At 39.7% G+C, this 288358-nt stretch overlaps 4 protein-coding genes and 1 pseudogene across 13 annotated transcripts; 3 read left to right on the top strand and 2 right to left on the bottom strand.

Moving 5' to 3' along the window:
* The first annotated feature begins 22149 nt into the window (after positions 1-22149).
* On the top strand, positions 22150-39017 carry SMCO2 (single-pass membrane protein with coiled-coil domains 2). Its single transcript, XM_064285281.1, has 4 exons — positions 22150-22286; positions 23141-23290; positions 29416-29510; positions 38624-39017. Exons 1-4 carry the CDS (start codon positions 22153-22155, stop codon positions 38710-38712), a joined length of 468 nt encoding a protein of 155 aa, XP_064141351.1. The 5' UTR covers positions 22150-22152; the 3' UTR covers positions 38713-39017.
* Positions 39018-41849: 2832 nt separating this feature from the next.
* LOC100668976 (large ribosomal subunit protein uL30-like) lies at positions 41850-42649 on the bottom strand (annotated as a pseudogene).
* Positions 42650-67802: 25153 nt separating this feature from the next.
* On the top strand, positions 67803-279406 carry PPFIBP1 (PPFIA binding protein 1). Of its 10 annotated transcripts, none has more exons than XM_010595540.3 (31): positions 67805-68027; positions 69776-69901; positions 155617-155648; positions 211674-211772; positions 214341-214546; positions 227992-228078; positions 229238-229351; positions 230575-230706; positions 236080-236172; positions 237999-238113; positions 240599-240631; positions 242307-242368; positions 248440-248515; positions 252325-252479; positions 255561-255676; positions 257142-257198; positions 258683-258743; positions 259103-259132; positions 261022-261193; positions 261683-261715; positions 265490-265640; positions 265953-266081; positions 267565-267715; positions 268406-268517; positions 268630-268718; positions 272161-272283; positions 272841-272966; positions 273914-274102; positions 276086-276265; positions 277185-277250; positions 277395-279406. In XM_010595540.3, the coding sequence occupies exons 2-31, from the start codon at positions 69876-69878 to the stop codon at positions 277479-277481; spliced, it is 3102 nt and encodes a 1033-aa protein (XP_010593842.1). In that variant the 5' UTR covers positions 67805-68027; positions 69776-69875; the 3' UTR covers positions 277482-279406. The 10 variants fall into 10 exon arrangements, with proteins under 10 accessions (XP_023410793.1, XP_010593842.1, XP_010593839.1 ...); XM_010595537.3 differs by having other exon boundaries at positions 69773-69901; XM_023555025.2 differs by lacking the exon at positions 276086-276265 and having other exon boundaries at positions 67803-68027; positions 69773-69901.
* C4H12orf71 (chromosome 4 C12orf71 homolog) lies at positions 174486-176290 on the bottom strand. Its single transcript, XM_064283216.1, has 2 exons — positions 175575-176290; positions 174486-174584 (listed from the first exon to the last, which is right to left on the bottom strand). The coding sequence occupies exons 1-2, from the start codon at positions 176223-176225 to the stop codon at positions 174486-174488; spliced, it is 750 nt and encodes a 249-aa protein (XP_064139286.1). The 5' UTR covers positions 176226-176290.
* A 103-nt stretch (positions 279407-279509) lies between the features above and the next one.
* REP15 (RAB15 effector protein) lies at positions 279510-282784 on the top strand. Its single transcript, XM_010595581.3, is given in 2 exon segments — positions 279510-280682; positions 280685-282784. Coding segments are annotated over 2 exon segments (705 nt in total). The 5' UTR covers positions 279510-280375; the 3' UTR covers positions 281083-282784.
* The last annotated feature ends 5574 nt before the right edge of the window (positions 282785-288358 follow it).

Below are 288358 nucleotides of genomic sequence, written 5' to 3'. Positions count from 1 at the left end.
TCTAATCTTTAGCTAAAAGGTGGACTTCGGGAGTGGCTTCAGTTTTGAGTTAGCAGGGTGTGGGGGGGTCATAGTCTCGGGGGTTCCTCCAGACTCTGTTAGACCGGTAAGTCTTTTGTGTGTGTGTGTGTGTGTGTGAATTTGAATTTTGTTTTACATTTTTCTCCTGCTCTGTCTCAAACCCTCTATTGTGATCCTTGTCAGAGAGGTTGGTGTTGGTAGCCAGGCACCATCTAGTTCTTCTGGGCTCAGGCTGGTAGAGGCTGTGTTTCATGTGGCCCTTTAATCCTCTGACATAATATTTTCCTTGTGTCTTTGGTTTTCTTCATTCTCCTTTGCTCCGGATGGAATGGGACCAATAGATGTATCTTAGATGGCCACTTGCAAGCTTTTAAGACTCCAGATGCTACTCACCAAAATAGGATGTAGAACATTTTCTTTATGAACTGTGTTATGCCAATTGATCTAGAAGTTCCCCGAGATCATTAATTTTTCTTAATGAAACATGTGGTCACCTGGGACAATCAAAGGTAGGAGCATAGTCATGAAATACAGTGGAGACTCAAGGACAGAAGACTGGTTCAGAGGTCCTTGGGGGAGGTCAGAAGGCGACAGAGTCTGGGTGCCTAACTAGGTTGTTGTTAGCTGCCATTAAGCCGGCTCAGACCCATGGCAACCTTATATATAACAGAACAAAAGTTTGCTCGGTCCTGTGCCATCCTTGGTGTGTTTGAGTATACTGTTGCGGCTACTGTGTAGTACCTCCCAACATACAGGGCTTATCTCCCAGCACTGTACGAGACAATATTCAGTTGTGATCCATCCAGTTTCATTGACTAATTTCTGGAAGTAGATCACCAGATCTTTCCTCGTAGTCTGTCTTAGTCTTGAAGTTCTGCTGAAACCTGTCCACCATGGATGACCTTACTGGTATTTGAGATACCTGTGGCATAGCTTCTAGCATTATAGCAACACTCAAGCCACCACAGTATGACAAACAGAGAGGTGTTGGCCTAACTAGGTACGGGTGTAATAAAGCCCAAAGAAAAAATTTGAGACATCTGAACTTGAGCTCTGAGTTAAGAAAGTGCTCAGGGTGATGACAAGACCTAAAATGTTGCCATAAAAATCATGACGACCATATATGCATTTATTCATTCTATTCTTTCGAAAAGCATTTTCTGAGTACTTACTAGACGCCAGCCACTGTTCTAGTGTTGGGGACATTGCTCCTCGTGGAGTACAAATTCCGGTTGGAGCACTAGCAATGTCTTCAGTTTTACCATAAACCCTTTCCTCATGTTACTGCCTGAATCTTATCAACAAACCAATTAGGTTAGTATTACCAAACCCATTTTCAGACAAAGAAATTAAATGTTGCCCCTAAACAAACAGCTAGTAAATGACAAAACCAGGTTTTATCAAATACTGATCTGATTCTAAAAGTTCATACTTTAAAAAAATTTATATATTTCATCATCATGCTGCTGAATGTTTTTGGAAACACAGAGAGGAAAGCCTTAAGAGTTGAAGGGCTTAAGACTTGCTGGGTCAGAATATTAGGCCGTTCTCCTGAGCACTGAGTTCCCCAAGAGCAGCGGAGAAGAGGAAGTACAGAGGGATAATGTGGCCCTGGCACTGAGGTCCTAGAGGGAGGTGAAACTGTTGTGGAGGGTGGGAAGAGGCAGTGTGGACTTCAAAGGAGAAAAGGCGACATAGCCTTACGGTAGGAGTGGCACTGGTTTGCAAGAAGATAAACTGCTGCCTGGTTTGCTCTGAGTGGGGATGGACTAGGGGTTCGGGAAGTCATGGCCTCCATTGTAGAAGGTCTTTGGGCTTCTGTGCCTCTGTGAGGCTATCTAGAGAAAGTCAGATGCTTTGGTTCAGTTTAGGTGATGAACGGAGCAGGGATGGCCGAAGAAGCTGAGTTTGGAAGAGCAACCCAAGACATCTACCATGGAAGAGCACCTACCATTTCAGAGACTAGTAGATGGATGGGCAGAGGACTGGAGGAGACTGATTTGGTTTCCAAAAAGAAGTTGGCAAGCGAAGCACGAAAGCTTGCAGGCAGACTAGAGGTGCACATTAGAAGAAAGGCAGGAAAGTGCCACATGCCTGGAATCTTGTGAGAGGGGGTTGAAGGACCGCCTGTGCCGTGTTCCAAGTGGAATGCCAGGGAGGCAAAGTCCAACTGCAAACTTTCTGCCTAGGTATATGCTACACATGAATGGACTCCTCTCTGGGTTGAGTGCTGAGGAAAGGGAGCTCTGGCATCACTAGAACTTTCCAGGGAAACTTGCGCATTGTGAGTGTACTCCCATTGACTCAGAGGTATTTACGATTATCAAATTGAGAAGAGCAAGGATACAATCAGGTATATACTACTTTCACCCTACAATTTCATTATGACATTGTCAGGAGCCTATAGTGTCATCAAATCCCTGATAACTGGAGTCATACCTTATTTCTGAGAATCCAAATTGTCCAGCTAAAACCAAAACTAAACCCATTGCTGTTGAGTCAATTTCGACTCAAAGCCACCTCCTCCAAGACAAGAGTGCAACTACCCCATACGGTTTCCAAGGAGTGGCTGGTGGAGTTGAACTATTAACCTGTTAGCAGCCATAGCTCTTAATCACTGCACCACCAGGGCTCCAGCTATTCCGCTGGCAGGTACTAAAGAGGGTAATCTGGATAGTCTGGCCTAAGAAAATTCCTGCAAAATACAAGTTAGAGACTTCATCAGCTGTCTCTTTAAATAATTGCTATTTTTCCTTTGACTAAAACTTTATGCTTCTTTCAAATTGTAATTTTAAAGGTTTTTATAGAGGGGGAGAGGAGGAGGAATTCTTTTCAGTTGTACCAAACAGTCCAAAAGGCCAATGGCATAAACATATAAAGAGATGTGGTATAGAGAGGTTGGAGAAAGAGTGCCTCCATTTTTGAAGGTCTAGAATACCAGTACTTGCAAACTTTACATGTACACAAATTACTTGGATCTTTATAAAATGCAGACTCTGATTCAGTGAGCCTTGGGAAGTGTGGGAGAGACGGGGGTGAGATTCTTCGTGTCCTGCAAGCCCCCAGGTGATGCTGCTGGTCTGCAGACCACACTTTGAGTAGTGAGAACCTAGACTACCATAACTGGTCAAAAATTAGCTTCAAAAGATGGCTTGTTTTTGAGGTAAGAGGCTAGTCAATCCATCCGTTAAAACATATTGGGCATCGATTCTGTGTATAATAGTAGGATGATTACAAAATTACAGCCAGAGTTTGAAGGTTTAAATTCTGACTCTACCACTCCCCAGCACTAAAACTTTTGGGCAAATCATGGGTCATATCTGAGTCTCAGTTTCTCCCTCTTTTTTTTTAATTTTATTGAGCTTTAGGTGAAAGTTTTTAGTGAAAATTAGTTTCACATTCAATAATTTATACGCGAATCGTATAAATTATTGAATGTGAATCTAATTTTCACATTTTGCAATCCCCTCAATGTGTCAGCACTCTCCCCCTTTCCACCCTCGTTTCCCTGTGTCCATTCATCGAGTTTTCTTGTCCCTTTCTGTCTTCTCCTCTTGCTTTTGGCAGGTGTTGCCCATTTGGTTTCATGTAGAGTCTCAGTTTCTTCATCCCAAAACATAGAGGTAATAAATAATAAGAACTGCTTTTGTTGACTAACCAAGGGCGGTTGTGAGAATCAAATAAAATAACTTAGTGAAAGTGCTTTATAAACAGAAAGTGCTGTATACGTACAAACCTTTATCATTACTACTACTCCTGTGTTATTTAAAGCTAAAGAAACTTTACTAGTTGCTTCCATTTCCGTTGCTTTTATTTACTAGATAGAAAGATAAGATTATCAAGTGTTTACTATGTGCCTAAGCACAAATAAACATTATTTTCTTTATTCCTCATAACTCTAATAATATTAGTAGTACTCCCCACTCTAGAGATGCTAAAACTAACACGGAGGCCCAGGGCAGTAAGATTCTGCGCAGCTCCTAAGGGTTGATGCTAGGATATGAACTCATGAACTCAGCCAGCCCTTATTCATTATAATCAATTGATTCCTTGTAGCATACACCCACTGTCAGAGAAGAAGGAGATAGTCTAGGACAGGGGTCAGCAAACATTTGCTATAAAGGTCAAGATAGTAAATATTTTAGGCTTTGCCAACCAAATGGTCTCTGTCACAATCATTCAACTCGAAGTGTTGTAGTGTGAAAGCAGTCAGACAATACATAAAGGGATGGGCGTGGTTGTATTCCAATAAAAGTTTATTTACAGAAACAGGTGGCAGGCTAGGTTAGGCCTGCAGGTCATAGTTGGCTGGCCCCTAGTCTAGAAAATTGTGAGTTGTCCAATATGGTAGCCATTAACCACCATATTTAAATTAAATTTTAAAAAATGAATTTTTCAGTTGTACCAGCCACATTTCAAGGCTCAGTAGCCACACGTAGCTAGTGGCAACTGTATTTGACATTGCAGATAACATTTGCATCATCTTAGAACGTTCCATTGGAGATCCCTGGTCCAGATTACCTTTGGTAGGTGTGGTGGGAAGGTGTTGCTTATGAACAGCTGTGAGGATATGGGTGGTCTGAGTTCTAGTTCTGTTAGTTAACCAGACATATAACTCTAACAAGTAAATCACAACATCTCCCAGAGCCTCGGTAAAATGGGAATAATGCCTTTGTCACAGTGTTATTGTGGGACTGAATGAGAAAATACGTGAAAAGCGCTTTATAATCTGTTAGATGCTGTACAAATGTGAGCCAACATTAGGATTCTAATTATTATTTGAAAATGTGAGAAAATGTATGGAGCCAGAATTGAGAGAACCAGGTTTTCTTTTAAATCAGTCTTGGAGAAGCCATTACGATGTCAGGGAGTGATCAAAATAGGAAATTATAATATTTGTACAGTATTCTCTACAGGAAAGAGACACTAAACCTGGCAGATCTCAGTGGCCATTCATCTTTCAGAGCTTAGAATCACCTTGGTAAGGCTTAACACCTTCAGGAAACAGATGAAACTGCCTGGACAGGAGCTGTGATGAAACTGGGCAGGGCACAGTGTCCTTCCTGAGAGAGATCAAAGGTTTATTCTTCTTTGCCATATTAAAGTTAAAGAGGATGGAGCTCTCTCACATCAAAGGTTTTGGCCTTTTGCTGTTGCTTTTCCTTCACAGGGGCCCCTGTGCACCACTTCCTCTGTGGATCTCCACACAGGTCAAGGACAAAGCTTATTTGCCCACAGAATGAGAGACCAGGCCCTTGTTTGCCCAAATGGTTCCAATATCACTGTGGATCCCAGTACCTCCCTCTTCCCCAGTCCTTCCTCCCCTGTTCCTAGTGCTCGCCATAAATCACCCTTCCAGAAAAATTCCTGCTATCACTTCTGTTCCCGTTATTCCACAATCTCCTCCACTGGAGCCTGTGCCTCAGGGTCCTGGAGGCATGGCCACCCTACCATTCTAAGCCAATCTACTACTATCACCCCTTTGAGTACATGGAGAAGGTCTCCTCTTTTTGGCCATGGGTACAACCCTTCTGACTTCAGCCAATAGCTAGGACTTGTGAGGAGTCCTGGTGGTTAAGCTCTTGACTGGTAATCAAAAAATCAGCAGTTTGAACCCACTAGTCACTCCACTGGAATCGACTCGATGGCAGTGGGTTAGTGGGTTAGTCACTCCACGGGAGAAAGATGTGGCAGTCTGCTTCTATGAAGATTACAACCTTGGAAACCCTATAGGGGCAGTTCTACCCTGTCCTGTAGGGTCACTATGAGTTGGAATTGACTCGACAGCAGCTGGTTTGGTTTGTATTTAACATCTATTCTTTCCTTATAATCTTCCTAGAGCCTGTCTCAACCCTCCCTACCTTCTTTCCTATTTCCTTTTGCCTTTATTTTTCTTCACAAATTCAGTGCTCTGCTCTTGAGCTAAGACTTAACCTACCAGGTTGGGGGCGGGTTCCTGTCTCACACACAGCTTGGTGGCAGTACATATCCATTGAACCTTCAGAAAAGTAATTTGGGAATTATCTTTCCAAATCTTTAAAAATGTTTATACATCTTGGGCCAGTAATTCCACTTCTCAGGCGGTTTCCTAAGTAAATAATTAGGGATGTACTAAAAATTAATAAACAAAGGTATCTATTACTGTATTGTTTATAACTGTGAAATACTAGAAATAACCTAATAGTCAACAATGGGTAAATATTTAAAATAAATACAAAATTTAGAAATTAAAAGGAATATAGCAAAATATTAAAAGTGATGACGTGTGGATATCCCTGGGGTTATCTCTGATTATCACTAGAGTGTCAGTGGTTTTTATGCTTTCTCCTTTTCTATTGTTTATAATTTGTACATTATTATGTAATCAGAAAGAAGTTATTACAATCTCGCTATTATATATCCCTTTGTAACATTCTGGAGTCCCTGGGTTAATGGTTAAAGTGTTTGGCAGCTAACTGAAAGGTGGGAAGTTCGAGTCTACCCAGAGGTGCCTCAGAAGAAAGGTCTGGCAATCTACTTCTGAAAAAGCAGCCATCATAAACCCTACAGAGTACAGTTCTACTCTGACACACATGGAGTCACCATGAGTTGAATCAACTTGACCAGAACTGGTTGATGTAGTTTTTAATTTTTTTTTTTTAATGATATTCCCATTTAAGGGTTTGAAGCACACATTTACGTGCTCAGACAACCCTCGCATTAACCAGAGAAGTCCTCAGGGACAGCCACGTGAGACTCTCTAATATATATCTGAATAAAGAAACCTAAGAACTTGCTTTGGGGTCCCTTACAATTGACCACCAGTTTTGGAAGGGATAAGGTTTGGAGAGGGGTTATTTCTCTGACAGAGAAAAAAAGCTGATATGAGGATAGGGAATGTAGTTGCCAATTCTACTGGGAAACTGCTCGTGTCATCATTGCCTCTGTAGTGCTGAAGGCGTTGCTCTCACACCAACAAATCTAAATGACAAGATGTCTCTGCAGATGAAGACAGCTGGGGATGAACACCAACAACTGACCGAGAACGACAGCTTTCTCCAAAGCATCAATGCAGCTGAAGGTGCAAGGCTGAAGTAAGTCAGAGCCGAGCTCACAGGAGCAGTCTCTCGGGTACTGTCTGGAGACATTCCTCAGGGCAGTGGGATGCAAATAATGAGATTTCCGTGTTCAGGGTCTGAGCTGACATTCTCTCTACAATTCATCTAATTTTGATCTCATGAATATTTATTGTTGCCCAACTCTGTGTCAGGCCCTGTGAGACACCAAAGGGGTCTATGATTTCTATTCAGCTGATGTCTAAGCAGATGTCTAAGCAGACATCAGTCGAATAGAAATTGTCAGGATCCTAATGTCGATTTGGGAAAATACTTTATTTCATGGTTTCATTATCTTTACCAGCTAAGGCTATAAACCATTTAAAATACTTTCTGGAGTGGAGAGAATACAAATATTTATATAAATACATATAAATCCAAACCAAACCCATTGTTGTCGAGTTGATTCCCACTTATAGCGACCCTACAGGACAGAGAGAACTGACCCATAGGGTTTCCAAGGAATGTCTGGTGGCTTCGAACTCCCCATTTTTTTTTGGTTAGCAGCCGAGCTCTTAATCACTGTGCTACCAGGGCTCCATAAATACATTTGTTAATACACAGTAGAAGTATGTATTAGCATTTTAAAAAGGACAACCTTTATAAAATATATATATATATAAAAAACCAAAGCAAACCCACTGCCATCGAGTCGATTCTGACTCATAGCGATCCTAAAGGACAGGGTAGAATTGCCCCCGTAGAGTTTCCAAGGAGCACCTGGTGGATTTGAACTGCCGACCTTTTGGCTAGCAGCTGTAGCACTTAACCACTACACCACCAGGGTTTCCATATATATATATATATATATATATATATATATATATATATATATATAGTGGTGCAAATGGTTAAGTGCTCCACTATGAGCTAAAAGTTTGGTGGTTAGAACCTACCTAGAGATGACTTGAAATAGAGGCCTGGCAATCTGTTTCTGAAAGGTCACAGCCTTGAAAACCCTATGGAGTAGTTCTACTCTGCATACAGGGATCATCATTTTTCAGAATTGAGTCAACAGCAACTAACAACAATAACATACTAATTTATACATAGATTCTCTCTGGAAGACTGAAGAAACTAGTAAGCATTATCAAGGATGGGGGGAGAGTTGGGGACTAGAGATCAAGAAGGTATTATATATTATAGACTTACTGCTCTCAGCACAGTCTTTTGAACCATATGTTTTTTTTTAACTCTGCCTTTTAAAATAGAGTATGTATTTATTCATTTATTTACTTATCTATTTTGCACACACATTTACACATACATATATACACAGCTGTAATGACTTTCTCTGTCCTGTAGGGTCACTATGAGTTGGAATCGACTCGATGGCAGTGGGTTTGGTTTGGGTTTGGTAATGACTTTGGAATTCCACTATTAAATCACTGATTCAGTCAACGAATATTTACCTAGTCCCTGTATTCCTATTTGTACAATCCATATAGGAGCCTAGGCATTATTCACACAGAATGAACTCAGTTCAAGGATTTCAGCAGGTGCTCTTTGGGGCCAGGGAAGATCCTAGTGTTCTCGCTTTAGAAAGGTTTAAAGCAGGCCTAAACTCTGGGCCTAAGGCATAATAACAGATTCTGTTTGGATTGTGTGGCTTGCAGCTTGCAAAGCAAAATTACCAAAATGGACCACGTCTTGGACCGATCAGATGATGAGGACATTTTCTCTGAAAACCCTCAAAATGACTTCCTTCACCAGGTGGAGACCAAAAAATGGGTAAGGGAAAGACTTAAATGTCACAGTGAGTGAAGACAAGAACTTCACATCTCATATCTCAATGCAGTAAGAATATATCTGAGGGTGTCCTTGTAGTAGGTGCTAGAAATTCAGGGCTGGAAACCAGGAGGGAGGCAGGGGATGGTGTTTCTGGATTGTGGGCCGCTGTTACCACATGAGGCACTTATTTGCCTTCTCATACAAAAAAAAAAAAAGTGCATTACATATTATTTTTATCCCTGGGACTTATGAAATAACTGACATTTTACATTTTAGAGCAAATCACTATATGCAAAATCGCCCCCTGCTCACAGACTATCTTCCAATAAAACGTATCAGAGAGATCTGTTTACTCCTAATTGTGTGACTCTCAGTCTTTGAACTTCAGTCACCTGGCTGACACGGAATTGTCCTGGATACACTTGGGGTTGTCCTGGAAAGATGTTATGCTTTCACCACCATTTTCAAAACATACTGCCTGCTGCCGTCGAGTCAATTCCGAGTCATAGTGATCCTATAGGGCAGAGTAGAACTGCCCCACAGAGTTTCCAAGGAGCGCCTGGTGGATTCAAACTGCTGACTTTTTGGTTAGCAGCTGTAGCACTTAACCACTACGCCACCAGGGTTTCCTTCAAAACATAGGCATAGCAAAAACCCCTTTTTTTTAGATACACAAATCCTTCCATAGTTTTTACAGACTATTGGCTAAAGAGGCAGATGGTTTACACCAGTCAGAAACACATAAGGGAAGCATGAAGAGCTGAGCTTCCCATTTGCAGGCTTAGCAGTCCCTCCCCACCCCGCAAAGAAGCTCATTGTCTCTTTGTCCATTTCTCTTTTGAATACATTTTGGATTTGGGGATGGCTAACTCTGCAAACCCAGGGAAGGAAAAAGCCCCAAAAGAAGAGAGAGAGCGCCCAAACACATGCGAGAGCACTTTTATGGGGGAAAAAAAAGAATAACAGAAACCGAATAAGGAAGGGAGTCTGAGGATAGAGTTTTTAAAAAGCTTGAAGTTGGGGAAAGAAAATAGGGAAATTGAGGTGAGAAGGTTATGATTTTAGGGAACACGGAATTGAAAGTACTACTTCATAAATAATATCACCTGATTCTCTAAAGGGGGCACCTGCCCCTGGACCCCAGAAAAGGGCTGCTTCCATTAGACTAGCTTTGGTGCAACACGTTCCCTGCAGTCATGGTTCAACGTGCCCAGCTGAATCCTGTTAGGCTGTGTACTGTGATACCATGTCTCACTGACCCAAGACAGATAAGTCTAATTAGATAATGAAATGACTCACTCTGTAAGAGTTTATCAATCAATCCATACTCTCAAGGTATAAGGCATTATAGACTATTTTTTATAAATTCCACATCAGGGCATATGATTTAATTAAAGGTTTTTGAAAATTTATAATTGTATTACCTTATATTAATTTTTCCACATATTATATAATTCTATTTATATGAAATATCCACAATAGGTAAATCCAGACAGACAGAAAGCAGATGGGTGGTTGCCCAAGGCAGAGGGGAGGAAAGAGAGGGCAGGAGCTGCATAATGAATATGGGGATTCCTTATACAGTAATGAAAGGCTTAAGTACTAGATAGAGGTGGGGTTTGGACAACACTGTGAATGTACTAAATGCCAATGAATTGTTTTCACTTTAAAACTGTTAATTTATGCTATGTGAATTTCACCTTAATAATAAAGAAAGAGAGAGAGGAAGGAAGAAATGAAAGCAGGCAGGCAGGTGAGTGGGAGGGAGGGAAAGAGGGGAGGAAGGAAGGAAATAATATGTGGAATAGCCTGGTGCCAAAATTCTAGCAAATTATTTCCACTGCTTAGTTTTCTAATTATGGAGTATTTCTTTTGCTGCTGTTGTTTTTAGGTGCCATCGAGTTGGTTCCAACTCACAGCAACCCTATGCACAACAGAATGAAACACTGCCAGATCCTGTGCCATCCTCACAATCTTTGCTATGCTTGAGCCCATTGTTGCAGCCACTGTGTCAATCCACCTCATTGAGGGTCTTTCTCTTTTTCGCTGACCCTCTACCAAGTATGATGTCCTTCTCTAGGGACCGTCCGGGGACTTCTCCTGATAACATGTCCAAAGTATGTGAGACTAGTCTCGCCATCCTTGCTTCTAAGGAACATTCTGGTTGTACTTCCTCCAAGGCAGATTTGTTTGTTCTTCTGTATATTCACTTTGCTTTCCCCTCCATTAGAAAGTTCTATACCAGTACCATTTATTCCCTCTTTTATTGTTCTGACGTTGCTGTCATTTACAGATTAACCTCTCTGGTTCCCTGTTGAAACTGTTTTGGTTTTGGTTAGTCCTTGAGAGTTCATTTCCTACATTGGTATCTGGCTGGTACAATCTTGCATCCTAGATTCAGGCTGTGCTCTGATGTTTGTTCTCAGACTGAAGGACTCCCTTTAATAATTCTTGCAAGTTTGGTTTGGTTTTTACATATTCCCTTCATTTCTGTTTATCTGGAAACGTCCTAATTTCACCATCATATTTGAATGAAAGTTTTGCAGAATATATTATTCTCGCTTGGCAATTTTTTTCTTTCAAGGTTTTATATGTGTCAACCCATTGCCTTATTGCCAGCATGGTTTCTGCCAAATAATCAGAATTTAATCTTATTGTTTCTTCTCTGTATGTGACTTTTTGTTTTTTCTAGAGCTGCTTGCAGGATTTTTTATGTTTCTTTGGTTTTAGAGAGTGTGATTATGATATGCTTGGTATTTTTCTTTTGGGGTCTATCCTATATGGGGTTTGTTAAGCTCCTTGGATAGTCAGCTTTTCATCACTCATATTAGGGAAGTTTTCTGTCAGCAATTCTTCAGCAATCCTCTCTGTGTTTTTCATTTTTTCTCCCTGTTCTGGAACTCTGGGCACTCGCAAATTTTTGCTTTTGATTTTATCCCACACAATTCTCAGGGTTTCTTCATTTTTCTTCATTCTGTTTTCTGATTTTTCCTCAAACAGATTTGTATCCAAGTGTTTGTCCTCAATTTTGCTGATTCTGTCTTCCATCATTTTGAATCTGCTCCTCAGCCCTTCTATGACACTGTACATTTCTGAAATCTTATTGTTTATCTTTTGGATTTCTAATTGTTCTTTTCGTATGATTTCTAGTTGTGAATTTATTTTGCATTTTGTTCCTGTATTACTTTCCTAAATTGTTCCATTTTTCTGTGAATTTGTCTGCCTTTTCCATAAATTTGTCTATTTTTTCCTCATTTTTGTTGTCTGCTTTTTGCTTTAACTCTTGGATTGCTCTGAATATTAGAAATTTGAATTCCCTGTCAGGTAGTTCTAGTGCTTTTTCTTCTATTGGAAAGTCATCTGGTGTTTTATTTTGGACACCTACTAGAACAATCCTGTCCCATTTTTAATACGTTTTTAAAAGATATTGTCTGATACCTTTGGGACACTCAGTAGTTATTTTCTTCATTTCTCGGTCGTAGATTTGTTTGTTTCATCCTGCTTTTTTGATTTATTTGGTTACATCTGAGCAGGTTGGCTACGTGTGCTTTGCTGTTTGCTCGTCTGTAGTCACGATGCTTTTCACCTTCTTGTCCAATGGGAAGAGCCAGTCATTCAGCTATGGTGCAGCAGGGCAGGTCTAGCTGAAGAGGAGGGGCTGGGATGGGTTGTTTGTGGCACATACTAGGGCCAACAGGGTGGGCCAGGAATCAGTGCTGGACAGGTTCCAGTAGGCCGTGCCTGTGCTGTTCAGAGGTGTGATGTTCACTGCAAAGCACAGGTAGACAGGGAAGAGGGCGGAGGTTGTGATGTGTGGAGCTAATAGGGTATGGGAAAGAGGAGAGAGAAACAAACAAGCCAAAAACAAACAAGCAAAGAACAAAAAAAAAAAAAAGAAAGAAAAAAAAGGGAAAAATAATCAGATAAAAATTTGGAAAAGAAAAGCCCCCAGGAGTACTGGATTCCCACCAGTGGGGCTGCTAAGACCAGGGCAGTGGTTCCAAGACTGTGCAGTACAGCCTGGCTAGAGGGGGTATAGATGTCACACAGCACCATGTATTCAGGAGACAGGAAAAGAAGATAAGTGTAGAGAGATAAGAACTGAGAAATGAAGAAAGGAAGGAAAAAAGAGAGAAAAGAAAGAAAGAAGAAAACAAAAAAGAAATACCTCTAGGGATCCCACTTACGTGGCTGTGATGATTTGGGGAGTGGCTCCTTAGCCATGCAGTGCAGGCCGGCTAAAAGGGGCTCCCAAGCTGTGAAAAGAAAAAGAAAACAAACAAAACAGAACAAAGCAAAACAAGGGGATAAAAAGCCCCAGGGATCCCACCAGCGTGGTGTGGCAGGCTGGGGGACTGGCTCCCAGATTTTCAAGAAAAAGCAAAGCTGGCTCACGGAGCCAGGTGTTCCAGAGAAAGGTGGGGGAGATAGTAGGAGGCACAGAAGAAACCAAAAGAAAAGAGACAGAAAGAACCAACACCAGCTCAGGGTTCCAGCCAGTGTGGGCAGGGCGAATCCAAGCAGCCTGAGGTCAAAACAGTTGCCTCCCATCCAAGAGACTGCGGCTGGTGGGAAGCAGAGGAGGTGGGGGGGGGGTGGCGGAGGGGGAGAAGGGGGGCATTAAGAAAGCATATATCACTGGTTACCAGGTGCTCTGTTTCCTGCTGGGAACTTCATGAAGCACTTTCCTGTACTCCCTGTCCATGTGTGGGGTGAATCCAAGCGGCAGGGAGGCTGCACTTTCCGGCTGTCGGAGCCACCGCAGCCAGCCAGGAAGCACAGAGGTAGACCAGCGGGGAGAGAATTGGGGGGTGGGAAAGCATGTATTGCTGGTTACCAGGTGCTCTGTCTCCTGCTGGGAGCTCTTAAGCTGCTTTCCCATGCTCCCTGTCTGCTGATCCCTAACTGGAGTCCAAGATGGCGGGTCCATGTTGTACTAGCCAATGGGGCCCTCCGCGCATATCTCTCCTCACTGTCTGTCCTCTGTCAGTTTTATTCCATTAGGTGCTTGGCTGAGTTCTTTATCTCTTTATTTGACACTTCAGGTTCCAGGAATGATATTTGTCTCTGTTTTACTGTTTTTCTGGTCTTTGCTATGGCGCCATGTTGGCTGGAAGCCCTCATATTGATTTTTTTTATATTACCTTGGGGCCCTGGTGGAGCAGTGGTTAAGAGCTCAACGGTTAACCAGAAGGTCAGCAGTTTGAATCCATCAGTCCTCCCTGGAAACCCTATGGGACAGTCCTACTCTGACCTATAGGGTTGCTAGGGGTAGGAATTGACTCGATGGCAACAGCTTTGGTTTTCTGGTTATATTAATTTATATATGTGAAAAATTCTACAGTAATATAAAAATATATCATGGGCAGTTACATAATTAGCAAATAATTATTAATTTGATTCTCTCTTTAAAAAAAAAGACAAATAACTTCCCTACTTATATAACTTCCTTATACAAGGCAGAAACTTTTTTAATTCCCTGAAAGCAAACCAGGAGGCCTCTACTTTGCATAATTTTATATTTGTCATTTTTATAAGAGAAGATCATGAGATTTAAAGAGGATCAGGGTCAGAAAAAACTAATTTTTTTTCCCTGTTTCTTTAACTCTTTTTAAATTTTATTGTGCTTTAGGTGAAAGTTTTCAGCTTAAGATAATTTCTCATTCAAAAATTTATACACATATTGCTTTGTGACTTTGATTGCAATTCCTGCAATGTGATAGCACTTTCCCCCTTTCCATCCCAGGTCCCTGTGTCCATTTGTCCAGTTCCTGTCCCTTCCTGCCTTCTTGCTTTTGGGCAGGAGTTGCCCATTTGGTCTTGTATATTTGATTGAATTAAGAAGCACGTTCCTCACATGTGTTATTGTTTGTTTTATAGGCCTGTCTGATCTTTTTTTTTTTTATTGTGCTTTAAGTGAACGTTTACAAATCAAGTCAGTCTCTCATACCAAAATTTATATACATCTTGCTATATACTCCTAGTTGCTCTCCCCCTAATGAGACAGCACACCCCTTCTCTCCACTCTCTGTTTTCTTGTCCATTCAGCCAGCCTCTGACCCCCCTGCCCTCTCATCTCCCTTCCAGACAGGAGCTGCACACATAGTCTCATGTGTCCACTTGATCCAAGAAGCTCACTCCTCACCAGTATCATTTTCTATCCCATAGGCCAGTGGAATTCCTGTCTGAAGAGTTGGCTTTGGGAGTGGTTCCTGTCCTAGGCTAACAGAAGGTCTGGGGACCATGACCTCTGGGGTCCTTCTAGTCTCAGTCAGACCATTAAGTCTGGTCTTTTTATGAGAATTTGAGGTCTGCGTCCCACTGCTCTCCTGCTCCCTTAGGGGTTCTCTGTTGTGTTCCCTGTCAGGGCAGTCATCGGTTGTAGCTGGGTACCATTTAGTTCTTCTGGTCTCAGGCTGATGTAGTCTGTGGTTTACGTGGCCCTTTCTGTCTCTTGGGCCCATAATTACCTTGTATCTTTGGTGTTCTTCATTCTCCTTTGCTCCAGGTGGGTTGAGACCAATTGATGCACCTTAGATGGCAGCTTGCTAGCAAGAAAAAACAAAATTAAAAAAAAAAAAAATCAACTCTTGGTTTAATTAACAAAATAGACTTTAACCGGGCTGCTAAAGCTGCCATCAAAGCCCCTCCCAAATATTGATAAATGAATATCTTGCTCTGTTTTCATATTTTCTGATCCCTGGTACTGCTGTATGCAGTGCCAGTTTTGGATGTTGGGTGAGTGAATAGACTTTCCTATGTCCTGCTTTGTTTGCATCTGTAAAATTAGAATATATTTCCCCACTTCTGAAGTCTATTTATCCTAAAACCATTTATTGAGCATCCACTGTGTGCTAGGCACTTTATCATGCTGGGAATGCAGAGGTTAAAAATATTCTTTCCCCTCAGTGAGCTCATAGGCTAGGAGTGACTCAGACAAGAAAACTGAAAAGTCTGAGAAAATGCATGATAAAAGTAGTTGAGGTGCTAGGGAAGTACATGGGAGGGGCTGGTAGAGGGGAATGATTGAGATGATGATACCTGAGTTTTGAAGGATAAATTGGATGGAAGAAAAGCATTTCAGAAAGAAGGACCATGCAAAGACATAGGAGGCCAAAGAGATTTTTTTTTTTTTTCTGGAAAGAGGAAGGATGAAGGAAAAGGCGTGGCAGGCTGTCAGGATTGGCCCACGGTCCATGGGAGGCACACACAGTTAAGTGATTGACTACTAGCTGAAAGGCTGGCAGTTCAAACCCACCCAGAGGCACCTTAGAAGACAGGCCTGAAGATCTGCATCCAAAAGGTCACAACCGTGAAAACCCTATGACAGTTCTACTCTGCAGCACTTGGGGTTGTCAAGAGTTGGATAAACTCAACAGCGACTAACAACAGCAACCATGCTAATGAGGTGGCAGACCAGTTGGGATCAGACTACAATCCAGGACTTTAATGGAAGTCAAGAATTGATAAGAACCCAAAGTAAAGCACTGACTGGCAGCAGAGATGCCATGGGGATGGGGAAAAAGGACAAGAATTTAAAAGGTAGACATTATTGGGCTAGATTCACTGGGTGGTGCAAAAGTTAATACACTTTAAATGCTAACAAGCGGCCATCTAACATGCATCAATTGGACTCAACCCACCTGGATCAAAGGAGAATGAAGAACACCAAGGTCACAAGATAATTATGAGCCCAAGAAACAGAAAGGGCCACAAGAACTAGAGACTTACATCATCCTGAAACCAGAAGAACTAGATGGTGCCTGGCCACAACCGATGACTGCCCTGACAGGGAGCACAACAGAGAACCCCTGAGGAAGCAGGAGATCAGTGGGATGCAGACCCCAAATTCTCACAAAAGACCAGACTTAATGGTCTGGCTGAGACTAGAAGCATCCTGGCGGTCATGGTCCCCAAACCTTCTATTGGCCCAGGATAGAAACCATTCCTGAAGGCAACTCATCAGACATGGAATGGACTGGACAATGGATTGGAGAGAGATGCTGATGAGGAGTGATCTACTTGTATCAGGTGGACACTTGAGACTGTGTTGGCATCTCCTGTCTGGAAGGGAGATGGGAGGGTAGAGAGGGTTAGAAACTGGCAAAACAGTCACCAAAGGAGAGACTGGAAGGAGGGAGCGGGCTGACTCATTAGGGGGAGAGTAAATGGGAGTATGTAGGAAGGTGTATATAAGTTTATATGTGAGAGACTGACTTGATTTGTAAACTTTCACTTAAAGCACAATAAAAATTATTAAAAAAAAAAGTTAATACACTTGGCTAACCGAAATAGTGGTAGTTCAAGTCCACCTAGAGGTGCCTCGGAGGAAAGGCCTGATGATCTACTTCTGAAAAATCAGCCATTGAAAATCCTATGATGCACAATTCTATTCTGACACTCACGGTGTCACCATGAGTTGGAATTGACTCAATGGTCACTGTTTTTTTTTGTTTGTTTGTTTTTAATTGGGTTTGGATACTAAGTGAATAAGATATGGTAAAAATAGGGGGAAAATGTCTTCCGTGAAAATACAAGGACCTCTTCCAGGTTTCTCACTGAGGCATCCGGATAGCTAGAGAGACCATATGCAGGGGTAGGGAACCTAGACAAGTAACAAGCTGGAGTTGGTGGTAGAGGGGAAATGTGATGAATTTAATTTTTCAGCTGTTGAGTTTAAGACACCTATAGAACATCCAAATGGAAAATATGAGCTCTTCACAGAGCTGCATATAAATGGAAAGTAAAGCCTGTAGGCTGTGTATTTCATGCAAGTACATTTTTAGTTTGCTATTAAAAAATAAAACTATAACTCTTATTTTATGTGCTCAATACTGCAGAATTTAAAAAATCTTTGTACTTTCTGCCTTTCCATTCTTTTCTGGCAATTACCGATTGCAGTGAATTGATTCATGAAACAGGAAGTGTTACCATAAATTATTAGAGACAGAAGGAACCCTACAGTTTACCTGTTCCAATTTTCTCATTACAGAGCAGGAAACTGAGCTATACGGTGGTTAGGTGACTTGTTTAACATCCATAGCAGTAGAAGAAGGCTTAGAACTCAGGTCTTGTGATTCCCAGTGCAAGGCTTTTTTTCTGTATCACAGTGTTTCCGCTGCTTTTGAATCTCCTAGCTAAAGATTTGGTGTACACACAGAAAGGAATGTTCTTTGGTGGTTACTAGGGATGGGAGTCGGAGGGAAAGGGAGTCGCTTTCTAGATAGTAGACACTTGTTATTTTTGGTGATGGGAAAGGCAATACCAAACGCGGGTGAAATCTGCACAACTTGACCAAGGCAAATGATGACACCAAGAAGTATACAAAAATAAGGGATGTTTTTGGTAAATGTTATAACATATAAAATTTTACAACAACAGCAATAATAACCCAGAAATATGTGTGTGGTTGCATAGGTAGATACGTCTGCATACATCTGTATATGAAGGTATATGTGAGGTGTATCCATAAGCATATGTATATAATTCATATATATAATAAAACACATAGAGGTCACAGTTATGGATACTTCCTAGAGATAACCAAACACCTTGCAGGATTAGTTTACTGGGTCTGAAGGCTTAGTCTTGTGGGATAACTCAGTCAATTGGCATAACATAGCTTATAAAGTTTATGTTCTACATCCTAGTTTGATGGGTAGTGTCTGGGGTCTTAAAAGCTTGCAAGTGGCCATCTAAGGTATAATTATTGGTCTCTGCTCATCTGGAGCAAAAGAGAAGGACTCCAAAGACTCAAAGAAGAAACTACAGGGAAAAAAGCCCGCATGAACCACATCCTCATGTACCCTGAGACAGGAAGAACTGGATGGTGCCCGGTTACCACTACTGACTGTTCTGACTGGGGACACAGTAGATGGTCCCAGATAGAATGGGAGTAAAATGTAGAACAAAACTCAAATTCTTAAAAAAGGCCAGGTTTACTGGACCAGTAGAGGCTGTTGCCCTGAGACACACTTTAAACTTGGAACTGAAACCACTCTCAGAGGTCACCTTTCAGCTAAATAGCACATTGGCTCATAAAATAAACAATATCACCAGTGAGAGCTCAGCTCTATTAATAAAAAAAAACCCTCTATATGAGACAAAAAGGTCAACATTTACCCTAAGGCAAAGATGGGAAGTTAAGGGGTGGGGCAGGGGTGTGGGATAACCAGGGAAGCTAGATTAATGGAATGGAACAACCAGAATACAAATATTGAGAATGCTGACACGTTGTAAAAAATCTAACCAGTCTCACTAAACATGTATAGATATTGTTACATGGGAACTGAATTTGCTGTGTAAACTTCCACCCAAAACACAATAAAATAATATAAAAAAAAAAGTGTTTGGTGGGAAGAAATTAAAATTGTGGATTTTTTTATTTATGAAGAAGTAGCTAAGATATGGTCCCTGGGTGGCACAAAAGGTTAAGCGCTGGGCTACTAACTGAAAGGTTGGTGGCTCAAACCTACCCAGAGGTGCCTCATATAAAAGGCCTGGGGTCTGCTTCTGAAAGGTCACAACCATGAAAACTCTTTGGAGCAGTTCTACACTGCAACACATAGGGTCTCCATGAATTAGAATCTACTCAGCAGCAACTGGCTTGGCTTTTTTTTTTTTTTTTTTAACTAAGATACAGTGAAATCATATAATACCTGGATAACCTGAGCCTTGGTTTCCTCATCTGTAAATGTGATAATAATTCTCACATCACTGGTGAGGTGCCACCGGGCTGTGAAGGTGCCAGTGTCAGCAGCTTTACATTTCTTTATCTGAACCCAAGTCCTCAGTAATATGAAAAGCGCTGTCTTAGCCTGGGTTTTCTAGAGGAGCAAAACCAGTGAAGCATGTATATACATAAATATATATACAGAGATTTATCTCAAGGAAATGGTTCATGTAGTTGTGAAGACTGGCAAGTCCCAAATCTGTAGGTCAGCTGTCAGGCTGGAGGCTTCTTCTGACTCACATGGTTGCATGGGCCAACAAACTCAAAATCGGCAGGTCAGATGGAAGGCCGCTGGCTCACGTACCAAGAATCAGAAGTCAGAAGATGACGATTGCAGACCGGACTTACTGGTCTGACAGAGACTGGAGATACCCAAGAGTATGGCCCCTGGATACCCTTTTAACTCAGTACTGAAGTCACTCCTGAGGTTCACCCTTCAGCTAAAGATTAAACAGGCCCATAAAACAAAACACACCAGCCCAGTGGCAAGGATGAGAAGGCAGGAGGAGACAGGAAAGCTGCTAATGAGGAACCCAAGGTTGAGAAGAAGAGTGTGTTGACATGTTGTGGGGTTGGCAACCAATGTCCCACAACATTATGTGTATCAACTGTTTAATGAGAAACTAGTTTGCTCTGTAAACCCTCATCTAAAGCACAATAAAAAAAATTAATTAAAAAAAAAAAAAGATGGCAATGCAGAGGATACAGGATCCAGAGAGAGGTTTGCCAGAACATCCATATATATTGCAAGCAGGCCACACCCCCAACGAAACTGATTGGTTTCAACTAATTTGCTGCTCACATCAGATCACAAAATGGGGAATGATTACATAATATCTGACAAACCACTGAGAATCATGGCCTAGCCAAGTTGCTACATAACCTTAACCATCACAAGAGCCATGGTCTTTGAATCAGTAAACCTAGCTCAAGTTCAGATTCATGCACTTACTAGCCATATATATGAGTTTGGGAAAGCCACTAAATATGAATAGCCAAGAGGATCTCAATATCTGCTTTTATCCGCTTAAATCCGTCATGATAATTAAGAGAAATAATGCACGTGAAAGCAACTTGTAAAGATTTTATGTGAATGCTAGTTATTCCTACTGATTTGGCCGGGAGTTTACACAGATACTTCAATAAAAGGCCCAACTCTTCCACCTACTGCAGCCTTTTCTCCTTCCAGTTTAAAAGTTGTTTTGCTGAAACAAGAATTTCAGGCCAAACTTCTTCAAAGGATAGAAGAAATATTTCACAATGTATTTCACTGGAGGAGAGAGGTGTTCGTAGTTTAATTACAGTCAATTGTGTGCATGCATAGAACTGAAATACCAGAAAATGCCTGGTATGTCTTTCTGGGACATGGCAGACTTTTTATTACGAAAGAGTTTAAATGAACAGAAAACTCAAGAGAACTGTACAATGATCGATTGCCCAATTGATATGTCCCCATACCTAACTTTAAAAATTGTTAACATTTTGTCACATTTGCCTTATCTCTGTGTGAATAAGTACATGGATTTTTCTGAACCATTTGGAAGTAGGTCAAAGATAGCACAATACTTAATCCCTGTTTCCTTCAGCAAGTATTTCTAAAAATAAGGATTTTTTTCTACCTAGCCACAATATTGTTACCACACCTAGAGAAATTAACAGGAATTCCATAATATAATCTAGTATCCTCAATTCTTTCGGTATTCCAGTTTCCTCAGTTGTCCCCAAAATGCCTTTTATAGTTGTATTTTTTTAAACCAAGATCCAAATAAGATCCATGCAATGCAATTGGTTGTTATATCTCTTTTAAAAAAATAGACTCTCTTAATATAGAGTAGGACCACTACCTTTTTCTTTGCCATGACAATGATTTCTTTTAAAGGACCACACTGGCCATCTTATTCAAGTGGTGTTTTAGAGTCTACGTTGTCGTTAGATGCTCTCAGTCGGCTCTGACTCATGGCAACCTTGGGTGTAGCTGAATGAAACGTTGCCTGGTCCTGCTGCATCTTCATGATTGTTATGTTTGAGTCCATTATTGCAGCTATTGTGTAGTGCCTTCCAACCTAGCAGGCTCATCTTTCAGCACTATATTAGGCAGTGTTCTGTTGTGATCCATAAGGTTTTCAGTGCCTAACTTCAGTAGCGGTTGCCAGGCCTTTCTTCCTAGAGTGTCTTAGTGTGGAAGCGTTGCTGAAATTTGTCCACCATGGGCAAACCTGTGGTATTTAAAATACCAGTGGTATAGCTTCCAACGTCATAGCAACACGCAAGCCAACCACAGATGGGTGAAGGTTGCAGTTCATAGTCAGCTGGAATTCTATTCCTTATCAACACTGCAGAGAGCTCGGCATGCTGATCTTTCACATGTCCTGCCTCAGCTTCTGTCTGTAAACTGAGAAGGAGGGCATGTCTGCTTATTCAACAAATTCATTATAAGGCTTCAGCTTCAGGGAGGGCTCTGTACTTATCCCCAGAGAAGAGGGGGGCACACACATGGGCAGGGCTAGAGGGACCACCACCTCTTATGATAACCTTTCTGTTCTGCTTTGCTTCCTTCATAATCTTCCTCAGGATATGTTGCAGCTGGAGCCTGAGCAGGACCAGAATCTGCAGCGTGAGCAGGATGAGCAAGAAACGGCTCGCATTCGACATGAGGATCCTCAAATGCCCACATCTCTGCAGTTTTCAGAGGAGAACATCTCCGTACTGTAAGCCTTGACACATGCAAGAGGGAACACTTAACAATGATCTGTGAAGGGCAGGGGAAAATCAAATTCAGCTGAGAACTTGGGGAAAGCCTGAAAGATTTAATATCCATACATGTTTTGAACATAAAGCCCTTGTGGGACAGGTAACTAAGTGTTCCAGCAAAAATGCAAAATAAGGACATTTCCAGGGACCCAGGCAGAGCTGTAGGGTTATCTTTATAATCTTTTCTTTGGAGCCTGGAATTAAGACACATCTCATCACTCTTATAACTTTCTAGATATAAAAATCACTATAATGATCATTAAAAGTCTACTGTTAAGCCCTTGTGGATCCTGTTGCATCCCCTTCCTTCTGTACCAAGACATGGTCGCTATTCTGAAATCAATATGTAACATTCATTCCACGCAGAGAAATTAAACATGTATCTATATTTTTTATTAAATGGAAAATATGCTTTTTTCTTTTTCCAACCTTTTAAAGACCTGTTAGAAATGAATTATCAAATAAAAGCCCAAACTTTTTTTTCTTGTAGGCCTAAATACCTACTTGGACACCCTGGTGGTGAAGTGGTTAAAAGCTATGGCTGCTAACCAAAAGGTCGCCAGTTCAAATCCACCAGGCACCCCTTGGAAACTCTATGGGACAGTTCTACTCTATCCTGTAGGGTTGCTATGAGTCGGAATCTACTTGACAGCATTGGATTTGGTTTGTTTTTAAGTGACTACTTGTGCTCATTTTGGTGATAGGAAATGAATAAACCAATTAACTTATTGCTGAAAGGAACAGAGTTTTGGGTTACGTGGAATGTTTCCCATTTTCTGCCTTAAAACTGATCATAATAATTTTCCTGCAGGAGTCAAGAGAACATGGTCTTCAAGTTAAATCACTGGAATGCAAAGATGGGTCTACAAGTGAAAGAACGTGGAATTGATCACATAGACTGGATGGAGAAAATTAACAATATCATACGAAAAATAAGTGTAACAGAAAACACAATGAAGAGGTAACTGTAGGGTGGTAAAAAAAAAACCAAAGAAAGTTTTACAGCTTCAAAAACTTGAGAAACTCTGTGTTTGAGGTAATAAAGTCATTAGGATAAGAAGTATAGAGTGTTCTGAGTAGACATCAAAGTCACAAAATCAGGAAGCCTAAATCAAAATTATCTGCATCTTTGTTTTCTCTTTACTCAAGGGAAGGACTTCTCTCACAGGCTCTTTGAAGCTATGTCAGGAATTATCAAAGGGAGAGCTTTGAGTCCACAGCGACCCTTGAAGTTTCTTCAGAATTGTCCAAAGAGATCCAATCAGCATGTGCAGAAAAAAAAATTTCGAAGTGTATTTGCCAATGCGGATCTGAATGAATTCAAATGGAAAGCTTTTTAAAATGTATCATAAAAGACAAAATTAACTAGTGATTATTTATCCAGTCCTCGGTATAAAGACCTGGGTTTGAATTCAGATGCTGACATTTCTTGGTTTGGCATCTTGGATAAGTTAATCAGCCTTTTTTAAGCTTTGACTTTCTTCTTCTATAAAAAGTGTTAAGTTACAACAACTTGCTTGGTTTCTTGTGGAGATTAAATAAAATTCCACATATAAAGCACTTAACATTGTGCCTGGTACCCATTAAAAAACCCATTGCCATCAAGTAGATTCTGACTCATAACAACCCTGTAGGACAGAGTACAACTGCCCAATAGAGTTTCCAAGGAGTGGCTGGTGGATTAAAAATATCGACCTTTTGTTTAGCAGCCAAACACTGAATCACTGTGCCACCAGGGCCCTGTGCCTGGTACATAATCCATAATTAAGAAATGTAAGCTATTCCTATAGATAGATTCCTCTGGCCTTCTGAACTTCCCTGCCACATTTCAAACTCTCCTACTGCGGGATTCCTCTTCTCCTAGCTGTCTCCTTCCCCTTTACCTTTCAGTTAAACATCTCTTCAAAAAGGCCTTCTCCTGACCGTTCTATCCAAATCAAAAATCAAAAGCCATTGATGATGAGTCGATTCAGACTCTTGGAGCCCTACAGGACAGAGGAGAACTGCCCCATAGGGTTTCCAAGGCTGTAAATTTTTACGGAAGCAGATTGCTACATCTTTCTCCTGCGGGGTGGCTGGTGGGTTGGAACCACCGATCTTTTGATTAGCAGACAAGTGCTTTAACCACTGCGCCACCAGGGCTCCTAGTCTATCCAAAGTGGGCCTTTTTTCCTTCCCTCCCTCCCCCATCTCGTAGCCATCGAAGAATATTCTCTTCTCTGTTTAAACTATTTCTTGAGTTCTAATAGTGGTCTTGGACAATTTTTGTCCTTTTGCAGTTGACTAATTTCACTCAGCATAATGCCTTCCAGGTTCCTCCATGTTATGAAATGTTTCATGGATTCATCATTGTTCTTTATTGATGTGTAACATTTCATTGTGTGAATGTACCATAATTTATTTATCCATTCATCCGTTGATGGCCACCTCGGCTGCTTCCAACTTTTTGCTATTGTAAACAGTGCTGCAGTGAACATGGGTGTGCATATATCTGTTCATGTAAAGGCTCTTATTTCTCTAGGATATATTCCAAGGAGTGGGATTTCAGGATCATCTGGCAGTTCTATTTCTAGTTTTTTAAGGAAGCGCCGAATCGATTTCCAAAGTGGTTGTTTCATTTTACATTCCCACCAGCAGTGTAGACGTGTTCCAGTCTCTCCACAACCTCTCCAACATTTATTATTTTGTGTATTCTGGATTAATGCCAGCCTTGCTGGAGTGAGATGGAATCTCATTGTAGTTTTGATCTGCATTTCTCTAATGGCTAATGATCGTGAGCATTTCCTCATGCATCTGTTAGCTACCTGAATGTCTTCTTCGGTGAAGTGTCTGTTCAGATCCTTTGCCCATTTTGTAACTGGGTTATTTCTCTTTTCATAGTTGAGTTTTTGCAGTATCATGTAGATTTTAGAGATCAGACGCTGATCAGAAATGTCATAGCTAAAAACTTTCTCCCAGTCTGTAGGTAATCTTTTTACTTTTTTGGTGAAGTCTTTGGATGAGCATAGGTGTTGATTTTTAGGAGCTTCCAGTTATCTGGTTTCTCTTCTGCATTGTTAGTAATGTTTTATATACTGTTTATGCTACGTATTAGGGCTTCTAGTGTTGTCCCTATTTTTTCTTCCATGATCTTTATCATTTTAGATTTTATATTTAGGTCTTTGATCCGTTTTGAGTTAGTTTTTGTGCATGAGGTGAGGTATGGGTCTTGTTTCATTTTTTTGCAGATGGATATCCAGCTATGCCAGCGCCATTTGTTAAAAAGACTGTCTTTCCCCCAATTAACTGACACTGGGCCTTTGTCAAATATCAGCTGCTCATATGTGGATGGGTTTATGTCTGGATTCTCAATTCTGTTCCATTGGTCCATGTATCTGTCGTTGTACCAGTACCAGGCTGTTTTGACTCTGTGGCGGTAAAATAGGTTCTAAATTCAGGTACAGAGAGGCCTCCCACTTTCTTCTTCTTTTTCAGTAATGCTTTACTTATCTGGCGCTTCTTTCCCTTCCATATGAAGTTGGTGATTTGTTTCTCCATCACATTAATAAATGTCATTGGAATTTGGATCGGAAGTGCGTTGTATGTATAGAGGGCTTTTGGTAGAATAGACATTTTGCAATGTTAAGTCTTCCTATCCATGAGCAAGGTATGTTTTTCCACTTATGTAGGTCTCTTTTGGTTTCTTGCAGTAGTGTCTTGTAGTTTTCTATGTATAGGTCTTTTAGATCTCTGGTAAGATTTATTCCCAAGTATTTTCTTGGGGGCTGCTGTAAATGGTATTGATTTGATGATTTCCTCTTTGATGTTCTTTTTGTTGGTGTAGAGGAGTTCAACTGATTTTTGTCCCTTATCATATTTTTAATGTCTTTAAGATCTGTATTGATTCCCTCCCTCTCATTCCTAATATTGATAGTTTGATTTTCCTGTTTTTTCAGGTCAGTCTAGGTAGATGTTATAAACTATTGATCTTCTAAAAAAAAAAAAAACCAAACTTTTGATTTCATTGCTTTTCTCTATTGTTTTTCTGTTTTCCCTCACTTTTATATGTTCTTATTTTTATTATTGTCATTCTTCTACTTACTTTGGCTTTAATTTCCTCTTTCTTTTCTAATTTAAGGTAGTTTGGGTCACTGATTTGAGCTCTTTGGTCTTTTTCCCGTAGTGGTCTTTAGTGCTCTAAATTTCCCTTTAAACACTGCTTTTTGATAAGATGCCAGACATTTTGAATTTTACCTTGTTTAGTAACTACATATATATATGTATATACACTTTTTTTTTTTTTAATAATCTTGAGCTTTGTTCTGGAACAAGTTATTTAGAAATAGTTTGATCCTTTTGAGGCTTGCTTTTAATTTTTATTAGGCGGGACTAAAGCAGCACTTAGTCTAGGACTAACTCGTTCCACAACCAAAGTAATACCTTTTGACTACTCTGTCTGATGGCTTGTGTACTGCAAGATATCCCCAGTCTGGCTGGTAGGAACATTAATTGTTCTTGGCTTTATATGAGCTTTGGAGATTGTTCTGCCCACTCCAGTCTGGTGGTTTTTTTCCCACCTCAAGTAGTTTCAACATACGTACATGCTGATCAGAGCTCAGCTGAAGACTCAAATGGTGCCCTCTGCAGATCTCTGGAGCTCTTTCTCTGTGCTGCTCTTTCCTCTCTGGTACTGTATCATGCAAATCTAACCTTGGCCTCCCCAAATACCACAGTCTATCTTCTCAACTCTGGGAGACCTGCAGGCTGCTCCTGAATTCCCTCTCCACATTTTGAAACCTGGAAACTCTTCAGGTAGCAAACCAAAGTAATTCTAGAGCTCATTTCCTTAGTTTCCCATATCTGAGGGATTATTGCCCTGCCTTATCTGTTGTTCAATATCTGAAAAATACTTTTTCAATTTTTTATTGTTTAAGATGGGAAGGCAAATCCAATCCCTGTTACTCCATCTTGGTTGGAAGCAGGAGCACCGGAAACATTTATAACATTCTAATTATGTGCTTGTCTGCCTCCCGCATTAGAATGTCAGCTCCAATAGGGCCAGGTTCTGCGTTACTTTCTGTGGTGATGAACAGCACTGAGCATGATAGCTGACACACAGCAAAAACTGAACAAATATTTTTGAATTAATTTTGTGAAGTACTTGGGCCAGAGGTCTTCACATTCGGCAGAGTTCTGGAGAGCAAAAACTTAGAGGATGAATGTAAAACTAACCACTTTTACCTTCTTTATTAATTTTATTTTTTCCCCTTTTTCCTCCCACAATCCCCCTTTTCTTAACCTGTAGTTTTATTTTTAACTTTTTATTTTGAAATAATTACAGATTCACTAGAGATTGCAAAGAAGTACGCAGACAAGTCCCTCGCACCTTTCCCTCTGCCTCCCTCAATGTACATTCATGTACAGATGCCTGTATTAAAAATAATTCTTCATTTCTCTGGGATAATTGCCCAAGAGTAAAATTTCTGGCCATACAATAAGCCCATTTTTGGTTTTGATAGGAACTTCCAAACTATTTTCCAGAGTGGCTGAGCCATTTTACATTCCTACCACCAATGTATGAGTGATCCAGTTTTCTCCACATCCTCATTAGCATTCGATAACATTAGTTTTCATTTTCATTTTCATTCTGATAGTGTATAATGATAGCTCACTGTAGTTTTAATTTAAATTTCTCTGAGGGATAATGACAGAGCCCTGGTTGTGAAATGAAGAACAGCTCAGGCTGTTAACCAAAATATTAGCAGTTAAGAGTCTACTAGCCTTTCCTTGGAAATCCTATGAGGCAGTTCTACTCTGTCCTATAGGGTCACTATGAGTTGGAATTAACTTGACAGCACACAACAACAACAAGGGCTAATGACATTAAACATCTTTTCATGAATTTATTTGCCATCTATATATCCTCTTTGGTGAAATGTCTATGCATATAGTTTGTCCATTTTTGAACTGGAGAGATTTTTACATATTCTAGATACAAGGCTTTTGCCAGATATGTGATATACAAATATTTTCTCCCACTCTATAATTTGTCTTTGCATACTTTTAACAGGGTTTTTACTGATCAAAAATTTTAAATTTTGATGAGACACAACTGATCAGACAAATTTGATAGTTTTTTATCTTGATGCCATCTTAAGAGAATGATGAGTACCTTAAAGGAGAACCTCTGCCTTCTTAATCTTTGTATCCCGGTGTGTAACAGCACAGAGAACACATCATGCTATTAAAAAAAAAAAAATTAGTGTCTAGTTTTTTTTTTTTTTTAGTCCTAGGTCTCAAAAATTTTTTTGTATGCTTTTTTTTTAAAAGACATTTTATCTAAGCTTCCATTTAATAATTTCAATTTTCTGCTCCTCTATCCAGTTAGGCCTTACATCTCTTTAATATAATCTAGATTACTGTCTTAGTTATCTAGTGCTGCTACAACAGAAACACGACAAGTGGATGGCTTTAACAAACAGATTTATTCTCTCACAGTCTAGGGGGCTAGAAGTCCAAATTCAGGACACCAGCTCCAGGGAATGGCCTTCTCTCTGTCAGCTCTAGAGGAAGGTCTTTGTCATCAATCTTCCCCTGGTCTAAAAGCTCCTCAGGTATAGGGACCCCGGGTCCAAAGGATGCGCTCTGCACCTGACACTGCTTTCTTGGTGGTATGAGGTCCCCCTGTCTCTCTGCTAGCTTCTCTCTTTTGCATTTGAAAAGAGATTAATTTTGTAGATTGAGTCCTACCTCATTAACATAACTGCCACTAATCCCATCTCATCAGCGTGATAAAGACAGGATTTACAACACATAGGAAAATCACATTAGATGACAAAATGGTGGACAATCACACAATGCTGGGAATCATTGCCTAACCAAATTGATACACATATTTTGGGGAGACCCAATTCAATCCATGACAATTACTTAGAGTGCTTTTTACTTTCTTAAATTGCACTTATGGTCTCTTGTTCCACGACAAGTACTACCAGAGTCCTTTTATATAGGAATAGTATTTCATTTTTGAAAGATCAGAAATATCTCCTCCATTGGATGATTTTTCTTAAGCCACAGGACTTAGTCCATCTCTTGGTTTGTTCACAGCTTGTTAAGAGAGGTGTTGTCTCTCGAGAACCAAATTGAAAAGCTGGAGTCCCACCAGGACCTCGACCCTGATCAGGAAGCAAACACTGAGGTAAGCTGGAGGCTTGGAAAAGGCAATCTGGGAGGCTGGGGACTTTGGCCACCCTCTCTGCTCCTTCTATTGCTTAATAGGTAATAACAAGAATTAAGACCTGTTTTCTGTCGCAAAGAGGAGTACTCTCAGTGGTCAATTCTGAGCCCCTTTTTCCTGGTACAACCACTTCCATTCTCTGATAATACAAAAAGGCTAGACTTTTCTATTTTACGTAGAAACTTGGTCAGACAAGTTTGAAAGGTTTTTATCTTGATACCATCTTAAGAGAATGATAAGTACCTTAAAGGAGAACCTCTGTCTTCCTAATCTTTTTATCTCAGTGCTTAACAGGACAAAGAAGACAGCCAGGAAATAAATGTCTGTTAAGAACTGCACTCTTAGAATGTAAGAGGTTTATTTCTGTTCGTCTTTGATGCCTTCATGAAGAATTCTCATGTTAGTTTTCACAGTCTCCAAAGTTTTCCTGTTGTTCTGTCTCCTTCCATTTCCTAGACACTCTTGGGGGAGAAAAGTTTCATTTCTTCCTTTTTTTAAGAGTCATAGAATGTTAGACCTGAAAGGTAGTTGACCACCTTTGAGTGAGAGTTGAACTTCAGAGTCCTGGTTGATAGTTTTTCTGCTTTATTGTAACTTCAGGTCTATGAAATAAAGTCCCTAAAAAGGGAAAACATCCATGTCTAGCTACCTGTTTTTATTGAAATTCCCAGTCACTGCTTTGACTCAAACCACAGAATTTAAATTAAGTGAATACTGGAAGAAGTAAAGGAGAGAGATGTCTCTTTTACTGTAAGATGCTAATGTTTATTTAGGCCCCTTATACATTAAAAGCCATCCACAGGTCAGCACAGATTTATCACCAGGGAAAAAATATCTTTAATAGTCCAACATTTTAAAATCACAATCACATTTTGTGCTAGCTAAAAAGAAAAGTCAAGAGCTTTTCCACTATTCTTGGTCTTTGTAAATTGCAAACTATAGAAAATGGGAAGAAGACAGTGGCCAAGAATTATTCCCTCCAAAAGTTATCTGTATAACAGGAATGTGGATTTCAGTGGGAAGTGAGGGTATAGAGAGATGAATGTCAAAAGAATGGGGAGAAAGATAGAAGAGTACAAAGATGAATAAAAGTGAGGTGAAAAAAATAAGGTGTTGGGATGATATGAAAGGGGCAGGCATCACAAATCTGTATGGAAATTATACTAGATATTCACTGCTTTGTATGCACATTAAAAGATAAGCACAAGCTTAAAAACTAGAAATGGCCTGATAATCCACCAATTAATGAATAAAGACCCCTGGTGATATAATGGTTAAGTACTCAGCTGCTAACTGAAAGTTTGGCACAAAGACCTGGTGATCAGCTTCCCTAAAGATTATAGCCTAGGAAACCCTATGGGACAGTTCTACTCTGTCATATGGGTTCAATGTGAGTTGAAATCAAGTCAATGGCACCTAACAACAACAGTGAGTAGATAAACTGTGCTATATTTATAGGATTGAATACTGCCCAGAACTAAAAAGGAATGAACTATGGATGAATCTCAAATGCACTATGTTGAGTGAAAACAGCCAGATGTAAAAGACTATATAATGTCTGATCCCATTTATGTAATATTTTGGAAAAGGTAAAACTATAACAACAGAAAATAGATTAATTCTTGCCAGGGAATATGGAGAAAAGGAGGAAGGGAATGACAAAGGGCACAAGGAACTTTTTGGGGCAACGGAAATATTCAAGATCTTGGTTGTGGTGGTGATTACATGACACTATGCATTTGTCAAAAATCATAGAGCTGGGTGCTTTAAATGACCACATCTTACTGCATGCAAATGATACCTCAATAAACCTGACTTTTAAAGAAAAGGCGCAACTTTGTCCTCAATGAATATATAGGCTGACCAGAAAGGCTGCATAAACACACGTGCAATAATATAAATTAACGTTGTTGTCGTTAGGTGCTGTAAAGTTGGTTCTGACTTGTAGTGACCCTATGTACAACAGAACAGTCCTGCACCGTCCTCACAATCGCTGTTATGCTTGAGCCCATTGTTGCAGCCACTGTGTCAATCCATCTCGTTGAGGGTCTTCCTCTTTTTCGCTGACTCTCTGCTTTACCAAGCATAATGTCCTTCTCCAGGGACTAATCCCTCCTGATAATATGTCCAAAGTATGTGAGGCATAGACTTGCCATCCTTGCTTCTAAGGAGCCTTCTGGTTGTACTTCTTCCAAGACAGATTTATTTGTTCTTTTGCAGTCCATAATATATTCAATATTCTTTGCCAATACCACAATACAGAGGCATCAGTTCTTTGTCAGTGTTCTTTATTCATTATCCATCATTCGCATACATATAAGGAGACTGAAAATACCAGAGCTTGGGTCAGGCACACCTTAGTCTTCAAAGTGACATCTTTGCTTTCAACATTTTAAGAGATCTTTTCCAGCAGATTTGCTCAATGCAATATGTCGTTTAATTTCTTGACTGCTGCTTCCATGGGTGTTGATTGTGGATCCAAGTAAAAGGAAATCCTTGACAACGCCAATCTTTTCTCCATTTATCATGATGTTGTATATTGGTCCAGTCGTGAGGATTTTAGTTTTCTTTATGTTGAGGTATAATTCTTCACAAATGCTGTGGTCTTTGATCTTCATCAGTAAGTGCTTCAAGTCCTCTTCATTTTCAGCAAGCAAGGTTGTGTCATCTGCATAACGCAGGTTTGTTAATGTGTCTTCCTCCAATCCTGATGCCCTATTCTTCTTCATGTAACCCAGCTTCTCAGATTATATGCTCAGCATACAGCTTGAATTGGTATGGTGAAAGGACACAGCCCTGACACACACCTTTCCTGACCTTAAACCAATCAGTATCCCCTTGTTCTGTTCGAACAACTGACTCGTGATCTATGTACAGGTTCCTCATAAGCACAATTAAGTGTTCTGTAATTCCCATTCTTCACAATGCTATCCATAACTTATGATCCATACAGTTGAATGTCTTTGCATAGTCAATAAAACACAGGTAAACATCCTTCTGGTATTCTCAGCTTTCAGCCAGGATCCATCTGACATCAGCAATGATATCCCTGGTTCCACATCCCCTTGTGAATCTGGCTTCAATTTCTGGCAGTTTCCTATCAATGTACTGCTACAGCTGTTTTTGAATGATCTTTAGCAAAATTTTACTTGCGTTTAATATTAACGATATTGTTTGATGATATCTACATTCAGTTGGATCACCTTTCTTTGGAATAGACGTAAATATGGATCTTTTCCAGTTGGTTAGCCAGGTAGCTGTCTTCCAAATTTCTGGGCATAGATGAGTGAAGACTTTCAACACTGCATCCATTTGTTGAAACATCTCAGTTGACATTCTGTGAATTCCTGGAGCCTTGTTTTTTGCCAATGCCTTCAGTGCAGCTTGGACTTCTTCCTGCAGTGCCATTCGCCCGTTCCTGATCGTATGCTACCTCCCAAAATGTTTGAACGTTGACCTATTCTTTTTGGTATAGTGATTCTGTGTATACCTTCTATCTTCTTTTGATGCTTCTTTCCTCCTTTATTCTTTTCTTCATAGAATCCTTCAATATTTCAACTTGAAGCTTGAATTTTCTTCAGTTCTTTCAGGTTGAGAAATGCCAAGCATGTTCTTCCCTTTTGGTTTTCCATCTCCAGGTCTTGACACATGTCATTATAATACTTACTTTGTCTTCTCAAGCCACCCTTTGAAATTTTCTGTTCAACTCTTTTCTTCATTTCTTCCTTTTGCTTTAGCTACTCAACGTTCAAGAGAAGTTTCATAGTCTCTTCTGATATCCATTTCGGTCTTTTCTTTCTTTCTTGTCTTTTTAATGACCTCTTGTTTTCTTCATGTTTAATGCCCTTGATGTCATTCCACAGCTTGTCTCATCTTCAGTCATTAGTGTTCAATGTGTCAAATCTGTCCTTCAGATGGTCTCTAAATTCAGGTGGGCTATGCTCAAGGTTGTACTTTGGCTCTGGTCGACTTGATTAATTTTCTTCAGTTTCAGCTTGAACTTGCATATGAACCATTGGTGGTCTGTTCTGCCCTTGGCCCTGTTCTGACTGATGATATTGAGCTTTTCCATCATCTCTTCCCACATATGTAGTCGACTTGATTCCTGTGTATTCCATTTGGTGAGGTTCATATGTATAGTCACCCTTTATGTTGGTGAAAAAAACGTATTTGCAATGAAGAAGTCAGTCTTGCAAAATCCTGTCAAGTGATCTCTGGCATCGTTTCTGTTACCAAGGCCATATTTTCCCACTACCGATCCTTCCTTGTTTCCAACTTTCACATTCCAATCACCAGTAATTATCAGTGCATCCTGATTGCATTTTTGATCAACTTCAGACTGCAGAACCAAAAAAAGCAAGCTCCGTGCTGTCAAGTCAATTCCGACTCATAGCAACCCTACAGGACAGAGTAGAACTGCCCCATAGAGTTTCCAAGGAGCGCCTGGTGGATTCGAACTGCTGACCCTTTGGTTAGCAGCCGTAGCAGTTAACCACTACACCACCAGGGTTTCCACTCAGACTGTGGAAGTTGGTAAAAATCTTAAATTTTTACATCTTTGGCCTTAGTGGTTGGTGCATAAATTTGAATAATAGTCATATTAACTGGTCTTCCTTGTAGGCATATGGATATTATCCTATCACTGACAGCATTACACTTCAGGATAAACCTTGAAACATTCTTTTTGATGATGAATGCAATGCCATTCCTCTTCAAGTTGTCATTCCCGGCATAGTAGACATATGATTGTCTGATTCCAAACAGCCAATACCAGACAATTTCAGCTTACCAGTGCTTAGATGTGTGAGTCATCTAGTGCTGCTGTAACAGAAATACCACAAGTGGATGGCTTTAATAAGGAGAAATTTATTTTCTCACAGTCTAGTGGGTTACAAGTCCAAATTCAGGGCATCGGGTCCAGGGGACAGCATTCTCTCTCTGTCAGCTCTGGAGGAAGGTCCTTGACCTCAATCTTCCAGTGGTTGAGGAGCTTCTCAGGCACAGGGACCCTGTGTCCAAAGGATGCACTCTGCTCCTGGTGCTGCTTTCTTGGTGGTATGAGGTCCCAACTCTCTGCTTGCTTCCCTTTCCTTTTATCTCTTAAGAGATAAAAAGTGGTGCAGGCCACACCCCAGGGAAACTCCCTTTACACTGGATCAGGTAGGTAATCTGAGTAAGGGTGGTGTTACAATCCCAGCCTAATCCTTTTAGTATAAAATTATGATCACAAAATGGAGGACAACCATACAATACTGGAAATCATGGCTGGCCAAACCAAGGTGACACATATTTTGAGGGGACACAATTTGATGCATGACACTAGGATATGGATGTTTACGTGTTCCATATCATTTTTGACCATTTCCAATTTTCCTGGATGCACACTTTATGCATTCCAGGTTCCGATTATCAATGGACGTTTGCTGCTGTTCCTTCTCATTTTGAGTCATGCTACATCAGCAAATGAAGGTCCATGTCATTAAGGTCGACTCTACTTTGAGGAGGAAGCTCTTCCCCAGTCATCCTTCAAGTGCCTCCTAATTTGAGGGGCTCATTTTTCTTCCAGCACTATGTCAGGCAATGTTCTGCTGCCATTCTTAGGGTTTTCACTGGCTAATTCTTTTCAGAAGTAGACTGCTGGATCCTTCTCCCTAGTCTGTGTTAGCCTGGAAGCTCAGCTGAAACCTGTCTGCCATGAGTGACCCTGCTGGTATTTGAATACCAGTGGCATAGCTTCCAGCATCGCAGCAACATGCAAGCCTCCATAGTTTGACAAACTGACAGACACGTGGAAACCTTTAAATACAATTGTTACAGAAATAAAGTTAGTAGGAAGGATTTTAGATTTACTCTGGTAAAGAGGAAGGTGAAGACTGTTAAAAAGAGATATAAAAACAGCAAATAAAGTGGGAAAACTCAAGGAGAAATAAGTGCTAATAAAGTTAAAACAATATCACATGAATCGGCTCACTTATTCCTCATGAAGAAATTAAGTGACTCAGGCAAGAAAGGGGAAGGAGGGAAAATTATAGTAGTTCTTCAAATTATACTATTTAAAAAAAAAAAAAAAGAAATGTATTTAAATGACCTGTAACTAGACTGACTTGATTTGTAAACTTTTACTTAGAGCACAATAAAAATTAAAAAAAAAAAAAGACCTGTAACTTGAGGAAAGAGCTTTGAGGTGGCCTTTGGGCATCATCTAATAGTGAGCCCCTACCCCAGACGGCTTTCTGAAATCTCCACATGACCATCTAGACTTTCTGAGACTGACTATCTGATTTATCTTTAATACAGTTATCTGTGATATGTACTATGTAAACATGTTTACTATTTAAATAGAGTAGGGCACCAGGTAAAATGTGATTGTTGTATCACAGCTCCTTTTTACATAATTAAACCACATAGTTCAGGGATCGGTGATGAATGATCTATAAAAGAAGAACGTACACTGCACAGTGTCCAGTTCAACTACAAGCTACTTGAGGGTAGAATCTTATTACTTGTATCCAATTAGCACAAAGGCAACCTTTATAGTATGTGGCTAATCATGTCTTGTTGATTTCCTTTAATATTGATTTTGGATATCAGAACATAGAACAATATAAAAAAAAAAACAGCTTCTATTAAATCTGAAAGTCCTTTGATCACGAATGAGCTTGCTCCTAAGAATTCGTCTTATTTTTTTTTAATTCAATTCCATACATCATTCATTATAACTTAAACCCATCCTTTTGTTTTATAGGAGAAGATCATGAAAGTTAAAAAGCAATTAGGAGAAATGGACAGCAGATTACTCCAGGTAATAACAAAATAGCTTCACAACAAAGGAGGAAAAGCAGTTCTTTAATGAAATCTCAGATTTAGAAATTTTTAGTGACTGGAAACTAAAATTAGATGAGAAGTAGACTCAGAATTTTAAATGTGGAAGGGAGCTTTTTGTCCTTTAGTCTATATCCTCACTTTCAGAAAAGTGTGACTCAAAAAGATGAATAAAGTGAGTTGCCCACATTTCCAAATGATTAGAATCAGTCCGCTATTTTGCTCTCCCACACGTCTCTATGTATATTTTTATCTAACAAATGTTAATACATGCTTATTGCAACAATTAAAACATTATAGAACTATGTCATATAAAAAATGAAGAATAGTCCCTCTCCCTCAAACACCATAAACACTTTAATATATTCTTCCTGAGTTTTTATGTACATACCTTTATATGTTGTTATTGTTTTAAAGGGATCATATGACTATACGTACTGTTTTGCAACTTCCTTTTTTCGCTTAGCATTTTTTCTTCAGCAACTTCCTGTGGTAGTAGGTGTAATTTTACCTTTTTATTTTCACTGTTATATGATGCAGGATTTGATTTTTGGATATATTAAATTTATTTCGTTGGACATTTGGGGCTGTCAAATCAATTAAAACCATACAAACTATGCCTCGAAAATTCGTATCTGTGCTTACTTTTGCAAGTACTTCTTTCAGGAATCAGTTTCTAAAAATGATGTCACTAGAACCCAAAAAGATGTCACTTTGAAGACTAAGGTGCGCCTGACCCAAGCCACGGTATTTTTAATTCCATCGTACACATGTGAAAGCTGGACAATGAAAAAGAAAGACCGAAGAAGAATTGACGCCTTTGAATTGTGGTGTTGGCAAAGAATATTGAATATACTGAACAAATCTGTCTTGGAGGAAGTACAACCAGAATGCTCCTTAGAAGAAAGGATGGCGAGACTGTGTCTTGCATGCTTTGGACATGTTGTCAAGAGGGATCAAGCCCTGGAGAAGGACATCATGCTTGGTAAAGTACAGGGTCAGCGGAAAAGAGGAAGACCCTCCAAGAGATGGATTGACACAGTGACTCTAACAATGGGCTCAAGCATAACAATGATTGTAACGATGGTGCAGGACTGGGCAGTGTTTCGTTCTGTGGTTCATAGGGTCGCTACGAGTTGGAACCGACTCGACAGCACCTAACAACACAACAACAGAACCCACCCCCCAAAAAAACCAATGTTGTTGAGTGGATTCTGATTCATAGCAACCCCATAGGTTTTCTAAGGCTGTAAATGTCTACAAAAACAGACAGCCATATCTTTCTTCTGTGGAGCTGCTGGTGGTTTCGGACCGCTGACCTTTCTGTTAGCAGTCAATTGCTTTAACCACTGCGCCACCAGGGCTGGGAAAACCTTGTCCAGGAGTTGATTCTGATTCATAGTGACCCCACAGAACAGAGTAGAACTGCCCCCATAGGGCTTCCATGGCTGAAATCTGTGTGGAAGCAGACTACCACAACTTTCTCCCATGGAGCAGCTGGTGGGTTCCAACCACCGACCTTTTGGTTAGCAGCCAGGTGCTTAAACCCATCTTTTATGAATCCCAGTACACTGTTCTTCCCACTATAGCTGTGGTTTTCAAGGTACCTTCCAAGTCTATTATGGGATAATTCATTTGGAACCTTTAAAAGTATTGTTTACTCTTGACATGTGTGCACTTGGCACTCGGTCTTAGAATGGGTGCTTTGCTTTCAGCCAGTGTCTTGTTCTTACTCAAAGAAACCAGCTGAAACCACATTGTCTCCACCTGACACCCTATAGGAGACACAGGAAGAAAAAGAGAAACCAGGTCCCTTTTGCAGATAACTTTTGCTAAGTCACAGGGGCTGAATACTCAAATTGAAATAGTGAGGGATTATACTTATAAATTAAATATTTAAAAGAAATACCATTTTCTTATGTTCTCTGAAACATATTATGGGCCTACGACTTCAACTAGTGTGGAAGGTTTTTAAAGAGCAAGGAAGGAGCAATGACTAGAGAGAAAGATGATTCGTAGTTACCTGCTATTATGTAAATGTCTGCTTTTAAAGCATTGAAAAGAATCTTATCAATCTGTTCATGATTCTCCCTACAACTTACCATGATTATGCTATGAACTTATCTAAGGGATGGATTTTGCTGAGTAGAAATAAATTTCAAAATAAGTGGTGTTAAAATGAGGGAGAGTTTACTGTATAATCCAGAAAAATGTAATTTCCATTTTACCCAAAATTGTGTGTGTTTTTTCAGGCAGATGCTTGTAATGAAGCTCAAGAATTAAAGGAGAAACTCATTGAGAGAGTGGAGGTAAGATTTTTAATTATATACATGTTCAAGCAATAATAAAATGATTTATATCTAAATACAGGGACAATTCTTTCCCTAGACATTGAGGGTACTTGACATACTGGTCTCTTTCCAGCCTTATCACCCTCTTCTCCCCTTCCTGGCCCTCTGCTTTGGGCCAACAGAACATCTCACAATTCTGGTATACGCCTGAACTCTCATACCCTTGTGCTGCTTCCACTTTCATTCCTTCATCTGGTGCTTATTTTCTATGTCTACATAGTACCCATTCTTCAAGGCTCAACTCCAATGTCATCTCCTCCTCCAGACCTCCTCTAATCTCCCCCAGATTGGGAAATGACTCTATCTCTGAACTCCTCCCACACTGAGATAAATGTAAATGGGTGAATGAAACAATGAATGAACAAATGAATGCATCAACTTAACTGTCACCTGCTCAGAGGCGCCCAATTATCCCAGTGATCTAGAGTAGACATCCCCAGCACCAATGTAATATCTAATGTACATATGTGTGGTCATTTATACCTTGTCCCGCATGCCCTGCAAATGCACACATAATAGGATGCAGATTCCTCTTCTGTTTTGTTAACCACTGTATCCTAGAACATTGCCTGGTAGGCAGTAGTCACTCAATAAATATATTTTGCATAAATAAACAAATCGAACAGATGAATTCAGTATGAGTATAATCATCTTCCTACATGAATAATTCAGTAGTTAAAGATTAGCATGTGGGTTACACTTAATTTCTACCATGGCTCTACTTTACTCTGCGAATGTGTAAGTCTTTCTCACAAGCAAGTATGCACCTGCCAATGGCTTCCTCACACGACTTACACAGTAGGGATTTGTACTATGGGCCCCTGAGGTGTCACAGAGGGAAAGCACTCTGCGTTGTCTACAATAAGACTGGCAAACATCTAGAATCATTGACGTTTTAAAATAGTTGATTGCTCTTTTCTTCAAAACTTTTTCAAGAACATAACGCTGATGAATAGAAACCGGGGGAAGTACCAAATGCAAGAATGGAAAACAGACTCTCACAGACCTGGAGAAATGGAGCCACTGCTTCCTCAGGTTCCTCCACCATCTTTAGTGGAAAACTCTCCTTCTCGCTTTACAGTGTGGTAAGTCAAGAAAGGAGCCATTGTGGGCTGGACAAAGACCCCAAAATGTACTGACTACTGTAAGATTGAACTTCTTCAAGTGTTGACTAAAAACCTGTTTTATTTTCCTTTGTAAATTATCTATTCACATTCTTTAAAGTTCTCTTTTTCTATTGGACTTATAGTACTTTTTATTGTTCCACATATAAGTTTATAGCTATATAGAATAGGGTAAAGGTTACAGCCTAGAAAACCTTATGGGGCAGCTGTACTCTGTCACATGGGGTCACTATGAGTCAAAATTGACTTGATGGCACCTAACAACAATAATATATATTATTTTAGATGTATGATATAGATATATGTTACTTTTATATATATACATGTATGTGTGTGTGTGTATGTATATATATACACACACATATAAAACCAAACCGTTGCCTTTGAGTCAGTTTTGACTCATAGCAACCCTATAAGACAGAGTAGAGCCACTCCATAGAGTTTCCAAGGAGCTCCTGGTGGATTTGAACTGCCGACCTTTTGGTTAGCAGCTGTAGCACTTAACCACTACACCACCAGGGTTTCCATATATATATATATATTTCCTAAAGGATTGCATTTGCAAGCTACAGCTACCTCCATTAAAGGAACATTTGAAAATCTGTTTGCTGGACAGGGCGCCTCTCCCTGGTATAGTATTGGAGGCACACATACTGACAAATTTTTAATCTTTGAATCCCTTTCTGGAGCTGGCACACCGTCATATATACCCTGAGTATTGTCTTTGAGCTGGGTCACGAAACAGATCCATAGCTAGCTTCAACTGTGCACTGGATTTTCTTTTGAAATGTATTATGGATGGTAATTATCTCCAGGTAATTGGATTATCTGTGACATGTCTTTTCTTCCTTGTGCTTTCCTGGATTTTCCAGATTTTCTACACTAATCATGTATAAAACTAAAATAGCATGTATAATTAGAAAAAAGTAATTCAAGAATTTTAAAACAAATAAATAAAATATACCATGGGTACAGCCCAGAAGAAGGAGTCCTCCTCAAAGACTTGAAAAAGCTTCAAATACTTTATAAGGGAAAGTCTGGTTCCAGGACAAAACTGGTAACAGGGAGGGCTGAATTCCATTTATCACATTACGTTTTCTATCCTGAGGCAAATCTAAGTCCCCGTGCCTTTATTTTCCCCCAAATAGGCATCATATACCTTATAAATAGGGTAAAGATGGCAATAATCTGGTGGTACTGTGAGATAGAGCATTTCAACGGCAACAGCCCCATAATATCCAGGGCTTCATTGTTTCAGGGCCACAGACCCTTAGGATTCCAGCGGCAGTCCCAGCACGGACTTAAGTGCTCTTTTGCTCTAGTACCAGTACCAGTTGCCACTAAGTCGATTCTGACTAGAGATGATCCCATGTGTGTCAGAGTAGAACTGTCCTCCACAGGAGTCTCAGTGGCTGATTTTTTGGAAGTAGATAGCTAGGTCTTTCTGCTGAGGCACCTCTGGGTAAACTTGAGCCTCCACCCTTTCCGTCAGCAGCCCAGCCCATTACCAATTTGTACCACCCAGGGATGTCTCATCTATGTCCAGCTCCTCCTATTACAGATGTAAACGGAGGTCAAGAAAAGTTCAGTTACTTAAAGTTATAGAGCTACCTGGGGGGAGGAGCCAGGAGTCACGTCAGTGTGGTTTTCTCAATAGACACTTTCTTTCCTTGTAGGAAACGTGCACTGAGGATTTTCACGTGGTTTTGTGTCCTCATCTTCACTGCACTTTCATGTTATGTACTATTTTTTGATCCCACATTTATCTTTGAAAGGATACTCCCTAGAATGCTTGGTCGCCGAAGGATGTGGGAACTACGGGAGGTTATCTCTCCTTTCTTGGATTTGGAAGTGGAAGACTTGTTACCCTCCTAAAGACACAGGAGTTACCATTACCCTGCTGACTTTGTCCCCAATAAAATTCTGGCTGTTATTGAATTATGGTTGTTAACTTATTTTTCAGAAAATGCTGTATGATGTGTTTTGTTTTGTTTCAATTTGAAAGCAGTCACGGTTTTATTGACTGACCAGATTACAAAAATAATCATGGTAGACACCTAAGTTCATCCTTCTAATAAGCTGTTGATCTGGTCTTCCCCGTTGCCAGCATCTCCACCTTCTACAAAACGGGGGGCCTCTTTCTTCATTCCACCTTGCGGAGAAGCTAATTTGAAGGGCTACAGGAAGTTGTTTGCTTCTTTGAAGTGTTTCCCAACAGTATAGATCTCATGAATCAGATCCTCCATGCAGATGATGCCATATTTACCAAGAGATGGTGCAATCAAAGTGTTACCTGTCAGGGCAATTTGCTTCTTATTGATTTTGCCATAACCACACTTACAGATCAGTTCATTCACTGATTTCAGGTTTGGGTACCCCCATGCAACATATGGTTCCACAGATTCTTAGCATGTTAATCGAAGCCTTATTGAGCTTAACAAAGGTGCCGTTGAAGATCTGGCAAAGGCGAAGAAGCTGAAACACCTTTTGAACCTTTGGGCTCACACCATTGATACCTCTGATCCTGATAACAAATGCCAATCTGGGTTCTGCAGGTACGTAGAAGTTGCCAGCTTTTCTTGCCATCCTAGCCATTCAAATCTCAGTCCTACTGTACATTTGCCTGTATTCCTTGTGATAGTGCTTAACTTTCTCATAGATAAGCTTCCTCCTTGCCTTTTGAAGCATCCTTTGGGCAAACTTCTTTCTTAGGTGCTTGATCTTTAGTTCTGCAAAATTCCTTCGTTTTTCTTAAGGGTTTCTGGCACAGCAGGAAACTTCTTTTTCTTCTCTTTGACACCCTCCATGGTTCCCACTGTGTAGCGTTTTGCAGATAACATTGTAATTAGGTAGAAATTGGTTGATAACATAAAAAAAATTTATCTTCACCTTTAGGATTCACAGTGACTTCTTGAATTATCTCAAACATTGCTTAAAACATTTACTTCACACCAGTAACTTGCCCTCCTCCCCCAACGCTGAGTATATTGAGACTTGGTCATTCTTCATTTTGACCTCTGATGTCTCAGAAGAGAAAGACAGAAATCCTCTCCATTGTATCCAGTTTTGTTTTAATTGGATTGGGATCATATTTTGGTTGTAGTGGACATTTCTTGGTTTTTGCTCCCTAACATTCATTTCTTCTTTTGGTAACAGCACCCTGATTTTGCTTTGGGGGAACTACCTTTTGATGATAGCTGGTCTGTCAGTCAAAGAGCCCTGTCTTTCTATTCACATCAGTTGAGAATATGTTCAATCAAACATTTTTGAAAATTTTGAGAATCATGCAAAGAATGGAAATGACTGAAACTTCAATTTTACAAACTAGCTCATATCTTTTTTTTAAGTTAGCCAGAGCTGGTTCTGCTACTTAATAATCAAGCAAAGTCTAACTGATACAAAGAGGATTCTGAATGCCAGACTGAAGCATTTTTCCCTAATTTGGTAGGTAATAAGGAAATAGTTTAAAAAATTAAATATGAGAGATAGTTATAATTTAACTGTGCAAGATTAACAGAACTATAATGAATAAGGAGTAGGAGGACAGATGGAGTGTGAAAGATTGGTTAAAAGACCATTCAGTTGTTCACGTGAGCTTAAGGGGTGAAAATGGGAATGCAAAGGTGATGATGGGCAAAGCAGATATTGTGAAGGTAGATTTTATGGTATTTGGTTGTATCATGGATGTGGAGTTGGGAGGGTAGTTTCAGAGGTGTGGAATGTGGTCCCAATTCTCACATTCCCCAGCTGAGTCTTGATATAAATCCGAATTTGGGAACCAGACCTTGGTACATTTAGGACAATGCTGTATGCATAGTAAAACAAACGAACAAAAAAACCCAAACCCGTTGCTGTTGAGTCGATTCCAATTCATAGCAACCCTACAGGACACAGTAGAGCTGCCCCATAGAGTTTCCAAGGGGCACCCGGCGGATTCGAACTGCTGACCTTTTGGTTAGCTGTCATAGCTCTAAACCACTATGCTGCCAGGGCTCAATAAATATTTGTTGAAGTAAATTAAATTATGTGTTCTTATTTTTGTGGCCTCCTTATTTTACCCAGTGACTTGTTCAATAATTTCTCAATGCCCCATCTTCTCATACACTTGAAGTAATTTTCAACTCTATTACTATCTTTTTGTTTTAGTATTTCAGCCATCACCAGGTTCTTTAATTCTTCTACAGCAATTTTTCTTGGAGGAGCTCTCATTCTTTGCAGTTATATTGCTACCATTTTAGTAGACCTTATCACAGAAGTGGACTACTGCTGGGAAAATCCAGTCTGTTGTTTCTACTTCCATAGACTGTCATTATGCACACAATTTTAGAAAGGAATTGACTACAAACAGCACTTTTATCTTGGCATTCTACCGCCAGAAAACTATATCAGTTGCCAGAAATGTACAATTTGCTTGCCAGCGGTTCTCAAGCTGTGATATTTAATGGAATTCCCCAAAGAGGCTATACATTTCTATGAGCATCACCTCCAAAAATTCTGATTCTTTAGCTCTGGGATGAGACTCTGACATTTTCTCTTTTAATAGCTTCCGGTAATAATTCTTATGACCCAAAGCTTAAAAATTACCACACTATGCTATGGGTAAAAGCTACCTGGGATTATAAATTCACTGAGATCCCATACAAGGTTAATCAAGAGATGACTAATTTTTTTGCATGCATGTGGATCAGGGAATTTCCAGGACACACAGAAAGGAAAAAAAACCAAAAGCTCCTGGAACAATGAGTAACATATTCAAAAGGTCTTGTGATAGAGAATATGCTGACGGAGAGATATAAGAAGTCACAGTTGGACTTTGTTATGGATTGAATCCTGCCTCCCAAAAATGTGAATCAGCTTGGCTAGGACATGATTCCAGTATTGAGTGGTTGTCCACCATTTTGCGAGTTGATGTGATTATCTTATATGTTGCAAATCCTAACCTCTATGATGTTAATGAGGCAGAATTAGAGGCAGTTATGTTAATGAGGCAGGGTTCAATCTACAGAATTAGGGTGTATTTTGAGTCAATCTCTTTTGAGATATAAAAGAGAGAAGCAAGCAGAGAGGAGAGGGACCTCATACTACTAAGAAAGAAGTGCCGGGAGTGGAACACATCATTTGGACCCAGGGTCCCTGCACTGACAAGCCCCTAGACTAAGGGAAGACTGATGAATGGACCTTCACCCAGAGCCAACAAAGACAGAAAGCCTTCCCCTGGAGCTGGCACCCTGAATTTGGACTTCTAGCCTCCTAAACTGTGAGAGAAGAAATTTCTCTTTGTTAAAGCCATCCACTTGTGGTATTTCTGTTACAGCAGCACTAGATAACTAAGAGACAGAAATTGTTTACAGGTAAAGAGACTTTTTTTTTTTAAAGAGACTATTCAGAAGAACCTATAGACAGAACTTGGTATATGTTTTGATAATCTTCAGGCAAGTTCCCATTGCTGACTACAGTGTCAGCTGATATACTTAAAAAACAAGTGTTGAGTTTAGGTAACTCAAATAAAGCTAAAAGTCTCGTACTAATCATATAACACTAGTGAAGAAGTAAGGTAGGAAACTAGATTTCTTTAAAAAATACATCAATATTTTACTAATTTCCTAGATTATTTAATTAGGATTTTGACTAACATGGAATAATTTTCCCTGAGGGATGAATATCCTGGAAGTGAAAATAATACTATGATTTTCACATCAATTTATATACAATTTGCTGTCAACTCCAGCTGGATATCACAATGTTCTACTATATTGATGGGGGAAACATTGATTAAAGTACTATAATATTAAGGTGTTATGAATGTCCACATATGGTAATCCAGTTAACTGCTTTTGGTTGTGAGTTTTATTTCAAATCTTTTAAATGCCATGTTCAGTTGAGTCAACTGCTATGTCCAAACATTTCTGAATCGCTGTACAAATATGGTTTTGAATTAGGAGGAATTCTGGAAAAAAAAAAAAAAAATAAGCAGGTCACTAATAAATCTTTATTTGTCATTTTTTTGTCAGTGGTGACAACTCTGTTATAGTGAAAAGAGCTTTGAACTTAGATTCAAAGTTGGGTTAAGGTCCTGATCTGCCACCAACTGTGTGAGTTTGGTGGGATCGCTCAATCCCTCCCTTAGAGGGGATCCAAGCATTCAGTCCCCCAGCCATCTGGAGTGTTGGCTGCTGAGAGTTCATAACTGAGCCCCTGCCTAGGACTTGCCCGTGGTCAAAGAGAGCTGCCTCACCTAAGGTTGCTCTCCTTCCCCAAGTGCAGCCTGCATCCAATGACTGGTTCAGGCCAGGGTACATTTCTGAAGGACCATCCCAGCCTCAGAGATTCTCATGTGTTACGGATTGAACTGTGCCCCCCCCCCCCAAAATGTGTATCAACTTGGCTGGGTCATGAGTCCCAGTATTGTGTGATTGTCTACCATTTTGTGATCTGATATGATTATCCTGTATTTTGTAAATCCTATCCTCTATGATGTTAATGAGGCAGGACTCAATCTACAGGATTAGGTCATATCTTGGATCAATCTCTTTTGAGACATAAAAGAGAGAAGTGAGTAGAAAGGAGAGGAACCTCATACCACCAAGAAAGAAGCCCTGGGACTGGAGCATGTCCTTTGGACCCAGGGTCCCCATGCTGAGAAGCTCCTAGACCAGGGGAAGATTGATGACAAGGAACTTCCCCCAGAGCCGACACAGACAGAAAGCCTTCCCCTGGAGCTGGTGACCTGAATTCAGTGTTCTAGCCTCCTAAACTGTGAGAGACTAAATTTCTGTTTGTTAAAGCCATCAACTTGTGGTATTTCTGTTATAGCAGCACTAGATAACTGAGACACCATGGGCTCGGCTGAGGTCTCTAGTACAACTATGTTGCAGTTTAACTTACCCCTCTGCCCAATTCTGTTTTCGTCATCCCCTTGCAGGTGTTGATCCTGAGAGTATTCCCCAATAAACCTACCCACAAATCTTTGTCTCAGTGTTCATTTCACAGGGAACCTGATCTAAGACACCCCTGTTTGCACATGTATAAAATGAGGAAAATAATACCTACCTTATGAGAGAGTTGGACTGAAGGACCTGATGTTTAATAAGTTGTAGGTTATTATTATCACCTAACAACAACAATTATTACCATGGATGATATTTTAAAATATTTGAGATTATCTTAATTAAGAACTTTGGGTTGAGGCTAACAGTGAAGAAATTAATTTTCATATGTACTTCCTGACATATCTTTAAGTAAAAATGAGTGAACCACAAACTTTGAAGTCATTGTTGATTCTTTCTTCAATTCAGCACATAGTCTGTCAAGAAATCCTGTTGGTTCTACCTTAAAACATATGCAGAATTTAATCATTTCTCACCACCTTCCTAATACCAACCACCCTGCATGCCACTGTTATTGCAAGAGTCTACCAATTCTTTCTCTGATTCTCCCTGATTCCACCCTTGCCCACATATAATTCAGCACACACACACACACACACACACGCTGCAATGGAGTCGGCTTCAACTCAGAGTGACCCTACAGGACAGAGTAGAACTGCCCCACAGGGCTTCCCATCTTTCTCCTGTGGAGCAGCTGATGGGTTTGAACCAGCGACCTTTCAGTTAGCAGCCAAGCACTTAACCGCTGTGCCACCAGGGCTCCTTTACAACTTAGCAACCAGAGTGAGATTGCTATGAGTCAAATCATGCCAATCCTTTGCTTCGAAACCCTCCAACAGCTTCCTATTTCTCTGAGAGTAAAAGCCAAAGTTGTTACGATGATGTGCCAGGACCTATATGATTTGACCACTGCCCTCCATTAGCTCTCTAACCTCATCTAACCTACTCGCCTTAGTGATCACACCACTCCAGTTTCATTGTCCATCTTGCTGTTCCTAGAACAACACATCAGGTACACTCTCACCTCAGAACCTTTGGTCTGGCTGTCCCCTCTGCCTCGAAGTCTCTCCCTGGATATCCACATGCCTCACTCCTGCAGTACATTCAAATCTTGGCTCAAATGTCATCTTCTTGGCTATAATCAAAAAGACAGATAATTACAAGTGTTGGTGAGGATGTGGGGTAATTGGAACCTTCATATACTGCTGGTGGGAATGTAAAATGGTGCAGCCATTTTGGGAAACAGTTTGGCAGCTCCTCAAAAGTTTAAACGTAGAGTTACCATATGACCCAGCAATTCCATTTGTAGGTACATAACCAGGAGAATTGAGAATATATGTTTACACAAAAACCTATACACAAATGTTCATAGCAGCATTATTAATAATAGCCAAAAAACAGAAACAACCCAAATGTCCATCAACTGATGGACGGATAAACAAAATGTGGTTTATTCATACAATAGAATTTTATTTGGCCATAAAAAAGAGCGAAATACTGATTCATGGATGATCCTTGAAAACATTATGTTAAGTGAAATAATCCAGGCACAAAATGGCATATATTGTATGATTCCATTTATATGAAGTGTTCAGAATAGGCAAATCCGTAGAGACAGAGTAGACTAATGATCATCAGGGGCTGAGGGGATGGGATGGGAATAGGAAATGACTGATTATTTTGCAGTGACCACTGAAAGGCTAAAATGTGTATATAAGAGTAGAGGAAGAGGAATAAGCTGTATCCAATGTGAGGGAGTCAAGGTTTGAAGAGGGTAGGTAATCATGAAGAAGGAAAAGTTCTGGATCTGAGAGAGGTTTATAGCTAAACAAAGGAATAAAGGAAGAAGAGGGGAACATGTATGTTTCATTTGTGGCAAGTGGATTTCCCAGGTTATGAAGGCCAAATCCATTCATATAGACTGATAACCATGCTGGATTAGAGAGAAGAAAGCAGATTGGCGGGGACAAAGTTATTAAGGTGTTCAGGATTTATTGGTGCCCAAGGAAGCAAAATTAAATTCACTGGCTGGTGGGATTGAGCCTAATGCATATTTCATGCTTTGGATTGGGACTGGTTAAGACAGAATTTTCAGATTAAGGGTCCCTAGTTCTGCAGCCAAGGAGTCTTGGTAGCACAGTGGTTAAGCGTTTGGGTGCACTAAAATGTTGGCAGTTCAAACCCACTAGATGCTCTGCAGGAGAAAGATGTGGCAGTCAGCTTCCATGAAGATTTACAGCCTTCAAAACCCTTTGGGGCAGTTCTACTCTGTCCTATAGGTCACTATGACTTGGAATCGGCTTGATGGCAACAGGTTTCTCAGGTTAGGCCTGCAGCCAAGGAGAACTGAAACAAGGTAGAAACTGCTCACAGGCCACCTGGTTTGCAGTGAGGGGTCGAGGACAGGAAATATACTGGTGTCCTGAAGATAGAGCTGATACATACCAGAGAAAGACTGAGCCACTGAAATAACCCAATCTGTAGTACTACTGTACGTGCCTTCCTTAGCGTTTAAGGCTCTTAGACCCAGAACTGAGGAAGGGAGTTGAGAGGTTGCGGGCAGGTGGGTGAGATAATTACTTTCCAAAGTACAGTTTGAATTTTTTAACCATGTATTATTTATTCATATATATATATATGTATGTGTGTGTGTGCATATACAAACTTTTAAAAACTAAGTTGAATGACTTTTATTTTCTTTAGTAAGTGGATCCAGAGAAATACGGGTAGGTGCCATCTTGAAATTAAATGACAGCAAATAAAAGTTTCGATGTGCTTATCATCAAGTACATAGTTAAATGTACTTGAGTGAAAGTTGGGCCACAGGTAGACAATGAAATGGTGCACATTTAGACTAAATTATTTCTTTTCAGTGATTGAACTATTGCTTTATCAAATGCCTGTGTCCTGTGGTTATTTTTGCTTTCCTAAATAATAACAAGCAGTAGTGTCTATTGTGACCATTTTGAGTTCCCTGAATGAAGAGCACTTGTCTAATAAGCAATCTTATATGTGACTAAATGTCCTACTGATTGTACTTGATGAGGTCCAGGCCTTTTCAGAACAATACCAAACGTTACATTCTGTCCCCACTGCACAGCTAATGTTTCTGTGTGGAGACAGAAATAATCAGTTTCTCATTATCGTATTCTCTGCCTTGAGATGTAGTCAGGGAGGCACTATGGGGGAAAAAAAAATCTTATACAGCAGATCAGATGATCGAAAATCTCCCCTGGGTTTTTTTTTTTTTTGAGTTTTAATGGTACAAACCACTTCCAAAAGTGAATGCATTTGGAAAGGTATACTCCCTCCCACCTCTCAGATTCCACTCTCCGGGTGAAACTGTGGGTGGCTTCTGGGGAGAATTGTCCTGGGGCTCCTGCAACTTTCACAGTCTCTGACACTCAAGCTTTCTTGTGCTTATGTGAAATGCTTCAGGAAAGGTGCTGAGGAAAAGGGCGTAATGAGGCTTTTGACACCTAGACACCTAGACTAGGAACGCATTTAACTTGACTCAACCTCAAAAACCAGAGGCTTTGCCGATAGACCTACACTCAGATTCAGGGCAGATTATCTTTAGGAAAAGTCCATTGTCTTTAGCACAACAAACCTGCAAATGTAAAAAAAAAATCAATATTAACCCTAAAAACAATAATTATTGTTATTAATTGTTGTTGTTCTTAGGTGCTGTCGAGTCAGTTCTGATTCACAGCAACACTATGTATAACAAAACACTGCCTGGTCCTGGCTGTTCTCACAATCGCTGTTACACTTGAGCCCATTGTGGCAGCCACTGTGTCAATTCATCTCCTTGAGGGGCTTCCTCTACGCTGACCCTCTGCATTACCAAGCATGATGTCCTTCTCCAGGGACCGATCTCTCCTGACAACGTGTCCAAAATATGTGAGACTTGGTCTTGCCATCTTTCCTTCTAAGGAGAGTTCTGGTTGTACTTCTTCCAAGACAGATTTGTTCATTTGTTACTAATTAATAATATAAAAAACAACACATATAACAATAACAAGGATGCGTTACATTATTGTTGAACAATTACTATGATCCATGTACTATGTTAAGCACTTTATGTAGATTTTTACTCCTCACAGTTACTTAATGAGCCAGGTATTGCTATTCTCCCCATTTTTATACATGAGGTAATTGAGGCACAGGGACGTTACGTGGTCTGTTCACGGTCCACTGTAAATGGTAGAGAAAGAATTGAATCTAGATCTCTCTGGCTATAAAACCTGTCTCCTTTTCATATGCCACACAACCTCCCAAAATTGGGTTGTAAGCTCTATGAGAACGTGAATAATGCCATGTTAAGCTGTATGCCCTCGATACAGGCACATTACTTAGAAGATAGTGGGTGCTCAATAAGTATTGAATGAATTAATGAACTAGTATTTATTGAGTGTCAAGTGCAGCTTCCACTAAGTGTTATAGTTTTCAGGTACCACCTGCCACATTGGCCCTCTCGGACCTTATCTCTGCCATTGATCCCCACTCCCAGGAGCCATATTGTTGCAAAGATCTTTTATATAGGCTAGGATTGGCCAGTGGCTCAACATTCTTCATGCAGCCTGTATGTGAAGCACAAGTATTGAGCCACTCCAGGGGCTACAACCTTTTTTGCTTCCTCTACTTTCTCTACCGCCAAACCGAATCCCCTTCTGGAAGCTAAGGCAAGTTCGGTACTTTTTCTGAAACTCAGGGCTTCTCTACACAAAGTGAAGTTGGCCCACCCTTTCCCACTTTCTGGGCATGAAGCCTACACTGCCCGTTCCAATCTGGAAACTTGTGTTCCCTTTAGCTTTTGCCTGGTGAAACCACCACACGCTCAAAAATATAATTCAGCCCCATGACTTTTTTTTTCCTTTGGAAGGGCTTTTGCTACATGTGATTGATAAATGAGTGTCTTAGTTATCTAGTGTTGCTATAACAGAAATACCACAAGTGGACGGCTTTAACAAGGAGAAATTTGTTTTCTCACGGTCTAGTAGGCTAGAAGTCCAAATTCAGGGTGTCAGTTCCAGGGGAAGGTTTTCTCTATCAGCTCTGGAGGAGGGGCCTTGTCATCAATCTTCCCCTGGACTAGGAGCTTCTCTGCGCAGGAACCCCAGGTCCAAAGGACGTGCTATGCTCCCAGCACTGCTTTCCTGGTAGTATGAGGTCCCCACTCTCTGCTTGCTTCCCTTTCCTTTTATCTCTTGTAAGATAAAACGTGGTGCAGCCCACACTCCAGTGAAACTCCGTTTATATTGAATCAGGGATATAACCTTAGTAGCGGTGTTACAATCCCACCCTAATCCTCTTTAACATACAATTACAATCACAAAACGGAGGACAACCACACAATACTGGGAATCATGGCCCAACCAAGTTGACACATATTTTTGGGGAATACAATTCAACCCATGACAATGATCAAAGTAACAGGTTGAATTATCTTGTTAAAAGGAAGTAGGGGTTTAACAGTTTTGGGGTGCTTTTGTCTGTAGCAGAACACGTAAATAATATTGACTTAGAGAATAAGGACATATATTATCTCATATGGCAAAATATCTACAACTAGGATGGTTCTGGTTGGTTAATTAAGCAGCTCAATGATATCAGTGCTCCGAATTGCCTTCTCGTCATTCTCTTGGCTTTCCCCTCATAGTCCCAAGATGGCTACCACTGCTCCAAACAGTGACACATGACACAACATCCAACAAAAGAAAAGGATGGGAGGAAATCTTTCCAAGAAGCTCCAGCAGACTTCTTTGTGGGGACCATTATACACCCCCAACAATCCAGTTACTGGCCCTAATCTGCCACCCTTTCCACTCCCTTGTACTTGTGAGCCAAAGCACAACAGATGCTTTTAAAATTACCCTGCCCAGCTGTCACCAAACAACTCTGTTTTTCAAGAAACTAAATTGGGCACACACAAAATATTACCAGTTAGCTATCTCTGGGGGTTGAGATTACAAGTGATTTTTCCTTTTCTTCTTAAGGAAGTTTTATGCAATGAACATGTGTTACTTTTTAAATTTTTTATTTTTAAAATAATTTCAAATTTAAAGAAAATTTGCAAGAACAGAATGAGAAACTACCATATACATAATTCAGGTTCACCAATTTTTAACATTTTATCACATTTGCCTTATTATTCTCTTTCTATAAATATATACATAATATATATATCTCCTGAACCATTTGAAAATCTGCATATGTCATTCCTTTTACTCCATAATATTTGAATGTGTATTTCCTAACAAGAATATTCTCTATATCAACAGTATGCTTATAAAATTGGGAAACTTAACATCAATATTTTAATATACTGTCCATATTCTAATTCCTTTAATTGCCCCCATAATATCTTTTTAGAGATGTTTTCTGTACAGGTCTAGTACAGGATCACGTATTACATGTCTTACCATGTCTTTTTTCATCTTTTTGTGTCTGGACAATGTCCTCAGACTTTCCTTGTCTTTCATGCCATTGACATTTTTTTAAGCAAGCCAATTTTTTTAAAGAATGTTCCTCAGTTTGAGTTTGTTTGATGTTTCCTCATATTGTTTTTAATTGCCTTTGAGTCGATTCTGACTCATGGCGGTGACCCCATGTGTGCAGAGTAGAACTGTTCTATAGGGTTTTCAAGGCTGTGACCTTTTGGAAGCCGATCGCCAGGGCTATCTTCCAAGGCCCCTCTGGGTGAGTTTGAACTGCTAACCTTTCAGTTAGTACTCGAGCACATAACTGCTTGTGTCTAGATTCAGATTATGTATTTTTGGCCTGTATATTACCTAAGTGATGCTGTGTCCTTCTCTTGACCTCATACATGGAGGTACACAGTCTCCATCTGCCCCTCTATTGTGATGTTAATTTTGATCACCCGGTAAAGGTGTTGTCCAGTTTCTCCACTGATGTATGATTTTCAATCATAAAGGAAAAAAATTAGTAATAAATTATATAGGATCACATTACAATAGCTGGGAAGTGAATTTAACTGAAAAATTGTATGTCATGCTCTCTTGTTTATGCAAAGAACACTTAACGGCTTCGTTAAAAAACCAAAAACCCGTTGCTGTTGAGTCAATTCCAACTCATAGGGTACTGGGTTAGTGACCCTATAGGACAGAGTAGAACTGCCCCATAGAGTTTCCAAGGAGCGCCTGGTGAATTTAAACTGCCAACCTCTTGGTTAGCTGCCATAGCACTTAACCACTATACCACCAGGGTTTCCAACAGGTTCATTAACGATTTTAAAATTGAGAGATAGGAGGGACTTTAAGCATCATATTGCAGATGGGAAGCTAAGGTCTAGAGAGGTAAAGTAACTTGCTCACGGTTAGTTTCAGAGCCAGGACTAGGACCAGAGTACTCTGCCCCTGATCTATCTGTTCCTTTCCTACTCTCCTGTACTTGAAAGCCAAAGCACAACAAATGCTTTCCTTGTCCAGCTATCATCAAAGAACTCTTTTCCTCGAAAAAAATCCAGTGCCTCCCCTCCATGCTGTTATGGTATTCCCAGGTCCTCAGTACAGACTCCAAATTTGTTCCCATTAAAACATCATCCATGTCCAAACCGGAAATGGGTCTCCTGTTTTATCATTCAAATGAGCTACCTTACTTCCTGGTTATCTCCCAAACTCACTTCTCACTGCTCACAGCTTGGAGCCAGCAAAAGGAGATAAAGAGGTTAGGCCACAGTATGGTGTATTCATTCCACAGAGGTGTCTTTGTATGACTGGTGAGTGGAAGAGTAATGCTTTTTTAATTTTTTTCCTGGCTAGAAACAAAGTCAACTGTGCTATTTTGAAATCGAGCAAAAGGCAGACAGCCCAAGAACCTATAATTGTAGAGAAGGACCGTGTTTTCTGGCACCAGCATCTGTGTGTGTAGGCTGTAAAATGCAGTACCGGCCCAAGCAGTGGATTCAGCGCCAGTGAGCTGATGATGCTCAGACCCGGTTCTATTCTTAAGATAATATATATTCCCACCCTGCCATTTTGTTTCATGACGGCAAGTACTCTACCTCTCTGTACTTCTCTTTCTCCTACTGGTGCGAAGCAGAGCCTCTCTTACATACTTCACAGGTATGTTGTGAAGACAATTAGAGCATAGTGAATGGAATGAATCTTAGTTGCTCTTCCACTTACTGGCTATGGGACTTTGGGAATGTCACTTAACCCTTCTGGGCAGGATAAGCTCCATAATTGGTGCAGCTGGGTGCAAAATGAAAATGTGGAGCCCCTTGTTCAAAAACTATGAATAAAGATGGCGACAGCAGAATATTAAACCAAGCACTGCTGTGTGCCATGGAGTCGATTTCGACTAAGAGTGACCGTATGTGACAGAGTAGAACTGTCCTATAGGGTTTTTTTAGGCTGTAATCTTTATGGGAGCAGATCACAAGGTCTGTCTCCCAAGGAGCCACTGACGGTTTCCAAGGCACACCTTTCAGTTTGCAGCCAAGTGCTTAACCATTGCATCAACAAACCAAAAAACCAAACCTGTTACCATCTAGTCTATTCCGACTATAGGACAGCGTAGAGCTGCCCCATACAGTTCCCAAGGAGCGGCTGGTAGATTCTAACTGCCAACCTTTTGGTTAGCAGCCAAGCTCTTAACCTCTGTGCCACCAGGGCTCCACTGTGCCACCAGGGCTCCTTAAACCAAGTGCAGTGCCGTTCTAACCACGGGCCCTAAGTGACTGCTCATGTCATACACCCATGACACCAGCTCTGCTTCAAGCCTCAGTTTCCATATCTGGAAAGTGGTGGTAATAATTGCACTTATCTTTATGGTTTTTTTTTTTTATGGTTATTGGGAGTCCCTGGGTGGTGCTAATAGTTAACACGATTGTCTACTAACCCAGAGGTGGTTGGGAAGAAAGGCCTGGAAATCTAATTCCAAAAAATCTGCCACTGACAACTCAACAGAATACAGTTCTACTCTGACACACACGGGATTGCCATGAGTCGGAATATACTCTCTTGCAACTGGTTTTCTTAGGGTTATCGGGAAGACGAAATCAGAAGAAAACATGAAAAGGTGACTAAGAGAGTTGTTCAAAGTTTAACATTAATTGTCTTGCTGGGTTGAGTATAAGGATCACAGGAAAAAAAAAATTTTTTTCCCTTCTATTTATAGTCCATGGAAGGAGCCCTGATAGTGTCATGGTTAAGCACTCCACTGCTAACTCACCCAGCAGCTCTGAGGGAGAAAGACCTGCAGATCTGCTCCCATAAAGATTACAGCCTAGGCAACCCTACAGGACAAGGCTACTTTGTCACATTGGGTAGCTATGAGTCGAAAATCGACTGGACGACACCTAATAACAAACAACAATACGGTCAGTGAGTCATTTGTAGTGGGGAAGGCTGTGGGAGATGGGGGGCATTTCAGAGCTGAGGGACTCTGCTGAAGCAGACGATGTAGATTGTTTGATTTTGCTTATTTATAGTCTAAGGGTCTCTGCTGCAGGGCAAGCAATTTCTTTTCCCTCCTCCCTCGCCCCTGCCTGCTGCCTAGGAAGTGTGCGCCACTGAGCAGCGCTTGGACCCTGGTGCTTCCATATTGTTGCCTGACTTTCTGACAAAAGTGTTATTATTTCCACACATATGACTCTTTTATTCTATAAATAAATAAAGCTTTAGAAGGCAACTGAACACAACCCTGACAGTCTAAAATAGCACAGGACATATGAAGCTGATGTCTTTAAAATTAATCCTTATCAGGAGGTAAAGAAAGTGAGAGGATTTTGAGCGGCATTTTGGAAGGGGTGATCATTTTCTTTGACGTATCTATTGACTTCTAAAAGAATTAAAAGCCAGTAGGTTGAATGGATTAGAATAAAATTCCCAACCCTAACCATTTTTCAAACAATAATACCATATGGAAACAATTTTTAAGCTCATGTTCTAAGTCTTCTGCTGGTTTCAGCAGATTTTAATTTCATTGTAATTAAACCTCTCCTGAGGCAGGGCTGAATCTGGGGTCTGACTCTTTTCCTTCTTAATATGATGATGGAATCGCTGATTCACAATATCCACTGATTGCGCTTTTGATATGATAACTCAGAACCTGACAAAAGAGTCCTACAAAAAAGCAGCACTTTTCTCTGTACCGGTGGCCACTTTCTCAAAGGTATTCAATATAAGCAAAATGGGGTTGATTGAGGAAAGTTTTTTAGTGAAAAAAAAAAAAAAAAAAAGGATGGTAGTAATATAGGTCATGACTTTGTTCTTATTATGATTCAAATAAATCCAAACTCCTTCAAGACCCTAAGTGATCTGACCTCTGCCTAACTCTCCATCTTTGTACCACCCTCTCCCTCATTCACCATGTCCCAGGCCACTGCCTCCTTCGGGTGTTTGATTACACCCTTATTTCTGCCCAGATCTTTGTATAGTTGCCGCTTTATCATCATTCAGAAGTAAAACATGTTATTACCTTTCCCCACTCTATCTAAAGTATCCTAGGGTCGCTATGAGTCGGAATCAACTCGATGGCAATGGGTTTGGCTTGGTTTTTTTAATCTTTGTATTTTTATCATAGCATACACTCTCTGGTATTCTTTTTCTTTTTTTGTTAACTAATTTTTGTCATCCTCACCCTCAACTAGAATGTGGGTTGTTGTTAGATGACATCAAGTCAATTTCAACTCATAGCAACCCCATGAAACAGTAGAACTGCCCCATAAGGTTTTCTAGGCTGTAATCTTTAAAAGGAGCAGATCTCCAGGTCTTTTCTCCTGCAGAGCGGCTGGGGGGTTCGAACTGCTGACCTTTCGATTAACAGCCAAGCTCTTAACAGTTGCAGCACCAAGGCTCCTTAGAATATGGGAGGACCCCCTGAAAGCAGGGATCTTGTATACCACATTCTGTGCTCTATCTCTAAGCCTAGGACAGAGTCTGGAACATGGTATCATGTAATCAATGTAGTGTAATCATGGTATCAATAAATATTTGATTTGTACAAGAAATCAGCTGAATTACCTTCACAAAATTGAAGAAACAAATACCCATCATACCCAGCTCCTGGGCAACCCAATCTGCTCCTTACCCTAGAAGAATATAAAAAGTGCAGAATTTCTCTTAAACCACTGGACAAATAGCAGGGTATTTGTAAGGAAGATAATTACAAGAGGTAGCATTTATTGAGTGCTTAACTGTGTCTCTTCTCTCAAGCCATCAAGGTAGGCAGCATTATTATCCTTATACTACAGATGAGGAAATTGAGGCTAGAGTTCAGTTTTGTGAAGTCAACTGTTCACTCTCTTTCTGTTTCAATAACTTCAATGAACAAAGGCTCTTGGATGGGGTAGGCACTCTACTACTTTGGCTCAAGAGTACAAAGGCCTTTGGTGTGCAGCTAGGAGCCCTCTTTCACTTTTATTTTTTTCCGGGCAGAGATGCTTGGCAGTTGTTGAAAAATGAATAATATCCTCTCAGTCAGTCTCTAAACCCCCCAAATAATACATTACAATTAGGATAGTTTTCTTACCATTTTGCATTAGGGTGGGTTCATGGTATTGTCTTCACGATCCCATTATCCTCATATGAAAAAGAAGTCTGTTGCCCCTACTGAGGCTACTGTTGCTGCTCCTCCTTCAACTACCTCACAAGCAGCCCTTTTCACACAATATAAGCCTGGGCCAGCAGGGTGGTGTTGTGAAAGATAAAACAATATTCAGTCTCCTTTTCATTTGGCCTTTGTTCTTTTTTTCTTGTAATCATAGCCTCTTCATTCTGATTACTTCGGGAAGGAATGAGGTAGAACAGGGCCATGTAATTAATATAATCATTTTTAATTAATACACAATAATAATTACATGTTCAAAACTAATACATCCTAAAATTCCCACAGTGTATCGCAGAATATACCACCACGACAGACTGAGGCTGATCCAAAGTCATGTCACAAAGAAACATGATTTAGAAACAGACTCAGTCTTGGTCACCAGACCACAACCTCAGCAATTTCACCTCATTTCAGAATAAAAATATTTCACTTTGTCCAGTCTATTTCTTTCAGAGAAGGTAAAATGCTCTCACATTTATTATCTCATTTAAATTCAAAGTATTACTTAAGCTCTTTCAAGTGGCAAAGCATTAAGGCTTGTTCAAATTACCTCAGGCGATGAAAGTTAGTGTAAGAATTCTTGGGGAATGAAGGAAATGCAGGAAACCACTAAGCCCTCTAGCCTCATAAGAACTAGAACAAGGTTCAGGATTCAATAGTAACTTACTAGTCTATCACTCTTGTAACTCGGCTTCTCTCTCAGCACAAACTCTAGTGCCAGACTGCCTGGGCTGAATCATGTTGCTTCCTAGCTATGTGAACTTTGGTAAGTTACTTAAACTCTCTATAGTTCAGTTTCCTCATCTGTGAAGTGGAAATAGACCTCACAGCGTTGAAGTTAACATACTGAAAGCATACAAAATAGCACCTGGCACACAGGAATTGGTATGTGTTTGCTATTATAATTACCATTTTTATTATTGTTGTTGTATTTTCAATTAATTCTGCAGCTACTGTCCGCTATCCCATGATGTCTGCTGCCTCATGGCTTCTGATTACTACTTTTTCTATGTGTGATTCTCAGCTTCTACCCCTTTCTGCTTATGGTTTACTTCAGTTACTACTTTCTTCTGATCTTGTTTTCTATACTTCATGGCCAGTACACTCTTTAGTATTTTTTTTTAAATTGCACTTTAAGTGGAAGTTTACAACTCAAGTCAGTTTCTCATACAAAAACTTACACACACATTGTTATGTGACCCTAGTTGCTCTCCACTCTTTCGTATTTTTATAGAGAAGAGACTGAACTAAAAAATGTCAGGTGATACTGGTCTCATAACTCAGAGTACATGCAGTGCTTTATTTAATTTTACCAAAGAAGAGGTGCTGTTTCTTACACTTCTTTTTATTCAGGAATGAGTGATGATCTTTTTCTTCAATGGTATTTTCCAATGTAAAAGATAGTTCAATGTTCATTACACATTATTTCAAATCCAGAACTCAGGAAATATAGGGTCAAATGGAAACTCTCCAAAGGTGAAATAAAAGAGGTTTAAAGCATTAAAAGGCAGACATAACTAAAACGATAGTTGTGACACTTTCTCTTTTGCTTCCTTAATACCCTGGCTAGTTTAATAAGCCACAGTACTAGTTACCTGGCAATTTGGATGCTGAACAGTCAGTATCCTTTAGTGGAAAGGTTCTTCTGAAGATAGAATCTGAAAGAGCAAGGGAAAGTAGCAGAGAACTTAATATTTATAAGACTTGGGCGATAAGACACTCTAGCCTGCACAATTGCTTATCAGTGACTTGTTTCAACTCGCCAGAAGAGTTCTTTTAATAAAAGTGTTTATCTAAGCCAGTTGTCCCATCCTCATCTTACACCTGTTTTTAGCTAAAACTCATTTTTCATAGTCCTCTTAGATAGAAGTTTCTAGATTGAAGTCTAACATGCCATTTTAAAATGTAAACTCGAGTGAAGTAGATGAATCCTAGTTAAGGATTAGAAGAGACTGAATAAAGCAACAGCAAATTAATGATTGTCCAGGTGAAAAGGTAAGTGAAGCAGAAATCAATGGGTCAGTTTGAGGTCTGAGAATCATAGGTGACACGAGTCCAGAGAATGGGATGCACCATAGTGTCAAACTGGGTAAATTTTGACTAGTAGTGAGCCATTATATATTATTTGAAAAATGAGCCTTACTTAATATTGTGATAGGTGAAAATCAAGGTGGGAGTTACAGGTTATGGGTAACACCCTGTTATCAATTGAGCACGTTCCGGAGACCTCTAGAGAGGTGTGCGCACAGTGCATGGTAGTAGGAAGGAATGCCAGTGACCTGTCACCCCTAAAAAGCCTGACAGTTGGGAAAAGGCCTACTTGGGAAGAACACTATGCCAATAATCAGCATGGAATGAAAAATAGGAGTTGAATGAAAAATAGGAACCAGATATACTTAGCTTCAAATTTTAGGAAATTCAGTTATGTAAGTTTGCAAATGGGGTTAATTATTTAAGGGAATTTAATTCGTTTAATTTAGCCATCAATTAAACATTAATCACAGGCATGAGAAGCAATAGTGCCTAGTTTAATTTAAAAAATTTAATTTATAATAGAATAATAAGATGGTAATTTAAATGTAAAGGCTTAAGAAAATCTATGCTTTTAAATTTTTCTGGGAGTATCCGGAGAATAAGCAGCAAAATCTGGGTTGTAAGGAACAAGTTATTAAAACAAGACTCTCCTCTTGGAACAAAGTATTGTGCCTACTTCTGACCTTTCTCCTCCGGCAGAAAGAAAATGGGGAGGGGGAGAGATCCATCAAGGATGTCAGTGGTAATATAGTTCAGTAGTGGTTTAGTCTCCAGCTAAAGGATATTAAAACAGTGTTTGGCTTATCACCAATACCATGCTCAGAATCAAACAAAATGAGCAGCAATTTCCTTTAGAAGGAATTTGAAAGCCAAGCTGATTTCATTTGGATTTGGGTTTACAATTTATATCTGTGCCCAATCCACTCTGTATTGGTCGATGTGACTGGGATGAGAATAATCTGAGGCACCCAAATCTTTTATCATCATCCTGATCCAATTATTTCCAAACTTCTAAAGATCCAGTCCATAGCAGGTTAGGAGTTTTAAGCAAAGGATGGCATCCGTTCATTCACTCGCTGCACTGGGGTTGTTTTTATAAGACAAGGGGAGCCCTGGTGGAGTAGTGGTTAAGTGCTACGGCTGCTAACTAAAAAATTGGCAGTTTAAATCCACAACTGCTCCTTGGAAACCCTTTGGGGCAGTTCTACTCTGTCCTATAGGGTCACTATGAGTAGGAATCAACTCAATGGCAATAGGTTTGATTTTTTGGTTTGTATAGGGTAAAGCATGGCTCAGGGTTCCATAAAGAATATAAAGATGAAACAATTTGGTACCCTGCCCACAAGGACTGAAAGGAACTTATAATCACTGAGTGACATAGTCATATGATTTCTTCTTTGATCCAATATAAAAATAGTATTACAATTGATTTATGTCATTAAAAAAGGGAAAATATGTTTACTGATGGCCTATGGGACAGTTCCACTGTGTCCTATAGTGTTGCTATGAGCTGGAATAGACTTGATGGCAGTGGGTTTGGTTTTAGTTTTGGTTTTGTATTATGTATCAGGCAACATGCTCTGTCATCTTGCATATGACATCTTTTCAGATCCCTGCAACAACTCTGTGAGGTGATTTTAGTATCCATCATTGCATTCAACTTGAGGAACAAGACACAGAAAGTGGACTCAGATCCTGAGACCTATACTTGGGATTCAAACGCAGGCCTGACCTTCTTTAAAGCCCATATTCCCCACTCCTCAAAGCTGCCTTGAACTGCACTGATAAATTATTTACATGTTTTAGGAGGTGGAGGGATTACTTCCAGTCAAGGGCTCAGGGAAGGCTTTGTAGGGGTGTCTTTGAACTAGGCCACAAAGGGGCGAAAGCCTTTTTAGTTTTCTTGTGGTGTCTTTGTCTGGTTTGGGTATCAGGGTTATGTTTGCTTCATAGAACAAATTACGGAGTATTCCTTCCTCCTCTATCTTTTGGAAGAGTTTAAATAGTACTGGTGTCAATTCTTCTCTAAGCGTTTGGTAGAATTCCCCAGTGAAGCCATCTGCCCCAGACCTTCTTTTTGTTGGGAGGTTTTTGATCACTGATTCGATCTCTTCACTTATTATGGGTCTGTTTAGACTTGCTATTTCCTCTTGAGTCTGTTTGTTTAGATTGTGTGCTTCTAAGAATTTGTCCATCTCGTCTAGGTTATTCAGTTTGTTGCTATACAGTTGTCAGTTGTAATGTTCTCTCTTTAATTTTTTATTTTGGTTCTTTTGTCAGTCTAGCTAAAGGTTTGTCAATTTCATTGATCTTCTCAAAGAAATAACTTCTGGTTTTATTGATTCTACTGTTTTTATGTTTTCCATTTTACTTATTTAACCTCTGATCTTTGTTATTTCCTTTCTTCTGACAAGTTTAGGCTTGATTTGCTCTTCTTTTTCTTGTTCCTAGAGTTATTATCGAGTTAGCCTATTGAGATCTTTCTTCATGTAGGTATTTATTGCTATAAGTTTCCCTCTGTGTAGTGCCTTCACTGCATCCCATAAGTTTTGGTAAGTTGTACTTTCATTTTCATTTGACTCTAAAAAATTTGTGATTTCTTCCTTGAACCATTGGTAATTTAATAGTGTGTTATTTAATTTCCATGTGCTTGTGTATTTTTCCAGTTTTTTTCTGTTATTGAATTCCAACTTCACTCCATTGTGGTCAGAGAAAATACTTTGTATGATTTCAATCTTTTTAAATTTGTCAGGACTTGCTTTGTGGCCTAAAATGTGGTCTGTCCTGGAGTAGAATGTTTGGATATTTCGCTGCTTTTGGGTGGAGTGCTTTATATGCTTGTTAAGTCTAGTTGGTTTATAGTGTCATTCAGGTCCTCTGTTTCCTTTCTGGTCTCTTTTCTAGGTGTTTTGTCCAGTATTAAAAGTGGTGTATTGAGGTTTCCAACTAATTTGGTAGTAGTATCTATTTCTCCCTTCAATTCTGTCAGAGTTTGCTTTATATATTTAGGTGCCCTGATGTTGGGTGCAAATATATTTATAAATTAATTGTTAAATCTTCTTGATTAACCTTGACTGACCCTTTTATCTTTATATAATGTCCATCCTTTATCTCTTCTGACAGATTTTGTCTTAACATCTACTTTGTCTGATACTAAGATTGCCACCCCAGCTCTCTTTTCGTTATTCGCATGGGATTTTTTTTTTCCCATCCTCTCACTTTCAACCTATGTGTGTCCTTGAGTTTAACGTCTCTTGTAAATAGCATTCTGTCACTCTCTGCCTTACCAAAGTCATTTTAATGGAGGAAACATTAGGGAATACGAATGCATAGTAATTCAGTTTGCACAGTGTGGCAATTCGGAAGAAGGTACATTCAGAAAGGTAAGTTGGGAACCAGGTTGTAAAGGCCCCTGGATACTAGTCGAGAGAGTTTGGGCTTTGGGGAAGGTAAGCTGTTGAAGTATTTCAAAGGAGTCAAGAGTAATCAAAGCTGCTCCTGGAAGTTTGTAAAGACAGACAGGCAAATAGCATGAACTTGATGACTCAGGTGAGGCTACAAAATAAGTAGGGAGTGTGTCCTCATGCCTGCACAGGTTTGGGGATGAAATCACAAAAGGAGTTAACTTGTTCTGTTACTCCAAAGGACAGATCTGGGGGCTTGGGAGGGAAAAGTCAGAAAAGGAGGATTCAGCTCGACAGGAGAAAGATCTTTAGTGGCGGGCTGCTTTCTTAGCTTGTATGCCTCATTGCCAGATAAATTCAAACAGGGGCTAGAAAGTCACCTGTCAGGAATGCCTCGGAAGGGGCTCTTGCATCTAGTAGGTGGTTGTATCAGGTGACCTTTAGGGTCCATTTCACACTCCATTTTTGTTATTCTTTGCGGGTTTCCTCCTGTTTCACAGTGTTTAATTTTCTATCCACAGTGTTAGTATGTGGCAAAACTCATAGGGGTCTGTTCATAGGAATAACTAGGCAGAAAATAGACATCTAGACCTACAGAGCTAATTAGAATCAAAACCACAGAAGTTGTAAGCGGACATTTCCATTTAGCCAGCTAGGATCCAGATAGCAGGTGAACTCTGGGTAACAGCTCAGCTGTCCATCAGGCATCCGATGCTGATTCTGCTGCAGTGTCCTGATCCATCAGGGCTTCCTCAAGATAACTAGAGGCCAGTAGTTTCAATACATATTTTTTTAAGCATTAGAACCTCTTTTAAAAATGAAACATTATGGGGAAACTTAAATTAAAACAGGTAAGGGTAGAGCTGCTTATAACTCCTTTTAGAGGGGGAAGAGGGGAAGGGAGCCTGGAATCTCACCCATTGGTCTGTGTAACCCCTGGCTTGAGCACTACTGCTCCAGCTGGCCTGTTTTCAGTCTTCCTCTGGAGTCTTTTGTTTTCTGGACTCTGATGGCAGCTGTTATCATTCCAGCTGCAGAGGGGATGGGAGGCAACTTCCTGTTATTCTATCCTGCCATCACGATGGGGGTGGGACATTCCCTCACCCAGCTCCTGCTGCTGGTTGTAGCTTGGGGAGAATATGAGCCTAGATGTAGCCATCCTGGACTGGGGCTAGAGGAATGACTGGTAACCACCCAGCTACTATTTGAAGGTATTTGGGGAGTGCCGCACTAGTTTTTTTTTTTTTTTTAGTTATCCAGTGCTGCTATAACAGAAATACCACAAGTGGATGGCTTTAGCAAAGAGAAATTTATTCTCTCACAGTCTAGGAGGCTAGAAGTCCTAATTCAGGGTGCCAGCTCCAGAGGAAGACTTTCTGTCTGCGTTGGCTCTGGGGGGAAGGTCTCTATTCTCCTGGCTCTTGTTTCTTGGTGGTATGAGGTCCCCATGGCTCTCTGCTCACTTCTCTCTCTTACATCTCAAAAGAGATTAAAACACAACTTAATCTTGTAGATTGAGTATTGTCTCATTAACATAACTGCCTCTAATCCTGCCTCATTAACATCACAGAGGTTAGGATTTACAACACATAGGAAAATCACATCAGATGACACAATGGGGGACAACCACATGATACTGGGAATCATCTTTGGAGGACACAGTTCAATCCATGACAGGGAGCAAGGCAGGCAACAGGCACAGACAAACAAGTGTGTCCCTGATGCTGAGGCAGAGGGGAGATAAGTGGCTGAGAGAGAGGTTAAGTGGTTGGTATGCAAGATATCTGAAAGAGTTACAGAAGTGTTGAATGAATGGTGGTTGAGTGGGGGAAGGGAAGGACTTTGGCCAAAGCATAAAAAGAGAGGAAGAGAAAAAATGGGACATAGTTGAGGTTTCCGACTGAGGTTATTTAAGAGTAGGGAGAATTTAAGGAATCCAGGGCAATTAGAAGTGATATGCTGATACATTATCTGTTGCCTTATGTTTTTATGGAACATTTGCCTTTACTGGGTATAAAGGATACAAAGAAGTACTATGCATGGAGCTTGCTTTGCAGGGTTTGGGGAGACAGGAAATGTGTATAACCAGACAGATAACAACCACATATTTATACCATCTGTATGGTCTCAATAATCCTTACAATAACCTTTGATGTATCAGCCCCAATTTGAGGAGGTAACAGAGGTTCCAGATGGTGTAGGGACTTGGCCAAGTTCACACAGCAAGTAAGTGGCAGAGCTAGGAGATAGGCCCAAAGCCTTTTATCCACTCTAGCACACAGCAGAGAACAAGGACTTCAACCAGGCTTTGAGAGAAGGGTAGGACTCAACACACAGAAGAGTGGGGACTCCAGTTGGCCCAAAAGGTGAGAAGCAAGCAGGCAACTGTGAGTAGACCTGTTTGACTATAGAAGAGGGTTTCCCAGGAGTAAAGTGAGAGAGAAGATGGGAAAGGTAAACAGAGGCTAGATAAGGGAGAACTTTAAATGGCTAGTCAAGAATTGCAGGGAAAGGGGGACGGACCTGATTTAGAGCGAAGATGTATGATGAAAAAACCAAACAGTGTTGTAGAAAGCTCATCTGGTAGTGGTGCATAGAAAGAATTGGAGGTGGGGAAAAATGAAGTCTAATACTGCTTAGGTGCTTGACATAGTGTAGGTCTGCAAAAAGCTGAATGGTAATAATATACAGTAAGTTCTGTGAAAGCAGTAGCCTCAGTCCGGGGATTTTTTTTTTTTTTTTAGCATTATAGTGTAGACTGTGGACAATCAATCAATACTTCTGGTATAGAAAATAAAATGGCTTTGAGGTCAAATAGACCATGGTTTCCATTCCAGTTCTAGATCCGGAACAATTTACTTACGTAACCTTGCTAAGCCTTTGATTTGTTAAAATGGGGCTATTAGCAGTCACCTTACAAGATGGTTGTGAGGAATAAATGAGACACGAATACCCGACTGTGCCTTCTTCTACAATTTTTTGCAGAATGGTGAAATGTATGGCATGTTGCCATCAATCAAAAAAACGAACAATAAAAACAGAAAGGCAATAATTAATTCACTGTACTTCCATATGACAACGGATAATATGCTACCTCTATCATATAAATAACATCACTTTTCACCATTCAGTTCTGCCTTGAATCAGATGTTGGGTAAATTGAACGATCTCCTGGGAATTTTTTTGTGCTGTTAACCAAGGGGATTATACAGCATGATGTCCGTCAAGGGTAAATGTTAGTTAATTCTTAATTGATAGTTCAGCCACTGCAACCGGTTCCACTGAACAGTAATTATTCTCATGAGTGGTTTGTTAAACTCTATTGTGAGATTTTCCCCTCATTCAATTGTGCATTAAAACAGCTGCTTTACAGTCTCCAAAAAAGGTATGAATAGTGATTTTTCTTACCCTAGAGTTCAATTTTATTTAACTGGAAGATTGCGAAGTGTGATTTTCAGTGCTGAAGGCAAAAGCACCCACATGGTTGATAACGCCACCCCTTAACAATTTGGAGCTGGATCGTCGTTTCTAGGATTCTCTTCCAAATCTTCCCGAAGTGCTCTTGAAGTTCTAAATGCCCGGTCCAGGGAAACACCCAGTAGCCCCCAAATAAAAGGGGAAAAGGGCGAGCTGACGTTTTCCTTTATTTGCAGGACTTAAAGCTAGCCATTTTCTGCACCACGCGCCGCGGGACTCGTACTTGCCCATGACAGAGGCGATTGTTTTTCCTGAAAAAGGGGGTTTGGATAGGTTAGTTTCGTTTCTGATCTGGGGAATAGTAAATATGTCAAGTAAAGTTTAAAATTCGATCCCCAAGGTTTTTCCCCATACCATCATCTCCTTTCCTTAGAGATAGCAGGAAAGGCAGCATTCTTTTTCCATCAACACCCTCTTCAGCCGAAGTCTAGCTCAGCGAGGAATGTATAAAATTAGTTGACTCCTCTGAGTGACTTTCGCTGGGTCCAATCAGTGGGAGCCCACGCGCTGCCAACACCACCCCCCTTGCTAACGCTCTTTGGCTAATTCCTGCAGGGGGGGAGGAGAGAAGGCGGCAGTGGGAGGGGGAGGTACCTGGAACTGGGAGTGATGTCAGCTCCGAGCTCGGTGTCTGCCCGGATTCCTGACTTGGTGTAAGGGAGAGAGGGTGGGGAACGGCAGGAGCCGGACGGGGAAGGATTTGTGTTTTGCAAGCCCGCGGCGGGGACAGAGTGCTGGGACTTTGAACGCCAAAGGAAGGTGAACCAGAACTTTTGGAACTAGTGCCGGCGGCTCTCCACCCCCAGGTAAGGCTGTTCTCTTCCGCTCGGAGAAGGGAGGGAGGTGGCACCGTTGTGTGGTTGCAGCTGGGTGTTGCAGATGCTCCTCCTCCTCTTTCCTGGGTCGATTTCTTTTTCCAACTCTCTTGTCTCCCAACGGGAAAAGGCACTTTTCGGGGAGGAGGGAGGAGGACTTAGCTCAAGAGACTCCGGACTAGAATGCATGTGAAAAATACCTCCAGGATTAGATATGTAAGATCTCTCCTGTGTCCCTAGACCCCCTCCACCATAGCCTCCCAGTAACACTTGAGAACCCCAATAAGAGAAGTGTGTGTGTGTGTGGGGGGGGGGGCCGGGGGGACGCGCGATGGTTATTTAAAAAAAAAAATGCCACAGAAATTTATGAATCAGCGACTTAAAAATTATTGTCTTTGAGAAGAAAAAAAAGTTTTGTATTCTTTTAGTTTCCCTGTGGCCTATCACATAGTTAAATGAAAGAATATCAGCCTTTAAAAATCCTTTTATATAGTCCAGGCAGAATATGAGAAATTCACTGGGAGTGTATTAATTATGAACTGTGGGAAAACCGGCCTATTGGGGGGCACACTTCTAAAACTCCAAGTCTTCAGATCTTATTGATTCTTAATTTTAGCCCAGAATCCCTCTCAGTTGCGAATTTTGTAATCCAAGCGGGTTAGGAACATCTCCAGATCGGTTTCCTGCTGCTACTTGAGAAAAGGATGAGGACCGTAGTTGTGTTTTCAGGGATCATTTTTAGAGAAGGAATCTTAACAGGGAAATATGGTGGAAGGCGTGGCATACAAACGCTTAATTATAGGAACGTGAATTTTTCAAGATGTGGGACCAAAACAAATCCTTCCTTTCAACAGTAATGGAAAAAGAACTTGATTTAAAAGTCCAAGTTTGGTATTTAAGGACAGCAGTCGCCTGTCAGAGGAAAAAAGATATTTTGAGAAGGGGAAGAATATAAGTCTTGTTTGTTTGATTTTAGGTTTTTTTTTTTTTATTCCCTATTTCAAACCCTTTCTTCCTTTTTCCTATTTGGAGATTTTGTGGGCTCAGGTCACTAAATGGTTGTGATTGAATTTCTGGAAAAACAGCAACAAAAAACCAATTAACCCTATAGGCTGATTCAGAGCGCTTACTAGTCAGTATTAAGGCTCTTTTATTTTGGAGAAGGAAAAAAATATATATGTATGGGCTGAGACTCCTGAGTCAACTTTCCCCTCTTTTTGCTCAGCAGTGGTGATTCTACTGCTGCCAGGTCAGTAGGAAACGGGTGGGGACTTCATTGTGCGTTAAAAGCTGCACATCAGGCCCCTGGAGGAAGGGGCATTTCCAGGAGATGGGAGGAGAGAAGAACCACAACATATTATTAGACAATATGTCCACATCAAGAAACATGAAGATAGAGGACTCTGTAGATGGGGTTCTTCATCTTCCTAGCCAGATGACAATGAGATTTTGGAGATAGAAGGAAGTTTTTTTGTTTCGCTGTTGTTTATAAAATGCCTGGGTTGGTATTGTTCTTAGTTCCTGAAAAAATTAAATAGCTCAGGATAAAGAGTAGGCTTTTTGAAAAGAGAAGGTGTGCTTTACTGGAAAGAGCAGAGCATTTTAATTCTGGTTTGTGCTTTGGGCTAAGAAACAGAAATTGCTAATGTCTCTGAAATAATGCCAAACAGTCTTTTCAATCTATGTTCTATAGGAAGTATGTAAAACAAGCTGTATTTTCCATTGTATTTTTTCAGTAGGAAAGAGAATGAGGTGATGTGGAATTCCTGTGGGCTAATGCGAGCTCACTGGAACCTTGGTTGACGTAAGTGTTTAAACTATGGCCTGTAACATTGAAAGATGGAGCAGCAAAGACCAACCAAACAGTTAAGTAAGGAATATTTTCGGGGGTTATCCTGATATATGCTGAATTCAGGCTTACACTTTCTTTTCAAGTAATTAGTCCTAGTTCAGGGACTTGAACATACCAAAGCTTTAAATTTCATTCACACTGTGAGTGTAACAGTAATTTTACATATTTAATTTTAACCAGTATTTCTCCTTTTGTGTTCATGAGGCAGATATAATCTAGCAAGATACCGTATTTTTTTTAAAGAATACAACTCGAAAGATGTTTGAGTTTTTGAGAAAGGTGGGATCAGATTTTGGTTAAGTTCCCGTTGACCAGCAACTATCGTGGTCCAAATAAACCAAAAACCAAACCCACTGCTGTCGAGTCGATTCCGACTCATAGCGACCGTATAGGACAGAGTAGAACTGCCCCGTAGAGTTTCCAAGGAGTGCCTGGCAGATTTGAACTGCCGACCTTTTGGTTACAGCCATAGCACTTAACCACTATGCAACCAGGGTTTCCATTGTGGTCCAAATAGCTACTTTAAAAATTAGGATAATCTGGCCTTTATGACAAATGTTGGTTTAAATCCAGGACACAGTGTAGTTCTGAACCAATAGTGCATAAATTTCAAGGGCATCGTAGACATTTTATGAAATCAAGTTCATGGAGAGTTAGTTCACTGTGTGGTTTCTTTGTCACTCACTGTACTAGCATGAGATAAATCGAAGTAAGGTCATTTTCTCCCCCTCAGTTACTGGCAAACTAACTTCTCTTAAAACATGTCTTTGAATATTCATGAAATATTTATATTTTTCTAGTTAATATAACTTTGAGTTTTTCATCTTCCATTTTTAAAAGTATCAATGTCCCAAACAAAGCTTTATTCTCAAACTGTTAACTGAAAGAAGACCTCGTTTAGCATTGTCTTTTCAAAGATGTTATTACATGTCTCTGGCCTGGTTTGCATTTCAAAACCATGAATGAATGAGTGAATGAGTTTTCATGTTTGGGTCTGGGCCTTGACTCTTTTTTAATGAGTCATATGTGCTACGGCTGCTCACCAAAGGGTCGGCAGTTCGAATCCTCCAGGCGCCCCTTGGAAACTATGGGGCAGTTCTACTCTGTCCTATAGGGTCGCTATGAGTTGGAATCGACTTGAGGGCACTGGGTTTTTTTTGGTTATCTTCAAAGTGAAAACATTGCAGGAGGTATTGCATAATGATGAGTTTATTTCCAGAGATGTCACTAGTTCTGAAACTAAGGGGAAAAAGAAAAAAAAAATCAAGGTTGAGCAGTGAGTTGTGAATACAATCAGGGAGCCATGACTTTTTAGCCATGATAGAACAGGTAGGCCTTTAGGTATGAGGTTCATAGCTGTTAAGGATACCAACATGGGGTGTTGTTTGGAGATAAAGGGAATAGTGTCTGTCCTTCAGCCAGCGTTTCTGTTCAACTAAAGGTGGAACTTCGAGTTGGAATCGACTCGGCACCAGGTTTGGTTTTTTGGTTTTTTTAAAGGTTGACAATGAGGCATTGATGGTTCAGTGATAAAATTCTCATCTTCCATGCAAGAGATCTGGTTTTGGCCAGCACATCTCATGCACAGCCATCATCTGTTGGTCAGTGGAGGTCAGTAGAAGCTTGCGTGTTGCTACGCTGCTGAATAGGTTTCAGCAGAGCTTCCAGACTAAGAAAGACTAGGAAGAAAGGCCTGGTGATTTACTTCTGAAAATCAGCCGTTCAGAACCCAGTGGGTCACAGCGGTTCAGTCCACAGCTGATCATGGGGATGACACAGAACCGGGCAGCACTTCTTCCATTGTGGATGTGGTCACCGTGAGTCAGGGGCCAATTCAACCACAACCAACAACAACAAGAAAAATAGAGGTTGATAATTTCACAGTTAAATTAGCCATCACACTGTCCAAAAGCTGCTCCGGGCTTGTGTAGTTCCCTGCATCTGTAACGTATTATGTCATTTGTTTCTCAGGTTCATTGCAGTGCAGGTCAGAAACTTTTTCCTGGTAAAAAAAAACCCCGCAGCTTTTGTTACATCAATCACCACTGCAAGGATCGATGCTTTATTAAATGGAGCTAATGGCTTAAAAAACTAAACCAAACTAACCCAACTTACAAAATGCAAATACTCTTCTGTTTCTTTTATACATTTTATTTTAAATATAGTAATTATTCATGCTCATGTGGCATTAGTTGATAATGTTTCAAAAGCCAAGTGGTAAAGTGCAGTGCAGTGAATTGCTTTTATATGGCCTTTCTAGACATAGTCTTCTAACTCCCACAACACTGTTTGGCTGAAACTATGCAAGTTGAGTGGCTTTTGGTCTGCCAAGGAGATTGGTCAGTTCATGGCCCTGCTGGGAGGACCATACCTTGAAATGGACAAGGAGTAGGCTTATATAAAGGCCAACCCCACAGAGATTAAGAGAGACTGCACTCCTGTCAAGAAGAATCTGGAGCAGAGCATGTCCTTTGGACCCAGGGTCCCAGTGTTGAGAACCTCCTAGGCCTGGAAGAGAGAGTTGTGACAGCAAAGACTATGCAAGATGGTGATAGACAGTAGCGTGGCCCATGGAATGGTGCAGCTGTGCTGGGCTTGCCAGCCCATGGAGTGAGACCTGAGTACCTTCAGGCAGGAGGCTTGCCAGTGGAGCTAAAAGAGCTGCAGCACTTGCCCCTGTAGGGCAGAGGCCTGAGTGTGCCCCAAGCAGGGTTTGCCTCACAGGATCTTGTGCAGGGGTCTTCTTACAGCTCGGCAGAGCCAGATGCTTCTGGGCAAGAAACTTGCCAACAGAGCTAAAAGAGCTGTAATACCTGCTTGGGCAGGGCAAGAGAGGCCTGAGTGTGCCCAGTGCAGGAGTTGTATGCCTCCCCCTGGACAACATGGTGACAAGAGAGCCCTGTGAGCCAGGGAGTGTGGCAGGATCTGGGCTAGCGGCAGAGCAAAGCCTTGGGAGCCATCCTAGGCCTCCAAGCAGTATGGTGGTGGCTGGAGGCTGCAGTGAGAGAATACACCTGACTTGAACCACGGCACGCCTGCCCAGAGACACAAGAATGGACATGGGTAATGTGGGAAAGGGTAAGTGTTTCCCCTTTGGGAATCTGTTGTTATTGTTTGCTGTTTGCTTTCTATAAATAATAATAATGGCTTTCACTTTGTCAACACTGTGTAAATGTCTCTTATGTCCAGTTTGAGCACAGATAAACGTTGCACCCATAGAATGGTTGATGCCAGTGGGACTGTGTGTCTTATTCCTTGCAGTCTTATGGCTGCCTGGAAGTGTGAACACAGCCTGTCTGCATGTGCAGTGCGGGTAGACAGACAGAGCATACACGTAAAGCCTTCTTTTACTTCAATTTTTTTTACTTTGAAGAAACACCTAAGCAACTGGATTTTAGATGAAAAGATGGGCCCTTATGGTGGTTTAAGTTTGCACAGTTGTTAGGTAGCTCTTACTGATGTGTTTTGAGGGAAGGGAAGGGTCTGAGTTAATTGTGTACCAGCCTGTACCTGTCAGAGAGCTTCTGTTTCTGAAATGTGGATTCAAACTCTGAGTGGTCTATGTTGTCACAGTCTTTGCCTGAACTTTGGTTATGTGTCTCCTTGAAACGTTTGTGACTCACACATTTTGACAGGCCCACACTTACATCCTTGTTTTTGTTGGCAAGTGCAATAAGTTCAGAATAGAAAGATCATTTGGTGGTTTTCGTACAGGGGCACACCTAAAAATGTTCATGACTGAAGGAATCACACAAACTTGAAATTGCGAGTATCAGCCATTTTGGCAAAGGCACATGTCTCAGATATGGACCAGGTAGGAAGAAGATCAAGCATTATCGACTCGTAATGCCTCTAACAATTCCTGGTGTGTGCCTTTCTTAATAAGGGCAAACTTGATTTCACCCTGGTGAAAGAGAAACTAAAGATGCTGTTGGCTAGTGGCAAGTCCATTCATACACAAGGCAAGCTAGGTAGTTCTGGGTGTGTTAGGCCCAGTGGAATTGTATTAGCTCTTTCATGCAATGAATGTAAGGCTGTAGCAGAGATCTGAGCCACAACGAGGTAATTTATCTGTAAATGTGCCTGCGTTATCTGTGCCTAGGATTTAGTTTACAGTGGTACTTTTGCTGGCTCTTTGTCAACCTCCCCTTTATCTATAGTACTTTGAACAAATGTCTCGCCCCCAGAGTTTTATGAGTTTTTTGTGAGGAAAGTTTATTGAATTTACTTTACGTGGAAGCCCTAGTGGTGCAGTGGTTAAGAGCTTGGCTGCCAACCAAAAGGTCAGCAGTTCAGATCTACCAGCCACTCCTTGGAAGCCCTATAGGGCAAGTCTACTCTGTCCTGTTAGGGTCACTGTAAGTTGGAATCAACTCGATGGCAATGGGTTATGTGGAAGAAAATGAAAACAAGGTTAAAATTTTGTGCTCTACTTTATTAATAGAAGAACTTTATAGTGTAGCCATAAAAATGGCTCTGTAGCCATTCTCTTGTTCTAAAGATGCTGCTTCTTATAACACCACATAGCAGAGAATGTTTTCGTTTGCATCAGAATTTGAATATGGTGTACTTTTTCTTATGAATGAATGATAGGAGAGTCAAGTGGGCCTGTAGGTTCTCATCTAAATTAACTCTGGAAAGTGAGTGAGTGGGAGGAAGGGAAACAGTGGAGATCAGAGGGAAACACTCTTGTCGAACCTGTGAGTCTGCCAGGATGATTTGTGTGAAGTCACCTGGGTCTCAGTGTTTTTCCTCTGGATCAGCTGCTTGGATGCTTCTGTAAAGCTTTCACATTCTTCCGCTCTTTGCACAACCGAGAAAGCATCTAAATACAGAATTAAGGTTCTTTCATTGCTTTTCTCTGCTCAGGGTACTTGCTTCCCTAGGATGACTCTCACTCCATACCACCCTGTGGGGTTCAGACAGTATCCATCCTTCTTACTTCCCCTGCAGCAGAACTCTGATTTTTATTTAATTCATAATCTTGGCCAAAAAAAAAAAGCCCGATTTCCCAGAATCACTTGCAGCTTGGGGGTGTCCACATGACACAGTCCTGGCTAATGAGACATAAGTAGCTGGATGGGTTTCCCCCCACAAAGTTCTTATAAGGGGACAGCTTATATGAGCTTGCACATTAGGCTTTTTGCCACTTATACTTCCTTTTCTCCTTGGAATATGGATGCTATTTTGGAAATGGAGAAGCCATTTTGTGACCACAGACAACAAGCATGAGGATTAAGGAGGCTGGGTGGAAAGTTCGAAGGAGGCTGGGAAGCTGATGGCCCTCTGGAACTGCTGCCTCAGACCTTGTATGCCCATCTCCTGCTTTCTGTTAGAAAAACAAAATTTCTTATTTGGTTAAACCACAGGAGTTGGGTCTGTTACTTGTAGCTAAATGTGATCTTAACTGAGTCTAAATTAAAAAAAAAAAGAAATCATAGCTCATCTTTAAGAATTGAAAGGCATTATTCTCTATGAAAAAATGATTAGAAATAACTAGAAGTCATTAATAGAAATAATAATGGTACATCCAGCATGTAGTAGATATTCATCAAATGGTGGCAACTATAACTGAAAGGAGAGTTCAATGGAGTGGCTGAAGAGGGGAAGGCAGTAATTCAACTCTCCTGGTACATGCTCAGTACACATACAGTGAACAGCTGAATGGTAGATTAGCTCTACAGCTGAAATCACCTGGCTCCATCTACTTGCCATTCATTTCTACTTCCTTCTCTTATCCTCTGTTGTGGATTCAATTGTGTCCCCCAAATATACGTGTATCAATTTGCCTAGGCCATGATTCCGAGTATCCTGTGATTTTCCACCATTTTGTCATCTGATGTGATTTTCCTGTGTGTTGTAAATCCTGCCTCTATGATGTTAATGATGTGGGCGAGGCGGCAGTTATGTTAATGGCAGTACTCAAGCTACAAGACTGGATCCTGTCTTGAGCTGGTCTCTTCTGAGATATAACAGAGAGACTTAGGCAGAGAGACAGGGGGACCTCATACCACCAAGAAAGCAGCGGTGGGAGCAGAGCATGTCCTTTGGATCTGGGGTTCCTGCTCTGAGAAGCTAGTAGTCCAGGGGAAGATTGATGACAAGGACTTTCTTCTAGAGCCAACAGAGAAAGCCTTCCCCTAGAGCTGATGCCCTGAATATGGACTTCTAGTCTACCAGACTGTGAGAGAATAAACTTCTGTTTGTTAAAGCCATGGTGGTATTTCTGTTATAGCAGCCCTAGGTAACTAAGACATCCTCATTCCCACTCACCTAAACAACAGTACTTGGAAGCCTTCTGTTTTCCAATTTTGGATGAGAAAGCAAAGGATGTCCTTATGAAAATTTTTACTAGGCACAGCATAGGGATGAAGGGTACAGGCTCTGGAGTCAGACAAATATCTGAATCCCTGGTCTGCCCCTTATTAGCCATGTGATTTTGGTTAAGTCATCTGTGAAGTGAGAATGATTGTAGTACCTCCCTCGTAGGGGTGTTGTGAAAATTCAATGTAATAATGTGTGTGAAGCACTAACAGCTGATTTCCTGGCACCAATAAGCACCAGGTTGATGACAGATATTATTATTATTACCTCACTGAACATTTGTTAAGCAATGCCCAACCTTGGTACTAGGTCCTTTTGGAGACGTAAGGAGGAATAAAACATGATCTTTGCCCTTAAGAATATTCGTATGTAGAAATGGGGCAGAGAGGGGATGGCACTTCTTAAACATGTTGTGATTAGTTGCCGAATCAATTTCGACTGATGGTGACCCCAAGTGTGCAGAATAGAACTGCTCCACAGAATTTTCAAGGCTGTGACCTTTTGGAAGGAGTTTGCCAGTCTCTTTTCTGACGCATCTCTGGGTGGGTTTGAACCGGCAACCTGTCAGCCAGCAGTTGAGTGCTTAACCATTTACATCGTTCCGGGACTCCCCTTAAACATAACCACAATAAAGAACAGCAGATTTAGAATACTGTTCAGGTGTTAAAAGAATGTAAAAACATATACTGACTCGAACAGATGTCCGTTATATGTATTTTTAAGAAAAAAAAAAGTCAAAAATTATTTATTAAGAGAAAAAATTGTTACATTACCAACCACACACAGAATCAGCACATATGTATGAGTTACATTCGTCAATGTACTGAAAAACTGCTAAATGGGGTGATTTATGGAGTGGGACTAGTATTGCAGGGAAGACAAAGGAGCTTTAATTTTACAACATTTTGTCTTATTTTACAGCAACCATGCATTATCCCTAAAATACAAAAAAAGAAATAATTAAAAATACACCTATTTGTTGGGCCCTGCAGCAGATAAGTGAGGGGAAGGTCATGCTATGGGCTAGACTAGTCATTAGAGCAAAGGAAGAGATTGAGTTTGGTTTGTGGGATCCCACCAGAGGAGGGAGGATTTGAATGGGACCTTGGAGGATGGGCAGGAGATTTTGAGGAGGCTGTGGGAGCGGGGGGTGGAGATTAGCACAGTGGGTCCCAGGAACAGGGTAGGGTACTCATTAAAGTACAGCGTGAATTCAGAGGGTGAGTTTTTCTGTGGGTTTGGAGCAAAACGTAGAGTATAGAGAGATTAGATACAGAGAGAGATGAGGCACAGAGATCAGTATTAAGAGGGCTAAGATAGGTGCCAGATCTTAGGGCGGTTTAAGGAAAGTGACAAGATTGTGGATTTAAAATGGATTTAATTAAAAAAATTTTTTTTTTTTTAGGTGAGGAAAGGAGTGAAAACTACTATTTCATAAAGATGATTCTAGAAATAGTATGTTGGATACTACTAGGGTTATATGTGGGGGCCGGGATGGGGGAATAAGAACCTGCTTAATCAAGAAGGGGGCACAAAGGCTAAGTATTAATGTGAAATATGATAGTTAAAATTTGAACACCTGGAGCTTGAGATTCCATCATGACCCACAATAACCCCGCCATAGTTTTCTCATTGTGTAAATGGGTAAAATAATAGTATCTGTCTCATCTAGTTGTTGGGAAGACTAACGATAACAACAACAGCAGCAATAATAATAGCTAATGCTTACATAGTGCTTGGTATGTACCAAGTACTGTTCTAAGCACTTTAAATATTTTTAAAATAATTTATTTTTGTTATTGTTGAGAATATATATAGCAGAACATACACCAATTCAACAACTTCTTCATGTACAATTCAGTATGACATTGGTTATATTCTTCAAGTTGTGCAGCCATTTTTACCCTCCTTATGAGTTGGAATTGACTCAAAGGCAGTAGGTTTTTTGGTTTTCCAGATTGTTCTTCCCATTAACATAATTTCACTGCCTCTTAAGCTTCCTATCTGCAGGGTAGTGAATTACTTGATATGGCTCATCTAAGCATAGTCTTTGTGATCCCCAAATAATGATTGGGCGGACTATGCAGATAAGGTGTTTATGGCCCACCAAAGTGATTGGACAGTCTGCTAATAGTGCCAGTAAGGTGCACGGGAACCTTCTGTGGTGGGACCATGCAAATAAGCTGTAGGGAACCCTAATGAGGGGATTAGTCAGTTTTGACATCCTGCTAGACTTAAAATGAGCAAATCCCAGAGAGGGGCCTCATAATCATCAACAAGAAGAGTCAGGAGTAGAGCATGTCCTTTGGGTATAGGGTCCCTGAACTGAGAACCTTGTAGACCCAGGAGACTGAGAGAGAGCTGTAACGCCAGAGACGATGAGAGGCAGCAGTAGAACCAGGAGATTGGTGTAGATGGCGCAGTGGGCTTCCCTGTGAGGCAGCTACAGTGGGCATGCTGACCCACAGAGTGAGAGCTGAGCAGTTTCAGGCTGAGATTTACTGGTGGAGTAGAGTGCCTCTGGACAGGTATTAGTGGAGCTAAAGAGCTTTGTAACACTTGCATGAGCAGCACACAGGTCAGGCCAAGGGGCCGAGAGAGAGGCCTGCCTGTGGGCCCAGCCGAGAAGCTATCCTGACCAAAGAACTGTATCCTGAGTTGTTCCTGATGCTGAATTGTTACCTGTTACTTCACCTAACAACAACAACTTCCCTAATAAACCCCATAACTGTGAGTATAGTCTGTGAGTTCTGTGTGGCCATTGTAACGAATTACCGAACCCAGCAGAGAAGTACAGAGTGCTGTGGGAGGGACGACTCGTGTCAGATTGGTAAAAAAGGTTGGAGAGAAGAGGTATGTCTGACCTCCACCTCACAGGAATCAGCCCTGGTCTGATGCTGATCTTGGTTCTCTCTCCTCCCCCTTGTGAAGTTAGAAGAGGTCCGACACCACATTTTCACACTAACCTTTCAAGTTGCTGTTGTCGGTTTGATCCCGTATGGATAGTTGTTAAAGAGAGCACAATGCTTAAGACAGACATTCTTTACTAATTTAAATTATTGTTTAGCTTAAAGAAGACTTCAGGGGATATTTTTGGTTTAAGGTTTAAAGATTATCTCGGGGCAGTAGTTTAGGGATTCATCCAGCCTCAATGGCTCCAAAGTTTACATATTTTAATTTAAGATTTAATCCCTATGTCAGCTCTAAGAAAAGGGTAGTATCGTTCTTCCGATATTACAGATAAGGAATCTAAGGCACAGAAAGTTTAAGTAATTTGCCCAAAGTCACAGGATAGCATGTGTGGGACTGAGGATTCAAACTCAAGCAGTGAGTCTCCATTGTTGGCACCCTTAGCCCTTTCATTGTTACTGTCTCTGGCTTAGTTCTGTACTTGGCGTGTTAAAGCGCTTTAAGAGCTGTTAGTTGATATAATACACATGATGTAAAGCAAGAATTTAGAGATTTAGGATTGGAGTTTAGGCAAAATCCCAGACTGATGGATCATCTCATGATCCCTTTAGGGCTGTTTCATAGAGCGACAGTAGATAAGCTCACCAAAGAAGAATATGTAAAATAAAAATGAAAAATCATTATTAAAGAAAATAGAGCAAGAACTGCCAGAGAAGTAGAGGAAGAAGGTGGCAGAGGGAAGAAGCCACATGAGTGGACTGCCTGTGTCATCCAGTGCAGAAGACTAGTTACGAGAGTGGATCTGAGAAACTGCCACTGGTCCAGCAACCAGGTCATTGGTGAACTTGGACAGAACAGCTTCAGTAGCACAGTAGAGATGGAATCCAGAGGTACAAAATTGAGGAATACATGGGAGGTGATGAACTATAGGTGGCCCATTGTAACCTGTCCGTTCAAGGAATTTAGCAAGGAAACCTTGGGTTTGAGGAAGATCCAGGTACTCGGTCGCCATCGAGTTGACTCCGGCTCATGGCAACCCTGTGTGTCTCAGAGTAGAACTGTGCACCATAGGGTTTTCATGGCTGTGAACTTTTTTGGAAGCATATCACCAGGCCTTTCTTATGAGGCATCTGTGGTGGACTCCAGCTTCAACTTTTTGGTTAGCAGCCAAGCACTTTAACCGTTTGTACCACCCAGGCAATCCATAAGGTCCAGGTTAAAAAACCAAAACCAAACCAGTTGCTGTGGAGTTGATTCAGACTCTTAGTGACCCCTTTTGGAAGCAGATCTCTAGGCCTCTCTTCCAGGATGTTCCTGGGTGGGTTTGAACTACCAACCTTTTGGCTAGCAGCCAAGTACATTAGCCATTTCCACCACCCAGGGACTCTGTAAGGTTCAGGTAGAGAGAGTGATACTAAAGAAGTGAAAGAGAGGAAAGGGACGAGTGCAAGGTCTGGGGAGAAGGCGGTGATGGGAGGGTGGTGTTGTAGTAACCCTTCTTCAAGTGGAATGGAAGAAAGGATGACGGAATAGAAACAAATGTGGCTGAAGGGGATAAGGGTTGAGTAAGTTCACCTCCGGAGGTCTGCATTTTTTCAGTCAACTGGGATGCAGTGAAAAGAAATTCATGGACAAGTAACTCTGGCTTCTGAGAGGCTGACGCTAGGGATTGTTGGTTTGGGAGGAAAATTTGAAAGAATGACGTAAGTCTCTCATCTAAAACAATACAACCTGACACATTTGCCAGGATGTGTCTCCAGGCAGGAAATTAATTCATTGAAGTGAAAAGTAGTGGTACAAAAAAGAGGAGGAGAATGGAATTAGACAAAGGGAAACTTGACTGTAGTTGAAAGACGATTTAGATAACGGATTTAATGGTTCCCAGAACAACTTCCCAGGGGGAAACCTGAGTGGTGAGAAACAGCCTGGATTTGGTTAAAACTGAACCACCAGGGTACCAGGAAACCTTCTGTAGAAAGGAGTTGTCCAGCAGAGTAGCAGAGAGACCTCTGGATTAACTGCTGCTCCTTTTAAGGTCTTCTTTAGTCTTCAGTTTAACTAATTATTTCTAGAAAGATTTTTATTTGGAAAGACCTTGTGGTGTATTTCAGCAGACTTATTGTAATTACAAGAGGTGGAGTTGGAGAGAAGGACGAAAGCAATCTAGTACAAAAATCGATCAACACTACCCCCATGAATCCATAGGTGGGTCTTTAAAAGGATGTTAGTAAAGTCTGTGTAGCATATTTAAGTAGGCATAATATGCTTGTGTTCAGTTGTTCCCCACAGGGTTGGCTACATAGTTTGTGGGGCACACTGCAAAATGAAAATACGTGACCCTTTGTTCAAAAAAGCAGGAATGCTGTTAAAGGCAATAAGTGTAAAGCTTTTTCTTCTCTTCCACAGTCTGTCTGTCTGTCTTGACTTGTCATGGGGTTTTTCTGTTTGCTATTTAATGTCATTCTAAGTGAAGAAAAACTAAAAATTTAAATTATTAGCATGAATTTTACAGTTCATCTTTATATTGTACAATACCAGCTTTAAATACAAATATATGAGCATTTAACTCATGCAGAATTATAAAATCACAATTCGTATTTTGTAGCTGGTACACGCATGTACATGTTGTTCTTACCAGAACAGTGGAAACACTGTGTGAAACTAACTCAGCTACTTTTATTTCATTTCTTGATATGCGTGCATTCTATGAACACTTTCTCCCTTTAGATGACAGATGCCTAAGAAAGAACTGAGAGAAGAGAAACTATGTATTGCCCTATCTTTCCCTTCCCTTCTATTTCATTATTTTCAGTATAAATGGTTGGCTAGTACAGGGAGGTAACAAGGCTAAGAGAGGCTATGATGGGGTTCCTTGGTTGCTTAGTTCTCAGAATACTACTGCCTTCTTTCTGTGTGTGAAGCACGTTCTGGTTCTAACAGGAAGCGTGGCCTCTTAGAGCTGTTTGTACCCACCCTCCTGCTTACACAGTTGTATTTGAAACACCCATAACTTGAAATCGCTTTGAGTCTCATTGAACTCCGCCACATCGTGAGTCCACCAGAATTCTATGCTCATGGGGCATCCCAAATGCTATATTGAATGGTGTGGCAAGGAATGGTGGACACTTACTATGCAGATCTCCTCTGTTCAATGAGCATGCTCCGTTGTCCCATCAGACTTACAAAACACAAGTTCAGAGGTAGAACTATTAAGAATTTCAAGATGGTGACAGCAGAGCATTAAACCAGGTATAAGGCCTTTCTCAGCTTGGGGGCCTGTGTGACTTCACAGGTCATATGTCCATGAAGATGGCCCTGGTTCTCAGAAGTCAGAGAGTTTTTAGGCTTGATTTTCCCTGTGGTCCAAAAGACTCAGTTTCATTACTGAAGTTAGCAATGAGTCAGGTTTGTCTGTGGTTCCCTGGGACCCTCTCCTGACCACCCAGCAGTGTCATTTTTGTCTTTCAAAAAATTAAAAAAAATTTTTTGGTGAAAATAAACACAGCAGATCATATACCCATTCAACAATTTCTACCTGTACAGTTCAGTGACATTCGTTATGTTTGTCATGTTGTGTCACCATTCTTGCCATTTCTCCCCATATTATTTCACCACCATTGACTTAGACTTACTTTAGAGTTACTGTTGTCAATTCCATCTGATATAGATAATTCTTTAAAAGAGCATAATGCTCAAGGAGTACATTCTTTACTAATTTAGCTAAACTGTTGTCTGGTTTGAAGATGACTTCAGGGGATAGTTTCAGTTTAAGATTCAAAAATTTTCTCAGGACAAGAAATTTGAGGGTTGCTCCAGCTCCAAAGGGTCCAGTAAGTCCAGATTCTAGAGAAGTAATTTGGAATTCTGTTCCACATTTACCCCACTTTGATCATGACTCATCTTTTGAGTTCTTGATCAAAATGCTCAGTAATGGTATCTGGGCACCATTTAGATTTTCTGGTCTTGTGGCAAAGGAGACAGTAGTTTATGTAGGCAACTAGACATGCAGTCCAGTTCATTTTCTGGTTCCTAGGTCTCCTTCTTCATCTGCTGCTCCCAGTGAATAGAGAACAATTGTTGTATATTGGTCAAATATTTTTTAATCATTCCATTTCTGCTAACATTTCATGTAACTTTTGCCTTTCAAATACTTTCTGAATCACTCTTCATTTCCCCTACCATTGCCTTCATTCATATCACCATCATCATCTATTGTACAGATCCTGTACTTGTCTCTTACCTAGACCCCTGCAGATAGTCCCTTCCCTGTATTCTGCATCTCACCACCAGAGAAATCTTCCAAATAAACCTTTGGTACAAGGCCACCCTGCCTGTTCCAAAGCATTCTTTGACCTCCTGTGGGCTGTGGCTAACAGCAGAGTTCTCGTCCTGATGACTCTGGGATGAAGACTGCATAGAGATAGACTTGGTTTGGTTTACGCACTGCTATGGTTTTTTTATGGGTGCACTGATGTTTCAGCGGTAGAATTCTTGCCTTTCGTGTGGGAGACTCGGGTTTGATTACTGACCAGTGTACCTCCTGTACAGCCACTGCCTGTCTCAGTGGTGGTTTGTGTGTTGCTATGATCCTGAACAGGTTTCAGTCGGTGCTTCCACACTAAAACAGACTGGGAGCAAAGCTTGGTGGTCTACTTCCAAAAGTCATCCAACCCTGTGGATCACAATAGGGTTTGATCTGAAACTGATTTTGGAGATGGCACAGGACCTGGCAGCATTTCGTTCAGTTGTGTCTGGGGTTGCTGTAAGTTGGGAGCCAACTTGAAGGCCGCTGACAACAACAACATGGTGTTTTAGGAAATTTGAGCCAATTCTAAACATCTGGGACGTTTTACCCATTGAAATACAGTTTTGAAAAAGTAGAGATCTGGCTACTCTGGGCTTTGGCTTTTGTTTTCTCATGCTGTAGTGGTGCTCTATAGAATAAGACAAGCTGGATGTAGAGAGGAGAGTGTTTGGGTTTACTTTTTGGGCTGAGTGGTTCTTCTGGCAAAATCTTCACTTTCAGTTCTGTAAATTTAAACAGGTATTTGCCTTTTGTTCTCTGGGAACAATGAGAAGCAATCCGAATGCTGATATTTTAGTCTGAGATCTTTGCTGTTCTTAATATAAATTGGGGATATGCTTTGTAGTAGTGTTTGGTTGCTTTTTTTTTTTTTTTTTCCTTATAGGAGAACTATTTCTGACCAGTGTCACCACTGTGTCACCTTGTGACCACAGACGTTCAAAATTTTCCATCATCTAATCCTGACCTCTGCCAACTGGGAGTGCTTTAAGTTTCCTAAACCTTGCTATTTTTCCTATCGCTCATCTCTTTCCTCAAGGCCCACTTAAAGCGGTTCACCAGGAAACCTCTGCTGAGAGTCTCAGTAAGATCAGCCCAGGAGCTCTGCAGGAATCAAATAATTCTCTCTATTTTAATTTTAAATGCTCAAGTACCAAGTGGGTAGTGCCTAGGTTGTTCTTGAGGGTTCCTTCCAGCCTAGTGATTTTGAGATGCTCTGACTCTTGAAATGCCTGTACCATTTAAAAAAGTTAATTAATTAACTTGCCACACATTGGGGATCTGGTTGTTGTATTGTACTTTGTGATGGGGACTTTACTTATACTTTCTTGGTTCATTCTCTAGCATCCTCTCCATTTTGCAGATGAGGAAACTCAGAGCTTTTTCCAAAACTGGCACTCTAAATGGCTTATCTCTGGATATGTCTTAATTCTTTAAAGAGATTATATACTTGTTGAAGACAATAACTGTGGTTTTGTTGCTAGGATGTACTATGCAGTAGGCCGTCAGTAAATATTTATGTGATGAGAGTTACAGTTTATTCAACCAATGTGCATTGAGGCCTATACCAGACTCCATGGAAATACAAAGATGACTCAAATATAAAAGATGTATATAGGACTGTTCCCTGTGCACAAACACAGTATAGAGTTTTGGATTTTGGGCTCTGAAGTTAGAGGGGCCCATAGTTGTGTCTCAGTTTCTTCATTTGTAAAGTGAGGACAATAATAGTACATACTTTGTAGCAGCTTTCAACTGAGGGTGATTTTGTCCCTAAGGAGTCATTTGGCAATGTCTGGAGACATTTTTAGTTGTCACAATTTGGGGGAAGGTGTTACTGGCATATAGTTGGTAGAGGCCAGAGGTGCTGCTCAGCCTCCAACAATGCACAGGACAACCCCCCCATAATAGAAAATTATCTGGCCTAAAGCGTCAGTAGTGCTGAAGTTGAGAAACGCTGCTTTATAGGGTTGTGAAGATGAAACAAGATAATACGTTGAGATTGCTATAGTTAACTATTGTGTTAAGAAAACCGTCTCAAAGACTGCAGAATAAGCCTTTGAGAAGGTGAACCCCAAAAGACTTAATTTCAACAACAGCTGTGATACTTGCCTTATGCTAGGGATTCATGCTGTCCTGGTCAGAATTGGTAGGTAGCACACTCGCTGGAGACTGTTTGTGTTACATTGTGTACTAACATGAGCTGGCGTGAATTTGTCAGAGCTGTAAAAACATTTATTAATTTTTAAGGTGTTCTTGATAAACTTCCTGTTGGCTTAAGTCGTTTGTTCTGCAGAGATAATTTTGGCATGTGGGTTTTTAATCCTCTGATGGAAAATGTTTCGGTTTGTGGATTTCCAAAATATGTTCTAATAAGTGGTATACGAAAAGTTTTTATTTTCGCATCAAGAGGCTTCATGTTTTTGTAGCTCCGGATTTCAAACAAAGCTGCCTTTTCCCTGGTTGACTGCCTTTTTACCTCCCTATTGCATAATATTTTGGAATCTGTAGCAGTTTAGTGGAGAGATTTTGGGTGCCGTTGGAATTTCTATCTATTGTTTGTTGTGGATTTGCACTTGGGATTTATTTATTTTTGGTAACTATATGGTACAGTGGCTAAGAGCTCGGCAGTTCGAATCCACCAAGCCACTCCTTGGAAACCCTGAGTTCTACTCTGTCCTGTTGGGTCACTATGGGTTGAATTGACTCGATGGCAACGAGTTTGGTTTTTAATGATAAAAGTAGTATATGCAACTTATAGAAGATTTGAAAAGTATAGGAAAAGTATAGGGAAAAAAAAAGTCATCAACAATCCTACCACACAGAGGTACAGCTACCGTAGGCGTGTTTCCTGTTTTTTCCATGCATGTATTTATTTCATTACATGGCAATGACTAAGGCCAAAGGTGAAGAAACTGAAGATTTTTTTACCAACTTCTGCAGTCTGAAATTGACCGAATATGCAATCAGGATGCATTGATAATTACTAGAGATTGGAATGTGAAAGTTGGAAACGAAGAAGGATCAGTAGTTGGAAAATATGGCCTTGGTGATAGAAATGATGCCGGAGATCGCATGATAGAATTTTGCAAGACCAATGACTTCTTCATTGCAAATACCTTTTTTCACTAACATAAATGGCGACTATACCGGTGGACCTCACCAGATGGAATATGCAGGAATCAAATCAGCTGTATCTGTGGAAAGAGATGATGGGAAAGCCCGATATCATCAGTCAGAACAAAGCCAGGGGCCGACTGCAGAACAGACCGTCAATTACTCATATGCAAGTTCAAGCTGAAACTAAAGAAAATCAGAACAAGTGGATGAGAGCGAAAGTACGACCTTGAGTATATCCCACCTGAATTTAGAGACCATCTCAAGAATAGATTTGACATGTTGAACACTAATGACTGAAGACAAGATGAGCTGTGGAATGACATCAAGGGCATCAAACATGAAGAAAGCAAGAGGTCATTAAAAAGACAAGAAAGAAAGAAAAGACCAAAATGGATGTGAGAAGAGACTCTGAAACTTCTCTTGAACGTCAAGTAGCTAAAGCAAAAGGAAGAAATGATGAAGTAAAAGAGTTAAACAGAAGATTTCAAAGGGTGGCTAGAGAACACAAAGTATTATAATGACATGTGCAAATAGCTGGAGATAGAAAACCAAAAGGGAAGAACATGTTCTACATTTTTCAAGCTGGAAGAACGGAAGGAAAAATTCAAGCCTTGAGTTGCAATATTGAAAGATTCTGTATGGAAAATACTAAACGATTCAGGAAGCATCAAAAGAAGATGGAAGGAATACACAGAATCACTATACCAAAAAGAATTGATCGATATTCAACCATTTCAGGAGGTACCATATGAGCAGGAACCAGTGGTACTAAAGGAAGAAGTCCAAGCTGAACCAAAGGCATTGGCAAAAAACAAGGCTTCACAAATTGTCAGAATACCAATTGAGATGTTTCAGCAAACGCATGCAGCACTGGAAGTGCTCACTCGTCTATGCCAAGAAAATTGGAAGACAGCTACCTGGCCAACCGACTGGAAAAGATCCATATTTATGCCTATTCCTAAGAAAGGTGATCCCACTGAATGCAGAAATTATCGAACAATATCATTAATATCACACACAAGTAAAATTTTCCTGAAGATCATTCAAAAGCAGCTGCAGCAGTGTATCGACAGGGCACTGCCAGAAATTCAAGCCGGATTCAGAAGAGAATGTGGAACCAGGGATATCATTGCTGATGTCAGATGGATCCTGGCTGAAAGCAGAGAATACCAGAAAGATGCTTCCCTGTGTTCTATTTACTATGCAAAGGCATTTGACTGTATGGATCATAACAAATTATGGATAACATTGCGAAGAATGGGAATTCCAGAACACTTAATTGTGCTTATGAGGAACCTATGTATAGATTGAGTCAGTCATTCAGACAGAACAAGGGGATACTGCATGGTTTAAAATAAGGAAAGGTGTGTGTCAGGGTTGTATTGTTTCACCATACCTATTCAGTCTGTATGCTGAGACAATAATCCAAGAAGCTGGACTGTATGAAGAAGAATGGGGCATCAGGATTGGAGGAAGACTCATTAACAACCTGTGATATGTAGATGACACAACCTTGCTTGCTGAAAGTGAAGAGGGCTTGAAGCACTTACTAATGATGATCAAAGACCACAGCCTGCAGTATGGATTACACCTCAGCATAAAGAAAACAAAAATCCTCACAAGTGGACCAATAAAGGGCATTATGATAAATGGAGAAAAAATTGATGTTGTTAAGGATTTCATTTTACTTGGATCAATCAACACCCATGGAAGCAAAAGTCAAATCAAAAGACGCATTGCATTGGGCAAGCCTGCTGCAAAAGTCCTCTTTAAAGTGTTGAAAAATAAAGATGTCACCTTGAAGACTTAAGGTGTGTCTGACCCAAGCCATGGTGTTTTCATTGGCCTCCTATGCATGTGAAAGTTGGACGGTGAATAAGGAAGACCAAAGAAGAATGGATGCCTTTAAATTGCAGTGTTGTTGAAGAATATTGAATATTCCATGCACTGCCAAAAGAACGAACAAATCTGTGTTGGAAGAAGTACAACCAGAATGCTCCTTAGAAGCAAGGATGGCAAGACTACCTCTCACATACTTTGGACGTGTTGTCAGGAGGGATCAGTCCCTGGAGAAGGACATCATTCTTGGTAAAAGTAGAGGGTCATCAAAAAAGAGGAAGACCCTCAATGAGATGGATTGACACAGTGGCTCCAACAGTGGGCTTAAGCGTTACAACATTTGTGAGGATGGTGCAGGACCAGGCAGTATTTTGTTCTGTTGCGCATAGGGTTGTAATGAGTTGGAACTGACTTGATGGCACCTAACAACACTTATTCCATAGTTGAAATATTCTGAGCATATAATTTTGTGTTCCACTTTTTTTTTTCTTTGCTTAGCATTATTTAATTTGCATTTCCTCATACTATTAAAATATCTGTAAACTCTGTATTTCTGAGGACTTGTAAAATTCCACCTGTGGGCATTTCATAATTTATTTAGTCCCACTGTAGAGCATATAGCCTGTTTTTGATGAACCTATGTATGCTATCAGCAGTTTCTGTATTTTAGATCTTTCACATCTTTGTAATAGATGATTAGAAGTCATAGGGTGATATTCTTTTTTTTTTTTTTTTAATTAATTTTTATTGTGCTTTAAGTGAAAGTTTACAAATCAGGTCAGCCTCTCATACAAAAATTCACATACACCTTGCTATACACTCCTAATTGCTCTCCCTCTAATGAGATAACACCGTTCTTCCCTCCACTCTTTCTCCTCGTGTCCATTCGGATAGCTTCTGGCCCCCTCTGCCCCCTCATCTGCCCTCCAGACAGGAGATGCCAACATAGTCTCATGTGTCTACTTGAGTCAAGAAGCTCATTCTTCACCAGTATCATTTTCCATCCTGTATTCCAGTCCAATCCCTGTCTGAAGAGTTGGCTTTGGGAATGGTTCCTGTCTTGGGCTAATAGAAGGTCTGGGGACCATGGGCTCTGGGGTCCTTCTAGTCCCAGTCTGACCATTAAGTTTGGTCTTTTTATGAGAGTTTGGGGTCTGCATCCTACTGCTCTCCTGCTCCCTCAGGGGTTCTCTGTTGTGTCACCTGTCAGGGCAGTCATCGGTTGTAGCCGGGCACCATCTAGTTCTTCTGGTGTCAGGCTGATGTAGTCTCTGGTTTATGTGGTACTTTCTGTCACTTAGGCTCATAATTACCCAGTGTCTTTGGTGTTCTTCATTCTACGTTGCTCCAGGTGGATTGAGACCAATTGATGCATCTTAGATGGCTGCTTGTTAGAGTTAAGACATAGGGTGATATTCTTGTTTTAATAATGTTTGGTGATTTTCTCCCAGAAAGGCATTTGGCCTTTCTTTTTATTTATTTGATATTAATGAGGTCAAACATGTTTATATGATTAGTGCTGTATTTCTTATTTAACAAACTGTTCATATCCTTTGCCCATTTTATGTCTTGGGAATTAGTATTTTCCTCATTGTTATAAACTCTAGTTCATGTATTTCACTTATTAACCCTTTGTCATAGTTATTGTAGATGTTTTCCCCAAGGTGTTTTTTTTTCCTAATTTTCGTTTAGCTTGTCTTTTAATTTTTTTAGTGATATAAACCCATTGCCATTAAATCTATTCCAACTCAAAGACCTTATAGGTCAGAGTTGAACTGCCCCATAGGGTTTCCAAGGAGTGGCTTGTGGTTTGGTTAACAGCCATAACACTTAACCACTGCGCCACCAAGGCTCCTTTAGTGATAGAGACATTTAAAATTTTTATATAGCCAAATCTATTGTTATTCTTCTTTTTCACCTAGGTCTTCAACCGTTCTCTGTCCGTACTGAAATTAACCTTTTTGCTTTGGAAGTCACTATATTGAGTAACGGGTGTTTAAAATTATATCCCAAAGTAGGCCACTGCAGTTTCCTAATAAGGATAAATGGGTCTCAAGTGCTTAGTTTCATGTGGGTGCCCAGTATGTACCGTGGAAAGACACCTTCATACCTTTTTATTTGTGTGTGTCTGTGCATGTATGTGTGCTGTGTTAGAGAGAAAGGAAAAATGAATAGAGAAAGTTGGTGAGAAAGGACAAGGCTCTTGTTTGCCTCCTCAAGATGTCTGAGGAACCAGGACCAGCAGCTTGCTCAGCAAACTGTGGCTGTGCCATAAATATGTATTTGTTCAGTGCATAAGAAGGTAGACTGAGCAGAGATGTGACCCAGTTCCACCCACTCCTCATTCTCTATGGAGCTCTTAAGTTTTGTCCTTTTAGGCTCCAGGCTTTCTGTTGCTCAGCCTCATCGAAGTTCCTCCCTCCTTGCCCTGTGAGTGGACTGATGTAGCCTGTTGCAGTTCACTACCCCAAGCCTAAAGAGGGAGGTAGCAATAACAAATAGCACTTGGATGTTTTACTAGGTCCTATCCTATCACAGGGTTTTTTTTTTTTTTTTGCTGCTCACCTCAACCTTATGAGGTTAAGTACTATTTTCATCTCCATTAAATTAGAAGAAACCACCACTCAATAGAAGCGTAATTAAAATCCAGAGCTTCTCATTCCAGGGCTGAGCTACTTATGAAACAATTCTGTCATTGTAATTTCTTGGCAGTGCTCTTGGGCAGAGGATAGCAGCAACTGTCTTAGATTTTGAAGTCAGACATACCTTGGATGGAATCCCAACTTAGTCATGTCTTAGCATTGTGACTTTGTTATGTATCCAGCTGGAGCCCAGGTTTTCCCATCTATAAAATGTAAATAACAATGCTACCTTGTAGGGATATTAAACCAAAAAACCAAACCCATTGCTGTCGAGTCAGTTCCAACTCATAGTGACCCTGTAGGACAGAGCAGAACTGCTCCATAGAGTTTCCAAGGAGCAGTCGGTGGATTTGACCTGCTGACCTTTTGGTTAGCAGCCAAATGCTTAACCACTGAATCCCCAGGGCTCCTGTAGGGATATTAGAAAGATTAAATTGAAATAATATATCTGAGATGCCTAGCATGGTACCTGGCAAGTTGTGTTGTTGTTGTTGCTGTTATTGTTAGCTGCTGTCAAGTCTACTCTGATTCATGGCAACCTTATATGCAACAAAATGAAACTTTGCCTGGTCCTGCATCATCCTCACAATCACCACCATGTTTGAATCCACTGTTGCAGCTATTGTGAGAATCCATCTTACCGAAGGTCTCCCACTGCTTTGTTGGCCCTCTACTTCACCAAATGTGATGCCCTTCTTCCTCTAGCAGTTGATCCTTCCTGATGATGTGTTCAAAGCAAGTGAGTTGGACAGTGTTCTGTCGTGATCCGTAGGGCTTCATTGGCTAATTTTTGGAAGGCCTTTCTTCTTTGCCTGTCTTAGTCTGGAAGCTCCACTGAAACCTGCCCACCATGGGTGACCCTGCTGGTATTTGAAATACTTCCAGCATCACAACAGCATGCAAACCACCACAGTATAACAAACTGACAGACAGGTGGTGGGAGCACAGTAACCATGGTTTCTAGTATCAGAATCTAAAATGCTGATGTTCTTTTTTGTTTAAAAGTCTTAGAATGACTGATATACCTATTTGGACTTGAGAAATTTTAGTAAATATTATTTATGTTTAAATGCCAGAAGCATTTCTTTATCTGACTTACCTATTTTCCTGTTCATTGGATTTCTTTGTTGTGGATAAGTCCCCTTCTTCCCTGAAGCCTGCTTAGAGAATTTTGTGACGAACCCTCAGCTTAGGACCATACTCACAGCCAAAACAAAACATGTTTTGTCTAAGTGTTCATATAAAAAGCACCGACAGCTCTCTGGAAGAGCAAGAACCCAGGCATTCCTTTACACATAGTTGAAATTTTTGGCATCATTTATGGAGTTATTACTTGTCCATGCTTCAAATATATTCAGGTAACAAAGCAGTGTTTAAAAAAATAAAAAGATTGTAGAAAATCATGACAAAAGACAGATTTGCTGAGTAACCTAGGGGAAAAAAGTTGCCAAGTTAATCTTCACTTTTCATGCCATGGAAAAGTTGGGTTAGATTTGATTAGCCTTTATGATAGACCTTATTAACCACATAAAAAGAACAACACTAATGTTACTTGGAGCTGATTAAATCATTTCTTCCTTAACAATTCCAACATGAGAGTTTTCTTGACATTTAACTTCTACAAATATGACTAGCCAAGCTTTTCCTTTTAAATAAATTGAGCCAATTAATGGTAAATGTTTTTAGCATAGAATCATTTTATAATCTAGTGCAGTCTTGTTTCTATGGAGTTAAAGATTAAACCCTTTGAGAATTATCTTTAAAATAGGTCTGGGGTCTTCTTGGTTTTTTGACCCTAAAGCCATGATTATATTTTCAACAATATATTAACTAAGTATTGGCTATGGGAAAGGTTAAGTTAATGTGAATGGGGCTTTGCTGAGCTAATAACTAACATTTTTGCTCTCTTATTCTCGGAATTTTAGGTCAGTTACCGGGTATTTTTCCATTTTTTCCTGTCTTTTGGTAGGAATAGAAAGACAAGTAGGGAAAAACTTTTGTATATAATTCATATATATTCATACATTGGAGTTGGGTTTTTATGTATATAATTCATGCCGTATGTATATATACTTTATATAAACTGTGGGTAATATAAGTGAAATTTACATGATTTGTAAGTTCCCTTTTATATCCAGAGTTCAAGGATCAAAGTGAGTGAACTGTTGGCTAAATCTTTTTTTTTTTTAAGATAACAAAAATATTATCGAATAAGTATTAAACCAGAATGTGACTCATCACAGGCAATTCGATGAAGAGGCTGTAAAGACAGAAAGGAATCTTTATTTTTAGCCAAGTAGGTGCAAATCAGTTCATACATGTTTTAAGATAAATAATAATTAGTCCTCAAGTAAGAAGCCCCATTTCTTACATATAATGCACCCTAAATTTATCTAGTAATTGGGCTAGCCACCTGTGTTCATTAATTGTCTTTATCCAAAAGGAAGGAAACCCTGGTGGCGTAGAGGTTAAGAGCTACGGCTGCTAATCAAAGGGTTGGCAGTTCGAATCTGCCAGGCGCTCTTTGGAAACTCTATGGGGCAGTTCTACTCTGTCCTATAGGGTTGCTATGAGTCGGACTTGACTCGATGGTACTGGTTTTTTTTTTTTTTTTTTTGGTATCCAAAAGGAAAAATAAATATATTTAAGATGGAATAGTTTTATAATGTGGAGCAAGGCATCTTTAGAAGTTAGGCGCCTAACTTCCCACAGAAACTGGGAGGCAGAGGTGCTAGCTTTCTTTTTTTAATTTTTTTGGTGAAAATATGCATAACAAAATATATACCCATTTAATTTTTTCTACATTTTATGTTCTCTACATTGTACAGTTTAGTGACACTGGTTATATTCTTCCCATAGTGTCACCATTCTCGCTGTCTCTACCCATATAGTCTCACTACCATAACCTTAGACTCTCTGTCCCCTAAACTTCTCCTCTGTGTTTTAGAGTTACTGTTACCAGTTTGATATCATATACGTAGATAATTTTTTAAATGAGTGCACTGCTTCTAATGAAAAATCTTTACTATTTGTGTTAAACTGTTGTTTAGTTTAAAGATGATTTCATGGGATAGTTTTGATTCAAGATTTAAAGATTATCTCAGGACAATAGATTTGGAAATCCCCCCAGTCTCAATGGGTCCAGTAAGTGTGGTTTCTATAAGAATTTGAAATTCTGTTCCACGTTTTTTCTTTTTTGATTAGGATCCATCTATTGGGCCCTTGATTAAAACATTCAGCAGGGGTAGCCAGGCACCATCCTGGTCTTCTGTTCTCATGGCAGTGGAGGTGGTAGTTCATGGAGGCAATTAGACCTGCAGTCCATTTCCTTCTCCAATTCCTGGCTCTCCTTCTTCTTCTACAGTTCCAGGTGAATAGAGACCAATTGTATCTTGGATAGCCACTGGCAAGCTTTTAAGACCTCAGGCACTACTCAACGAACTAGGAAGTAGAACCCAAAACCCAAACCAGACCCATTGCTGTGGAGTCAATCCCAAATCTAATTCCTAACTGCCCCTAGGCTGTAATCTTTACAGGAGCAGATCACCAGCTCTTTTTTCCCATAAAGCAGCTGGTGGGTTTGAACTGCCCACCTTAGAGTTAGCAGCTGAGCACTTAGCCGCTGTGCCACCAGGGCTTCTCTGGAGTAGAACAGAGACTCTAAAAACAATATTCGTTGGCCAGATCTTATGACTCTGGCAAACTTGAGTGCAGGATATTAGAAAACGCCACACCTGATTTTAATGATCAGTAGAAAATTATATTCCTAAAATTCCAGGTCTGTTGTTTGATTTCTTAATTTGCAGCCAAAGTGGACATGGAGGCCATGATAGTGGTGAAGAGAGTAGGTTAAGTATAAGCCCATTGCTGCTGAGTCAGTTCCGACTGATAGCAACCCTATAGGACAGAGTAGAGTTGCCCTATAGGGTAAGTATAGAAGAATAAAATTCTTATTGACTTGACTGTTGACTTACAGGATACAGAGAACTAAAGAATCTGCTCTGTGTTCCTGAGATAATGATCCAGTTGAGTAACTCTGTGTTGATTTTTTCAGCCAAATCATTTTGGCACCAGCCCTTTAAAATAAAGCCTGTATAGTACATATGAGAACCCAGCAAGTTTTACCAGGCATTTCTGTTGCTGGCTGGTTGGCTTATGGAGTAAGTAGGGTAATTAGCTCTCATTAGCACTCCCACAAACTAATGAGTGCGTCTATCTGAGGCTGAGAGGAAATGCCTGCCTGTCTGGCTGGAAACATGGAAGTTCCCATCTGACCTCTTCAGTACAAGCATTATTTGTATTGCAGGCATGGAATACCAACTTGGCAAGGGTAAAATGCACTCACCTCCTCCAATAACTGTAGGCAAAATCTATTGAACAAAGTCAGAAGACTTTCTTAAAAATGATTACAGTGATACCTGTGAGAGTCGGAACTCAGTGGGACTGCTGCCTTGTTTTTCTGGGTTTCGCAAGTTTTCCTCTTTGATAGGGTGCAGTCTTAACCACTTTTCTGTTTTCTCTAGTAGTGGAAAATATTTGAGTTTTCCTTTTCTGACAGGTTTCTGCCTTAACACAGGCTCTGGCTTTCTCAGGTTTCCCTGTATTGTGTCTAAGAAATTTGTTGAGCTGTTGTGTCTTCTTTTTCCTTCTCTCGTGTGTGCAACTGACAAGAACCAGATTAGTCCGAGATGTTGAGCACTGGTAGTCCATAGAACTTGATCCCCTTAGCCTCTTGTCAGCTGTGCTTCAGAGGTTGATCTGTGTCAACAGAGTTCTGGATTATTTACAATCATTGAAGGTGGGGGTGAGGCCTTCCATGGTGATTTCTGGACCCATTCAGGTTAGTGTACCATTGATACTCCTTCTCCCTATGAAATATAGGTCTGTAGCTATAAGGTCGCTATGAGTTGGAACTGACTCGACAGCACTGGCTTTGGTTTTTTTTGGTTTAGTATGAAGGTGGGAGTCAGAAAGGCATAATGAAGGAGACATATTTTTGAGGCTTTGTACACAAGCCTGGAGGAAGTATAGACAGGTAGCAAATGGGCAGAGTTTTACAGGAAAAAACCCTCAACTGAGAATCTGGCAATCTGACCCCGACACTGACTAGCTGTGTGTCCTGGGCAAGTCATTTAAGCAGTATAAAGTCGAGGTGATAATACCAGTTTTCACTCGAAGGGCTGTGAGGGTCAAATGAGACAGTGTGTAAAAAGCTACAAAATATTAAGCAGTATGGTTTTAAATTGAGTTTCTCGTATGGGGTATATTATCTATGTTTTTAACATGCTGAAACCACACCTTCTGGTAATAAGGTATAGATACTGCTCTCTGACTTCCTATCCTATAATATCCCTAACTTGATCCCATGCCCTAAACTAGACTACAGCCTGGATGCATACTAGGTAATTTCTCGAGGTTTTCTGGAAGATGGTGCTGCCTCCTTGGCAAGGTGATAGCAGTAGCTCTAGATTCCTGCTCTGGCCTGCCAGCTGCTTTCTCGGGAATGCAGTAGATAATATAAAAATAAAACAAAACAAAACAAAACTCAAACCTATTGCTGTCAAGTTGAGTCTGACTCATGGTAGCTCCACAAGTTACAAAGTAGAACTGCTCCATAGGGTTTTCTTAGCTATAATCTTTATGGAAGCAGGTTGCCAAGCGTTTCTTCTGTGATGCCACTAGGTGGGTTCAAACTACCAACCTTTAGGTTAGTAACAGAGCGCGAACTGTTTGTATTACCCAGGGACCCAATAATTTCTCACCTCCAGGAATTGTTCCCTGTTACTTAAAGTTTGGTATGTTGATGAGTAAAATGTTCAGGATACATTTTCATACTTCCTTGTGGAATTGGTCTCAGCAGGTCACTTAAGAATGATGATTTCCTGGGATTTTGAGTTATAAAGCAAGTGTATCTTGTGTGGGGTGGGGCATGCTCTGGTGGTTGAGGTTGAAAACCTTAGATCTGGCATCCCGTGCTCTGGTGTTAGTTTAAAAAGCCACATGATGTTGTGATGTGACAATCCTTAACTTTGTTATGTCTCATTCCTCTTTTTTGTGAACTGGCAGTACTTTTGTGCATTATTTAACTCTTGTCCCTCTTGATGGGGTTAGGTTGGTGTTCATAAAGGGCTCTGAGCTGATTATAAAAATTTTACAATTTTTAAACCAAAGGGCTATGTCACAAGTATTATTCAAAGACTGTTTTTGGCCTTCATAGGATCTCTGATATGTAACTTCCTCAGTAGAAATTACAAGATAAATGCCTACACTTAAAGAGAATTGCGCCTGTCAGGAAGCAGACTCCGATACCAGAAGTTGGGTGCAGAATGGTTTTAGGAGTGACCTCTCAGGAGGTATACCTGAAAGGAAGAGAAGAGGCAGGGTTGGGCAGAGGAGAAGCTGGTTCGCAAAGGCATCGCAACTGAAGTCTCAGCTGCTCCTACAAGGAACTCTGGAGCTCGGCTCCGGTGGAGTTCAGAGCTGTCTCCTCAGTTGAGGCAAGAGAGCTGATTCTTTGTATCCCCACATCAGCCAGTCATTGGCTGCTGGGCACCTCCTGGGGGTATGACTTTGGGTGAGGCAGTGTCCTGAAGCTGGCTGAGGGATCTGGCTGTGGAGGGGATGGGTGCATTGGCTCTAAAATGGGGGTCTGGGTGGAGCACTATAGCAGTCCTCTTAAACAAGCCTTAAATAATTTAACCCCTTAAAAAACAAGCAATAGATAGCTCCAAAAGCTCTACAGGTGGTAAGTTTCTTTATCTGCAGAGTTAGAAAATTTGGATCCTTTAGCAAAATTAAACCCTGGTGGCGTAGTAGTTAAGTGCTATGGCTGCTAACCAAAGGGTTGGCAGTTCAAATCCACTAGGCGCTCCTTGGAAATTCTACGAGGCAGTCCTACTCTGTCCTGTAGCGTTGCTATGAGTCGGAATTGACTCGACGGCGCTGGGTTTCGTTTGTTTTTGGTTTGGCAAAGTTGAAGGAAGAGATCGTAACTCCCTTGTTAATTATAAAACAGCCTCTCAGAAGTGTATCTGATGCTTGGTATAACAGGGCCTACCTTCTGTGTTTTTGAAATGGCTAACCCATAATCGAGTAATTTCTTCAGAGCTTTAATGACTGCATGTTTAAAGTATTAATCAAAAGTGTACATAAATGCAAGGGTTTCTGGGACATTTAACTCTTGTCGAATTTGTAGAATTGGTGGATCACCACCACAAAGGTAAGTAAGGAACACAAATCATCTAACCCAGAACCTTCAGGGCACCTAGAGGTTGTAGGGCAAACATAGGAGATGATAGATTCTGTCGAAATTCCAATCACCTGATAAGATATTTTAGTCATAGTAGAGGATAATGGAAGGAGCTCTGGTGGCATAGTGGTTAAAATGTTCAGTTGCCAACTAACTGGAAAGTTGGCGGTTCTAACGCACTAACTGCTCTGTGGGAGAAAGATGTGGTGGTTTGCTTCTGTAAAGATTAAAAAAAAAAAAAATTTTTTTTTTTAAATCCCACTGGGCAGTTCTCCTTTGTCCTGTAGGGTCACAGTCAGTTGGAATCGACTTGATGGCAGCAGTTTTGACTTGGAAGATAATGAGAGGCCTTTGGTGGTACAAATGGTTAATGCACTCACCTGTTAACCAAAAGGTTGGCAGTTTGAGTTCACCCAGAGGTGCTTCGGAAGAAGGGCCTGATGATCTGCTTCTGAAAAATCAGCCATTGAGGGCAATGGAAATGAACAGACACTTCACCAAAGGAGACATGCAAGCGGCCAACAGACACATGAGGAAATGCTCACGATCTCTAGCCATCAGAGAAATGCAAATCAAAACCACAATGAGATACAATCTAACCCCAGCATTACTGGCATAGAACAGTAAAACAGAAAATAACAAATGTTGGAGAGGCTGCGGGGAGATCGGAACTCTTATGCACTGCTAGTGGTGGGAATGCAAAATGATACCACCATTTTGGAAAACGATATGGCGCTTCGTTAGAAAGCTAGAAATAGAAATACCATATGATCCAGCAATCTCACTCCTAGCAATATATCCTAGAGAAATAAGAGTCAACACATGAATAGACGTGTACACCCATGTTCAATGCAGCATTGTTCATAATAGCAAAAAGATGGAAGTAACCAAGGTGTCCGTCAGCAGATGAATGGGTAAACAAACTGTGGTACATACACACAATGGAGTACTATGCAACACTAAAGAGCAATGATGAATCTGTGAAGCATCATGTAACATGGATACATCTGGAGGGCATTATGCTGAGTGAAATAAGTCAATCATAAAAGGACAAATACTGTATGAGACCACTATTGTAAAAACTCATGAAAAGGTTTACATACAAAAAGAAACAATCTTTGATGGTTATGAGGGAGGGGAGGGAGGGGTGAGGATCGAAAAACATTTAATAGATAATAGATAAGTGGTAACTTTGGTGAAGGGTAAGACAGTGCACAATACTGGGGAAGCCAGCACAGCCTGTACAAGGCAAGGCCAAACTCCAAACTCCCTGAGGGTCTGAATTGCTGGGCTGAGGGCTGTGGGGACCATGGTCTCAGGGAACATCTAGCTCAATTGGCATAACAGAGTTTATAAAGAATGTGTTCTACATTCTACTTTGGTGAATAGCATCTGGGGTCTTAAAGGCCTGTGAACGGCCATCTAGGATACTCTGCTGGTCTCATCCCTTCGAGAGCAAGAAAGAATGAAGAAAACTAAAGACACAAGGGAAAGATTAGTCCAGAGGACCAATGGATCACATCTGCCACAGCCTCCACCACACTGAGTCCAGTACAACTAGATGGTGCCTGGCTACCACCACTGACTGCTCTGACAGGGATCACAACAGAGGGTCCCGGACAGAGCTGGAGAAAAATGTAGAACAAAATTCTAACTCAAAAAGAAAGACCAGGCTTGTTGGCCTGACAGAGCCTGGAGAAACCATGAGAGTATGGCCCCTGAACACCCTTTCAGCTCAGTAATAAGGCCACTCCTGAGGTTTACCCTTCAGCCAAAGATCAAACAGGCCCATGGAACAAGACAAGACTAAAGGGGCACACCAGCGTTGGTGCAGGGACTAAAACGTAGGAGGGAACAGGAAAGCTGGTAATAGGGAACTCAGAGTTGAGAAGGGAAAGTATTGACATGTTGTGGGGTTGTTAATGAATGTCATACATCAATGTGTGTACTAACTGTTTGATGAGAAACTAGTTTGTTCTGTAAACCTTCATCTAAAGCTCAATTAGAAAAAAAAATTAGCCATTGAAAATCCTGTGGAGCACAGTTCTACTCTGACAAACATAAAGTCACCATGAGTCAGGGCGGACTCAACGGGAACTGGTAAAAAGAGAATAACGATTTAGGAGTCATATGCCAAAGGGTAAGTTAACATGCTTTGAAAAAAAATGAATCTGTTTTTTGATATTTCCAAAAGCCAGCTGTGCTCAGCAAATGTCTGAAACTGTCTGGCATGGCTTGTGCTGTAAGTGGGGTGAGTAAACGAGGCCAAAGTGATATATAATCTCTTTCCCAACTGCAGATTAAGTCATATCTGCAAAAGTTAACACTGTTCTCTTTCCATATGCTTCTGTCTTCCAGCTTCTAATAATTGGAAGAAGTGGTGGGTCCTGGTCAGCCATCATCTGTGGTTTGAGTGTATTGTAGGGACCAGAGGTGGGGAAGCCGGATGGTTTGGTCCTGGCACAGAACAAAGGCATAGAACGTGTGTTCTGACCAACGGTCTTTACTTTCCAGGGAATCCTCTGTACCCCTACAAAGCACGTGATTCTTTGCCTTCATCTGCATTGCCACCCAGTCATGGTAGATGTTAAGAACTTGTTTCCATCACAGGTTTAGCAGAGAGATATTAAATAGGTCAGTGTTCCTTTTTCAGGAACTGAACAGACTCGAGCTGCCATGGTGACAGGTTCTGTATAAAAACTTACATCTCTGAACCTCTTGGAGGGATGTGACGATTTGGTAATTGAATGTGAAGTACATGATCTGCCAGCCACTTTATTGTATTGGCTGGATATGGGAGATAGCATAAAATAAAAAGTGCTCAAAGTTTCCTCGAATGAGAAGGAAATTAATTTAGCATAGTGACTGCCATACAGAAAAGGCTAAAGATGAGAGTGGCAGGTGTGTGCCCTGCATCTAACTCTTGAGAGCAGAGAAAGGCGAGTAAATGGACAGTTTCTTGGTGTGGTCCCTAGAATCTCTGGTCATCTGATAGCATGAGGGCAGGCATCCTAACTGGGTGCAAGGAAAGTTTTAACTGTGTGCACATCTCCCTCTTGCTTCTCCGTCTTTCTAACGTGCTGGCACATGTGCATTTCTGTGCCTTGTGGAGTGAGGGGGATTACCTTGCTGTATAATTCAGGTGAGGAATCTCTGACTACGACTTTTCATTGTGACTCACTTCTGCAAAGGATGAATAAAGAAGAGTTTCCTGGCCAGGAAGTACTGTACGGTGTAGAGATAAATACTGTTACTATGAGAGAAACTTCTGAAGAACCAGCATTAAAAAAAAAAAGAAAAAGGATAAACGAAGCCTATGAAGAAGATGAAGGACCAGAAGGGTATTGCCTGGAGCTATGGGAGATAAATCATGAATAAGAGAAATGGAAAAGGTCAAATAAAAACATTGTTGTTAGGGCTGGCGGGACTCCCAGGAAAGGGGCCGTACCTATTGGCCCTGGAAAGCAGTGAAAACACTCACTGCCTCCACACACAACTGCCCCACCCTTCTACTGGTTTCCTGTGCCCCCAACCCCCCTTGGCTTTCATTCCTCTGGAGTAGGAGGATCTGACACACGGCCACTGGAGAATGCTGTCTGGCTGTTTTGAAGTGAAACCCTGAAGCGTGGGAGAGCTTCGTTTCCTTTAGAGCTGATGTTGCATAACCTCCCTGAAAGGCAGGGCACTGTGGTTAAGGATACGGGCTTTGGAACCAGGCAGACTTCTGCCATTTTCTAGGGTGTGACTTAAAATGCTGAGCTTCAGAAAAATGGGAATGCTGATGAGATGGGCTGTGTTTCGTAGAGTTATTGTGAAGGCTTTAGCAGAACATAATTTTTTTTTAATGAAGTCAGTGCTCAAAGTGGGTAACTGATTATTACACGGCAGGAGTTGTAACTGAAGGAGTAAAATTCATCTTTCTATATTCTCTGCCTTACCATATAAACTTTGAACGTGAACTCAGCCTCAGCATGGGTCTGGGCTCTATAAGTGGCCCCCTTGGGCACTGGACAGAATGGGTCCTGCACTATTTTTAAATTTCCATGGAGACTGGGTTGCTCTGTTAAGTATATATCAATATTTATTCAATTCCAAAGCATCTACTGTATACAAGACCTCAGATTGATAAGGGTGCAAAATGCAATGTTGAATAAGGACTGTGGGTTAGGCATTCGTATGATGATTTGGGCTTACTATAACTCTGAGAAGGAACCCTGGTGATGCAGTGGTTAACTGCTCAGCTGCTAACTGAAAGGTCTGTGGTTTGAACCCACTCAGCAGGTCCGTCAGAGAAAAGACCTGGCAGTCTGCTCCCATGAAGATTGCAGCCTAGGAAACCCTATGGAGCAGTTCTGCTCTGTCATATAGGGCCTCTGTGAGTCAGAATTGATGGTACACAGCAACAACAACTCAAAGGTAATATAAGTTTTACAGAGATTAAACTTATCCAAGATCAAATAGACCGTAGACTCCCAATTTCACTGAATCGAAGACACATGATAAACGGAGAAAATATTGAAGTAGTGAAGCATTTCATTTTACTTGAGTCCACAATCAACACCCATGGAAGCAGCAGTCAAGAAATCAAATGATATAGTGCATTGGGCAGATCTACTGCAAAAGACCTCTTTAAAGGGTTGAAAAGCAAAGATATCACTTTGAGGCTGAGGTGTGCCTGCCTGACCTAAACCAATTTCAGTCACCTCATATACACACAAAAGCTGGACAATGAATAAGGAAGCCTGAAGAAGAATTGATGCCTTTGAATTATGGTGTTGGTGAAGAGTATTGGATATACCATGGACTACCAGAAGAAGGAACAAATCTGCCTTGGAGGAAGTGCAACCAGAATGCTCCTTAGAAGTGATGGTGAGACTTAGTTTCACATACTTTAGACATGTTATCAGGAGGGACCAGTCCCTGGAAAAGGGCATCCTGCTTGGTAAAGTAGAGGGTCAGCAAAAAAAAAAAGGAAGACCTTCAATGCGATGGACTGACACAGTGGCTGCAACAATGAGCTCAACCATAGCAACGATCATGAGGATGGCACAGGACTGGGCGCTGTTTCATTCTGTTATACGTAGAGTCACTATGAGTTGGAACTGCTTCAACAGCACCTAACAACAGTAGCAACAAGATATTTGTAAGACAAATCCCAATTTCAGGTATGTTAAAATATGAAAAAAAAAAAAATCTGTCTTTTTAATTAATGAAATGTGGTAAATAGCAGGGCCTGGATTTTACCAGGTTCCTGTCTGGCTTCAAAGCTTGTGAGTTGTTTTTTTTTCTCCCATCACACACAAGGACTTGCTACCTATCTAACTGGTGAAGATGAAATAAGTACAGATAAAAGGACAACTAATGTGTGTAGGATTTTCAAGGGTGGCAGTAATAATCATAGCTGGTGTTGACTACTTAGTTTGTGTCAATACTTTTATGTACTTTCATTCTTAAGAACATTTTTAATCTTTACAACTACTCCGAAGTGGGTACTGTTATTTTCTGTTTTTATAAGTATGGGGACTGAGATAGGTACTCTTACTTTCATTTTCAAATAAGAAAACTGACACCCATACTAGTTATATGATCTTGAGGAATTTTCTCAAGGTCATGTAACTAGTACTAAAAGTAAGCTCTGTAACATGGTTGTTATGATTATAAATAACCTTGACCTCTTGACCTGGTTTAGGTTCTAGAAGAGCTTGATCAGATAGAGAGGTGCTCAGTTTCTCAAGGGGCACCTAACCCAGACTTGAGTGGTCAGCAAGAATTCCCAACGGGGGTGACACCTAAACTGAGATGGAAATGTCCGCCTGTCCATCCCTAGCCACTATGCTGCTAAAAATAATTGTGGTCGTCCCAGGTTACAGACCTCTGTGTGTACCAGCTTTCTAAACCTGCTATTAGCTAGAAGGAACTGGCTTTATTTATAATTTACAACCTTTCCACTTCCAAAGAGCAATTTGAAGTGGTTTAAAAGGAGCATTGTAAATTGGCAGTTGTTAGGGAGCTAGGAGGATGATTGCATGAAAGATCTTGGAAATGCAAAACAATAGGAAAAAAAAATGACCATTTGTGCAATTTAAGTCACTTGCGTATGAAAGGGCAGGTATCCTTCTGGCAGCTTTGATGTTGTGTCCTGCCTTCTTAGGCCCGGGAGAGCCCCATCCCTGACACACACTGGCTGACTAAAGTCTGTGGAGCAACTCAGTTGTTTAGTTTTCCATGTTTCTCTAATTCCTTTTTAAGGAATTAATGGTTTTTTCCAAAAGTTGATGTGTCACTAAAGGATCTGATGATTGTGAGTCATTCTCCCATCTTGAAATAAAGCAGAATATTTTCAAATGGGCACATTTTCTACCGTTTTAAAATAAATATGGACAGACTTGGGTCCATGGATAGACAGATATTAGAAGACACAGACAGAGCCTGCAGTACCTAAATTCATAATTGCTGAGTGGCAAACTGCATTCCAGGTATGCATCTGCCTTCTCAGGAACTTCTGATCCCCAATTTCCTCATCTTTAAAATGAGGGCGTTGGGTTAGATATCCCTAAACTTCTCAGCTTTTAAAGTTCTTTGGACACAAGCATTTCTGATCAGCTCTCACACTGCTTTTGTTCTAAAATACATCACTAAGGTTCCTGCCTGAATGCCAGACACTGAATTACTGTGTCTTTGCGTTCTCTTGTCAATGAATTGAAATGGATGTGATATTTTAAGTTCTGATTGTCTGCGGACTGGGTTTCAGACGTAAAGTATTATGGACATCTCTATTCCACATCTTTTGAATACATCTTTTTTGCTAATGAGGTCTCTAGGTGGTGCAGATGGTTAAGTGCTCAACTGCTAGCCGTACGGTTGGGGGTTCAAACCCACCCAGGAGCACCTCAGAAGTAAGGCCTGGTGATCTACTGAACGGTCACTGCCTTGAGAACCTTGTGGAGCAGTTCCACTCTGCACACATGGAATTGCGTGAGTCAGAATCAGCTCAGCAGTGGCAATAACAATTGCCAGTGAAGAGATTTGAGATGCATTAGGTTTTGGGGTCGAGCTGCCTTTTTGCTGTAGTAATCCCTAACAGTCAATCCCAAAGCCACTGTCTAGACACGTTGTTCCAAACCTCAGTCGGGAACATGGACACAGTGTGTAGGTTTGTTGGAGGTTTGCCTGGAGCCAAGAACAACTGTTTGGGCTGTGCTGAGAGAGGCCCAGTTGCAACAGAACATATGAGGGTGGACTAAGGGAGAGCAGGGCTGAAGATAGGAGAGGGACAGTGTACTGATACTCAGACTGCAGTGGTTAAGGACTCGGCTGCTAACCAAAAGGTTGGCAGTTTGAATCTACCAGCTGCTCCTTGGAAACCCTATGGGGCAGTTCTACTCTGTCCTATAGGGTCTCTATGAGTCAGAATTGACTCAACGGCAACAAATTTTTTTTTTTTTTCGTACCAGAGGTGGAATTGCTGTGCTTGGAAGTCCATGTTTCTCAGGGTAAAAAGTTTCTTCTCCTCCCCTGGTTCAAGGCTGTTTAATAACTTTGGCCTTAACACATTGCGGCATGATCCTGGTTATTGCCTTAGCTGGGAGGTAGGAGGTGACTGAAAATAAGGATGAACTCGGGCTTACAAAGATACGAAGAGAGTGAAGCTTCTTCAAATTGGTGACCGACAAGTTTGATCTCTCCCGAGGGCCCTCAACAATGCTGTCTCTGTCATCGATTGGACCAGCTGGGGTGGGGGTTGTGCTCACCAGGACTGTGTGAATGCTGTTTTGTGTCCTGCTGTGATGTGTTCTTCTGGCTTACGGATGGATTACTCCCACTGCTCTCCTAACTGTCCAGTGGCTGAAGGCCTTTGACTGCCCAGCTGTTAGCCCATCTACCATGTATGAACTGACTTTATGAATTGCCCTGCAGAAGCCAAGAATGCTCAGTAAAGCTTACTCTGTGGGTGGGACTAATACGTTCTGTGATGTGTTGGAAAAATCCCTGGTGCTTGATGAGTTCAGTCAAGCAGCCTTCCTGTTACGGTGGTTACCCTTTAGGAGTAATTGATGTCCTCTGAATTAAATGGAAAGGAATTCTTGTCTACAAAGTTTGTCTCAGGTGATCAGAAAAAAATCCCTAAGATAGCTCACCGATCACTTTGGGCTTTATCACTCAGCGAAGTGGCACACACGACTCCAGGGGATGCCATTCCCATCATTCCTATCGATAGCCCTGATTTGATTCTCTTAGTAATTTTCCATACTCCTTTGAACAATTCTGGGTGGACTTCCATTAGAGCAAGGGAATGGAGCTGGCTGCTGCCAATGATCAAAAGGATTCTTGAGTGTTCCTCCATCATCTCTCTCTTCTATATCTTCCCAAGTGAGTAACTAGAATGTTTCCTGAATTGTGTGTGTGATTTAAAAAAAAAAAGAAAAAAGAAAAAACTGCTTAGAGAAGCAATTCTTGCTTAGTGCCTTGAGTAAATCTGCTGTCTCACAGAATTGAGCTGAGTAGAAAAAGACACTTTGTGGGAATGCCAATGTTTTGACAGAGTTTAATTTGATACCAAGGGGGCTGTCTAACAATAGCCATCTGATTAACATTGAGTGGTTAGATACACATTATGGTAAATGGCTTAAAACTGGCAATTTGTAGACAATGGCTGGCAGTCCTGTTAACACTCCTGTTATGCCTTGGAGATAACGCATAGCACGGTGTAACCAGGATAGCTAAGGTGGAGACATCAATGCTGGTAAAGAGAGCATTCACAGTGCTACAAAAGTAGTATTAACCAATTATTCCTTCCTGATGTTTTGCCATCGCCAGATTTCTCAGCCTAGTGAGGCTGTTTGTACCATTTAAAGCAATTGCTTTATGAAACTTAGTACTTCCTTTGGTAAAAAGGTATGCATTAGGAGGGAATGATTTGGATTTTAGAAGTACTCACCACAGGGCTCTTATTCAGCATTTTTACCAGTGACTAGGATTTCTGCATGGCAGACGTGTTTCACAAAATTGTGGTTCACACAAAACTGGGAGCGACAACTGGTGGCAGAGTCAAAATCAGAAAATAATCCATGTAAGCTGGCATGGTAGACTGAAGCTGATAAGATTTTAATTAACAGGGCTGTATATCACGTTGGGAATTTACATTTAAAAAATCAACTCAAAATGGAGCTGACTTGGTTTGGCAAACGTTTCCTGGGGGATTGTATTTGAGCACAAGCCAACATTGTGATGCTGCTGCTGAGGAAAATTAACTGGTTAGGAAAATTAACCTAACCACTTCTAGAAGAATGTATGCAAGTTAGTGTCCAGTTTCGTGAAGATAATAGGCCCTTTGTGCTTCTTGTTGGAGAGACCGCATCTGGAATATTGTGCTCAACTTCGTACACTACATTTTAAGGGGAATGTTGCCAAATTGGAATACTTCCAAGATTGGAGTGCAGGGACAGCGATGACAAGAACTCTGAAAATTCTGACCAGTTAGGAGTGGTTTGAGGAACAACGGCTGGGATATGCTATGAAATTAAAGATATAAAACATTTACCTGGTTGCCAAGCAGAAGAGGACATAGGCTTGTGCTTTTTGATCCCTGAAGACAGTCCTCAAAAGGGCAACTGGAGACTGAAAGTTGCAGTGTGCAGTCTGACTCAGGGTAAGGAAGGCCCTTCCAGTAACCATGAGCTGAGCCACTTCGTTTTGCAGTGTGTCATCACTGGTAGCAGAATTTATCAAGATGCTTCAGAAAATATACGGACTTTGAGTGAGCATTTGAAGTTGGGTGTTGGCTCAGGTCCTCTTCAACAATGAGGTTCTGTGACTTTGTAAAATAACCAACTCCCCCCAGTTCTTTTTTAATTGTGGTGAAAATATACGTAACAGAACAATTGCTATTTCAAAGTTTTTTACATGTATGATCCAGTGACATTAATTAGGTTCAATCATGTTGGTTCTAAATTCTTCCACCACCTTTTACAGAAGCTCCGTGCCCGCTAAGCACCGATTCCCTGTCTTCCCCTTCATCTGCCTCGGGTAACCACTAAAAAACTTAGGTCTCTAGACACTTACCTCTTCTAGATATTTCATGGAAGTGGGATCATACAATATTTGTCCTTTTGTGACTGACTTATTTCACTCAGTCTCATGTTTTCAGGTTCCTCCATATTGTGGCATATATCAGGACTTCATTTCTTTTTATGGTTGAACAGTATTCCATTGTGTATATATACCACACTTTGTTTAATTCATTTATCTGTTGCTGGATATTTAAGGTGTTTCTACCTTTTGGCTATTGTGAATAGTGTTGCAATGAACACTGGTGTACAAATACCAGTTTGCCACCAATTCTTTTTTAAAATTATATTTTTCAGGGGGATAGAATAGTGGAGGAAAGGTTTCTTCCCTATGGCACAGGTCATAGAAAGTGCAATAACTGCTTGTTTGTGATGAGAGCTGAAAAAGCCCTGGAAATTTCTCTAAATGTGGCTTTTCTTATTCCTTTTTTTCTGCAGATCTTGCCAAGACTATAGATTCCTTATTTCTTTATTTGGTTCCCTTTTTTACTTGAGTGGGCTAAATAACAGTGATTATTATATGCAAAAAAGGTTGCTACAGTTTTCTCCTGATGTGAAAGCTAAGCCTTGTTTTCCTCTTCTTGGCAGGAACTGTGCTTTTCTTTGGAGGAAATCATAAATCAGGATTGAAGGCAAAAGATATTTTGACCCAACTCTTCCCCCTTTCTCTAAGGGGTGAAAATCACTTGGCTGTGATACAGCACTGCAGAGACAAATGATCCAGAATTAAAGCCTTCTATCTACAGTATTAACAATCTTGTATTCTCATTGACTCAGATCCTTCTATGAAATACTATTTTTGGAGGGAGAAAAAATAGCCTCTGTATAATGTTGATTTTCCTGATCCTTCTGGCAAATATATTCTTTGAAGCTAGTTGGGTACCATGTTATATAAAATTATGAATAGCTTAAATCATAGCCTTATGGTTGAAAGAAGCTATGCATTGAAAAAATACAGTTATTTATTTGTCAATGTTAAACTTAGATGCAGTGGTTAGAGCTTAAATCGTGAAGGTTGAGTTGAATTATGAGTGATGAATGCAGTATACTTTGGAATTAGCAATTAGCCCATCTAATAAAGCTGCTTCCTGAATGCATCTCTTGCTTTTGGAGTAAAAGTCTTTTCTTGGAATAATAATCTGATGGTTTAGAATCATCTTGTTGTGGTTGATACACTTGTTCTAAGATCTGCTGAAGAAAATAAAGGTTCTGTGTAGGGTTCTGTTTTCCTGCATGCCTATCTTTAAGATTTCTTACTGTAAGTGGCTAACACTATTTCCCATAAGAAGCCCTGGTGGCGCAATGGTTAGGTACTTGGCTGCTAACCAAAAAGTCTGCAGTTCAAACCCACCAAGCAGCTCCATGGGAGAACAGGCCTGGCGATCTGCTCCTGTAAAGATTACAGCCTAGGAAACCCTACGGGTAGGTTCTTTTCTGCCCTGTAGGGTTGCTATGAGTCCGAGACTTGACGGCACACAACAAAAACAGTTCCCCATAGTCAGCTGGGAGTAGCAAAAACGGTAAATTGCACTTCTGTATGTTAATTAAACACGTAAATATTGAAAGAAATAAAGAGTGTAGGAGACTTGAATCTTTAACAGTGTTTCCATTTTTTGCCAATAATAACATTTGTTATAGAATGAAAAACCAGTTTCAGGGTATCATCAAATAGAGCTATCATGGTAATACCCAGAAAATTGGTAAGAGACTTGCTGTTATGGGCTTAGCTTCCATTACTGGTTACACAGATTTTGTGAGAGATTTGATATGAGGTTAGGTTTATAGGATTTAAGAATCCAAAATAGAGCCCCAAGTTTATTGTCTCTCTCCCAAGAATTGAATGCCATCTGTATTAGAATTGGTGTCATGTACCGAGGGAACAGGAAACTTACTTTGTGCTTTGCTGTTGCACTTTGGATTTGTCCTCCTCTTGTAGGCAGGTGGATACTTTGTAGGTGCCACATTTAGGTCAACATAACCTAATATCCACGCATTGGCTAAAAGACAGCAAGTGACAAAAATGACTCATGGAATTACTAATATATCATCTCACCTCTGTTTCAAATTTCAAACTGGTTACTTCTTGGAATTGTTGAGGCCTGATAATTAATAAGGAGCCCTTGAGGTGCAATGACTGCTTAACCAAAAGTTTGGCGGCTCGAATTCACCAAGGAGCAAAGACAGGATGATCTGCTCCCATAAAGATTACAGCCTAGGAAACCCTGTGGGGCAGTTCTACCCTGTCTTATAGGGTCGCTGTGAGTCAGAATTGACTTGGCATGCAACAACAATGAATTAATATATGTAGGCCAGCACTTCCATGAAGAGTATTTTACACTCCCTTGTCTGTGTATGGAAACCCTGGTCACACAGTGGTTAAGAGCTACGGCTGCTAATCAAAAGGTCAGCAGTGCAAATCCACCAGGTGCTCCCTGGAAACCCTATGGGGCAGTTCTGCTTTGTCCTGTAGGGTCGCTATGAGTTGGAATCGACTCGATGGTAACAATTTTTTTTTTTTTTTGTATATATATTTGGAGGGAGGGGGAGAGAAAGAGATTAAGACCTTAAAATGTCAATAAAGACCCCTTTCTGCCCAAAATGAAACCCTGGTGGCATAATGGTTAAGAATTCGGCTGCTAACCAAAAGGTAGGTAGTTCGAAGCCACCAGGCACTCCTTGGAAACCCTATGGGGTGGTTCAACTCTGTCCAGTAGGGTCGCTATGAGTTGGAATTGATTCGACGGCAATGGGTTTAGTTTTTTTGGTTTTCTACCCAAAAACAACTTGAAATAAGCCTTACTGAAATGGCTAAGTTGCTTAGATTTTGTCTAATTTCAAAATCTGAAATTGCATTGAGTTCTCTTATTTGATAGTCCTCCATGACTGACTTTATATGTGTTTTAGAAAAAAAGAGAGGCCTGCTTTAGAAATTTCTCATAGGTTGAGTTATTTTTAAATGAATTAATGAAGGAAAAAAAATTTCTCTCCTCCAGTTGATTTTTTTTTGTTTAATCAAGCCAAAGTTCTTAGGAGTAACTAGTTTTTACACAAAGAAAGGAAATAATCTGAAAAATAAAAAACATGATGGTGTTTACCAGAAACATAAAAGGTTAGTAGAATGTTGCTTAATATAGATGCTTACACAGTTACCTTTGTTATTTAAATGAGGTCTGTCTTTTGGATATCAGTTTCTATACACAAGTTCTTTTTGCATTTAGATCAGATCATAATATGCTATAGACATATTACATTCTGTATCTTAAGTGCTAAAGTGCTTCCCTGTAGATTTTATATGAGAAATGAGTGATGCAGATTATGGGGACAAACATGGAACTACTGGAATATGAACTGCCTTCTTATATTTCCAGGTGTTCAGGAAAATTGTCTCTCCCTTACAGATTTCTAAATAGATTCTCTAATTTTATTTTCTGATAATCCTGGAAGCTGAGAATGACTTAGTTATTTAAGGAATCCCTTTTAATTTGAAGCTCTGTTCTTTATTCCCTAGAGGCAGTTCTTCAACATAGCCTTCCAGTACTCCATATGACCCTGAGTATTTTGAATGTACAGTCATGCGCCACTTAACACCCATGATACGTCCTGTGAAATAGGACATTATGTGTTGTTTAATAACCTTTTGTTTCACTTCCAAATTGATTCTTCTCCTTTGTCTTTTGCTGCTGCTATCACTAGCACTGGTTTTGCTGCATTTGTGAGCCATTATTTTCGAAAGAAAATTAAACAGAGATAACCCTACAACACTCAGGAGACACATGATACACGAGATTGGATGCTATTGCATATGAGTTGAACCATATACTATTATATGGTGAACTTTTCATTTGCAAGTAGGGAAAGTTCACATTAAAATAATGATAGAAAGTACAGTGCACCTATGTTTATTGCAGCATTGTTTACAATAGCAAAAAGATGGAAACACCTAAGTGACCATCAACAGATGAATGGATAAACTGTAGTACATACGCACAATGGAATATTACACAACATTAAAGAATAACTTTGAATCCACAAAATATCTCACAACTTGGCTGAACCTGACATTATGCTGAGTGAAATAAGTCAATCACAAAAGGACAAATACTGTATGAGACCATGATTATAAAAAAATCAAGAAAATGTTTTCACACAGACCGAAACGTTCTTTGATAGTTACCAGGGATGGGATGGGGATGGAAGGGGAAACCACTAACTTGATAATAGACAAGTACTAAATTTGGTGAAGGGAGAGATAATATACAATATGAGGGAAGTCAGCACAACATAATCAAGGTAAAGGAAGACTCTGAAAGGTATGTGTTATCATTGTGTGTCAACATGGCTGGTCCATGATTCTCACTGGTTTGGTAGTTATGTAGTTTGGCAGTCATAGAATCATGTGTTCATCTCCATGATGGGATTTGATATAATGTGATTACTTCCATGATAGGATATGCTATAAGTAGCCAGTCGGTTGAAAGGGAGTTTTTTTGGGGGGCGTAGCCTGCATGCAACATAGGTAGACTTTCCTGCAAGCCTTGTGGGCTTTTGCTCATTCTGGATCCTGTCGCTGGCTCCTCTTCATCTGACCCCTTGTGCCTGGGATTTGAGCTAGTAGCTTTCCTGTGGTCTTGCCTGCCAATCTTGGGATTCATTGGTCTTTGTAGCTTGTGAGCCAGAGCCCATCTGTCCTACTTGCTGATCTTGGGTTCGCCAGCCCCTGCACCTGACCCACGGACTTGGGACGTTTCAGCCTCTACAACTGCATGAGCTATTTTCCTGAATATAAATCTCTCTCTATATATGTTTATACGCTTTACTGGTTTTGCTTCTCTAGAGAACCCAGCCTAAGACAGTATGCAAGAGTAAAAGGCAACAGTGGTAAATACCAGTACATATACAATCCTGCAACAACATTAATAATAATAATGTAGGAGTCCCTGTGCATCTGTCAGTTTGTTGTACTTTAGTGGCTTGCATGTTACTGTGATACTGGAAGCTGTGCTACCAGTATTTCAAATACCAGCAGGGCTACCCATGGTGGAGAGGTTTCTGCTGAGCTTTCAGACTAAGACAGACTAGGAAGAAGGACCTGGCAGTCTACTTCTGAAAAAACTGGCCAGTGAAAACGTTATGAATAGCAGCGGAATGTTGTCTAATATAGAGCAGGAAAATGAGCCCCTAAGGTTGGAAGACACTTCAAAGAGTACTGGGGAAGAGCTGCCTCCTCAAAGTAGAGTTGACCTTAATGACGTGGATGGAGTCAGGCTTTCGAGACCTTCATTTGCTGATGTGGCATGACTGAAAATGAGAAGAAAAAGCTGTAAAGAAATAGAACGTGGAATGTACGAAGTATGAATTAAGGAAAATTGGAAGTCATAAAAAATGATATGCAGTGCAAAAAGATCGATATCCTAGGCATTAGAATAGGCTGAAATGGACTGGAATTGGCCGTTTCAAATCAGACAGACATGTGGTCTACTGTGTTGGGTGTCATGGATTGAATTGTGTTCCCCCAAAATAGGTGCCAACTGTCTAGTCCCAGTACTATGTGATTGTCCACCAGTTTGTGATCTGACATGATTATACTATATGTTGTAAATCCTAACCTCTGTGATGTAAGGAGCCCTGGTAGCACACTGGGAGCCCTCCTGGTGTAGTGGTTAAGAGTTCGTCTGCTAACCAAAAGGTTGGTAGTTCAAATCTACGAGCTGCTTGTTGAAAACCCTGTAGGGCAGTACTCTGACCTATAGGGTCGCTATGAGTCAGAATCCACTCAACGGTGATGGCTTTATGATGTTAATGAGGCAGGATTAGAGGCAGTTATGTTAATGAGGCAGGAATCTGTCTACTGGATTAAATTGTACCTTGAGTCAGTCTCTTTTGAGGTGTACAAGAGAGAATCCAGTAGAGAGGAGAGGAACCTCCTACTACCAAGAATGAGGAACCAGGAGAGGAGCTCATCCTTTGGACCTGGGGTCCCTGTGCTGAGGAGCTTATAGACCAGGGGAAGATTGATGATGAGGACCTTTCCCCAGAGCCGACAGAGAGGGAAAGCCTTCCCCTGGACCTGGCACCTTGAATTTGGACTTCAAGCCTCCTAAGCTGTGAGAGAATAACAAAGACACCGGGATGACACTTTGAGGTGGAATGGCGTTGCATTCCTCATCTTAAAGAACATTTCGAAGTACAGTGCTGACACTGATAGATACATGCCTACAAGGTATATTGGTTAATACAGCTATTCAGATTTGCACACCAACCACTAAGGCCAAGGATGAGAAAATTGAAGATTTTTTACCAACTTCTGTTGATCAAACATGCAATCCAGATGCACTGGTAATTACTAGTGATTGGAATGTAAAAGTTGGAAACAAAGAAGAAGGACATGTAGTTGGAAAACATGGCCTTGGTGATAGAAATGACACCGGAGATCACATGATAGAATTTTGTAAGACCAGGAACTTACTCATAGCAAATACCATTTTTCAACAACATGAATGGTGACTATACACGTGGACCTCATCAGATGGAAAACAGGAATCATATTGACTACATCTGTGGATAGAATCAATGGGGAAGCTCAATATCATCAATCAGAACAAGGCCAGGGGCCAACTGTAGAACAGACCATCAATTGCTCATATGCAAGTTTAGGTCGAAACTGAAGAAAATTAAGACAAATCCAGGAGAGCTAGAATATGACCTTGAGTATATCCCACCTGAACTTAGAGACCATCTCAAGAATAGATTGTACGCATTGAACACTAATGACCAAAGACCAGATGAGTTGTAGGATGACATCAAGGACATCATACATGAAGAAAGCAAAAGGTCGTCAAAATGAAATGAAAGAAAAGACCAAAATGGATGTCAGAAGAGACTCTAAAACTTACTCTTGAATGTCGAGTAGCTAAAGTGAACTGAGGAAATGATGAAGTAAAAGAGCTGAACAGAAGATTTCAAAGGGCGACTCGAGAAGATAACGTGAAGTATCATAATGAAATGTGCAAAGACCTGGAGTTAGAAAACCAAAAGAAAGAACGCACTCATTATTTCTCAAGCTGAAAGAAGTGAAGAAAAAAATTCAAGTTTTTAGTTGCAATTTTGAAGGATTCTGTTTGCAAAATATTGAATGATGCAGGAGGCATCAAAAGAAGATGGAAGAAATACACAAAATACACAAAAAGAACTGATCGACATTCAACCATTTCAAGAGGTAGCATATGATCAAGAGTGGATGATATTGAAGGAAGAAGTCCAAGCTGCACTGAAGGCATTGGCGGAAAAAACGAGGCTTCAGGAATTGATGGAATACCAATTGAGATGTTTCAACAAATGGATGCAGTGCTGGAGGTGCTTACTCATGTATGTCCAGAAAAGCTACCTGGTCAACCAACTGGAAGAGATCCATATTTGCACCCATTCCAAAGAAAGGTGATCCAACAGAATGCGGAGATTATCGAACAGTATCATTAATATCACATGCCACGTAGAATTTTGCCAAAGATAATTTAAAAGCGGTTGCAGCAGTTCATTGACAGGGAACTGCCAGAATTTCAACCAAGATTGAAAAGATGACGTGGAATGAAGGATATCGTTGCTGATGTCAGATGGATCTTGGCTGAAAGCAGAGAATATCAGAAAGATATTTACCTGTGTTTTAATGACTATGCAAAGGCATTGGACTGTGTGAATCATAACAGACTATGGATAACATTTCAAAGAATGACAAGTTGTGGATAACGTTTCAAAGAACGGAAATTCCAGAACACTGATTGGAACTTGTGAGGAACCTGTACATAGACGCAGAGGCAGTCATTCAAACAGAACAAGGGGCAGTGTGTGGTTTAAAATCAGGAGAGGTGTGCGTCAGGCTTGTATCCTTTCACCATACTTATTCAACCTCTGTGCTGAGCAAATAATTCGAGAAGCTGTACAATAGGAAGAAGAATGTGGCATCAGGATTGGAGGAAGACTCATTAACAATCTGCATTATGCAGATGACACAACCTTGCTTGCTGAAAGTGAAGAGGACTTGAAGCACTTACTGATGAAGATCAAAGACCACCACCTTCAGTATGGATTACACCTCAACATAAAGAAAACAAAAATCCTCACAACTGGACCAATAAGCAACATCATGATAAATGGAGAAAAGATGGAAGTTGTCAAGGAGTTCATTTTACTTGGATCCATAATCAACACCCATGGAAGGAGCAGTCAAAAAATCAAAAGACGCATTGCATTGGGCAAATCTGCTGCAAAAAAGTCCTCTTTAAAGTGTTGAAAAGCAAAAATGTCACTTTGGGGACTAAGGTGCACCTGACCCAAACCATGATATTTTCAGTCATCTCATATGCATGCTAAAGCTGGACAATGAGTAAGGAAGTGTGAAGAAGAGTTGATGGCCTTTGAAATATCGTGTTGGTGAAAAATATTGAGTATACTGTGGACTGCCGTAAGAACGATCAGATTTTTCTTGGAAGAAGTACAGCCAAAGTGCTCCTTCGAAGCGAGGATGGCAAGACTTCGCCTCATGTGCTTTGGACACGTTATTAGGAGGGACCAGTCCCTGGAGAAGGACATCTCGCTTGGTAAGGTAGAGGGTTAGCAAGGCAAGGTAGAGGGTTAGCAAAATAGAGGAAGACCCTTGAAATGGATTGACACAGTGGCTGCAACAGTGGGCTCAAACATAGCAATGATTGTGAGGATGGTGCAAGACTGGGCGGTGTTTCCTTCTGTTGTGTGTAGGGTTACTGTGATTCGGAACCGAATAGCAAAAATACCACCATTATACACCTGGCAGTGCAATTGGTTTGTATGCAAGAGACATGAGATGCACGTGATGCATGCGGGGTGCTATTGCATCTGCTGTCTGGTTGCACCTGCTAAGTTCCATTCCGAACTGTATTATAACCTGTGGGACCAGGATGTATATGTAGTTGGACATTGCCCAAGCGGACATTGTATGGCACATGACCTTATAAAGTGTTCACGGCTCATAGGAATTTTAGTAATGAAGTGCATATATTTGAGCGGATGTTGTTTCTTGAAATATTTTTTGGAATGAAATTATTAAGCATTTTACCTAGAAAACCCAGGGCTGTCAAGTCGATTCTGACTCATAGCGACCCTATAGGACAGAGTAGAACTGCCGCATAGAGTTTCCAAGGAGCGCCTGGTGGATTCGAACTGCTGACCCTTTGGTTAGCAGCCACAGCACTTAACCACTACACCACCAGGGTTTCCTTAAGCATTTTATATTTTACGAATGTTTTATTAGCATGCTCACATACTCTGTTTCTTGCCAAAATTATTTGGTCCTTAGAACCTGATATATATATGATTATGCAGGATATATATAAAAAAAAAAATTAAAAAACCAAACCCATTGCCTTTGAATCAATTCCAACTCATAGCGACCGTAGAGGACATAGTAGAACTGCCCCCATAGGGTTTCCAAGGAGCGGCTGCTTAATTCCAACTGCTGGCCTTTCATTAGTAGCCTGAGCTCTTAATCACTGTGCCACCAGGGCTGCATATATTATACAGGGTATTATAAATTATACAGGATAGTATACACACAGAGACATATACTCACACAAAATAGCCCACATGAGTAAAGAAATGTCTTATATTTGGTTAGGGGAAAGATTTTTGGTATGTGTGTGTATATATATATATATCTCCCTTATCTACCCACCCCCAAACACAAACGTGAGCCCAAACATGCTGCTTAGACTTGAGTAAAACCAATAATTTGTGTATATCCTTCATCTTGTGCAAAATAGAAGCATAAAGGAGCATGATGAGTAAAGTGCATATACAGACCAAATGAGGATGTTGTGGTATTGCAAAGTCCTATTATCATCATTGGAGGTAATAAAGTAATATGGTTAAATTTTCTTAGCGATTAACCTAGTTTTTCTGGCTATAACTTACATCTGTAACAATGGTTTTTAAGCATCAGCAAGCACGCGTGGAATTCTCATTAGTGTTAAATGGGAATAACAGTTTTTACTAGCTTGACTTCTTTATTAAAAAAATCTTTTTTTAAACTATGAGATTTTCTCATGCTTGCTGAGGTTTTAGGAGTGCGATGGTTCGAGGGGGGAAAAAAAGCCGACACCAATAACACGATACTCGAAGTCTGTGTTATTTTACAATTGGATCATAGAGATACCTATGGTATTTGAGAACCTAATTATAGTTATACCTCATGGCATAATTATAAGCTCCTCTCCTTCCAGACATGAAAATTAAATGGTGAAATTTCTGTGCACATACACAGCACCAATGTGGAACAAACCCTGCTATTTCCCTACATGAAAAATAAATGTAATTGGGCTAAGTTGACATTCTCTAAAGAGGACACATAGACTTGGAGACGGTAATGTTTATTCCTCGCCCTCAGAAAACAAAACACTGTAATCGTCATTTTAACTAAATGTCGAATGCATATCGCTGAGGCTTTCCTTAATGATAAAATAAGGTCTGTGCAATGTTCTCCTTCGTCTTTAGAGAGAATTTGTGTTGGCAGATAAACGTTATGCGTGGAAAATATAGCATTCGAATGTTTTAAAAATTTACCCCCCAAAGTTTGTCCTTGTGCAAAATATACTGTTGCTTTTTTGTGTTTGAAATGTCAAGGTTTTCCTTTTATTCTCAAATAGCAGTTGATAATCCTGCATTTTAAATTCCAATAATTGGCTGTCTTAGATCCTGAATGAAAAACTTGAGAGGAGTAAAGAACCATGGATTTGCTTGAGGAGAGATGAGTCCACAAAACCTCAGGAATGAATTAAATGCAAAATAAGTCTGTTTGTTTTGGTGGTTTGGATTTGGTGTCTTTTGCAGTAAAACCTCATGACTTCTATCTGTTTGAATTTGGTAATTGAATGAGATTGGATTTGTATAATCTTTGAGAGAGGCTTGCAGAGGGCATGCAAAGGGGAAAAGCCCAGGTTAACACAGGACTTGAATCCATTATACACTGCAAATTACTAACACATTTTAGTTGTTCCTTTTAGCAGGCCTGCGCTTAGAGATAATACTAATAGATACCACTTTTGGGGCTCCTGCTGTGAGCCTGGTATTTTGTGAGTGCTTGCCCCACATCAAAACAGCAGGATGAGGTGGGCTTTATTGCCTCCATTTTAAGATGTGTAAACCGAGGTTGAGAGGGGCTGGGCAGCTTGAATGGTTGTAGAACCAGCATCCAAATGCAGCCTTCGTGACTCCAGAGCATGTGAGCCTAACCATTGTACCGTACTGAAGCCACTGTGAGGTTCACTTCTGTGTACTTGGAAACTGCACCAAAGCTTTTTTGAATAATAAATAAACAAAAATAAAAGTTGATAAAAAATCATCTCACCATGAAGAGATATTGTTACATTTTACAGTTTGAACTTCCATTCTTTTTTAAATATAATTCCATTTATTTTGTTGTTGAAAATATAACAGCAACAGTTTCTACACGTACCATTTAGTGACACTGATTACATTCTTTGAGTTACGCAAACATGCTCACTCTCCTTTTTGAGTTGTTCCTCCCCCATTAACATAAACTCACTGCCCCCTAAGATTCCTATTTCATCTTTCGAGTTGCTGTTGTCGATTTGATTCCATAAAGATAGTTCTTAAAAGAGCATAAAGCTCAACCCAATGCCTTTGAGGTGATTCTGAATCATAGCGACCCTATAGGACAAAGTAGAACTGCCCTGTAGGGTTTCCAAGGAGCGGCTGGTGGGTTCAAACTGCCGACCTTTTAGTTAGCAGCCGAGCTGTTAACCACTATGCCACCAGGGCTCCATAATGCTCAAGGCAGACCTTTTTTATTAGTTAAGCAGAACTGTTGTTTGGTTTCAAGAAGACTTCAGGGGATGTTTTTGGTTTAAGGTTTAGAGATTATCTCAGGGCAACTGTTTCAGGGGTTCATCCAACCTTCATGGCTCCAGGAAGTCTGAATCCATGAGAATTTTAACTTATGTTTTTTCCCACTTTTCATCAGGATTCTTCTGTGGAGTCTTTGATCAAAAGAGTTCTTTATTTCTGGATAAAATATGCCATTCTTCTTCTACTCAGACCCCTCTGATGGCTTTTCATCTCCGTTAGAATGAAATCAAACCCAAAGTCTTTAAAATGACACAAAAGTCCTGCATCACCACAGCCCCCGACTTTTCTGACTTCTCCTCCTACTTCTTCCCGCCATGTTTACTTTATTCCAGCCGCAAGGGCCTCTTTTCTGTTCTCTAAGCACACTCCTGCCCTACGGCGTTTGTACTTACTCTGCCCTCTGCTTTGAAACCTTTCCCCCAGAGAGCTGCCTGGCTCAGCCAAGTGTCTGATGTCATGGTATCAGTGTGACCCCCCTGATTAGCTTATATAAAAAAACAACCTGCCCTCTAGTTATGTAAAATAACAAGAGCTCTCTGAGCTCTCTTTTCCTTTTTTGTTGTATATTGCCATTGAGTTGGCCCCCAGCTCATGGCAACCCCATATACAATGGAACGAATCTCTGCCCTGTGCCTTCCCCATGATCAGTTGTAGATCAGACTGCTGTGATCTGTAGGTTTTCATTGGCTGATTTTCGGATCACCAGGCCTTTCTTGCTACTTTGTCTTGGTCTGAAAGCTCCACTGAAACCTGTTCAGCATCACAGACAGAGAGGTGGTGGCTGTGCATGAGGCGCATTGGTCAAGAATCGAACCCGGGTCTCCCGCGTGGAAGGTGAGAATTCTACCAGTGAACCACAACTGCCCCTTCCCCCCCCCGCCCCGCTTTTTCTTACCCTGCTTTATTCTGTTCATGGTCTTATCACTATCTGTTATACTTTTACTTGTCTATTTATTTATTTGCTGTTTCTAGGCAGGGATTTTGTTTTATTTATTGATGTATCTCCAAGCAGCTAGATGGGTATCTGGCACACAAGAGAAGCTCTATACACATTTGTTGAATAAAAGAAATAAATAAAGGGGTGTGTGTGTGTGAATATGGATACACATGCACACGTATATACACACGCACAATGGCAATATTATACATAATATTTTGTAGCCAGTTTAGCAGTGAATCAGACATAGTATTCCAGCGTATAGCTGTTTTTTCATTTTTTAAAAAGTATTAAGACTTTTGACAGTATAAATAGTTTTACCCATTCTGTTGGTAGAAATTATTGAGATTTCATTGGACCTGGATAATTTGTTAGCCTCAATTTGTTCTTCAAGTAGTAGTTGGCTTTTTTTTTTTACCCCTAACTACTTGGCAAATCCTATTGTGTTTTTCCTCTCTGCTTTAAGCATCAATATTCCTTACTCCTATTATTACTAAACTAGGCTACTTTTTTTTTTTTTAAGTCATAATTATGCCATGCTTTCAGAAATAGTAAAGGAAGTAGGCTTTTCAGAGTTCTACAGCTGGGTTTGATTCTGATTCTGCCACTTCCAGCTTTTGTGTTCTTGGGCAAGTTACTTCTGAGCCACAGTTTGGTTGGTTATAAAAGATGATTATGATAATATTCATCTAGTAATTTGGAGGTTTAATTGAAATAACTCATGTAAAAACAGTGCCAGTTCATTGTTACACTCTGAAAACAATGTGAATTCATTGTTACACTTTGAAAAGTAACTGCCAGGTAGATTGGGATACTTGGATCAGTATTTTTTCTTTCCACCTCAGGTAGAAAAAAATTTGATAGACCAAATTCTAAAGATGTCTCCGAAGATTCATGTCACCTGATTATTTAATCCAACACTAATCTAGGTACTGCTGGGAAGGGACTTTGCAGATGGAATTAAGGTTACTAATCAGCTGACTTTAAACAGAGAGGCTATCCTCAGTTATCCGTGTATGCCTGATATAATTTTATGAGCCCTTAAAAGCAGAGACTCAGTCAGAGAGATGTGTCAGAAGAGAGAGGTACGGAGAGATGAGGCATAAGGGGATATCAGAGAGATTCGAAGTGTGAGAGGGACTCGGCCCACCTTTTCTGGCTTTGAAGATGGAGGAAGAGGGGCCACAAGCCAAGGAATGCAGGCAGCCTCTGGAAGTTGAGAACAACCCTTGGCCAACAGCCACCAAGGAATATGGACCTCAATCCTATAGCAGAACAGAGCTGAATTATGCCAGTGGCCTCAATGAGCTTGGAGTAGTGTCTTCCTCAGAGCCTTCAGAGGCCTGAAGGCATGCTGATTTCAGCTTTGTGAAATCTGGAGCAGAGAACCAGCTGAGCCACACTGGGCCCAGACTTATGTTCTACAGAACTGTGAGATAATAAGTGGGTGTTGTTTTAAGCTGATGGTCCCTGGGTGGTGAAAACAGTTTTGATTCGACTACTAACCTAAAGGTTGGTAGTTCAAATCACTCAGCGGTGCTGTAGAAGAAAGGCCTGGCAATCTGCTTCCATAAAGATTACAACCATTGAAAACCCTATGAAGCAGTTCTACTCTGTAACACATGGGGTCACCATGAGTTGGAATTGACTCAATGGCAACAGGTTTGGCTTGGTTTGTTTTAAGTTGCGTAATTTGTAGTTATGTGTTCCAGCAGTGATAGAAAACTAATACAGTGAGCTTGAGAAATAAGATCGATATCGGAAGGGTATGTGGGCATAGCTGCTGTAAAGGACATTTACTGATCATCAGTGTAGTATTTCTGAGTGAACATTGCCTCAGAGAGCATTCCAGGAATTATCTGCTGGAAAAACTGGGAAAATGCCCTGGGATCAGGAAATGCATACCTTCCTTTAATCAGCACTGAAGATAGAGGGATACTTGTTGGCTGCTGTTGAGTTGATTCTCACTCATGGTAACTCCAATGTGACAGAGTAGAACTGCCCCATAGGGTTTTCATGGCTGTACTCCTTATGGAAGCAGATAACCATTTCTCCCACGGAGCCACTGGGTGGGTTCAAACTGCCAACCGTTTGGTTAGTAGCCGAGTGTTTAACCTTTATGCCACCAGGGCTCCTAAAAAAAAAAAAAGGACACTAATGCATTCTAATACTCTAAGTCTCCTTTTTTGGGCAACTTTTCATCTCAGCACTTCCCCATGACGAATGTGCTGTATGATTTTGGATTACAGTTTATCTTCAATAGTTGGTGTCCACCTTTTCAGGAAGGAAGTTTTGACTTTTGGATGAAATTTAGAAAGTGGAGTAGACTCTGGATCTTATCAGTATTCCTAGAAACCTTTTAAAACCCTTACATTTGGTAATATGTTTATTTTCTTAACTGTCTTTTCATATCCATCACCTTTCTTTGTCCACGCCCAATGTTTTCAATCACATCATGAAAGTTAGTGAGTTTGATTCCTTAAGAAGTGAATGAGAAGCTTGCATTTAGTGAACGGCTGTGCCGTTCTCAGCGTCCTCACCTATTCTGAACTCTTGTGCATAGCACCTTTAGCACACGTGATCTGATCCATCCTTCAGTATGCATTATTTCGTGCCTGGGTCTTGGGGACAGTTCTTGAATGTTAAGTCTGCAGTTTTCAAGGTTCTACGTACTGTATCTTAGACTTTTTAGTAACATGCAAAAAAATTTCACAGATGGCTATTTTCATCCATGTAGTATTGATTTCTGTTCGCTTTGTTTTTTAAACTTAATTTTCAAAACTCTTAAATTATCAGAGCAATGTATGCTTAAACTGAAAAAAAAAAAAAAAAAAAGAACCAAACCTGTTGCCATCGAGTCAATTCCAACTTATATTGACCCTATAGGATAAAGTAGAACTGCCCCACGGGGTTTCCAAGGAGCTGCTGGTAGATTTGAACTGCCAGCCTTTTGATTAGCAGTGAGACACTTAAACCACTGTGCCGCCAGGGCTCCAAAACCTGTTGCCATCAAGTCGATTCCAACTCATGGTGACCGTACAGGATAGAGTAGAACTGCCCCATAGAGTTTGCAAGGAGGGCCTGATGGATTTGAACTGTGACCTTTGGTTAGCAGCTGTAGCTCTTAACCACTATGTCACCGGGGTTTCCGCTACGCTCTTGTAACATTCAAATAATTGTTGTTATTGTTGTTAGGTGCCATCCAGTTGATTTTGACTCATACTGACCCCATGTGATAGAGTAGAATTGCCCAATAGGGTTTGCTAGGCTATAACCCTTTTTTTTTTTTTTAAATAATTTTTATTGTGCTTTAAGTGAAAGTTTACAAATCAAGTTAGTCTGTCACATATAAGCTTATATACACCTTACTACATACTCCCATTTACTCTCCCCCTAATGAGTCAGCCTGCTCCCTTCTTCCAGTCTCTCCTTTCATGAGCGTTTTGCCAGTTTCTAGCCCTCTCTACCCTCCCATCTCCTCTCCGGACAGGAGATGCCAATACAGTCTCAAGTGTCGACCTGATACAAGTAGCTCGCTCTTCATCAGCATCTCTCTCCAACCCATTGTCCAGTCCCTTCCATGTCTGATGAGTTGTCTTCGGGAATGGATCCTGTCCTGGGCCAACAGATGATTTGGGGACCATGACTGCTGGGATTCTTCTAGTCTCAGTCCAACCGTTAAGTCTGGTCTTTTTATGAGAATTTGGGGTCTGCATCCCACTGTTCTCCTGCTCCCTCAGGGGTTCTCTGTTGTGCTCCCTGTCAGGGCAGTCATCGGTTGTGGCCGGGCACCATCTAGTTCTTCTGGTCTCAGGATGTTGTAAGTCTCTAGTTCATGTGGCCCTTTCTGTCTTGGGCTCATAGTTACCGTGTGACCTTGGTGTTCTTCCTTCTCCTTTGATCCAGATGGGTAGAGACCAATTGATGCATCTTAGATGGCTGCTTGTTAGCATTTAAGACCCCAGACACCACACTTCAAAGTGGGATGCAGAATGTTTTCATAATAGAATTTATTATGCCAATTGACTTAGAAGTCCCCTTAAGGCTATAACCTTTATCACCAAGTCTTTCTCTCATGGAGTTTGCTGGGTGCGTTTGAACTGCCAACCTTTTAGTTAGCAGCCAAGCACTTAACTGTTGGACCACCAGGCCTCTTTATTTGAGTAATACCATTGTTGTTATTAGGTGCCGATGACTTGGTTCCGACTCATAGCAACCCTATCTGTGTACAACAGAACAAAACACTGCCTCGTCCTGTGCCATCCTCAAAATTGTTGCTATATTTGAACCCATTGTTGCAGCCACTGTGTCAATCCGTGTCATTGAGGTCTTCCTCTTTTTTGCTGACTCTCCGCATTACCAAGCATGATGTCTTTCTCCAGGGACTGGTCTCTCCTAATAATATGTCTGAAGTACGTGAGATGAAGTCTTGCCATCCTTGGTTCCAAGGGGCACTCTGGCTATACATCTTCCAAGACAGATTTGTTCTTCTTCTGGCAGTCCATGGTATATTCAGTGTTCTCCAACACCATAATTAAAAGGCGTCAATTCTTCTTCAGTCTTCCTTATTCATAGTCCAGCTTTCTCATACATGTAAGATGATTGAAAATACCACGGCTTGGGTCAGGCACACTTCAGTCCTCAAAGTGACATCTTTACTTTTGGAAACCTTATAAGAGGTCCTCTGCACCAGATTTTTCCCAATGCAATGCATTATTTGATTTCTTGACTGCTGCTTCCATGGGCATTGATTTTGGATCAAGTAAAATGAAATCCTTGACAACTTCAGTCTTTTCTCAGTTTATCATGATGTTGCTTATTGGTCCAGTTGTGAGGATTTTTGTTTTCTTTATGTTGAGGTACAATCCATATGTCTTTGATCTTCATCAGCAGGTGCTTTAAGGCCTCTTCACTTTCAGCAAGCAAGGTTGCGTCATCTGCATTTCGCAGGTTGTTAATGAGTCTTCCTCCAATGCTGATGCCACGTTCTTCTTCATATGTCCAGTTTCTCGGATTATTGGTCAGCATACAGATATAATAAGTGTGGTGAAAGGATACAACCTTGACCAACACCTTTCGTGATCTTAAATCACACAATATCCCCTTTTTCTGTTTGAATGACTGTCTCTTGGTCTGTGTACAGATTCTGCATGAGCACAATTAAGTGTTCTGGAATTGCCATTCTTGGCAGTGTTATCCATAATTACCTATGATCCCCACCATTGAATGCCTTTGCATCGTCAATAAAACACAAGTAAACATCTTTCTGGTATTCTCTGCTTTCAGCCAAGATCCATCTGACATTAGCAGTGATATCTATCCCATATTCTCATGTCCTCTTCTGGGTCCAGCTGGAATTTCTGGCAGTTCCCTGTTGATATACTGCTGCAACCGCTTTTGAATGATCTTCAACAAAATTCTACTTGTGTGTGATATTAATGATATTGTTCAATAGTTTCTGCCTTCTGTTGGGTCACCTTCTTTGGAATGGGCACAAATATGGATCTTTTCCAGTTGGTTGGTCAGGTAGCTGCCTTCCAGATTTCTTGAGAGACGAGTGTGCACCTCCAGCACTGTCTCTGTTTGGTGAAACATCTTAATTGATGTTCCATCAATTCCTGGAGCCTTGTTTTTCACCAGTGCCTTCAGTGCAGCTTGGACTTCTTCCTTTAAGACCACTGGTTTCTTGATCATATGTTACCTCCTGAAATGGTTGAACATTAAGCAATTCTTTTTGGTACAATGACCCTGTGTATTCCTTTCATCATCTTTTGATGTCATTCTGCATCATTCAATATTTTGCCCATAGAATCCTTCAGAATTACAACTCATGGCTTGAATTTGCTAGTAACTAGATATGTGTATTAAAATATACTGCTAAATTGTTCTTAAAAAATTGTATTGTTTTATACTCCCATCCATGATTTAAAAGACTCTCTGGAAGGACACCCAGTGAATTCCTACCAGTAGTTGACTCCAAGGCGAGGAACTAGGTATCTGGGGAATAATGGAGGGAAGGAGACTTGCTTTTTAGAACAGATTCTTTTGTACCTTTAAAATTTTGTATGATGAATATGCATTATATATTCAGAGAAGGAAAAAATCTTACTGTGTTACAATTCCTGTTCTCCCATACCTTCGCAAATAGTTGTGTATTACCAGCCTTTTTGGTACTTGAAATAAAGTGTTATTTTAGTTTATATTTCTTTGATTACCAGGAAGGTTGCTTTATCTTCATTTCATTTAAGTTTTAATTTAAAAATGAAAAAACAAAACCAGGAGCAAATTTTCACTGTGCAAATAACCAAACTGTTAAAGATCGAGCACTACCACCACCTGTCACTGTCCGCTCTACAGAGCTGCCATGTTGTCCGCTGGGCTGTAACCTTATAGAGTTATTCTCTGGATTTAAAATGTCATTTCCCCCGTATGTATGTGTTTTTTAATGGTTTTACTGAGTTATAATTCACATGCTATACAATCCACCCATTTAAAGCGATCAATTTAATGATTTTTGGTATAGTCAGGTATGTGCAACTGTCACCACACTCAATTTTAAAACATTTTTATTGCTTCAAAAAAGAAAACCCTTATCCTTTAGCTATCATTCCCTCCCCTTCCCCACTTTCCCCACCTCCCCCATTTCTTCCTTGTCCTAAGCAACCATTAACTGACTTTCTGTTTTATACATTTCCCTGTTTTGAACCTTTCATATGAATTGTTGTTGTTAGGCGCTATTGAGTCAATTTCAACTTATAGCAATCCTATGTGTCCTATAGGGTTTTCTAGGCTATAATATTTTACAGAAGCACATTGTCAGGCCTTTCTTTCGTGGAGCTGCTGGGTAGATTTGAGCCACCATCTTTTCAGTTAGCAGCCAGGCACGTAATTGTGCCACTGGGGCTCCTTTTCTTATGAATAGAATCATATAGTATGTGGTCTTTTGTATCTAGATTCTTCACTTGGCATAATGTTTTCAAGGTTCATCCATCTTGTACTTCATTCCTTTTTATGGCTGAATAATATTCCATTGAGTGGATATATGAGAGCCCCTGGTGGAACAGTGGCTAAAACACTCAACTGCTAACTGAAAGGTCAGTGGTTTGACTTCACCAGCCACTCTGCAGGAGAAAGATGTGGCAGTCTGGTTCTGTAAAGATTTGCTGCCTTGGAAACTCTATGGGGCAGTTCTGTTCTGTCCTATAGGGTCGCTATGAATCAGAATTGACCCGAGGACAGTGGGTTTGGTATATTTTCTTTATCTGTTTGTCAGTTAATAGACATTTGGATTTTTTCTACCTTTGTGCTATTATGAATAAAGCTGTTGTGAACATTTGTAAACACGTTTGTGTGGACGTATGTTTTCTTTCTCCTGAGTATATACCTGGGAGTGGAATTGCTGGGTCATATGGTAACTCTATGCTTAATAATTTGTGGAACTGCCAGACTGTTTTCCAAAGCAGCTGTACCATTTTACATTGTCCTAGCAGTATATGAGGGTTATTTTCAATACTTGTTATTTTCTGATTTCTTGATTATAACCATTCTGATAGTTTTGATTTGCATTTTCCTAATAACAAATGATATTGAGCATCTTGTCATGTGCTTATTAGATTTCTGTATGTCTTCCTTGGAGAAATGTCTATCCAGAGCCTTTGCTCATTTTTTAATTAGGTTGCTTGACTTTTTATTTTTGAGTTGTAAAATTTCTTTATATATTTCTGAAAACTAGACCCTAATCAGATATATGATTTGCAAATACTTTCTTCCACTCTGTGGTTTGTCTTTTCATCTTTTTGATAGTGTCCCTTGAATCACAAAAGTTTTTAATTTTGCTGAACTCCAATTTATGTATTTATTTGTTTATCTATTCTTTATACCTAAGAATCTTTTTTCGAATCCCCGGTCATGAATATGTGCTTCTATGTTTTCATCTAAGAGTTTTATAGCTTTATATCTTATATTTAGGTCTACATTTTGAGTTAATTCTTATATATGGTGTGAGGTGGGGGTCCAACTTCATTGTTTTCCATGTGACTATTCAATTGCCTTAGCACCATTTAAAAAAAATACTATTCTTTCCCCACTGAATGGTCTTGGCATCCTTTTCAAAAATCATTTGATCACAGATGCATGGATCTATTTCTAGATTTATTTCTATTCCATTGATCTATATATCTGTCCTTGTGCCAGAACCACATTATCTTGAAATTGCTTTGTAGTAAGTTTTAAAATCAGAAAGTATAAGACAACCTACTTTGTTCACCTTAAAGTTGTTTTGACTATCTGTGTATGTTTTTTTACCCTAAAAGAACTTAAGGAATATGCAAACCTTAGTGGATCAGGCATTGGACAAGCCTGTCATAAATACTGAGTTCCTTCCCTTTTTATATGCATTTGCTATGTGAGACACTGGGAAAGTAGTAAACTTTGAACTTTTGATCTCTTTTTTCCCCCAGAACTTGTGATTGTTATACAGTCCTCTGCATGTAAGAACAGACAATGAGTATGCTCTCCAAAATCATACTTAAGGATATTTGAAAAGAAGTCAAGTGCGTAGTTTAAAAATAGTCTTATTTAGCATTCACATGGCTCACATTACAAAAATGTACTTCATTATGATTTATCAAGTCTGGTCTTCACTGTTTCTAAAAAAGTAAATCTATTCTAGTTGATCTCTAGAAATTGAATACCAGGGAGACGAAGATAAACTAGAGGTAAATTTTTGCATGGTTAACTTTTCCCTTTTGTACTAATTATACTTGCTTTCACTTTCCTCCACGTCTCCTGATTTTTCTTCCACTTAGCCTTTGATTTGTGTCCTCTGATATTTTTATACAGATGACATTATCATATTCCTGCCAGAAAATTCCAGAGAAAACCTTTTTGTCTTGCCTTCCAAGTCCCTCCCAACTTCCCTGTCCCCTGAATGTGCTCTTTCTTTAATGTCTCTTCCCCATTTTTCAGGCCACTGGTCCTTTCTGATTCCCTATTAAGGCCACATGATGGTCACTGTCTTCACTGAACTCCTCTGGCACCCTAGAACCCTTTGTCTTCCCTATCCTGTGTCATGAGTGTCCTGTGGCCTCTGCTGTGGACCTCTTTTTTCAGACTACAAGGCACTGCTATGCAAGATGATGAGTTGCCATCTCTTCGGCAGACAATATACGGCAGTTCTTTGACTATTCATCTCTTATTGACTTCCTAACCCATTTCCCTCAATGGCTATTATAATGTTTTTTCCGCATTTTTCAAGCCCCAGTCTGCATCCCCACTTACTTTATGAGGATGACATCGTCTCTTTCTTTCATTGAAAAGATCTAGGTCAAGGATCACAAACTCAAATACAGAAGAGAGGGGCATCGAGTGAATAAAATGAGGGAAGCAATGGGTAGGGACAGTGGTGAATTGCAGAATGCAGGCTCTGTCTAAGGTGGGGGGAGGTATGGAGAGTGGCCAGGGCAGCGATTGTTCTGTGGAAGCTTGGACCCAGTTTCACCAGATCTTCTGCTTTCTCTGGAATAATCATGTATCTGGTTTTCTGGGTGAAGTACAGTTTTCATTGTTGGCACATAAATCACATTTTTTTAAAAAATAATTTTTATTGTGCTTTAAGTGAAAGTTTACAAATCAAGCCAGTCTGTCACATATAAGCTTATATACACCTTACTACATACTCCCATTTACTCTCCCCCTAATGAGTCAGCCCGCTCCCTCCTTCCAGTCTCTCCTTTCGTGACCGTTTTGCCAGTTTCTGGCCCTCTCTACCCTCCCATCTCCCCTCCAGACAGGAGATGACAACACAGTCTCAAGTGTCCACCTGATACAAGTAGCTCTCCCCTCATCAGCATCTCTCTCCAACCCATTGTCCAGTCCCTTCCATGTCTGATGAGTTGTCTTTGGGAATGGTTCCTGTCCTGGGCCAACAGATGATTTGGGGACCATGACCGCTGGGATTCTTCTAGTCTCAGTCAGACCATTAAGTCTGGTCTTTTTATGAGAATTTGGGGTCTGCATCCCACTATTCTCCTGCTCCCTCAGGGGTTCTCTGTTGTGCTCCCTGTCAGGGCAGTCATCGGTTGTGGCTGGGCACCATCTAGTTCTTCTGGTCTCAGGATGATGTAAGTTTCTAGTTCACGTGGCCCTTTCTGTCTTTTGGGCTCTTAGTTGTCGTGTGACCTTGGTGTTCTTCATTTTCCTTTGCACCAGGTGGGTTGAGACCAATTGATGCATCTTAGATGGCTGCTTGTTAGCATTTAAGACCCCAGACACCACACTTCAAAGTGGGATGCAGAATGTTTTCATAATAGAATTTGTTTTGCCAATTGCCTTAGATGTCCCCTGAAGCCATAGTCCCCAAACCCCCGCCCTTGCTCAGCTGACCTTCGAAGCATTCAGTTTATCCCAGAAACTTCTTTGCTTTTGGTTTAGTGCAGTTGAGCTGACCTTCCCTGTATTGAGTATTGTCCTTCCCTTCACCTGAAGTAGTTCTTATGTACTACCTAATCAGTAAATAAGCCTCTCCCACCCTCCCTCCCCCTTCTCGTAACCACAAAAGAATGTGTTCTTCTCAGTTTATACTATTTCCCAAGATCTTATAATAGTGGTCTTATATAATATTTGTCCTTTTGCATCTGACTAATTTCACTCAGCATAATGCCTTCCAGGTTCCTCCATGTTATGAAATGTTTCACAGATTCGTCACTGTTCTTTATCGATGCGTAGTATTCCATTGTATGAATATACCATAATTTATTTAACCATTCGTCTGTTGATGGACACCTTGGTTGCTTACAGCTTTTTGCTATTGTAAACAGTGCAGCAATAAACATGGGTGTGCATATACCTGTTTGTGTAAAGGCTCTTATTTCTCTAGGGTATACTCCCAGGAGTGGGATTTCTGGGTTGTATGGTAGTTCTAACTTTTTAAGAAAACGCCAGATAGATTTCCAAAGTGGTTGTACCACTTGACATTCCCACTAGCAGTGTATAAGAGTTCCAGTCTCTCTGCAGCCTCTCCAACATTTATTATTTTGTTTTTTGGATTAATGCCAGCCTTGTTGGAGTGGGATGGAATCTCATCTTAGTTTTAATTTGCATTTCTCTAATGGCTAACGATCGAGAGCATTTTCTCATGTATCTGTTAGCTGCCTGAATATTTTCTTCAGTGAAGTGTGTGTTCATATCCTTTGCCCACTTCTTGACTGGGTTGTTTGTCTTTTTGTGGTTGAGTTTTAACAGAATCATATAGATTTTAGAGATCAGGCGCTGGTCGGAGATGTCATAGCTGAAAATTTTTTTCCCAATCTGTAGGTGGTCTTTTTACTCTTTTGGTGAAGTCTTTAGATGAGCATAGGTGTTTGGTTTTTAGGAGCTCCCAGTTATCTGGTTTCTCTTTGTCATTTTTAGCAATGTTTTGTATTCTGTTTATGCCTTGTATTAGAGCTCCTAACGTTGTCCCTATTTTTTCTTCCATGATGTTTATTGTTTTAGTCTTCATGTTTAGGTCTTTGATCCACTTGGAGTTAGTTTTTGTGCATGGTGTGAGGGATGGGTCCTGTTTCATTTTTTTGCAAATGGATATCCAGTTATGCCAGCACCATTTGTTAAAAAGACTATCTTTCCCCCAATTAACTGACACTGGGCCTTTGTCAAATTTCAGCTGCTCATATATGGATGGATTTATATCTGGGTGCTCAATTCTGTTCCATTGGTCTATGTGCCTGTTGTTGTACCAGTACCAATAAATCACAGTTTTTGAACCACTGTGTAGAACAACACAGTAGATCTAGCAGTTAGTCATCTAATTCTGTAACTTTACTTTTTTATTTCACCTTAGCATTTTTCTGTGTTTTCACTTGCCACCTTTTCCTTGTCTACAGGGTCACTAGTTTTTCTTCCTCTCTTGGTTTTCAGTTGTTTCTTCTCCTTCATCTTTTATCCACATGAAAACATTCAGCATTCTCCAAAAATTCTTTCTTCAGTGCTCTTGCCTATGTCTCTAATATCCCATCTTTCCTTTGTTCTTTCATATTGAATTTATTAAACAGGTGATCTACATTCATTGCCTTCACTTCACCACCCATTCCTTTAACCTGTACAATCTGTCTTTTGTCTTCGTGATGCCTCTGATTCTTTCTCATTCTTTGGATCCTGTGATGGGACTCACCTGAATGTTCTTCTCTGGATACTACTCTGTATTTTCACTAGCTCCCCTTGCTACATCTTAAATATTATTTCTCTAAGATATTCTCACTACACTTTTCCTGTGGTTCCAGTGGTCTACTGTGTGTCATTCTGCTTGTATATCAAACTCAACAAATTGAAATAGAATTGGTTTTATTACCTTTCTCTCAACCCTATCTCCTCTAACTAACATACATCTGTTAATGGCACCACTATTTTTTCCAGATATTTAGATTCAAAGCTTGGGAGCTGTCTTTGAATTCTCATTCGCATATTTCCTCATTTCAGTCACAAAATCGTATTTTATCATCCAAAAATGTAGCTGATCTTCCTTTTAAGACCTTTAACTTCTGAATTAGGATACAAAGTTCTCCTCGCTTACTATCCTTCCGCTTTCACCTCCCTCCCTCGCATTTATATAACAACAACAACAAAAAAAACAACTAAACCATTGCCTTCCAACTCATGGCAACCCAATGTGTTAACAGAGTAGAACTGTTCCATATGGTTTTCTTTATGGTAGCAGTTCACCAGGCCTTTCTTCATTGCACCACTGGGAAGCTTCAAACCACTGATGTTAAGTGACCTTCAAGTACAAACCATTTGCACTACCCAGGGATCTGTGTGCATCCGTATGAATCTTTGTAAAACACTGCCTTGACCATGCCACTTGCTCAAAGAATTCAAAGATTATCAAATTAAGTCCAGCTCTTTTTTTTTTCTTCCCTTACTACCATTTATCAGGATCCCTTAAGTTCTGGCCCCACTGAACAGTTCTAGCCTCCTCTCTTACTGTGCCTCCACACATCACACACTCCAGGCAAATGAAACTATTGTTCTTCCCTGAAAACTCTGCATTATTTAGCCCCTGTGCTCCTGTTTCCTGTTTGGAATTTTGTCTGTCTTTGCTTCTTCCAACCCTCTCTCGTCTATAGAAATTATACGGGTTTTTCAAGCTTTCTTCTTACCGATTATGTCCTTCACCCTCCATAACTAACCTTAACTCTGTTTTTCCCATGTGATTTTTCGTAGCATTTTTTCTGTTCCTCTCATGAGACAGCTATGATTTTATTATGTTACATTGCCTTAAAATTATTAGTATACTTCTGCTCTCTCTTATATATGGGTTCCGCCTGACTACCATTAAGTGTTCTGGAGTTGCCAGTCCTCAAAATGTTATCCATAATTTGTTATGATCCACACAGTCGAATGCCTTTGCATAGTCAATAAAAGAGAGGTAAACGTTTTTTTGGTATTCTCTGCTTTCAGCCAATACTTACGTGACATCAGCAATGATATACCTTGTTCCATGTCCTGTTCTGAATCCGGCTGGAATTGCTGGCAGTTCCCTGTCGATGTAATTGCTACAAATGTTTTTGAATTATCTCCATCAAAATTTTACTTGTGTGTAATATTAATGATATTGTTCGATAATTTTCTGCATTCTGTTGGATCACCTTTCTTTGGAATGGGCACAGATGTGGATCTCTTCCAGTTGGTTGGTCAGGTAGCTGTCTTGCAGATTTCTTGGCATAGACGAGTGAGCACTGCATCTATTTGTTGAAACATCCCAATTGGTATTCCGTCAATTCCTGGAGCTTTGTTTTTCACCAGTGCCTTAAGTGCAGCTTGGACTTCTTCCTTCAGTACTATTTGTTCTTGTTCATATGCTACCTCCAAATATGAATGTCTACCAATTATTTTTGGTACAGTGACTCTGTGTTTGTTTTATCTTTTGATGATTCCTGTGTCATTCAACATTTTGCCCGTAGAATCCTTCAAAATGGCAACTAGAAGCTTGAATTTTTTCTTCAGTTCTTTCAATTTGAGAAATGCTGAGCATGTTCTTCCCTTTTGGTGTTCTAACTCCAGGTCTTTGCACATTTTGTTATAATACTTTACTTTCTCTTCTTGAGCCACCCTTTGAAATCTTCTGTTCAGCTCTTTTACTTCATCATCTCTTTCATTCACTTTAGCCACTATATGTTCAAGAGCAAGTTTCAGAGTTTCTTCTGACAGCCATTTTGATATTTTCTTTCTTTCCCATGTTTTTAATGATCTTTTGCTTGTTTCATGTATGATGTCCTTCCACAACGCATCTGGTCTTCAGTCAGTAGTGTTCATATCTATTCTTGAGATGGTCTCTAAATTCAGGTGAGATATACTCAAGGTTGTACTTTGGCTCTCGGGGACTTTTTCATTTTCTTCATCTTCAATTTGAACTTGCATATGAACTGATGGTTTGTTCCAGAGTCGGTCCCTGGCCTCATTCTGACCAATGACATTGAGCTTTTCCATCATCTTTTTCCACAGATGTAGTCGATTTGATTCCTGTATTTTCCGTTCAGTGAGCTGCACGTGTATAGTCAACATTTGTGTTGTTGAAAAAAGATATTTGCAATGAATAAGTCATTGGTCTTGCAAAATTCTATCACGTGATCTCCGGTATCGTTTCTATCACCAATGCCACATTTTCCAACTACGAATCCTTCTTTGTTTCCAGCTTTTGCATTCCAATCACCAATAATTATCAATGCATCTTAATTGCATGTTTGATAAATTTCAGACTGAAGAAGTTGGTAAAAATTTTCAATTTCCTCATCTTTGGCATTAGTGTTGGTGCATATAGATGTTTTCCTATCACCGACAGCATTGTACTTCAGGATAGATCTTGAAATATTCTTTTTGGTAATGAATGCAACACCACTCCTCTTCAATTTGTCATTCCCAGCATAGTAGTCCATATGATTATCTGATTCAAAATGTCCGATACCAGTCCATTTCAGCTCGCTAATGCCTAGGATATCGATCTTGATGTATTCCATTTCATTTTTGATGACTTCCTATTTTCCTAGATTCATACTTAGTACATTCCATGTTCCTATTATTAATGGATGTTTGCAGCTGTTGCTTGCATTTCGAGCATATAATATGAGAAGCTGGACTATATGAAGAAGAACACGGCGTCAGGATTGGAGAAAGACTCATTTACAACCTGTGATATGCAGATGACACAGCCTTGCTTGCTGAAAGTGAAGAGAACTTTAAGCACTCACTGATGAAGATCAAAGACCACAGTCTTCGTGTATGGATTACAGCTCAACATAAAGAAAACAAAAATCCTCACAACTGGACCAATAAGCAACATCATGATAAATGGAGATAAGATGGAAATTGTCAAGAAGTTCATTTTACTTGGATCCACAATCAACATTCATGCAAGCAGTAGTCAGGAAATCAAAGGATGTATTACATTGGGTAAACCTGCTGCAAAAGACATCTTTAAAGTGTTGAAAAGCAGAGACATCACTTTGAGGACTAAGGTGCACCTGATCCAAACCATGATATTTTTAGTCACCTTATATGCGTGTGGAAGCTGGGTAATGAATAAGAAAGACCGAAGAAGAATTGATACCTTTTAATTATGGCATTGATGAAGAATATTGAATATACCATGGACTGCCTGAAGAACGAACAAGTTTGTCTTGGAAGAAGTACAGCCAGAGTGCTCCTTGGAAGCGAGAATGACAAGACTTCATTTCAAGTACTTCGGACATGTTATCAGGAGGGACTAGTCCCTGGAGAAGGACATCATGCTTAGTAAGGTAGAAGGTCCGTGAAAAAGAGGAAGACCTTCAATGACATAGATTGACACAGTGACTGCAACAATGGGCTCAAACATAACAACGATCGTGAAGATGGTACAGGACCTGGCAGTGTTTTGTTCTTTTGTACATAGATGGGATCACTATGAGTTGGAACGGACTTGACCGTACCTAACAACAAAAAGCTCTCTCTTAATGTACTGTGGTTTTTTTTTTCCTCAGAAACAGAATGTGTTTTATTATTAATTTTTCATCTCCTACAGCACATAGCCCAGTGGTAAGTACTGAGTACATATTTAAACTGGGAACTTTAAAGTTATGAATAATTAAAACAGAAGACAATCAGACTTTTTTAACCAGCAGATTAGAATTCATAAAGTTTCTAGTGCTAAATGCCATGCTTGGCACATGGTAGGCACTTAGTCAAAGAAAAAAATTTTGTCACTCACTTGAATGCTTTTTAAACAGCCAAGAAGATTAATTCCATGACTCTATTCAAGGACAGCTGAATCCTGCTGTTTGCAAAATGTGGAAGATATATTATCACACAGCAGGGGTAGTTCTGTTTGGAAGCAACATTATAGACAGATATTGGCAAAAGCTCAAATGAGGCAAAAGCCTTTAGGGTAAAACCGAATTGAGAATAGTCACTTAGGGGGCAAGAAAACAGACAGTAACTTAAAGTTGAGCTATTATTATTATTATTTTTAATTACGCTTTAGGTTTCTCATTCAAAAATACATGCACAAATTGTTTTGTGTCATTGGTTGCAATCCCTGCAATGTGGCATCACTCTCCCCCTTTCTGCCTTGGGTTCCTCTGTCCATTTGTCCAGTTTTCCCTTTCTACCTTCTCGTCTTTGCTTTTGGGTAGGTGTTGCCCATTTGGTCTCGTATACTTGATTGAACTAAGAAGCACATTCCTCACATGCATTATTGTTTATTGTGTAGGCCTGTCTAATCTTTGGCTGAAAGGTAGACTTTGGGAATGGCTTCAGTTCTGAGTTAGCAGGGTGTCTGGTGGCTATAGCCTCTGGTGTTCCTCCAGTCTCTGTCAGACCAGTAAGTCTGGTCTTTTTTTTTTATTATTATGAATTTGAATTTTGTTCTTCATTTCTCCAGCTCTGTCTGGGACCCTCTCTTGTGATCCCTGTCAGAGTGGTCAGTGGTGGTACCTGGGCACCGTCTAGTTCTTCTGGGCTCAGGCTGGTGGAGGCTGTGGTTCATGTGATCCATTATTGCTTTTGACTAATATTTTCGTTGTGTCTTTTTTTTTTTTTTCATTCTCCAGATGGTATGGGACCAATAACCCAACCCCAGTGCCGTCGAGTCGATTCCGACTCATAGTGACCAATAGATGTATCTTAAATGGCCAGGTGCTACTCATCAAAGTAGGATATAGAGCATTTTCTTTATGAACTATTTTATGCCAATTGACTGAGATGTCCCTCAAGACTATGGTTCCCAGCCTTCAGCCCCAATAACTCCTTCTCTTAAGGTGTTTGGATGTGTGTAGGAAACTTATATGACTCTGCCTTGTTCAACTTTTGCTGAGTTACCCTAGAGCTTTTTGTTTTGAGGAGAAACATTTTCACTTTTAATTAGGGGTAATAATGAATAAAAAGGGGTAATAATGACATTTTTCTTTTCACGGATTACTGTGTACCAAGTTCTTTATACGAATTATTTCCCTAAAATTCTCACACAGTAGATTTAGATATAGGAGAAGTGTAAGTCCCACCACTGTCCCGTTTTTACAGATGAAGACTCAGAAGCACTGAGAAGTAAATAAGTTAAAGGTCACAGCTAGTGAATGTGGAGCTGGGCTTCACACCTGAGCAGTTCTTTCCAGTCCAGGTGGCCTGACTCAAGGGCCTTCCTTGATTGCCTCTCTATACTGTAATAGTTGGGAGAGGGAAGATAAGATATAGTCTTGGACATTTGTTTCCTTTCTCTGTTCTATAATTTAGATGCTGCTTTAAAAGCCCGGGGCTCCACTTTTGTTCCTGTCTCATAGATAATTTTATAGCATCCTTGATTGTCCCTTAGTTTAACATCTTCCGTATTGTTTAATGTCACAAAAATAGACAAGCACACTGGTTTCATTCAGTTTATCATGAGATATCTGTATCTCTATATCTGTATCTGCGGTGTGATTAATTACTTCTGTGTGTGCCCTTTCTGGCCATGGTCTTGTAACTCCCACCCAGGTGATTGTGTGATAGGATAATTGTGGCCCACCAAGGGGATTGGTCAGTTTTACCTTAAAAGAGAACCAATTCCAGAGCAGAGAGGAAGAGTCCACCATCACCAAGGAAGGAGAGACCAGCAGCAGAGACCCGCCAGCAGGAGACAGTACGGTGGGTTGCCTGGCCCACGGAGAAAGTTGAGGGCTTTTGGGCAGGGCCAGAGAGAGGCGTGCCTGCGAGCAAGGCTGGAAAGAGCCTGTCCTGATGGGAGAATTATATCCTGAGTGTTCCTGAGCCTAAATTGTAACTGTTACTTCCCCAGTAAACCCCATAATTTTGAGTGTGGTCTGTGAGTTTTGTGCGGCCATTGCAATGAATTATCGAACCCAGCAGAGAAGTAGAGAGTGCTGTGTGAGGGATGGTTGGTGTCAGAATTAGACAGATAGTGGAGAGAGGAGGCTTGTCTGTCTTTCATCTCATGGAGTTAGCCTTGTGCTGTTGATCTTGGTTCTCCTTTCCTCTTGTGGGGTTGCAAGAGCTCAGATACTGCCTCCACGTCGTTTTTATAATACCTATTTATGTATCACCTGAGTTTTAAAGGTGAGCTGAAACATGTTAAACTGTACTTGGGTATGCATTCAGGCTCTGGGATACTCCTCCATGGGACAAATAACTTGGTTTCTTCAATAAATAACTTGCAAGGAGAAAGAAAAGAGAGTCGGGGGAACCAATATATTAGTGAAACATTCTTAAAAGGGGTGTCAGGTAATCACAATGGTGAACCTTGGTGCAGTCCTAATTCAAACAAACAAATGGTTTAAAAAAACAGGACTTTTATAAGATAATTATGCTTACTAACTGGAAATGTGATCGTCTTAAGGAATTACTGTTTTTATACTAGTCTTACAGTTATGTTATCTTTTATAGCTATATACTGAATTATTTATGGAAGAAATGATACCTTCAAATCCCAAGGTAGGGTGTGAATGGACCAAGATTGGCCAAAGGTGATGATTGTTGAACCTGGTGGCACTTCATTGTACTAATCTATCCATATTTGTTTATGTTTAAAATTTTCATAATATGAAAAATCTGAATTTGTAAATTCAATTTATAGTACTATTTTTAAGTCCACAAAGGTTGTTTAGCCTAATGAAGGTTAATCCTGGTTCATTATTCAGGCCAAGTATATATACTCAGTATGCTGATTTGAGCTCAAGATAAAGCTTGTATCCCTTATCATTATAGAGAAATTCCAGATTTTTTAGTTTTTTAAGGACTTTGGGAAAAAAGTAAAATTTGCCTTTAATCCAGCTTTTTTCTTAACACAGGGCACTGAATGGATCCATGTTGTTGGGTGCCTTTGGTAGCGATCCCATGTGACAGAATAGAACTGCCCCGTAAGGTTTTCTAGGCTGTGATCTTTATGGAAGCAGATCAGCATGTCTTTTCTCCTGTAGAGCTGCTCGGTGGGTTTGAACTGCAACCTTTCTCTTAGCCCCAAGTGCTTAACCATTGCGCCACCATAGTGGCCTCCAAAAGCCAAAGCCGGTCTTTATGTCAGAAAGAAAGGTCATTAGGGGCATATGGAAAGAGGAGCCATCATACTGGTCAGGCAGCCAAGCAACTGTAGCATTCTTTTCCAATGTCAATTAGTTCTTTAAAAAACAAAAACAAAAAAAGAACGAATTTTTCATACTTTTAACATGGCTTTAAAAACCTGCTAACACTTTATTTGTAAATTTTAAAACAGGTTAGAAAATTCTGTACTCACATTTTTAGAGAGTACAGAGTGAGAGGTTGTATGGATGAGGCACTATTTTGGGCAAAAATACAACATAATGATGGGGATCTTTTCAAGCTGCTACTTTCAAAACGTACAGATTTCTTTCAGAAAGCTTTCTCACTGTTATGCTGTCGTCTTTACTCTGAAATAGCCAGAGCCACAGTTGTTGTGCAGTATGAACAAGTAGACTTGTTGGCTTGGCTGATTTCTTGGGTTCACTGACTTTATTGATGTTATTTCTCATCCGCCGGTGGTTCCTTTAAGCCACTTGTCCATTTTCTGGGAGACAGTTTGGTTAAATTAAAATGATAACATAATCCGTACATCCACTTTCCTGGACAGGAGTAAGCTGTACTACTTTGCAGTCTGCTGAAGGAAACAAGGAGTGGGGGCGTTGCTGCTGGCCCTGTCACGGCTCTTCACTGTGCCGCTCCTGATCTTCCTTCAGACATGTCTTTTGACTTGTGTAACCAGCTGAGATGGGACCAAGGGAGGGTACCAGTGGCAATCCATTCATGAAGTGTTAGTAAATCTTGATTTTTCTTTCTTTCCCCTTTTTTTTTTCTTAAAAAAGGAAATCTGGTATTATCTTCCATACAGGAGAAATAGTTGACATGGCTGACCATGACCTTTGGCCTGTCTCCTGAGTCACTATGCTGATCCACCCCTCTGCTTATATACACTGCTGATGGACCCCTCTGCGTAGATGCCCTCCCCATTCACACATGCTCCTCCCACCTCAGTTATCCCTGTGCATATGCCAATCCATTTTATATAGTGACAGTGTAGATATTTTGTTTTTTATGTAAAATTATATCAAATATTTTTGTTTCTTCGTGGTCTTCAGCATTATAACCTTGACGTTGTTCTTCTCGTTAGGTGCCTCTGTTGAGTTGATTCTGACTTTTAGTGACCCTGTGTACCACAGAACGAAACACTGCCTGGTCCTGCACTATATTCACAATCGTTGTTATGTTTGAGCCCATTGTTGCAGCTACTGTGTCAATCCATCTTGTTGAGGGTCTTCCTCCTTTCTTCTGACCCTCTACTTTACCAAGCTTGATGTCCTTCTCCAGGGACTGATCCCTTCTGACAACATGTCCAAAGTATGTAAGACACAGTCTCCCCATCCTTGCTTCTAAGGAGCATTCTGGTTGTACTTCTTCCAACACAGATTTGTCTGTTCTTTTGGTAGCCCATGGTATATTCAGTATTCTTTGCCAACACCACAATTCAAAGGTGTCAATTCCTCTCCGGTCTACCTTATTCATTGTCCAGCTTTCACATGCATATGATGTGATTGAAAATACCATGGCTTAGGTCAGGAGGGAGACCCTGGTGGTATAGTGGTTAAGTGCTACGGCTGCTAACGAAAGGGCCAGCCAGCAGTTCGAATCAGCCAGGCACTCATCGGCAACTCTATGGGGCAGTTCTACTCTGTCCTGTAGGGTCGCTATGAGTTGGAATCGAATTGACGGCAGTGGGTTTGGTTTTGTTTTTTGATGGGTCAGGCACACCTTAGTCTTCAAGGTGAGATCGTTGCTCTCCAACACTTTAAAGAAGTCTTTTCCAGCAGATTTTCCCAATGCGATACGTCTTTTGATTTCTTGACTTTTTTTCTTTCCATGGGTGCTGATAATGGATCCAAGTAAAATGAAATCCTTGACAACTTCAGTCTTTACTCAATTTATCATCATGTTGCTTATTGGTCCAGTTTTCTTTATGGTGAGGTGTAATCCATACTGATGGCTGTGGTCTTTGATCTTCATCAGTAAGTGCTTCAAGTCCTCTTCACTTTCAGCAAGCAAGGTTGTGTCATTTGCATAACACAGGTTGTTAATGAGCCGTCCTCCAATCCTGATGCTGTGGTCTTCTTCATATAGCCCAGCTTCCGGGATTATTTGCTCAGCATACAGATTGAATAGGTGTGTTGAAAGGACACAACCCTGATACACACCTTTCCTGACTTTAAACTGTGCAGTGTCCCCTTGTTACCTCTTGATCCATGTACAGGTTCCTCATGAGCACAATTAAATGTTCTGGAATTCCCATTCTTTGCAATGTCATCCATAATTTGTTATATAGTCAATGAAACAAAGTAAACACCCTTCTGGTAGTCTCTGCTTTCAGCTAGGATCCGTCTGACATCAGCAATAATATCCCTGGTTCTACATCCTTTTCTGAATCTGGCCTGAATTTCTGGCAGTTCCCTGTTGATATACTGCTGCAGCCGCTTTTGAATGATCTTCAGCAAAATTTTGCACGCGCGGGATATTAATGATATTGTTCTATAATTTCCGCATTCGGTTGGACCACCTCTCTTGGGAACAGGCATAAATATGGATCTCTTCTAGTCGGTTGGCCAGGTAGCTCCCTTCCAAATTTCTTGGCCTAGATCAGTGAGTGCTTCCAGTGCTGCGTCCCTCTGTTGAAACATGTCAATTGATATTCTGTCAATTCCTGGAGCCTTGTTTTTCGCCAGTGCTTTCAGTGCAGCTTGAATGTCTTCCTTCAGTACCTTCGGCTCCTAATCAACCTGATTAAACTATCAAGCCTTCATAATTTACTAATTTTATCGTTTTGACTTGCCAAAATTCATTAAATCATTTGTCGTTACTTTAGTAATGGATATTCAGATATTTCTAACTATTATTTTTACGTGGAACCCTGGTGCCGTAGTGGTTTAAGATCTTGACTGGTAACCAAAAGGTCAGCAGTTCGAATCCACCAGCTGCTCCTTGGAAACCCTATGGGGCAGCTCTCCTCTGTCTTATAAGGTCGGTATGAGTCGGAATTGACCCGACAACAACAGACTTTTTTTTTATTACGTAGAATTCTGTAACAAATGCCTTTGTGCATGTTATTTTTGATTTAGGGAATTATTTCCTTAAGATAAATGTATTGGACAGAAACAGTTGACTTGGCTGACTATGACCTCCAGTCTGTCTCCTGAAGTTGCTGTGCTGATCTACCCCTCTGCTTCTATGCACACTGGAATTACTAACTCTTGCTCCGTAGTGTATTAGTGCTTTTCTAAATGTTTTGTATTAAATACAATGGCACTAGCAATGAATGACTGGCAATTTCACTTCAATCTTGCCTCCAGTGAGTGTTAGGATTTTTTGTTTTGGTGTACGTAAAACAGTAACCTGGGACTGCTTAATTTGAAGTTTTGGTTTCCGTGCAAATGAAATTTTCCCCAAGTTTGTATTTATTTTTTGTCTTATGAGACTGGTTAGATGCTTTTCTGTTAAAACTACATATAAAAAAAATAAAATTGTATGTTATTTAGTATATGTTAATCACGGCTTTATCCAATGTGGAATTTCTACCAGCTTCTATAATTTAAAAAAGTTAGCAATGTTGTTATTCTTCCCATTTGGTGGATAAGGAAACCTGAGGCTTTGGTTAAGGAATTTGACCAACACCACATAGCTAACAAGCTATGGACTTGGGCTATTAAAGCCTAGGGTGATTTGTTCCAAATTCTACACTCTCAGTCATCATGCTGTGCTCCTTTTGACAAAAATGGTACATAATCTTTATAGTAAAATTATAAAATGCAGATAAATAAAATCACATGTGTCTGAAATGCTACCATGGAGAGACTACTCCTCGTAGCATGTGGGATCATAATAGCATATATCAAAGAGGGGCAGAAGACCTATCACAGACATCAGGGGTAGGAAGAGTTTTCGAAAAAAACATACGTACATGTCTTAGTCTGGGTTCTCTAGAGGAGCAAAACCAGTGAAGCATATATAGATATATAGGGAGAACTTTACTTCAGAGAAATGGCTCATGCAGTTGTGGAGGCTGGCAAGTCCCAAATCCATGGGTCAGGCGGCAAGCTGAAGGCTCCTGCTGGTTCATGTGGTTGCAGGGGCTGGTGAATCCAAAATTTGTAGGTCAAGTGGCAGACTGAAGGCTTCTTGCATCCCAAGAACTGGAGGTCAAGTGATGAGAAGAGTGCAGGACTGAAAAGTAAGTGAGCTTTTCCTGAACATCCATTGGTATACTGCAGGCGGGCCCCACACCCAAGGAAACTCCCCTTTAAACTGATTGGCTGTTCACATCAGATCACAAAATGGAAGATGATTACATATAGTGTTTGCCAAACCACTGAGAGTCATAGCTTAGCCAACTTGACATATAGCATTAACCGTTACAACACACCTCTCCCTTTAATCCCTCCCCTCTCCAGTCAAAGATATTGCTGGTAGTGAACTGTCCTGGGTCAGTGATGAAAGGCAGAAGAAAGTGTTGAAAGCCATAGTTGGTTTTTTTCCACTAACTTTTTACCTAATCTGTGTCTATTTTTTTATAAAAAGGGTGTCCATTATAATGACTGTCCTTCTATGTCATTAACATTGGTAACCACCCCTGTAATCTTGGCCTACTTAGTGTTCTGTGTAAAGGATAAATCTCAGTACAGTTATTGTTACTGTTAGACATTTAGATTGTTTCTGTTTTTTCCTATTATAAATAATTTTGTTGTGAGAATTATGTACATGTATTTTTGCTTATGTGTCTAATTGTTTACTGAGGCTTAGTTAAAATAAACGTGAGTTGCTAGGTGTTTTAGTTAGCTAGGGTTTTTAGTGCCGCTTTAACAGAAATACCACAAGTGGCTGGCTTTAGCAAAGAGAAATTTATTTCTTCACAGTAAAGTAGGCTAAAAGTCCAAAATCAGGGTGTCAGCTCCAGGGGAAGGCTTTTTCTGTAGGCCTTCTCATCAATCTTCCCCTGGCCAAGGAGCTTCTCAGGTACAGGGACTCTGGGTCCAAAGGACATGCTCTGCTCCTGGTGCTGCTTTCTTGGTGGTATGAGGTCCCCGACTCTCTGCTTGCTTCCCTTTCCTTTATATCTCAAGAGATTGCCTCAAGACACAATCCAGCCTTGTAGGTTGAGTCCTGCCTCACTAACAAACTGCTGCCCATCCTCCCTCGTTAACATCATAGAGACAGGATTTATAATTTATAGGAAAATCACACAATACCGGGAATCATGGCCCAGCCAAATTGATAGCACACATATTTTGGGAGACATAATTCAATCCATAACACTGGGGCAAAGGCTGTTAAAATTTGAGGGCTTTTTAAAATCGTTGCTGATTTACCCACCAAAAATTTTTACCAAAATAAGGAGGGAGGGAGAGAAGGAGGAAGAGAGAGAGAAAGAAAGAGAGAGAAGAGGGAGAGAGAAAAAACGAGAACACAATTTGATAAGGCGAAAAGGATAAGAGAAGCTAGGCTGTTGGTGTATTTGGAAAACAGTAGTGTTGCGTTTTCTGGGTTAAAACCTTTCATAATAGAGAGGAGGTGCACACTGCTCCTTGTATTTGTTTTTCTTGTCTGTGGTAAGGAGCATGTCAGTAGTCAAGCCCTAAATGTTTCAGCCTATATCCTTTTTCAGAATTGCAGTGGATTCTCTCTTGAAATTTAGAAAATTTACAGGTCATTGTGTCTTTCTGAACATGAAAACTGAAAATCAGATGGTCAAATATTTTGTTAACTGCTATCTTTTTTATATTCCTAGAGGAATATATCTTGCTGTATTTTAAACAGTTCTCTAAAACTCCAGGGACTTATGTTGTGGGACAGGGTTTTCATAGGAGGTTGCTGGGTAGGACCAGCTTTGGCAGAAAACTCTCAGCTTTTGAGACAATTCTTGGACACTTCTCCGTTATAAACCGGTCTTGTATTGTTTAAAATGTCACACTATAAGCTTTTATATACATGCAATTCCTAATAATTCAGTTGCTTAATTCTGAGAATCCATTTCTGAAATATTCATGATGCAGAGATCATGGTTCTACTGTAACAATGAAAATACGTCTGTTCCACGTGGGGCAGTTTAAGGGAACGAGTCCTTGCTATTCCTGCTGGGTCAGCAGTGATAGGGTTCATAATGGGTGAACCCACTCTGCAGGGTTATGATGACCTCACCAGAGTGTGTTGGTTTACGGAGTTCTTTTGGCATGATCAGGTGTTATATACCAGTGGACTGAAGTCATTGTTTTTATTCAGACAGTCACTATACTAATTTCAGATTAGTTCAGATTGCCTTTCAGAGTGCTTGTGGGATCAGAGTACATAGTTTAACTTCATGTTTTTGAGTGATATTTGCAATTACAGCACAGTAGTTAATGATATAGGTGGAAAGACTTGATTCTATAGGGTTTATTGGGTGTGGAGGGCCAGAATTTGGGAGGGAGGGGACCTCATACCACCAAGAAAGCAGCACCAGGAGCAGAGCGCGTCCTTTGGCCCCAGAATCCCTGCACCTGAGAAGCTCCTTGGCCAGGGGAAGATTTTCTGTCTGGGGATATGATGACTGATCACAGTCAGCAATCTCTGATTTCCATTAAACTACCTCTGTGCCAAAAGAGGAGACCCTGGTGGTGTAGTGGTTAAATGCTACGGCTGCTGACCAAGAGGTTGGCAGTTCAAATCCACCAGGCTCTCCTTGGAAACTCTATTGGGCAGTTCTACTCTGTCCTATAGGGTTGCTATGAGTTGGAATCGATTTGATGCAGTGGGTTTGGTTTTGGTATGCCAAAAGAAGTGTGCAGAAGACTGGGAACATGTACTGTGGAGTGGCTTGTCCAAAATTTAATTGAAATCTACTGTTTAAATACATTTCTGTATAAATTTTACATTATACTCCATAATATTTTTGTGTAAAAGTTTGAAGTACAGTGTTATGTAAATTTTGCATTATGTAGCCCGTAACATTTTTCATATAAAATAAAATTTTAAAGTATTTGCTGCTAAGAAAAATTGGTGGATTAGAAAGCTGAACCATGTTCATTCCTTCAGTCCCACCCCTCTCCAGCAATCTGCCCCATACTGCCCACAACCATGCATCTTTATTTTTATGTCATATTTTATGGCGGACTTTAAGCACTATAGCCAATTCAGTGAAAACTTTCAAAGAATAACAACTTTTGAGTTACAAGATTGCTCAGAATCTTTGAATTTGAATCTTTCTGTGGGAAATATAAAAATAATTTTTTTTTTGTAAAATAATTTTTTATTTTTAGCTTGCAAAGAAAGCTATGCAGGAAAATTTTGTAATTACCAAAAAATTTAAAAAAGCAGGCCATCAATGAATACTACAAATATGATTGAGAAGCAACAGGTTAACTTAAAAACATACGCACTTTGCTTGATATAATATGTTGGTAGATATTGCAAATACTAACACTTTGGACCTCAAGGGAAATGAACTACATTGAATTTGATTTTGGCAAGGGATGTAAGTTCAGCTAAGGATTTCAGCACATCAGAGATGTTTCTCAGATTATTTACTAACCAGGTATTTACAGCGCAGTGCTTGTTACTGCGGAAACACACGCAAAACTATGCTAAATTCTTTAAAAGCCTGAGAGATAAATTCCAAGCCCTTCATTCATTCTCAGATTTGCAAATCTGCTATAACATGAAAGGAGCCCTGGTGGCACAATGATTAAGTGCTTGGCTGCTAACCGAAAGGTTGGCAGTTTGAATGAACCAGTGGCTCCTAGGGAGGAAAGACCTGGCAATCTGCTCCCGTAAAGATTACAGCCTAGGAAACCCTATGGGAAAGTTCTGCTCTGTCACATTGGGTCACTGTGAGTTGGAATCGACTTGATGACACCTCACAGCGGCAGCTATAACGTGAAATTTCTTCAACTCTTTGACGTCTTTTTTGTTTTTTTGGCTAAGTACTGTACCATCATTTTCTTGAATCCTTTATCTTGATCTTTACTTCCATCACTGGCACTAGTAGTTGGCTTTTTTTTTTTTTTTTTTATCCTTATCCTTTATTCCACAAAGAAATAAGTCTTAAGCCTCTTAAGAGTTACTGAGTATGCAGCAAATGAAGAGCAGGGTTGGCACGCAGATGCCCGTTGGTTGGCTGGGCCTCACAAAACTAGCCTCTCAGCCCAAGCTTGTGATTTAAATTTGCTTCTCAGCTAAACTATACTAGCACTACATGTCAGGGAACTTGAACCTAAAATTTGAAAATGCTACGAGTCTATTTGACAGAATATTTTTGGTTTTGGTATTCTTTAATAACAAAGTCTCATTCAGTAGGCAAACCATAGTTTTGGAATATTTAAAGTGAAAATCCGTATGTGATTAAATGTTCCAATGAATGAATGAGTGGTGAGAAATAATAAATGCTCTTGGGAAGGACTACAGTGGGGACACTGTGAAAAGACTTCACTATTTAGGCAAGACTGAGAACTGGCTGCAAGTATAGTTTTGAGCATGTTTAGGCATCAACTTGATTTATTCTGTCTTAACTCCTGCAAACCCTATTTCTAGTCGAGGAGAGCCAGGATTTGGAGTAGGTCTATCCAGTTTGTGAAGTAAACTCCTATCCTTTATGCTTACCCCCAACAACTTTATAACCTCAACCATCCAATCAAGATGTCTCCCCTTCTTTCAGTGTCCAAGCCACATATGGCATCTCTCTAAAGTCTTTCTAGATCTCCTAGTCAGAGTCCTGTAGCACTTTGAACCTTTAAAACTTTAGTTTTTTTGTGTATTCATTTCCCCTACTGGATTGTGAGCATCCTTTGGGCAACAGATACAAATTATACTTCACAATGTGTAGCAGAGAGATTTGGCACATACACTGAATGTAGTTTTGACTGTAGGAGAGAAAATAGAGTCTTTGACAGAAGCAGGAGTAGGTGTGATGTGCTGAGGAAAATGAGCAGGCCATCCTGGTTGCATGGAAGACCAGAAATAGAAGGATCTAGGTTGGAAAAGTAGGTAGGGGACAAGATATGGATCTTAAATGTTGAACTAAAATATTTGGACTATACTCTGCAGCTACTGAAAACCAGTTGAAAGCTAGCCTGATTAAATAGACAATTAAAGCCATTTTTATCTAAATGTGAAATAGGTGATGAGTAGTTTAGCAGTATATATATATTTTGTGTTTCATTTGGAGACATATCAGCCTATCTTTCAGTAAGAAGGGGAAGGGGATCACATTGAGGTCACAGATTTTTTCCAGATATCTGGAGAACTTCAGGAAGTGGTGGGCATGATTCAGCCCATGTGACAGCTGATACCTGATAGAGCTCTTCTTGCCTGGCTATGAAGAACAGTCTTCCTGTAGTTTCTGTTGATGCTCGCTCAGCCTTTTCCTAAATAGAAATGAGGTGGAAGAGAAGACTAAACCAAAAAAACCAAACCCATTGCCATTGAGTTGATTCCAACTCATAGATGGGAACAAATACAGAAGATTGAGAATGCCTCTGATAAGCTTTCATCCAGAAGCTTTCTGAAGGGCCTGGGCTCCCTGGAGACGCCTTGCTTACCAAGGCAAAGACAGATGTTGGTCAATTAGTTTCATTATTTTTATTTAAGTAGTGATATTGTTTATTTAATGATTCAATTTGTTATTTAGCTAGAAGGTGACCTCCGGGAATGGCTTTAGTTCCAAGTTTAAAGGATATCTCAGGGTGACAGCCTCCAGGGTTCCTCTAGTCTCTACCAGTCCAGTAACTCTGGACTTTTTTAAGAATTTAAGTTTAGTTCTGTATTTTTCTCCCATTCTATCTGGAACCATTTATTATGTCCCTGTCAGAATGGTCAATGGTGGTAGCCGGCACCATCTAGTTCTTCTGGTCTGAGGATAGATGAGGACATGGTTCGTGTGGGCTATTAGTCCTGTGGATTAATTTCTTCTTTGAATCTTTGGTTTCCTTCTTTCTCTTTTGCTTCAGATGAGTAGAGACTAATAGTTGTATCTTAGATGGCCGCTCGCAAGCTTTTAAAACCCCAGACACTACTCTCCAAACTAGGATGTAGAACATAAACTTTTTAAACTGAGTTGTGCCAGTTGACTGAGTTGTCCTTAGACTATGGCCGTAAGCCTTCAAACCCAGTAAATCAATCCAGCGGTGGTTTCACTCTTTGATTACTTATGGTGAAAGATAGAAAATATCATAGGTTTTTACATTCCTAGTACTGCAAATTTAGTCCTAATACTAGAATCAAAAGGACCGTAAAACTCTGTGGGCATGCATTTGTATTCTTACACTGTGTGTTTTATCCTAAACTGTGCAGAGATGTACTTTTACCATAGTTATCTAATATTTATAACTAGCAAACCTTTTGAGATTTACTTTTATTTTGTGTAACTTTTATAAAATTAAAATTAGTATCATTATGGCATAGAGATTAAGAATACCAGCTCTGGAGCCAGACTACCTGGGCTCTGACCCTGATTTGAGCACTTACCAGATGTGGATGAGTTAATTAACTTCTCTTCCTCAGTGTCCTCATCTGTAAGGTGGGGATAATAATTTACCTATCTTATAGGATTTTTACCAGAATTAAATGAGCTAATTCGTATAAAGCTCCTAGAATAGTGCCTGGGTTAAGTTCCCAATAAATGATAAACTATATTATATTGTAAATGAGAAAATTAAAGCGGAAAAAGGTTAAGTGACATAGATAGTTATTCAGCAAGATGACCAGAGTTTCTATTTAAAGACCTAGTCCAAAAAAATACCTGTTTACTTTAGACCAGGAGTTGGCAAACTTTCTTCTAAAGGGCCGGTAATAAATATTTTACACTTAGCTGGCCATACAGTTTCTGCCACAACTACTCAGTTATTGTATACCACAAAAGCAGCCATAGATGATATGTAAACTAATAGTGTGGCTGTGTTCCAATAAAACTTTATTTACAAAAATAGGCAGGGGGCTGTGTATGGCCTGTGTACAGGCCCTTACTTTAGATATGTAATTAAACCTGAATGGAGGCTTTGAATTCCATTTAAAGTATAAGATATGTATTACTATAGTAAAGAGTAACTTTGCTTCCTAATGAGTATGTCTAGTATGTTACTCAGTTATGACAGTCATGCTTTAGAATATCAAAGTGATTAAGAAAATAAGCAATGGTAATAAATGTTTTCCATCTCAATGTGATATACCCAAAAAACCCACTGCCATCAAGTTGATTCTGACTCATAGTGACCCTGTAAGACAGAGTTAGAACTGACCTATAGGGTTTCCAAGGCTGTGAATCTTTATGGAAGCAGACTGCCACATCTTTCTCCTGTGGAGCGACTGGTGGGTTCAAACCACCAGTCTCTTGGTTAGCAGCCGAGCACTTTAATCACTGTGCCACCAGGGCTCCGTAAGTGATATACAGAGGTCACTTATTTTATGGTTTGGAGGATTTTCTTGGAATTTGAAATTGAACTTGTGGGCAAGATGTTAAGGATTTGTTTTACTAAATGGACACATAGGCTTTTTTTTTTTTTTATGTCTTTGTGTAGGAAAGGTTTTGAGCCAGATAAAAAGCTATTTGTACTTATGCTTGTCAGTACACTAAGGGTTTTTCTGCTGGGAATGTTGTTTGCATGGGTCTGGATTTTTTATGGATTACTTTAGAGTTTAATAATGTGTTCTTGTTTTTAAATTAAACTTGTCAGCGAGCCTTCTTGCGAGTGGCTGACTGGTGGTTAGTATTTATAGTTTCAGTCTGTTTCTGAGGAAATGACTAAGGTCTCTTGCATTCGATCAAAACTGTACAACAAAGGACACCTTTGATTTACTTAAACAAGGCCCATGATGAAAACTCAAAAAATATAATGGTTCATGTTTATAAATGTTTTTATGTATTCAGTCCTGGTTGGGCCAAATAATCAGAGCTCTGTGCCGAGGGAGGGATTGAATATACTCAATGTCTCTTAGTTAATGTGAATTCCTCCGGAGCAAGTTTGGGTGCTGCTTATTTTCTCATAATGCTCTTTTTTCTTTCTTTATATTTTATATGTTGTTTTGAATTGGACCTTATAGAAGATTGGTATTTTTTCTTGTCACTTTCTACAGTTTGATTTTCTCTTTCTTTATTCCTATCAGCAAGGCCCTGACTTCTGTGAAGTGTGTCAACTTTGCACTTGTCATTTCCAGCAAGGAGGGTAATGGGCATTGGGGCAGCCTAGGGGAGTGACTGACTTACAGAAACCCAGTATCTCTTGCTCCCTGCTGGAACCTCTTTTCCCCCACCTCTGGAATATCCAGAGACTTTCCCCACCCTAGTCTGGTTTCCTTGGCTTTTGGCTCAGTCCTCACGTGAGTGTAGGTGGCCTTTCCTCTGCTGTTTGTTCCAGGGCAGGGGATGGGGGGTCGAGTAGGAAGGAGAAGGCCCAGCTCCTCCCTGCTAAGACCCAGTGCTGTCTGTGCTCCGGGACCCAAAAAAGGCGGATTAGCCAATAGGCAAGGTAAGCATGGAGTTTACCTTCCTTACCAGACCATCTGTAATGAACAATTTCACATTTTTCACTGCATGAAAGATTCTGCTTCTAGGTATGGCTGCATCTGCCTCTCTCCCAACCCCACAGCACCTTCCTACAGAATCAAAGCCTTTTCAGATTTACAATTCCTGACAGGGGCGGATTACCCAGTAAGCAAGGTAAGCACAGGTTTGTGTTTATTTGGTATTCTGTAGTGCACGGTTTCACCTGTTTTCATCACAGCAAAGGTGTGGCGAAGTTGTGCACTACAGATTAGTAAGCAAGCACAAGTAAGCCCGTGCCTACTTTGCTTACTGGGTAATCTGACCCTGGACCCAAGCTGCAACTCCCATTTTCCCTTAAAGGCTCTGTAAGAGTCGGTGGTTGGGTTTTGTTGTGATTGCTGTTCTAGACCAGCTCTTATCAACTCATGCGCATTTGCTGCACTGGCTTTTAATGTAATCATCATTTAGTTATGCTGATTGTTTCAGCTGTTTCTCCAATTAAATCTTGGCCCAAAGTATAAAACAGACAAAAGTGAAATTGCTCTGCCCACTACCGCTCTTGCCCGCTGATTAGCGTGACTGTTTACCTTTGGAGCACACCCTAGTCTTAAAGCAGGGCTTGCCTATGTGTCATCAGTGCTTAAAATTTACCTGGAATTGTAATGTATATGTGTAGCATATATGAAGCCAACTTTTGGAGAAGGCAGATGGACAGATACTTACCTGATGTGACTTAATTCCTTGAAATTCCTTCAAGACAACCCTCACCCCCCATTAATAACTAAAATTCCATTGTCTGTAATGCATTTTATTTTAACGTTAAGCACTTGTCTCTTCTGAAGCTTTTTTTTTTTTTTTTAAGGAATGAGTCCCCAAAAGGGTATTCATTAAGTTATTGGAACCTTCGAGCTGTTTCTGTTGCTTCCCTAATTGATTAAACATCTGGGGTCACTGAATCCTCAAAACCAAAAAAACAAACCAAACCCGTTGCCGTCGAGTCGATTCCGACTCATATCAACCCTATAGGATGGAGTAGAACTGCCCCATAGAGTTTCCCAGGAGTGCCTGGTGGATTCAAATTGCTGACCTTTTGGTTAGCAGTTGTAGCTCTTAGCCACTATGCTACCAGGGTTTCCTGAATCCTCAAAAGAACAGAAAAAAGAAGGAAACAGCCCAACTCCTACTTCATAATTTTGTCTAAGACTGGCCCTGATTTGAAAACTGCATGTGTGGCGATATCTCTAGTGTTTAACTTGGACAAACCGCCTTTTTCATTTGGATGAAGGCAGTTAAAAGGTACTTGAAGAATAAGCATCTCTAAAGGAACTTTATTTCTAAATATTTCTTCACTACCAAAATATGTTCCATGGTGGGTATACGTATGTCCACATATTAATGGCAATTATTGATTTTTTTCCCCATAAGTATGAGTTATTTAAAAGAAATACGGGATTTGGAAATGCAGATCTAAAATCAGTGTATATGTTTCTACATTTTGCCTACATATTTTTCTTGTTGGACAAGAAAATAATAAGTGGCAAGTATTTTCCTGTTTTTTTAACCTCAATAACTAAATATTATAAAAATGTATTTCATTCATTTATTCAATAAATATTATAGAATACCTACGATGTACCAGATACTTGGTGCTATAAAAATTAATGGTGGTGGTTTCAGCAAGCAGATAATCAGGCTTTAGGAATATGTGAGATTGTCCAGTAACTGAGTGTCTTAGTTATCTAGTGCTGCTATAACACAAATACCATGAGTAGGTGGATTTAACAAACAGATTTTATTTTCTCACAGTTTAAGAGGCTAAAAGTCTGATTTTAGGACACTGGCTCTAGGGGAAAGGCCCTCCTCTCCCTGTCAGCTTTGGGGGAAGGTCCTTGTCTCTTTTCAGCTTCTGTTCTTGGCTCCTTGATGATCTTCGTGTCAGGTAGCATCTATCTTCCCCCATCTCTGCTTGCTTCTCTGTGCCTAATCTGATGTTGTTGTATCTCAGAGGTGATTGGCTTAAAACCCACACTACACATATGGCCTTTTAACATAACAAAACCCATTTCCAAATGGGATTATAACCACAGGTATAGGGATTAGGATTTACAACACATATTTTGGGGGGGGATATAATTCAATCTATAATACTGAGGAAGAAAAGAAGAAAGAGAGGGAAGGAGGCAAGGAGGGAGTGTTGGATGGGGAGAAGGGAAGGGGAGGGGAAGATGGAATAATGAATAGAAGTCGGTTGAATCTATTGATTCTACTACATGTCTTCTTATTTTTAATCGCACGTGTTATCTAGTTTGATATTCTTTGCTTAATAATTTATCATCTTGAGGTTTTTTTTTTTTTCCTGGTATGCTATAATTTGAAATGAGTTTAATTTGTCATTTTTATATTTGTTTCTTTTCAGCACAAAAGAACTTGGATGGATCAATTTGCTAAGTACGTACGAGATTTGAAGAGCTGAAAAAAATCATTATAAGCCTTTTTTTTTTTTTTTTTTTAAATGTAAGTAAGTTCATCCCTCGTGATGGTTCATTTCTAACATCTCTAAAGCCTGTAATTATCATTCTGAATGCTCGGTATATAAATTTTTTCCCCAGTAGTAAAGGTACTTGACTATAGTCACTCTACTCATTAAGTCTATGAGAGTTTATTATCCACCTCCTTCTTTATGTTTAATTCTAAAAGTAATAGGAGTAACATAGGTGGCACCAATATTTAGACATGCAGGGGCAGTCAGCAAATCTTTTTTGGCACTGAGAAGGGAAACACAGACCTGGTAGCAAATAAAAAGCACAGTTCCTCTTAAGTTGTTTATTGCTGTTTATCCCATAGCCCGTTTCAATCTCTGATCTAAACCAGTGAAGTTGTTGGGTGACCCATTAATGACCTTATAGACTTCCCAGGTGTTGACCTTAGAAAAAATGAGGTGATTGTTAATTCCCTTCCTCTACTCCTCTTGCCCAATAGTAACAGTAACTATTTATTAAACCACTACTACATGATAAACATTTGACCAATTCAATATTCATTCAACAAAAACTTTTTCTGAATACTTGCCACATGCCAGGCAGTGCTCCGACACCATTACCTATATATTATTCTCTTGGCAGCCTTCCAAAGTAGGAGTTAATATTCCACTGATTTAGATGAAGATACTGAGGTTCAGAGAGCTAAGGAATGTGCTGATGGTCATGCAGCTAGTAGGTGGCAGAACCTAAGGTTCTGCTGGGCTGTGAGCCCAGCACTATGTGACTTTTTCTGGTTTGCTGTATTACTTAAAGAGTGTTTAAATGGTCTTTCTGGAATGACTGTCAGTAGGAGAGCTGAGCCTTTTGAGTTGTGTTTTTAATAGGAACACGACCCTAATCCTTCTGAAACCTTGGCTGTAGTCACATCAAGGACGGAAGTTGGAGAAACATCCTCCCACATTTGAGATTTAGCTTTGGTTCCTGGGTGGGGACTTAAGAGATCTAACATCCAGTCTCAGCTTTTCCACATATTTCCTGTGTGTCCTGAGTTAAACTCTACAGAAAACAGTTACGGTAATGCCAACTAAGGGGAGCAGATCAGATGCCCTCCAGGGGCTCTTTCTGTCAGCTTTTTTACTGAAGTATCTTATACACAGAGGAAAGTGTACAAATCATAAGCGGGCAGCTTGATGAAATAATTGTCACAAAGCAAACACACCTGTGTAACCAGCCCCTAGATTAAGAAACAGAACATTCTTAGCACCCCAGAACCCTCTTACCGTCATGTTCCCAGGGGCAACCAATATCCTGACTTTTAACGCCAGTGATTAGTTTTGCCTGTTTTGGAAATTTATGTAAATAGGATCATACAGTATATATTCTTTTGTCCCTAGCTTACTTTGCTTGTGAAATTCATCTGTGTTATTGCATATAGCTCATTTTATTCGTTCTCCTTGCTGTAATAGTACTCAATTGTGTATCTATTCTATAGTTGCTGGGCATTTAGGTAGTTTTCAGTTTAGGGGCATACAAATAATACTGCTATGAATATTTCTTACATATCTTTTGGCGATGATTGTATTTCGTTTGGGGACTTCTCAGGAACTCAGATTCAGCGGCCTTGTGGAATGATGTTGCCCTAAACTTCTTTGAAAAGCAGAGAAGTCTATTTTAGGTAGCCAGGTGATTTGTCTCCAGCAGCGCATGTTTGTCAGGAACAGATCAAGATGTTTTCATAGATTTCTCTTGTGGTGTGGCCAGGTAGATTCCCTCTCTGATAGGTTTGTGATGTGATAAGGCTTGTTCTTCGAGCAGAGAAGGGTTGTAGTTGCATGGGATTATAGGTGTGTGATGTGATAAGGCTTGTTCTTCGAGCAGAGAAGGGTAGTAGTTGCATGGTACGGGATGGGATTACAAAGGGGAAGAAAAAATAGATCCAGGAGAGAAATGTATCTGAACTCCCCAAGAAACAGTCAGGATATCTCACCAGCCACATCAAGATCCTAGAAAAGTGACAGCCCAAGGGAAGACAACTTAGGAGATCTGAAGAGGTGAGAGAGAGGAATAAAATAAAAAACCAGTTGTTGCTGAGTTGAGTCCAACTCATGGTGACCCCATGTGTGTCAGAGTAGAACCGAGCTCCATAGGGCTTTCAAGTCTGTGCCCTTTATCAGAAGCAGATTGCCAAGCCTTTTTTCCGTGGTGCTTCTGGGTGGGTTCCAACTGCCAACCTTTTGGTTAGTAGATGAATAAGTAACCTTTTGCGCCACCCTGGGACTCCAGAGAGATGAATAGAGAAATAAAAATGGATCCAAACAGGTAGACCAGAGCTCAGGAGGAACCCTCAAGGCATTTTCTGAACAAATTTATTTAAATCTGCATTTTGTTTCAATGAAGCTTTGAAAACCAACCAGTCCCTGAAATATGAATCTTAATAAAATCATGCATCTAGGAAAAAATATATTTTTTCAAACAAATAACGGGACAGGGCTTTGCTGAGTGACCATTCTGCATTCAGATCACAGCTCCACCACTTCTCATGTTACTTCTGTGGGTTGCAGCCTCCTTATCTGTAAAATGGGGATATTAGAATGCCCACCTTAGAGGTTTGCTGTGACAGCTTACTGCAATAGCATCTGTAGTATGCTTCTGGGCACCTAGCCCTGGCACTACAAATAATAGCCATTACTCTTATTCTGATCGTTTTTCTGATTCTTATTATTACTAATATTACCTTGTCATATCTGACACTTTGTGGGTGTATTCAGCTCATTTTTAAAAATAAGACTTAGTTTTTTAAGTATGGCAAGCACTAACAGACATATTTTCCTACTCGCCTCACCTTCAACTGAAACTTAGATGAAGGGTGAAGGGAAATGTGTCCACGTGTCCCCAGAATGCCCTTCCCAGGGTGAGTCATGAAGACACTCTTGGTTGTCTGTTTACTTGCTTAGTTAAAGGAGAGCTGAGATTACTGGAAAAGTTGGGTCATTTCCCCCCTCCAAAAACCTTAATTTTATACATTACACTTGTAACTCTTGCCAGGCATTTTGCAAACAAGTGTCCTTACTTACCAGGGTGCTTTGGTGAAAGGCCACAGGGGTGAGTCACTGCAGACTACAGCCCGTGTAGGGTGTACATTCCAGCTGGCTGTGGTCAGCGGCATCTTTCCACCTCTATTCCTGAGTTCTTGGGACTGGCTCTTGGGGCATATAGTGTAGATTAAGTTGGATTTTGCCCTCAGCAAGATTATGATTGAACAGATGAATGATTTAGTATTCTTACAAGGAACCTTTCAGAGTGAGTTGAGTCAAAGAGAACACAAGAGCCTGAAATTCTAGTTCTGAAACCTCTAATAACTAACTGTGGAACTCCAAGTATGTCATTTAAGCTTCCTGGGCCTCAGTTTTCTCATCTGCAAAACAGGAAGTTCGTTTAGATTTGGGGCTTTGGAACAGAGGAAGATTTTGTGAATCTCTTAAATGTAATACCTAGTGTTGGGTGTATTTGCATCTTTGTAGGTGCCAGATTCTTTCATAAGCCCCTCCCAGGTGAAAGGTTCTTGTGACAGCAGATTTTGATACTTGTGATAGTGGGGAAAGGAGTAGTGAGATATGACGTAAATCCACAAAATAGTTAATATCCACAGCAGATTTTGATACTTGTGATAGTGGGGAAAGGAGTAGTGAGATACGACGTAAATTCACAAAAGAGTTAAAGTCCACAGCAGATGAAAAATAACCAGACTGTTGTGACTGACGTCAGACTATGTGAATATATATAAATTCATTTCCACACTGATATTTACTTTAACCAGCTCTGTTAGGCATGCTCTGTTCATGAAAGGGTGTGTGTATTTGTATATAAACTGCATAAATAGATATAGCAAGACATTATGTATAAACACACGGCATGGCTAGGGTTATGGAAGCTGCATTTGGCCTTATCTCATATCTCTATTTAAATTCTCAGTCCCCACACTGTAGTCATACAGTTGGGAGGAGTCCCAAATAAAATCTGAGCTTGTTTTTTATTCCAGATGTTGAAGAATATATTTAAAAGAGAAAAATTAAGAACGAACATTTAAATAAAATACTGGATTAAAATAAAATACTAAATAGTGCGGTCACTTAAGAATTATCTTTATGTTCTAACCTCCATCCTCTTATACCCAGAGGTGTCTTCATGAAGCTGGTAGCGGGAGAACATATAGACAAGAATTAAAGTAAACTTGCAAACTTGGGAATATTCCTACATTCGGTCACTTAGGTATTCCTGCGGCTGGCAAATAGATGAAATATCATTCTCCTGGGAGTGCAGGCATACCCTGGTCTCTCCTCGAAGCTAATCATTCTTGAGTTCATGGATGGTAGTGGTAAAAGCTGTCTGGCTATACCACCCTTGAGGCTAAATGGACCCAGGCACAAGAGTGAGGTAGTTCCCCTCATCTGGTTTCATTAGGCCAGGGAAGGCTGTGGAATTGTGCAGGTGATTACTTGGGCCTGCCTCTATGATTTCTCTACCCTTGTAGCATAGAGGTTTGTAAGCAGGCAATTTGTAGCCTCTGAGATGATGTAAACCCTGGTGGCATAGTGGTTAAGAGCTTATGACCAAAGGTCGGCAGCTCCAATCCCCCAGGAGCTCTTTGGAAACCCTGTGGGGCAGCTCTACTCTGTCCTATAGGGCCAACTATGAATTGAAATCAGCTCGATGGCAGTGAGTTTGGTTTTTGGTTTGAGATAATGTCATCTGCAAAGAAAAGTATCTACCACAGCTCTGCCCCTTTGTGCCCTTTTCTCTGTACCCTCTTCTAATTTTTATCAATTTAATTATTATGTAGTGAATGAAGTTTTCTATCTCTTGACTGTCTTTTGTGAACAAAACATTATTTTAGACAATTCGTGCTACACGTTATAAAAATGCTGCTTGGAAATGGCAGTCCTGTTTGGGATCACGTGTCCCATGTGTGGTTTGTCTTGAGTTTAATGGGTTCATTATAACTTGACAATGTGAAAATGCATTTCTTTTCATGAAACTCACACAAGGTTTTCCTTTCAACTTTTTTTTTTCTTTCCTCTTTAGCAGTCTCTCCCTTCCTTACCAAATATCTAAGCTTGCCTTTACAATCAAATAGAGATTTAGTTGGGCTTTTAGAACTTTTTCTTCTAGCATATACTTCTTTTATGTGAATGGAATTTTAGTGATACGAGAAATGCTGTTTTTTTTTTTTTTTTTTTTAAAGAAATGCTGGTGGCGTAGTGGTTAAGAGCAAAAGCTGCTAACCAGAAGGTTACTCTGTCCTTTAGGGTCACTGTGAGTCGGAATCAACTCGACGGCAGGTTTTTTTTTTTTTAGAAGCAATTTGCTCATTTTGCCAAAGCCATAGCAGTCTTTTTATTCTTAGTTGTTTTGGTTTTCTCCTTACATCTTAAGAAATGGGCAGTCAGGGACTGACTTTTTTTTTTTTTAACCAAATAAGACAGGTATGCTAGAATGTAACTGTAGAAAGAAAAAAATGTCATACACATTTAGCAAATAAATGATCAAAATAAGCTTTGTGTGTGTGTGAAAGAGAGAACGTGAGTGAGCAAGCTGGCTCTGTAACTGCTCAGGTGGTGGTTTTATCTCAAGTTGTCATGCATTTATACATTTTAATTAGGAGGCCTGAGCATCTATGATGACTCTTAAATATGTAGTTTCAACAGTTTTTTAAGAAGAGAAAAGAGGGTCCAGGGGAATTTTGACTCCCACTTAGAGAATCTCTGAGTCCATGCACAGTGGTTTAATACAGTATGGCATTTTTGGAGAACGTGGGTTCTGGCATCAGAGTTTTAATTAGCCAGGCCTCTTATGCTTGGCTGCTAACCAAAAGGTTGGAGGTTCAGATCCACCCAGAGGTGCCTCAGAAGGAAGGCCTGGTGGTCTGCTTCTGAAACGTCAGCCATTGAAAACACTGTGGATCACAATTCTACCCTGACACACATGCCGTTACCATGAGTTGGAATTGACTCAATGGCAACTGTTTTTTTTTTTTTTCCTTTTTTCCCCCATTGCTTCTGGAGTGAGGAGTAGGAGAAGGGAGTTCATTGCAGTTCTTAGATCCATTATTTAGCAGTAGCTCCAGGCTCCGTGCAGTATTATCAAAGAATGAGGTTGGGCCCCCATGGTGTGTTCTGTGTTCCTGGCCTACCATAATGCTGTCGTCTCCTGATCAAATCACAGCCCAGAGCTTCTATAGCCAAGAGACTTAAATTGGGGGTGTAGCAGTTTGCAGCCACTGTAGCAGCATCCATTTAGTCTTTAGGCAGAAGATAAAATGTGTAATCTCTGCAGAAATTATGATAGCTTTTAGAGCTTGAAATAGCCTTAGACAGCTCCCTGTGACTATTAATTTGAACTGAGGCATAAGGCCTTGCCAATATCTGACTGCCAGGAACAGCACAGGGTAACTATATTTCTCTTCTGTGTTTTAGTTTGTATTTCAAAACACAAGTTGTCATTGTACCATCAGCTTTTCTTCGTGTGTTTTTTACTATACTCCTTTACCTTTGTAGTAGTAGTTAGGTGCTTGGTTCTAGATACTTAGGCCATTTGATACTGTGATATTAAGAGATATTAGAAAAAAGGTCATCAGCTCTTTTTCTGGGCTATTCTGGGTGTTCTGTACTATATTTATTTTGAATTTAGCTTTTCTTATGTTTATTCCTCCCCCTTTCCTTGGCCGGTCATCTTGCTTGGAAGATTTTCGGCAGAACTGCGGTTGGATAACTGTTTTGGTCAACAAATAAGCATTATCTCAACCTTGGGAGAGACTTGAGAAGATACAGGATGGAACTCTCTGTTAAAGCACAGGACTTCCACTTCTAATGCCTGGAACTTCTGGAGCAGGGAAGCTGGCTTCCAGTTCATTGGTACCCGGGAGTTCTTTCCCGATTGAGGAGGTCAGCTTTTACAAAGGGAATCCATGGATTCTGAGGCATTCTCAGAAGTTTTGGATGATTTGATGGGATTTAGATTGTCTTTGTTGTTGTTGTTGTTTTACAAATTTTTAGAAATTAGAGAATGCATTATTTGCCTAGAAAAGTGGGCTCTTTGGTTCTTTACGACCTAAATAGATCTTGCCTGAGATCTGACCCTTTCAGAGGCTTTTTACTGAGCCTCCTGTGTTGTTGCCGTTGTTAGGTGCCTTCAAGCTGATTCCAACTCATAACAACCCCATATAACAGTGTAGAACTTCCCTATAAGGTTTTCTAGGCTGTAATCTTTATGGGAAGCAGATCAGCAGGTCTGTCTACCATGGAGCCACTGGGCGGATTCAAACTGCCGACGTTTCAGGTAACAGCCAAACTCTTAACCATTCCATCACCTGTATTGTGAGGATGGTTAAAAACCAATTATCAGGCAAGAAACAGGTGGCCTTCAAGGAGTAGCAAGCCTTCAATCATAACACTTCTCACGAGAGAAAACAGTGACACTTTGAAAAACTCCATTTGTGTTGGCCCATTTCACCCCCAACCTGTTGACTGCTTCTGTCTCATGCTCTCTTTAGCCAACAAAACATCAAGCACTTTGTAAGACAGTCTCTGAGTGATTCTAAGAGGGACAGAAAATACTGATTCTACTGAAAGTGTTGTAGGTTTCAGAAGGCGATTTTTGTTTCCTTCCTTTGTGGCTCTGCTGAATCCTCGGGAGATAGAGCTGAAAAATCATTCTCTTATGGCTGGTCCTTTGCACTCTTTTCCTGGTATTATATAAAGCAAAGTAATCTTGATTATGGTGGCAGGAACTTTCCTCAGTCCAACCCCGCATTCATGTAGAAAACCAGTCATTTAAGGTAAGAATGGTCACAAGCTGGTGTAGCCAGATTGATGTCCAGAATACATTATTAAACAGCCTCATGTAAGATGAAGACAGTCAAGGAGAACTTGCCTGTCATGGATTGAATTGTGTCCCCACCAAAATATCTGTCCACTTGGCTAGGCCATGATTCCCAGTATTGTGTGATTGCTTACGATTTTGTCATCTGATGTGATTTTCCTATGTGTTATAAATCCTACCTCTGTGATGTTAATGAGGCAGGAATAGCGGCAGTTATGTTAATAAGGCAGGACTCAATCTACAAGATTAGGTTGTGTCTTAAGTCAATCTCTTTTGAGATATAAAGGAGAAAAGTGAACAGAGAGACTTGGAAGCCTCATACCACTAGGGTCCCTGTCCTGAGAAGCTCCTCTCCTGGGGTAGATTGATAACAAGGACCTTTCCCCAGAGCCAACAGAGAGGGAAAGCCTTCCCCTGGAGTTGGGTATCCTAAATTCAGACTTCTAGCCTCCTAGACTGTGAGAGAATAAATTTCTGTTTGTTAAAGCTGTCCACTTGTGGTATTTCTGTTATAGCAGCACTAAATAACTAAGACATTACCCAATTAGTAATTCCTCTTGAATAAATGACAGTCCCGCTGCCAAGCTTTGAACATTTAGAAGGCAGGAACAATGTGTTGTATATCCTCATGTCCCTGGCATATAGTATAATAATGGCCATCATATAGTGGGACCTTAGCAAATGAATGAATGCTAAGTAAACAAATGAAAGAAAACATGAGGAGAAATTTGCCTAATGATGTCCAACTTAAGGGCACCTTACAAGTCCAGTGCATCGTTTTGGCTTCTATAATTTCCTGTCCACTGTTGTTCATTAAATTAACGCATGTAAATGCCAGCTAATTATGTCAGAAATGTTAGTGGCTTTGAACTAATGTAGCGTGGAGGGTATTGTAGCTGGGTCTGAGAGTAGTGCCAACCATTCTGAGAAAATTCCTTAGGGGCCAGAACTGCATCAGACTCCTTCTTTCATCTTACCATGGAGCCTGCCTGGTTGGCAGTCCCTGCCCCTGCCCTCCCCTTCCCACCCCAGTTTTCCTACTAAGGAGCCTTGGTGGTACAATGGTTAAGCACTCGACTGCTAACTGAAAGGTTGGTGGTTTATACCCGCCCAGCAACTCTGTAGGAGAAAAACCTGGTAATCTGCTTTTATAAAGATTACAGCTAAGAAAACCCTATGGGGGCAGTTCTACTCTGTCACATGGTGTTGCTGTGAGTTAGAATCAACTCATGGGTACCCAATAACGACAAGAACAATATTCCTGCTAGTAACTTCACTTCAGTCCCACTCCCGCACTGCTGTTGCTGGAAACTGCTCCCTAGAACACAGATTTGATCATTTCACCCTCTAGCTTCTGAAACTCCATTCTCCCCACAGGATAAAGTTCAAAACTCCTTAGTAATCTGACTTCATCCCTCCTTTTCAGACTTTTGCCTTTTAGTTTTGCACCAAGATATACTCTGTGCTCAAGCTAACCTGGACTTTTTCCTGTTTCCCAAGTAAACCTCTTAGGACTTCTGGTCTTTGCAGAGGCTGTTCCCTCTGCCAGTGTTGTCTGCTCCTTCTCCACCTGGTGTGTCCTAGCCATTCCTTTTAGACCTAGCTCAAAAGGACAGCCTCTGTGCTGTGCCAGGTGAGATGTTTGTCTCCTCCACAAATATGAGCCAGCTCTTCTAGCTCGTACCTTTGTGCTCAGCTTCTAGCATGTTAATGTTCAGTAAATTTATTTGACTGAGTGAATGGATAAATCTATGATTTGGAAGATTTGGAAATAAATGTGAAGGCCTTAAAAAATCTTTTAAAATTGAAAAGAGGGGATAGAATATCGGGTTGTACTCAGACAAGTAGAAAAATGCAGACATTCTATTGTTAACTGGCTTTATCATACAAAAAGGAACTTTTTCACTTAGGAAACATCTACACTATGCAACCCTCTCTCCCCATATCTCCCAGTATAAACATCCAGGGACTCAACTTAATTAAAGTAGTAGCTAGTTAAATTTTATATGAGAGGAAATGAAATTCAATCTCAGATATTATCTGTTTAAATTATTTCCTGCAGTTTAACCATTCATTTCACCAAATATTTATCGTGGAGCTACTAGGTACAGGAAACTGAGCCAGGGCCTTTAGAATATGCAGAGATAAACAGAACACACAGGGGCACTTGTCTAATAGGAGAGAAAGACTTGGATGCACATTTCTACAAAAAAAAAAAAAAAAAAACAACAATAAAATGTACGCTTGCTAGAGGTAAAAATGAAGAGCTAAGGTAGCACAAAGGAGGGTGAGATTAATTCCAGCCTGCCCAGTTCTACAGAGGAGCTGAAATTTAACCTGGGTTTGCAAGGGTAGATTTGAGGGTAGGTGGAGCACTGGTGGCACAGTGGTTAAGTGTTTGGCTACTAACCAAAAGGTCAGCAGTTCGAATCTACCAGGTACTCCTTGGAAACCCTATGGGGCAGTTCTACTGTGTCCTATAGGGTCACTATGAATTGGAATCGACTCAACAGCAATGGGTTTGGTTTTTTTTGGTTGGGTGGGGTGGGTAGCAGGGCAGACTGAAGAAAAAGCATGGCTAGGGCAATTCCAAGGAGAGGAAACAATGTAAGCAGAGGCACTAAGACAGGAAAGGACAGGGATCAAGGGCAGGGAATAAGCAGTGCAAGAGTTCTGAACCATGAGGCACGAGGTGGGGGGGATATTATAAAATAAGACAGAAAAAATATATCAGGATCCAATTACAGCAAGACTTAGTTGGCCGTTTGCTTGGAGTTTTTTCTGTAGTCACGAGGAGCCACAGGAGATTTTTTTTTTTTAATGTTTATTGTGCTTTAAGTGAAAGTTTACAAATCAAGTCAGTCTCTCATACAAAAATTCATATATAGCTTGCTATATACTCCTAGTTGCTCTCCCCCTAATGAGACAGCACACTGCTTCTCTCCACCCTCTATTTTCATGTCCATTTGGCCAGCTCCTGACCCCCTCTGCCCTCTTCTCTCCTCTCCAAACAGAAGCTGCCCACATAGTCTCATGTGTCTACTTGATCTAGGAAGCTCACTCTTCACCAGTATCAATTTCTATCCCATAGTCCAGCCTAATCCCTGTCTGAAGAGTTGGCTTTGGGAATGGTTCCTGTCTTGGGCTAACAAGGTCTGGAAACCATGACCTCGGGGGTCCTTCTAGTCTCAGTCAGACCATTAAGTCTGGTCTTTTTATGAGAATTTGAGGTCTGTATCCCACAGCTCTCCTGTTCCCTTAGGGGTTGGTTCTCTGTTGTGTTCCCTGTCAGGGCAGTCATCGGTTGTAGCTGGGCATCATCTAGTTCTTCTGGTCTCGGGCTGCTGTAGTCTCTGATTTACGTGGCCCTTTCTGTCTCTTGGGCTCATAATTACCCTTTATCTTTGGTGTTCTTCATTCTCCTTTGCACCAGGTGGGTTGAGACCAATTAATGCATCTTAGATGGCCACTTGCTAGCACTTAAGACCCCAGATGCAGCTCTCCAAAGTGGGATGCAGAATGTTTTCTTAATAGATTTTATTATGCTGATTGACTTAGATGTCCCCTGAAACCATGGTCCCCAAACCCCTGCCCCTGCTATGCTGACCTTCAAAGCGTTCAGTTTATTCAGGAAACTTCTTTGGTTTTGGCCTATTCCAGTTGTGCTGACCTCTCCTATATTGTGTGTTGTCTTTCCCTTTACCTAAAATAGTTCTTATCTACTATCCAATTAGTGAAAACCCCTCTTCCTCCTTCCCACCCCACTCTCGTAACCATCAAAGAATATTTTCTTCTCTGTTTAAACTATTTTTTGAGTTCTTGTAATAGTGGTCTCATACAATATTTATCCTTTTGCAGCTGACTGATTTCACTTAGCAGAATGCCTCCCAGATTCCTCCATGTTATGAAATGTTTCACGGATTCATCATTGTTCATTATCGATGCGTAATATTCCATTGTGCAAATATACCATAATTTATATATCTGTTCATCTCTTGATGGGCATCTTGGTTGCTTCCATCTTTTTGCTATTATAAACAGTGCTGCAGTGAACATGGGTGTGCATATATCTGTTCGTGTAAAGGCTCTTATTTCTCTAGGATATATTCTAAGGAGTGGGATTGCTGGATGGTAGTTCTATTTCCGGTTTTTTAAGGAAGCACCAAATCGATTTCCAAAGTGGTTGTACCATTTTAGATTCCCATCAGCAGTGTATAAGCGTTCCAGTCTCTCCACAACCTCTCCAACATTTATTATTTTGTGTTTTTTTTATTAATGCCAGCCTTGTTGGAGTGAGATGGAATCTCATTGTAGTTTTGATTTGCATTTCTCTAATGGCTAAGGATCGCGAGCATTTCCTCATGTATCTGTTAGATACCTGAATGTCTTCTTTAGTGAAGTGCCTGTTCATATCCTTTGTCCATTTTTTAGTTGGGTTATTTGTCTTTTTGTAGTTAAGTTTTTGCAGTACCGTGTAGATTTTAGAGATCAGATGCTGATCAAAAATGTCGTAGTAAAATCTTTTTCCCAGTCTGTAGGTAATCTTTTTACTCTTTTGGTGAAGTTTCTGGATGAGCATAGGTGTTTGATTTTTAGGAGCTCCCAGTTATCTAGTTTCTCTTCTGCATTGTTAGTAATGTTTCGTATACTGTTTGTGCCATGTATTAGGGCTCTTAGTGTTGTCCTTATTTTTTTTCCCATGATTTTTATCATTTTATATTTAGCTCTCTGATCCATTTTGAGTTAGTTTTTGTGCATGGTGTGAGGTATGGGTCTTGTTTCATTTTTTTGCAGATGGGTATCCAGTTATGCCAGCACCATTTGTTAAAGAGACTGTCTTTTCCCCATTTAACTGTTTTGGGGCCTTTGTCAAATATCAGCTCCTCATATATGGATGGGTTTATGTCTGGATTCTCAATTCTGTTCCATTGGTGTATGTATCTGTTGTTGTACGCCACAGCAGATTTTTAAACAAAGGAAGTACATGAGAGCACCTAAGAGTAGCTAAACTTTTAAGTGGTTGCTGTGTGCCAGGAGGGTCCCTGGGTGGTGCAAACAGTTTGCATTCGACTACTAACCTGAAATTGGTGGTTTGAATCCACCCAGCAGCCTGACGATGTACTTCCCTAAAAATTAGCCATTGACCCCAAATTCTCATAAAAAGGCCAGACTTAATGGTCTGACTAAAACTAGAAGAATCCCGGCGGTCATGGTCCCCAAACCTTCTGTTGGCCTAGGACAGGAACCATTCCCAAAGCCAACTCAGCAGACATGGATTGGACTGGACAATGGGTTGGAGAGAGATGCTGATGAGGAGTGAGCTACTTGCATCAGGTGAACACTTGAGACTATGTTGGCATCTCCTGTCTGGAGAGAAAATGGGAGGGTAGAGGGGGTTAGAAACTGGCAAAATGGTCACAAAAGGAGAGACTGGAAGGAGGGAGCAGACAGACTCATTGGGAGGGGGGAGAGTAAATGGGAGTATGTAGTAAGGTGTATAGAAGTTTTTATGTGAGAGACTGACTTGATTTGTAAACTTTCACTTAAAGCACAATAAAAATTATTTAAAAAATCAGCCATTGAAAACCCTATGGAGCACAGTTCTACTCTGACACACATGGGGTCACCATGAGTCAGAATTGATTCAGCAGCAACTGGTTTGGTTAATTTTTATGTGCCAGGTGGTTTTCTAGGTACTTCACAGGAAGATTTATTTTCCTAAATCTGCATGACAACCCTTTGAGGTTAGTACTATTATTATTGCAGTTTATACATGAGGAAATGGAAAGCCCAGAGAGGTGAAGGAACTTCCCCAGGAACCACATCAAATGAGTAATGGACCTGGGATTTGAAGCCATGGAGTCTTATTCAAGAACTGAGCATCTCTGAACTTTCTGAATTACCTGCAAAGCATTCAGTATATTTTAATACATGAATTTGTTTAAGAGAGGACATAGAGCTGTAAAGAATCATGTAAGAGGTATGAGCCAAAAAATGTTTATAAAAGCTATAGTATCTCTGAAAACTGAAGTGTGTATGTTTTAAAACCTTCCCACAAAACCCTGCCATCTTTGTGGTGGCCAAATGACTGGGTTTTCCCAGAATGGTCCTGTTTTTTCCTGATGACACAACATAATTATTAGTGGCACTCTCTTTCACTCTCAAAAGTTCCCCAGTGTGGACAATTGGGCATATGGTTACTTTATGCCTGCACTTCTTACGTTGGAAGATGCAGAACAATCTAGCACCACTCAAAGTAAAAGAAAATATCAAAGCAATTTGCAGGAATTATTAGTATTATAAGTTTCAGGCTGTCCCCGATTTGTGACAAACAGAAAAATGTACCAGAAGTTTATTTGAAGGTAAATGTGAGGTATCTAGGCCTTGAAATTTTTTTTTTCTGGTGGGGGGAGAGGGCCTTATAAATATTAAGTGCTATTTATCTATTTATTTTGCTTTAAGTGAAAGTTTCTAAATCAAGTCAGTGTCTCATACAAAAGGTCATATACACCTTGCTATATGCTCCTAGCTGCTCTTCTCCTAATGAGACAGCACATTCCTCCTCTCCTCTCTGTATTCCCCATGTCCATTCAGCCAGCTCCTGTCCCCCTCTTCCATCTCGTCTCACCTCCATACAGGAGTTAGGCCTTGAAATTTTTGGTAATTTGAAAAGGCAAAGGCCGTAGCTACCCATCGGGCAAAAAATATTGTATTTAATCTCAACAAATGCTTAATAAACTCCTGAAGTCATAAATGTTTTTCAGAAATCCTTAGTTGCTAATCTGCTTTCAGCTGGACCAGCTTGCCTTTTTGTAGCTAGAGGAACTTGTGGACTGAATATTTCTAACCCATGAGGCTGACAATTACTGCGGCTGTTGTTCAATCCAGCGGCTGGAGCCAGGATGAATGAATGAATCCAAATTAAAGAATTACCCAGTCATATCACTTGATAAATTAATACTTTAATTTTGTTTACAGTAGAAATTTTAAGGCTTTACGTCTGGGGTCTTAAAAGCTTCTGAGCAGGCATTTAAGATACTCCGCTGGTCTTACCCCATTGGGAATATCGGAAAATGAAGAAAACTAAAGACACAAGGGAAAGATTAGTCCAAAGGACTAATGGACCACATCTACCACAGCCTCCACCAGACTGAGTTCAGTACAATTAGATGGTACCCAGCTACCACCACTGACTACTGTGACAGGGATCACAATAGAGGGTCCCAAAAGAGTAAGAGAAAAATGTAGAACAAAATTCTAACTCACAAAAAATAGACCAGACTTACTGGCCTGACAGACACTGGAGAAACCCCGAGATGGCCCCTGTACACTCTTTTAGATCAGTAATGAAGTCACTTCTGAGGTTCACCCTTCAGCCAAAGATTAGACAGGCCCACAAAAGAAAATGAGACTACAGGTGCACACCAGCCTAGGGGCAAGGACTAGAAGCAGGAGGGGACAGAAAAGCTGGTAATAGGGAACCCAAGGTTGAGAAGGGAGAGTATTAACATGTTGTGGGGTTGGTAACCAATGTCACAAAACAATATGTGTACTTACTGTCTAATGAGAAGCTAGTTCTGTAAAACTTTATCTAAAGTACAGTAATGAAAAAAATTTTTTTAACTTCAAATATGTACATCTCTAAGATATTACCACATAAAAAAATGTATATCAAATATAAAACTTTATTTTAATAACAGAGATCCCTACTTACTGGAATTTTTCCTAATATTTTTCCCGTTTTTGTTTTTTCTCTCATTCTCTGTGTATTTTCCTAGACCATTTGAACGTAAGTTGCTGATATTATGACACTTCACACCTTTAAACACTTCAGCCTAAATTTCCTAAGACAAAGGACATTTGCTTACATAGCCAGCCATAATACTGTTATTACATTTAATGAATATTCAATACTATTATCTAATATACAGCTCATATTTGGATTTTCACAATTGTTCTGAAAACGCTCTTTACCATAGTTTTGGTTTGTGGATTTGATCAAGGACTTAGTTAAGCATCGTAAGTTGCATTATCATGTTTCTTTTGTCTCCTTTTTAAACTCTGTTATCTCCCTGCCTTTCTTCTTCTTCTTCTTTTGTTTTTGTATTTCATTCGAAAAGGCCAGGCTAGTTGTCTAGCAGAATATCCTACAATCTGGATTCATCTGTTTCCTTATGATTAGATTCGAGTTAAACATTATTAGCAAGAATATACCACTTTTCTTCAGGGGGTACATGATGTTGGTTTGTCCCATTATTGGTTATGCTAAGTTTAATCACTTGGTTATGTTGGTGTTCGCCAACTGAAAAGGTACTCAGTCCCCTTGATAATTAATATATAGTCTGTGGAGTAATTCTCGGAGACCATGTGGATATCATATTACGTAATTACGTACCCAATGGTTTTACCATTCTTTGGGGTCCTTATATGAGTCAATTATGATGTTGGTGGTTGCAATATGGTACTAACTGAATTTTTGAAGTCATTTACTGAAGAAAAATCTTCCTTTTCATCCCTGTCTTGGGGATAATTTAGGCCTCAAGGGCAGATGGCGGCTGGGTTGATGAAAGTGAAATGCATAAACAGCTCCCCAAGCATACATTAACCATTAGAATATCCAAGATGTTTTCTTTTTCTTTGAGAGTGGGTGTACAGGGAATTTCTTTTTTTAGAGCCACAGTTCTTTATTTTAGAGATTTGTACTTAAAAAAATAAGTATTGACAGAGTGAGAAAAAACAAAATAAATTCCCTTTCTGATTTCCTTCTAGACTGTGAGAATTCGGTAATAATGAGATGAAATTTTCATTTAACAACCACATTATGAAAAGATATTTGATGTTTGCCTTACCGTTTAAAAATGCCTTGAAAGTTGTCATATATAAAGCATATTATATTGGAATTGAATGAGATGATATTTTCATTTAACAACCACAGTATGAAAAGATATTTGATGTTTGCCTTACCGTTTAAAAATGCCTTGAAAGTTGTCGTATATAAAGCATATTATATTGGAATTGAATGAGCACCAAAAACACAGAATGCCTTTGAAAGGCAGGATAGTAAACGGGAAGTGTTCAGCAAGGGACCTCTTGATCTAGGCTAATAATCCTTTTGGGAATTTATCTTCCGGCTTTTGTACCCACTCTGCTCACCACTGGCTCACTCAGTGAGTGTTATCTGATGAGAATCTTATTTCACTTCTGAAAGCAGAGCGTTGTTCTATTTGTTGGGGTATTAGGGGATAGCAGGAAAAGATTGACTCTAGGCAATGTAATATAAAACCCACCCATCCATCCTGAAATTAGAGATTGCCTTGCATGCCATATAAATTCTCCCACTTGCAATTCATAATGAAAAGACTTAAATTTTTGAAGCAGTGACTATCCTTCATACCTAAACAAAACTATCCTTTAATATCGGGGTAAGAATCTTAGCAAGCTGTCTCTAGGAATTCATTTATAGTTTGTTTCATTTTTCCTCTCTGTTGTTTTATAAGAGACTTTTAGATATTATTCTTGTGGCCAAGTAATCCTGGAGCCGTGAATCTTCACATTATATTCTTTAAGCGTGGAAAAATGATTTTGCCCGTTTTGCTGGTATGGTACAGTCACACGCTTTTCGCTCTAATTGGGATCCTGCTGAGTAAGGAACTGTCATGACCTGGGAATGGTCTATATTTGTATTACCCTATTCCAATCCTGAATTTGGAGAGAGCTGTATACCCCCCACATAAACCAAAACCAAAACCAAACCCACTGCTGTCAAGTTGATTCCGACTCATAGCGGCCCTATAGGACAGAGTAGAACTGCCCCGTAGAGTTTCTAAGGAACGCCTGGAGGATTCAAACTGCTGACCTTTTGGTTAGCAGCCGTAGCACTTAACCATTATGCCACCAGGGTTCCCACCCTGTGCATATTTGCTTGATAAATGCTTGCACTGTATTGTGGCTTATATTATGTTGTTGTTATTGATTCTAGAATATTAACTTTTACATTAATACCTGGCTAGTTCAAGCAGGGGCTTGATGAGTTTCAAGGATTATATAAGTTTTTGGTCATGAAATAACAGAACCCAAAAATTATCGGTTGGTTAGTTTAGCATGTAGATAGTACCTGGCAATCACAATAATTCTATGAGAGACTGGCGGTTACAGCTAAGCCAATATCTTTCAGTGTCCACGTCCAGTTTGCTCAGTCCTTTTGACATGCAGTGGGCCCCCTCCAACCCCAACCCCTGTCCCATGTGTGTGGCACAAAGCAGAAGACCTTGTTATAATTTGGAATGCAGCTAATACCTTCAAAGGATATTTGTCATTACAGTGAATGAGGAGGGTACTGAAATATTTCCTATTTTTAAACACTTTGTTTCACTTTCTGAGATGCAGCATGACACTTAACTCCAAAGAGTATTTAAAGTCCACTTTATTGTAAAGGCTTGCAGTGTACATTGCTTGAATCTTAGACACAGGTCTACACTTGTCAAGCAAAGTTTATACAAAACTGAAAAATAAGCAAAAATATGTCAGAAATCTTACTACATAACAGGGCCTATTATGCTCCTGTATGGGAAATATTTGAATGAGAGGTGGCTCTTGAAATATCTTGATTAAGCCTTGGATCAAGGCTTCTGGGAAGAGCCTCAGGAGAACAAATAACAGCAACAACGAGGTTTAACGTGTGCTTGTATTATCGCATTCTCACAACAAGCCTATGAGGTATGAATTATTATTTTTCCCATCTTATGGGTAAGGAAAGTTAGGCTTTGAGAGGCTAAGTAGCATTCCCAATTTCACATTTCTCTGAAGTGGGCCACCTTATAGCCAAGGCAGCACATACTAGAACCAGTCTGGTTCCCTAGGATCATCAAAACTGTAGTTCAAACTAACTCTCAAAACACGGCCAATTGAAATGAACTTCCTAAGTGTCTCAGTACGAGATGAGCCTCAGAAGTTCACTTGCTTCCAGAAGTTTAACCAAAACCATATTGCTGCATGGGGAGTCTAATGGGCTATACTTGGCTGCCTTCTGAAAATTAGATTTAATGATAAAAGAGGTTAAAATACATAAAATAGAGTGAAATACGATAAAAAGATTAGGAAGAATACTACTATTTAAAATTTCATGAGAATACATTTTAGTCTTCTAGTTCTTATACATACTTTCAGCCTCAGTTAAAATAGTGAACAGGAAGAGGAAGACATGGCTAACAAGAATATTTGTTTTGTTTATGGGGAAAAAATAAACCTATGGTGACCATAGAACAGGGGCTATAAAAAAGTTAAAAAATCTGGATGTCCTAAATCAAGGGATTCTTGAGGTTGGATTCTCTTGCTTCTGTGAGAGAGTCTTTTCTTTGGTGCCACCCGATGGAGGCTCTTGGTGGCCTTCCCGGGGTGCTCTCTCCGCAGTAGTGAGGAGAAGACTTGCTGCCTCAGCCAGCGGAAGACCCACCCAAGGTTTAGACAGGATAGGGTTTGTATGTTAGAAGCACTGGCCTCCTCCTCTGGCTGAGCTGATGAATTTGAGGAAGTTTCTGTAGTGCTTGTCTTTTGGCTGCCAGTTGCCTGGCTTATCTACCAAGAAAAGGAATGATGGGTTAGATACATGTCACTTGGACAACAAGGTTGTCAATTTTTACCCATTCTTGGAACTCAAATCCTTTTACCAAAAATATCCAACTACAAGTGCAAAGTTAAATATTCATTAATACTTAAAAATATACATCTTATCATTTTTAAAAGTGATAATTGAGGGCTTTGGGTCATAATTGTTAGCCTATTTCATTGCTTTCCTACCCTTCTCTCTCCCTCAGTACTCCTCATTATTTTCCCTTCACCTCCACCCTGACTCTTTTCCTTGCTGTTATCCTTCCACCATGACTAGCCATGTCAGAGACCCAGGGGGCCCGGTCCTGCTTCATAAAAAAAAACAGGTAATAATGCTCCATGAGTTCCAACCTGGTCCCCCACCAGGCCTATCCCTGCTCTCTTTTTTTACGTAACCCTTACTGCTCACCTCAATGACTGCCTGTTCCTGAAGCCTGAGAGGAATCTGTGGAAACTGGGTGACGTCTTTATTTTCTGATGATTTCAAGTTGGGCAAGTCTTGACAAGAACTATGTTTTTGATGACTGATCTGAGCCATATCTGGAGGGGAACTGCTGGATAGCTGGAAATCTTCCTCCTGAGTAGATTCATGGAAAATAGAATCACTGTCTTCATCGTCTTTCTCATTTTCCAGAAATTTCTCAAGCTTTTGCACGAGACCGTCCAGTTTGCTGAGAGTCAGTTCTGTCTTCTTTTCTGGATACTTGTCCATCCACTGGTTGTGTCCATTTAAATCCCAATTAGCTATTGAGTCTGAATTGTTAGAGCCCACATCAACATCCCAGGCCAGGGTGATGCTTAGTTTGCAAAACTGCTCTGGGTCATCCTGAATTTGGTCTCGTCTCCCCATGGGTCTCAGTGTACTTTCAGTCCTCCACATTCCTTGGATAGGAGGGAGGAGTTGAAATGAAGGACTCTCAGAGGGCGTGTCTTCATGGGGGGTTGTGTCCTCATAGTAGGTGTCCTCACAGGGGAAATAGCCCACAGAGAGGCTCAGATTAGATTCTGAACTGCAGTCCTCTGTGTCAGTATTGTCGCTGTGGGAGGATGAGTATGCCATGGAGTTCAAGGGCTCAAATCTTACAGCCTAGGTCTCTCGCATCTGAGGTAGCTTTAAAAGAAAAAAAAAAGGTGAGGTGGAAGAGAAGAAAAGGAGAGTCATGTTCAAGCAATAACATCTGTTCCTTTTTCTGTTTGGAGAGAACTTAATCCTATTTTTGCAATTTTCAATGAAGGGTAGAAGCGGTAGCCATTTCCCTTTAAAAATCTGTTTTCTTTGTATAGCTCTCTATTAATAATCCTCTCCAGTAAGCCTGTCTACTTGATGCCTCTCATCCTCTTACTTCCTATAGTTGAAAGAACCATTGTCATCTCTTCTATCATAAAAGAAATAATTTTATAAAATTTTAAAAGTATAGAAAAATGTAAAGATGAAAATAACTATGCTAGGATCCCACCATCTGGAGATAATGATAACCACTATTAAAACATTTTGGTGGATTTCCTTATATTCTTTTCTTTTTGTTTATTTATACACACATACACATACATTGACATATACATATATATAGATGTATGTGTCACATTAATTGTTGAAATTCAGATTATTTTGTGGCACAGGCCTAAGTATGGCTATTCTGTAATTTATAACCACTTTCTTATTGACCATTCAGTTGTTGTTTTAACAAATAGCTCTACAGTAAACCTCCTTGTCCATAAATATTTGACAGTGTCTCTCATCATATTCCTGTAAGTGGGATTAATACATCACTTTCCAGAAAATCATGGCTATTGAAATGCCTATCCTCCCACCATTTGCTGGTATTTTATAAGTCCAGCTTTTTCTGTGATGCCCTAGGAAGTGGGGGTGGAAGAACAAGTACGCGTGTGCGTGCGCGGGCGCACACACACACACACTCACACGTATGCTCACAGACGGTTCAGACTCTGTCATGCCCTGCTCGGGTAGCTGCCCACATGAAAGAGGTGCTGCCAACTCTGGAGCAGATCCCAAGACTCAGTGGCTATAAGTCCAACTGTCAGAAGTTTGTGTTCTAGGACTGTTGGTTACCCTGGCAACAAAAGGAACCAAGCTATTGCCAGAAATGAGGACTAAGAAAGAAAAAAGGAGTAGAAAGCCATAGGACCCCCTTTCATAATATTCTGTACCCTTTGCTTCTGGGGCTGAAGAAGATCCTTCTTGAGGGCAGAGGGACAAATGCAATGGTGGTTACTTCCCTTTTGTCACGTGGGTGTCTAAGATGGTTCTTGTCTTTAGAGAGTTTTAGGCCCTCTTTGGAGAGATGGACAGAGTGTTAAGTGCAGTAGCAGCACTTAAAATAATATTATAGGAGTTCAAAAGGAGAGCCTGATGCAGCCAGGTTTGGGGTTCAGACAGGGGTATGGAGAAAGGCCTATTGGAGTACTCCTGACCTGAGTATTTATGAAGGAGTAGAAGTTAGCCAGGTGAAGACGGGAGAGGGTCTTTCAGACAAGGATATCCAAATGAGAACAGCCTGGTGTGTCGGAGACCGATCATGGGCAGGTAGTGGCTCACCATTAGGTAAGTGGGCTCAGTGAGATCATGGAAGACCTTCTACTCTTGTTAAGTAACTTGGATTTTATCCTGTAAATCAGTTTGGGGATGCCCCTGTACTTGGATGAGGGTATTCATTTTTCAGACACTCTTCTGGGCCATTCCAAATACACTGAAATAATCATTATTAGTGGCTTCACACCTAAAACACTGAAAAGTCACAACATATTATTTTGAAAACCTTGAGAAGATTTATTATGGCTGATCTCTCTAAAAAAAAAAAAAAAGGGCGGGGGTGAGAATGAGCCACTTCATACTATTTAGATTAAATAACTGCCATCCAAGAGAAGTTAATCAAACCAAGTCCTAAGTAAGACATTAACACAAGTGGTATCATTAATGAGGAACAAAAATGCCCTGATCTGTTATTAGAGGTGAAAAGTCACTCTTCAGCATGGCATCCTAAGGGTGATGTGTGTTGATGTTACTTCTACAGTACTTTAGGGGGGAAAAAACCAGAATGAACAAATGTATATGAAAGAAGAAAAAGTTAAAAGAATACATAAAAGTATAGAAAATGGTATTATGGTATCATAAACACCTATATACTTACAACTCAGTTTGATCAAATCTTAACATTTTACTATATTTGATTCATTTTTTTCAAGAAATAAACCATTATGGATAAACAGAAGCCCTCTTATATTCTTATATTCCTTCCTGATCCCCTTCTTTTCCCACTCCCCCCATGACCACTATCCTGAATTTGATGTTTATCCCATGCATATTTTAATACTGTTTTACCTTTGGGGACAAAAGCCAATGTAAATAGAATCATATACACTACAAGTGATGCTCTTTAGAAGAGAGGAAGTCCCCTTATTACCTTAGTTTGTTTTGTTTCATAAAAATTATTGTGACAAGGACATCCTCTTTCCAAACCAAACTCATAGCTGAGATATTTACAGTGTTTGTTTGGGGCGGGGGGCGGGGGGCGGGGGGCAGCGAGGTAAGAGCCAGTGCAGTTTCCTATGCTGTATTTATATGCTCTTATCTAAGCTCTTGTATGTACATAATAAAGGGGAGAGAACTGAAAACTGTTCTGGTGTAAGCAAAGTTAAATGTATCCGACCTCTGCTAGATACTAGGTACTCTGCTAGGTGCTTTCACATGCATTATCATTTAATTTTCACAGCTCTCTGAGTTACTGTATTTTGGCCCTAATCTTAACTTGTGCAGTTTAGAGAACCCAGGTCTGCCTCCGGGGCCTAGAAGTCCTCTCCGCCATCTTGAGAGCGGACCTCACGTGATTTATTTGTGCATCATGGGTTGGTATGGTTAGTCTGTTACCGTGGTAAAGGAGGGCCATAGGTCTCCTATCCCACAACGTCACCCCGGAGCGTTGCCACACATACAAGTATTTAATGGCAAGCAGGCACAAAAACATTGTAGAGCTTCGTTCTGTAAGCTGTAGAACTTATGCATGTGACTATTAAAAATAAAATAAAAAAGGTGGTTCCTCAGTCACAGTAGCCACATTTCAGGGCTCAGTGACTACATGTAACTAGTGGCGACATCATTGGACAGGTCAGAAGTAAAACATCCCATCATCACAGAAAGTTCTCTTGGATGGTGTTGCTCTAGAAGGTCCCTGTTCTATGTCCTTTTGTGCATGTGAATAGCACCCTAGATGAAAAAAAGTTTCATTAGACACAGAAGTCAACAGCATTCTAGCATCAAGATTAGTCTGATCTTATTGTCAGAATCAGTTGACAAAATTTCCTCCAAAACATCTAGAAATGGACTGGTGGGAATCATCAGCCAAGGTCACCATTCTGAAAGGTTTAGATATTTTCGTTGGATAGATTCTTATATTCAGTTCATGCAAGAGTGGGAATGTCTATAAGATACTCATAGTCCATATTGAACACCATTTTATTGTCATTTATTGTCACAGCCATTATGCTAAATAACCTTCCGCTATTGATCAGAGCTAAAGACAGTTGACTTAATGTCTTGTTTGTGTGAACTTTTGATTAGTCTTGTCAGCACCTGATGTGGCTGGTGTGACTGAGGAACTAAATACTTGTACCACAACTGCGTGTGTTGAACCATTTTGGTAAATTGCAGACAGAGTAACAGCCTATATATAGATTGTCACATTGAGTCTTTACAATAAGCCTTTCTAGTAGACATTACAGCTATTAACCTCGTTTTAGACTTGGTTGACTTCCCTGAGAGCCTTGGTCAGTTTATTGCATGATAGACCAGGAGCTTCTTCATTTCTTGAGTGAGAACTAAATGCAAATCATTTGCTCAGTTGCCAAATATTTAAAGATTTATCTTTTCTTATTTTCAACTGTCAAGGCTCATACACAGTTAAGGTTGAATCTGGTAGTACCTCATGCCACGCCAAATGTGGGAACCCACAGCCCTTTCCTAGCTATCTGTTGGAGTCTCTGGGTGGTGCAAATGGGTAAGTGCTTGGCTGCTAACCAAAAGATTAAGTGGCTTCAGTCTACCCAGAGCTACCTTGGAAGAAAGGCCTGAAGATGTACTTCCAAAAAATCAGCCATTGAAAACCCTAAGGAACACAGTTCTACTCTGACATACATGGGGTCTCTATGAGTTGGAATTGACTTGACAGCAACTGGTTAAGTTCTCTGTTAGACTATTGCTTCTGTTTTTCAATTTTTAAATTAATTTGTTAACTGTGTATTGAGTGCCTACCAAGTTCCAGGCCCCCAAGTCTGAAACTTCTAGCAATAGCTAATCCATTTTTAACCTGGTTTTGTTTCATCTATAAAATAGAGAGAATGATGTCTACCTTGCAGAGTTTTGGTAATGGTTAGAAGTTATATATATGGGATAGTGTCATGGATTGAATTGTGTCCTCCCAAAATATGTGTCAACTTGGTTAGGCCATGATCCCTAGTATTGTGTGGTTGTCCTCCATTTTGTGATTTTCCTATGTGTTATAAATCATAATCTCTGCCTGTGGTTAAAGAGAGTTAGGGTGGGATGTAATATCCTTGCTCAGGTCCCATCCCTGATCCAATGTAAAGGGAGTTTCCCTGGGGTGTGATCTGCACCACATTTTATCGTACAAGAGATAAAAGGAAAGGGAAGCAAGCAGAGAGTGGGGACCTCATACCGCCAAGAAAGCAGTGTTGGGAGCAGAGCATGCCCTTCGGACCTGGGGTTCCTGCACAGAGAAGCTCCTAGTCCAGGGGAAGACTGATGACAAGGACCTTCCACCAGAGCTGACAGAGAAGAGAAAACCTTCTCCTGGAACTGATGCCCTGAATTTGGACTTGTAGCCTACTGGACTGTGAGAGAATAAATTTCTCTTTGTTAAAGCCATCACTTGTGGTATTTCTGTTATAGCAGCATTAGATAACTAAGACAGTAAAAAGTTTATTTACTTATTTTTATTGTGGTAAATATGTGTATAGCAAAACATTTGCCAATTTAACAGTTTTTACATGTATGATTTAGTGACATTGATTATGTTTATCATGTTGTGCAACTAGTGTTGTTAGTTGACATTGAGTCGGCTCTGACTCAAAGCAAATCTATATATAACAGAATGAAACACTGGTCCATTTCATGGAGGGCTTCCCTCATTTTTGCTGACCCTCTACTTTACCAAACTTGATGTCCTTTTCTAGCAGTGAGTATTTCCTGATGACATGTCCAAAGTAAGCAAGTAGTCTTGTCATGCTCTAAGTACAGAAAGAATTTTCTGTACTTCATCCAAGATCAATTTCATGGTTCTTCTGATAGTTCATGGTATGTTCAATATTCTTAGCCAACACCAAAATTCAAATGTTTCAGTTCTCCTTCTATCTTCCTTTTTCTTTGTCCAGCTTTTCATGCACATATAAGACTGAAAAGAGTTAGGCACACCTTAGTCATCAAGTGCAATTAGTACCACTGTCCTTTTCCAGATTATTTCAAAAAGGTTTTCCATTATTCCATACTTGAGGAAACTGAAACTCCTGCCCTTATCTTTCATTGCCACTGCCCCTCCTAGGAAAATGTCTTTATTTTGTTTTATAATTTCAAATATAGTCTAGTTTCTAACCCTGGTTGTGTATCTAAACCACATGTGCATTTAATAATCATTCATGTCTTTGTATGGCCATCTGACTGTGTCCTCCAACTGAACTGGAGCCTCTGTAAGAGACGGGTAGATCCAGGGTGTCCTTGGTAGGTCCCCAGCAGCCAGCGCAGAACCTGATTGGTGAGTGCCTCTGGGATTCTGAAGGTCTTATGAAACCACCAAAGATAGCATTCTTTCCCATATTACTTGCATGGGAGCTACACTGGAGAGTTTTCCATTTCTAGTAGATTCTCCAGTTGTAGGTGGAAATGCCCAGAAAGGCACCTTTTTGGGGCTAAGCAGAAGTCTGGTGAAATGGGTGCTATTCAGTCTGGGCATTTAGATGCCATATATATAAATCATTTGAGGCAAACAGTTGTTCTCCCTTTGACCACATTACATTAAATTGGGTAGACAGGTCCTCTTGGTGGAGTTTTCTACAAGAAATGTTTGGGGTGAAGAACGGGAAGGTTGTAGGCTCCCTGGGTGTTTCTAATTATTTCAAGGAAACCAGAAACCACAGATTAAAGAGGAGAGTTGGTATTTTACTACCTTTCCTTAAAGTGATTGGTCGTAAGCAAAGACCTTTGTTCTAATTCTCTCGGTACTGCAAAAGAATGGGGAGAGTGGAAATCTAAGAAGATGTGCCCAAGGCTGAGTATCCAAGAAGCACCTCAAGAATTGAGAGGCAGACAAACTGGCATGCAACTCCCATACTAACCCAGTGGGAGAAAATGTGGATAGGAAATGGCTTAAAGTGTTTTCTTATATTCTGGAGACTCAGAAAAATCGTATATAGTATCTGAAGAATGAATGTGAAATTAGGAGCAGGGAACTTGAATGCATGTTATAAATAGTAATTAACTGTAGTTTAATTGGAAGGAAGTTAGAGGAAAAGCAGACCAAGAAAAGGAGCCTGGGGTGGGGACTGGGGTGAGATTCTGGTTTGGTGTCTGTCTCTTCTCCCTGGTCTTTATCATCACAGAGTCAACCCCACACCCCACTGGCCAAGCCTCCTGTCCTGCTCTGGTTCCCACATTTAAATGATTTGCCCATTCAGTGCTTTACATTTCCATCCAGTCTTTTATTAGCACAGATAAAGCTTTCTCTACACTTTCCTGAGGCTAAATAAAACTGAGCTATGGGAAGTCCCCCACCTCTGACAGGGACCTCCCGCAGCATCTGTGAATAGATGCTGTGTGTGCCTGCACAGTGGTCTCCATTCAGTTATGAACCACTTGCACACATCTCCTTTTGGAAGATAGTTTGTTACCAAGATTCACTTGCAGTAGCCTACCAGCTTTGGAAGTGGGTAATGAAAATAACATAGGTTAATGAAAACTATAAGAAATAATTGGACAAGGATTTTTAAAAATCTTTTTAAGTTAAAAATAACTTTTTTTTTCTTTAGCTATAAAAACAATACAAACAATAGCATTCATTGTTCATCATAGCACTTTTCACAATAGCCAAAAGGTGGAAACAACTGAAATGTTCATCAACGGATGAATTGATAAACAAGATGTAGTACATACCTACCATGGAATATTACTCCATCATAAAGAGAAGTGAAGTCCTGATGCATGCCACAACATGGGTGAACCTAGAAAAGAGTATGCTGAGTGAAATAAGTCAATTGCTAAAGGACAAATACTGTATGATCTTACTTATATGAAATAGAGAAATATATAGAAACCAAAGATTGTTAGTGGTTACTAGGAATGGGAGGGAGGGGAAAGGGGGAATTTTTGCTTAAGAGGCATTGAGTTTATGTTAATGGTGGTGGAATAATTGGTAAAAGGATAATGACGAAGGTTGTACAACATGAAGAATGTATGCAGTGTCACTGAATAATACATGTGGAAATTGTTGAATTGATGAAGGTTTTGTATATATTTTCATCACAATAATAATAAAAATGCAAGGTGATTGTGTAACATTAGAAAAGACAAGACAAAAAAAAAGTGTTTTAAAAAACCCACCAAAATCAAAATTTTAGGAATAGAAATTATATCCGTGGTTACTGGAAGCTGGGGATAGGGAAATGATATCAAATGCAGATGAACAAGAGGGAGCTCTTTGGAAATAGAAATATTCCGTATTAGCACTGTCCAATAAAAATACAATGAAAGCCACAAATGCAAGGCATGTATGTAATTTTTAGTTTTCTAATAGGTATAATAAAAAAGGGGGAAAAAGGTGAGATTAATTTTACTATAATTTATTTAACCCAATATATTTTAAAATATATAATTTAAGCATATAATCAATATAAAAATTACCGATAAGCTATTTTACATTCTTTATTTTAATCAGTCTTAAAGTCCGGTGTGTATTTGATTTTAGAGTAGACTTATTTCTAAGGCTCCGTAGCCACATGTGGCAACTCTGTTGGGCAACAAAATTCAAAAGAGTTTGGGTAGTGTTTACATAACTGTATACATTTGTTGAAACCCATTGAATTGTACATCTAAAAAAGGATGAATTTTACTGTATGTAAATATACCTCAATTTAAAAAACCCACATTTTTCTACTAGTCAGAATGAGCCAATATTATGTTCCTTTCACGAACATGTATTGAAATTGTCCAGTAAAGATGAATCTAAGAAATGGAACTGCCCAATTTAAAAAAAAAAAAAAACAAGAGTCAAGAACATACATTAGAACTACCCAAGGCTAGTTATTTTCATAGACTTCAGGTGTGTGCGTATGCATGCTTGTATCTGTTTTTTCCATTTCACAGCTTAGAAAGGACTGGTGAAAATTTAATTAGCCGGTACAATTTTACAGTAAAAATAAAAACGGATTTGCATGTGTTTGGCAAGATAAAAATGAGTACAAATTGTTTTGAAAAGGACCTAATGCTAATTTTAGAAGAGCTTGTTGTTTTCTCTTGTTTTATAGCTGCTTCTCTTGAAGCAGTATTCAAAATTGCTTGTCTCCTGACTTCCTTCTGTTTTTATTATATATTTTTTTAATGTGCTTTATAGTAACTATTTTGACAGTGGGTATATCTACGTGCAGGCCTTTTTAGTGTGTGTGTGAAGGGAGGAGGTTCACGTGCTTATTTGGTAGGAGGTTGTGGGGGGCGGGTACGTTTAACTTTCATGACTAAAGCCAGGAAATATTTCTGGCTGTGGAACAGTGTGTCACTAGTTATAAATAATATAGTTGGTATTTGATGATAATTTGCATGTTTTGTTTCTACATCTGAAATTTAAATTTTGCTGAAGCTAAATTAAATACTGACAATTTGTAAATGAATAAGTCTAGGAGAAATAGCCAAAAGGGGATCTTCTAAATAGTCTCAAAACCTGGATGTCTGGGCTGAAAATAAAAAGGTCCAATTTGGGTTAAAAAATCAACTCCCTAAGTTTTGACAGGAGAAAACCCAACTGATATGAAAATTATGCTGTAATATTTATAGGCTAAATCTTAGAGGGAACACATAGTATGATGTAGTTGTTTTAAAACTCTACAACTCACAGAATACATCTAAGTGGACCCCAGGTTTGGAACAAGGTAAGCTATTCTTTGTTTTATCTGGGCTTACTTCAGGGCTCTGTGCTCAAGAAGCAGTTAAGCCAACTCTGTAGTTGTTATCAAGATGCATTTTCATGTACAGCTGTGGTTCTCAGGTTTCACTGTGTATTGAAAATGCTTTGTTTCATCCCCAGAAATTTCTGATTTAATAGGCCAGGAATGGGGCCTAGAATCTGCACTTTCAACCTGCACAGAGGCGTTCTTATGCTGATAGACTCCACTTTGAGAAACACTGATCTAGAGCAGTAAGACTTTTATTGGGCATTTTCTATATACTGGGCACTGCAATGAATCCAAATAAAAGGTGAATATGCTAACATAACTTAGAATGCAAGGCAGCATGCCAAGAGTGGTACAGCCGTTAGGAACTGAAGGGTCTCAGAAGAGGAGGGTAGTGCTACCAAGGATTGACCTAAGTGTATGGACAGGATTCAGATCAGTGGAGTGGAAGCAGGGTATCCCGCCACCTCAAGGCAAATAGTGTGAGATCCAAGAGGGAGGATGGCATCACCTGGACAAGGACTTTTGCTTAGATATTGATTGCAGTTTCGAATCTCCAGGGATATTTTAACAGGAAAAAAAAAAAATTACCAAAGTTAGGAAGCAGATGTGAAGGAAATCCTGTTGATCCTCATCAGTGGTTCCCAAATTTGTGCATCAGAATTGCCTGGATAACTTTTTAAACCACTGATTGCTGGGTCTGAATTAGTTTCTGATTTAGAAGATCTAGGGTGTTCTTGTTAGGTGCCATCTTAGAGTGATTCCACCTCATAGCCGTGTTACATACAGCAGAACAAAACACTGCCTAGTCCTGTGCCATCCTCACAATTGTTGCTATGTTTGAGGCCATTGTTGCAGCCACTGCGTCAGTTCATCTCATTTAGGATCTTTCTCTTTTTCGATGACCCTTCACTTTACCAAGCATGATGTCCTTTTTCCAGGGACTGATCCCTCCTGATAACATATCCAAACAAAGTGAGACAAAATCTCCCCATCCTTGCTTCTAAGGTGCATTCTGACTGTACTCCTTCCAAGACAGATTTATTTGTCCATTCTTCTAGCAGTCCATGGTATATTCAGTATCCTTCACCAACCCGATAATTCAAAGGCATCAATTCTTCCTTAATTCATTGTCCAGCTTTCCCATACATGCGTGACAATTGAAAACACCGTAGCTTGGGTCAGGTGCACCTTAGTTCTCAAGGTGACATCTTTGCTTTTCAACACTTTGAAGAGGTCTTTTGAAGCAGATTTGCCCAATGCAATATATCGTTTGATTTCTTGACTGCTGCTTTCATGGGTGTTAACTGTGGATCCAAGTAAAATGAAATCCTTACCAACTTCAGCGTTTTCTCTGTTTATTATGATGTTGCTTATTGGTCCAGTTGTGAGGGTTTTTGTTTTCTTTATGTTGAGGCGTAATCCATACTGAGGGCTGTGATCTTTGATCTTCATCAGCAAGTGCTTCAAGTCCTCTTCACTTTCTGGAAGGAAGGTTATTTCATCTGCACATCTCAGGTTGTTAATGAATCTTCCACTAACCCTGATGCAGCATTCTTTTCCATATAGTCCAGCTTCTTGAATTATTGCTCAGCGTACAAATTAAATATTGTGGAAGAATATAACCCTGACGCATACCTTTCCTGATTTTAAGCCATATAGTATCCCCTTGTTCTGCCTCTTGGTCTATGTACAGGTTCCTCGTAAGCACAATTAAATCTTCTGGAATTCCCATTTTTGCAATGTTACCCATAATTTGTTATGATCCACACAGTTGCATAGTCAATAAAACACATGTAAATATCTTTATGGTATTCTCTGCTTTCAGCCAAGATCCATCTGACATCAACAATGATATCTCTTGTTCCACATCCTTTTCTGAATCCGGCTTGAATTTCTGGCAGTTCCAAGTTGATATACTGCTACAACTGTTTTTGAATTATCTACAGCCATATTTTACTTGCTTGTGTGATATTAATGGTATTGTTCAATAATTTCCACATTCAGTTGGATCACCTACTTTGGAATGGGCACAAATATGGATCTCTTTTCCAACAGGTGGCCAGGTAGCTTAGCTATCTTCCAAATTTCTTGGCATAGATAAGTGAGCACCTCTAGCGTTGCATCCGTTTGTTGAAACATCTAAATTGGTATTTGGTCAATTTCTGGAGCCTTGTGTTTTTCCAGTGCATTCAGTGCAGTTTAGACTTCCTCCTTCAATACCATCAGTTCTTGATCATATACTACCTCCTGAAATGGCTGAACATCAACCAGTTCTTTTTGGTATGGTGACTCTGTGTATTCCTTCTATCTTCTTTTGATGCTTCCTGCGTTGTTCAGTATTTTGCCCATAGAATCCTTCACCATTGCAACTCTAGGCTTGAATTTTTCCTTCAGTTCTTTCAGCTTGAGAAAAACCAAGTGCGTTCTTCCCTTTTGGTTTTTTAACTCCAGGTCTTTGCACATTTCATTATAATACTTTACCTTCTTGAGCTGCCCTTTGAAGTCTCTTCAGTTCTTTTATGTCATCATTTCTTCCATTTACTTTGGCTACTCTACATTCAAAAGCAAGTTTCAGAGTCTCTTCTGACATCCATATTCGGTTGTGTTCTTTCCTGTCTTTTTAATGATCTTTTGCTTTCTTTATGTATGATGTCCTTGATGTCATCCCACAAATTTTCTGGTCTTTGGTCGTTAGCGTTCATTGCATCAAATCTGTTCTTAAGATGATCTCTAAATTCAGGTAGGATATACTCAAGGTTGTACTCTGGCTCTTGTGGACTTGTTTTAATTTTCTTCAGCTTCAACTTGAATTTGCATATGAGCAATTGATGGTCTATTCAGCAGTAGGCCTCTGTCCTTGTTCTGACTGATGATGATACTGAGCTTCTCCATTGTCTCTTTCCGCAGATGTAGTCTGTTTGATCCTGCGTATAGTCACTGTTTATGTTGTTGAAAAGGCATTTCCGATGAATAGGTCATTGGTCTTGCAAAATTCCATCATGTGAGCTCTACCTTCGTTTCTTTCACCAAGGCCATATTTTCCAACTACAGATTCTTCTTTCTTTCTAATTTTTCATTCCAATCATCAGTAATTATCTGTGCATCTTGATTGCATGTTTGATAAATTTCAGACTGCAGAAGTTGGTAGAAATCTTCAGTTTCTTCTTTTTTTTGCTTTGGTGGTTGGTGCATAAATTTGAATAATAGTTATATTAACTGGTCTTCTTTGTAGGCATATGAATATTATCCTGTTATTGACAGCATTGCATTTCAGGATGATCTTGAAATAGTCTTTTTGATGATGAATGGGATGCCATTTCTCTGTAATTTTTCTTTCCTGTCATAGTAGATTGTATGATTGTCTGATTCAAAATGGCCAAGACCAGTCCATTTCAGCTCACCAATATCGATGTTCAAGTGTTCCATTTCTTTTTTGAGAACTTCCAGTTTTCCTTGGTTTATACTCGTACATTTCACATTCCAGTTCCTAATGGATGTTTGCGGCTATTTCTTCTCATTTTGAGTCATCAATACGCATCTATCAGTTTGTTGTACTGTGGTGGCTTACATGTTGCTGTGATGATGGAAGCTATGCTACTGGTATACCATCAGGGTCACTGGCTTCAGTGGAGTTTCCAGTAAGACAGACTAGGAAGAAGGACCTGGCAACCTACTTCTGAAAACTCGGCCAGAGAAAACCTTATGAATAGGAGCGGAATATTGTCTGATATAGTGCCAGGAGATGAGCCCCTCAGGTTGGAAACCACTCAAAATACGACTAGGGAGAGCTGCCTCCTCAAAGTGGAGTCAGCCTTAATGACATGGATGGAGTAAAGCTTTCAGAACCTTCATTTGCTGATGTGGCAGGACTCAAATTGAGGTCTAGTGTGAGCCCTGAGAATCTGCATTTCTAACAAGTTCCCAGGTTATGCTGGTGCTGCTGGTTTGAGGACCACACTTTGAAAACCACTGCTGTAAATGAATTTGGTGTCTTAATTTACAAAGATCCATAGATGATCACTCAAACAACTCGTAGGGGAAAGGATGGGGAAGGGAGTGGTAGGCACGATAGTATGTGACCTTGGACTCCTACCACTTTGAGCTATCTTTTACCCTTTTCTCCCTGATGTTTCTTTACTCTCAGAACAACTGGCATGACTGAAAATACCCCAGGGGTGGGAATAGGAATGTGACTATGGAGAATAATTTGAGAACTATGGTTATTATTCAGCGTGTTAGTACATAGTGCTTCTGAAGCTCTCATCGAAAGTGATTTTCTCAGATTTTATAAAAAAATGTTCATGTACTATATCATATTTCAGTATCAGTATTTGCTAGATGGCGTATTAATGCACTGTTTTATGGAAATGTCAACTAAAAAACTGAACTCATGATCTTAACCCCTAAACTTGTTCTTCCTCCAGGGTTCTTTATGACGGTATCATGGTCCATCCAGTTGTTCCTGCCACAGTCAGGGCATCATCCTTCTGCACGTCATTTCTTTGCTCTCATAGTTTCATCCCTGTGTCTAGTTATTCCCAAAGTCCTCCCAATTTGATCTCTTAGTATATCATGAACCTACCCATTTCACTTAATTTTTTCTAGTCTAACAACTCTCACGTGGACCCTCTCACTACATCTTTGCAGGCTTAAGATCCTTCAGTGGCATCCCTCTGTTCTTAGGATTGTTGTTGTCATTAGGTGCTGTAAAGTCACCTCCAACTAACACGACAGCATGTCATGATGTCCTTGATGTCATCCCACAAATTTTCTGGTCTTTGGTCATGAGTGTTCATTGCGTCAGATCTGTTGTTAAGATGATCTCTAAATTCAGGTAGGATATACTTAAGGTCGTACTCTGGCTCTTGTGGACTTGTTTTAATTTTCTTCAGCTTCAACTTGAATTTGCATATGAGCAATTGATAGTCTGTTCAGCAGTAGGCCTCTGTCCTTGTTCTGACTGATGATGATACTGAGCTTCTCCATTGTCTCTTTCCACAGATGTAGTCTGTTTGATCCTGTGTATTACATTTGGTGAGGTCCATGTGTATAGTCACCGTTTATGTTGTTGAAAAGGCATTTCCAATGAATGGGTCATTGGTCTTGCAAAATTCCATCATGCGAGCTCCACCTTCGTTTCTGTCACCAAGGCTGATCCTGCGCCATCCTCACAATTGTTGTTATGATTGAGCCCATTGTTGTAGCCACTGTGTCAGTTCATCTCATTGAGGGTCTCCCTCTTTGTCACTGGCCAAGCATGTTGTCTTTCTCCAGTGATTGGTCCCCCTTGATGATATGTCCAAAGTGAATGAGATGAAGATTCACCATCCTTGCTTCTAAGAAACATTCTGACTGTACTTCCTCCAAGGCAGTTTGTTCTTTCTTTTGGAAGCCCATGGTATATTCAATATTCTTCACCACCAGAAACCCTGGTGGCATAGTGGTTAACTGCTACGGCTGCTAACCAAAGGGTCAACAGCTCAAGTCTGCCAGGTGCTCCTTAGAAACTCTTTGGGGCAGTTCTACTCTGTCCTATAGGGTCGCTATGAGTCGGAATTGACTTGACGGCACTGGGTTTGGTTTGGTTTGTTTTCGGTTTTCACCAACACCAAAATTCAAATGCATTAATTCTTCTTTGGTTTTCTTTTTTCATTGTCCAGCTTTCACATGTATATGAGGCAATAAAAAATACCATGGTTTGGGTCAGGAATACCTGAAAGTTTAAAATTCTTGATGTGGCCCACACGGGCCCTCATGATATGGTCCCTGCCAGCAACCCTAGCCTCATTTTGAAAGTCTCCCCCTTTGTTCTTTATACACTAGTCCCACTAACTATTCCACTTCCTGAACTAAGTAAGCATGTTTAAAACCACTGCCCTTCAGTGAAGTAATTCTAGACCCATATCCTACGGAGAAGGGAGGTGAATATGGCCTTCATGAGTGGCTGTTTTGTTAAGGTTAAAGCTGACAAATGGCCTTTTCTATTGCTTTTTGAAAAATAGGTACTGCCAGTGACAGTTTGACAGAGAGCCACTGCTAGTTCTTAGAGAGCATTCGTGCAAATTAGAAGACAGCTCCCCCTCCCAACAGATGCAGTCCCTGAGCCTGGAACAGGCTGGATTTCAGTCTCCACTTGCCCAAGGCGAGCACTGTGTGCAGGACATAACTTGCACAGCCAGAATGGTGACCTTGACTGAAGATGTCAGTCTGTTTTCCTCCACATTAAAACAGGCCTGTTTATCTTCTTTAGAGGCAGAAGAATACTGGGCAACTTCTGGAAATCCCTGGTAGCCTTGAGATTTAGTGATAATAATAAATATGAAAAGGTTTTTACCTTGAAGCTATAAAAAATTGTTCTTTGCATGACCGGGATAGCATTGTGTATGTGTCTTTCCAAACCAGTATGTTTTTATCTATGCTGCCTGCTCGGTAGCAGTGTCTTATAGTTGAAGGTCAGGAATGATTTACAGTCTAGAGTATCTCCAGCTGCTAGCATCTAAGATGGGAACTGAGTACTCAGTAGAGACCCCAGACTACTGCAGTTTTCCTTTGTGGGGGTGGGGACTCCAACATGCTGGAGATGCGTGCCATTCTTTTCACGGGACGTGTTAGCTCTTGTGAAAATGGCTTGAAGTATTTGAAACCTGGCAGGAGAAGAAATGGAAGGATACCTCATTTTTGCTAGGCAGGAGTCATCCTATAAAAATTTAAATTGAACACTTGATTAAAGAAGTTTCGCTGTTGATATAAACCTGTTGATTAATTGTTAGATCGCTTTGATGTGTACATTATTTATCTGTGTGTCTTCTGGCAGAATCCTAGCGTAAACCTCTCCCTGAACAAACACTGAATAGACATTGATTGGATTCTACTTATTTCTTATAATTTTGCCTTTGATTTGGGGGTTTTCTCAGAAGAATCAGTTTTGTTTCTGGTTTTTAAACTCATTGTTGACAGTTCAGCTTTGTAGTTGGTGTTCGTTTTTGTTTTCAGATTTATGGAAGTACCTGCATTTTATTTGGGGGGGAAGTATAGGAAATATGTGAATAAAAACCACCCGTATACAATGCCTTTGTAATTTCAAACACTAATGTGCACTCTCTGAAGATAAGTGCCTTGCCTCTCAATAGGAATAGAATTTGAAACTGGGAGCAAGCCATCTCTTTGTAAATGTGTATTGTGATATTGAAATCGCTGAATATACTGTATCTAATTGAATTAGCGTTTTCCGGTTCATTGCTGGGGCATAAAAGGCAGTTCGTTGAGAATTGTGTTTTTGGCATAAATATGTCCCCTGCAATGTTTAGGATGTACTCCTCCTACAGTTGTCCGTTATTTGTCAGAAATCCAAGTTGAACTGGGCATCCTGTATTTTATCTAGCAACCCTACGTTCACTATATGCTTGATTTAAGAGGCAAGAAACTATGCAATGCATTCTAGAGAAATTTCCTTCCAAATGGTTGAAATAAAAAGATTGATGCTTAAGTAATCCTTATAACAGATATAACAGACAAGAACTTAAAGAAGCTGGAAACAGAGAGTCATAAAATTATGTGTATATACACATGTTTCACAAAAATAAACCCAAATTTGGCCTTATGAAGCCACAGAAAAGAGATAATATAAAATGCTCCTGATTAATTTTTTTAATGCTCTTTGTTTACTCTCTGTTTGATGCCACTGATTTTCATTCCTTTATAAAATTGAACCAGGCCAATGGGGAGGAAAAAAAAAGAAAGCAGTTGAACATTGCCACTGAAAAGAATATATTGTGGCCAGCAGATTTTTGCCTAGAACACTCGTTTTTCAATGGAGAGCAGTAGCTGTGTTTTTAGGACAAGTTGCATCCTGAACTCTGCCCCTCACAGGATGCCCTCTGCCCTCGTAGAGGCCATCTTGTCCTGGGCCAGTTGACCAACCTGCTGCTGCATCTCATGCTAGGTCTCGCTGCCCATAGTTGAGCTTTGATACAAATTAGCCTCAGAAATTCAGCTGTACTTATTTTGAAATCCACTATAAAATCACCGAAAGAAACCTATAAATTAGCTAAAATCTCACCCCTTTTTCCAACACAGTAGAGTCCCTTAGGTGTTGGTTCTGCAGTCCACGTCACTCTCTCTTTCACTGGGCCACAGTTGTTAGATACATGAAAACAAATGTGACAGCAACACCTTTAATAAGGGCTTTAATAACTTCCTTTCCCTCCAAGTCCACAGCCTGTAAGATGCCCTGAATAACACAGTCCAAGTTCTGAGGATTTAAATTATAGCAGATGGATCCTCAATGTGTTTTTTACTTGATGTCTTGTTTTGGTTACGCCATTCTTACATAGCCTTCATTTTCCACATAAGCCTTGTTTAGCTGAGCAGTTTTGAAATTCTAAGCATTCCAGTGCTTTGAACTGTTATTCCAAGAGCTTACAGCTAACTTTTCTTGCAGGTCACTCAGTTACTATCTAATGACTCCTTCAGAGATGTAGATTCTTGAGCTGAAAGATGCCTTCCTTTTCTCCTCTGGGCCTTTTCCAGTTTGGGGAAGATGGAGGCATCTGCCAAGCCTCTCTCTCTACAGCCTCCTGGCTCCTGTCATACTTGTATGTCCCTGTATGTACTTTTAAACGCTCCCAACTTCCTGTTCCTGAGCATGTCTTGTATTAAAGTGACTCATGTGTACCTTCTACGCTTTTAGACGCCCAGACACAACCTATATTTCATTCCTCCTAGGTCAAGAGAGGAATCCCTGCATGGTGCATACAGTTAAGCACTTGACTTCTAACTGAAAGGTTGGCTGTTGAAACCCACCAGAGGTGCCTTGGAAGAAAGGTCTGGTGATCTCCTTCGAAAGGTCACAGCCTTGAAAACCCTGTGGAGCACAGTTCTACTCTGCAACACATGGGGTCACAATGAGTTGGAATTGACTCCACATTAACTGTGTTTTGTTTTGGTTAGGCCAGAATATCAAGAAGAAAGGAATCTTTTCTGCTCTCTTACTAAGTGTCTTCTCTCAAGTATAGTCTAAAATATCAGTCATCCGTTAATAAAACTACCCTTCCCTGCAGGAAACAGGAGTTGAGGGCTGGTTAGATAATGTACGGCGTTTATCACCACCCCATATCCCTGTAGGTGTGTAAATAGCATGGAAGGAGACCAGGAGCCAGCGGTCCTTTCTGACTCAGCATGAAAGGCCCTAGTAGTCTTTACTATTAAGATGGATTTGAATATTATAAAATTTCCACTAAACAAACATGTGTGAGACCAAGGTCACTCTTCTATTCTTTCATTATACAGCTAACTCTCACACACACACCCCTTCCACCCCAGACCGAGTACCTTCTACAAGAAGAGTTCCTCCCAGGTATAGGCCCTTGGTTAGCTTAGCACTCCCCTCTGCTTATGTCAAATCTCTTTAAGGGCGATCTCTTTTGTGGAATTCTCATGTGGAACTGGACCGAGCATACCCATCCTTCCCCCACTTGACCTAATGGTATTAAAACAGGATTCAATAAATGAAAGTCATTTTCACTGAGCTATTTTCCTACCATCCACATAAAGGATGGATTGGTTAGTTAAAACAGGCTTTTCTGCCACTTACTAGCCAACTCCAAAGAAGTGGACCACATTTTTAATAAAACTAATAAGCAGTAAGGATATCAACTGTCTTAGCTAGTCTTTCAGATATAGACTTTCATATATAAGATCCAGGTACTTCATCAGGCTTTAGTGTAAAGGTTGGTGATGCTTCTTTCCTTCTTCTTGCTTCCTTCCATGGGTGGATGAAGGAAGTACTTGTGATGCATGGGTTTGGGAGTAGGTGGCTGGCCACCTCAGTAAATTTGACAACTCCATCTTTCTATGGTTTAGACCACAGCTCTTGAGTCCTTTCTTTCTCCCAGGCCCTATTTCAAATTCTGTTAGCTTGTCCATCAACATTATGCACACAGTGATGAAAATGTGGGTATCTTAAGAGATGTGTTACGTAGGTCTATGTATTTGTCATAATTCATCAATTTGTACAGTTAAGGTCTGTGTGTTTCAGTCTAAATATATACATCTGATCTGAGCCCACCCTGATCTGAGCCACTGGCATCGCTCACCTTCGTTAATGCAATCCTCTCCTAACTGTTGTCATTGCTTCTGCCCTTGTTGCTCCTGCAGTGTGTTCTTAGCCACCAGAGTAATAGTTTTTAAAGCAAATGAGATATGTCACTCCTCTCCTCAAAACTCTCTGATGGCTTCCCATCTCACTTGCCAGTAAAGTTCTTACCATGGCCTGTGAGGCTGAGCACAATCAGATCCCATCACTCTACTTCTCCCACCACATCCTCCATACCTCAGGGGCCTTATTCTCTACTAATCCTCAGGCATACTCAGGCATCCAGCTACACAGCTCAAATATCAAATCCATCAACCCTCCCTTCTCAGGACCTTTGCACTTGCTGTTGTTCCTACCTGGAAGCTCTTCCCAGATTTTTACATGACTTGTTCCTTCATCTCTTTCAGGGCTTTGTTCCCTGTCACTTTATCAGTGGGGCCCTCCCTGATTATGCTGTTAAAAATTGTAACTCCCTGCCACTCCTTTCTTCACAAAGAGCCAGGGCAATGTATAATTAAGAAATGGACTCTGGAGCCAGATTCTCTGTCTCCAAATCCATTTTCTAGCTGTGTAACTTGGGTGTTCAGTCTGTGCCTCAGTTTTATAAATTATAAAATGGGAATAAAAATAGTGTTATTATGGTTATTGTAAGAATTCATTGAGTTAATCTACGAAAAGCACTTAAAACAGTGCCTGGTACATAGTAAACTAATGTTATCTGTATCCCCTTTCCTTGCTTTATTTTTTTCCCATAGCATTTATAACCATCTTGATGTACTATATTGAAGGAGGTCTGGTGGTACAGTGGTTAAATGCTTGACAGCTCACTGAAAGGTCAGTGGTTTGAACTCCCAGCCGCTCCATAGGAGAAAGATGTGGCAGTCTGCTTCCGTAAAGATTTACAGCCTTGGAAACCCTATGGAGCAGTTCTACTCTGTCCTATAGGGTTGCTATGAGTCAGAATCGACTCGATGGCAATGGGTTTTTTTTTTTTTTTTTGGCAATGGGTTTTATGAGCTTGTTTGTTTATGGTCTTTTTTATTGCCATTAGAATGCATGTTCCATCAGAACAATAACTTTTACGTTTTCCTTTACTTCGATGCTTTATTTTCATCACCTAGAGTAGTACCTAATAGATAGTAAAACTCAGTAATTATTTGTTGAGTCCATGGGTGAATGAGAGGGTGGGGTCTGTATACTTTCAGGAGGTTATGGGTTGGGTTGGGGCCTCGTTGGCAAAGTCTTCTGTAAAAGGCCAGCTAATACATATTTTACGCTTTGTGGGTCACAGCTACTCAGCTCTGCTGTTGTGGTGTGAAAGGAGCCATAGATGAGACATAAAGGAATGAGTGAGATTCTGTTTCAATGAGATTTTATTTATAAAAACAGGCAGCAGGCCAGATTTGGCCGGTGGTCCGTAGTTTGCAAACCTCTCGGTTCCCGTTGCTATCCAGTTGATGCAACTCATAGGACCCTGTAGGACAAAGTGTAACTGCCACATAGAGTTTCCAAGGCTGTAAATCTTCACGGAAGCAGATTACCACTTCTTTCTCCCACAGAGCAGCTGGTGGGTTCAGAGTGACAACCTTTCAGCTAGCAGCGAAGTGCTTAACCACTGTACCACCACGGCTTAATTTACAGATTCTCGTTAGCCGTCTCTTAAGCACATCCACCACTACAGCAATTAGTACTATTCACTCAGAACTGAAAAGTAAATCATTTGAAAAGCATTATGTTACCTATTAACATTTGGTTTAATACTCATTAATTGTAAAAAAAAAAAATTCCACATGTTTTTTAATATTTTGATTAAAATATATCTTGTACTTTCAACTGTATAATTCCAGAGCTCTGGTTTTCATTTTTTCCCACACCTGAAAACACATCTGTATTGAGGATTATGGCCAGAAGCCTGAATGCTATGAAAGGAAAGGAAATGTTGGCATTCCACTTACTATACGGCAGAGGATAACTATCACCCAACTGAAATAGAAACCAACAGAATTTACCTACAAGAACACAGTTGAGCTTTTAAAATTATTTGTAAAAACTTATTCCTCCACAAAATTGTTGCCTAGCCCAAATTTTTACCACTCTTCACAATCAATTTGGTATGCTGGCAAGATTCTCCCAGTTTTTTAATACAGCAAGTTTTGACCCATGTTGTATGAAAGATAAACTATGAAATTTTAGCAAAAAGTCTGTAGATTTTATTACCATAACTAAACAAAACAAAGTAGATCAGAAATATATGCATTTTGCTCTTGGTGCATTGTAATTAGACGTATATGGTAAGTAGTTCAAGTGTATGACTGCCATTGATGTTAATTTCATACAACAAAAAACGGTTTTTGTTTCGCCTCATCTCAATTTTACCATGTTTCATCAGTGTTGATACTAATAGTTTTCCACTTGCCATTTAATTATGTTCATCATTTTACATGTGTTAAAAGAGAACAAACCCAAACTTTACTCCTTAGTTGTTGGGATTTTCTCGCTGGCCGTGTTGCCCCTTCTCAGCATCTGTGGTCTGTGGCTAACGTTCCCAATCCAAAGTCCTGTATCCACCAGAGCAGTGCTTCCCAAACCACCTTTGGTAAAGAACCAGTTTTTGGTTTTGTTGTTCCCTTATTCCAATCCATTGTGGATGGATTCTTTTGTTAAAAAAAAAAAAAAATGAATAGCCAGCAAAGTTATCATGTAACTGGGTATCATGGCAGGGTCAAATTTCTGTAAAATTTTCTAAGTGCTATTTCTCATTTTCTGTGCTTATAGTAGATGAGCAACAGTTTGTTCCAGCGCTCCAACCACATTTTAAGTAGAACTGCTTTAGAGCACTAATTTTCAAATGTTTTTGACCCGCTGTAAGATCGACTTTCTTACATCATGATACAGAACATATATGCACGCATGCCTACGTCCATATAAAGACACACACACACACTGAAACCACTGGACTAGCAGCCACCTAAAAGCAGAGATTTTTCTTCTTTTTTGATGTCCGTTTCACTGATTGATGTCCAGTACCTAGCACATCTAGGCCTTCAGTTGATATTTGTTACCTGCATTTGTATAATTAAGTTTCACAGAACAGTACTTAACCCTGACTCTTTCTTAGATACACTGATGTTTTCAATTTTATTAAAATAAGTGCTGATTACAGTCTGTGAAATTTATTTCACTACCTTCTGATCTTATGGGTTGTGACCCATGGTTTATAAAACACTCCTCTAGACGTTAGGCAGTTTATGATCTTTTTTCCTCTCCTTCAGAGCATTAGGAGTCCTGGTCATGCTGTACTTAAGTGCTTGATTGCTAACTGGAAGGCGGACAGTTCCAACCCACCAGCCGCTCCACAGGAGAAAGATGTGATAATCTGCTCCCGTAAAGATTTACAGCCTTGGAAACCCTGTGGGGCAGTTCTCCTCTGTCCTATAAGGTCACTATGAGTCGTAATTGACTTGATGGCAACGGGCTCAGAGCACTGAGTATCATCCACCTTTGCCACTTACAGTGACATTGGGTGCTATGAGCTGAAATCTGTGTGACCACACCTAACAACAGCAATGCAAATTTGGGTCCATCATATCCCAGAATTGTTTACCTCTGGGCAGTGGTATGAGCAGCCAGCTAAGTCTGGCTTGGCAAGCCTGAGTAAGAAAATAGAGAACAGCTGAGTCTCTAGGCTTTTTAGAGCTAAAATGAAGGGAAGGGTGTGGTGAGGGTGAGAGTGGGTGGAAAAGGGAGAAGTTGAAACCTGCCCAGGCCTCCTGATGTTCCTCCATCACGCTACAAACTAAGTTTGCATATTATTAAGAATAACATTATTCCAAAGTAGCACACTTAATTTTCTTTATATACATCTTGATGAGCGTGAAAATTCCTTCTGTAAGACTGTGGATAGCAATGATAGTAATGATCAAACTTATCTAGATTTATCTTAAAAGATAAGATCCAGAGATGGGTTTTTGTCTTATGCAGCTAGGAGGAAGGTGGCTCCTTCAGCCAAACCAGGGAATATAGGAACTGGAACAGTCCTGGCATGAAGGTGTGCCTGTCAGAGGTGCCACTGGGACCTAGCACTGTGCTGCAAGCATTTAATGCCCACACACTGGATTCTGGGGAGCAGAGGCTAGAAACACAGTCTGTCTTTTCAAGAAGCTCACAGCTTAGTCATGAGGTAAATATTATATCAGTAGGGCCCTGGTGGAGGGCACAGGATACTCTGAGAGAGGTGAGTCAGGAAGGCCTTGGGGGAAAGGATGCCTGAGCTGAATCTTAAAAATATGTGTCCCAGGGCGCAGAAGGGTGGTCCAGGCAGGAAGAAGCATTATGTTTGATGGCACAGAGGTAGGAGTCTGTTCAGAGAAAGGCATGTTGTTCAGTATAGTGAGAGGCAGGCAAGGATGGCTGTCCTGTAGGTAGTTCACAATTTGGGTTAGGAACTGTGAGAGAGGTCACATGTGGTAATCCTAGTCAGGGCATAACAGGTGTTCAGTAAATACTTACTGGATCAGTGAGAGGCACACATGGGACCAACATGGATTTTGGACTCAAATATCACTTGTTGAATGCCCTTGGACAAGTTCCATAGCTTCTCTCTGTAGTCATACTAGTAGTTAATAAGAAAAGATACGGAGAGATGTGGCATTCTTTCAGTTTGTCACAAGGTTTTCAGATTTGCTGATGCAGTACATACCAGGTTTTCAAATAGCAGCAGCATCCCTTTATTCAAGAAGTAAAAGAGCTTGGCTTACTGTATGAACCTTTTTATTAACTCTATTCTAGCTATCATTCCTAAATATTAATAGCAGAGAGCCCTGAGAGACAAACCCTACCCTTCATTTCCTTTTACCTTGTCCTCTTTTTCCCTTGCTGCATCACTGATTTGAACACTTTCCAGCTTTACCTCATCTTCTTTTGTGGCTCTTCATCTGAGTGAACAAGAGAAATAACTGTTACTGATGCAAAGTCATTAATTAAAAAAAGTCAGTTGCTATCAAGTCGATTCTGACTCATGGCAACCCCATGTGTATCAGAGTAAAACTATGCTCCATAGGGTTTTCAGTGGCTGATTTTTCAGAAGTGGATTGCCAGACCTTTTTTCTGAGGTGCCTCTGGGTAGACTCGAACCTCCAACCTTTCTCCCTCTCTTATGCCCTGTCTTACAATTCTCTATCTGTGAGAGGCAGTTCTAGTTTCTGAGCATGTGTGTGCCTTTGTGTATGTTTTTGTTTATAAAAGTGGTTAAAATAACAAATGTTCTCTTTTTTGGTTTGTAAATATTTGGTGATCCCTTAGTATGCTTGAGGTTATGATAGAAAAATAAAATATTTAAGATATCCACGGCCAAGGGTGTTTGAAATTGTATAGTCTAAAGATTGATTTTAAAAAACTTTTAATTATTTTATTATAGAAAACTTTAGATATATAAAAATGTACATAAAATAGTATAATGTACCCCTGTGTACTCATCACCTACCTCTAAAAATTATCAACTCATGACGAGCCTTGTTTCATCTATGTTTACCATTGTTCTGCTCTTATTTATTATTTTGAAGCAAATTTCAGATGTCATACTTCATGTATGAATATTTCTCTCTAAAAATATGGACTATTAGACGATAACTATAATATCATGCTTTATTATAATTCCTTAATATCAAATATGTGATCAGTGTTCAAATGTTCCATCAATATAATAATTATTTTATAGTTTGAAACATTTTAGAAATGTATGCTATGACATTAACTATTACCCCTGCCGCTAACACCCCCACCCTTTTCTTCTCTCAACATGTCTCCTGTCCCCCGTCCCCACTTCTTATCAGTTAGTCATTACCCTTTTCAAATGACTCTGAATGAATGAATGAATTTTCCAGGGCTATTAGAGCAGATTGGAGGTAAAAAGGGTTTGGGATAATACAATTAGGGGAGAGAAAAATATGTGATGATAGATACATAGCAGAGGGCCTGAAAGCAAGGAGCCTTGTATATAATAATCTCTAAATTTAAAGTGTTGCAGATATAAGGGTTTAGTGGTTGAGGTTCAAAGGAAGAGATTCTTCAAGTTAAAACCTGATTTGCTCTTTTGGAACTCTTATTTTTGGATCAGAAATAAGAAGTGAAGGTGTAGGAAGAGGCAGGCTGCCCTTGTTTGCCTTGGTAGCCAGTTTCTACCAGGTCTGGGTAGGGCTTGTTGTTCCAAGGAAGAAAGACAGGCCTCTTAGACTCTATAGTACAGTGGTTGAGCGTACATCAGAATCACCTGGAGCGCCTAAAAACTCAGGTTGCTGGACGCTGTCCCTCAAGTTTCAGTAGGTCTTTGTGGGGCCTAAGGATTTGCAGCCAAACGTAGAGAGCCACTGACTTTGCTCTTTCCATTTTTAAGACATTTTATCTTTTCTAAAGTTGTATTGCAGTATACAGTGGAAATTGGTGTGTAATGTATTAATGTCCCAAGTCAGCATCTTGGGAAAAAAAAAACTGGTGAGAAATGTGTGAGTAATTTATGTGAAAATATATTTTGTTTTCATAATTACCACAAAATGATATGGTGTTCTGCTCGTCTTGGTAGAATAGAGTGTATGTAAACATTGTTTCTTTCTCTGGAAGGATTTCTTCTATTTTAAGTGTCTTAATCTCAGTGAATTGTATTTGTTTCTGGGCAAGAAGTTCCAGTTCACTTTCAAACCTAAATATTTTATACCTCTGGAAAGCTGAAAAGGCTAGGACAAATATCCTCACAAATGTTTAAAACAAACTTGCTAGTTTTCTTATGGACATTCTTTTCTTCTTCACAGAGAGGCTGGACAGCTAACCTGACTTAAAATACCAGTTAGCCAGAAACCCTGCAGAAAATTGTGATTTTTCTGCCAAACCTTTAGTCACCACACCCATTGCTGGAACTTTCTCTCCCTGATACTGTACCCTATTCAAACCTGCTCTAAAAGGGCCCTGACCAAGCTTGAAATATATCCTAAATCACTTACACTCAGCTTCCTTTAGGCTGTTTTTTTTGTTTTTCTTGGTCTTCAGGATATGAATGTTGTCTCAAGGAGAGGAGTCCTGGTGCTGCAGAGGTGAAATGCTTGGCTGCTAACCGAAAGCTTGCAGTTCAAATCCCCAGCCACTCCATGAGAGAAAGATGTGTCAGTCTGCTTCCATAAAGATTACATACAGCCTTGGAAACCCTGTGGGTCAGTTCCGCTCTGTCCTGTGGGGTTGTTATGAGTCAGAATTGACTTGATGGTAGTGGGTTTGTTTGTTTGTTTGGTTTATTCCCAGGAGACTGCCTTTCTAAGATTTTCCTACAATTTTTTTTACTAAGCTGTTGCAATAGGAAACCACTAGACAGAGGACTTCTGAAAAACAGATGAGCTTCTCTGTTTACATCACCCAACAAATAAGGGGCTTTTCCAGTTTGGATGGGGCTTAATTCCTTAGTTGTTGTGGGAGTTCTATTTCCTGGTCCTGACCAAGCTTGAAACATATCCTAAATCACTTACATACAGCTTCTCTTGGGTCATTTTTTTCCCCCTCTTGGTCCCTTACTAGAACACACGGATGATGTTAGCAAGTCAATCAAAGCAGTATAGATTGGCCACTTAGAATCCAGAGGTGAGTTTGTTATCTTGTGGAAATTATTGATATTGGGACTTTAACTTTCTAATAGTTTCGTCTACCCAAAAGACCAAACTATAATCAGCAGGTTGCTGGGTGAGCAGAGAATTAGAACTAAAGGAGCAGGATATTTTGGTGCATATAATTGGATAAATCATTATGCCTGATTTATGACATATTGTCATTATAGGTCCATGCATGTCCTACTTATATTCATCCATTTATTTTTTTAAAATAATTTTTATTGTGCTTTAAGTGAAAGTTTACAAATCAAGTCAGTCTCTCACATATAAGCTTATATACACATTACTCCATACTCCCACTTACTCTGCCCCTAATGAGTCAGCCTGCTCCCTCCTTCCAGTCTCTCCTTTGGTGACCGTTCTGCCCGTTTCTAACCCTCTCTACCCTCCCATCTCCCTTCCAGACAGGAGATGCCAACACAGTCTCAAGTGTCCACCTGATACAAGTAGCTCACTCCTCATCAGCATCTCTCTCCAACACATTGTCCAGTCCCTTCCATGTCTGATGAGTTGTCTTCGGGAATGGTTCCTGACCTGGGCCAACAGAAGGTTTGGGGACCATGACCGCCGGGATTCCTCTAGTCTCAGTCAGACCATTAAGTCTGGTCTTTTTATGAGAATTTGGGGTCTGCATCCCACTGTTCTCCTGCTCCCTCAGGGGTTCTCTGTTGTGCTCCCTGTCAGGGCAGTCATCGGTTGTAGCCAGGCACCATCTAGTTCTTTTGGTCTCAGGATGATGTAAGTCTCTAGTTCATGTGGCCCTTTCTGTCTCTTGGGCTCATAATTATCTTGTGACCTTGGTGTTCTTCATTCTCCTTTGTACCAGGTGGGTTGAGACCAATTGATGCATCTTAGATGGCTGCTTGTTAGCATTTAAGACCCCAGAGCCACTCTTCAAAGTGGGATGCAGAATGTTTTCTTAATAGAATTTATTTTGCCAATTGACTTAGATGTCCCCTGAAGCCACAGTCTCCAAACCCCCGCCCTTGCTCCGCTGACCGTCGAAGCATTCAATTTATCCCGGACAGTTGAGCTCACCTTCCCTGTATTGAGTATTGTCCTTCCCTTCACCTAAAGAAGTTCTTATCTACTATCTAATCAGTAAATAACCCTCTCCCACCCTCCCTCCCCCGTCTTGTAACTACAAAAGAACGTGTTCTTCTCAGTTTATACTATTTCCCAAGATCTTATAATAGTGGTCTTATGCAACATTTGTCCTTTTGCATCTGACTAATTTCCCTCAGCATAATGCCTTCCAGGTTCCTCCGTGTTATGAAATGTTTCACAGGTTCATCACTGTTCTTTATCGATGTGTAGTATTCCATTGTGTGAATATACCATAATTTATTTATCCATTCATCTGTTGATGGACACGTTGGTTGCTTCCAGCTTTTTGCTGTTGTAAACGGTGCTGCAGTAAACATGGTTGTGCATATATCTGTTAGTGTAAAGGCTCTTATTTCTCTAGGATATATTCCGAGGAGTAGGATTTTTTTTTTTTTAATGGTAGTTTTATTTCTAACTTTTTAAGGAAACACCAGATAGATTTCCAAAGTGGTTGTACCGTTTTACATTCCCACCAGCAGTGTATAAGAGTTCCAGTCTCTCTGCAGCCTCTCCAACATTTATTATTTTGTGTTTTTTGGATTAATGCCAGCCTTGTTGGAGTGAGATGGAATCTCATCGTAGTTTTAATTTGCATTTCCCTGATTCATCCATTTATTTCATTTAAAAAATATTTCATTTCTAATTTTTAACAATTATTTTTACTACTAATTTTTCTTTATTTGAGGTAAAATTTACATACAGTGAAATGCACAGATCTTAAATGTACAATTTGATTAATTTTGACAAATGTGTAAACTTGTATCACCAAAACCCCAATCAAGATATTGAACAGAAAGTCCCCCCAGTTTTCTTTCCACTCATTCACCACTTGCCACGGGGAATTATTGTTTTATTTTCTATCACCATAGGTTTTCCTGTTCTTAAATTTCGTATAAAAAGAGTCATAGTATGTACCATATGAACCTAGTGTGTACATGTTGCTGAAAAAAATTAGCATAGCACACTTATGAAAATACCCTCCAGGGGAAGGGCATGGTTGGCAAACATAGAAGGCATGCATTATTTGTGTGAAAATCAGTAGTCTTCTGTGTCTGACTTCTTTTGTGCAACATAATGTTGTATGTATCAGTAGCTCAGTCTTTTTTTATTGTGGAGTAGTATTCCATTGTATTAATATATCACAATTTGTTTCATTTGAATTTATTATAACACAAGTATGGGAGAAAGGCCAGGGGAATCTTGCTCTCAGATATATTTCCTCTCAGTTGCTGTCTGGTCAAATCTGACTCATGGCAATCCCATCTTTTTAAAGCATGAGGTTTTTTGAAGCTGTCTTTCCTTTTTTGGAAACTTTGAACCAATCATGAAAATTAGACTGCCTATAAAATAACTCAAGCCAGAGTCAAGGTCAGAATTTTAATAAATAGGGAGATTCTTTTCGTGGTGTTAGTACTTTATCACTTCAAGTTGCCTTTCTTATTCCTGTGTGAAGTTCTTTAAAACCCTTTTGAAATTTAGTGAGACTTATTTTGTGACTTTGCATACATGGCCTGTTCTTGTCACTACAACATGTGTATTTGTAAAGAATATATGTTTTGCATGTTGGTGTTTTGTTCTATAAATTCAGGTAGGCCAAGATGGTTGATTATGTTATTCAAATCTCTGATATTATTCCTGTTCTTGTTTTTTCCTAGTTTGTCTACCAACTCAAAAGATGATCGAAAAAGGAGAAATAAATGACAGATGGGACAAACAGAAAAAAATAACAGGACAATAGACTTAACCCCAATCATATTAACAATTATATTAAATATAAATGGATGAAATTTGTCTAATTATTCCTTAATTCTGTCAGCTTTTGCCTCATGTATTTTGAAGTGTGCAGAAACATTTGTGATTGCCATGCCTTCGTGATGAATTGACTCTTTTAACATTATCAAATGTCCTGCTTTATTTCCAGTGATGCTTGATTTGAAGTCTAGTTTTTCTTATGTTAATGTAACCACTCCTGCTTTCTTATGCTTTCTCATGCTTTCTCTGTACATGGCTTCTCATTTTCCATTCTTCTACATGTATATTTCTTTATACTTAAAGAACACCTCTTATAAACAATATATAAAAATATATATACTCAAGGTTTTTTGTATATGTGTGCTGGTGTGACAGACTCTGGCTTTTATTAAAATGTTCCATGTATATTTAATGTAATTATTTATATAGTTGAGTTTAAGTCTACCGTCTTGCCATTTGTTTTCTGTTTCTCTCATATGTCTGTATTACCTTCATCTCTGCCTTCTTGTGGATTGAGTATTAAGGTTGCCTTTCCTGTTCCTCCTCCCACCACTGCTACAGCCCAGACTGCTCTGTGGCTGCCACTGTGGGAAGAGCTATGGTCTCAGGCCTGGCCATAATGCACAGGCTGCCCTGGCCAAGTGGGGCAGTGGCCTCGCGGGGCATCCCCTTTGGTGCCGTGGCAGCATCTGCATGGTCCCTGCCAGAGGTGAGCACAGTGGGACAGGCATGTGTGGATGGGCGCAGGGATCCCTCCCTCCTGCCGCCCCAGGGCCTGGGTTGACACAGGATCCAGAGAGCTAGTGAGGGACATCTAGGATCTACAGTACTTACTAAAGTACCTCTGCTATGTCCTGTTCTCTGATCGGAATCTCTGAGCTCTGTTATAACCTTATGGGACCTTGGATGTTTGTGTGGTTGGACATTGCCCGGATGGACGTTATGCGGCACATACCTGTGTATCTTTGTTTTATAGTTTCAGTGGATTGCATTATATATTCTTAACTTATTATCCATCTATCATGAACTAGTATTAAACATCTTCATGTATAATGTAAGCATTCAACAATACTATACTTCCGCTTAACCCCCTTCTATCCTTTGCATTATTGTTGCCGTATATTTTACTACTCCATATACTAACAGCCTTACAGTATATTTTCCTCTTTAAATTGTCAATTGTATTTTAAAGTAAAAAAGAAAAGGAAAATGATTTAAAAAAAATTTTATAAACATATTTATATTTTCTGTGTTTACTATGTACTTTTCATTCCTTCATGTAGATTTAAGCTTCCACGTGGTATCCTTTCCATCCAATTTGAATAATTTATATATATATATATATATTTTTTTTAATAGTTTTCTTTTCGCTTCTAAGATTCTCAAACTGTTCACTCGTTATCATCATCTTTACCTTTTAAGGCCTTGAACATGTTTATCGTAAGCCCATTGCCATCAAATCAATTCTGACTCATAGCAACCTTACAGGATAGAGTAGAGCTGCCCCATAGGGTTTCCAAGGAGCCGCTGGTGAATTAGAACAGCCAGCCTTTTGGTTGGTAGCCTGAGCTCTTAACCACTGCATCACCAAAGCTCTGTATTTATTGTAACTACTTTAAAATCTTTGTCTGCTAGTACCCACATCCAGCTCATTTTGGGGCCTGTTTCTATTGATTGGAGTCCCTGGCTGGTGCAAATGGTTAATGCGTTTGGCTACTAACCGAAAGATTGGCAGTTTGAGTCCACCCAGAGGCACCTTGGAAAAAGACCTGATGATCTACTTCAAAAAATTAGCCTGTGAAAACCCTGTGAATCACAATGTTTCAATCCTGTTGTGTGCAGGGCTGACTCAATGGCAGCTAACAATGGTATGCCAGTTGGAGTCCTGGGTCATGCAAACAGTTGATGTGCTCAGTTGCTAACTGAAAGGTTGATAGTTGGAGTCTACCCAGAGAAAGGCTTGGCAGTCTGCTTCCCCAAAATCAGCCATTGAAAATCCCATGAAGCACAGTTCTACTCGGACACACATGGGCTTGCCATGAGTCAGAATTGACTCAGCAGCAACAGTTTCTTGTTTTGTTTTTGTAATGTCAGTCACTTCAGGGCACTGGTAATACATCATTGATCAAAACAGACAAAAAACAAAACGGCCTGCCCTCATGGAGCTTACTGTCTAGTAAATGGAAGACAGGCTATAAATGCAATTAGGAAATATGTATATAATACAGCAAAAATGGTGGAGGAAACGGAGCAGGACAAGGGGGTCAGGAGTTTGGAGGGATTTTCAAATTTTATGTCGTGATCAGGGAAAAATGACAGACCCAAAGGGCAAAGATCTCTTCAATAAGTTAAAAAAATAACAAAATAAAAAAACTAAACTCAGTGCCATTGAGTCGATTCTGACTTATAGCGACCCTATAGGACAGAGTAGAACTTCCCCATAGAGTTTCCAAGGAGCGCCTGGCAGATTTGAACTACTGACCCTTTGGTTAGCAGCCGTAGCACTTAACCACAACTCCACCAGGGTTTCCATAGGTGGTCTAGCTTTGTGGTACTCCAAGTTGCACTCAGCCGATCCTAGTCTACTACATAATAAGTGTAGCGATTGAGAGTATTTATAAACTTTTATAGCAATTTAATATTGTCACAATATTTTTATATATTAAAAGAAGTATTGGTTTTTAATGAATTAGGAAATTAAAAAAAAAAAACTGGTTCTTCATCAGTTTTTAAAGCCCAGTCTAGGTTGTCCCGTGCCTCTATATCATAGCATTTGAAAGTCTCGTTGAAAGAACAGAGAAGAAATAGATAACTACCTATCATACTTGTAAAAAATGCTTGTACTCTATGCAAAATACAGCTGCTAACAAAGACACATATTTTTCTGATTTTGTGAGGTGGTGAGAGTGTTTTTCTAACACGGGTATTACTCTGTTTTATTGGTATCCGCCATGTTTATAGCTAAGCCTGGCATGTGTCCATTTGTTTTTAATATGTGTATATCAGAGTATCTAGAGCTCTTTGAAGTGCTACTTTTAAAATGAAAGGGAGTAAAAGCCACTTAATTATATGAAATTCAGGTGGCTTGCATTCTTCGGCTTGATCCTTTGTGTTCTCCATTATCACATTCTGAGTTTTCCAGCACGAAGGCAGTTGTTGCTTTTGCACCCTGTCCCTTTGGACTGTGCAGTAGCTGAATGTGCAAGTAAGGTTTTGAAAACTGTCTGGGTTAAACCCCCACCCTCATTTTCCCCCACCCAGTGGTTTCTGAGTGGCTTTATACAAGTGCCTTGAGCATTTTTGTACTGTAGTTTTCCCACATAAAATGGTGGTGATAATTTACACCTTTTGAAGTGAGTAAATTTCTAGAAAACTCTTAGATGAAACTACTGTAAAATCAAAGTAAGATTTCACAGTGATTATATGGCATTTTACTAGATTGAATGCATAGTAGAGAACTGAGTGAGATGCTGTTTACTCGAACTGTACGTATATTTATGAACATAAAGTGGTAGGTGAGATCGGGCTGCTTAGAAACAGGACAAAGGTTTCTGTTAAACAGCATACTCTTTCTTTACCAGGTCATTGCTATACCACGGTTTCTGCAAAGAGGAGTCATCTTATTCAGGCCTGTTGGGAGAATATACATGGATGCTTAGTCTGCTACTTGAAATGTATTCATTAATGTTGAAAGTCACATAATCTTAACTTTTCCTTGTGAATGACCAAATTTTTTGCAAGAGTGATTTCAATATATTTTTTAATGCTGTTTTTAATAATTTATTTTTTTATTATTTTTTTAATTAACTTTTATTGAGCTTCAAGTGAACATTTACAAATCAAGTCAGACTGTCACATATAAGTTTATATACACCTTACTCCGTTCTCCCACTTGGTCTCCGCCTAATGAGTCAGCCCGTCCAGTCTCTCCTTTCGTGACAATTTTGCCAGCTTACAACTCTCTCTATCCTCCCATCCCCCTCCTCCCCCCCGACAGGAGATGCCAACACAGTCTCAAGTGTCCACCTGATATCATTAGCTCACTCTTCATCAGCATCTCTCTCCTACCCATTGTCCAGTCCCTTTCATGACTGTTGAGTTGTCTTCGGGAATGGTTCCTGTCCTGGGCCAACAGAAGGTTTGGGGACCATGACCGCCGGGATTCCTCTAGTCTCAGTCGGACCATTAAGTATGGTCTTTTTGTGAGAATTGCGGGTCTGCATCCCACTGATCTCCTGCTCCCTCAGGAGTTCTCTGTTGTGCTCCTTGCCAGGGCAGTCATCGGTTGTAGCCGGGCACCATCTAGTTCTTCTGGTCTCAGGATGGTGTAAGTCTCTAGTTCATGTGGCCCTTTCTGTCTCTTGGGCTCTTAGTTATCTTGTGACCTTGGTGTTCTTCATTCTCCTTTGATCCAGGTGGGTTGAGACCAATTGATGCATCTTAGATGGCCGCTTGTTAGCATTTAAGACCTCAATATATTTTTAAACAGGTAGAAAGATGAATAGATTCTGACACAATTTCAACATGAAATAGGCCCTGTGATCCTTCATTTATACTGTCAAAGTCTGTGAAAACACGGAGATTTATTGTTTCTGAACACTTGCCCAGATGAGATCAGATTAACAGAAGTTCGATATTGTAGTGGAAATTAGACAGATCTAGGTTAAAATGAGCTTTGTTATATTTACTTGCTGTGTGTTTATGCAAAACTCAACAAACGTCTTTGGTCTTTATCTATAAAATGAAGATAAATATATCCATTTTATAGAGTTGTCACGATTAAAGATTATGGATAAATTATATGAATGTATAGAGACCATTGTAGGCACTCAATACATGGTAGGTATTGTTACATTGGAGCCCTGGTGGTGAAGTGGTTAAGAGTTTGGCTGCTAACCAAAAGGCTGGCAGTTCGAACTCACCACTGCTTCTTGGAAACCCAATGGGGCAGTTCTGTTCTGCTCTGTCCTGTAGGGTCACTGTGAGTCGGAATTGACTTGATGGCAATGGGTTTATTGTTACATTCTAAAATACCAGTATGTTTGTATATGCGTGTGTTTAGTATATATGTGAGTGAAGCTGTTTTCTTAGACAGATCTTATGGTAAACCCTAATACAAGGGAAAAAACCAAAACCAAACCCATCGCTGTCGAGTCGATTCTAACTCATAGTGACCCTGTAGGACAGAGTAGAACTGCCCCATAGGGTTTATGAGGAGCAGCTGGTAGGTTCTAACTGCCGACCTTTTGGTTAGCACCCGAGGTCTTAACCATTGCACCACTGGTGCTCCAATAAAAGGGAAGGGGTAGCAAAGTTAAGATAGCAGAGATTGAGTGGGGCTGGTGCAAGGAGAAGGAAGTCTTGTCTACTCAGCAGTCATGGTCCTCAGCAAGATTCCATAGCCATTCCCAAAGCACTTCAGAGAGTCCTAGAGCTCTACAGAATATAGCGTGAAAAGCATTCTATTGAGTTTTAAATACCTTGAGTACAAGGACTGAAACTTTAACTGATACAGATGTAGCCTGTGGTCTTGCAGTACAGTAGATGCTTGACCACGGCTTGTTGAATGATTCAGTTAACTCAGCTTAACTACTTTAGAAGTCCTGTCTTCAGATATGACTGCTAAGTGGAGTTATAATTTGAAGTTGAATTAGCAAACCTGCTAGCAATAGCAAGCATGTGTTATTTAAAGGATGTAATAATAACATCATTATTTTTTCAGATCTAGGTTGGAATTTGCCATTGAAATATAAGAAAATGATGAGTGATGCAAGTGACATGTTGGCTGCAGCGTTGGAACAGATGGACGGTATTATAGCAGGTAATCCACGTCTTCCAGAAGCTGGAATCATGGCATGTACTCAGCTCTCTTGGCTTTTTCATTACAACTCTCTTATTATCTTCCTATCTTCTTTCTTGTTTCTGTGTTTTGACTCTCTCCAGTGCCTTTAGGTTCCCTATGGTTTCATCTTTTCTGCCCTTTTCCATTCTATACCAGAATTATCCTCAAGCATTAGTTTAAAATCCAAAATCCAATTAAAATCCAATTCCACCCTAGCTTCTGATCAATGATAAAGAATCTGCATCTTGATGATTCTGGTACAGTGGTCTGTGGGCTGCGCCTGGAAGGACACTTCTTTACCTAGTATCTATGAATGTTCTGATCTGCTTCCTTGAACTCAACATTCACTTTTCCTTCAGTGACTCTCTCATCCATATCTTTGACTTTCCCAATTCTTTGCTAAGCTTCAAAATTCTTTGCTATCTCTAACTGCCAACCAGATATCTCTCCTGAAATGTCCTGTAGGTACATCACTGTCATCATTTAACACATTAAGGTCGTTATCTTTCCTTGGAAGCCTTTCTGTTGGTCTTTATCTTAGCTAATTTCATAACCCTTCATCCACATAGTTTCTTAAACAAGAAATTTAAGTCGTTCCAGATACTTTTGTCCCTCATGCTCCACATTTAATTAATCGAATTCTAACATTTCTACCTCCTCCTAAAATTCTGCCTTTTCTTTTTATCCTTTCTAGAATCTGTCCTGTCTGTGCTACCATTGTCTTGGCTTGTCCAAGACACCCACCCACTCGATGTCCGGATATTCTGGCTTTTCCACTCTAGTCCATTCTTTCCTAGACCACCAGACATCACTTTCTAAAACACAGACTTGGTTGGATTACTCCCTGGTTAAGAATCGTCAACAGTTTTCTATTGTGACAGCAGAGCAAAGATCACTACATCCTTGTTTGCTTCTCATGGCAGAGGGGGTGACAAGTAGGTGACCCCCTTGCAGTGGTGGCTTCTCCTGAGGAAAGTGGCATGTCATAGTTTGACCTTATCTGTTATACTCTGTCCTAGAGACCAGACTTCAGTTGAATCTCCTTTGCATATTAGACTGCACATTGAATACTGTATTCAGTTTTTGGAATATTGTTTTCAAAGGGTTATTGGCAAGCTAAAAGTTGTCTAGAGGTGGCAAACATGATGGTGAAGAATAAAACAGTCACATCAGTAAAGATCATTTGAAGGAACTAGTTAAATGTAATCTAGAAAACTGTTCTTACTTGGGGCATGATATATGTTTTCAAACATTGAAGGACTATTTTGTGGAAGAGAGATTGAACTGACTCTTTTAGGATATCTGAAAATATAACTAGAATCAATTCTAGGCTCTTGCCAGAGAGTATAACCTTACATTCTTAGCAAAACTCTGGTTGAGAGAAGTGATTTTCTGGAGCATTATTTGAAGGATTTACGATTTATATATTCTCCTAGATTTTTTTTTTTTTTTTTCCTAGATGCCTTGTCGTGGAGGGATATGGGCATATATATTTATAGTAATCTCGTCAGTAATGCTAATGCTTAAGAACCACTGGAATGGGACTTGTATGTTTTAGTAAACAAGTAGTTTGTATATTTGACACATCAGAATGGGCTATGGATTAGCAGTGTGAATTTAAGTAGTAGAATGGTTTCATTGGAAGTAATAGAAAGCTAACTATATAAATGTTTTAACTATAAAACTAACCGTATAACTATTGTTAAAAAAAAGCTGACATTAACAGTAGCCTTTGAGGTTTAGGCTGCAAACAAAATCATGGGGAAAAGTATTTATACAAACATGCTAACACACACATACACATGTAATTCATTGAACTTCTTCAGAGATTAAATTCTGGTAAATTAACTGGAAACTGGCCTTCTTTTCTTACCTTTGAAATTATGCTATGCAGTTTCCACTTCAATGTGTAACTTTTTTAAAAGAGTTTAAAGACTTCATGGTCCCTAAAATTTGTGTTTTCTGGAATGCGTAGCTCCATACAAACTGACCTGCCTCCTTCCGTCAGAGGTTTTCAGGTAGAGGCCAGTGTACTTCTTGCCAAAACCCACCGTACCTTTTTTCTGCTTAACAGTTGGCCTTTCTGTTAGGGATTGGACTATTGATTACAGCTGATTCTCATTGTTCATGTAGTTATGTTCTGTAAATTCCTACGAACGTTGAATTAGTGAATACCAAACCAGGGTTGTACACTGAGCTCCTCAAATTTTTTGCCGCTCTCTGAGTGGACGTATCTGTGAATGACCACGAAAGCACCATGGGTATTGATTTTGGGGTTACAGATAAATTTTAGTGAGTAGGCCAGTTGGCAAATATGAAATAATGAGGATGGACTGTATATGGTATATTTTTGTACCATATAACTATGGTGTGGAGGGGGATTTACATGATTGAATTATTATCTGACCCCCCCCCCCCGTGTTTTTTTCCCATTCTTTGTTTTGGTTTGATTGTTCCTTATTGTTATTAAACTTGTTTACTATCTTTAGCTCTTGCGTTTTATCTAATGTAAACCCCATTGCTTTCCTTGTGATATTTTTAACCTAGGTTCTAAGGCCCTGGAATATTCTAATGGGATTTTTGATTGCCAGTCTCCCACCTCCCCATTCATGGGAAGCTTGCGAGCACTGCACCTTGTGGAGGACCTGCGTGGATTGTTGGAGATGATGGAAACAGATGAGAAAGAAGGCTTGAGGTGCCAGATTCCAGATTCAACAGCAGAAACGCTGATGGAATGGCTTCAGAGCCAAATGGTAGGTGTCTCTGCATATTAAAAGCCCCATGCTGTGAATCTTTTGTCACTTATTCTAAAATTTAGAGGCTAGAATAGCTGATTAGAACAAGAAAAAAAAAATTATAGTACAACAGCTTTGTTTTAATTTTATCCTTTATGTGATCCCAGTTCCCTTTTCACTCTAAGGAAAATTTTTTAAAGTGCTGTTAGGCCGCCTGATTCTGCCCATAAAAGTGGACTAGCTTTTAGATTGTGTCTGAGTGACCTACTGTGGCTAAAACAAATAGTGCCATAAGGGACAAAGTTTGCACATAATAGATACTTTCTTAGTAATATTGGGAAGTTTACTGTAAAGGGACTGAGAGCAATTCTTTTTTTTTTTAAATTAACATCTTGCATTCCTGTGGTACATTTGTTACAGTTGATGAACTGATACATGATTATTAACTAAAGACCTTAGTTTACTTTAAGGTCCACTCTTTGTGTTGTAGAGTCCTGTGGGTTTTGACAATCAGGCAGAATATTTTTTTTGGTGGCAATAATATACAACCAAACATACCTCCATTCACAATTTCTACATGAACAGTTCAATGACACTGGTTACATACTTAACATTGTGTCACCAGTCTCACTATCTATACCCATATTGGGAACCCTGGTGGTGCAGTGATTAAGAGCTCAGCTGCTAACCAAAAGGTGGGCAGTTAGAATCCCTCAGCTGCTCCTTGGAAACCCTGTGGGGTAGTTCTATTCTGTCCTATAGGGTTGCTATGAATATGGAGCTCTGGTGGCACAGTGGTTAAGAGCCTGGCTGCTAACCAAAAAGTCGGGAGTTTGAATCCATCAGCTGCTCCCTGGAAACCCTATGGGGTAGTTCTATTCTGCCCTGTGTTGTTACTCTGAGTCAAAATCAACTCAACAGCAGTGGGTTTTTTTTTTTTTTTTAATACCTATATTGCCTCATCGCCACTAATTTAGCTGTCTGTCCATTAAAGTTCTCATCTGTATCTATATGAGTTCAAATTGACAGCAGTTAACCCAATAGCCATTCTAGATGGAAAAGCATAATGAATAGATAATAGAGGCTTATAGGAGTATTTGATGTAAAGTGCCATCTAGTGGTTCTTGGCAATCATTTCAATTCCGGTGCACACGTTAAGTTGTGGAGGTGGATTTTAAATGGTGCCCTTACTCACAGAACAGCAAGGCCTGTTCTAGGCATCCTTCTCAAAAACAGATGGCATGACAGAGCTGCCCTTTCTCTAATCACATTGGTAAATGCCCTGGTTTTAATATGTATCGAACACATAAAATGTAAAGAAGGTTACAAAAGCATATTCAAAGGAGAAGATAGAAAAGATGGCAGTTTGTAAGTATTTAAAGAAATCTTCAGTAAGATGCATTACTATGCTTATGAATTAGTTGTGTTTATAGAAAAGCTAATGCAAATCGTATGAAAGAATTAGGACCTGTTTTTGGATCTCTGGTGGAAATGGAAACTATTTGCTTTGGGAGCCTTAATAGTACCTCCTATAGCTAATTTTTTTTATAGCTAATGCGTTTTTGTGTGATATAACACAAATCCTGGTGTTCCTACCAGTCTTCTCGTGAATGTTCTTTTGTTCCCATCCACCTTACCTCTGTATTCTGAGTGCAAATAGTACAATCGATCTTTTAGTGGTGGTGTCCCTACATAAACTTGACAATTGTAGATATTTTTTATTACATGGTGCCTCATTATTCAATTCTGCAAGCTTCCCCTCTACAGATTTAAGGATCCAAGTTTGCTGACTTCTTGGGGATTGCTTCATGCTCTGAATATAGGTGTTTAGATGCATTTTTTCCTAGCCTCTGTCTACTTCCTTCTCATCCCTTCTATACCCCATATTTTTCTGACCATTCATTATAAAGTGGGAAAGAGATTTTCTGTTGAAAAAGAATCTGTTTCTAACCCATATCCAGAGGCCACCAAGCTAGCCATAGCAGAAGGGTACCTATGGTTGCATTTTTGACTTGTATCTGAAATATATTTATTAACATGCACTCAGTCTGTTCTATTAAAGTATTTCTGGAAAAGATAAAAGGTGATGATGATGGTATCTGGCTATAAGTCAGATCATGTCACTTATTCCTTTTTGACATGTCTCCAGTGCCTTCTCCCCTTACTCAAGAGTAACAAAGCGTGTTATTTCTATCTTAGCACTTACCACGTTCTTACATGCTGTGTTTTTTGCCATGTTTATATTTATATCATTTATGTTCTGTCTCTGCAACTGGACTGTAAACATCATAAATCAGGAATTTTTGCCTTGTTTAAAAACAAAACAGCTCACTCTATTCCTGGTGCCGAGAATAATGCCCGGCATATAGTAGATGATACTCAGTAATTACGTTTGTGATGATGTTTCACAAATGATAAAATCAGATTCACATTTGAGTGAACTGAAGTTGTTTGTTGTGTTAAATTTATTCCTTGGGTGGATAATAACTTGTTGGCTTGTGGTTTCGTTTGCTCCCTGTTTTAATATTTAATGTCTTAAAATGAAGTATCCACAAAATGGCAAATACTTTACACAACTTTTTAAGATTCCGTTTTCATCCAAAAGCAATAACACAACAAACAAACAAACAAAAAACCCAAGATGTTGATCCAGAGATAATTCTTTTTGGCACCCATTTTTTGTTGTTGTTGTTGCTGTTAAACTTGTTCTATGTCTGTCTAGTCTTCCGTCTTGACTCTTGCCCGTCCAAATTAAGTGTGCTTTTTTTTTTTTTTTCAAACACACTGTGAGTGAAAGAAGATGGCAAAGGGCAAAAAGTAAACTGGGAAAGAGAAAGCAGGAATGATTGGTGAAAAATGAGTAGTTTGAGTACATCTGCTGTGGTAACTTTATTTTTAGCACCAAAAGAGAACTTGAACCAGTTTCAAGAATCCAACATGTAGAAAGTCTTATGCTTATAACTTAATGATTTGCTGATAATGGTAGATTTCTCCCATTTTAATATTTCTGAAGTTACAATGTGTTTTATGTTCTAAAAAGTGAGATGTATACAAATTTTAGCTGGGATCTTTTTAAAATTAATAGTGTGACAAAAACTGATGGCATCTTAGAAACGAAGAAAGAGTATCCTAGCAAATTCCCTCTATATGTATATGAGGAAATTGCTAAAATAACAAATAAGGAAGTTCTGGTGTAGAAAAGCTGTAGAATGATGAAGGCGGCAGGATTTTATCTTAGTGGTTACAAATGCAGGCTCTGGAGATAGCAGACCTGAATTTTAATATTGGCTGTGACTCTTAGAAGCCTGTATGATTTTGGGAATGTTTCTTAAGCTCTGTGCTTCAGTTTCCTCATCTATCAAATGGGGTTGATGGTATGTGCCACACAGAATTGTGAGGCTCCTACAAGCTAATATATGTTGAGTGTTTGTCAAAGAGCCTGGCAGATAGCTAATTATAAAGGGAATACTGTGGAAAACATTTAACTGGTTACCTTTCCAGTGGGGGAAGGAAGGGCCCCGTTACAAAGGGGAGTTTTGTTACAAATTCCACACACCTACTTCATTTCTTGTGAGAAAAGGGTACAGAAATGTGGAGAAGCTCCCAATTTTGGAAAAGGACTTGTTAATGATACCAATTACATAATTACGGTTTCATTCGTGTTTAATGATAGCAGACTCTAGAGTCTGTGTACTTAGGCCGATATTAATCTTCTCATCAGTGTAACTGGACATTTCTAGCCAAAACATTCTGATTATTATTTTGCCTAGGCCGAGGAGATCCACAGGTTTCCTGTAGGATGTAGGTTATCCCTTCACTACTAATTTTTGCTGTTTGTTTAATACTTTCATTTTATCAGACGTGGGCAGCCACGAATCAGAATCAACAGCAATTTTTTTTTTTGAGGGGGCACTGGTGGGAAAGTAAGAGAAAAGAAAATAGTAATACTAGTAGCCTATTACATTGAAAGGCTATTCAGTTTATAAGAATGATTTTGTTTTAATAGCATAGCTATAACTGCAGACTTCTAAAAATGAACAAATTCATTTTAAAATCAGAAGTTTTCTCCTGTGGCAAAAAAAAAAAAAAAAAAACTACTGAACAGGACATATTCATTTAGCTCATTCCAGGCAAGAGTCTCTGTTTTGATTTTGAAATGTTATCATGCGTTAAATGATGGAGAGTTATGTGCTTTATTAAGCTCTAAGTTTAAGAGGGAAAATGGAAAAATATGTCTAGTTGTTTGAGCCAAGTGGATAATTTTGTTTACTTTAGGTCTAATGTGATAAGTTACCCTAGAACATGCTTTTAATGCTTCCCCAATAGATAAAGCTAAGGATTATGACCTTGATCCACATCTGAGAGGGATCAGGTAATGAAATCCCAAAAGTGATTATTTAGCAGTTTTAATTAAGAGGCAATCCCAAAGTTAGCACAAATTAAAAAAATATAATTTTCAACTAAGGGAGTAAAAACACTGATAGACATCATGACCTGTGACATATATAGAGTGTAAATGGGGAAAGTAAGCATTCTTGACTGACTTCTGATCTGGTAAGTTACCGTAATACATTCGTATCTATTCCTACGTTAAAAAAAAAAGGTAATATTAATTTAAAATGTACATTTTAAAAGGTTTCCGTAAAAATGTGAAAGACTCATGATTTGAAGAGTTCAAACGTGGGTCACGTTTTCTCCAAAGCCTCTGGCTGTTCTCCCCAAGTTGCTGACTCCCTGCCACACCGTCCATTCCAATCCCTCCATCCTCCGGTCCCTGCTATTCTCTGATTATCTTCTCTTTTCATGTGAGCCTTCAGGGAATGTTGTGTCAGGCCATGGCAAATAAGGTACACCCTCAGATTTCTCCCATATGTGGTCACAACTGTCTGAGTTATGCAGTGCCTTACTGAGACATCCTGGCTAAAATTAAAGCAGCTTCCCCCATGACTTCTGGTAAACCACATGAAGCATGTCCACAGGTACAGGAAAACGAATGACCCAGTCAGCTGAATTCCCACTGGAGGGAAGCCAGTGCGGAGTGATAAGAGGTGCAATTTTATTGGAATCCCTATTTGTTAGCACTGAATTGAAAGAGATTTCATTGTTCTTTTTTGAAAATGAGTTAAGAAGGAATATGTGGTAAGAAAAATAGAGACAGAATTTTTTCTTGATCTTACGTTATCTTTCCTAAAGTAGAAGATTGATTCTTTTTCTGTATCTGAATGCCTGAGTAACCTGTCTGTCACATAGTCGTTGTTAGTTACCTTTAAGTCAGCCCCAACTTCCTAGGAACACTGTATACAACAGAACAAAATGTTGCCTGATCTGCCACCATCTTCATGATTACTGGTATGCTTGTGTCCATCATTGAGGTCACTTAGCACTTTCCAATGTAGGAGGCTCATCTTCCAGCACTATACTGTACAGTATTCTGTCACATGGTTGGCTTTCAATAAATAGTGAATAAATGAATGACTGATGGGTGAATGAATGAATATGCTACTAGAATGGAACTGGGGCTTAGCTTTTAGGCGTACTGGAACCTATTTTTTATCCTGTAACTCAGGGGACATTGGGGTATACGAATATTCTGTGACCAGAATAATGTCATAGTCTCAACATAGACCCCTCTCCTCACTGGAGAAGCTTCAGGGAGCACGATGAGATGCATGAGGAGGGGCCGGAGTCCATCTTCCCTGAAAGATCCTTTTAAGAGACTCTAAAGAAATCTAATTCCTTCACCCTGTAATGACTGTGAGTACACAACTGAGGAAGTGCGGTGTATTTGGGATAACCACTGTATTTTGGCAGTTGTTTTTTTGGCAAAAGAATACCCAAATGCTCCAAGGGAAGGTCTTTCAAGATATTTCTAATGAGACTGGCAGATGAAAGCGCTTGGCATCTGCTGCTCTAACCAGCATTTCAGCTGTAGTTAAGCTTTTGGAGTATTAAGTCCTGGAGGTTGGCCTACTACTGTGATGGTCCTTACTCCAGAACACCTGCTTTCTCTCTAGTTGGCTGTTTCATTAAGAAGATGCTTTCTGTTTCTTGAAAATAAGCACCGTACAAAAATTAATTAAAAAATAAAACAAACATTGAGAAAAATAAAACCCTGAAATAAAAGCCATAGGCTTTTTTTGACCACATCTGCAGTTTTAACTGTGAAGGTACAGAATGTATTTATATTCAGGCTTATTCTGAGTTTGATCTTGGTTCACTTTCTGACAGCATTTAATAAAGTAATATCTTTACCAGAAAAGGGCCTTGATTGAATTTCTTGAGTGTGATGAAGTGTGTGTGAGATTTTGTTTTGTTTTTCTTTTCAAGCAGAGGTCATGAGATTTTGAAAAAATAGTGGGCTCTGAAGAGTTTGTCCTTGGGATCTTATTTCCTCTTTTCAGTAGCAATAGAATTTTAGGAGCGAGAAAGGAAGTGGACTGTTTGCAAGATTATTGACTCAGAGTCAAAAGTGCTGTTCAGTACACCAGGGGCACTGATCAGTCAGAGGGGATGCCAGGATGTGGACTGGTGTTACCTACAGCCCAAGGGGAGTCTCACCTGGCTCATTCCATCACGTCGGGTGCGAGGACAGGGGAGCAGAGCATGTGCCTCTGCTTGGTGACTTGATTTTCAACACTGTTGTTATCATATCCTTTCACTCAATTTGGCCTTATTGTAGTGTTCGACCCAAGTGAAATGTGACTGATATTCCTGGCTCAAGGGCCCAAGACTTGTCTCCATCTCATCTCCTAATGCATTGTCTAGTGGAGAGCAGGCATGCAATAAACATTTGCATGCAGGTTAGTGATAGAAGGATATGGGAGACCTTACCGTTAGTTATTTCTTTTGGTAGCTAGAGATAAGATTTAATTAAAGGAGCTTTAGTAGACTTAGCCTCACTTTTCCTTTCTTGATACTGCATTTTTAAAAACAGAATCGGGAAATCAAGACTGTGTGACAGTTTTTAAAACTTTTTTTGAAAATAAGTGCATTGGCTGCGTGGAATTGTGTGAGTTGTATGTATTTTTGTATAAGTAATGGTATTAGTCCAAATATTTCACATTTCTTGTCCTTACAAAATTGGACTGATTTTCTCTTCCTCATTTTAATTTAGCTACTCACCATTCTAATTTGGAAATACTATATTCAAAATGAACATCTGTGTTTCAGAATGAATGAGTGTAATTGTAGGAAATCACTGCTTTTATATATATATATATATATATAAATATATATATATAATTTTTTTTTTTTTTATTTAGACAGGCCAAAGAGCTCAGGAAAGAAGAACAAAGCAAAGTGAAGGTTGGGGAAAGAGGGCAGACAACTGTAGACTAATGCAGACCAAGAGAACCAAGAAAATCAAAGGAAAACACAACAGGATGCTTTAAATAAAAGTAATGGATGAAAGGAGCTCTGGTGGCACAGTGGTTAAGTACTCAGGTACTAACCAAAATATCGACAGCTCAAACCCACCAGCTGCTCCGCGGGAGAAAGACGTGGCAGTCTGCTTTCGTAAAGATTACAGCCTTGGAAATCTTATGGGGCAGCTCTACAATGCCTTATAGGGTTGCTATGAGTCAGAATCAACTCAATGACAATGTGTTTGGTTTGGTTTTAATGCATGAAAGGCTCCTAACCAAAAAAACCAAACCCACTGCCATTGAGTTGATTTCAACTCATAGTGACACTATAGGACAGAGGAGAACTGCCCTGTAGAGTTTCCAAGGAACACCTGGTGGATTCTGACTGCCAGCCTCTTGGTTAGCAGCCATAGTACTTAACCACTAAGCCACGAGGGTTTCCAAAAAGCTCCTACCTACCATTAATTATTAGCTATTGAAACTAAATGATGGATACAGGAGATTTCATTGTACTAGCCTTTCTACTTTTATAAGAGAAAATACTGCCGTTTATTACGTCTAGGTATGGATGCATGGGTGATTATCATAATTTTCTTAGTTCTTGCTTGTGCCTTTGTAATATTGGATAGTTAAAAGGAAATTGACTGAAAAGAAGAGCTACCCCTTAGCTGGTGATGGGTAAAGTAGGTGGTACTCTAGCATTATATGTAGCCCCTACCGTGGAGTTCAGGCAATTTACATTCCTAGGTGTGGTTCCTGACTAGCTCTAAGGATCCTGTAATTCTATGAAGAATAAGCTTTTTAGACATGTTTCTCCCGTCATGCCAGGGAAATCTGATGAACACCACGAGCTCCTTAATTAAATCCAAGTATATCAGTGTTGGAAACCCTAGTGGTATAGTGGTTAAGAGTTTGGCTGCTAACCAAAAGGTTGGTACTTCAGATCCACCAGGCACTCCTTGTAAACCCTATGGGGCAGTTCTACTCTGCCCTATAGGGTTGCTATGAGTCAGAATTGACTCAACGGCAACGGGTTTGGTTTTTTGGTTTATATCAGTGTTACAGTCGAGCTGTGTCTCCTGCTTTAGCCCTCCGTGATATGCCACACTCCTTCCTCTCTACACATACCGTTAGATGGGTACACGGTAAGTCCTGTACTGCTCAAGTCCCGAAGTTGATTCCAGTTTTGAATTAGGCTTTCAGTTGGATTGAGTGTGGTCAATGAAGGGGACTCGTCATAAGCTATAGTTAAAAGGGTTATTTTGAAAGCATCGCTGGGATTTTGAGTAGTTAAGGTAATTTACGGTGATCTTAAATGCTTTGGAAGTCAAATTGACTCAGTAAGAGTTTATGATAAATACATTTCTAATTATGTGGTCAGGGTTTTATAAACATCATGGAAGAGTCTAAAGAAATGTAAGGCTTAGTTTTGCACTGAGGGGCTATTAGGAAGAAGAAACAACCAACTCACATAAACTCACTAGAGAACTACCCATGGCAGAACATGATGGAAGGCTAAATTGTGTGGTACAGACCAGACATGCTTTGGTTGAAACACAGAAGGGAAGCAAGCAGAGGAGGAGAGGAGAATGGCACAGTATAAGAAGGAAGAGGTAAGAACTGGTCATGAGAGATGGTGTCATGGATTGAATTGTGTTCCCCAAAAATATGTGTCAGCTTGGTTAGGTGTAGTGTATGATTGTCCTCCATTTTGTGATTTTCCTGTGTGTTATAAATCATAATCTCTGCCTGTGGCTAAAGAGGATTAGGGTAGGGTGTAAAACCCTTGCTCAGGTCACATCCCGGATCCAATGTAAAGGGAGTTTCCCTGGGGTGTGGCCTGCCCCACCTTTTATCTTACAAGAGATAAAAGGAAAGGGAAGCAAGCAGAGAGTTGGGGAACTCATACCACCAAGAAAGCAGCACCAGGAGCAGAGCGTGTCCTTTGTCCCTGGGGTTTCTGCACAGAGAAGCTCCTAGTCCAGGGGGAGATTGATGACAAGGACTTTCCTCTAGAGCTGACAGAGAGAGAAAGCGTACCCCTGGAGCTGATGCCCTGAATTTGGACTCTTAGCCTACTAGACTGTGAGAGAATAAATTTCTCTTTGTTAAAGCCATCCATCCACTTGTGGTATTTCTGTTATAGCAGCACTAGATGACTAAGACAGATGGGTAGGGTTCATATAGGCAGAGATGAGTGGGAGATAAGTACAGTGGTAGGCAGAAAGCCTTGGAGTAGATGTTGGAAAAGAGAATGAAAGAAAATTAATTAAGAGGAAGAAATTGAGAATGATAAGGACAGAGGTGATAATTGTAGGTATCAGGGAAGTAGAAAATAAGGGTCCCAAAGCAGAGGTGGAATGATGAGCTTTTAAGAAGAAATTAAGACCCAATTTCCTTGAGACTGGGGAGAAAGGAAGGAGGAAGTAGGAGGCAGTATATAATATTGTACAGTGCAGAAGAAAGTATATAAGGGAGCTTATGCAAGATGGTCCATTAAGAAGGCTCTGTGATCACTTCCTGAACATGGTGGTAAGAGAGAGGATTGGCTTGAAGAGAAAGGAGCAAGTCTAGAGTTTGACCGTGGTGTACATGCCAGGCTGTAGAGGAAATATGAGTAACAGTCTTGATGAGAACGAAAAGGCCAGGCTAAAATCAAAGGTTCATTTAGCTTTCATTCAACCAACACTCATTGAACACCAATCACTGTTCCTTCATTCCTTCATTCATCGCTTTGTTAACACTCACTGTGTGACCGATGTAAGGATGAAGGTCCTCACAAAGCATGCAGACTCTCTTGGGAGGAAAATGCGAGTATGTAGCCAAGGGCTAACCTTAGTCTATCCAATGTGATACCTGCTGTAGTGAAGGCTCATCTGGGTGCCATCTGAGTAAACAGTTAATTCAAGGAAGAATTTATGGAGCTACCTCATTTGAGGTGGACTTTAAGGAATGAGGAAAAAAGAGGAAAAGCTGAGAAAGACAGTTCATACAAAGGAATAAAGTTAGTGTGTGAGAGAGCATGCCACGGACGGGGAAGCTCTGAGAGGTAGAACCCAGGAGTGGAAGGAAGAATAGGGGGTCACTATGAGTCGGAATTGACTGCGGCAATAAACGACAACAGGGCATTTGCCTAATGGAATATAGCTCCCTCTAACATTTTTAATGGGGCCCTGGTGGTGCAGTGGTTAAGAGCTTGGCTGCTAACCATGAGGTTGGCAGTTCAAATCCATCAGCCGCTCCTTGGAAGCCCTTATTGGGCAGTTGTACTCTGTCCTATAGGGTTGCTATGAGTCAAAATCGACTCGATGGCAATGAGTTTTTGACATTTTTACGCTGAAGGTAACAAAATAGGCAGAAATATAAATAATGTTTGGAGAGAGCAGACCCTCACTTACCTACTTGAATAAGTTAACATAATGTTTTCAAAGTATGTAACTATTCCACTGGTGGCTCTTAACTTTTGCTTTACGTTCCTATAGTGACTTAGTGTTTAAAAATACTTAACTACCCTTGAGCATGATGTTCTCTTAAAAATATCATCAGTACAGTGTTAAGAAATGTAAGTATGCTCATTATGAGTCATTTTTGAGTACTTGTTTTTGTTTTAGGATAATCTTGGAGAATTGGTTTTGAAACATCTCATTTCCACATCCTATAGAGTAGCTTAGGGAGAAACACAACTTACCACGCTATCATTTCCTCTAGTCAAGTGAAAGACAAGTTTTGCTTCTTATCCTCACTGAGCAGAAAACTTTTCTATCTAATGGAGTATATCTGTTTACAAAGCATTGCTTGTGTGGGGTTTTTTAAAAAGATGTCTGTTTTTAATTAAAATGAGGATTCTAAAGCCGTATGGAGCCAGTCTCAGAACTTACTTAGATTGAGACTGTGCGTTATATATCCTGGCTCTTTTCCAAAAAGCTATCCTCAAGAAGTTATTTAAATTTCCTCTTCTTGGTGGTCCCCAGAGAAGATAATCCTCCAGTTCATTCCATTAGACTCTTTCGCAATACTTATAATTTGATTCTGGGCACTTCAGTTAACAACGTGAACGGAATTATGCTGTGATAATTGTACAGGCATGTTGTCAAGCAGCTGATGTTAAAAATTTCATCTGCTGAAAATACATATTGCACACTTACTGAATTAGCTTCTACTTTTTTTGTGGCCTCTTGGGAAATGTATCCAGGGAACGTGTATCTAAATTATACAAAGAAACATCCTGAAATTTTCTTTTTCATTAAGCCGCGTATTTTTTTTTTTCCTCCTAACACATAACTTTCATTATTCCCAGAATTGATACTGGAAACTGCATTAACTGGAAAGGTAAAACAATAATACCAGTTAATTCTGAATAATAATAATAATAGATGTCACATCAGATGTGCCCTGTGGAGTAAGAACGTACATTTGTATTTTCTCTGGTTCTATGTCTGAAGGTGTTATTTGCTTTTTCAGCTGAACTCTGGACGGCCACATTTAACTATTTTGGACTCCAGCCGGCTTTTATTTTTGTTGTATTTGAATGAGGAGTCAGGAAATTCTATTAGGATTACATATTACATGGTTATGAACTACTTAAAAAACAAGAGACAAAGCACATATACTACTGTATTTCAAAATGTTGTTTTTATGTTTTCTGCTGTCTCTGGGCCTCTTCATGTATCTTCTTAATGACGTGCATATATAGGACAACTGAGAAAAAATCTACACTTCTTTCCTATTTTATACTTCCTTTGAGCCCTGGTGGCACAGTGGTTAAGAGCTCGGATGCTAACCAAAAGGTCAGTAGTTCGAATCCACCAGTTGTTCCTTGGAAACCCTATGAGGCAGCTCTACTCTGTCCTGTAGGGTCACCATGAGTCAGAATTCAGTTGATTGCAACGGGTTTTACACCATGCATAACCAATCAGTTGCTTTCAAGTTGACTCAGACTCATGGCAACCCAGTGTGTGTCAGAGTAGCACTGTGCTCCATGGAGTTTTCAGTGGCTCAGTTTTTGGACGTAGATTACAAAAAAACAAACCCATTGCCATCTAGCCAATTACAACTCATAGCGACCCTATAGGACAGAGTAGAACTAAAACTGCCCCATAGGGTTTCCAAGGAGTGGCTGGTGGATTCGAACTGCTGACCTTTTGGTTAATGGTCAAGCTTTTTAACCACTGCATCTAAGGCACCTCTGGATGGACATGAACCTCCAACCTTTCAGATAGCAGCCAGCGCTTTAAACATTTGCACCACCGAGGGGCTCCATACCATGCATAAATATACCCAAATCTGACAAAAGAGAGGCGAGAAGGAGGGAAGGAAGAGTGAGCATCTGTATATGTAGAGCACTGGGTCAGATGTTGTCAAGGTTGCAAGACAATACCAGTTTACAGGCTGCCCAGGTGCTTAAGATAACCTTATATAAACAAGTAAACTCACAAGAAGTTAATGAATTCAAGACTGAAAGTGATAAAATGCCAGTCAGTGCTACCAGGGGAAGTCATTGTGGACTGAAGTATTAAGGCTTTTGGGGGAAGAGATAAAGGCTTCAAAGGCTCAAGGCTTGAAAGAGGTAGGGAAGCTTGTCCTGTGACAAGCCTTGTCCTGCTGTCTCCCATTTAAAGGCAGGCACTGAGAGTTCTACATGTGGAACTTTGAGGAGGAGAGGAGGGATAAGGACGGGGCAGGTCATCTCTCCCTCCTCCTCCACCCTCCCTGCTCCCCCCCCCCCCCCCTCAGCCTGAAGTAGTGGTGGTGAGCACTTGAGGAAAATAGGAGCATTGCACCCCGGCCATATACTTGCATATCTTTGCATGTGCATCTACTGTTAGTGAAGAGTATCAGAGCCACTGTTCCTTTTGGGTTATTATTTTCTGCTTCATAAAAAATTGTTAGTTTGTTGAAAATGTTCCTAAATGTCTTATCTGCCTGTCTTACTATTTTGAGGTAAGTGAACCAAGTTGCATTCTCATATTTACTACTAATGGCAGTGACTGCTGTGTTCAGTTCAGCTTCCTTGGATTCAAACCATATGCAATTATCATTTATTCTTAGTACATCAGTTTTAAAGAGGGTTAACCTTACGCACATTATTTTCTTTTTCAGACAAATGGACACCTACCTGGTAATGGAGATGTGTATCAAGAAAGGCTAGCACGTTTAGAAAATGATAAAGAATCCCTTGTTCTTCAGGCAAGTGACGTTCAAATTTTTATTTTTCCTACTGACATAATTACAAGGACTTTATTTTAAACAGGAATGGCAAATTCTGGGGCTTACAGAAACCAGACTGTTAACAGAATAAGTGCAGCAGGCCATCTGTAGACAATAGGGAATGCTGGGGACTGTGGCCGAATGATCATATGCACACTTAGTCTAGAGGGAGCAGCCCCCAATCAGCCTCAGTTTTTCAAGGGCTATTTTGAATACAGGTATAATGGCATCTGATCTGATTTTCTAATATTTGAAACTTTCTAATATTAGAAAATCAGGTTTTTGTAAAAATACATACATTTTTTTAAATTTTTCAATTTTTCAAATGATACCATGGGCCAAAGAGAACACTACTGTGAATGAAACCCTGCTTATGGGGCTGAGTTTGAGGGTCTGTTTTTAAATTTTTGACAAATATTTTTATTTTGATATTTTGAGATATATGAACTAAATTATAGCTAGTAGACTGGTGATCTTTTTGGGGAAAACATAATAATCTTCAGTAAATATCAAGGATAAAGAACTAACCCAACGGCTTCTCATGGGCTACTAGGGTGTTATGAGTTACACCTTTGCACAGATTCTTATAAACAACATGCTCTTAAAAGATCTCATGGGATTTGAATTCCCTGGGTTTCTTTCTTTATTTTTCTTGAAGCTTCAAATTTGAACCCAGAAAAACTACACAGTTGCCATCAAGTCGATTTTGACTCATAGCAACCCCAGAGGACAGAGTAGAACTGCCCCACAGGGTTTCTAAGGAGTGGCTGGTGGATTTGAACTGCTGACTTTTTGGTTAGCAGCCAAATGCTTCCACTGCACCACCAGGGCTCCTCAAATTTGAATAGTCCTTGACAATTTTCATTTCAAACATTAACTTCATTTCCTCTCTTAACTTGCCCACCCTCCCAAAAAAGGTAATTTGTGTAAACACTGAAAAGGAGTTCTTTAGATGAAAAAGCAACATATAAATAAGAATGTGAAGGGCTGCTGCCTTCTCAATAATTGTCACATTTTTGTCCTTACAACCAAATAAGTGACTAGATTATTCCAATTTTTGTTCTATTTAAAGAAATAAAGTATGCAGTGGGACTCAAAATGCCTTCTAACTCACTGCAGGATTCTGTTCTAAATGTAGGTAAGTGTGTTAACAGACCAGGTAGAGGCTCAGGGAGAGAAGATTCGAGACTTGGAGTTTTGTCTTGAAGAGCACAGAGAGAAGCTGAATGCCACAGAAGAAATGCTGCAGCAGGTATGTACATGAGCAGGCACCGAGTGGGATTTTCCTGCTGAACTATTGAAGATGCTACGTTTGTATGTTGTGTTAGCTCTGACAGAGTGGTAAATTTCATGATTCACTTAGACTGGCACCTTTTAAGTGGAAATCTAGAGTGGCAGTGTCTCAAAACGCATACATACAACATCAAGTGTTTATGTAATTAGAACATGGAATAAAATATTAATAGGGGTATGAGTGATTTAATTTTTTTCTTTGTTTTCGTATGGTTTTCTTTCCATCACAAGCACATGTATTTTGTATTTACGAAAAAAAGATAATTACCATATATGACTTTTTTATTGGGAAAAAACTCTTAATGCATATGCATATACACGTACAGGTACATATGGTACTCATATATGAGAAACGTTACAATGTCGTGAAGAAGGCTGGCTGGCACAAGTAGTTCCCGATCAGCTGCTAACCTAAAGGTTGGTGGTTGGAACCCACTCTGTAGCTCTGCAGAAGAAAGGCCTGGTAGACTGCTTCCATAAAGATTATAGCCAAGAAAACCCTGTGGAGCAGTTCTACTCTGCAGCACATGGAGTCGCCATGAGTCAGGGACCAACTTGACAGCAGCTAACAACAATAATGATAAGAGTACAAACTAGAGTGAGACTGCCTAGGTTTGAATCCCTGCTTGGCCATTTACTTGCCGTGTGAGTTTTGGTAAGTTCTTAATAACTCTGTGTTCTTTAGCTTCCTCATATGTTTAATAGGACTACCTTGTAAGATTCTTGTGAGAATAGAACCACTTAATATATGCCAGAACAGTGCCTGGCACATAGCAAACATAGTACCATCATTATCATCATCAATATTTTCATTACTGGGTCTCAGGATTTACAGGGTTTATATATGTATGTTTATCTATGTAGCATATGTCTCCTCTAATAAACAGATGTGTTTAGTTCTGCTCAAATGAGGGTAGCTAAAGTTAATATTTTTGTTAAAGTATGTATATTTAGTAATTATGCAGTTCGAATCTGCCAGGCGCTCCTTGGGAACTCTATGGGGCAGTTCTACTCTGTCCTGTAGGGTCGCTATGAGTCGTAATCGACTTGACGGCATTGAGTTTTTGAGTTTATACTCTACCCACTACTTGATAGTTGCTACTTTGCAGTCATAAATCAGACAAATCCACATGTGACTGGTTATAATGAAACTTTTGATTGTATCTCTTAAATTCTCAACAGGAGCTTTTGAGCAGGACATCTTTAGAAACTCAGAAGTTGGACCTGATGGCTGAAATATCTAACTTGAAGTTAAAACTTACTGCTGTAGAGAAGGACAGATTGGATTATGAAGATAAGTTCAGAGACACTGAGGTAAGTGATACCATCTTTCTCTTTCTCAGACACACACACACATTCCTAGAGCAAAGTTGAAATTCCTTGGAGGTGTGAAGGGATGGCAGTTAATTAATATATACCGACATCTGTGCTTCTTTTTAATAAACTTTAGTTATATTGACTTATCACCTAAATGTTAATGGCAGTTTTTATTTTGAGACTTTTGATATGAAATATTAATCATTTCATTAACCATTAGAAATACTTTTGACTTTGTTGTTATTGTTAGGTGCCATCAAGTGAATTCCGACTCATAGCAACCCGGCGTACAACAGAACAAAACACTGCCCAGTCCTGTACTGTCCTCTCAGTCCTTGCTATGCTTGAGCCCATTGTTGCTGCCGCTGTGTCAGTCTGCCTCATTGAGGGTCTTACTCTTTTTCACTGACCCTCTACTTAACCAAGAATGATGTCCTTCTCCAGGGATTGATCCCTCCTGATAACATGTTCAAAGTATGTGAGATGCAGTCTCACCATCCTTGCTTCTAAAGAGCGTTCTGGTTGTACGTCTTCCAAGACAGACTTGTTCATTTTTTTGGTGGTCCATGGTCTATTCAATATTCTTCACCAATGCCACAATTCAAAGGCATCAATCCTTCTTCTGTCCTCCTTATTCATTGTCCAGCTTTCACATGCATATAAGGCGATTGAAAACATCATGGTTTGGGTCAGGCATACCTTAGTCTTCAAAAGACATCTTTGCTTTTTAACACTTTAAAGAGGTCTTTTTCAGCAGATTTGCCCAATGCAATGCATCTTTTGATTTCTCGACTGCTTCTTCAATGGGTGTTGATTGTGGATCCAAGTACAATGAAATCCTTGATAACTTCAGTCTTTTCTCTGTTTATCGTGATGTTGCTTATTGGTCCAGTTGTAAGGATTTTTGTTTTTTTTTTATATGTTGAGGTGTAATCTGTACTGGAGGCTGGATACTGATGACGTGTTTGGTCTTCATCAATAAGTGCTTCAGGTCCTCTTTGCTTTTGACTTCAGGATATTTGAAACTACTATCTATCTCTCTGTCCATCCACTTAACTATTTATCCATCTATATCTATCCATCTATCCATGCTGGTTTTCCTAATTTTATAAATAATAAGCTTAAAGGCATTGTTTTACAAATAGGTATTATTTAGGTACACTGATATTTGCTGTATAATAAGTGGGCATTTGTTATAGGTATAGAGAATATGCTTACGTTATCTAATCGTAAAATCACAGTGCTTTTTTAGAGGTCATTTAATTTGGCCTTCTGCCTTGGGGCTATTACAAAACTTTATCATTACAAATAAACAAGACTCACTATACTTTTATGAAATTCAGGATAAATTCTGCAACTTGAAATACTATTTTTAGTGGCTAAATAAGCTTTATTGTTTGCTCTCTCTATTTTATTGTTAATCCAAGTCTTCTACTTTGTTGTTTTGTTAGTGTAGGGGGAGAGACTATCCATTTGAAATCTAATCATTTGAAATGAAATATAAAGAGCTACAGAAATTCCTGGAAACCCTGGTGGTGTAGTTGTTAAGGGCTACGGCTGCTAACCAAAAGGCTGGCAGTTCGAATCTACCAGGCGCTCCTTGGAAACCCAATGGGGCAGTTCTACCCTGTCGTTTAGGGTCGCTATGACTTAGAACCGACCTGGCAGCACCTAACAACAACAACAACAACAACAACAGAAATTCCCTCACTTCGGAGGCCTCCTGCCCTCCTTTTCTCTATTTTGTTTTCTCAAGTGGGGCTGTATGGAGAAGTGTCATACTGAGTCAGAAAATGAGTAGCAAGAAGGAGATGGAGGAGGAAATCATTTACTTATTTTTCACCTCTGTCTTCATTTCAGAAACCCTGGTGGTGTAGTGATTGAATGCTATGGCTGCTAACCAAAACGTCAGCAGGTTGAATCCAAGGTGCTCCTTGGAAACCCTATGGGGCGCTTCTGCTCTGTTCTGTAGGGTTGCTATGAGCTGGAATTGACCTGATGGCAATGGGTTTGGGTTTTTTTTTTTTTATCTTCATTTCAAACATTTATTGCATGCCCACTATATGCCATCATAATACCAAGTATTTTACATATATTATCCATTGTATGCAAGCTCGTATGGATTTGAAGATAATGACATTTATCTACCTGCTGTTTTCAAAAGTAAATTTTCTGTCAAAGATCTGACTACAGTAGAAAGTCTTGGTATATGTCTTGCTTTCTTAGTAGCAAAAGGAAATCTCTAACTTGGTTCAGGTTTTAAACTTAAAGCTGTTTGCCAGTGATCTATATGAATCATGTTTCTCATTGAATTGGGATTGGGGCTTTCAAAATAGTATTTAGAAAGTTACCCATTTTCTTTAAAATTCTTGTCTTTGTGCTTTCTTTCATGGTGTGTTCCAGTATTTTCCTCTTTCCCCTCCTATCATTCCCTGACCGCACGGTTGCTATAAATATAATAACAGAACTCAGTCAACAGGTGGAAATCATGGCAGTGGAGCTAGTTCTGCTGCTGGGAAAGAAGTTACAGTGTACGGGGATCAAGAAGTGGCCTTCTACATCATATATGCAAAGTTCAGGGGAAGTCTTAATGTGCACGACAGCTCTTAGTTTAATTTGGGTATAACATGTTAACCAAACATTAGGATTAAATTGCACTAAATGTTTTATGATTTTTTTTTAAGACCTCAGAACAGTATTTTTGTCCCTTCAGCTTTTTATATACCAAAAGCCAAATGCGTTGTCATCAATTCCAACTCATAGCAACCCTATATGACAGAGCGGAACTGCCCCATAGGGTTTCCAAAGCTGTAATGTTTGTGGAAGCTGACTGCCACATCTTTCTCCCTTGGAGCAGCTGGTGGATTCAAACCACTGACCTTTTGATTAGCAGCCGAGCGCTTAACCATTGTGCCACCGAGCCTTCTTAGATTTTGTATACAATTTTTTTTAACAAGTCCTTTCTTACTTCACTCGTGCGTTTTCAGTTACATGCAAAATTATCTTATAGTCAAACTTCCAGTAAACTCAGTCTCTGATAATTTTGTAATAAATATTCAACACTGTTGGTAAAGGGTAATATACACCTACCCAGACTATAGGATTTTAAATAAACTTGGTGATGTTATATGTGTAAATAATTAAAACCTAATTGAATATGCTTATTTTTCCCTTAATGAAAGGAAATAAAGTGCCTGGCTATTTCAGGAACCTAGAATCCTTTAACTTTGTCTTAGAATTTGAGATCATTTGGATAGTAATTTCTAAGAAAATATTGGAGTGAGGGAGAAGTAAAGATATTTCCTAAAGATTGTGGGAGAAAGTCTTTAAACATTGGAAGATTCAGGATTGCCTGTCCTAGGAATTGCTGTGGGAAGTTGGTTGGCATCACTCAATAGTGCCCCCTTCTGGTCAAGAGCACAGACATAAAAAACTGAGTTACTATAGAAGCCCAGAGAGTTCTGACAGGAAAAAGGAAAAGGGAACAGGGATTTTCTTTTTAAAAAGGACTGTATTTTTGCTGAGAAGTAGTTGAAATAACTTGTATTCTGTTTGTAAAAGTTTCACCTTAAGGGGGCTATTTCCAAATTCTCCAGCTTGAGTTATGATGGGAACTTACTATTTCTTTCAGGTTGGAGATTTAGATTCCTATAGAAAGTGTTGTCACAAAAGATAATTGGTAGTTGTTTTTGGCTTTTTTTTTTTTTTGATAGAAAAATTATCCTGTTTTATAATTTCATTTTCTTCATTGTTTCTTCTTCTCTGCAAATTTGCCACTATTTCTAAAGGAAGTGGTACAATACAGTAATACCAAGTAGTAATTCAAAGTTGTTTCCTAACAATGAGAAAGTGAGAAGTGTGTATAAATGACAGGATTGATAAAGGAAGATCACTGAGGACTCGTAGTATGCAAGAATAATTAGTTTAAATGAATGGGAGAAGCTGGGACTTTTTCTTTGAACTTGAATTGGAGTCACAACTAAATGTTATTGAATGATGTCAAAGAGCTCTCTGCCTCATACGTAAAAAGGAGAAATAGGTTTACTCTGTTTGAAACATTGTATGATTATTAATAAGTAATTGTTATATAATAATGCTAAGTAAGAATTAATATTTTTCTCATTTTACAAGAGACCACAATTGAAATGTGTATGGATTTTCTGGGAAGTGTATTCATCTGGGGAAGCATATCCCTTTTCCTAGCCTTTGTTTGCTTACATCATCACACTTGGCAATTTCTAGTTAACTAAGTTTTATTTCTTATAAAACTTTTTTTTTTTCCATGACATTCTCACTTAAGTCTGTTCTGTAATCTATGAATTTGTCTTGTAAAGCAGAAAAGCATAAACACATTAACCATTGAAGGGGCCTTCATGGCTTGTGGTAAAAGAAGTCATCTTCACAGAGTACTTGAGCTTCTCTTTTGGAGAAGTTGGTATTGTTTAGCATTATAATTTCGTTTTTCTACTCTGAGCTCTAGACAAAAAATACGCCACTATTTCTCAAAATATTTAATCAAATTTAATCAGCAAATTAATTTTTTAAAGTGGTGATAGAAAAGTCTAGTTACACTGTATTATAAAGATATTAAGAATGCTTTTATTTTTGTCTTCCAAATATAAAATTGTATTGTTATATTGAATATGTGTTTGTAAACTACAGAGCCCTCATCCACTTCAAGGTGAGAACACCTGATTGCAGGGACTTTAATTTCATTCCCTTCTCCCAGATTAGGTTGAACAATCTGTGTTTTTGTAGGTAGAGGAAGAAATTATATTAAAAAAAATTTTTTTTAATAGTTATACAGCACTGAAGAAGCAATAAAAATAACTACCTTTATTAAAGAAAATTTCTGTGGTTTATTTTAAAAGATAGAATTCATGTAGTCCTTTTTAGTCTACAAATATCTGACAAATGAAAGAAGTGATCAGCTTCTTTTCTTCATAAAAATTATACTCACTTTTTCTTTTTCATTAGTCCATCACTGTGGAACAGAGGCATTGGGAATTTAAAGCAGTATTTTTAAATGGAGAGATGCTTAGACTAACAAGGAGATATGTTTATTTCCATTTATTTGATCTGATTAATGCAACCTTAGCCCTAGAAGCCGTTTACTTTCTAAGATTTCCAAGCTGCTGTGGGTGGTGCAAATGGTTAAAGATGCTAACTGAAAGGTTGGTGGCTCGAATTCACCCAGAGGTGCTTCAGAAGAAAGGCCTGGCAGTCTACTTCCAAAGAATCAGCCATTGAAAAGTCTGTGGAACACAGTTCTACTCTGACACACCTGGGATGGCCATGGGTCAGAATTCACTTGACGGCAACTGGCTTATCCGTTTTCCTAGTGTGTTCCCTTGTTTTCCTTTTGGACAGGGGCTCATGCAGGAAATCAATGATCTGAGGCTGAGAGTCAGCGAAATGGACAGTGAAAGACTTCAGTATGAAAAAAAGCTTAAATCAACCAAAGTAAGTTTTCTCATGGATGAAAATTTCTAAACAAATGTCTTCACCACTTGTCTATGATCAGTAATATATATGAAATCTATTTTCTACTTTTTTAATATGATAACTAACATATTGTACAAATGGATGAAGTGTTTCCCCAAGCTGGAAACCTCCTTGAACATTAATGCTACAGTTCTGAATAAAAACCAGGGCCTAACTAATCTGACGGAGCATAACCTGTCATTTCTCTGAGTTATCTAACCTCTTTTATAAACTAAAACTATTTTCTTCGTTATGTAGCTTATCTTTTTCTACCTGTAGTTTTCTTTATCTCTTCTGTCTCTCTACCAGTCTTTAATGGCCAAACTTTCTAGCATGAAAATCAAGGTGGGTCAGATGCAGTATGAAAAGCAGCGGATGGAACAAAAATGGGAGTCACTGAAGGTGTAGTAGACCCTGGGTGATGGGGCTCATGGCCTGTTGCTCTCTACCTTGTGTTGTTTTGCTGTGATGGTGTTTTCCGTAGCATGGGCATTCATTTTGTATGTGTGTCACCTGTTTCTTCAAAATGTGTTTAAAGCTGGTTATAGGGACAGTGTGATCCCTACTATTTTCAGAAATGTATGGAATAATCAGTGAAAAATAATAAACAGGTAAAATAAAAGTATTAGTTTACAAATTAAATCTAACTATCTTAGACAACAGGAGACCAAGCATGGTGAAATAATTGTAAAAGTTCACCTATGAAAGAATTCTGTTTTCTATCAACAGTAGAGAGTGCTTTCTTCCTTCAGGACTTTCTTGAAGGTAGATGTGTACAGCAGTTAACTCTATCATGCAGGGAACAGAAGTCACTGCTTAGAGGCAGCCCAGTTCAGAGAACACAGCTGTACTTCCTGCCAATGCTAGTGCAAATGTCTTGTACTTGGTGTCCACTCCTACCTGAAAGTAAATGAAAATTATAAGGCCGGCTTTCTAGCTTCATTGGAGAGCTACATCTTCTCATGCTGCTAAAAGTGATAAATAGCTTTAGAGACTCTGAAAATAAAATGAGTTGTTGAATATAAACCTGCGTTTATTAGCCTTGCATAGCTCCATTTTTTTTTCTTTTTTGTATTACAACCTACATAGCTTAAATTTGCAAAAGCTAGGTAGAAATTCTTTGCCAAAATGAAACTGAATAATTAAACATTAGTAAATAGATAAAACATTGGGCTTAGAATCTTTAACAGTTACATGGTTAAAAAAAGATAACATAGAGCTTAAATATCTGTTTTCTAAATTTTTTTTTTTCAATTGTTAGAAGAGAGTTTGTTCTTTATTGTTGTAACTAGAGTAAATTACTTAGTCCCATGATTTGGCTAAAGTTGTTGCTGGCTTGCTAACTCACCCACTAATTAAGCTCTGTGCTTGCCCAGGGAGCATGAGCACCATCTTGAAATGCTCAAACAAGTGTTAACATAGACTCCAATTTGCATTTTATTTTACTTTTATGACACCGAACATCTAATTTGATTATCTTCCTTCATTATCTTGGCCAGGTTTTCCATTTAACATAATATTCAAACCTTAGAGCTGTCTTACTCCCAATTACATTTTACGAGGTTTTTCTTTTTTTTTATTTGTCACAAATAAATTTGTAAGAACTGTTTCATAATTATTATAAGTTGGACTTTTATTGTCTTGCTTATCATTACCACTGTCTGATTTCTGGAGTGTGTCTAAATTCTTGTAGATTTTGTTTCATTCTTCGAAAACTAATTATTGATTTAAACGAGCTTATATGCTCTCTGAAAATTCCTTTTTAGACATAAAGTACTATTTTCAAGTGATTTTATAATTTGTAGGATGAATTGGCATCTCTGAAAGAACAACTGGCAGAGAAGGAATCTGAAGTAAAAAGGCTCCAAGAAAAATTGGTTTGCAAGATGAAAGGAGAAGGGATCGAAATTCTTGATAGAGGTAAGCGTATTTATTTCACGTTTGCTGCCTTATTTTGCTAAAATCCTTGGAGATCTATCAGATAATCTGATGTTAATCAATGTGCAATGTTAACATCAAAGAAAGGGAAGGGTAACAGAAGCCATCTAGGCCCAGGTCCACGGGGAATCCTCTGAAACTATTTACTGTGATTGAGAATCCATTAACTTCCCTGTCAGCAGCCGAGGAAGGACAAGTCTGTACTTTTTTGGGTGTCCATTTTAGAGTACTGAATTTTAACTTTTCGTCGTTAGAGTGTGCCTGTCCTAATGGCAATACAAGGAGTGTCAAAAAGAGCTATAAAAATCACTACTATGCCCCAAGATTGTTTCCCTCTGAACTGAACTTGAGACAATACAAAATAAGAAATTCAGAAACCTATCCTGTGGCATAGTGGTTAAGTGCTATGGCTGTTAACCAAGAGGTTTGCAGTTTGAATCCTCCAGGCACTCCTTGGAAACTCTTCGGGGCAGTTCTACTCTGTCCTGTAGGGTCGCTATGAGTCAGAATTGACCCGACGGCAGTGGGTTGGAGTGGGTTATCCTATCCTTATGAGAGAACACTCATAGTCTTTGGAAAATCAATAAAAATTTCTTACCATAGATTGAGCCCTCAACCTTTTAGAAAACAAAAAGAGACTACGTTTTCGGAAAAATGTATGAATGTATCCAGACTTTTTTCCATAATTGAGGAGGTTTGTTTTGAATATTATATGGACTGGAGTTGCTAGTAAAGTAGGATATATTTAATATAAAATAACTGGAATGAAATGTGTTTTATAAATTTTATTTGGAAATATAATGCATGTAATGTCTGACAATACTAGGTAGAATTCAGCCTTTCTTTGTGGTTATAAATGTTTGGGACTGTGACACTACAAGATACCAGAGGCACTTAAGACTCATCCAAAACAACAAATTACATTTAGTGTGGCATTCATACATTTTTTATGATGTGAAAATTAGTAACATTATCTGTATAATGAAGGACTTGAATTAAACTACCTCTAAAGTCTGTCTTGGTTCTAGGATGTTATATATCTGTAGGTATCACAACTCCCTATTAATCAGAAAACTCAATTCATTGAGATACATGGATTCTTCCCCTATATTTTGGCAGATGTAGAATTATGTGTTCTTAAGGGACATCCAGAAACAGGTCATATTTTGAGGACTTGAAGAATAAAATAGAATCATGAGACTTGTAGGCTAGAGGGTATATTGGAGTAGTGCTACTCAAAGTGTGGTCCGGGGACTGGGTTCCAGTCATGAACTGTTTGTTGCTATGCATAGGAGTTTGAAAGCAAGTGTTTAGTATCTTCATGGAAATCTGATATTGCCATAGCATCTAACTGCATGGTCAGTGTACTTATCTTGCTGAGAAGATAGACCAGCTCAGTGCTGTTGAACTTGAGCGGTGAGCTGAATGTGGCATAAGCTGTGTTCTAGTCACATACAGGAGGACCATGTGTCAGACTGCGACAGGAATTCAAAACAGAACAACTGGATCTTCACCAGATATATAACAAATGTAAAAAAGCCAAAACAACAACAATTGGTTTCACCAAATATAGTGTGATGGAAATGTAAAAAACAAACAAACAAAAAAAAACGCAATAACTGGTTTTTCATCAAATATAGTATAAGAAGCACTTGTATAGGCAGTACCTGGGTTACAAATGAGATCCGCTCTTAAGTCTGTCGTTAAGTCAGATTTGTAGATAAGTGGGAACAGATGCATATTTAGCCCCAGTCAAATGTTTGTCTTAGTACAGATTTTACCTTTCTATGCAAATAAAGGAAACCCTGGGGGTGTAGTGGTTAAGTACTACAGCTGCTAACCAAAAAGGCAAGCAGTTCGAATCCACCAGCCGTTCCTTGGACCAGCCGTTCCTTGGAAGCCCTGTGTGGCAGTTCTACTCTGTCCTATAGGGTCACTATGAGTCAGAAATCCACCTGATGGCAACAGGTTTGGTTTAAAACACTTAAGAAACACTTCCAAACCACACAGTGTTTTCATGAGCGTCACAAAGTAGTGCTTGCCATTTGTTATCACAAACCGTTATATTTATTTAACTCAAAATTTGAATATAATAGGCTTTATGGCAGCTCGTTCTTAAGTACAAGTTTTCTGTAAATCTGCTGTTGGTAACCAGGAGACTGTCTGTACTCCACAGGCCTAATTTTAATACAAGAAAATCTGTGTTCAGAAAGATGAAGTCACACAAATAGTACTAGAATTCAGGTCTAATGATTAATTATGTTGGATTCTCTTTCTAGCCTCACACAGAGCATTGTTTGTTGTAGAACCAGTCCTAAAGCCTCAAAATAGTGCATACATTTCAGTCCTTATGATATTAGAGTCCCTTTTTTTATAGGTAAATGGAGACTAAATAATAGTGCTTTTAAAATATTATTTCTTGTTGTAATATATGCTAACTGCCAATTCGATGGGTTTTCCTGTACAGATGAAAATTTTAAAAAGAAGCTGAAAGAAAAAAGTAAGGTTTTTGGTGTCTTTCCACCGGCCTTTACATTCATCAAAATTACTACTTTGACTGCTCTTTGCATGTGTTTTAAAACATTTCTTTCACCAAAGATGTAAAGTTGCTTCATCGATAAGCCCTCCATTTCTTTAGAGTATATAAAACAGAGGGTAAGCAAAGACACAGTAAAAACAAGGAGCGAAAGGTGATTATGCTGATTTTGTCTGTTTCAGCCCTTTTGTTCCACGGGATACAACAGGGCACTTAGAATGGTGGAGGTGAGAAAACATTTTCTCTGTGGTCCAGGAGGTACAGGGTCAGAGGAGAAGATAGTATTTATATTCTTATGAAAACCCACCGTTCTTAAGGTTTACCGTCACTAAAAGATCAGCGTGAACTTTGCTTTTGCTTTTCAATGTTTTAAACCCCACTGTTTGCTGAAGTCTACAATAGATGCTAAAAAGAGGTCCTGGTGGTGCAGTAGTTAAGCGCTCAGCTGCTAACCAGAAGGTCGGTGGTTCAAACCCACCAGTTGCTCCATGGAAGAAAGATGTGGCAGTCTGCTTCCATAAAGATTTACAGCCTTGGAAACCCCATGGAGCAGTTCTCCTCTGTCCTGTAGGGTCCCTATGAGTTGGAAACGACTTGATGACAACAGGACTGTAGACACTTGCTTCTCTGAATATACCCTATACCGTTTTGCTGTTACAAAAGAGATAATTTCCAGGCTGATTAATGAAGCCTGAATTATTTAATGCAACATGAAATAAATCCTTGATGAGATCCTGCCTCCAGACATGGAATCCTTCAGTCAAGGGAATGTACCTTAAAAAAGAGGTGGGGGCAGTTCCTAAAAGATACACCTTAATTGAAAACGTCATGTCCGTGCTGAATGACACACCAAATTATCTTATGTAGTATTTTTTTTTCCTCAGAAGCAAGCAACTTTAGCTGATTATTTGTGCTCAGTTTCAATTTTTAATTTGTGGTTTCATTTTGGGAGGACTCTCTTAATCTTTAAAATATTTGTTTTTTATTAAAGTAACATGCTTTCGTATTTGAATTTCAGAATTTACGGAAAATCACATTCAACTTTCTTTGGCTTTTAGGTTTTAAAGTCTGTTTTAAAATAGTGTTGGAAATGAAGTTTATAGATGAAGCAAAGTACTTATTATCCTTCTGTATGGAGACTGCCACCAACTTAGCATGACTACTCATGTAAATATCACATTCCATCAGGCTTTACCATTGTGCCTCCATCTTGGTTACAGCTAAATGCCATTTTCTCTGCTTTTGTCATTATGTACACCGTTCATTGCTTTCATCCACTGCTTTATAGGCTTTTTTTTTCCTAAAAACTTCACAGTTTTGTTGTTATAGCACTCAAACTTCATCTTCAGTGTTCTCTTGAGGATGTTGTTGCTCAGAGAGAGGGTGGTTAACTCTCACATGCCCTCATTGTTTTCTTTCTGGAATTGCGACTGTTCAGGGGACATAGAAGGTGCTCATTTTTCAGATTTTACCTAGAAGAGAAAATGTGTGTTAAATGTGCTTCCCCTTTTTTAAACAAACGAACAAACAAAACAAGTTATTAACATCTTTACCTTAAAACATTTCAGTCTGAAGAGTAACTTTTTGTCATTGTCACACATGTTAGATGACTTCTGATTTGATGTTATGTTCTTTTCAGATATTGAAGTACAAAAAATGAAAAAAGCTATGGAGTCTTTGATGGCAGCAAATGAAGAAAAGGTATCAAATGAAATTCATTTGGATGTTTTGTAACACGATTTTGGTCATTCTAAGTATTTTCTTAAGATACCCCAATTTGAAAGAACATACCCAAAACACTGCTGATATTCTCCCTTCCTACCCCAATGTATATCCCTCAGTGGTGGCACTTGTGATTATAGCTGTGTGCACAGGAATGGGAACCAGCAGCACTGGCTCCACCTCTTACCTGAGAAACCTCCCCCTTCCCACCCATGAATTTAGAAAATGTTAAAGCCGTCAGATCAATTCTGAAATTCAGGTGACTAATGACAGAAAAGCTATCTTCCATAGTATCCTTTCTGTGTCACTGGAAATTCTGGGCTAACATATGAACTGTGAAAGAGATAGCCCATGACAACTTTAGCTTCATGATCATGTCGATTTTCTTCTCTATATAAATATTATTTCCTTCACACTCTTGGTGTCTTTTAAATCTGAGTTTGTCTCTGCTCTCCTGAGAGGTGAGATACTAGAAAACAGAAGCAGGGTACCATGACATTAAGAATGGGCCTAGGGTCTGGGGACCATGGTTTCAGGGGACATCTAGGTCAATAGGCATAATAAAATCTATTAAGAAAACATTCTGCATCCCACTTCGGTGAGTGGCGTCTGGGGCCTTAAATGCTAGCAAGCGGCTAAGATGCATCAATTGGCCTCAACCCACCTGGAGCAAAGGAGAATGAAGAATACCGAAGATACAAGGTAATGATGAGCCCAAGAGACAGAAATGGCCACATAAATCAGAGACTACATCAGTCTAAGACCAGAAGAACTAGATGGTGCCTGGCTACAACCGATTACTGCCCTAACAGGGAACGCAACAGAGAATCCCTAAGGGAGCAGTTGAGCAGTGGGATGCAGACCTCAGATTCTCTTAAAAAGACCAGACTTAATGGTCTGACTGAGACTAGAAGGACTCCTGAGGTCACAGCCCCCAGACCTTCTGTTAGCCCACGACTGGAACCATTCCCAAAGCCAACTCTTCAGACAGGGCTTGGACTGGACTATAAGATAGGCAATGATACTGGTGAGGAGTGAGCTTCTTGGCTCAAGTAGACACATGAGACTATTTGAGCAGCTCCTGTTTGGAGGGGAGATGAGAAGGCCATGGGGACAGGAGCTTGCTGAATGAACACGGGGAATACAGGGTGGATAGAAGGAGTGTGCTGTCTCATTAGAAGGAGAGCAACCAGGAGTACATAGCAAGGTGTATATAAATTTTTGTTTGAGAGACTGACTTGATTTGTAAACTTTCACTTAAAATACACACACACAGAAAAAAAGAATGGGCCTAGGTTTTGTTTTAACTAACTGGCCTGGTACCAGGTCTTCAGGATTCTTCTTCCCTGATTGGTTCTCCTCACCCATATCTGGTGTTCCATTCTACTAAGAGCAGTGTGTTACCCTATACTAAGGCAGTATATTTCTTCATGGTTTACCTGACTAGGCAGCTTGTGGCCTCAGAACTGCTCTCTCCTTATGTCCTTTTAAGAATAGAACAAGGGTCATAGCAGTTTCATAGATACATCCAAACTCCCTGAGGGACCAAATTACTGGGCTGAGGACTGGGGACCATGGTATAACATAGTTTATAAAGGAAATGCTCTACCACCTACTTTGGTGAATAGCATCTGGGGTCTTAAACGCCTTTGAGCAGCCATCTAAGATACTGTACTCGTTCCACCCTGTCTGGAGCAAGGGAGAATGAAGAAAACCAAAGACACAAGGGAAAGATTAGTCCAAAGGACTGATGGACCACAACTATCACAACCTTCGTTAGACTGAGTCCAGCACAACTAAATGGTGCCCAGCTACCACCATCAACTGCTTTGACGAGGATCACAATATAGGGTCTCAGCAGAGCTGAAGAAAAATGTAGAACAAAATTTTAACTCACACAAAAAAATCAGACTTACCGGTCTGACAGAGACTGTAGAAACCCTGAGAGTATGGTACCCTGACACCCTTTTAACTCAGTACTGAAGACATTCCTGAGGTTCACCCATCAGCCAAAGATTAGACAGGCTCTTAAAACAAAACGAGACTAAATGGGCACACCAGCCCAGGGGCAAGGATGAGAAGGCAGGAGGGGACAGGAAAGCTGGTAACGGGGAACCCAGGGTTGAAAAGGGGAGAGCGTTGACATGTTGTAGGGTTGGCAACCAGTGTCACAAAACAATATGTGTATTAATTGTTTAATGAGAAACTAATAACTAATTTGCTCCATAAATCTTCATCTAAAGCACAATAAAAAAAAAAAAAGAAAAAGAGCAAAAAGGCATTTTTCCAAGAAAACAGTAATTTCAAGGAAGTAAAAAAGAACAAAATGCCAAAGAACTTTGGCTTGGTCTTTTTGTCTCATCATAAGTTTCTTTCTCCAGTTCTTGCCTAGCATGTCATTCTTGTATCTTTTTATTTATTTCTGCCTTTCATTCTCTTTAGTTATTCTTTATTCCATGGAAATAAACTCATTGTCTGTCTACCTCCATTCCCCACTCACACTTTATGCATAGATTTTTTTTTTGCTAGCCTTTCCTGCATTTGGATAAAAAGAAAACTAATAATCAAGCTTCCACCACAGTTTTTCTTTTTTAAAGAAACACTGAAATTTATTGTGGTTTAATTTCTCTCCTCAAGTAGCACCAAGAGTGGCATGACTTCTTTGGGGCTTCCAGAAGGCTTCAAAAAGGAGCTCCTGAGCACATTCTGAGAAGGAATTTCCTGTTCATCAGGAAAATGAGGGCTTCTAGGCAAAGAGTCCATGAGCCAAAATGTATCTCAAAACCAAGGCTTAAAACAGCCCAGTCCATGCTGGGAAAGTGCTGGAGTGTGAGATTTAAGGGGTGGGGGCATGTGAGGCTAACAAAAGAGCCAGTCAGGTGGTAAACTAAAACCAAACCTGTTCCCGTCAAGTCGATTCCAAACTCAAAGCTACCCTATAGGACAGAGTAGAGCTGCCCCGTAAAGTTTCCAAGGAGCGCCTGGTGGATTCGAACTGCTGACCTTTTTGTTAGTAGCCATAGCACTTACCCTCTACACTACCAGGGTTTCCAGTTAGATGGTAACCTGAAAAAAAACCTGTTGCCGTGGAGTCGATTCCGACTCATAGCGACCCTGTAGAATAGGGTAGAACTGCCCCATAGAGTTTCCAAGGAGCGCCTGGTGGATTCGAACTGCCGAGCTTGCAGTTAGCAGCTGAACTCTTAACCACTATGCCACCAGGGTTTCCAGTCAGACGATAGGAAACCTTATATGATAGGCTAATCATTTGAGGTCTTAACTTACAGTCCTTCAGCAGTGATAAATTGACATTTAGAAAGCTAACTCTAGTGGCAGAGTGGAGGCAAGAGTTACAGAGGGAGACAGAAGGCAGGTAGAATAATTAAGAAGCTATTAAAATAGTCTGAATTTCCATGGATGGCTTAAATGGTTTGAGGTCAATTATGAACCTAAAGGTTGGTGGTTCAAAACCACCCAGTGACACCACAGAAGATAGGCCTGGTGATTTGCTTCTGTAAAGATTACAACCAAGAAAAACCCTGTGGAGCAGTTCTACCCTATAACATATGGGGCCACCGTAAGTCGAAATCAACTTGACAGCAATAAGTTGGTTTTTTTTAATGGTGTAGGTGAGAAATGAAGAGGGCTTGAAATAAGGTGATGACGGTGAAGTAGCAAGGAGGAAACAGATTTTAGAGAAATTTAGGAGTTGACAAGATTTAAAGGTCATTGTATTTGAGGAATGAGAGTAAGTTTATGGTTTGGGCAACTAGGTGAATGATGGTGCCCTTAAAGAATAGAGGAAATCAGATCAGAGGCTTAATTATTAGAGGAAATGATGAGCTTAATTTTAGATAAAGAGTTGAACATTATTATTCAGAAAATCTATACTTGTGAATTCACCTACTTACTAAAATTTATTTATAGCCCCCAAATCAGTACTTGCGGTCTATGCAGAATGATGAAAAATTTTAGTCATCCAACACGCGCAACGGAATCAACTCAATGGCAATGGATTTTTTTTTTTCTTTCTTTTTTAACATGCACGTTCCACCCTCTGGTCAAACAAGGTAACACTGTGACTTGTTTCAGTTCTCATACTACAAACAAGTATCTTTTTTTGCGATCTGTTTGTTGTTGTGTGCCATTGAGTTGATTATGACTCATAGCTACCCTGTAGGACAGAGAAGAGCTGCCCCATAAGGTTTTTTTTTTAATCTTTACATGAGTACATTGCCAGGTCTTTTCGCCCATGGATCTGCTGACCTTCTGGTTAGCTGCAGAGTGCTTAACCATCATGCCACCAGGGCTTCTATGGTCTATTTAGTGCCATGTTTTTTTTGCATTTTTGTGCTTTTTTTATGGTGATTTCACTGTTTAAAATGGCCCCCAAGTATAGTGCCGAAGTGCCATCTCATCTAGTGTTTTTAAATACAAGAAAGCTATGATGTGCCTTACGGAGAAAATACTTGTGTTAGATAAGCTTCATTCAGGCGTAAGTAATAGTGATGTTGGCCATCAGTTCAATGTTAATAAATCAACAGTATGTATCTTTAAGCAGAAACACACATAAAACAAGATTATGTATTGATGAGTCAATGAAAGTGTCATGACCAGAGGCTCGCAGGAACCCTAGGAGCAATGGTTCAGTATTCACCAGTTCAGTGTTCGCAGTGGCTTAATAGGACATAACTACCACTAATAAGAATTGACAATATTCAATGTGATGTGCTTGTGAAACATTTAAAAGAAGATTTCTCATAGGAAGTTGGAAATTGAATCTAAATTTTAGGATTAATATAGAGTTGTAGCTTGGTGAAAACTAAGAGTTAATGAATCAGCTTTTGTCCAGGACCAACTACATTTATTATTTCTCATACTTCTGTGGGTTGGCTGGATGTTTTTTTACTTTTTTTGCCTGGGCAGGTTTGGCTGATCTCTGCAGTCAGCTGCCATCTCAGCTAGGGCTGAGTAGTTTAGGATTGTGTCACTCACATGTCTGGTGATTAACAGATGGGCCTAGGTTGGACTTGGTTGAGCTGATTCTTCTCTGCTCCACATGGTCTCTCATCCTCCGGTAGGTTACCCTAGGCTACTTCACATGATGGTCTCAGGGTTTCCTAGAGCAATAAGAGAGGGAAAGCCCCAGTGTGTAAATACTTTTCAAGCCTTTAGTTGAATTGTGTCTTTTGATATCTCATTGACGAAAGCAAGCCACATAGCCAAGCTCAGGCTCAGTGTGGGAAGATCTTGGTGTTTTTTGGCTCCTTGGTGATCTTCATGTGTGTTGACATCTCTCTTCCTCCATCTTTGCTTGCTCACTTGAATGTTTAATCTCTTTTATATCTCAAAAGAGATTGATTTAAGACACACCCTATGCTGCCTCATTAATATAATAATCTACCACAGTGGAGGACATTTAATGTCCTTTGAAGCGCTAACATTTAATGGCCCAGGTTGGGAAGATAGTAGGGGTTATAGAAGTAGATTATCTATCTATGTGGCCAAGGGATTAAGACATCAAAATAGAAGAAAGAGTAGAAATAGAAGTGAAAGAAGGAGTAAAGAGTGATGTCAGATAAGTGACATATAGAGGTCAAATGAGAAAAATAGTGAAAAGCATTCAGTGTTTTTCGTAAATAGGACATCACTGATAACTAATCAAAGCAACTTCATTGGAGCAGCGTTTTGAGAAGGAAAGAGTCAGATCGTGATTAATGACAGTGGCTAAAGACAACCTCTTGACTTCTAAGTGAGGTTAGAGAGGAGAGTAATTGAGGTTGGTTTTTTGTTTTGTATCTTATTACTTTGTTTTATTTTTGTTTTTTAAAGATGGCAGCTGAAGGATAGGAGCTCTAATTTTAGAGGTACTTTTTCCACATCTCTAATGTATGTAGGAAAAATATTCTAGATATTACCATTTTTACTAAAGGTTAGAATGAACTTTTTGAAAAATGTAGATAATTTGTGTCTACTTGTGCTTTGTGTCAAAATTACTTTCACTGTTTTAAAACCATATTATTAAAGATGACAATTTATTTTATTAATAGGATCGGAAAATAGAAGATCTTCGACAGTGCCTGAACAGGTACAAGAAAATGCAAGACACAGCCGTACTGGCTCAAGGTAAAAAAGGTAGAGTGTAGCTCTAAAGGTGTTTCTGCCTCACTTGATTTTAAGTGGCTTTGAACTTATACATTTAGCCTCAGTTTCTCTATTGGACTGCATCACATGTCTCATATCAGGTAGCTCATTCATTCATTCAGCAATATTTATGGGACAACTGCTCAGTATGCAGGCTGATAAATGTTCGCTAGATTGATTGGTCAGGGAGAGCCACTCTAAGGAGTTGATTAGATAGCATTCCAGAGCAGGAGAGAACAATAGTATGTGCAAAGGGCCTATGGAGGAAAAAAGAACTTGGTGTGTTTAGGAAGTAAAAGAAGACCAGTGTGGCTGCAAGATAGTGAGCAGTGGGGAGGGTGAGAAGAGATAGAAAGCAGGAGTGAGCAGGGCCAAGTCATGCAAGGATTTTTAGGCATGGTGAGGAGTTTGGCTCTTGTTCTAAGCACAGAGGCTTTAACAGGTCAGTGACGTGATCTATGTAGCAAACGGACAATGGAGGAGGGTCACAGTATTGGAAGCAGGGAAAACAGCAATGAGACTGGCAGTATTCCAAGTGAAAAAATATGGTGATACTGATTGGAAAGATATTTTGGTGATAGAATCAACATGATGATTGGTGATGAGTTTGATGAGTGAAGAGGAAGGAATCAAGGAAAACAGACATTTATGACTAAAGCAACTGGGTGGATGACGGTCCATTTATACATGACGGGGATGGATAAGGGGGATTAACTCCAGCTTTGGACATGTGAAGTTCAAAACACCTGTGAGACATCTATGTAAAGAAGATATCTACGTAAAGATAGTTGTTGCATTTTGTTGTATTTATTATTCTTTTATCTGCTGATGGGCCTGTAGTCCATCCACAAATGTAGAAAAGTTTTGAGGGTCATTCAAAACAAACTAACATGTTAAGAACTTTGAAAGCGCTCTTGTCTATTAGCAATGCACCAATGGGCTTATTTGCTGTAAGAGTGTCTTAGTTATTTATTGCTGCTGTAACAGAAATAGCACAAACGGGTGGCTTTAACAAACAGAAATTTATATTCTCACAGTTGAGGAGACAAGAAGTCCAAATTCAGGGTGTGGCTCTAGGGGAAGGTGTTATGTCTTTGTTAGCTCTGGGGACACGTCATTGCCTCTTTTCAGCATTTGCAGGCCTGCGTCCCTTGGCTCTTTGGTGATCCTCAGGTGTCTTGGCATCTCTCTTCCCTCATCTCCGCTTGCTCCTTTGCTTGTTTCATCTCTTTTATATCTCAAAAGAGATTGACTTAAGACACACCCAACTGATACTGTCTCATTAATATAACAAAAAAAACCCATTACCAATGGGATAATAACCACAGGTATTTTATAGGGGTTAGGATTTACAACACATATTTTGGAGGAACATAATTCAATCCATAACAAAGGGTAATCACTGGAAATCTTTTGGAAGGTATCTGTGAAATACCGAAGTTTTGAAATTTTAATTTTATGAGTGTTTTGGTCATCTAAAAGAAAGAATTGGTCATCTAGTGCTGTTATAACAGAAGTACCACAAGTGGACGTCTTTAAGAAACAGAAATTTATTCTCTCACAATTCAGGGCGTCAGCTCCAGGGGAAGGCTTTCTCTCTCTGTCAGCTCTGGAGGAAGGTCCTTGTCATTAGTGTTCCTCTGGCCTAGAAGCTTCTCAGCATAGGAACCTCAGGTCCAAAGGATGCCCTCTGCTCCCAGGGCTGCTTTCTTGGTGGTATGAGGTCCGCCACTCTCTGCTCAATTACCTTTCCTTTTATCTCTTGTAAGATAAAAGGTGATGGAGGCCACACCCCAGGGAAACTCCCTTTATATTGCATCAGGGATGTGGCCTGAGTAAGGGTGTTACATCCCACCCTGATCCTCTTTAACGTAATTTAATCTTGCCTCATTAACCACAGACAGAGATTAGGATTTACAAGAAAGAGGAAAATTACATCAATCACAAAATGGAGGACAACCACACAATACTAGGAAACATGGCCTAACCAAGTTGACACATTTTGGGGGGACACAGTTCAATCCATGACAATGAGTTCACAAAGAAAGAAACAGGACCTGCTTTGGACCAGGATTTTTTAAAAAACTGGTACTAGGATTTTTTTAAAAAACTGGTACTTCGTCTTTTCTTTCACAGGGCCTGGCATATATTAAAACTATAAATACCTGAATGAGTGAGTGAACGTTTAATTAGAGTAATTTATAGCAATTCTCATTACTCATCATTCATCATTTAGAAACATTCATAAAATAGAGAAGAGTAAAAATCGCTCATAATTCCAGTGACCATGATTGCTATTGGCAGTTTTTGTGAATTCTTTGTAGCCTTTTCTTTCTCTGCATTTAAATGTGTAGATTTAAAAAATGTAGTTTTTAATCACATACACTGTCATAAACCATTGAAAGTTATGTTCTATTCCCATGAAGAGTTATGTAGTGATTCTTTATATTTATTTAATCATTATATAATTTTATAAAACTTAAATTCTAATAAAACCTAAATTAAGAAGCTTTGTTTTAGTTAAGATCTTGAAACAATTACATAATTTGCCGTTGAGTATTATTCAGAGATTAGCGTTTCAAGCAAATGCTTTCTATTTTTAAAAAAATGGTATCCGGCACTGTCTTGTCCAGCGCTTGATTCTTTTCATTTCTAGGAATGTAACAAAGTTCCCACAGTTGCTGCTTTGCTGGATATTTGGTTGATTTTCTCTGTTGCACTGTTCTTTCTGCTTTAAAATGGCATAAAGGGATCTCCTTGAGGGATAAAAAGGTTGTCTACCTTTTTTTTTCTTTTCCTTTTTTTCTTTTTGTGTCTTTTGAAGAGCATAGAAGTGATGAGCATTGAATTGTTTGAATGGTGACTTCTCTTGTTATTCAGAATCAGTTTGTTACACCACAAACACTCTTTACCTTGGTTATTTCAAAACTAAAATTCATAAAGGCCTCAGTTTTGGAACAAAATAGCAGGAGAGTTGTTGGACTAAATTAATTTCTAATTTTCTTTCAATCCAGTGAGTCAGTGATTTTATCAAATATGATTTCCTCTATTAACACCACCACTGGTATTCAACATGGCCAAGAGCTCCTGGGCATCTGGTCCTCCCAGATTAAGATGTTGCTTCCTAGGTCCTATGTCGTGTGCTTTTCAAGTGATGCTAGAAAAAGATGACACTCAGATTTTTTATTATTATTATTTTTATTGTGCCTTAAGTGAAAGTTTACAAATCAAGTCAGCCTCTCATACAAAACCTTATATACACCTTGCTATATACTCCTAGTTACTGTCCCCCTAATGAGACAGCACGCTCCTCTCCAACCTCTGTTTCTGTGTCCATTCGGCCAGCTTCTGTCCCCTCTGCCCTCTCATCTCCCCTCTAGACAGGAGCTGCACCCATAGTCTCATGCATCTGCTTGATCCAGGAAGCCCACTGCTTACTAGTATCATTTTCTGTCTTATAGTCCAGTCCAATCCCTGTCTGAAGAGTTGGCTTTGGGAATGGTTCCTGTCTTGGGCTAACAGAAGGTCTGGGAACCATGACCTCTGGGGTCCTTCTAGTCTCAGTCAGACCATTAAGTCTGGTCTTTTTACAAGAATTTGAGGTCTGCATCCCACTGCTGTCCTGCTGCCTCAGGGGTTCTCTGTTGTGCTCCCTGTCATGGTAGGACATCTAGATTTTTACGATCAGAAAAATGTTTACATTCAACATAATTGGGATTCTTATCTTCCTCTGAAAGTGAAATATAAATGAAAAGCTGCTGTTGTTCTCTTTTTGCTTTGTCTTTTTCTAGGCAAAGATGGTGAATATGAAGATCTGCCCAATTCTAGTTCCATCTCCACTTTGTTGGATGCTCAGAGCTTTAGTGATCTGGAGAAAAGCCCATCACCTACTCCAGTAATGGGATCTCCTAGTCATGGCCCATTTAATGCAAGTGTTCCAGAAGAGGTATTCACAGACTTTTAATATTTTCTTCATATTGATGACATTCTGTCATTCAGAGTTAAAGCAGTGTTGATAACATGAAAGAAAGAGTTCTTTTTGCAGTTTGACTACTGATTTGGTTTGTTTTGGCGATTCACGTGTCCAACAGGTCTTTATTTGAAATGTGTGGGGTTTTTTTTTCCCCTCTCTTTTATAAATGCCTTGGACAGTATCCAAATTGCTTATGTAATTTAGGAAAAACATCTGAATCCTTTGAAGATAGATGCCATCTTAAATATGAGATTACAATTTACTTTTTTTTTAAGCAAGGAGTAGAAACAGTGGGGGTAAAGTGAGGTTTTTGAATAAGTTGGTTTGATCACTCTGATGGTGACTCTGAATTTTCTTTAGACTTGGAGAAAGCAACTGGAGAGAAATAAACAACTTATCTGTTTTACGTTTCCAGAAAATTGGCACCAAAATCTGTTTCAGTTATCTATTGCGTTCTACCCCAAAATTTTGTGGCTTGAATAACATTTATTTTGCTGATAAATCTGTAATTTGGGCAGAGCACAGCAGGAACATGTTTCTGCCCCACTTGACATTAGCTGGTGTGGCACGAAGGCTGCGGGGTTGAGTCACCTGAAGGCTGTTCACGTGTATATCTGCTGGTTGATGCTGGCTGTTGACTGGGACCTCAGCTGGGGCCCTGTCTGGAAAAACTACATGTGACTGCTTGGCTTCCTTACACTATGGTGGCTCAGTCCTAAGGACATATATCCCAAGAGGACCAGGCGAAATTGCTTCACCTTTTATGAATTTTCTCAGAAGCCGCGTAGCATGTCTTTCACTGTAGTCACAGGTGCAGATTCAAGGAGAGGGAGCATAGACCTTGTTTCTTGTGGATGAGTGACAACGTTGCATTTTAAGACATAGGGTGGGATATATTGTCGTAGCTATATTTGGAAAATAGAACCTGCCACTTTACCCTCTGTCCACAACAATTTATATCTCTTTCCCAGGAAAAAATACGTTCACCCGTTTCCAAAGGCTCATATGTCTCATCCCATTTAGGCATCAGCATCCCATGATCTTGTCATCCAGATCAGGTCAAGATGTAGGGAAAGCTCCCCAGGTACATTTCCTTGGGTATGGCTTCTAAAGTACAATTCCTTTTGATTTGAAGATTGGAAACATAAAGAGCAAGCTATCTCTCCCCTGTACACACAACAAACCGTGGTGAAATAGGCGTAGGGTAACTGTTATAGACACTCCCATTAAAAAGAGGGAAAATGGAAGGCATATAGTTGTCACTGGTCCATACCAATTCTGAAATCCAGCCCGGAACATGTTGCAATTTCTTTATTAGGGTCCAGTCCTCTGGGCTGTTATTTCTTCCCTCTAAGTCCTTCCTTTTCCATAAAAAGTAGCCTGTTTGCAGTTGAGTAGTTTTCTCTGCCTGCTTTGTGCTTATAGAAGTTTAAGGACCCAAAAGCTTCTTTTCACTTTGTACTATCTCTATCCCTTTCAGTCTAATTTGGTATAATTCTTTAAAAAAAACTCCTGGGATTTTTTTATGAATTAACTTGTAATTCACTGCCTTAGATAAAAGCGTATTTACAAACATCTTTAAAATAAGCCTTTCCCTACCTTAGATTTTCTATAACACCACTGTGGAACATGCCCTTAAGATTTTTAGAGTCTTTGATCTGTTCAAAATCTTCAATGAGACACCATCACCTTAAATCTTCCTGAGATTATTAACAAAGGATTTTATAGCTACACCCTTGGCTTCATCTTAAGATCATGTTTTCTTGACAGAACCTGTGTTTGATCTTTGTTCAGAAGCCATTTCTTAATTTTAGTATAATTTGCAATCTGGAAAATCTAGGAATAGGACTAGAATCTAGGAATAAAACTGTTTTTTTTTTAACAAAATGGTTTTAAAAGCTCTTTTATATTTAACAATTCCTTCATTGGTCATCCCCCCTTTCACATTTTACTGCAGGGAGCAAGAAGAAACTAAGCAACATCTTTACTTTTTATATCTGCTGCAGATAATTATATAAGGAGAGAATGAATTCAAGGAGAAAACAACTTTTCTCCCTTAAATGTAGAAAAGTGCTAAAATATGCAGTTAATCAAGGAATTAATTGAGGAATAAGAAACATTTTAGAAGGAAAAAAATTCTCTAATTGTTAAATATGCATTTTCACTGAAGGGAAAATAATATTTGACAGCTAATGAATGTGCTGTGTGTACAGAGAAGGGCTGCTGTTACATTTAAGATGCACCCAGATAACTTCATATCCTTTTAAAAAAGTCTTTGCTATGTGCATTATAGTTTAATGATGGGTATTTAGTTTGGAACAAGAATTATTTGGTGAGGATTGGGAAATTATTTCTAAAGAAGAGCCAGAAGGGAGATTTGAGGTTTGAGTTAAAGACTTGGAAATTTGTGACAAGATCAAAAAAATGGGTCTGCTAGTGTGGCTGGTTTTTTTCCCCCTGATTAAGAACCCAAGGAGATATGTCAATTTCAGGAAACGGGCATGATGGCTATATAAATGGCACAGGATTAATCATAAAGATTCAAACTGAAAAAAGCTGATGGTGATTTAGTCTCCTGTTTTACGGTAACATGACCTACACTTTATAGCCTTTCATGGTGTTCAATGATGTAACCACTACTCAGTCACTGAAACAGAAATCACAATACTGAGTTGTTAGGATTTACTATTAACTTAAAAAAAAAAAAAATTGCTGAGGAGTCGGTGCCAACTCATAGCAAACCTACAGGACAGAATAGAAGTGCCCGTTGTTAACTTTTAACTTACTTAGTGGTATTTATTGCCTTAGTCACAGTATTCAGTGTGTTTATTCAGAACCAAGCTCAAAAATTACCTTCCTCCAAAATGTTTTCTCTGATTAACACTTCTATGTAGAAATTTATATTCTGAAATTGATTTATGAATATAATAAAGTTATGAATACAGGTGTATGAAATTTTATTGATAGATATTTTTAATTGTCTTATTTTTTGTTACTTTGTGGCTTGCATTTTCTTTGATCGATGTTTTGACTTTTTGTACTTATATATTACAGTTCCACACCAGCATCTTACAAGTTTCGATCTCTTCATTGCTGCCAGCATCTAAAGCCTTGGAAACTTCTGAAAAAGCAAAATTGCCTCCTAAACTAGAGACTTCATTTGAAGAGAAGTATGTCATTTTTGACCTAACATTGGAAAATACATGCTCAAAACAGCAGACTAACCAAAAACAAAGGGTGCACTGCGTTTACTTACAGATTCAGTTTATACCCAGAGGAGCAATAAACAGCAAGACATGTATCAGGGGGACTGTATTCAATTACAAATTATTAAAATAAAAGGTGTGAAGCAGAAAGTAACAGGGGATGAGGCTGGGGAGTTGGAGTGGTCAGGTTAGAGAAGGATTTTAAGGAACTTGGATTTTATATCCTAGGTATCCATCAAAGGGTCGTAAGCAGGTTAGTAACAGTCCGGTGGAAGATGGCTGTGAAGGAGACAGGACAGAGCTATGGAATTTCCTTCTTAGGCAAATAGAAGTTTCCTGTCAGTGTATTCCCAAATTGATTGCCTAACCTTACATTTAGGTCAAGCAAAACAAAATATCAAAAAAAGAGAATTAGCTTGCCTTGTACAATTTTTGTTCTTAACAACTGTAAAAATAGCATAGAGGGCATGTCTGACCCCTCTAACTTCACAAGGGGGAAGGAGAATCAAGATCAATAGCCAAGACTGATTCCTATGAGGCAGAGGTCAGATATGCCTCCTCTCACCTCCATCTTTACCAGCTCTGACACCAACTGTCTCTCCCACAGCCGTCTCTACTTCTCTGCTGGGTTCTATAATTCATTGCAGTGATCACACACAACTCACAGACGATACTCATGATTATGGGGTTTTTTAGGGAAGTAACAGGTTACAATTCAGATTGAGGAGCACTCAGGATATAGTTCTTCTGCGAGGACAGCCTCTTTTCAGCCACTCTCGCAGGCATGCCTCTCCCTGTCCGTGGACCTCTGCCCTGCTCAGGGAAGTGTTGAAAAGCTCTTTTAGCTCTGCGGCTGAGTGCCCGGAGGCACCCCACTCCACCAGTAAGCCTTGGCCAGAAGGTGCTCACCTCTAGCTCCGTGGGTCAGCAAATCTAGCTCCACCAAGTGCCTAGAGGCACCCTACTCCCCAGCAAGCCTCTTGCCCAAAGACACTTGGCATTTTCGATCTGTGAGCCAGGACCCACCACATTGTCTTCTGCTGGTCTCTCCTACCACTGTTTCTCTGCCACCATTTCTCGCTGTCTTCAGTGTTACAGCTCCCTCTCTTTCTGGTTCTAGGAGCTTCTCAGTGCAGGCATCCTGGGTCCAACAGACATGCTCCGCTCTTGACCCTCTTTCCTTGGTAGTGCTGGGATCCTCTCCTTCCCGCCTCTGGGATGGCTCGTTTTAAGCCCAGCAGGATGGCAAAAGTGACCAGTCCCCTTGAAGGACCCCCAGTTACCCTAGTTGCACAGTCCCAGTCACTTCAGTGGGAATTAGAAGACACACAAAAGCAATCTATTGTACTATAATGGTTCTTTTCACGCAGGATATATGTGGACTTTTATTCATGTAATTCATATATATATATTTTTTTTTACATTTTAGTGATGGAAAAATAATCCCTGGCACTGCTGTTGAACCCCAACTGTGTGACAGTTCTTTGTAAGTTATATTTTATTGAATGTGAAAAATGTGATTTGGAGTTGAGAGGAGGTCTCAGTTATACTAACAATCCACTAGCCAGTATTAATAGTGAATGACTTTGAGGCCTGAGTAAATTAATACAGCTTTAATGATTGGGTGGGGGCAGGGGTGAGGGTGGGAGGGAGTTGGAAATTTACAAAGAAATAAAACCATTTGCCATCTAGTGAACTCCAACTCATGGCAACCCCATGTGTGTCAGAGTAGAACTCTGCTCCATAAAGTATTTAATAGCTGATTTTTCAGAAGGAGATCACCAGGCCTCTCTTCCAAGGTACTTCTGGGTAGACTCAAACCTCCAACCTTTTGGTTAGCAGCTGAGCATGTTAACCATTTGCACCACCCAGGGCCTCCACTATAAGGCAGTACTTGCTTAGTTATCATTATTCCATGCCAAGCTTTAGCCTTCCTTCATTGGTTTTTCTTTGAAGCCCAGTGCTTTTAATGTAATTTTTATACTGACTTATATTTTGCATCTAGTAGAAAAGAATTACAGAATATGATGTGATGACTGGAAAGACTGAAATATATTTTTGCATTTTCAATTTAATAAACTGACCTAATGTCTATGTTTATCTAAGTTAAAGTCTGGATGCAATTAGGAAGATCTATCTTCAGAGCAGTACTCAAAAGATGGAATCTTTTCTTTTCTCATCATTATCTTTTACTTTATTTGGTGGCTGACTACTTTTAACAACTTACATATGCATAAATACATGAGAAATGCCTTTAAAAAGTCTGTGCCTGTATTTCTTTTTTTTATTTCATAGACCAAAGATATTAGTTTCCTTTTCCTCTCTCTCTCAGCTAATCACACATTCCTGCCTTCAGTTTTGTAGTAACACTAGCTCTGTATAACTGAATGCTAATTACATGAAAGAGAAGGTCTCCAGGTATTTACAGCCTCACTTTGCCTTCACCAGGATAACAAATGAGTTATTATGGGCAGCAACAGAGATTCCTCTAATATGCTTTGATAAGAATTATGAAATGAATTGCTTTGCCAGACTCAGAAAATTGATTCCTTTGTGAATTGAAAAAACTCTTGATTTTTATTCTAATTAGAAGGATTAGATACAAATAATCCGTATTATAAAGTTTCTTGTATAATGTGTGCGTACTTAGGATGCATTGATAGTCTGTGGAAAACACTGGTCTGTTTTCAAATACTGACATCCCAGAGAGAGTCCTAAGTATTTGTCCAACTATTCTCACATGTGCAGGGCATTTAAAGTTATTGGCAGGACAGTTAACCACCCCTGCTTTTGAAAAGAACTACATGGTATAATTTAGTTAAGCACGTAACTGACTGAATCCAGATTTTCTTTTATTTCCAGGATTCAACCCACACACAATTTTAGTTTCTTTTCAACATACGCTACTTAGAAATGGTGGCACCAGAGTCACTTTTTATTAATCCCAATTATTATTATTGTTATTTTTAGAACTTCAAGTCTACAAAAGTCCAGCAGCCTGGGCAATCTAAAGAAGGAGACATCAGATGGGGTTGGTTCTATGCTTTTTGTGTCTGTTACTCTGAAAAGAAAATATTTACAGGCCTTCATCTTTTCCCAGTTTGCAAATAAAACTGTTAAGAAGAATTTGTGGTTTCTCTAACAAAATTATTAGATTCCGTAGTTAATGGTAAATATTAAAAAGAATGAATATGATGGGTAAATATAAATATAGAAGGGTAAAACCAAAAGTGGAGACTTTAATAACATAGCAGAAAAGAAATGAAACTGGAATTTTATAGTTTAGAAGCAGATGTAAATTTTTTTTAATTTATGGACTTGTGTGTGACACATTTTGAATATATGAAGGATTCCTGCAACCTTAAATATTATTATTGTTGTTTTGAACAGGAAAAAGAGTCTATTCAGAAGCCATCAGAGGTAATCTTTATTACAATGTAATAATGTTTTAGACTTTTAATATGGGTAAATAGCTTAAGTATCTTCAGTAAAGCTTAAAAAAAAAAAAAAAAATCTCTCAATCACACTATTTATGTTCTTAATACCCACAACTGGCCTTCCTTGGTGGTGGTTAGTTGCCACCAAGTCAGCTGTAACTCATGGTGACCTTACATAAAACAGAACAAAACGTTTCCTGGTCTTGTGCCACCTTCATGGTCATTGGAATGCTTGAGTCCATTGCTGTGATCACTGTGTATTTTGAGTACCTCTTAACCTAGGGGGCTTATCTTCCACCACTGTATTGGACAGTAGTCTGCTGTGATCCATAAGGCTTTTATGGACTGATTTTCAGAAGTGGATAGCCTAGTTCGTCTTATCCTCTGGAAACTCTGCTGAAACCGTTCTGACATGGGTGACCCTGCTGGTGTTTGAAATACTGGTGGCATAGCTTTTAGCAACATGGCAAGACATGAGCCACTACAGTATGGCAAACTGGCAGACAGGTGGCATGGGACCTTGCTTAGCCTTCAAAAAAAAAAAAACCTTCTTAGATTACGAGCAGTTTATTTTATACAACCCCTGTCCATTAAAGTGAACATTTTGGTATTTTTAAGCCATCATCAACAGGTGTTCTCATTCTTCTCTACCCTAATTTTGTATTGTTAGCCTTGTAAAGTTTATAGTTGGTAGACAGGCCACTTCCAGATATGATCTCTGGACTATTGGCGCCTAGTGCCTAAGTCATAATGCGGCTATAACTGGCAAAGCACTGTCAGCGGCCACAGCTGTAAGTGAAACCATCCTCTGTTCACTTTGTCTTGCCAGTTCCGTACATGGTTAAATGATTTTGACGTCAGGGTTTAGGCATAGATAATAGAACCACTAAATTGTGGTGTATATAAACTTTTAGTTCCTATGACAGTAGATATACAGAGTAAAATAGCCACCTTAAAAGCCTGTATCCCTTGGCCTTTCTTTACACCTCCGCCCAAAAGAAACAGAGAGCAAGAAGTATTAGAGAAATGAGAACATACAAACAAAAGCAGCTTTGTGTCATACTAAAACAATACAACACAGAATGTTACTATAATTGCCAATTCTGAGTAACTGAAAAGCTCAAAATAGGCAGCATTTGAAGCATGCTTTAATCACAATTGAACTTCTTGATAAAGACCTGGAAATGCTGCAGAGATCTAAAGTGACTTCTGAAGCAACAAAGAAAAATTTAACTATACATAGTTAAGTTTTAACGTTAAGGGTTTGTTTGAATGTATCACAGTCTTTGGAAATTGGCGACCCATGGTTGGTTACTTGCGGGCAAGATATGAATATATCCCAGAATCTATATATATATAAAAAAAGAAACAAAAGCTATTTTAAATAGTTACTGATTTTGCCTTCATTATATTATATTGAGCTTCTATTACTGTATATACTTTATAAGGAATGTGAACTATATCATAGGCAATTGGAATCGACTTGACAGCAACAGGTTTGGTTTGGTTTATGTCATAATTGTTAGAAAAGTAAGAAATCTGCTCTTCTTGTTATGCATGTGATATCTTGTCCCCACGTTGTTTGAGGAATGCGGCAAATAAAATTTGAGACTTTCTGTCTCTATCCTAAATATCTGAAGCCCCAAACACATTTATTATAGATTAGTGATGAACATGTTGTTATTTTTTAAGTGACTTTCACAGTTAACTTTTTTGACTTTGAACAGTTATTTGATATGGACAATCAATGTGTTAGTTTAGTTATTCTTTTAAGTGAAATCCTGTATATAAACATATTTAGTGTTGAGCCTGGCATGTACTGCTGATTATGGGTTTTAGTGCTGTTTGTCATCATTATGATTTATCTCGCAGAATAAAGCTCCAGGAGAAAGCAACACGTTAAGGAGCCTGCCTCCCAAAGCTCCAGGACATGATGCCTCCGTGGATGATAACCCATTCGGCACTCGAAAAGCCAGATCTTCCTTTGGCCGGGGCTTTTTTAAAATAAAAAGTAACAAGAGGACGGCAAGTGCACCAAACTTGGGTACGTATGACCAAGATGCCTTTGCCTTAATTCTTTCAGAATGAGGAAAAGATCAATCTGTTCCCTTCCCTTATTCGTCTATTTATACATTTCTGTTTCTCAGAAATGGAGGTGAATGACTCAAGGGGAAAGTTAGCAAAAAGTGCTCCAATGGACTTAAGCCATTGTTGAATATAGACTGTTCTGTGAACATAGACTCTCACCCTGCTCTGTTCTATAGTGTAAATTTAGTGGAAAGAGCTAAAACAACAATTCTCTTTGACTTCATTGTACACAGTTTCCTGTCTGTTTTGATGGTGGATAAATTAACCCCATATTGACATCCTAATGAAGTCTGTGTGTAATGTCAGAGGCACCGTGTGGTGCGTGCCTTTCCTCCACTGTGTGTATTTTGTGAGTAGGAGTTTGATCTGTGTTTCATTTTGTCATTCCCTTGTGTTCTCTCCATTGGGCTGCGTGTGATTGTGTGCATTGTTGGAATATCTGAAGATCGTAAACGAAGTGCCAGTGCACCCACCTTAGGTATCGTACCCCTGCATGCCAGTCTTCCTCAGCGCTGTGCTCTGAACCAAGCTAACCCTTGCTCTTGGCATCTGTGATCTCTAGAAAGCCAGCTGGCAGTCATCAGAAAATGCGGTTTCTTACCAAGAGTGTTTGTTCCTTCCACCATCTGCTGAAAGGGACTCTCTGTCGATCCTTTGCTTCCACTGTTTTAACCAATGCTAGTGAGGCTTTGTGAGTGGGTCTGAGATGTGCCTAGCAGCAGCCCTGAGAGGAGTAAAGGGCAGCAATGCCCTGGCATTGTAAATTCCAGCTCTTTCACCCTTGAAGCGCATATTGTTACACACTAACTCCCAGGTCCTTGCAATCCCTACTTCACGTCATGTTTTTTATAGACTTACTTCTCTTAGGGGAATGACATCTCGTTGCTCTGAAGATGGAGGTAACGTTTAGTGACATCAGAGGAAACTGTACGTGTTATCTGAGGAGTCGATACTAAGTTAAATGAGAGAGGAAAGGCCCTCCTTAAGTCCCAGAGTGATTTTAGTGGAGAGGAAGCTCACTTTTACCCTTTAAAGGGTAGGGTACTATAAAAACAAAACCTAAAAATCCTGAAAATAAAAAAGAAAAACAAGATTGAATGCTTTTAAAGTGAGGGTGGGCTCAACAGCATTTTCAGGGATACCCTTACCCATCATAGCTGTAAGTTTTAAATGGAAAGGTTTCTTTGGATTTCCCCAGTAAATTTTATTACCTTGTATAAACATCCATGAATCTTATTCACCTGAGTCAGCAAGGGTGCTGTCTTTCTTGTCAGAGTCTTAAATATCTAAAGGGAACATGGGATGAATAAAATAAGCAGATCTACTCAGACAACGATTTTCAAATGTTTTTGCATCTTTCTTAGGAGAAACGTATCATCAATGCTAAGAGGCAAATGCTGCTTACTATAACCTATAATCACAGCTCTGCTTCATAGAAAAGCCAGCCTCTGCAACTTTTTTATCTTGCTAAAACACTTCCTGTGATTTTTGTGCAATTTTTTCTGTCCTTTATAAAATGTAAAATATCATATTGAGCAAACAGTAGCACTGTGTTTGCTAGTTTGGGATCGTTCACTAGGGACGGCTAAAATAACTAAAATAGCTAATGCTTGGAGTTCCAGGGGTGGCAAAAGTAGATGTTATTTGTGTAAGGCAAAATCGGCAGGCACTAATTTTATATCAAAAGAAAAACTTACACACATCCAACTCATTTTTCTCTCAGCGCCTAAGACTTAACAGGTTGGGGTAAATTTCTTGAATAAAGAATTGCCAGAACTTGGTAACTGACTTGACGTAAATGCCAAGGGAGAGAAAGGAAAATGATAAGAGTTTGAACTGAAGTTACAGGGAGAATATTGGTATTATGAAATATTAAATAAAATATTAATGAAGTGTTAAGTAAGATTTGAGAGAGAAGAAGGCTTCAGGGAAGTTGAATGGCTTTTTTGAGTCCAAGATGTACCTGGTACATTGCACTGGGAGTATGTACAGACATTCAGATACTGAGGCTGGGAGAGAGATTAGGCCCGAGACTTTCATGGCACCTGCTTGTGAATTGGTGAAGCCATCATTTAGTGGTGAACTTAGAATGGGTGAGCTTGTCAAGAGATCCTGCAGAGAGAGCTTGGAATGGAATCTTGGGAGGAGCTTAAAGGGCAGCGGAGTGGAATGGAGGAGGAAGAAAAGACAAAGGTACTACAGCGAAGAAGAAGCTATCAGGAGAGTTCTAGGAGAGTGTCATGGATACAGGAGATAGTCAAGGAGCCCTGGTGGTGCAATGGTTAAGCACCCGGCTACTAACCAAAAGGTCAGCAGTCTGAATCCACCAGCTGCTCTGCAAGAGAAAATACTTGGCAATGTGCTTCCATAAAAATTGCAGCCTAGGCTTAGTGGTCTGACTGAAAATAGAGGGACCCTGGAGGTCATCATCCCCGGACCCTTTGTTAGCCCAAGACTGGAATCATTCCCCAAGCCAACTCTTCTTACAGGGATTGGACTTCCACTGTAAGATAGATAATGATACTGCTGAGGAGTGAGCTTCTTGGCTCAAGTAGACACATGAGACTATGTGGGCAACTCCTGTCTGGAGGCGAGATGAGAAAGAAGAGGGGGACAGGAGGTGGTTGAATGGACATGGAGAATACAGGGTAGAGAGGAGGACTGTGCTGACACATTAGGGGGAGAGGAGCTAGGGGTACATAGCAAGGTGTGTATAAGTTTTTGTATGAGATACTATCTCGATTTGTAAACTTTCACTTAAACCACAATAAATAAATTAATTAATTTTTAAAAAATTACAGCCTAGGAAACCCTGTGGAGCAGTTCTACTCTGTCATGTAGGGTTGCCTGAGTTGGAATCACTCTGTGGCATCCAGAGGCAGAGTCAATATTACCTAGTGCTACAGCAAGATTGAGAATAATTTCATTATGCATTCCAATTGCCCCAGAAAAGAATATGACAGTCACAGCACAGCACTGATTCATATTCTCAAAGTGGCTTTAATTTGTAGGTTAATCAACTTTACACACAGTAGAATAGACTATAGAATAGAACATACATTTGTGTTCTATTTTTAATATTTGCAGGTCCCGCTTAATAAAAACCCACTGCCATCGAGTCCATTCCAACTTGTAGTGACCCTATAGGGCACAATAGAACTGCCCCATAGGGTTTCCAAGGCTGTGATCTTTTTTTTTTTTTTTTAATAACTTTTATTAAGCTTCAAGTGAACGTTTACAAATCCAATCAGTCTGTCACATATAAGTTTACATACATCTCACTCCCTACTCCTACTTGCTCTCCCCCTCTTGAGTCAGCCCTTTCAGTCTCTCCTTTCTTGACAATTTTGCCTGCTTCCCTCTCTCTCTATCCTCCCATCCCCCCTCCAGACAAGAGTTGCCAACACACTCTCAAGTGTCCACCTGATATAATTAGCTCACTCTTCATCAGCGTCTCTCTCCCACCCACTGACCAGTCCCTTTCATTTCTGATGAGCTGTCTTCGGGGATGGTTCCTGTCCTGTGTCAACAGAAGGTCTGGGGAGCATGGCTGCCGGGATTCCTCCAGTCTCAGTCAGACCACTAAGTTTGGTCTTTTTATGAGAATTTGGGGTCTGTATCCCACTGATCTCCTGCTCCCTCAGGGGTTCTCTGCTGTGCTCCCTGTCAGGGCAGTCATCGATTGTGTCCGGGCACCAACTAGTTCTTCTGGTCTCAGGATGATGTAGGTCTCTGGTTCGTGTGGCCCTTTCTGTCTCTTGGGCTCTTAGTTGTCGTGTGGCCTTGGTGTTCTTCATTTTCCTTTGCTCCAGGTGGGTTGAGACCAATTGCTGCATCTTAGATGGCCGCTTGTTAGCATTTAAGACCCCAGACGCCACATTTCAAAGTGGGATGCAGAATGATTTCATAATAGAATTATTTTGCCCATTGACTTAGAAGTCCCCGCAAACCATGTTCCCCAGACCCCCGCGCTTGCTCCGGAAGGCTGTGATCTTTATGGAAGCAGATTGCCATATCTTTCTCCTGTGGAGCGGCTGTTGGGTTTGAACTGCTGACCTTTCAGTTAGCAGCTGTGCACGTAACCACTGTGCCACCAGGGGTCCCTATTTGCCAGGTACTCTTTGTAAACCACTGATTTATGACCAAAAGAAGAGGAATGCTTAAAAGTTGGTATAACCAAACAGGTTAATATCTAGATGTGTTCATCTCACATTTTTAAATTCATCAAGGCTTTACTCTGTTCTTGGAATAGCTGAAACAGAAAAGGAGACGACAGAGCACCTAGATCTGGCTGGCATATCTTCTCAGCCAAAAGATTCACAGGGCACCAGTCCCTTCCAGATATCTCCAGCATCTCCAGATTCCAAAAAGAAATCCAGAGGTATCATGAAACTCTTTGGAAGGTCAGTAAAACAATGAACAAGAGGAGTGTCCTTGTATAATACCTTGCTTCAGTACAGAGGAGGGATAAATAGAAAATTGACTGAACTGGAGCACAAAATTGTAAGGCTTCTGTGTGCTTTTTATGGAAGGAAGACTGTGACTTGGGATTCATTAACTCATTGGATCTTCGTTAAAGTTTAAATTGAAATGCCTATATAAATGGCATATGTAGAGGAACATATACATCAATTAAAAATGGTATGATTTAAATCTAAAGTCTAAGACCTCCTCAGATACAACATATGGCAATGTGTATTGTGTCTTCTGTTCAGACTTAGAAGAAGTCAGTCAACCACATTCAATCCAGATGACATGTCTGAACCTGAATTTAAGAGAGGAGGCACAAGAGCAACTGCAGGGCCTCGGTTGGGTTGGTCTCGAGATTTGGGACAAACTAACAGGTAGGTAAGGGCAGCCAAACTTAATGGGCTTTTGCATCTTTGCATGTTGAGGCTTTATGAGCACCCACAATGTTAGGATCACTCCTGGGTTCAACAATCAAAGTCATTGCTTACTGCCATGCCTAGTGAAAGGGGCCATCATCTTTATAGTGGTGCAATTTGGCAATGGTTGATGAACAGCTATATAAAAGATGAGAGTTGTGTGAGCTAGGTGAAAAGCCAAAACTAAAGATTCAACAACAACTGTATCAGAAAGTTTCTTGGACTTAAATTTTTACTGGAAAATGTAAGTACTCTAAAGCTTATCTTTAGAGAGATCAGATAGTGTAGTGATTAAGATTATAGGTTCTAGAGTCAGACTGCTTGGATTTGATTTTGGCCTTAGCACTTCCTACAAGCTGGGAGACTGTGAGCAACTACTTCCATACTCTGTCCCCCAGTTTTCTCATCATAATAAATACTTATCCCCAAAAGTGATTATAAGGATTAAATGAGTTAATATGTATCAAGTACCTGGCAAATAATAAGTATTCAATAAATATTAGATGTTCATGGAGTCTGTAAAAGCACTTAAAGCACTTTATCAAAATTCCCAAGGATATCAAGACTATGTAATGTAATGTTTTTTCTCTTTAAGACTCTGAGAACTTTGTCTACACGCTTAGCGAAGTGTAGTGTTTTTTTAGAACTACTGCACCAACCTACTGAGCATAAAAGGGTGAGGTTGGCAAACATACAGTACAAGGCATTGATACCGAATCTTTTAAAAGTGATAATGAAACTAAAAAAAAAAGAAAATAAGTCTTTTAAACATAGTCCCTCCCACATAGGTGGAACACTGAACGTAGTTTTCAACAAGGAGGAAACTGTCTTTGGCCTTCTTCAAATACCAAGCCGTCTCATTTACCATATGTTCTCTTTGTACACAGTAAAGGAACTTCTTATGCTATTAAAAAAAAAAAAATCTCTATTCATCTCCACTTTAAAAAAAAACAAAACAGGAACATTATTTGTTTGTCCAAGTAAAATAAAACAGAAATTTGCTTTTCGGTTGTTCTTTCCTACACCCAGTGATGGCATATTGCTCTCATCTCACCGAGTACAGTCTGTAGAGAAATCATTATTTTCATAAAGTTATTTCACGTTAGAGCCGAGTTTCTTTCGGTCTGTTTCTGTTTAGAAATCCAGTCTTCAGAAAATATTGGTTGAAATTAGGACAATGACATGTGTTGATTCAATTTGCCCTTTTTCTATATAACACATTGAGTTTTTTGTGGTTTTGTGTGAAATAAAGAGTATGGTTTTAAAAGGTAACTTTCAACCCTACTACCACTTCCTCCTCCAAATATGTAGTAAATATTAAGCTTTTCATGGTCAAATGTGTATTACTGGAGAATTTCTGTATCTATTGAATGATAATGACTGATATCTATTGATGATTGACTTTGAATTGTTTTTCTTATAATTGTTCATTCTCCTGTAGTGACTTGGATATGCCATTTGCCAAATGGACCAAGGAACAGGTTTGCAATTGGCTCGTGGAACAGGGCTTGGGGTCCTACCTGAATTCTGGCAAGCACTGGATTGCATCTGGTCAAACACTTTTGCAGGCTTCTCAGCAAGATCTAGAGAAGGTAACTGCTTGTCTATTTTGTTTAGAAAATGGACACCAAGAGAAAGAGAATATGAATATATGGTTTACTGTATTATTCCAGAAAGTAAAGTGGGTAAAGGCAACAAGTACTTTTGAAAAAGTTTGGATTTCCTACCCCATGTTTGTTTTATCTCATGGACTGAAAAGGAAGCACCTAGTCTTGATGATACCTTATGGGGTTAAGTCACTGGGCATTTTTAATAAAAAGTAATGGTATAGCCACAATAATAAGCCTTAAATTCATATTTCTCAAAATCATTTTGTAGCTTTATTATTGGCCCATCTTCTCAATGTAATATATGTAATTCAACTTCACTTTGCAAAAGGGGGGGAAAAAAAAGAACTGTACATTTTACATCCAGAGTCTCTTCTTCCCAATTATTTAACGTTTTGTACAAAATAAAAAATAGAATTCCTGTTATGCATACTATACTTTCTGCTTCGCAGAGGGAGCACCTACCACACTGGTAAACTAATTGCAGTTCTCTCGGTTTTCTAAAGGCCTTTTGTCCAGTAACACTTTAACTAGCCCGAGTTAGTATTTCTGATTAAATGTAATTACTGGGCGTTTAATGCCAGCTTCATTTTGGGAGAACTTGCATCCTTTGCCAGTGGCATCCAGCCCATATTGACAGAATTATAAAATAAATGTTTCTGTTTATTCTTCCAGGAACTTGGAATCAAGCATTCACTTCATCGAAAGAAACTCCAGCTGGCACTACAAGCCTTGGGCTCTGAAGAAGAAACAAATCATGGAAAGCTGGATTTCAACTGGGTCACTAGTAAGAGGGTTTTATTCATAAAAAATAATAATAAATATTACCTCCATTTCTCTTTTAATTGCATGATCAAGTTTTCTGAGACGTAGTAACAACCCTGATTTCTCTGCTTTAGGATGGTTGGATGATATTGGTCTACCCCAGTATAAGACTCAGTTTGATGAAGGACGGGTAGATGGCCGAATGCTGCATTACATGACTGTCGTAAGTAATTCACGCCTGGGGCTTGGGGTAGTCACGTGTTTTCTCAGAAATAACAGAGTAAGCTAAGTACAGGGTTTTCACAATGATTCTATGAGCATTTGAAGGTGCTACTTTAGCAGGCATAGAGGGGAGGGAGTATTTCTCATTAACTTGAACAAAGTGAGACTTGGAGGATTTAGTGATGGCAGCAACTTTGGGAGAGTTTGAAAACCCAATTTCAGCTAACCGAAGCCTAATTTAAACCAAGCTATTCAGGAAGTTGATTTTATACATATTGAAGAATGTAGAAGTATACCCTTTAAATGGGTAAATTTTATGGTATGTGAATTATATCTCATAAAGACGTTTAAAAAGAAGAATGTAGAGAATGAAGAATTTTGAAGCTCTGGCAGTTTCTAAGTTACGCATTCCTGTATACAAGAGCATCCAGAAAAGGCTACACTTTTGACCTGACATTCCATAGGGACTTTTCTTCTCTGTTTTCCCTTCTCTTCCACTTTGGTCATCTGCTCCCTGAAACCCTCTCACCTTTCTCATTTCAGCCCAGTTCTGCTGATGCAGGATTCACTGGGGTAAAGGAGAAGAGGCAAAGGGTAGATTTTCTCTCTGGTCCCTTCGTTATTGCACATCTAGCCTTTCTGCCGTGGGTCGAAGAACAATTCCTACCTTTGGCACAGTGGGAAAGGGTGGATTCCAGGAGAAGTTTGTTCTGGATTCCCTAGTACAATTAATATCCTACTTAATATACTTTTGCCTAAATGGCCTTTTGTGAGCTAGGCAATGAATTTAACTACTACAAGCACCTTCTTTTTTTAATAGAAAGTTTCCAAAGACTAATTTAAACAGGGATTTTTCAATATTAAAGAAATTTGGAGTTTAACTCATGGAATTTTTTTTTTTTTTTCTTTTCTCTTTCTTTTTGAATCAAAGCCCTTACCTTGGTGGGCACATTGTATAAACCTGCATATAATAGTTAATATATGCCATATGTTGCATAATTACTAAGTCCCAGATGTTCTTCTAAACACTTTGCTCAAATTAATGCTCAGTCCTCAGCAACCCTTTGAGTTAGTACAATTATTATTCCCATTTTTTAGGTAAGAAAACTAAGGAATTGGGAGATTGGATAACTTAGCCAAGGTTCCACGGTTGGAAAGTGATGGAGCATTTAAACCCAGGCTGTCTGTCTCTAGATCTCTGTCAGAGTAGCTCACTACTTGGCTGGAACACATTCAGTAAATATTTGCTTGCCTACCTAGCTGTGAGTAAGTAAGGCTTAAAAGTCACAAGATGCATGTGTATAACTTTCATGACTCTAACAGAGTAAATTACCTTGGAAAATTTGATCCCAGAAGTCCTAAGTCACAAAAAAGTCTATTTTAATTTGGTATCCTAGACAGGATCCTAGAACAGAAAAAGGACCTTAGTGAGAAAACTCGTGAAATCTTAATAAAGTCTGTAGTTAATCGTATTGTTGTCTATATTAATTTCTTCGTTTTGATGAACGTATTATGGTATATAAGATGTTAACATTAGGGAAAGCTGGGACAAAGGTATATAGGGACTCTCTGTATTTTTTTTTAGTAAATGTTTCCAGCAATCTATTTTCTGTATTTCTTAAAAACAAAACAAGTTTAATACTGATGCTTTAAAGTATTATACACCAAACAAAGCCATTTCTCACTCATGCTGTAAATTGGTCTGTGTTGTCTTTTACTTCTGTTTGCTAGATGATCTTTAATAATTTCTGCAGATTCCTCTTCAACAGAGGAGTGTACACTGTCTTTATAACTCTTCTATAAATCTAAAATTAATAAAAATGAAAAGTTAAAAAAAAAAATCCCAAAAAGTCTGCTTTGAGGGATTGGACTAGACTATAAGACAGAAAATGGTACTGGTGAGGAGTGAGCTTCTTGGCTCAAGCAGCACATAAGACTATGTGGGCAGCTCCTGTCTGGAGGCAAGATGAGAAGGCAGAGGGAAACAGGAGCTGGTTGAATGAGCATGGGGAATACAGGGTGGAGAGGAGGAGTGTGCTGTCTCAAGAGGGGGAGAGCAGCTAGGAGAACGTAGCAAAGTGTGTATAAGCCTTTGTATGAGAAACTGACTTGATTTGTAAACTTTCACTTAAAACACAATTTAAAAAAAGAGTACTTGGTATAGCCATTTGCTAAGGAAAAAAGGAGAGAAAAAGTCTGCTTTGATTTAAAACAACACCTCAAACTGAAGATTTCAAAGCATAATTAACATTTTATTTTACATCGTTAGCATTATGTATTTAGATTTTTTTTAATCTCTGATAGACTTTAGTTGGATGAAAAGGGCCTATACTGAAATGTCTTGAGTGAGTGTCTCAATCTTAGATTAAAATATGTTAAATGCCTTTTCTAATTTAACACAAGACACTGCCTTCAAGAAATTAATCCAGTAAAAATTCGGGAAATAATTTTTGCTTAGTTAGCAGCCTTAAGGGTTTAAACTGACTTAATATTTTTACTTTAAAAATATTTCTGTAGCAGATTTAATTTTTTCTTCTTTCTTTTCTTCACAAGAAATGTTATCAGTAAGGTGTGCCTCACATGGATGTTAGCGGGGTGGGGAACATGGATGTTTCCTTGTTTACTTGCTGGGTGTGTTTGAAGTAGTTTGGTGCTTATCTTAACATTGCCTCTAAAATCAACTTCTTCTAAATAATTTGTTGTGGTGTGTTTGGTTGTTTGAAAATGTTCCCAGTAGCCAGACTGTTGAGTTTTTCCTTGAGGGAGTTGATTGGTGTTGATACTTCTTATTCCTTCATTTATCTTCTCTCCTTAACTTTCACCAAAGCTCACTACTGATTGCCACAGTTTTTCTAAACTTGTTCACAATGGTTGGTTGATAAAGCATAATAATCTAGAACTAGGGACTTTCTGAGGCCAGGGAGATAATATAACAACAACAACATTCTTCTCATTTCCCCAACACTGTGATGTGCCTTAGTTCAGAAAATCCACTTGATCATCAGTGAATGTCACTTTTAGCTAACTGCTAAAACCTGCTGAAGGGACAAAGAGAGGATAGTTTGGCCTCTGCCCTTAATTGTGCCCTTGAGTATCTGCTTGTCAAATCAAACCAAAGCAGATCACCTTTTGTAGTGACTCAGCTAGTGCTTTTCAAACTGTGTTTCTGAGAGCCTTGGGGTTCCACAATCCTACCTCAACGTGTCTGACCTAGAGAGAAACAGGTGGAAGTCTTCTTTGGTTGGAACATCATTGGTTTTAGTTCTATTATGTCTTGGGGCGCTAAGGAGGATTTTGTTTGGTGCAGAAAAAAGGATTACACTGACAAGCCCTTGGGGCATATTGGTAGAGGGGCTCTTCTACTTTTACTCCAGATTTCCCTGAGAAGGTCCCCCCCGCTGTAGACCAGCACAGCGAGCTCCTCCTTTTGTTCTTTGTTGCAGGATGACTTACTGTCTTTGAAGGTCGTGAGTGTGCTACACCATCTTAGCATCAAAAGGGCAATCCAGGTCCTGAGGATAAACAACTTTGAGCCAAATTGTCTACGGAGACGGCCGTCTGATGAGGTAGCATTTTGGATTGAGGTTCACAGGCATGCCCTTTCCATGCACGCAGCTCTCCATGTGTGCAAAAGACAGACCCATTTAGTCTTGGAGTCCAGAGGAAAAGTTTCTGATTCCTCCGATCCTCAAATCCATCCTCATTTACTTCTTAGGCTTTGTTTTCCCGTATTCCTTCCTTTTTCCCTATGATGGTTCTACCTGTATAACTAAGGCCAAGGGTTGTTTTCTTCTCATGTGCTTCTTAAATTTTCTTGGTTGTATTTTTTTTTTTTTTTCCTGGCCTTCTTAAGCCACAGATTTAAGACTTCCTCTCCTCAGTTGGTTTGGTCTTTTAGTAAAGCAATGCTTTGTTAATGTGTAAAAAAGCTTGGAAGGCTGTGACATAAGTTCTTTAAAAGAGAATTCAAATTAGCAAACACTTTTAACCCTTGCTCTGAACATTTAGTAGGATGTCCAGTAACTTTGCTCTATGGGGTGGATTGTTTAAAGAACATGCGGGTGTAATAGTTGGAATTCTATAGTTGACAATGGAAGCTGTTGGTGGCTGTTTGTTCTCATAGAATAGCATCGCCCCTTCTGAGGTTCAGCAGTGGACCAATCATCGTGTGATGGAGTGGCTGCGCTCAGTGGACCTGGCAGAATATGCCCCCAATCTAAGAGGGAGTGGTGTCCATGGTGGGCTCATGGTAAAGCTTTGTTATCATTTTAAATTGACTTACTGTTTTGTTTCCTTTAAGAGTAGAATATTATCTGTTTGCTTGTTATTATCCTACAGTTATCTAATCCAACCCGCCTGTACTATTTCTAGTGAATCTTTACTCTCAAAGCATTGTTTTCCATATTTTTTATTCACATTATATACCTGCAGATATAATTTATGCACATTTTGATTGTCCTCTTTTATGTTAAACAATATCTGGCCACTGTCTCTCGTATGATCATGTTTTAAAACCCCTGCAAAGACACGGATTATATTTCTGCACACTTTTGTTACAGGAGTTGGCTTCCAAAGGCATCAGACAGGCAGAAGCCCTGACTTTGTGATGCCCAAGGGCTGGATTTCAGAACCACCTCTACCACTTATTTGTTGTTTTTGTTTTTGTTAGCTGCTGTTGAGTGGCCCCTGACTCATGGTGACCCCGTGTACAACAGAACAAAATGCTGCCCAGTCTTGCACCATCCCGGTGATGGGTTGCAAGTCAGACCATTGTGATCATAGGATTTTCACAAGTAGATTGCCAGGCCTTTCTTCTTAGCCCATTTTAGCATGGAAGCTCGGCTAACACACATGCCTTCTCTGACAAATGGGTGGTAACTGCATGAGGTGCTTTGGCTAGGAATTAAACCCAAGTCTCCCACGTGGAAGGTGAGAATTCTACCACTAAACCACCACCACCTTCTACCACCTACCACCTACCAAAAAAAATTTTTTTTTCCCTTGGGCAAAATAAAGAAGAGATATGTAAATTAAAGATCAAAGTCCATACCCTATCTACCTCACTGGGCTGTTGAGAGAGTCATTGGTGATAACCTAAGTGAAAGAGCCTTGCAAGTTATAAATACCAATATAAACATGTATTACACCTGGGGTGCCTTTTAGTACCATAAGGAAAGCTCTTAACTTTTCCTACAGGTTCTAGAACCTCGTTTTAATGTAGAAACAATGGCTCAGCTATTGAACATCCCACCAAATAAGACCTTGTTGCGAAGACATTTGGCCACTCACTTCAACCTTCTGATCGGTGCAGAGGCCCAACACCAGAAGCGTGATGCCATGGAATTACCAGATTATGTCCTTCTAACAGCTACTGCCAAAGTGAAGGTTGGTTCAAACTTATACCATTGAGTATTGCCTGAAGTGAAGGCTCAGTTTTTACTTCTACCTGCCTATCCCATTTTTGGGGACTTCCTAATGGTGGCGTAGTGGTTAAGTGCTACAGCTGCTAACCAAAAGGTCGGCAGTTCGAATCCACCAGGTGCTCCTTGGAAACTCTATGGAGTAGTTCTACTGTGTCCTATAGGGTCGCTATGAGTCGGAATCGACTGGATGGCAATGGGTTTGTTTTTGTTTTTAACTAAGTTTTGGGATGGGTTGAAGGTATTAACATATCTTTAAGGGTAGTTAAGCAAGTGCATTTTTTGGAGATTTCTGTCCGGAGAAAGCTTTGCTCAAGTCATTTTATTCGAGTTAACAATAATAAAGAGCATAATGTTGACTTCTGTAATCAATACTTTGCCAATGCAGAGAAGCCATGACTTAGACCCAAATATTGACTGCAGTTGTCCTGTTTTTCCATTTGTCTGGCTTATAATTGACCGGTCTAACAAGTTCGGAAAATTATTTAAGAAATGAAGCAAGACTACCTGGATACATGCTTCTGTTTTCTTTATCTAGTCCTATCTGATGGAACTTCTTACTGGGCCTGAAGCTCCGTCTTCTAAACTCCTCCTCATTTAGAACCAGAGAGAGGGCAGGATTCATGCCAGGCTGCAGAGTTCTGGGCCTGAGCTTTTTCCACTAAGCCATGGCAAAGGCTACTACCTGGACTGGGGGAAAAGTGCTGGGGTGACTTTAGGGTTAAGCATGGAGTGATTTGAAAGAAGAAACCTCATCCTGTTTCATAGAGGCCCAGGAAGAAGACAGGATAGTATTGGAGAGGAGAGTGGAAATATACAGAAAGATCAGGCAGGAAATGGCTGAAAATATTTTTAGAAGCTAGATACGTGTGTGTGTGCATGTATGCGTGCATGCAATCATCACCACGATTTTTTCCAGGACTTTTTCATTGCCCCAAACAGGACTGTATGTCCATTGAGCACTCACTCTTCATCCCCTCCCTTCCCCCAGCCCCTGGTAGCCACTGGTCTACTTCCTGTCTCTGTCCACTTGCCTATTTTGGATTTTCATATAGATAGAATCGGACAATGTTTGTTCCTTTGTGTCTGGTTTATTTAAAAAGAAATGAAATGAAGAAGGTAGACCAGCAGAGAATGGATATTTCCTAATTCACCTGGATTCATGGGTCATAACAAATTCTGATTACTTTTTTTTTCCCTCTAAATCATTCTTATGTTAGCTGTTCCAAGTTACCTTAACCATCTTAATGTGGAGAGACTGTTTACTGGCTCCTTCAGAAATATGTACCAAGTCTTTTTTGTGTGTTTGATGCCTTCTATCTGCCTGAGTGCCTTCTCTTTAGTCCCCTTTGTCTCTTAAAAGATGAGCCAGATTTGAAATTTCTGAGAGATTTTGTTCTATTTAAATTCCGAGTCATTAGCCTGATCACCATGTCCTTAATGGATAGTCTCGAGGTCTACCCGGTGAATAAGATGGAATTCGTCTTGTAAGCATCACTGGAAATTTTCTGGGTCTTTTCGCAGTCACCATCTAGGGTGTGGAAGTACAACAAGCACACAAGATAATCATAACCTCATGCAAATAATAAGCACCATTTTCTTTTGCTGATCTTAGGTTGGGAAACCTTGAGAAATTGGATTCAGCATTCCATTAAGTCCTGTTTAATCAGAACAAAAGGTCTTAACATATTTTGTGTATCACAGTGACTACCCAGTTAGTGTAACTAAGGAAAACAAGCTTAATCTTCTGATACTCATAACAAGGATCATATATTTAGATGCATCAGTCATATCCCTATGATGCCTTTGTTTTTCTTATGCAGATTTCATTGTCCAGTTGCTTTTCTCTATGTGATTGGGTAATTAATTCAATTCCACATGATCTCAATCCCTTGTCATCTGAATTTTACCAAACCCCTGACTGTTTTTGTTTGCTTTTCTTTTAAAGCCAAAAAAACTAACCTTCAGCAATTTTGGGAATCTGAGAAAGAAGAAACAGGAAGATGGGGAAGAGTATGTTTGTCCAATGGAACTGGGACAGACATCAGGAAGTGCATCTAAGAAAGGGTTTAAACCAGGGTTGGACATGCGCCTGTATGACGACGATGATTTGGACCGGTTAGAGCAGGTGCATGCAACAGTATATAACTATTTTAAACTTCTTGCACCATTCAAACACTGTCTACAAATCAAGGAAGTTCCCATAAATCCCTAAAAATAAAGATAATAATAAATTAATAGTGACCACTTACAGATTGCTTACTACGTCTCAGGCTCATATGTTAACGTGTTCATAGTAATCCTAAGATGTAGGGAGTTTTGTTATCCTCATTTTATAGATAAGGAAACTGAGGCACAAAGGGGTTAAGTAACTTGCCCAAGATCACAGAGCTGGTAGAAGAGCTGAGATTCCAACTTGCTAGCCTGACTCCAAAGCCTGTGCTCTATTTACCTATGCTGTACTGTGTCATAAGGAGCCCTGGTGGTACAGTGGTTAAAGCACTGATGGCCAACCAAAGAGGTCAGCGGTTCAAACCCACCAGCCGTTCCATGGGAGAAAGATATGGCAGCCTGCTTCTGTAAAGATTTACAGCCTTGGTAACCCTATGGGGCAGCTCTACTCTGCACTATAGGGTTGCTATGACTTGGAATTGACTTGACAGCACTGGGTTTGGTTTAGTGGGATACCATCTCTACATTACGGAAATCTACGCATTAACACAAGTCAGGAATGGACAAGTCATACTATCTAATCTTTTCAGATCAAAATCATGGGACTATATGTTGCCCTCTGATCAACAATCCTTTGGTGCCATCGTCAAAATCAGATCATTAGGCTAGATGTACCAGCAAAGTGTTTGTTTTTTTTTTTTAATTTTTAACTTCTGAATGCAGTAATGAGAGGAGATTATCATTAAAAGTGTTCCATTACACCTACCCTCACTCAGTAGTAGTTGCATTATTTCTTGGAGTTTTTGTTCAGTTTGCTGTACTTTCCTTGAAATTATACAAGGAAGATATATCACTTTATGATACGTTCTTTGCAGATGGAAGATTCAGAAGGGACAGTGAGACAGATAGGCGCATTCTCTGAAGGCATCAACAATCTAACAGTAAGTTTGTAAAATGAATTTAAAATTTTATTCTGAATATATCCTTTAAGATCAACCCCAAGGGACTGCATGTTTGTTAGAAAATGTGTAGTTTTGAGCTGTTGGTTCACAGTGTGTGTGAGTCCCTGTCTCCTTGTTTTCCAGCACATGTTAAAGGAAGATGACATGTTTAAAGATTTTGCTGCCCGTTCTCCTAGTGCCAGCATTACAGATGAAGACTCAAACGTTTGACCACAGCACCTGATGAGCACTAGGAGTCCCTAGTCTTTTTTCTGTATTATTTCTCCAACACTCACAGTATATACGGCGAGCAACAGATTGTATATCATTTGTAGTTCCAATTTCTCATTTAGAAGTGGAAATGGACAGCAGGGGGAACAGGCCTATTCTAAAGCTGCCATGAAAAATGAGACACTGGTAAATGAGAGTATTACTCTATTTAATGTAAAAATCTGTGATATATTTAAAGTGTTGCATTTAAGATGAGTATTTGACTGTAGCGTTTCCACTCACTTTCACAGTATGGAGGATTTTGGGAGCAGCAACCAGTATGTGAAATGATTTTGTCCCATCAGTATTCACAGCAACCGTCTAAGCTGGACATTATGTGTGTGCTCTCAAAATTTCCTTAAGCATTCAGTGTACCCACCAAATGCCAGCCACGCCTCCATATGCCTCTTGTCTTATTTTTATATATTTTTCTAAATATGTGTATATATACAGTACATAGAAAATTGAACTTTTATTTTGTGACATAAGGAAGACATTTCTGATTTAGAAAACAATAACACAAGTTCTTTATGATTCACAAACTCCCATAAATTCGTTTGGGTGGGGTATACAGTATATATGAACAGATAGAAATTTGAAAAAGATCACATTTTTCATATACCAGCTGGTTCCTGGAGAGGTCAAGATGATCTTTTTTTTCTCCACAACTGAATTTTAACAATGTTGATCATTTACACTAAATCAGTGTATATAAAATTCCCCTTCTTTGATAACACACCTCAAAATAGTTAAATTTTTTTTTTTTTTTAAAAATTTCAACCTTAATCTTGAATCCTTTTACCTCATAAGGAAGAACTCCAGGGACAATGAAATACTATTAATTAAAATGCATTCAGAAGTCCCAATAGAATTGGTAGAAATAATTTCTAAAGAAAGCAAAAACAAAACAAAAATCTTTGCAGTATTAAGCTTATTTTCCTTTTTGTTAAATACATTATATCAAAATGCTAACAGCTGCCTCAATATGTTTTTAATTGTAAATTTCTCAGACTATGAATGAATGGGGCTTTTAAAGGTGAATATTTGTCTGGATATTCTGTCTCAATGTAAGTTTGCTGCAAAGTGGTTTTATGGTGGCTATTTTGTTAGGATAAAATATAGCTTATGTTTTTCCACAGCACGGGGCTGAAATACTCTTTATGAAGAACATAAAAGGCTGTAGCAAAAACCGTTACTGTGTTTATTATTTTTAGAGATATTAGAACAATATTTTATCTTTTATTCAGTACTACATGATTACTCATGGTAGCCAACCGTGGAAATGACAGGTTTTCACAAATTGGAGTGGGGCTGGGCAGTTCAATAAATGCTTGGTTATAAATTGCATTTGATTGTCAGTGGTATGGTTCTTTTAAGTCGTCACCAGGTTACTAATCTGTTTGGCAGAGAGCTCATAATACTAGATTACTATTTATTCATAACTAAAATGATTTGATGTTAATGACTATTTGCTTCGAACCCTGCCACTCACTGCCTTGGAAGTAAGGCCTGGTGATCTGCTTCAGAAAGGTCACAGCCTTGAAAACCCTATGGAGTGCAGTTCTACTCACACAGATGGGGTCGCCATGAGTTGAAATTGATTCAGCAGTAACTAACAACCAACGGTATTGGGAACTTACTGTATTTGTATTTTATTTTAATGTGAATACTTGTCACAATTTGAAAAATGCAATTTGTTATCAGAACCTGGTAAAAAATATCAGGAGACTGTTAATAGATGCCAAATATTCTTTATTCAGGACAATGTAACATAATGATATGTGATAAGGTTAAAAAGATTCTGATGATATATTTTATTTACAAAATATTATACACTGCTGATATTATTATATGGAAGGAAATAAAATCAACTGAAAATTGCCTCATATTTTTGTTGTCTATTATTTAATTTTCCTTTGTTCAGGATATCTGCCAGGCTTTATTTCTGATTTAGAAAACAATAACACAAGTTCTTTATGATTCACAAACTCCCATAAATTCGTTTGGGTGGGGTATACAGTATATATGAACAGATAGAAATTTGAAGCCTTTGTTTAAGAAACTTTTGTATGAAAGGAAACATAGGCCACTGAGGTGGAGAGGGTAAGGGGTCATGGCAGAGAGGGGACATAGGAAATGCAAACAGAAATGCCTCACCTTCGAATTTGAGCTGTTACAGAAAGAGGTGTATGGTCTTTGAAGAAGCAACTATATTTTTTAACAAAATTTGGAACCAGGAAACATATCTTGGGAGAGATTACCAAGTATAGGTAGTCCCCGACTTACAACAGGCTTCCATTCTGAGCGCTCAGTACGTTCGTTCTAATTCAAATACCTCATTTTTTTTTTTTTTTAGTTTTCATTATTATTGCCTTTTATTATCAGTATCTTTATAAATTCGATCTTTATTCGTCTTTGGGGGTTGGAAACATTACATATAAACTTACAGATATATTTTAATAATACATATACAAAAAATACACAAATCATAAAATAGACGGTCCTAAGTTTTTTAAGTGCAGTTTGTAGTAACCCGAATATGTCGTAAGGTAGGGACTACCTGTATAAAAAGTAGTGAATGTAACCTAGAGAAGAACAGATATTTTGTGTGAAAGTATCCCTAAGTTAATGAACCAGTAAGAAACTGTATGACCAGAACACACCCAGTTGACAAACAGGGAGGCTACCCTGTTTTTTTTAGCTATAGGTATATATGCTCTGCTACAGCAAATAAGCTTTAGGGTTGGAGAACTGTGATTGTATTGGCAGATGCAAAACTTTTACCCTGAAAAAGAAGTCATTCTGAGTGAGTTTCACATGTTTGATGTTTGGAAACAATACCTAGTGCAGAGGAAATGGGGCAGAAAACATCCCAACACTTGACTCTGAAAGACAGCCAAGAGGTTCTCAGCATCCCTGATGTGTTCAGTGGAGCTGTAGTTTATGCAGCTCAGAAACTGGAGGAGTATCTTGGATTTGAAGATCATGTAAGTAAACTCTGCCCAGCTCCAAACACTCTGAATGAAATATTCCTAATCCACTTCATCACTTTCTGCCAAGAAAAGGGAGCTGACGAATGGCTTACCACCACCAAGATGACGAAGCACCAAGCTTTATTGTTTGGGGCAGACTGGATTTGGACCTTTTGGGGTGCAAACAAACAAGCCTTCAGCTGGCAGTACAGACTCTGAAGATGTCTTCTCTTCCTCTTGTGGAATCTAAACCTTGTGACATCTCCAATCTGAAACTGAGAGTAGAGGAGTCTTCCAGGGAAAAGAGTAGATTTGATAAACTGGAAGAATTCTGTAACTTGATAGGAGAGGATTGTCTGGGCCTCTTGATCATCTTTGGTATGCCAGGAAAGCCTAAAGACATCAGAGGAGTTGTCCTGGACAGTGTCAAAAGTGAGAGAGTGAGGAGCCAACTGCCAGGAGGGAAGGCTGTGGCACGATTTGTCCTGGAAACTGAACATTGTGTCTCCATCAGACAGCTGCTTGGAAACTGTCTGAGTAAGAAAGATGGGCTGAGAGAGGTGGGCAAGGTTTATATTAACATCCTCTGACCTGGATAGGTGTGATGAGACTGGACTGTAAGATGAAAACAGATTATTTTTATTCTAGTAAACAAGCCCATCTACTTGCATAGTTCCAGGACAGGACTCCCCCCTCCTCCCCCTGACACTTTGGTTCCCAGGTTAAAGTACTAGTGTCATGATTATGAAGAGAAAAAGCTCTTGCTGTATTTCAGGAAAAACTTGTCATTTAATTGTTTTCATTCACTCAGTAACAAAAGTGGGAGAAGATAATAAAGCCACCCTTAAAGTTTGGTTTGCAAAAAATAAGTGTCTTTTGTTTGAAATAATCAGTCTAACATTCAAAAGTGTAAACAGTGTGTTTGTTGCTATAGGTGGGAGGTGGATAGAGTAAGGTGGTGACAGGTTTAGTTACAGTTATAATATTAAGACCAGTTTCAATTCAGGATTCCTAAGCAAAACCTCACTGCTTTTTCCTCTAAACCCCTCCTTACTCCCAGCCTTGTCCCTAGCTGTTTGTGCTGCACAGAGAGGATCTTGGTGGGATTCTCTTTGGGATTTCCTTGAGTGTCAGCTTTACCTGTAATTTAAACAGTTATCCCTATAACAGTTCCCTGTAATAATAATAATATTTGTTTAGCATTTATGCTCAGGAAGGTATATTCACATATAAAACCCATGAAACCCTCCGTTACCCCAGGCCAGGAGAGTAACAGTACAAAGAAGAATCATCATTATTTATTGAACTCATATGCCATGCTAGATGCTTTACATGTATAATTGCTAATCCACACTTCACCTCTAAAAGGTAGGTATTTGATATGGATTGAATTGTGTCTCCCAAAAATATGTTGTCAACTTGGCTAGGCCATGATTCCCAGTATTGTGTGATTGTCTACCATTTTGTCATCTGATGTGATTTTCTTATGTGTTGTACGTTCTACCTCTGTGATGTTAATCAGGCAGGATTAGAGGTAGTTATGTTAATGAGGTAGGACTCAAGCCACAAGATTAGGTTGTATCTTTTGAGACATAAAAGGGAGAATCAAGTAGAGACACAGGGGGACTTCATGCCACCAAAAATGAAGAACCAGGAGGGGAGCACGTCCTCTGGACCTAGGGTCCCTGCACTGAGAAGCTCCTAGAACAGGGGAAGATTGATGACAAGGACCTTCTCCCAGAACTGACAGAGAAAGAAAGCCTTCCCCTAGAGCTGGCTCACTGAATTCGGACTTCTAGCCTCCTAAACTGTGAGAGAATAAACTTCTGTTTGTTAAAGCCGTCCACTTGTGGTATTTTTGTCACAGTAGCATCAGATAAGTAAGACAGTATTTATTTCTATTGTACAAATCAGAGAGGTTAAATGATTTTGCAAAGGTCATAAAGCTAGTAAGTGGCTCATAATAAACATAAACTAAGGTCTGCCAACTTATAAAGCCTGTACTCTTTCCTGTTGTCATGTTAAAAAAAAAAAGTTATTTCTTCCATCCTGAACTACCGGGATTGCTGAGACCACAAAGACCCCTCACTTACAAAGATGCTAGATGGTCTATAGGGTCTGCAAGGAATATCAACAACCTCCAACTGCAGCCTTGGGACTGTGCTCATTTCTGCTGCACTTCCTGGCCTTGGTCCTCTGCTGCTGCTCCTGCTGGAGAATGTCCTGGTCACTGATAACGCAGTTCTTGCTGAACAGATCTCCAACAGAATAGAGTCAAAGTCAGCTTTTGTTATTTCGAGTCATTAGGTTAATATGTTGCCAAAAAAAAAAAAAAAAAGCTTAAAATTGTAAATGGAAGTTAGATTCATTCACAGAAAATTGGTGAATGTCTATTACAGTGTAACCTGTGAGAGCTGGAACTGGACAGGACTGCCTTGTTTTTCCCGGTCTCGCCAAGTTTTCTGCCTTTGATGGTGCAGTCTCACTTTTCTATCACTCCTTTTAGTGCAGAATATTTGAGTGGTAGGCCCTATTCTATGCCCTGAGGATTCAGCAGTGAAAACAAAAAAACAGTCCATACTTTCAGGAAGTCTCTATCCTAATAGCAGAAGACAGACAATAAACAAATACAGGTATGTATATTAAAAATGTGTATTTTTTGGAATATCAGGAGTGCTATAAAGAAAAAGCATGGAGGAGCCTTGATGGCTTGGTGGTTAAGAGCTTGGCTGCTAACCAAAACGATCCGGCAGTTTGAATCCACCAGATCCTCCTTGGAAACCCTATAGGGCCTTTCTGCTATGTCCTGTAGGGTCACTATGAGTCAGAATCCACTCAGTGGCAATGGGTTTGGTTCGGTTTTTAAGGGGATGGAAAGTGAAGGCGGTGCTATCACATGTTGGATGGTTAAGGAAGGCCTGACTGAGGAGGGGGCAATAGACCAGAGAACTGAATAAAGTAAGAGAACATCAATGCAGATATCTGGAGAAGAGTGTGCTGGGCAGAGGGAATGCAGGGGCTGAATTGAGAGTAGATTAAATATGTCTGAGGCACAGCAAAAAAGGCTCGTGTGGGTGGAGCAGAGTGATCCAGGGGAGAGTGATAGAAGATCACTCTGCTAGGAGATCAGAAAACTAGCCAGCAAATAGATAAGGCAGGGTCTTGTAAGCCAAAAGAAGGACTCTGGATTTTATTTTGAGTGATAGGAGGAGAGAAATGCTATGATCTGACTCAACACTGTAAAATTCTCAGCTGCTTATGGAATGGAAAATAGATTGCAGGGAGGAAAGAGTGGCAGCAGGGCCCAGGGAGCAGCTAGGAGGCTACTGCAGTAATCCAGTGAGAGAAAAGTGTGGCTAGGGCCGAGGAGGGGTAAAGAAATGAGATTTGGGATGTGGCTGACCCATAAAGCATACAGCATTTGCTGATGATTGGATGTGGGATACAGGAAACATACCACAATTACCAGAAACCAAACCTGCAGCCATCGAGTCGATTCTGACAGCGACCCTATAGGACAGAGTAGAACTGCCCTATAGAGTTACCAAGGAGCGCCTGGCGGATTTGAACTGCCAACCTCTTGGTTAACAGCTGTAGCACTTAACCACTATGCCACCAGGGTTTCCATACCACAATTAGAAGGCTGTTATTTACAAATTTCTTACATAATAAGAAAATATGCAAGGGCAGAAATAAATTTGTCTTTACTTCTTTATCCCAGGAAACCAAAAGACTAAGAAAGCATGTTAGCCCTCTCTGTAAGCTAGGCATGAATAGGTACAGGAGGCATCTCTTTTTGTTTTTTTAAAAATAATTTTTATTGTGCTTTAAGTGAAAGTTTACAAATCAAGTCAGTCTCTCACATATAAACTTACATACACCTTACTACATACTCCCAACTACTCTCCCCCAATGAGACAGCCCACTCCCTCCTTCCAGTCTCTCTTTTCGTGACCATTTTGCCAGCTTCTAACCCTCTACCCGCCCATCTCCCCTCCAGACAGGAGATGCCAACATAGTCTGAAGTGTCCACCTGATGCAAATAGCTCATTCTTCATCAGCTTCTCTCTCCAACCCATTGTCCAGTCCAATCCATGTCTGACGAGTTGGCTTTGGGAATGGTTCCTGTCCTGGGCCAACCGAAGGTTTGGGGACCATGACTGCCGGGGTCCTTCTAGTCTCAGACCGTTAAGTCTGGTCTTTTTATGAGAATTTGGGGTCTGCATCCCACTGAGGAGGCATCTCTTGAAGTTGTTAAAGCAATAAATGTTTTCCTCAGTGTACAGTGACCCGTCTGTAGAAATTCGTTGTAGTGTAAGCTACTAAGAAGGTATGTAGTGCGTTGTTGATGTTGTGTGCTGTCAAGCTGATTCTGACTCATAGTGACCCTATAGGACAGAGTAGAACTACCCCATAGAGTTTTCTGGGCTGTAATCTGTATGAGAGCAGATCGCCAGGTCTTTTCTCCTCTGGAGCTGCTGGGTGGGTTCTAACTGCCAACCTTTCGGTTAGCAGCTGAGTGCTTAACCATTGACCCACCAGGGCTCGTTTGATGGTTGTGTAGTACAATAAAAAGAGCATTCAATTTGAAATCAGATGTGGATTTGAGTCTCAATTCAGCTCAGAAGAGCAGAGTCAAATGGCTTAACTATATTTTCTTATCTGTAAAATGCAAATGACTTCAACTAATTCAAGGGGGACAAAACTTGTGAAAATATTTTATGTAGTGAAATGTAAGGTGTTTAATTAAACAATTTACCAAAATTTATGAGAATCTTGTATAAATTATAAGCATTCACATTATAAATATGTGGAAGCTACCAATTAAAGGCTCACTAAAGTTTTTTTTAATAAAAAATAAAAATATCCACAACTATCACAGCTTCCACCAGACTGAGTCCAGTACAACTAGATGGCGCCCGGCTACCAGCACTGACTATTCTGACACAGATCACAGTAGAGGTTCCCAGACAGAGCTAGAGAAAAATGTAAAACAAAATTCTAACAAACAAAAAAAGACCAGGCTTACTGGCTTGACAGAAGCTGGAGAAACCCTGAGAGTATGGCGCCCAGACACCCTTTTAGCTCAGTAATGGAGTCACTCCTGAGGTTCACCCATCAGCCAAAGATTAGACAGGCCCATAAAACAACATGAGACTAAAGGGGCACCCAGCCCAGGGGCAAGGACTAGAAGGCAGGAGGGGACAAGAAAGCAGGTAATAGGGAACCCAAGGTCAAAAGGGAAAGTGTTGACATGTTGTGGGGTTGTTAACCAATGTCATAAAATAATATGTGTGCTGTTTAATGAGAAGCTAGTTTGTTCTGTAAACCTTCACCTACAATAAAAAAATATATATATATAAAGAGAAAAATGTGATGCTTTTGCTGATTTTAAACATACCACATTTTTTTCATTCTTGCTTGTTTTAAAATCTGCATTCTTGATGTAATAATTCAAGTAGAGAAGTAGAGAAAGTGAAGTCTTCAGTAGACACACTTCCAACCCATGACTACTACTTCCAGTTTGCTGTTTGTCATTCCAGAACACAGATCGAGTATGAAAATATTTTATACAAATGGGATCATATGATCCATAAATGTTTTATAACCTGCTTTTTTAAAAAACTAACCATTTTGTGGCTATCTTTCCATGCTAATAGGTTTATATCCACTTCATCCTTTTTAAAGCTGACATCACCAGTTCTCAATCTTACCTGCATATTAGATTCACTTGGGTAGCTTTAAGAAAGAAATGCCCCCGATACACTCTAGACCAATTGATTGGAATCTCAGAAGGGAATCCCCAAGGGCAGTGTTTTAAAAAAATCTTCTGAAGGGATTCTAATTTTCAAACAGGACTGAGATTCATAGTTCTAAATGGCACCCTATATTGTATGTATGGAGTCACTGAGTGGTACAAATGGTTAACACACTTGGCTGCTAACAGAAAGACTGGAGCTTGGAGTCCACCCAGAGGTACCTCAGAAGAAAGGCCTGGTGATCTACTTCCAAAATATCAGTCATTGAAAAGCCTATGGAGCATAGTTCTACTCTGACACATATGAGGTTGCCATGAGTTGGAATCAATTCGAAGGCAACCGGTTATTGTATGTATATTAATCAATAGGTTTGACAGACATTTAAGTTTGCAAGATCCATTCTTACACCTAGATATTTGAATATTGTCTGTTCACCATACTTGTACGTACATACTATAATTCACCCACTTTTTATAACGAAGTTAATTTTCATTAAAAGTAGTTCTCTGACAGAAAGTCATTCAATTAATCCAGGTTTTAGATATAGTAAAAACCCATTGTAAAAAAACCTTAACATTTAAAATTGTTCTACATAGCACTGGCTACATAATTTGTGGGGCCCACTACAAAATGAAAATGTGAGGCCTCTTATTAAAAAAATTATTAAAAATTTCAAGATGGCGCCAGTAGACCATTCAACTAAGCACAGGGCCCTTCTAAGTTGCATGTCCATGAAGCCAGCCCTTCTTGTATGTTGGATCATTTTGTCATGAAGGCTGAAGAAAAGATTTTTATTATGAGTGAGTTATTGCACCTCTCAGATCCTTTCCAATTGAAAAACTATGTGATTCTTAGTAACTCATGTATATTCCATGGAACTGAAGCTCAAAGAGGTTAGGTAGACTTGCCCAAGATCACAAAGAAGCAAATCTGGACTCAAACCCCACATCCGTGACTAAAAAGGCCATGCTTTTAATCTTAAAATAGAGAATAATTTTATTAAGGACTGTATGTTGATCCATCCCAGGGTAGAAAATAAAAGCTCATTAAATGATGAACATTATCTAGGTCTTGATGAGTTCTGGGAGCCCTAGGTAGCACAGTGGTTAAGAGCTGGACTGCTGAAGGCTATGAGTCCTAATTGACTCGATGGCAAGTTTTTTTGATGAGCTCTTACTTTTTGTAATTCTAATCTGATGTATAATCTAGCTAGCTGAATAACTGATAACAGTTAAAGGCACACACAGTGCTAACTGTATGTCAATACTTGCTTAAGATTACTCTTTAAATAAATGGTTTTATTAGTTTCATACCAAAAAAAAAAAACTCTTGGCACTGAGTGGATTCTGACTCATAGCAACTCTATATGATAGAGTAGAACTGCCCCGTAGGATTTCCAAGGAGTAGCTGGTGGATTCGAACTGCTGACTTTTTGGAAAGCAGTCAAGGTGTTAACCACTTTGTTACCAGGGCTCCTATATAGTTTCATAGGGCTGTCAAAACAGAGTACCATAAACTGATTTGCTTAAAACAAATTTATTGTCTCATGGTTCTGAAGGCTAGAAGTCCGAAATCATGGTGTCCGCCAGGTTGGTTGCTCCTGAAGGCAATAAGGGCGATCTGTTCCATGCCTCTGTCCTAGCTCTTATGGCACATGCCTGGCAATTCTTGGCATTCTTTGGCTTGTAGGTGCATCACTCCAATCTCTGCTTCCGTGGTCGCATGGCGTTCTTTCTCGTCTGTGTCTCTTGTCCAGATTTCCCTCTCCTTTTAAGGCACCTATAGGGTCGCTATAAATCAGCATCCACTCAAGGGCTACGGATTTGCCTTAAAGACACTAGTGATTAGATTAGGGCCTGACTCATGGCAACCTCATGTGTGCAGAGTAGAACTACAGCATAGGGTTTTCATGGCTGTAACTTCAGAAGCAAATCACCAGGCCTGTCTTCCCAGGCAGCCCTGGATGGGTTCAAACCGCCAACCTTTTAGTTAGTACTGGAGTCACGGTTAGCCCCATCCAGGGACTCCTTGGATTCTAGGGTAAACTGCCTGATTCTTGGGTCATTTTAGGTCCTCACCCGGCCCACACCTTCTGTTTGCCGCAATT

Source organism: Loxodonta africana, chromosome 4 (genome assembly GCF_030014295.1).
Source record: "Loxodonta africana isolate mLoxAfr1 chromosome 4, mLoxAfr1.hap2, whole genome shotgun sequence".
Classification (NCBI taxonomy): Eukaryota; Metazoa; Chordata; class Mammalia; order Proboscidea; family Elephantidae; genus Loxodonta; species Loxodonta africana.
This window is presented reverse-complemented; position numbering and strand designations above follow the sequence as displayed.

Bases quoted from the DNA above. Each gene is read 5' to 3' on its own strand.
- PPFIBP1 (XM_010595540.3), top strand. From the start codon at position 69,876: ATGGAGCAGCAAAGACCAACCAAACA. The intron at 238,114-240,598 runs GTAAGCGTATTT...TTTCCTGTACAG, and splicing joins GATCGAAATTCTTGATAGAG to ATGAAAATTTTAAAAAGAAG. The intron at 276,266-277,184 runs GTGCATGCAACA...CGTTCTTTGCAG, and splicing joins ATTTGGACCGGTTAGAGCAG to ATGGAAGATTCAGAAGGGAC.
- C4H12orf71 (XM_064283216.1), bottom strand. From the start codon at position 176,225: ATGGCATACTCATCCTCCCACAGCGACAATACTGACACAGAGGACTGC. The intron at 174,585-175,574 runs GTGAGCAGTAAG...TCTAATTTTCAG, and splicing joins AGGAACAGGCAGTCATTGAG to AAGGCAGCCAAGTATAGCCC.
- SMCO2 (XM_064285281.1), top strand. From the start codon at position 22,153: ATGTTGCAGCTGGAGCCTGAGCAGGACCAGAATCTGCAGCGTGAGCAG. The intron at 22,287-23,140 runs GTAAGCCTTGAC...ATTTTCCTGCAG, and splicing joins GAGGAGAACATCTCCGTACT to GAGTCAAGAGAACATGGTCT. The intron at 29,511-38,623 runs GCTGGAGGCTTG...TTTTTCAGGCAG, and splicing joins GGAAGCAAACACTGAGGTAA to ATGCTTGTAATGAAGCTCAA.